This window comes from Lepidochelys olivacea, assembly GCF_965140295.1.
Source record: "Lepidochelys olivacea isolate rLepOli2 genome assembly, chromosome: 4".
In the NCBI taxonomy this organism is placed as follows: Eukaryota; Metazoa; Chordata; order Testudines; family Cheloniidae; genus Lepidochelys; species Lepidochelys olivacea.
Window position 1 is genome coordinate 130,994,689 of NC_140414.1, and position 230,273 is coordinate 131,224,961.

At 42.3% G+C, this 230,273-nt stretch overlaps 2 protein-coding genes across 7 annotated transcripts; one reads left to right on the forward strand and one right to left on the reverse strand.

The window, feature by feature from the left end:
• The first annotated feature begins 14,877 nt into the window (after nt 1-14,877).
• Nucleotides 14,878-47,935, forward strand: LOC311519717 (uncharacterized protein). 2 transcript variants are annotated; one of them, XM_084626529.1, is made up of 9 exons: nt 14,878-14,999; nt 23,952-24,410; nt 26,295-26,430; nt 32,578-32,666; nt 33,607-33,670; nt 34,869-34,957; nt 37,118-37,230; nt 38,140-38,296; nt 47,851-47,935. In XM_084626529.1, exons 1-9 carry the CDS (start codon nt 14,945-14,947, stop codon nt 47,925-47,927), a joined length of 1,239 nt encoding a protein of 412 aa, XP_084482655.1. In that variant the 5' UTR covers nt 14,878-14,944; the 3' UTR covers nt 47,928-47,935. The 2 variants fall into 2 exon arrangements, with proteins under 2 accessions (XP_084482655.1, XP_084482654.1); XM_084626528.1 differs by lacking the exon at nt 47,851-47,935 and adding an exon at nt 41,809-42,007.
• NSD2 (nuclear receptor binding SET domain protein 2) lies at nt 47,276-198,627 on the reverse strand. Of its 5 annotated transcripts, XM_084626523.1 has the most exons (24): nt 198,474-198,626; nt 195,009-195,144; nt 178,806-179,434; nt 152,012-152,177; nt 143,665-143,831; nt 142,762-143,253; nt 122,341-122,485; nt 121,219-121,296; nt 119,596-119,714; nt 116,824-116,896; nt 115,653-115,777; nt 100,197-100,328; nt 93,829-93,952; nt 92,640-92,840; nt 89,970-90,149; nt 87,477-87,633; nt 79,912-80,117; nt 74,604-74,707; nt 70,971-71,240; nt 70,603-70,719; nt 63,743-63,884; nt 62,895-63,001; nt 59,580-59,784; nt 47,276-50,075 (listed from the first exon to the last, which is right to left on the reverse strand). In XM_084626523.1, exons 3-24 carry the CDS (start codon nt 179,403-179,405, stop codon nt 49,807-49,809), a joined length of 4,179 nt encoding a protein of 1,392 aa, XP_084482649.1. In that variant the 5' UTR covers nt 179,406-179,434; nt 195,009-195,144; nt 198,474-198,626; the 3' UTR covers nt 47,276-49,806. The 5 variants fall into 5 exon arrangements, with proteins under 5 accessions (XP_084482649.1, XP_084482651.1, XP_084482648.1 ...); XM_084626525.1 differs by lacking the exon at nt 195,009-195,144 and having other exon boundaries at nt 178,806-179,431; XM_084626522.1 differs by lacking the exon at nt 195,009-195,144 and having other exon boundaries at nt 198,474-198,625.
• Nucleotides 198,628-230,273: the final 31,646 nt, after the last annotated feature.

Below are 230,273 nucleotides of genomic sequence, written 5' to 3' on the forward strand. Positions count from 1 at the left end.
CCGACCCTCAGTTTGAGAACCCCTGATATAGAACTACATGCAGGATAGATTGCCATTGTTAAGATGTCACTTGTGCCTAGTTTGGGTCACTGCTTGTTAATGAGATTGACAGTAGTGAATCCTGATAATAATCTTGGTGTCTCAGTCATGACCATTCTCTGAGGAGCCATGTGGGATTGATATGAAAATATTTCTCCTAGGACTGGAAGGGACCTCAAGAGGTCATCTAGTCCAGTCCCCTGCATTCACGGCAGGACTAAGTATTATCCAGCCCATCCCTGACAGGTGTTTGTCTGACCTGCTCTTAAAACATGTCAACTTCAAAATAGGAGTACCCCTTCTAATGATCAGGAGGCTCAATTTTAATATATAGCCCTCTTTGTAAAGCTTACTGTCGGGTAGCTGTACCAGCATCTTCAGAATGACCAGTATGTTTGCTCCCTGACTTGAGTGGCAGAAATGTTATGCTCACCCTGCATTCTTAACATCAGCAGTGATTGACTTAACAGGCACTGTTACTGTTTCAAGTTCTAAATGATGTAGCTCTTGGCCTCCTTTTTAACTGTCTAGGTTCTTAAATCTGCACCAACCACATTGTCCTGATTGGTGCTGTATCAGATGGGACACTGCTCACCCTTCAGGTTTCCTACCATCATACCCTAGATATGGTAAGCAATCCTGGCTTTGCTCGGGTGTGTAACTTTCTACCACTACCTCCATCCCAGTGACTCTTTCCTAATCCAAAAATATAATCTATACCATAGAGATAAAAATAAATGTAAGGTGTTTGTTTCAAAGTCATTTGTTTAAATGGTGGTTGCTGGCAATTCCTTTATCTAATCCTTCCCCCCTGCCCTTTTTTTTTTTTTTTTAAATTACCATCTCACCATTATGCAGCCTATAGAACTCTTAAGAAGCCTGCTGGCGGACCTGTAATAGATTTAGTAAACAGTATCTACTCCTGAGGGAATTCTGCACCAAAAAATTAAAAATTCTGCAAATTTTATTTGTTGATAAATAAATGTGGCTCCAGCCTGGCAGTGAGGAGTCCAGGCCCCTGGCTGCATTGAGGTGGGAGGTCACACTGAAGCTCCCACCTCCCCCAGGACAGGGACTCAGCAGTGAGGCTGCACCTGACCATGACACAGTGCAAGGGCTGGGCCTGCTCCAGAAACAGACCGGGGACCTGCCCCTCTGCACCAGGTGTGGGTAGGCAGGCTCAGCCCAGCAGGATCCAAATGTGGAGGGGCTTAGTGTGGTGGATCCAGGTGTGGGGTGAGAGGTTTGTGTGGGGCACTCTGGGTGCGGTCAGCACAGCAGGAGATCTGGGTGCACAGAGGCAATGGGATTCTTCAGGGGATTCAGGTGAAGATGGTTGGGGCTTGGGGGGGGTAGGTGTGGGAGGCTGGGGGAGTGGGGCTTGATGGGGTGGGGGTCCAGGTGCAGTTGATTGGGGCTCAGTGGGATGGGGGTCTGGCTGTGGGGGGCTTGTCAGATGGGTCCAGGTTTAGGGAGGGGTAGGGTCGGTCAGAGTGAGGGTTCAGTGGGCCTGGTTAACAGGGGAGCCCCAGCTGCCAAGGGGGTGCCACATGCCAGGCTCCCCCTTCCGATTTCCCTATCTCCTTTTCTTCTCCAATCCCCTCCCTTCCTTTCCAACTGCCTCTTTCCCTCATTTCCCCACACCCCATCGCGGACATTCACTGTTGCACAGAAAACAGGAAGGCTCCCAGCACACAGAAGGGGAACTTGACTGGCACTAGGACCTAGGAGGCAGCGTTCAGCTGCAGAGTCAGCAGAGCCCAGTCGCAGCCTCCCTCAGCTGGGCAGCTCTGCGCTTGCAGAAGTAGAGTGGGGGGTGGAGGCAGTGGCCTGTAACCCCATTTACCCCCCCCCCATGCCTCACTTCTGGTTGGAGGGGGCAATCCGCCCCCCTCCCCCAAAAAAACTGCACCCATGGTTGCCTCCTTACCACCCCCACCGCCCAGCACATCTTCCCTTTGCTTCCCTGCCGTTTTCTGCAGGGAAACAGGAATTCTGCAGGTGTGTGGGGGGGTGTTTTCTGCAGGTGCGCAGTCACCCAGAATCGCCCCAGGAGTAGGTATCTTAGTGATTGAAACACTCCTGACCGTGCAGTACCATCATGTGGTCACTTTGGCAGGTGCAGTAACTTTTTTTTTTTTTAAGAGCTTTAAAACCAAAAATCGCAGCTCCTACGTAAATCTCCTTGTAAAGGGTGCCAGATTAACAACAGAGATTGCCTAGAACAGGTAAAACAGCAATGCAAACCTTCCCACACTGCAACCACCTCATGCCTGACCTGGCGGCACCACTTGTATCGCCAAACCAAAGCGTTCAAAAATTCATACAGTCCTTCCTGACCCACCCAAGACTTCTGACAAGGTTGGCAGCTGTGGTGGTAGCTTTTCCTGTGCATGGACTAGGCGAACAGCCTCATTCCAAGTAGGCCTCCAAGTACCTACTCATTACCTCAGCTGGATTTTAAACATTGACCTAACCCTTCAGGTATCCAGCCATGATGTTTCAAATCTTATACTTCCTGAACTATTTAATTATAGCTCTTGTGTTTAGTGACTGGACTGCAGGAGTTCCTGAACTCTAATCCTGGATATGAAACAAAACTTGCTCTGATCTTGGTCAAGTTGCTTTCCCTCTCTGTCCTAGTCTCCCACTTTTTAAAATAGGGATAATGCCTCACAGGGCTGTTATGAGGATTAAGGAGATGTTTGTAAAGTGCTTTGTGCATGGAAAGCAGTGCATTGTCTCTCTCAGATCTTGTTTTATTGCTGTGTCAATGCTAACTTGTTTTTCCTCAGACAAATCTTTCTGTAAGAGCTGGTTGACTGAGTTTGATGAGGTACAAAATATCTCATCTCAGCTACTGAACTGAATTTGGGGCAGTTCAGTGGTGACAAAGTTAGTAACCAAAGGGCAATTTTCTGAGCTTTGCCTCATTTTTAGCAGACACTAAATCACAATAAGTATCCCTTAGTGGCACTCCCTGGTCCAAACTACCATGAAGGACTTTCCCTTTGAGGATAGCAACCTCTTCAGTGACAAAACAGATGTCACTGCACACCCTCAACCGCTGAAACTACCCTCCATTCTGGGGATATATATTCTGGCTCCCCGTAGAAAGACTCCAAGGTCTCCTCTGCCTCCCTCTTTCTTCCAACAAAGGACATATAAACCTCCCTAGAAATGACAGAGGACCCAGTGGGGTAAACAGCCTGCACCATTATCCTGCAGTCTCAGCTACTGCTCAGAAAGTCATTTTGACGTGGCATCTGACAGCGTCCCCTTTTTGGTGGCTGCCTGGCGCATTTTCTTCCAATGTAGACCACTATCACAATGGACAAATGGGTCCTGGGCATCCTCCCCTTTCCCTTTTCGGAGACCCCTCCCACAAAATAATTCTCAAACAAGAGGCAGACTCCCTTCTCCAACTGGGGGCAACAGAGACTGTACCACTCCCGCACACAAGGAAGGACTTTTACTTCCTCACCCCGCAAAAGAAGCAGGGCTGGAGACTCATTCTGGACTTCAGAGAACTGAATATCTTCCTATGACACTCAAAGTTCAGAATGACCACACTGGCCTGTATAAAACCCTCTCTCACCTCAAGTGACTGGTTTGCACCCCTCACTTTGAAAGATGCATATTTTCATTTGGACATGCACCCTACATACCAGGACCGTCCTGCGCTTCATAGTGGGCTCAAAGCACTTTCAATACAGGGTGCTCTTCTCCATGCCCGCAACAGTAGTTATGAAAATACTTGTGGTGGAGACTGCATACCTTTGCAGACAAGGAAGACTGATATTTCCATATCTGGACAATTGGCTGCCCATGGTTTGGTCATGTCAGGAGGTATAAGCAACATCACATGAGATAGTCGAGTTCAGGATCCTGACAGAGGGAAGAAAGGAGAGCAGCAGAATACGGACCCTGGACTTCAGAAAAGCAGACTTTGACTCCCTCAGGGAACTGATGGGCAGGATCCCCTGGGAGAATAACATGAGGGGGAAAGGAGTCCAGGAGAGCTGGCTGTATTTTAAAGAATCCTTATTGAGGTTACAGGGACAAACCATCCCGATGTGTAGAAAGAATAGTAAATATGGCAGGCGACCAGCTTGGCTTAACGGTGAAATCCTTGCTGATGTTAAACACAAAAAAGAAGCTAACAAGAAGTGGAATATTGGACAAATGACCAGGGAAGAGTATAAAAATATTGCTCAGGCATGCAGGAGTGAAATCAGGAAGGCCAAATCACACCTGGAGTTGCAGCTAGCAAGAGATGTTAAGAGTAACAAGAAGAGTTTCTTCAAGTATGTTAGCAACAAGAAGAAAGTCAAGGAAAGTGTGGGCCTCTTACTGAATGAGGGAGGCAACCTAGTGACAGAGGATGTGGAAAAAGCTAATTTACTCAGTGCTTTTTTTTGCCTCTGTCTTCACGAACAAGGTCAGCTCCCAGACTGCTGCACTGGGCAGCACAGCATGGGGAGGAGGTGACCAGCCCTCTGTGGAGAAAGAAGTGGTTCAGGACTATTTAGAAAAGCTGGACGAGCACAAGTCCATGGGGCCAGATACGCTGCATCCGAGAGTGCTAAAGGAGTTGGCAGATGTGATTGCAGAGCCATTGGCCATTATCTTTGAAAACTCATGGCGAGCGGGGGAAGTCCCAGACGACTGGAAAAAGGCTAATGTAGTGCCCATCTTTAAAAAAGGGAAGGAGGAGGATCCTGCGAACTACAGGCCAGTCAGCCTCACCTCAGTCCCTGGAAAAATCATGGAGCAGGTCCTCAAGGAATCAATTCTGAAGCACTTAGAGGAGAGGAGAGGAAAGTGATCAGGAACAGTCAGCATGGATTCACCAAGGGCAAGTCATGCCTGACTAATCTAATTGCCTTCTATGATGAGATAACTGGCTCTGTGGATGAGGGGAAAGCAGTGGACGTGTTGTTCCTTGATTTTAGCAAAGCTTTTGACACGGTCTCCCACAGTATTCTTGCCAGCAAGTTAAAGAAGTATGGGCTGGATGAATGGACTATAAGGTGGATAGAAAGTTGGCTAGATTGCCGGGCTCAACGGGTAGTGATCAATGGCTCCATGTCTAGTTGGCAGCCGGTATCAAGTGGAGTGCCCCAAGGGTCGGTCCTGGGGCCGGTTTTGTTCAATATCTTCATAAATGATCTAGAGGATGGTGTGGATTGCACCCTCAGCAAGTTTGTAGAGGACACTAAACTGGGAGGAGAGGTAGATACGCTGGAGGGTAGGGATAGGATACAGAGGGACCTAAAGAAATTAGAGGATTGGGCCAAAAGAAATCTGATGAGGTTCAACAAGGACAAGTGCAGAGTCCTGCACTTAGGATAGAAGAATCCCATGCACCGCTACAGACTAGGGACCGAATGGCTAGGCAGCAGTTCTGCAGAAAAGGACCTAGGGGTGACAGTGGACGAGAAGCTGGGTGAATCAACAGTGTGCCTTTGTTGCCAAGAAGGCCAATGACATTTTGGGATGTATATGTAGGGGTATTGCCAGCAGATCGAGGGACGTGATCGTTCCCCTCTATTTGACATTGGTGAGGCCTCATCTGGAGTACTGTGTCCAGTTTTGGGCCCCATACTACAAGAAGGATGTGGAAAAATTGGAAAGAGTCCAGCGGAGGGCAACAAAAATGATTAGGGGACTGGAACACATGACTTATGAGGAGAGGCTGAGGGAACTGGGATTGTTTAGTCTGCAGAAGAGAAGAATGAGGAGGGATTTGATAGCTGCTTTCAACTACCTGAAAGGGGGTTCCAAAGAGGATGGATCTAGACTGTTCTCAGTGGTAGCAGATGACAGGACAAGGAGTAATGGTCTCAAGTTGCAGTGGGGGAGGCTTAGGTTGGATATTAGGAAAAACTTTTTCACTAGGAGGGTGGTGAAACACTGGAATGCGTTACCTAGGGAGGTGGTGGTATCTCCTTCCTTAGAAGTTTTTAAGGTCAGGCTTGACAAAGCCCTGGCTGGGATGATTTAGTTGGGGATTGGTTCTGCTTTGAGCAGGGGGTTGGACTAGATGACCTCCTGAGGTCCCTTCCAACCCTGAAATTCTATGATTCTATGATCACCATCACTGTAAGTAAGTCTGTATTGACACCCAGGCAAAAAAATCGAATTCGTCAGGGTGGACCTGAACTTGGTCACAGCCAGGGCCTACTTACCTCATGACTGATTCCTTGCCATAAGAGATCTCATCGACCAGCCCAATCCTGCCTCATTCTGTTAGGCTACATGGTGGTGTGCACCTCTGTTACCCCATTTGCACATCCCACTGGCTGAAAAATTTCTAAAAGCCATCATATGGATATTCCCCCTGGTTTCAAAACCAGCTCATCTGGGATCTGGACCTCAACCTCTTTGCTTTCATGAGACCTCCATTTGAACCTTTACCTTCTTGTTCCTGCCTGCACCTGTCTTTCAAAGTCACCTTCTTGACAGCAAATTACCTCTGTTAGAAGGGCTGGGGAGCTCCGAGCCCTTAGGACAGACCGACATTACATGAAGACAAAGTTTTGTTGTGACTGCATCCAAAGTTCATACCCAAAGCACCTTCTGAACTTCAACTTAACCAGCCCGTTCACCTTCTGGGGTTTTACGCTTAGCCTCACCACAGTATGTAGGAGACAAGACTTCATTCTCTGGACATGCGCAGGGCTCTAGCCTTCTACCTGAATAGAACAGCAGCACCCTTCAGGAAGTGTCCAAGGTTGTTCACTGCTATTGCTGAAAGAATGAAAGGCAAATCTATCTCCTCTCAAAGGCTCTCTAGGTGAATTTCCTCCTGCATTATCCTTTGCTATGATCTGATGAAAACCCCTCCTCCTGAAACTGTCAGGGCCCATTCTACAAGAACCCAAGTGACATCCATAGCTTTCTTATAGTATATCCCCCTCTTTTTTAGATATGCAGAGCAACTACTTGGGGCTTCATGCACATCTTTACCAGGCAAGCTTTGGCTGCCAGTGCCTCCTTTGGCTCAGAGATCCTATAGTAGGATGTATAGTACTGCATGTTTCCTGGCACCCTCCTCTTCAAAGAGCACTGCTTGGGAGTCAACCCATCGTGAACACTCATAGGGATCAGCACTGGAAAAAGAAAGGAAGGTTGCTTACATGATAGTAACTGGAGTTATTTGAGATATGTGGTCCCTACTGCTATTCACCACTCGCCCTCTCTCTTCTCTGCTGGGGTGATCACGTGATTTGAACTGGAGAGGCATTTGGTCCATGCTGCCCGTTATGCCCTTGAGAACAATGAGGCACAGAGGCAACCTGCAGATACAGCTATTGAATAATTTCCAGTCCAGGGCATAGGGAGCACATGGGGACCCCAAAGAGAATACCCCAGAGAGAACAAATCCGGAAGAACACCAGTTCCATAAGGTAAGATACCTTCTTTTTAAACATAAGATGTCCTAAATGAAGACAAGGCCTTGGAATGAAATTGCCTAACTCTTAGCATAGCCCTTGTTGTGCTGCTCAAGATCATGTCATTTGGTTTGAAAGATCAAGAACCTTATTTCTGAAGATCTGGTGGGTATCAGTTTCCTTGGTCCATGTAAGTGCCAAATGGGGTCATGGTCCATGCCTAGGGCTCCTAGGTGCTATGATAATACAAATAATTAAGAAGACTATGACTAAGACAACGAAGGGACTAGCAAAAATATCTCCAGGGGTCTTGCTGGTAAAGGACTTTGTTATGAAAGAGTTAAGATTGCCACACACATTATATATGGTCTGTGGGTGTATGACAGGTGTGTGCTAGCCTATTGAGGAGTAGGGGGCATATACTCTAAGACAGTTTAACTTTCATTTCCATGCTTTCGTGGTTGTGCGTTGAGTACACTGTGTGTGTAGCAATCTTGCCTGTTTAGGAAATAAATGTTGTTGTGGGGGAAGAGGATCCTTGAACTATACCTCGAAGTACAGCTACTGCGAGAGAAGTTTCCATCTATCAGCAGCTGCACTTCTCTGAAACAATAAACCTTCCCTGTTATCGGACAAAAGCTGACTGAAAGGTGTAGCTGCTGTCCAAGTTTTTATGTGTACGCTAGAAAAGGGTTTACCCCACAGAAGATATGCATTTGGCTGCTTCCCACTAAAAATTTATAAAAAGAAATCAAACAACTTACTTAGAAAATTCCAAGGCCATAAAAGCTAACCCACTGTGAGACTTCACACTGAAAGGCCACCTACATGTGGAGGAAAAGCAGAACTTTACACTTCATTAAAAGCCCATTTCAGAATGCAGCTTCAGCTAGGGATTGGTGACTAGTGCCTTCATAATGAGCTGAGAGTGTGAAACCTCACACTAGGTGTGTGCATGAGGTACTAAGCATTTGCAAGTCTAAGCTTCTGCTTGAAAAGGGTGAGAGAATAAATAAGAGCTAAAAGTGTTTGCACCCCTAGGAAACTAGCCAACTTCATTCTAGCCTTTCACCCTCCCCCTTTAGACCTTGGAGATCTTTAAGCGCAGAACTTGTCCTTCCCTAGACAACGCTAAAGGAAGTTGTGTGTGTGAGCCTGTCTGTGGAGAAGGTTCCATTTGGATTTCCAAGGAAACCTACAGGGCTGTTTGCTTTCCAACCTGTGGTCAAGCTGCAGGCTTGATCATGCTCTAATAAGCGGACTGTAGCTATCGGTATTTAACATTCTGCAAACACAGCAACACAAGAAAGTTCTTCCACAGTTGCAGACACAATCACAGTTGCTAGGCATTAACACTTACCATAGAAGAGGAAGAGAAAGGGGCTGAATTGCATCCCCAGTAACAAATGGTCTTGTAATCAGGAGTAGGAAATGTAAGAAGCCAATGTTTGCTCCTCCTCCCCTTTAAAGGACAGTGGTGTAGCTACAATGGTGCAAGTGGTGCAGTTGCACCAGGACGCACGAGCTTAAGGGAGACCAGCCAGCTGGAGCAGTGCTCCAGCACTTTGCCTGCACATGGGGTCGCAACACCATTCACTCAAATTTGGCCCTATGGCCCCTCTGTCAGACAGGGGCGGCTGGGCCAAATCTGAATGGCACTGCAACCAGATGCATGTGGGTCGCAGTGCCACTCAGGTTTGGCCCAGCTGCCCTCCATCATGAGGGCATCCCAGCCAAATTTGAGTGAGTGGCACTGCAACCCCATGTGCCAGGTCACAAGGTTGTGCTGTATGAGTGCAGGGCAGGTCATGGTTGTGAGCAAAGCTGCTGCATAGCCAGGACCAGGAGGAGCTGGCCTAGCCCCGATGAAAGCAGGGTACCCAGCTGAGGGGCACCCGTGAATGGGCAGAAAGGTCCCAGGGCAGTGGAGAGGGGCGCGTTGTTGGTGGCGAGTGTTGTGGGGAGAGTTATGAGGGGGAATGGGAATGTAGCCGAGCAGTGGGGTATATTGGGGTGTTAGGTATAAAGAAGTAAAAAAAATGTTGGTATATGTTTAATATGTTCAATTAGTTGTATTAATAATGTATCTTTGAAGTAATGTTAAGTGAATCACTGGCTTTAATAAAACCTAATATGGAGCATATGAACTATGACCCTTGGACTCCATCTTTGTAAGCGAACTTGTTTACAACTTAGACACTGGAGTCCTCTGGCTCAAACCGAACTAAACCAGCTTTTCCCGCCAGAGACGACCCCCAACATTCTATTCCCTCAAAACTTTTCCCTCTTTAGAGATTATATTAGATCTTGCTCAGCACCTGTGCAGTGCTGTCCATTCCCACGGCAGCGCATGCATGGTCGGGTCTCCCCAACGTTCCAGAGCTAGAGAGAAGAGTACCATCTATCCCGCAGCAAGGTTGAGGAAGCAAAGGCCTGTCATCACAATCCCCACCACAGCGAACCGAATCCATCTTACCTGTGGAGGGTACTGCTTTCCTGGTATCCATCATCCCAGAGGGTCTCCCCGCCTGCGACAAAATCCAGCAGTCGTCGGGACTCCCCACTGGTCCTCCTCAAAGGCTTCCAATTAGCCGGAGAGTAGAAGGTCCTGGGCCTCGTGTCCGTGTATAGTGTCCACTGCGCCTAAATCGTAGAAAAGGTTTCTCTATTGGGGTTTCATTTATTGTTTTTCTGAAGGCCAAAGGAGGTTTTGTGGGTCTGAGCTTCAAGCACATAAAGCCAGTCACTGAATCACTGTATGGTTAAAAGAAAAGGAGTACTAGTGGCACCTTAGAGACTAACCAATTTATTTGAGCATAAGCTTTCGTGGGCTACAGCTCACTTCATCGGATGCATTCAGTGGAAAATACAGCGAGGAGATTTATATACACACAGAACATGAAAAAATGGGTGTCATCATACACACTGTAAGGAGAGTGATCGCTTAAGATGAGCTATTACCAGCAGGAGAGCGGGGGCGGAGGAGAAAACCTTTTGTAGTGATAATCAAGGTGGACCATTGCCAGCAGTTAACAGGAACGTCTGAGGAGCAGTGGAGGGTGTGGGGGGGAAATTACCACTACAAAAGGAGTGGTGTGGGGGGGTTATTTCCCTCCCACACCCTCCACTGCTCCTCAGACGTTCCTGTTAACTGCTGGCAATGGCCCACCTTGATTATCACTACAAAAGGTTTTCTCCCGCCTCCGCTCTCCTGCTGGTAATAGCTCATCTTAAGTGATCACTCTCCTTACAGTGTGTATGATGACACCCATTTTTTCATGTTGTGTGTGTATATAAATCTCCTCGCTGTATTTTCCACTGAATGCATCTGATGAAGTGAGCTGTAGCCCACGAAAGCTCATGCTCAAATAAATGGGTTAGTCTCTAAGGTGCCACTAGTACTCCTTTTCTTTTTGCGGACACAGACTAACACGGCTGCTTCTCTGAAAACTGTATGGTTAAGTTTGTGTTTCTTCCCCCCTCCCCATTTTTCCCAGTTTTCTGTACCTTTGCCCTTAATACACTTAAGGTTTGAACCATATTACCTTGTCGTTTCTTCATTTTTATTACATCACACAGGAAGGAAGGAATACCCTTATTGTAAGCTAAATCCACCGGTGACATAGATGGAAGGAAGTGGAGTCTGTCCTTCTGAGAAAAGGGGATTTCCTTTTATCTCCCCTCTACCATTTCTAAAGTTTTCCTTTCTAAAGTGTTGCCTTATTCCGCTTGAGGTAACAGGGGGTAAAAAAAATTTAGATTTTGGAATTGAGAAGCACCCTCCCCCGCACCTAGTCTTGCATCAGGGCCCTCTGGGGCCTTGTTATGCCACTGTAAATGGAAGAGCTAGCCTTTCACTGCCAAACTTCCTAAGGGATTTAAACCAAGCCCAGAAGATGATTAATTAGCAGCAGCACCTTCCAATGAGCATAAAGGGACCACTGCCCTTTTTAATGCAGCTCTTAAACAACACACCAGTTCTGCAGGGAAATCCAGGGAACCAGTAGCGTAGAGAAGGAATCAAATAGGCCAGAGTTCAGTGCGGGGCAGTGCTAGCAGAAACAGAAAAGTTTGAAGAGCCATTATTCCAAAGTGTCTACAAGCCATTGCAGCACGGCCAAGCTTTGTGCGGCTCCACCGTGACACCCTCCTAATAGGAGAACAAGTCAATTATTTACCTCATAGGGTTTCCCCTCCTCTCTCCTACCCTCGGGAGCTGTGACAGCAGGTGTGGGAAGGCTGGAACCAATTCCTCAGAAGCAAAAAGGGCTGGGGAGTTAGTGGGAGGGAGCAGGAGCTAGAGGCAGCTGGGAAGCCAACAGGGATCAGGGTTTTGTAGGGAGTCAAGGACCACTGGGAGGGTGAGTGGGTTGGTTGCTGTATTATTGGTGGGAGAGAGGGGGATCCAGGGGCAGCTCGGAGATAGTGTAGGGCAGTCGGGGTGGGTTGTGGATGGGACAAGAGGCTGGGGAGGGGTTTTATGGGGCAATGGGAACTTGGGGCTGCCTCCCTCATTCTGCCTCCCCCACCCAAGAAGCCTCCCAACTGACTCCATTTTGTTCCTGCCTCCTCCCCACACCCCATGTACCTGGTCATCTTACTCACCAGCTGCTGCCTTAGCCACCTCCCAAAGGCTTCAGGCTGGTCTGGTGCAAGTTGGGGGAGCACTGGGACTGCCTGGAACCTAGTGCCCCTTATGATACTACGCCCCCCATATTCTTCATAGAGATATTATGATATGAGTATGGCATAATTATGATGTATTTTGTGCAAGATAAGGCATGTGAGATATCATTGGATAGGTTATGATTATCCTATTTGTATGCATGTATCATGTCTGTATCTGAAGTTAGGAATATTGACTATGCATAAATTACAAGTGTGTTTACACCTGGGAAATGCCCCCAGACAGAATGCAATCAGTCTAAATGGCTCGCTGTGAGGAAGAGCCATTAGAGAGAACAACAGGTCTTTGAAGATGCTGATCTCCCACCTTCTTGGGAAGCTTTCCTGGGGATGCTGTAAACAGCCTCCAAGTCATGGCTGCTATGGCCCTACAGAGACATGTGACCAAGTCACCTGATACTGGAATCCATCTTGGAATACCCATGTTTTTCCACTGACTGTCCTGGGAACTAAGTTTGGAAACAAAGGGTTCCCGCCCTATGCAAAAGCTATTTAAATCAGGGGAAAGATATAATCTGAGTTTGTTTTTCACTGTCTCCCTGCTGAAGATGACTGCTGTAAACACCTAAGACTGAACTGGGAAAGAAAGGACTGAACCCAGGCTCGAGGGTGTCTGGCCTGTGAAAGGAATATCTGGAGTTTTAAGCTGCAAGGAAGTCTCTGCGATCTGCCTGAAACATCATTTAGGGTGAGAATTTACTACTTGTAACCAATTCCTTTAGTATATTAATCTTAGATTACATTTTGTTTTATTTGCTGGGAAATCTGCTTTGATATGTTTGCTATCCCTTATAATAATTTAAAATCTATCTTTTGTAGTTAATAAACTTGTTTTTGTTTTCTCTAAAACCCAGTGTGTGGAATTCATAACTGGGAGGCAAAAAGCTGTTGCATCTCCCTCTCCACATTGAGGGAGGGGGTGAATTTCATGAGCTTACGCTGTACAATTCTTTGTGCAGCGTAAGATGGTACAATTTTGGGTTTGTACTCCAGAGGGGGGTGTGCACTTGAGTAACAAGGCAGTTCCTTAGTTGAAGCCTTCCCATGCAGGGGCTAGTCAGAAAGCCTTTTTGCATGTTCCAACAGCTGGGTATGCCCCTACCTGTATGTGTGCAGGTTCAAGTGAGAGACTGGGAGTGGGTCTGCAGCTTGTCACAGCAGCGCAGTGTAAAGGGAGCCCAGGCTGGTGGGTCAGGCGAGCTCAGTGGTACCCCAGTTCCAAGTGGCCCCCTGAGGGGGGAACCCATCACACCCCTGTCAGCTGGGAGGAAGAACCCCAGCTGCCCATGCCTCACAGCCCAGCTACAGGCACAAGATCACAGCTGGACTGCAGGCAGGCATGACAGAGCTGCTATATGTGAGTGTAACTTTTGGAGCCAAAAACAGCTGTGTCTCTCTCTTTAAAAGCGGAAGGAATAAGAACACAAACAGAGGTCAGATAAAACAAAACTTTTAAAAAACTGATTTTTTTTTTTAAAGGCAGAGTTCAGAGTATTTCTCCCCTTACCCCACATTTCAATTTCTGGTTTCCACCTAACCTGACCAGAAGTGATTAAATACCATGTGAGACTGCTCTCAAGAATTTTGCTGGGGGGGAAATCTCAACAGGAAACACCAGAAATCTCTTGAGAACTTTTTCTCATAAAAACTTGCAGCCCAGTATGTACGGCAGACTCTGGAGGTAGGTAAGTATCAGAGCCCAAACCCTGAATCCTTTTGAGGTGCTGAACAAAGTAAGAAAGAAACAGTGCTCAGACACTATATTTAGCTCTAAATGATTCCTTACTGGGAAAAACAGATTAAAAAACAAAACCACAACAAGCTAAACTGCTATTGATCCTTCACTGAAGTTTCACACTAACCATACTACAGTTTAATTACACAAACCAAGATAGACCCTTTCCAAATATAGAACCAGTGCTTGCAATCATGCAATACTAGAAACTGGGAGACAAATACCCAAGAAATCCAAGGATTGATTTTGGAATCAATATGGCAAAAGAAAAGTTGAAACAGTGGGATTTTCTAGTTAAATATATAAAATGAAAGTATATAAGATACTTCCCCTAATTACTAGAACTGAGTATAAGACAACAAAGAAAAGAGAGACACAGCAGAAACCAGCCTCAAACAATAATAATAATAATCTTGCACCCAACGCCTGAATCAGAAATGGGGCAGCAATGGGACATGGATTTGTTACATTAAACCTCTCACCTACCAAGCACTATAAGGTCTGTGCTACTCACAAATATTTGATGTATCAACTCTGGCAACTTTTGTCATGCCAGTAAACTTGTTTGAGGTTGGCCACAGAAATCATATGACCTTAGTTACATCACCCTTAGTGTCAGTTACAAAGGGAACTTCTTCCGGCTGTTTCTGTTTGTCCTGTTATGGGAAATCCTGAGTATGTCAAAAGTGATGTAATGCTTGTCGATGAGGTTAAGATCCTGGGGGCTGGACAGCAGCCAGCCTCATAGCCCCTCTGAACTCTGTATGCTGGATCCAAATATCTGCTGCTTATTCTGCTCTTTGCTTCTTCCAGGGAGCTTCTCTCGTACATGTATTTCAGTGCAGGTACTCAGAGTGAACAGAAACCCTTCTGCACGATATTTAGTTTGAACTTATGCTTTTGAAACACAAGACACTTCTCAAAAGTAAATCCTGCTTAGTTTGTTGTGGGGGGTTGGTTTGACTCAACCACATGATCAGAGTCAGGTGATGGAATTGGGAACAAAAACTAAAAAAAGGACAAACAGTTAGCTGTAGGAGCTTAGCAGCTGCTCTCACTTGGTGAGGAGCCGTGACTCACTTGGAAAATGGGTTCATGTCCCAGGTCTCTGCTTTGGAGTTTAGGTGCAGCTTGTTTGATGGGTGAGTAACTACTTTTAAAAATGTGACACTTGTTCTTTCTGGTCTAGAAAGATACTAGTTATGATTCTAAACTGTTGCATTGGGATAAGAAGGGGCTTTGCATTTTCATACAGTTCCTGGTTTCTGAAGCAATGTATAACAGCAGGGGAAAGGGTGAGGGTACAGAGGAAAGGAAAACAGGCTGCAAAGACATGATTAAAAACATTTAGTCTTGCAATTGGATATAAATATATACAGCAACACTCAGCTGGCACAATGGCCCTGAAAAACAAATATGGCTGGACCCATTGCTCAGCTAAGTTTAAATATTTTGGAAGAAAGACTTAGAAGTTGAACTAAATCCTGAATAATCAGGAAAGTACTTTGTTTGCAGAATTACAAAAAAGCAGGAGGAAGTGTTAGAAAATGACCCTTGCAGCTCCAAGGTACACAGAATAATCAGAGTCTTTCTGCAAAGTAAAGCATAGATATCGAACATACTGCAAGAGGTTTTTACATACTTATCTTTCTGTTACAACAGATGACATGCTATGGGCAAGATGTCACCCTCAGATACACAGCTCCCAACGAGTTCAATGAGAGTTGCTTTCATGTATCTGAGGGCAGAATGTGTCCCTCTTAAGTCTATAAACAAATATTTTAGATTAGTTTTAGTATTTTTACTGTTGGGATTCCAAGAACTTTGTATTCTTTACAATATGTATCATATTTATGCCAAGTGGCGTTGTCTGTCCGCATGGTGGAGGCCTATACCTTTAGATTGTAAGCTCTTTGCGGCAAGGACAGTCTTTTTGTACTGTCTAGCACCAGGGGGCTCTGGGGCATGACTGGTGCTCCAACACACTACTGGAATACAAACAAATAATACATCCTGCTACTCCACTGAAACAGGCAGGCTTGCATTTTTAAAGCGACGTACCAGGGTGTTAAGCTGCTCAAATAACTAACTTTGTAGTTTTATCTGTCTGTCAAAGATACAACACATAAATGAGCAAGACTTGCAGTCCCTGCTCTGCCAGGAGTTAAGCAAATATGGATGCTCTCCCACTCAGAAGCCACTTGTTCACCTTTTCATTCTTTAGTAAAACAAAGGTTTCAGAGTAACAGCCGTGTTAGTCTGTATTCGCAAAAAGAAAAGGAGTACTTGTGGCACCTTAGAGACTAACCAATTTATTTGAGCATGAACATTCGTGAGCTCATGCTCAGACAAATTGGTTAGTCTCTAAGGTGCCACAAGTACTCCTTTTCTTTTTTAGTAAAACAAAGGGGGTTTTTTTATACTCCCCGAGATATGTAGCTTCTGTTTTGATTTATTTCACTTGGATTGAATGATTATTTTCTCCAGCTTTGCAGACAATGTATGGGGAGGGGGCAAAAGGTAGGAAATTCAGCAAACCACCAGGCTTCATTTGCAAACTGTAGGCTAAAGAATGCCTGCCTTACAAATCAATGGTTGCAAATACTGGAAGTCAGGAAGAATTTGGCTCTGTAATTGAAAGAGTTCAGTGAACTTCCAGGACAAATAAAGGCTGTTTGGTCAATGTTGGGGGCCTAGCTGACATGAGTTGTCCCATCTTCAACACTTTCTGGAGGTCTTTCAGCTGTATTTTTAGTGATCTTTTTAAAAAAATCATTCCTTCCATCTAGAAAGCAGAATAAATCACCAAATTCGGTAAATTAAAATTTTCAATAACCATTTCAGCACCAAATTTCTAGAATGTTGGATAAAAACTACTTTTATAAAAGCACAATTTTTGTGAAAAATTAAACTGCAGCAGTTTTGTCAAATTTTGCTACCCCCCCGTGCAGTTTTGGAATAAAATAGCTATTTTCAACAAAAGATTTCATTTTAAAAATGTCAACTGTCCTGTGCAATCCAGGGAACTTAAATCTACTTCAGTACTTGTGGCTTGAAGACAAACTTCCATGGCAAGACAAACATCCAGGAGCTGTTCTGCAGCAGGTCATACTACGTGATCATAATGGTTCCTTCTGAAAACTTACTCCAGGAGAGCCCAATAGCATGCTAGAGCCAATGCACATACCAATGCACCACTCAGCTTACTGTGAAACCCATTTAACAAAACTGGAATTGGAACCAGGGCAGCTCATTGGCTTGTGTTCCCAAGGGGAGAAAATTGACTTCAGATTTTAAGGTAAACTGAGTCAAAAGAGGGGGACTTCATGCCTAGGTCTTTGGTCAAGGTATGGACACCAAAGTGCCCTTCCTTAAAGGTACTGCAGAATTGCTGTTTCTGATTAGGATCAGCATTGAATCCCACACATCTCAGAAGAGCAGCCATCAGAGGAAATAATCAGGGCCATGGAGGAAATGAGTCCTAGCAAGACCCCCGGCTCTGATGGTCCACTGATAGAATTCTATCAAAGTTTCAAAGCAATTCTGGCCTCTGAGCTCTAATACATTTATGAAGATGCCTTCAAGAAAGGTACATTATCACCTACTCTGAGGGAAGCCCTAATTGCTGTAATACATAAACCAGGTAACGATGCACAAAAGTGTAATAGCTATAGACCCATCTCTTTAATCAATATTGATATAAAAATACTTTTACAAATATTGGCTAAGAGATTTGAAAAAATGAGAGATATGGTTCACTCTTATTGGGTGGGATTTAATAAAATATGCATGGTTCAGATAACACACGTTAGTTGATTAATGTTATGGCATTCAACACTCTAGAAATCTCCATGCAATCATTAAATCATTTAACTTGATGCAAAGAGAGCTTTTCACAGAGTGAACTGGCAATGTCTGTTTCTTACCCTGGATAAATCCTTTATTTCATGGATAAAGCTGTTATATTCCAAACACAACTCTTGTATCCTAACAAATAGCACAATATTCACAAACCCCGTCCTTGATTGGTTTCAGGGAATCAGACAGGGATGCTCCCTCCCCCGTCCCCTGTTCAATCTAGCATTAGAACCACTTGCAATACTAATTAGGGAACACCAAGGGATTCAAGGGATCAAATCAGGGTCTCAAGAGACAAAAATCCTTCCCTATGCAGGTAACATCCTCCTAGTTATTAAAAATCCAGATCAATCCATTCCAAATATCCTGCAAACATTAGATAACTTTGGCAAATTTTCTGGCTACAAGATAAATTGGGATAAGTCAGAAGCAATGAAGATCTCATTGGATCTAGTTGGAAGTGACTCCTAAAGGGACATTTAGATGGCAACAGACAAACCTCAGATATCTTGGTATCCTGTTCCCTAAGGAAATTAGAGACGTAGTCAAGGTTAACCTAGCTGCATTAATCATGCCCTTATCAAACAATTTCAATAGATGGCAGGCACCAACTCTCTGCCTTTGGGGACCAATAAACAATCACAATGAATGCCCTTCCCAGGATCCTTTTTATTCTGAATTCCCTCCTTATCCATATTCCTCACTTTTATTTTACCAAAATTGACACCATGTTCAGTGCTTCTTGTGTGGTGCTGGTAACAAACCCAGGCTTTCCTTACAGAGATTACAGCTCTCTGTCAAAGCAGGTGATTTCAGATTTCTCAACTTTGAACTTTACCATCAGGCAATAGTTCTCAGCCAAGCAGCACAGTGGCTCATTCCCTCATGCTGTAGAGGCCTGGATTGGCTCTGTCTGGAAGCCGAATTGGTTGCTCCTTTACCCCTTTCCAGTGTGCTGCCTTGGGATTATTACTGATTCCCTAAAGAACAACCACCAACTATTGTGGCAGCCAAATATACTTGGTGTCCACTGTTGACTAAACTTAAAAATCACCCCTTTTTATGTATCAAGGCCTCTATCTGGGATACCTCAAAATTATGTAAAACCCCATCATTTGGCCAGATTGTATTAGGAAAGTGACTTACTGGAAATGACACCTTCCTCCCTTTTACAATATTAAAAGAAAGGTTCAGGCTGGAGACTAAGGAGGAGTGGCAATATATCCATCTGAAACATGGCATCTCCCATCTGTTTGGCCCCATTGCCTGCGCTACCCTTGACTACCTGAACTGCTTTCACTTCTCCAAATATTACTCAGGCTGCCACGACCTATGGCAACACTCTATGCACACTTGGCTAGCAAATTTGAATTAAACACGGATTCCCTAAAAAAAAAAAAAAAAAGCAATGGGAGGAGGAACTAGGCCAATTATTGTCTGCTAACCAGTGGAAACACATTTTAACCAGTTCTCCAAACTGTTCCTTCGACCTCCATTTAAGATTAATCCAGCAGAAAATCATATGGATGATGCATGGATCCCTCGCCCACTATTCAAAACATGTGCTAACTTAACCCATATGCTCTGGGAATGCTCCGATACCCTTATGTTTTGGGCAGAACTTAATTGCAGAGATAATTTTCTTCCTATCAAATAAAATCGTGTTACAAGAGAAACATATAATCTTAAAACTAATGGGTGTTAATTAGAAGTTGAATAAATCTGAAAAGCTTTGGCTCATCAGAGCACTAATAATCGCTAAAAGCCTAGTATCACAAAACTGGAAATCCAAAAAAACACCAACAATTGAAGACAGGAGCATAGACATTATAAGCTTGGCCACCATGGAAAGAACTGTATACTGTAACAGAAATAAACAAGAAAAATTCTCAGATGTGAGATGCTTTCCTGGAAGTATCTGAATGATCCTATTAAATGCATGGTCCCTGTTTCTGACCCCCCTCCTCTCTACCCTCTCCCTTCCCTCCCTGTCTGTATGCCCCTCCTCTGAACTTTGCTTCTATTCTTTATCTTATTTTAATAATTTTACTTTAACCAGTTGGAGTTTTATAAACAAATTGTGTTTGTAAATTGTGTAATACAAATAATTGATTTATATTTTGATTACATTTGCTATACATACATATATATGATTACATTAATATTTTATATAATTAAATGTTTCAAATATAGCTAAGGTGAAGTAGCAAATGGTTAATCTATTATAAAAAGTGTATGTATTTATGAGAAGTTTACCTACAGTTTGTTATTTCTGTATATAAATTTTAAAAATTTAATATGAAGTTAATAGGAAAAAACGGCTCAGTACTGAGAAAGCCTAAATGGCCTTGGTTACACTGCAATCTAATTTGCTACAGAAACTTTTATTGCATAGCACCCCAAATGTGCTAAGCACTGAATATGCTCCTAGGAAAACATGCCATTAAGAGCTTACAATCTTAACAGGCTAGACAAACAACAATCAATACGGAGCACGCATGGAGAATGGTTAAGATGTTAGGTACTCCTTGGCTTAAATATTTTTAAATTGTAGATCTCAGATTCCAAATCAACAAAGAAGTTAGTAAAAAGAAAAGGAGTAAGGATAGCTCGGTGGTTTGAGTATTGGCCTGCTAAACTCAGGGTTGTGAGTTCAATCCTTGAGGGGGCCATTTGGGATCTAGGGCAAAAATCGGGGATTGGTCCTGCTTTAAGCAGGGGGTTGGACTAGATGACCTCCTGAGGTCTCTTCCAACCCTGATGTTCTATGATTCTATGATACTTGTGGCACCTTAGAGACTAACCAATTTATTTGAGCATAAGCTTTCATGAGCTACAGCTCACATGCATCCGATGAAGTGAGCTGTAGCTCACGAAAGCTTATGCTCAAATAAATTGGTTAGTCTCTAAGGTGCCACAAGTACTCCTTTTCTTTTTGCGAATACAGACTAACACGGCTGTTACTCTGAAAGAAGTTAGTGTCAGTGTAACTCTAACCTCTGTAAAGCACAGAAGAGTTTCCTTAACAGTTTTCATATGACTAAAAGTCCAGAGTCTTAAAGGTTAACCGTCAATGGACCCATTTGTTCAGTTGTATGATTCTGTTGTAGAAATTAAATTCTGTATTTTAGTCGTATTTCTCAAATGTCTTTAGGTTGCAAACCAGCTGAATTCCCATGAGGATGGTGTTGTTTGCATTACAATAGCCCCAGCAGTCCCAGCTGATTGCAGCCCCATTATGCCACATACTGTACAAAAACATAGTAAGAGAGAGTCTGTGCCCTGAAAAAAAAAAATCACCATCTAAATAGGCAAGACGGAAAAAGGGTGGAGGGGAAAAGAAGCTCAGAGAGGTGAAGTGTCTTGCCTCGTCCCACTCAGCAGGTCAGTGGCAGAGCTAAAAGTATAATCCTGGTCTCCTGACTTGCAGTTCAGTGCCATCCCCACTAAACCATGCAGCCTCCCCATGGTGTACATGTCCTGTTATTTCCATAGCTTATACCTCTGATGCAAACTGATCCATTCACTTCCTTGAAATTGAACATTGCAGCAGTTCTTAAATGTTGTTTAAACTTGTCCTTTCCACTGCAACTTACATTTAAGTTCCACACACTCCCTTTATGCTGGAGCCTCCGAAATGGGTGCTGATTAGGACAAGGTGGGTAAACATCAGGTTAAGCAGAGGAAAATTCAATAAGTAAAATTACGGTGTGTGAATCACTGGCTTATTCTGAAAATTAAGATGTTATTTTTGTACTACACACTTCAACAATATCTTAGTACTGGATATGATCTGCTATCAAGAGCTGAGTTTATGACAAGAATTTTGTTTATGTTTAATTAATTTCTCTTAACACCAGCACAATAACTTGTGAGCAGTTTTTGGACATTTTGTATCTATGCCCGATCCAGCTTCCAGACACTGATGTAACAATGATGATTCTTTGGCTAAGGCGTTGAGGAGGCAGGAACAAAGAAATCCATTAGTCTCATAATTGTGTTTTACTTCTTTGAGGTATCAGTTCACACAATTTCAGCAGCAGCAGTTAGTTATTGTAAAAAGTACCTAAAAAATCCCCACGCCAACTTCCTGATCTATTGCACTCCCTCCTTCTACACTGATGTGACAGCTGTTGTTGTTTTTTTGAAATGCCTTAATCATTATGTTGCTAAATTTAAATAATCTTGCTACTCTCCTTGCTTTTTAGTTTAATGGGTCTTTCTCCCCTTCAAGGATGGGTATCAGGGCCAAAATGGCTACTCCCAGGTCAAAGTCTTGTAGATTTCACTTTTAACAAGGAGACATATTTTAACCTATTACATGTAACAGCAAAGCAAACTGAACTGCAGTCATTCCTGCAAGATTCTGAGGAATCCACCTCTCCAAACACACGAAGCTATGCAGTGTAAAAGCAAAAGCATTAGGAACCTTACAGAATAGAACCTTTCAGATGCTGATCCAAGCATTGTACAGATGGTGATATAGTTCAGAATTATGATGCCCTAAAGGTGACCCAGTGAGGAAAAAGGAGGCTTTTTGCATGCAGAATTGTAGATTATATTTTTTAAAATGGATCATCCTCCAATGAACAGCTCCTGCAATTCAAATATAATGCTGGGAGTGCTATTTGTTCTGCCCCAGGTACTGTGGATTGCCTGCAGATACTTCCACAGTATCCAGTATGAGACTCATCCCATTTCTAGGAAAATAGGAATTGCTAAAGTGGTGGGCAGGGAAAAACACTTTGAAGAGTTTCATGCCATGCCATGGGGAGGACTCCTTCAGTTCAAGCACATATTTATGATTGGTTAGTAGTTCAGTCCATAATTTAGGAGTGCTCTTGGGTTCCTCACTGACATTAAGCTTTCACACAGCAGCATCTATAAGTAATGCTTTCTATCATCTCTGGTTGGATCGGACTCTCCATCCCACTCTGGCAGACAATGAGCTGATCATCTTTGTCACCCCTCCTCGGGACTACAGCAATACAATATGGCTCGCCAAGAAATCACCAGCCCTTTGGAGACTCCAACAAAGTACAGAACATTGCAGTTCATCTGCTCAGCACAGTGGGCTACCGCAAGCACATCAAACCTCTTCTCCACTCTCTTTAAACCGGCCTCCCTGAGAATATTCAATCAAATCTGAACGTTTTGGGCCTTATCAAAGCACTCAATGACCAGGTCTGGGATATCTAAAAAGATCACCTAAAGCACCATGAAGACGACTGTGGTTGACAACTTCGCTCCTTAGGTACAATGGAACTTTCTAGTATAAGGGTAAACCTCATCTATGCATGAGACATAGCTTTCTCAGGAGGCCAGTCCAATCTTGGAATGAACTCCCCCAGGAACTAAGGTCCATCATAAACCTCATCACCTTCAACTCCAAGTGTAGAATGCACTTCCGTGACCTGCCTTCTCCAATGTAAACACCAAGCAGCATGGACATTAAAAATCCTACCAAAACACTATGCTGTACACACAATTCTCCCCCTGGGGAGGGGATATGAGAGAGAATGAACCATGTAAGTTACAGATGTTAGGCACATCCCTTAATGCACTAGTGGAAGGCACTCAGATATCCTGTGATAAGAACAATATAAGGAATAAAATGGAATGGACCAGACCACAAGTCCACCTAGTTCAGTACCTGTCTCCAACAGTGGGCTTCAGAGGAAGGTGTAAGAAACCCCACAGTGGGCAGATGAGGATAATTCACCTCCCATTAACTATTAGAGATCAGGATGAGATTTAGAGATTGACATGAGCCCTGAAACATGAGGTTCAATATTCCCTTCAATACCTGTTATTACAATTCTAGATATTCTTGTTATTCCTATAAATATCCAGTCACTTTCTGGATTTTATATTCTTGGCCTCAACAACTTCCTGTGGCAATGAGTTCCACAGTCTACCTATGCACTTTGTGAAAAATATTTTCTGTTATCAGTTTTGAATTTGTCGCTTAATTGAAGGTCTCCTTGTGTTATGAGATGGGGAAAATAGAAGCACCCGAGTTACCTTCTCTAGACCACTAATTATTGTATATACTTTTATCTAGTTTGCTTCTCTCTGCATCACTCCTTGAGCATAATGGAGAAAATGTTTCCAAACAAACATCAAAAAAGCAAATGGATTTGGATTAACTGCTAGATAAATGAGACTCCACCGAGTTGTCTCCCCACATGGAGTACACTATCTGAGCCACTAACAACGACTTTTTCCCCTCTTAGGTATTGTTGTTGGACAAATGACCACTGCCCAGGTCTCTACGGGATCACCACTGACATCTGCTGGTGTTTCGTCAGCTGCTCCAAATGCAACCACTGTCAGGGTCTCTACGGTATCAACTACAGCTGTGACAGTAACAGCTGAAATGCTGTCAACCACTGCAAACCCCACGGAAACTACAGGGGTGCCATCTGCCACAACCGTATCCACTATTCCAAATGGGACCACTCTTCAGGTTTCTCCCGGACGAACATCAGCTGTGACAGAGTTGGCTGGGGTAACATCAGCTACCCCCGATGGCACAACACCTACCAGCATGCTGTCTACTGCTCCAAACGTGACAGCATCTGCTGGGGTTCCATCAGCCACTCCATTCGTAAACACCATGGATTCCACAAACTGCAGTGCAGTGAACACGACAGCGTGTACAGCTTGTTCACCAGGAACATTTCCCAGCAATGGTAAGATTCAAAAGTTTTCCCTCCCAGCTGCAGCTCTCTTACTTTGTCTATTGAGGTGATTACAAAAGGGACAAAAACTGGGTGTGTGATTTTATTTTTTATTGCTGTATCATGCTACAAAAAAGGGCTCAGATTTTTCCCCCTACTCATTTTTTACATTAGGACATCAGGCCTTGTTCACCCTGTCTAACCTAGAGGACACTGTGGTTGATTGAAGAAGTGGTAGGATTACAACCTAAAAACACAATGCCGGTGAAACGTAGCTAATGGGGAGGGGAAGTGATTCTAAGTATGGTAGATACGAACAAAAACAATTTCAAACTATTTGCTCCAAACAATTGGAAAGAAACCGCTGTTAAAGATTCAGTATTCCTGCCCCTTCAATTAAGTGCTGAGAGTGCTCCCAGTCCACCTCTGTTACACTGGAAGCCCCTCAGAGACTTGACATTTCTGATTTTCTAAAGTAAAAACTATCAAACAAGAAAAATAAGCCTTTGCAGACTCCTTTCATACCCTTTAAAGAAGCAAGAAAGGGCAACCTGCTTCCCCCTTTCCAGGTCACCTTTAAGGGTGAGTGTGCGCTTTCTTTCCCATTTTTAAGCTCACTTTTTTAGGCAATAAGAATGAATTAAAAAGCTCCAATGAATATAAAGACCAGAAACAGATGGCAAATGTCTCCACTAACTAGCCTGTTGGTGGGGACCTCATCTCCATCTCTACACAATGCTGAATACCTGCTCTCTGCTAATGCCTAAAGTATTAAGAATAAGGATTCATGTTCCACAATGAAAAAATCACCCAAAAGGAAATTCTCCTTAATACCACATGTGGTCAACCTATGGAATTCACTAGAGAAGGAGATCAGTTGAATAAATACCATAGTTTTATTTTTAAAACCAGACTGGATGATGTTAGGATCGATAATAAAGCATGTATCAGGGCATGCTAAGAGAGGGATAACCAGCTCTGATGCTTCGAGGCATGAGACAATCTCTGCAGAGGTCAAGAACTAATTGCCCATACCACCGTATACAACTTTGCACAATTGGGTCCATTATAATCTTTCCTATCCCACATGCTCTGTTGCAAAGTAGCAGGCATTGGTTCCTGCCAGAGGAACGATAACAGATTTGATGAACCAAGAGCTAGCATGGCAAATCCTACATAATTATTCTAAGTAGATTAAACTGGTTTTGTAGAGTTAAGACTGATAGAATTTTTATGATGTGGGAATAGTAATGTAGTTTCGCGTGCCCAGAAGACTGTTTCTTCTTAAGGGAGAATTCTCTGCTTTGGGGGTTTCTGCTTCAGTTCTATTTCCTGCTAAACTTACATTAATCAATGATAAAAAGTAATTTTTTAAAATTATTTTTTAGAGTGAGAGTGAGGAAAAACTTCCTGGTCTCTCAAATTAAAAATAGCCTTGTTAACTACAAAGATTCCACAATGGAGACAACAGATTTGAGGCCCTGGACTATAACATACTCTCTGTTCAGCAATTGTTCTTGTGCCAATCTGAGCAGATTCAAGTACTCTGGGATTATTAAAATCTGATTTTTAATATTAAATTCAATATTTTTTCTTTTCTATCCTACCGTGTTATGTAGGGTGACCAGATAGCAAGTGTAAAAAATCGGGACGGGGGTGGGGAGTAATAGGTGTGTATACAAGAAAAAGCTCCCAAAATTGGGACTGTCCCTATAAAGTCAGGACATCTGGTCACCCTAGTGTTATGTGAGGATACATTTTTTTTAATATATTTTGTCTGAGGCCCACTTAGACAAAGATATTTCTACATTCATGATATTGATCTGTGGTTTAAAAACTGGTGTTTTATCTTTGGATACAAATGTCATTTTTAAAAAAATGTTTATTCTGCTTTAGAGACATTGGGTTGTTTCTGCTGCTCAGAGGGCTCCTGTGCAGACCCTATTGATTGCATATCCTGTCCAGTTGGTCACTATCAGCCTCTAGCCGGACAACGGTCATGTCTGCTTTGCCCACAAGGATATTACACTAAGTAAGTCTCTAGACCACTGTTGTGATTGGGATTGTATTTTTGGTTAGGCACAGATTGTGTATTCTCTCTCTCATTACAATGGGGTCTACTACTTTGTGTTTGTACAGGTGCCTAGCCCAATGGGCTCTTGTTCTTGGTTCGCCCTTAGGCACTACAGAAATAAACAGGATTAATAGTAATTTCCTGGAATAGGATCTCTTTTGCTGCCCCCAGTTGGGCTGCAGGAGCAGTGTTAATGGGGTTTCCCAACAGTAGAAAATGTAAGATTTTACTTAATCAAAAACAAAGGGTATGTCTACACTATGAAATTAGGTTGATATTATAAAAGTCGATTTTATAGTCGATTGCGTATGTCCACACTAAGCGCATTAAATCTGCGGAGTGCGTCCTCACTACTGTGGCTAGCAAAGACTTACGGAGCGGTGCACTGTGAGTAGCTACCCCACAGTTCCTGCAGTCTTCGCCGCCCATTAGAATTCTGGGTTAAGCTCCTAATGTCTGATGGGGCAAAAACATTGTCACGGGTGGTTTTGGGTACATGTCATCAGTCACCCCTCCCTCCATGAAAGCAACGGCAGACAATTGTTTTGCGCCTTTTTTCAGTGCAGACGTCATACCATGGCAAGCATGCAGCCCGTTCAGCTCACCGACACCGCCGCTGTTGTGTCCTGGGTGCTGCTGGCAGCAGACGGTGCAGTAGGTCTGCTAACCATAGTCATCCACCACTTCTGCTGCAACTCTGCTCTCTTGCGGCTTGGGGGATCCATTCTGATCCTCCTGGGTGCTGCTAACCATCGTCATACACCGCTTCCGGTGCAACTCTGCTCTGCTGCTATTGTCTCAATAGCGAATTTCTCCATGTTGTGTGTCATGGGCTCTCGGGTACGTGTGTTCTTCCTTGGGAAACGTGCACGGTGCTAATCGTCATTCTCCACCGTTTCCACTGCAAGTCTGCTCTCCTGAATCCACCTCGCAGGTCCTCTCGTCATTCTCTATAAATATCTATTCTTGTGGCATCCATCATCAGCCACCGCTTCCGCTGCAACTCTGCTCTCTTACTCTCCTGCAGACGGCATACCACAGTAAGCATGGAGCCCGCTCAGATCACTGTGGCAGCTATGAGCGTTGTAAACACCTCACACATTATCTTGCAGTATGTGCAGAACCAGAACCTGCAAAAGTAGGTAAGGAGGCGACGGCAGTGTGGTGACGAGAGTGATGAGGACATGGACACAGACTTCTCTCAAAGCACGGACCCTGGCAATTTAGCCATCCTGGTGGCAATGGAGCAGGCTCATGCCAAGGAACACCAATTCTGGACCCAGGAAACAAGCACAGACTGGTGGGACCTCATAGTGTTGCAGGTCTGGGATGATTCCCAGTGGCTGCGAAACTTTCACATGCGTAAGGGCACTTTCATGGAACTTTGTGACTTGCTTTCCCCTGCCCTGAAGCACAAGAATAGCAAGATGAGAGCAGCCCTCACAGTTCAGAAGTGAGTGGCGATAGTCTTCTGGAAGCTTGCAAGGCCAGACAGCTACTGGTCAGTTGGGAATCAATTTGGAGTGGGCAAATCTACTGTGGGGGCTGCTGTGATCCAAGTAGCCAATGCAATCACTGAGCTGCTGCTATCAAAGGTAGTGACTCTGGGAAATGTGAAGGTCATAGTGGATGGCTTTGCTGCAATGGGGTTCCCTAACTGTGGTGGGGCAACAGATGGAACACATATCGCTATCTTGGCACCAGACCACCTTGGCAGCCAGTACATAAACCGCAAGGGGTACTTTTCCAATGGTGCGGCAAGCACTGGTGGATCACAAGGGACGTTTCACTGACATCAATATGGGATGGCCGGGAAAGGTACATGACCTTTGCATCTTCAGGAATTCTGGTCTGTTTGAACAGCTGCAGGAAGGGACTTACTTCCCAGACCAGAAAATAACTGTTGGGGATGTTGAAATGCCTATAGTTATCCTTGGGGACCCAGCCTACCCCTTGCTCCCATGGCTCATGAAGCCATACACAGGCAGCCTGGACAGTAGTAAGGAGCTGTTCAACTATAGGCTGAGCAAGTGCAGAATGGTGGTAGAATGTGTATTTGGGCATTTAAAAGCACGCTGGTGCAGTTTACTGACTTGGTTAGACCTCAGCGAAACCAATATTCCCATTGTTATTGCTGCTTGCTGTGTGCTGCACAATATCTGTGAGAGTAAAGGGGAGACATTTATGGTGGGGTGGGAGGTTGAGGCAAATCGCCTGGCCGCTGATTATGCACAGCCAGACACCAGGGCGATTAGAAGAGCACAGCTGGGCATCAGAGAAGCTTTGAAAAACAGTTCCTTGACTGGCTAGGCTACGGAGTGAGAGTTCTGTTTGTTTCTCCTGGATGAAATCCCACCCCCTTGGTTCACTCTACTTCCCTGTAAGCCAACTGCCCTCCCCCCTTCGATCACCGCTTGCAGAGGCAATAAAGTCATTGTTGTTTCAAAATCATGCATTCTTTATTAATTCATCACACAAATAGGGGGATAACTGCCAAGGTATCCCAGGAGGGGTGGGAGAGAAGGGAAGCACCGGGTTGGGTGGTGGATGAGGGGAGGAGGGAAGGACAAGGCCACACTGCACTTCAAAACTTATTGAATGCCAGCCTTCTGTTGCTTGGGCAGTCCTCTGGGGTGGAGTGGTTGGGTGCCCGGAGGCTGGCCCCACCCCTCCCCGCATTCTTGAGCATCTGGGTGAGGAGGGTATGGAACTCGGGGAGGAGGGTGGGTGGTTACACAGGGGCTGCAGTGGCGATCTGTGCTCCTGCTGCCTTTTCTGCAGCTCCACCAAATGCCGGAGCATATCAGTTTGATCCCCCAGTAGCCTCAGCATTGCATCCTGCCTCCTCTCATCATGCTGCTGCCATCTCTCATCTTGCTCGTCCCTCCTGTCCTCACGTTGGTTTTCTGCTTTCCTGGACTCTGCCATTGTTTGCCTCCATGCATTCTGCTGAGCTCTTTTGGTGCGGGAGGACTGCATGAGCTCAGAGAACATTTCATCACAAGTGCGGTTTTTTTGCCTTCTTATATGAGCTAGCCTCTGGGACAGAGATGATAGTGGGAGCATTGAAACATTTGCAGCTATGGGAGGGGGGAAAAAAAGGGAGAGTAGTATTTAAAAAGACACATTTTAGAGAACAATGGGTAGACTCTTTCACGGTGAACCAAGCTGTTAACATTACATAACACATGTGCTTTTGGTACAAGGTCGCATTTTGCCTCTTATATTGAGGGCCTGCTGGTTTGGTGTGAGAGATCACACACACACAGGGCCGGGCAACAGAATTCGGCTTGCAGGCAGCCATGGTAAGCCACAGTCTTTTGGCTTCTTCAACCTTCAGAACATGTGGGAATGGTTTCAAACAGCAGTGCCCTCCTTTCCCATACCAAGCACCCGTTGGGTTGGCCATTTAAAAAGGAGGGGCTGTACTGGTCGTGAATGCATCCCAAGTCTTCAGGGCAAATTAATCATTAAACATGCTTGCTTTTAAACCATGTATTATATTTACAAAGGTACACTCACCAGTACCTGCTGCTGTGCGCTATCCTCCTCCTCATCTTCCTCATCCCCAAAATCCTCATGCCTGTTGCGTGTGGCTCCACCTCTGCAGGTGTACACGGACAGGGGTGGGGTAGTGGTAGGGGCACTCCCTAGAATTACATGCAGCTCATCATAGAAGCGGCATGTCTGGGGCTCTGACTCGGAGTGGCCGTTTGCCTCTTTGGTTTTTTGGTTGGCTTGTCTGAGGTCCTTAATTTTCACAAGGCACTGCTGCGGGTCCCTGTTATAGCCTCTGTCCATCATGTCCTTGGAGATTTTGGCAAATATTCTGGCATTTTGTCTTTTGGAACAGAGTTCTGATAGCACAGATTCATCTCCCTATACAGCGATCAGATCCAGTACCTCCCGTTCGGTCCATGCTGGAGCTCTTTTGCGATTCTGGGACTGCATGGTCACTTGTGCTGATGAGCTTGCTGTGCTGGCCAAACAGGACATGAAATTCAAAAGTTCCCGGGGCTTTTCCTGTGTACCTGGCTAGTGTATCTGAGTTGAAAGTGCTGTCCAGAATGGTCACAATGGAGCATTCTGGGATAGCTCCCGGAGGCCAATACCATCGAATTGTGTCCATGCTACCCCAAATTCGACCCGGTGATGTCGATTTCAGCACTAATACCCTTGTTGGGGAGTACAAAAATCGATTTTAAGAGCCCTGTAAGTCAACAAAAATGGCTTTGTCGTGTGGACGGGTGCAGGGTTAAATCAACCTAACGCTGCTAAATTCGACCTAAACTTGTAGTGTAGATCAGGGCTAAGGCTGGGAACCAAGAGATGTGGGTTTTTTGCTCCAGCTCTTCCACAAATTTCCTCCTGGGTAACTCAAAGGAGTCTTTCAAACTCTCTCTCTGCATCTTAGTTTTCCTATCTGTAAAAGGGGATAGTATGTCACTGGCTCAACTACGTGCTGTGAGGCTTAATTAATGATTGCAAGGTGCTACCGTGACTATCAAAATGCCTACAAATACATGTGTTGGCCCAAGAAACCAGTCCTCAGGTTGTCCAGACTTCATAGGCTAAGTGGGATCTGTGGTATAGTGCAGTCTTGACTTGGTTGCAGCTGTAATTTGTCTGGCCTCATCTGCTTTATCTTAGGTCTCCTGTAGAAATTAGACCTTTTCCTCGTGTGCATGGTGGGTTGTGACTCACTGATCAGCTGTGTGCAAATATTTCATTTGGAAGCATGTATTGGCCATTTACACACATTAGACATATACAAATGTGTACAGGCAGCCTCAGAGCTATAGAATGCATTAGAATACTTTAATAAGAAGTCCTGTCACTGGGTGCCAAAAGCTTCAGCTGATTATGGTTGAGCAGCTAATTTTTCCTTCAACACAGTTTATGAAACCCCCATGGATGGTGGAGGGCTCTGCATAGCTTGTTCTATTGGTGACTTTAATTTAAGGCAGGGGGTTGGTCCCGTTTCAAAGGCCAGACTAGATTCTTGCAATTAAGCTATTACAATGGCCACAATTGGACTCCTGAGCTAGAGATTAAGAGATTACCAGGTTTCTCAATTTTACCAGTGATGCCTTAATAAGGATCTCACAGTTCCAAGAACAAATGTTTCTGCCACTGAATCTATGTCTCCTAATTTTTACCTTTAATACAAATCTCAGCTGGAGCTAGCTGCTAGTCCACTGCAATGTGAACCTGCATTCAGTGCCTCTTTCCCCCAGCCAGGTATGCAATGAATTCTACCAGGCCTCAGAATCAGTAACAACATGATATATCTGATCAGAATGCAAGTTCCAAGGTGGCATTAGTAATAGGGGATGGGAAAAGATACCTAAGGGGTCATGGAGGAGAGGGATCAAACTGAGAAGGAAATTCCTCATTTAGAAAAGTGGTATGATTTGGATCTGCCTATAAGAAACACATTAGCCAGTATATGCACCTCTTCTCCTAAAAAAAGGAGAGAACATATTTCATTACCATCCCCAGCTCCTGTTCAGGTCTCATTTAGGCTGTATGGCCAAGATTTTCAAAACTGGATACCTCAAGTTAGACTACTAAATCCTTGCTGAGGCTTCTATTGAAGTGACCTGATATTCAAAGGTGCAGAATATCCACTAGTTCCCATAAAAATCAATGGTAGATGCTGAGCATTCTGCACCTCTGAAGATCAGGCCTCTCACAAGCCTCAGTGTGGACTTAGGCTCCTAACTTCAGGCACCCATTTTAAAATCTTGGCCTAACTACCTTGAGGGTGGGACTTTGTAATCTTGTTCTCCCAATACTTATCTGTAAAGCTTGCAGCGAACTGCAGGAAATGCATAAACAATCTCGCGTATTAATGCAATCGAGAACTTCATTTCTTAACTGAATGTTTAAAGCTCAGGCTAGTTCCAGTTGGGTTTCCCCCCCGGAACTGCCTCATCCTCCTTAAACTATTTCTTTATTTCCTAGAGATGCACCAGATACAAGCAAACAAATAGGTCTGCCAAGCTCAGAAGCCTTCATTTAAGCAGCTTAAATTTGACTGAAGCTTTTTTCCTCATGAAACATAGATAAAACTGAACTAACTTGATTCAATTCTCTTTTTAGTTTAGTGAAAAGTGTTGCATGCCTACCCTGTCAGCCTGGCTCTTATTCCAATGAGTCCGGGGCAGCAGCTTGCAGACCATGTGGAAAAGGTATGCTTTGACTCTTACGCACTTCCAAGGTGTGCTGTGATGCCAGAATGTACAAGATTTTTCTTATAACTGGTTACAGTAACAGATTACTTAAAAGAAAAAGTAGCATTTAGTAACAGGATTGTTTTTTCAGACCAAAAAACTGAACTATGGATTCCATTTCCTTTGACTGTTCTAATATATTTTTCTAATTTGATGGGAAAATTGCCATCAAACCATGCATATCACCTTGTTCTTGTGTGTAACAAAATAGCTTATGCTCCCCCTCACACCTGTACTAGCCTGTGATAACGTTCCTGTAGGGTCTCTCTCTCTCTCTTCAGGTCCTCTTGATTTTCTTCAGGAGGGGAGGCCAGGTGTTCATGTACCCCGATTAGAGTAAGTTCCTCCTACTTCAGATGACTAGGTCAGAAGCACAGTTGCCTTTCCTCAGTCCAGGCAAAACATCCCTCCTTATAGCTTTTGTATGGGAAGGTAGGACAGCAACTGCACATCCTTGAGAACTTGCTGATAGCCTATACCCAAACCTGCACTTTTGTCAATAGCCTTTTTCACCTTCACTTGATTCAATGTAAAATGGGGATGGAGCACTCTGTGCAATACCAGAAGCTCTGCAGGGCCTGCCTACCCATCACAGGTGCACAAAGTGTCACTTTGCAGTTCCTGACAGAGTTTTAAATCTTGGCAATAGCACTAGATTGAAGTGGAGTGTCTGAGCCTCCTAGATGTCACACTAGTATTGCAAGGTCATTATGATTCTCCCCTGGTTTTAGGCTCCTTAAAAAAATTTTCAAACACCCCTCTCCCCCAAATCACTGTCAGGAGAACACACAACAAGATTTTACATGTCATTGCTGAGACTCATCTTAACTCTTTGTAACCTTGATAATTGAGTGACTGGTGCCATTACAGGGAAGATTCCTCTTTTCTGTTTTTTTAGGGTATTTCAGCTTCCAGAAAAATTCAGCATTCTGCATGCCCTGTCCACATGGATCATTCTGCAAGTAAGAAATACATATATCATTTTTCAGGGGTGTGGGAAAGGGTAGTAGGATTCTTTTACTATTGGCAAATGGTTCAAGACACTAATTCAACTGGCAAAAAGGGAGGCATCCTTGTTTTTCACGCTGATCGATGAATATCTCCGTACTGAGCAATGTTTTAAGGGGGATCTGCCTGTGAGTCTCTTAAATATTCCAATATTCTGTTCTCCTTAACTGAAATTGACACTGTCGTGAACACTGACTTAAGGTAAAAGATCCTAAAAATTCAGTGGGTCAGCGATGATGAGTGAATGGTGACCCTATACATGAATTTCAGTTGTGCCATGAGGCTGGCCCAGTGATGGTGCAATGGCAACATATTTAGCTGCTGCATGGGAGGTTTCAGTTCAGGATTCCCCTTCTACCCAGACTACGCTGTCGTGTGGCAGACAAGCAGCCAACAAAAGTGAATAGAATTAGAAACTCCCATCAGTTGACAGTCACACCGCAGTCCAAGATGTGGTTTTATATTAATGATTAAACTCCATGGATAACAAAAGAGGTGAAGAGGGCAGCAGATAAACTCCTCGGTGCAAAGGCATGAGAATAATTTTGGATGGAGAGGAACTTGAGAATTCACTATCAAAAATTCCTCAGGGGGAAGGAAGGGTGAGAAAGAAAATAAGTAATCATGAGCTGGCAAATACTGGCCTTTTGTTTTAAGAAAACTGGGGCATTTGGTGATTAACTCTATTTGTGATGAGCTTGGATGCTGAGAAGTTATCAGAACTGATTAGTGTTCTGTGAAGGTTTCACATCCCATAAGGCCACTCCCCTTTTCCTTCGTTTTCTTTTGATGTGTACCTTTAGGCCTAGGCTTTGTCTACAGTAGGGTGCCAGCCACTGGAATATAAATCCCTACTGTAGATGTGCTGTAAATTGCGACTTGCATTGGTGTAGCTTACCTCAGCTACAGGGGTCTGCACTAGAAGTTTGTACCAATGCAGCCAAACAGCTGGCTAAAACCCTAATATAGACAAAGGCCTCAGCTCTTAATTTAAGGCCTGAAGGGGAAATAAAGCTAGCATTAACATCCAAATAGTTTAGACCTAGTCAGCTTTTGCTCAGCGTCATGCAGTTTACATGCTGTATCAGATGATTCAGCTAGAGTTCAGCTATATTTGTAGATTTCTTTTCCTCTCTCCTCTTCTCTCCAAAGTACTACCAACTGCAGCAAGTGTACAATGTGTCCCACTGGAGAAGAGGCCCTTGGAGAAGCATCTGAAGAATGTGCACCTTGTCTGCCAGGTAATTAATTAAAAGAAGGGAAATGCAGCTGATATTCTGGCTGAGGACAATGAGCTTTATTTAGAGAATAAAACTTGCAGATGGTTTTGGCTGATCTCTATTTGCAAACTGGCCAGCAGCTGGCACCTATTCTCAGCAACAATGCTGACATGGGTTTATGGGCTAGTGTTTGCAGGACACACCATTTCATCATTAATGCAGAAGAGTTCTTGCAACTTTTATTTCTACCACGCTGGCAGGAAAACTGCTTTCAGCACCAGTACATCAGGATTTTGGCTGGTAATCATGGTCAGCAATGGGTTTGTTCGCTAGTACCCTAGGTTGGTTACAGCAGACTCAAAACCACTTCTACTTATTCCTGGGGGAATTCTGTGTCAAAAAGTTAAAAATTCTGCACGCTATTTTAAAATTCTGCATATTTTATTTGTCAAAACAACACAATATAATTGTGTCAGTTTCAATTATTTTGGTAATTTATTTCAAAATACCTGTCTGTAACAATGCAGACCAAAAATAAAATAGTTCAAGAAATGTTTGTTTGACAAATGGACTCCCTATTAGGTGTATTAATACAGAACATTGAGTAATTCATTTGAACTACAATACAGAAATGTATTTCCTGCCCCTCTCAGAAGCAATGCAAAGGCTTAGGGGGAATTGGAGTAATGGAGGAGCTGAGGAAGAGGGAAGGATCCTGCGAGTGAACCTGGAGGGTTGTTGGGTGTGGGTGGGAGAAGTATGGAACAGTTTTTTTGGTGGGGAAAGGGATTATTATGGAGTTGGGGAGCCTCCCCCATGCAGACCCTAGCTGACCCCTAGCCTCTTCCATTCCCTCAGGCACATCTGCCCCATCCTCATATGGCCCTGTAACCTCCCTACCCCTTGTGGCCCTGCAGCCCCCTTCCCATACAGTCCCTCTTTCAATGCTGTCACCCCACTAGCTCCTGAGCCCGTCTGTCCCCAGTGTAACACAACACCCCCAAGAACCCCACTCTGTCCCTCCCATGCCTCCTTACCTGGCCCCACTGTGAGGAATGCAGCCTCTTTCCCCTCCCTATCCACTAGCTGGCTGCTGTCTCTTCTGGCATCACAGCAGCCCTTGGTAGGCGAAAGTTGTAATTGCAGCACCTCTCCAACAGAATCTATATTCTATATATCTATAGAAAAAGAAATCTGCGGGGGACATGAATTCTGTGCATACGCAGTGGCACAGAGTGTGATGACATGTAATCCCTGACTGATACAGCTGTGCCAGCAAAAAACCCCTAATACAGTGCTTTTGCCTGTATAATTTATTTTGTTCACAAGAGATGAATTAAGCTGTATGGGCAAAAGCACAGTCACTAAGTGCTCCATCCACTAGAAGAGCTTTGCTGGGATAGTATGCCGGTATTCTTATGCCAGTACTCACATTGTAGACCTGGCTTAAATCTATAAACAAGCAGTTCATGAAGGGGAAAATTAGAAAAACGTGATTTCTAGCCTCTATTCAATACTGTCTCATATAAACACCAAGCAACATACGAGTCAGTGATACGGCATTATGCTACAGCCCCTGTAGCAGGGCTAAAAATCACCAGGAAGTTCCATAGTGAAGTAGTGCTTTCAAACACACAAGATACATTAAACATTAAATGCAGCAAACATACAGCCCCACAATTTTAAAGACCCATAGTTCTTATGAACATTGAAGTTCAGAAAATGAAAAAAATTAATCATCATTTAACAATTTTTAAACAGCTATCAACTTTCAGTTGGATAGGAGAAATGGATTCAAACCACAATTATAGACAAACACCTCTGAACTTTGGATCCAGCGTAGAACGTTGCAACTTGTTCTCATCATTGGTTTTGAAATATGTGAAAATGCAGAATAGTATTTCCCTGTTTTCTACTGAACTCATGTCTCAAACTTACTCTATTTGCCAAGTTTAAAAATGCAGGTTTCCTCCCTCTTCCCCAAGCCCATGTGTTCTTTTAGTTTTCTCTGCCCATCACCATAGAGAGACCAACTGAGAGCCCAATTTTTGCTTCGTGCATTAAATGTTTTCATCAGTTTTCCTCTCTCACTCCTTTAAAGCACAGGTCAACCATGCACTGATACCAAAAGCCCCAGTAATCTAGTCCTACCCCTCATTTTGTGCTTCTTTTGATTTGTAGGTACATATAAAGGCGCCAGCGACAGCAAATGTGAGATCTGCAATATAGGAGAATACCAAGTACAAAGGGGCAAGGAGAGCTGTGACAAATGCCCAGAAAATTATTACTGTCCTGTAAGTCTCTCTAAGCCGCAGCAGTGGTCTGTCTTACCAAATGTAGCTGATCTGTTACAATTAACACCATTTTTATTCAATCCCCTTCCTTTGTAGCGTTCTTTTGGTTTTTCGTTTTAAAAAAAATGTAAACACAGCCATGTTAGAGAGGAGTAGTCACAAATGTTAGCCACCTCTAGAGTCATGTACCTATCCTTGCTCCACACATGAAGCTTCCACTGATCCTCCATTGGGAGTTTTGTGGGAAACTAAAGACTGGAGAGTGGCCCATTAATTGTGTTACTTGAAATATGGGCAAGGCAGTGTAACAGACCTGTTGCTCTAAATCCTACAAGTAATGGTGCCATCCTGAGTGTACCCATGCATGACTTGAAAAGTGGTAACTTCAGGTTGGTTAAATAGACTCATTTGCTGTAAATTTCAGGCAGGGGTTCTCAACCTTTTTCTTGCTGAGGTCCCTCTCAACATGCTATAAAAACACCAAGGCTCGGTGGGGGAGGAAGGGGTAGCTCAGGGTTCTGGGCTGGGGTGGACTCTTGGATATAAACAGTTTTACTTCATTTAGGGGTCCAGGGAGGGAGCGCCACCTCCACCCCCTGACTCACTCAGGTGGTCACCCAGCCTGTCTGGGCTGTGTGGGGACGCAACCAAAAAATATAACTCAAAGGGGGGACTCGGTTCAAAAAGTTTGAAAACCGCTCAGGGTGCAGCTAGGGGCTGTGTATGGGCGGGAGGGTCTCCCAGTGCAGCTCTGTTTCAGGGGCGGGGTGCTGGGGCACCCAGCTTCAGCCCCCACTGCTCCTGGCTTATTTAGTGTCCTGCACCATGCTGAGCAGTGTCAGTGCTTAACAAATAATACAGTCTTACCTGTCTGATGAAGCTACCTATTTTGTATTTTCAATTCCTTAGAGCCCAGATGTGAACCCAATTGCGTGTCCTTCTAATGCCTTCTGCCCAGCTGGGAGCACTCAACCACAGTATTGTATGGAAACATTTCTTTATAAGGCAGGAAACTCTTGTGAACTGGCTCCTCTAACCATTGTACTACTAGCCGTTTCTTCAGCAGGTGAGTAGTATTTATGTTATAGTAAAAGTGGAATACAATCCACCTGCAACTTGGGTAACTTCTTGATTAAACAAGTGGAGGTGTTCCCTTGGTGGTATATTCTTGACTAGTTTTCTGACATCTTCATTTCTTGTGTGGGTTCTCTTCTTTTGGCCACTGCTTGTTCCTTGCATTTTTGTTTTCAGAGGAATTAAATCTGTGTCCCTTAATTATGGTCCCTCCTAGGATTCTTTAGCCTATTTTCATTAGATTTCTTAATATCCCTAAAATATTGTCTGAAAACACAATAGTACATTATGATAAAAGTATGGGACAGCAGCTTTAAAGACATAAGAATAGCTTCCGGGGTTGTAGTCCAATCTCTAGTCACCACTTGCCTATTGAGGGTGTAACATTTGACAGAAGTCGGTGGGTTGTTCTTTACAGCTGTTACATATTGGCACATTTCTGAAGCAGGCCAAAGATGCTGCCTGTGCCTTGGGATGCTGCCTGTGCCTTGGTGGAGGGTGCCCTAATAATCAGAGGAAAAGAGGCTGAACACCTAATGACACACTGTGATCCATTTAGAAATTCTATGATGAGATGGCTTGGCCATTCAACAAGCTAGATATAGCCACTGAGATGAGGAGACAGACTTAAAAGGTCTAGTCCTGTCCTGGTAATAGAATAAGGCTCTGCAAACATCCATCAAATGTAGCTTGCGCACATCAGGAAGAACACTGGTGCTTTACTCAACTAATCAGGTGAAACTCTAGAGACCACCTTAGGGATGAAGTTAGAGTGCAGTCTCAGAAACACCTTGTCCCTATGAAAGGATGCGTAAGGAGGTCCTGCTTTAAGGGTTTGTAGCTCGCTGATTCTGTGCTGAGGTGATGGCCAATAGAAAGACAGTTGTGAAGCTAAGGGGATTATGGAGCACAGAGCTGGTTGGGAAATTTTCAATGAAACTGTCATCAGTGATGCCTAGTCATTACACAAAGTAAAAACTATTTCCCCATGCTAATTTTTTCCCTACTCACACCTTCTTGTCAACTGTTGGAAATGGGCCATCCTGATTCCATTGTTTCTTTGACTACAAAAGTTTTTTTCTCCTGCTGATAATAGCCCACCTTAATTGATTAGTCTCGTTACAGTTGGTATGGCAACACCCATTTTTTCATGTTCTCTGTGTATATATATCTTCCTACTGTATTTTCCACTGCATGCATCTGATGAAGTGGGTTTTAGCCGACGAAAGCTTATGCCCAAGTAAATTTGTTAGTCTCTAAAGTGCCACAAGTACTCCTCGTTCAGTATACTTAGAGTAACTCCACACACTCAAAGGGCAGGTCTTCGTTCATGGCCTACTCCTTCCTAGGCATGCCTGATACTTAGAACCATGATGCTCTACACAGCATCACCGCCAAGGCCACAGACCTAGCTGCCAAGTCAGAGGCATCCATTACTGCCTGTAAAGCCAATTTGGCCTTCCTTAATTATTTTCCCAAGTTCCTCCCTGCTGTCGTGTGGGTGTTTTGAGGGGAAAAGTGTCATCATCGATCCCAAGTCAAAAAAGTTATGAGTGTTTTTATGAAGGGTTTGATGAAATTTAGCCAAAGCTAAGAACTAGCAGGTCATACATGTATGAGGTTCTGTCTTGCTGCCACGGGCAATAAGAGGGAACTCAGGGAGGGTCACAGCCACCCTATCCTGCACAGCCCCAGTGGACACTGCCATAAAAAAAAATAAAAAATAAAAAATCTGATCTCGTGCATCAGGTATATGTGCATCTACAGTGGGATCCACACTGATACATATTCAAAGAAATGGCAGTAACAGCATTGCCAATTTTCCCAACTTATATAAGATTGTTTTGGCCTCTATTTCAGGAGCTCTTGCTGGCCACCTGATGGTGTGGAGCTCCCAGCTTCTTCCCAAACATTCTACTTAATTCTGTGTCCCCCCTCCAGCCCCAATCTCCGCCATCACGAGCTCAGCGAATAATTCTGCCCTCTTCTCTCCCTCCCCCTACCTCTTGTCCCTCAGTGCTCCTCCAAGGGTTCTTCTCTTCCATTCCCCACCCAGGCCTTGGACAGCATTTACAGTGATCCCCTTCTTAGGCATGGTGTTCCAGGGATGGGACGGGCGCACAAAGTGTGTGCAGGGAGCAGAATGACCCGCTCTTCACTGAGGGAGAAGAGATGCCCAGACTTGCTGAGCTTCTACTGCTTCCTTCCCAACCCGCCTTAAGAGAATGGTGTCAGCCACTCCTTTTCCTCCTCCCCACAAACCTCCCCTAAGCTTCCAAGAGGAAAGGGGAGAGCTTTGCCTGCTTCCTGCAGCAGACCTGATTAGCTGCTCTTCCCCAGGAGGTGGGGATGTGGTGAAGGCAGCCAGTCAGATGGGGTTTTGCCTGGCCGAGACAGGAAATCATTTGAAGGCTGGATCGTCTCCTCCTTCAGCTCCTTGCCATGCTGGTTCCACCAGGAGTCAAAATAGCATTTCAAGAGTCGGAAGCCCTGTATGTTCAAAAGTTGTCATGAAAGTAGCAGTTAAAATAGGTATTTGGCAGGAAAATATATTAAAAAAAGGCTTGTGTGAAAAAGACTGTCCAGGTTGGCCTCACCTCCTACCACTCTTGGGCTTTTCCATCAGAAATGCTTTTGAAGAAAACCATTCAACACTCAGTTAAAGTAGCCTGAACGAGGACTAAATAGAAAAATACCAAATTCACAAGAACTAGGGAATATTTCATAAAGGTTTATGGGACAAATTCAGAGCTGATGTAAACCCACACATTTACTACGGGCTTGCATTTGCTCACTCAGAATCTAAAAGTTGGACATCTTTCTGCCCTGGGTGAGCATGTTGGTGCATCACAGCAGAGGAGCATAAATGTGTCATTAAGATCAGTTTCTCTAGTGTGGTTCTGCCAAAAAGCAACTAAAAATAGCACTGCAGAGCTTGATATCTGTCAATTATTTCCGTGTCCAGCATGCTCAGTTTAGAAGTAATTTTTTTTCTGACAATCCTGCACACTCAGGCTAGAATCAGTCAATCTTGGTTCTTTCCTCCTTGTGCCTCATTACAGGATTATAGGGATTCTGCAGGTCAAACTAATTTCTCAGCCAAGTCTTTCAATAGATGTGAATACGTATAACCAACTCAGAAAAAGAATTCTGGGGATGTATGTTAAATAGAAGCCAGCCCTCTTTCTACTAGCACAGAACAGTGAAAGAGCAGCCAAGTTAATTTTGTCATTAAAGTCTGCCAATGAGACTGCATATCAAAAAGGAGATTTGAATAAGATCATTTTTATACAGTCACCTTTCATAGTAGAATTGCACCTTCAAAGTTGTGTTATGAGAATTGAAATTATACCTACCCAAAATGAATTTGCACTAATTTAAATGAAAATAAAGCCTTAAGTTGTCAGAGTGTGAGACTGCTTTATCAATAAAGCTCAGAATAAATAACCTCTGACATTTTTTCCCTTCCCTCCTAAAAATAATTTTCATTCTTCATTTTTCCAGGTGCAGTCCTCCTTGTGTCTGTAATAATTCTGAAACAAAGGCAAGAAAATGGCAGGAAAACTTTAAAATCTCCATTACTATCAAAAGGAGTGAGACCACACACAACTTATGGTGTGACTGGGCGCACAGAACCAGTATATGCCGGCTGGTAGTTGGCTAGGATTGTACAGAGTTGTAAAAATCACAAGCATTCTCTCAGTTTCTTTTCTCATGTCTGGTGATTTGACAGATATTTATTTAGTAGTGTGTGTCTGGGCAGAATGTAAGACATTATTAATCCTTGGGGATTTGTTTGTGTAGCCAAAATATTTAATTGTAGCCGATTAACAAAAATGTGAACAAAAATGAAACTTAGAAAGTGATTTGATTTGTGCAGGTCTGGCTTAATTCAAGAATAAGAATAGGTGCATCCTTGCACATCATCACTCCCACCGCGAAGGAAGAAAAGTGTGTGTCATGGCAATCCTCTCAATTTCAACAACAGACAATACCATGAGTGAGCATGTGGTAGCATCATATAACATGGTCTCTTTACAGTATATGCTAGCTATTCCTACCATGGCAGGACTTAACACAAACATAATTCCTCTTAAGAACATATAGAATCTCTTCTTCCACTCCAAAAATGTGACTGTTTCCCCTAGGCAGGAGTGGGGCAGAGAAAGCTGCATGATCCCAGATTCATCCGTCTTCCATACCTGTGAGAGGATATCTGCAGGGAAAGTGATGGGCAATTATGGAAAAACACCTCTCCAGTGTTTGTTGCTAGTTCCCAATGGAACTGGCTGCAGAAGCTGCTCGCTATTATAGGGCTCCCTCATATGGCAAGCAGCCCAACAGTCATTTCTTTCTCCTTCACGGCACTCAGCTCTATATGCAACGCAGACCCTCAAAGCCACCGAACTGCACATAGCACTGGGGAGAAGGAGCAACAAAAAGTATGTCTACACTGCAAAAACAGACCCATAGCCGCAAATATCAGAATCCATGTCAACTGACTTGGGCTTTCAGAGCCCAGGCTCCAGTCCGAGCCCAGATATCTACACTGCTATATTTTAGCCCCCAAGTGTGAACCCGAGTCAGTTGACCTGGGCTCTGAGACTCACTACTGAGAAAAGTCTTTTTTTTTTTTTGGCCACATACACATACCCAAAAGGTGAAAATACAAGATAAGAAGACAGGAGCAAGAGAGAAAACAGACAGACAGAAGCAGATACAACAACTAAAGTGTGAGGAGGTAGCGATGGTCTTTCCTCCATTCCATCTCAATCAGACGTCTGTTCAGAAAACATTGGGAAGCACTACAGTAATTGAAAGCAGCTTTCTACACATCTGTCATAGGACCAGCCAGAACTGTACAGAACTGTAGCCAGAACCTTCCTGCTCTGGACCCAGACTTGCCTCATTCCAGGTAACCCAGCTCTGACCCTCAACTCTGATTCCAGCTCTGACCCCAGACTTCTATTCCTGGCTACCAACTCCTGCAATAACCACTAGGATTAACTCCTGTTCCAAGCAGTAGTCATCACAACCCACATCCTGGTCTCTCACATTGTGTTACTTTTAACAATACTAAGTTTTAAAATATTGGTGACTGAATTTATAGGTTGATTGCATCCTTCTAACCATCTCAGTTTTTAGTCAATGAACAGATTTTACAAGTAATTTAGCTCAATTCAGTCAGGAGTAAGGGCCTGGTTCTATATTGGGTCCTCATCCTCTCCTATATAATCAGAGAAGTAACGTGGCACTGAACACCTATAAAAACACCAATTCTACCCTAGGGAAGAAAAGGAGCCAGAAAGCATGCCAGACTCATTGCCAAATGACTCAAGTACATGGGAAGGAACTGTGGAGCTTTTCTGTTTTCAAGTAAATTAGAGCAGGGCAGTTGAGGCATTTTTGGATTCTACCACCTGAAGTGCATTGTAAATTAGATTGTAAACTCACTGGGGCAAAGACCTTGGTTTATGTGTTACTGTAGTACACCCATCAGACACTGGAGCACTGTAAAATAAAAAAAGTACGGATTTTTCATACACTAGCCACTGCAAATGGGAATAAGGATTCTAAGTATAAGTGACAAGTATCGGGGGTAGCCGGGTTAGTCTGGATCTGTAAAAGTGGCAGAGAGTCCTGTGGCACCTTACAGACTAACGGACGTATTGGAGCATAAGCTTTTGTAGGTGAATACATCCGACAAAAAGCTTACACCCACGAAAGCTTATGCTCCAATATGTCTGTTAGTCTATAAGGTCCCACAGGACTCTTTGCCGCTAAGTATAAGTGAGCAGATTTACAGCTCTTCAGTTCTAGGCAGGCACAGTTTTTCATATTTAGAGCCTGACCCAACTCCTAATGAAGTCAATGGGAATATTTTGATGGACTATAGGGAGCTGGAATGACCCCTTAGTGAGAAATTGCTTTGGAACCAGGGATGTCAGGTGATGCATTTTTTCCCAAAAGAGCCATCATCAAACAGCAACATTCCACATGCACTAGTTTTATCTATCGGCACACAATTAATTCACAATCATTCTGACTGGAGCAGAGTTTGGCCAGATACCTTTACCATTATTCCTTTCTTTTCCAAGAGTTACAAAACCTTTAACTTGTATCAAAGCCACAAAGATCTATATTATAGCCCTAAAAATAAATTTTCCATTAATTTTAAATTATATATAAATTTAAAAAGTTATGTTACTGCTAAGCATTTTTATATAAATAAAATAAATAAATATGCTTAGCAGCAACACAGTAACTCCAGTGAAGTGTTGGTATACTTAGTTGTCCTAAGATTCTTCTATCTTTAAAAAATGGTCAAGTTCAGAAAATGCCCCACGAGTGTATTTACTCTTACAATATTACACAACTATTACATTTCCTTGAAATGAAAAATCCTTAAGGTATGCATATTAAGTGCTTGATCCTGAAAGTAACTGAAATACTGAATTAGTTCATACAATAAACATTTCAAATGGGTTGTAAGAAAGTCTAGTTTAAAACAGTTTTACATAGAAAATAGTCAATGTTATTCTGCTCAATTATTTTCTGTTTCAAGTCTTGTTTTCCACTTTTTTCAAGTATTAGTACTCAATTCAGAGTATAAAATACCTCAATATACTTAAGAGTCTGAATACTGCTAGTTTCATCTTTAAAAACTTATGTGAAACAAAAGTGGTGACAATTTGACATTGCTGTGTAGGTATAAAATGGAACTGGTTCAAATTTAAGTATTAGAAAAATATAGAAAAAATTTAAAACAATGCTTTTCACAGATCCTTAGAGTAGGAATTCAACCTCATGAAACAGGACTGGGAACTTGGAGAGCTTTGGTACACATTATGCATCCAGCGTTGTTAAGTATCATAGCATAAAAATCTATTTGCAATTCTGCATCTTAGTTTCCCCAGCAGGCTCTGTGCCCAGACAATCTCAGTTTTCCCCATTCTCATCTCATCTCATCTCACCTTCCCTCCACCCACTCACAATCCTAGTCCTCCCCACCTCTATTTAATCTCAGTTCTCCCCACTACTGCTCACTTGATCAGCCCCCTCACCCCAATCTCTTATTCTCTCAATGGTGCTTGTCCCAATTTCCTCTATCCATTCAGGTCTGGCTGATCTTGTCCCCCCTCTGCATTTGAATAGGCCCAATTCCTCCTCCATAGTGCCTGGGCTCAGCAGGGTGACACTGAAAGCACAGGGGAGATGGACTCCCTGCTCAGATCCTATGCCTGGTCCACAGCAGTAGCCACGAGGAGCAATTGCAGGGTAGTTCTCCTGTTCAGTCCCTGCAACCCTGGGATGAAGCATGCCCAGTACATGCAATCTGCACAGAATTTAGCTGCCAAACTCTAACAACTCTCTACTGAGCATAAGCAATAGGAAATCTTTCAAAGACTTATGACCTGGCCAAATTTGGGTGATTTTTCACAGGAAAAGCAAAAGGCACATTCCTGACACAAAGGCTACCCCTCCGTATCCAATCTGAAGTTCCTGCTCCAGAGAATGAATGTGCAAATTTCTCAATGAAAAAAATGTGAAAATCTTTTTTCCAACATGGGCAAAACAACATAATTTTTCCTAATCTTGTTCTTGGGAATAGCGGACCATTTTTGCTGAAACTTAAAAAATATAAAAATTAACCTGACAGTAACCTGGCATGGAAAATGATTAAAATTTTGCAAAGTTATAAGCAACTGACTACAGAAATAGGCAAATTCCTCCTTATAATGGGAAGTGTTGGGCTGCACTGCCAGCTCTGCCTATAACAAACTGAAAGACATAACAGCGAAGTCTAAAGCACAACCACTAATACCTAGATAAAAGCTTAAAATGGTGCTAATTCCAGTCAACCTTTTAAAAAAAATCCTGAAGCATAAATTTTCATTATGAAGCCACAGTCCTTTTGAGCCTTACTGATACAGCAATACACTCACGCATTTCCACAATATACACCATTTAATTGTTTTTTAAAAGATTACGGTAAGAACAGAGCCTGCACTATATTCACTTTTCCAAACAAGAATTTCAAAAATTCTGGCAATTTCAAAAATAAGATAACTAGGAATGAACTTTAATATTTAATAAGACACTGAAATTTCTCAAAGGGTTGTCAAGGAATAATGACTCAGCAATATAGAATATCTCCATTAATACTTCTCTAAAGTAACTCCAGTATTTAAAATTATTAAAATAAAAGCCCCTAAAAACTTACCATGAATGCAAACTATAGAACAAACCAGCAATGCAATTCAATTGATTATATTTTCCAGACTGTATAAAAATACTTCTGATATGTTTAACTGAAACCATACTTCTATACTGTCTCTCATTTGATCAGGAAGCAACAACCTATTTTAATTTGCCTATTGTATACCAACTTAAGTGTAGCACAATTCACTGGAAAAAAATTAGCTTATACACCTCAGTGGCTGAGATGAAATGTAAACATTCTGATATAATTTCATGACATGCTTATGTTGCAATTGGTATTTAGAGTACTTTACAACTGGATGCCCAATCTTTGTAGACGTTGGCTACTAAAGGTTCTTGTGTCCCTTTACAGGAGACCGTCTGTTTTTTAAGACTTAAGGTGTAGAAAGTATTCATGAAAAAAGATGTTTTAAAATATCTTACTGAACCACAGACTAAATTATACTCTGAGCTGCATTCAAAGCAACCCTGCTGAGCTCAGTAAGGTTGCATGGGATATGAATCAGGGGAGAATTTGACCCATATTTGAAAAGGATATCAATTTCAAGAGTAAGTAATCAATAGAAGGAATAGGATTTTCCATAATTAACTAATTTAAGTAACTTTAAGTAAACATCTAGAGGAGCAAGCTCTAGAGTTTATTCTTCTCAGGGATGCAGGTAACTATTGGCCCAAATAATTTAGGATTGGGAAGAAAGCAGAAAGATTAAACCACAGACGGCAGGAAATCACTCTCTAAATTTTGAAAAAGTGTTGCAACTGACAGCCATGGAGACTGAAGTCTTTATTTATCCACAGACAAGCACAGCATGAATGGTAGCAGTGCACACTGCTGCACTAATGTGCTTCAGAACCTGACCAAGAGGGTAAATTGGCAGATCCCACAATCATTCAGTTTTTGGTCTCTGCAATGGTGACAATTAATACCAGTTCTGATGGTGGTTTCTGTGATGGGGACATCTGCCCATTAGGAACAGGACCACAACTATTCCAACACTGGAACTAGTACAGCAATGAGGTGATACAAAGCTACAAACCTATGAACAATATAAAAATTTTAAAGTACTAGAATTCAAGGTAAGTTTTATAATAACTTATTTAAAAAAGTATACTTATAAACCTTTCCTCACAGGTTATTTTATCCAAAGAAAACAAATATTGAAATATTCATTCTTATTATGCCAAATTCCTGCATTTTGCTTGGAAGTGATCAGGAAAAACTTTTTTGCTTTTGCTCCCTCCCCTCCCCCCTTCAAAAGATATCTAACTTCCCTTCCCCATCCTGAAAGAATATACAGCATACCTTTTTGGTTTTCATTTTAGGTACCTGTCTCTGCTTCAGCCTTGGCAATATAAGAATGGACCTCAGAAGAAAGAACGTTCCTCACAAACAAATTTGAGAAACCTTCAATTTTTACATCATGTGCAAGTCTTTGTATATTGATTTGTTAAAAGTGAAGTAAAAATCTCAACCACTAATGTAACACTTTTTCCTACATTGAACTGTGTTACTTCAAGCAAAGGATTAGTTGAAAAAGGAAGAATTAACCTTCCAACAGTGTTTATAAATTTTGATTAAAAAAAACAAAGCAGTTGCTCAGTCACAAAACAAAAATAAAAAGATTTCAGATTTCACCATGGGGTAAAGATACATTTTAGAATTGTTTCAATTAAAATTTTCTAATAAAATGACAGTCACAAAGTTTTCATATATGGGGAACAGCTGTCGATTTCAATAATTAAAGCTAGATCTGCAATCAAGCCCTGAAAAAAATATACATTTTTATGATATAGCTATGCTTCATTAAAAAGGAGCTACACAGAGGTTCCGCACTATTAAAGGCAAACTAAGCTAGAACATATAAAAATTATTAAATGGGCATAAGAGTGTACATTGCATTTATGTGGGCTGAGTTATGATTGCATGAGTCAAAACCTGTTTGTAACATTGCTTAACCATATCGCAAGTAGACAAAAATAGCATCAAATAGTAGGTAAAATTTCAGATATTTTTCTTTACCTCTCCCCCTCCCCCAATTCTATAATAATTTCCATTTAGCCTAAATAGGGTATGTATGTATACTGTAATTTTGAAAATCTTATGGGAGTCAAAAAATTGAAACCGCTTTGCTGAAATAATGGAGCAGTTGTAAAAAGCCAGGTGGTGAACTCCTAAACCAGTAAGAAATGACTTCAAGTAATCTGCCCTATCTGAGTCAAGTAGTCATTTTCATAAAAGCTGTTGAAAAAGGAACACAATCAGGTTAAATTTTATATTTAATTAGGTCATTTGTGTTAGTTTAAAGTCTATTTTACTTTTAAATTTTTTCTGGCTTTTTCATTTAACTGACTTCCATTTCATATTTTGGTTTTTTTGCACTAACATGATGCAGTGTTTGGATTGCAAACTGCGGAGAAATGTTTGCCTCTGAACCAAAAAATGGTCACAGAATTTGAGAAAAAACAGCTTTTTTTACAAATTAAAAACACAATTATCCTAAATATTGGGCCTTGATTGCAAGACAATATCACTTAAGTCTGGATTTGTATAGTGTTGCAAGATCAAGTGTATTTCTGTTTAGCTGAAATTAAATAGAGGGAAAAAAAAGAGCATAGAAAAAAAAATCTCTTGCAAGGTTTCCCCTTGCTAGTACAGTGTGCTTCTTTCCACCATGCACCATATTTCTTGGTGGAAGGATATTTAAAACCAATTAGACAGCCATTTTGTTAAGAGTAAGAACAAATTGTAAAGTCTGTGGTTATATTGAGATATTCTCCTGGGTTCTGCATGGCACTCGAGCACTTCCTCCACAATGAATACAAGGCAAGCAGATCTCTTTGGGACTGCATACTAAGCCATTTCTTATTTAAAACAACTTGAGAACTAATAACATCTTTCAAGGATACACTATTTTAAACACCTGTTGGCTGGCAAATACTATCTCAAGAACTAAGTTTATATGCCTACCTGGTTTGATTTTAATTTGCCTCCAAACGGAAAAACATTGGAGGGAACCTTTTACATTTGTAAAATTCAAGTGTAACTGTAATGCTGAGTAAAAAGTTTGGTTTGTCCTGAAAAATTTCTGAACTATGTATGCCATAGTTCGTTATCAGTGCAGATGCAGCAGAAGACTGCTGTGGTTGGCTCAGTCGATTAAAAAATGCTTTTCACCCAAATGTAACCTTTACAGAATATATGTAAAATTGTGTCCTTCCCTGGCCCTATTCACAACTTATCTACAAGATAGTGTTGGCAGTGGAAACTGCAGTTCATTATTATTTGCATTCAGCTCTCATCCATCTGTTTCTTCGCTTTCTCTTAGGCTTCAACTTGGTCAATTTTTGGGGGGGTTTCTCAGTCTTCTGATTTTCAACAGAATCTACCCCAAGAACATGTTCAGAGCAGCATAACTGTCCATCTAATGTAGAATTTAGTACTGTCCCATCTTCGTGTTCCTTGCAGAAAGAATTTGGGCAGAAGTGGCAAAAAGAAACAGAAGGCTTGCCACAAACATCACAGTGGTGCCAAGGACACTCCCACTTTCCTGTAATTAAAGAGGAAGAACATTAGATAAATTGAGATTTTCTTTGTTAACAGGAGAATAAACTTCATGTTGCTAAAAGGCAAAGTATAACTTTAGTGTTTTTATGTCTGCATGATAAATACTGACTTTGCTTTAAAAAAGTGGATAGTTATAAGAAAAATATAACTGGAGATTTTAACTGTTACTAATTACTCTGTTAAAAGCAAAATAGTAGAGTACTTTTAGGTAAGCTCAGTAGACTGCATTGAACAGCACACTTGACGCCACTTTACTTAAACAGCACCAGAGTCAAATCAGTATAAATTATTCAGGGGGTTACTTGCAGTATCTTTTGAGTTCCAGTCCAATATAATAAAAGCTTTCTGCCTTCTAATGAGAACTTCTGTTCATGTGGAAATCAAATAAAGTCAGTGAACTCCATGCTGTTGCTCTTTTGCTTTGGTTAATTTGTGGTATCTGGAAACCTCTATCCATCCCAGAAGTTCCAGCACCGAACTGACAGACATCTCTAAATCTATTTTTGTGTCACATTTCTGTGTGCACATCTCTCTTTCCCCTTTTCTGAAGTTTCTGACTACCAAAAACAAAAATAAACAAGTGGTGAAGAGTTAAATGTAGGGAAAATTAATTCTTCTTTGAGCATTTTCTTACATGGATATCCATTGCAGGTGATGCAGATACCACTGAAACTATCCATTTGCAGTGTCCTGGGGGGATCTGTAGACACCCTATGTCCTCAGCACTCTACTTCAGGATATTATGTGGTACAGCTCCAACCACCTCTCAGTCATTTCTAACCATAGTAGGCAATAAGCAAGATTCAGCAGCATTCATTGCTGTCCCCATCTGCTCACTTTCCTGAAAGTTTAGAATTTCTCTCAGAGTCATGCACTTAGGGACGAATAAGAATTTCTGCTATAAGCTGGGGGCTAATCAGTTGGAAATAACAGAAGAGGAAAAAGTCCTGGGTGTGTTGATTGATCACAGGATGATCATGAGCCACCAACATGATGTGGCCAGAAAATAGGCAAATATGATCCTAGGATGTATGAGGTGAATTATTTTCAGTAGAAATAGGGAGGTATTAATGCCATTGAACAAAGCACTGGTAAGATCTCATCTGGAATACTGGGTACAATCCTGCTCCCCATGTCCAGGAAAGATTCATTCAAACTGGAATAGGTGCAGAGAAAAGCTAGTAGAATGATCAGAGGAATGGTGAGTCTCACAAGAGGAGATAGAAAAGGTTTGGATGTTTAGCCTTGGCTGAGGGGATAGGATTTTTCTCTATAAATATTATCAGGGGGATAAAGCGCAGGAGGGGATAAGCTATTTAAGCTAACGGACAGTACTGAACCAAGAGCAAATGGCTATAAACTGGCCATGAATAAATTTAGGTGGCAATTAAAAAGTTTCTTACCATCAGAGGAGTGACTTTCTGTAGTCTTCCAATAGGAGTAGTGGGGGCAAACAGCTTCTAACTAGTTTTCAGATGGAGCTTGTTAAATTTATAAATGGGATTATGCACAGGAGGTCTTTTCCAGTCCTGTGTTAGTTCCTATTCCATGCCCACCTTGGATAGCACCATATCCATAACAACCAAGACAGTCAGGCACAGGAGGGGCACATTCTTGATCAGTGTTCATTGTGCAAGGTTTTTAACCAATGTGCAAGGTTTTTATCAACCACAAGGAAAGTGATCATCTTCCAGGAGTGGCTATGTCAGCATTGTCTTCTGGAACCAACTGTCTGAAGCATAGAATCATAGAATATCAGGAAGGGACCCCAGAAGGTCATCTAGTCCAACCCCCTGCTCGAAGCAGGACCAATTCCCAGTTAAATCATCCCAGCCAGGGCTTTGTCAAGCCTGACCTTAAAAACCTCTAAGGAAGGAGATTCTACCACCTCCCGAGGTAACGCATTCCAGTGTTTCACCACCCTCTTAGTGAAAAAGTTTTTCCTAATAGCCAATCTAAACCTCCCCCACTGCAACTTGAGACCATTACTCCTCGTTCTGTCATCTGCTATCATTGAGAACAGTTTAGAGCCATCCTCTTTGGAACCCCCTTTCAGGTAGTTGAAAGCAGCTATCAAATCCCCCCTCATTCTTCTCTTCTGCAGGCTAAACAATCCCAGCTCCCTCAGCCTCTCCTCATAACTCATGTGTTCCAGACCCCTAATCATTTTTGTTGCCCTTCGCTGGACTCTCTCCAATTTATCCACATCCTTCTTGAAGTGTGGGGCCCAAAACTGGACACAGTACTCCAGATGAGGCCTCACCAATGTCAAATAGAGGGGAACGATCACGTCCCTCGATCTGCTCGCTATGCCCCTACTTATACATCCCAAAATGCCATTGGCCTTCTTGGCAACAAGGACACACTGCTGACTCATATCCAGCTTCTCGTCCACTGTCACCCCTAGGTCCTTTTCCGCAGAACTGCTGCCTAGCCATTCGGTCCCTAGTCTGTAGCTGTGCATTGGGTTCTTCCGTCCTAAGTGCAGGACCCTGCACTTATCCTTATTGAACCTCATCAGATTTCTTTTGGCCCAATCCTACAATTTGTCTAGGTCCTTCTGTATCCTATCCCTCCCCTCCAGCGTATCTACCACTCCTCCCAGTTTAGTATCATCCGCAAATTTGCTGAGAGTGCAATCCACACCATCCTCCAGATCATTTATGAAGATATTGAACAAAACCGGCCCCAGGACCGACCCTTGGGGCACTCCACTTGATACCGGCTGCCAACTAGACATGGAGCCATTGATCACTACCCGTTGAGCCCGACAATCTAGCCAGCTTTCTACCCACCTTATAGTCCATTCATCCAGCCCATACTTCTTTAACTTCCTGGCAAGATTACTGTGGGAGACTGTGTCAAAAGCTTTGCTAAAGTCAAGGAACAACACGTCCCCTGCTTTTCCTTCATCCACAGAGCCAGTTATCTCGTCATAGAGGGCAATTAGATTAGTCAGGCATGACTTGCCCTTGGTGAATCCATGCCGACTGTTCCTGATTACTTTCCTCTCCTCTAAGTGCGTCAGAATTGATTCCTTGAGGACCTGCTCCATGATTTTTCCAGGGACTGAGGTGAGGCTGACTGGCCTGTAATTCCCAGGATCCTCCTTCTTCCCTTTTTTAAAGATTGGCACTACATTAGCCTACAAAGCACGGTGGATTGATTTAAATCTGCTGTTTAAATCACCAAGTGGAAAGCCTCAATTTAAATCATCCATTTTAGTCAACTTTTCCATTTGTACTTCAGTTATTTTCTAAAGAAAGTACATTCTCATTTGTTGATATAACCATTAAAACATGTTGATTTATAACTAAATAGAATCTTTACACTAGATACAGGTACATAGTGTACCCTCTTAGTTAGCAAAAAAATAACTATAAGTAATTATATAGCTTAATATTTTCAAATTCCTATTAATTGTACATTTTTATTATGTTAGAAAATGGTAAATGATATGTTACTTGTTTACTAGATAATTAACATTTTGCTCATAATTTGCATTATGACAGTAACTGGAATTCAACTGAACACATAAAACAGCATATACAATTATTTTATTAAACAAAAAAACTTCTCTTATCAAAACATTTAAAGTTGATGTGTCCAAAATATGTTTCACATTTACAATTAAATGATTTACTAAATAGAGGGATTAACTGTAGTTAGTGAATTAAACTAAACTAATTATTTCAGGTTAGCCTGGGAAAATGTTCAAACATGTCTAAGGGAAAATGACTGGAGCAAAAGTTCCTAGTCTCACAAAAATGGAAGTCCCCTAAATTACGTAAGCTTTATAAATATGGCACAGTAGGTCAACAGTTAGATTCCCACCTCCCCCAATTCTTTTTTATATAGAAAAGTGGGCTATAACTCAAAGTTTTCGATAGAGGGTTATGAATTCAGCATATTTATTTTTTATTTTAAATGTTTTAAGACATTATAAAAAATTTAGTCTTTAACATAATTTGTATTAAATTCAGATTTCATTTCAAACAGGCTTATTTTAAAAAAGAAAAAATTATAATTCAAATAACAATCAAAAAATCCCATTTAAATTTAAAAAATTGCACTTTTATTTTTTTTTTTAAATTATTGATTTTTATCCACCCTAGTCTGAAGGAACAAATATCCAATTCCTGGAACTGATCTGTTACGTGGCCATGAGCAGCCAGATGGATTCAAGGGCCTAAGAACAACTAGATGTACATGAACTTCACAATGCCATCCTGCATGATAGACTGTGTTGAGTAGGATCATGCTAAACCATCCTCCCAGAGCTGTTCAATCTTGTATTCAATTCCCCGGCAGCGTAAGCTGGAACATCAACTTAGGCCTGGTCTACACTACGGGGTTAGGTCGAATTTAGCTGTGTTAGGTCAATTTAAAAATGAATGCGTCCACACAACCAATCCCGTTCAGTCAACTTAAAGGGCTCTTAAAATCGACTTCTGTACTCCTCCCCGACGAGGGGAGCAGTGCTAAAATCAACCTTGCTGGGTCAAATTTGGGGTAGTGCAGACGCAAATCGACGGTATTGGCCTCTGGGAGTTATCCCAGAGTGCTCCATTGTGACCGCTCAGAACAGACTTTCAACTCCGATGCACTAGCCAGGTACACAGGAAAATCCCCAGAAACTTTTGAATTTCGTTTCCTGTTCGGTCAGTGTGGTGAACTCAGCAGCACAGGTGACCATGCAGTCCCCCCAGAATTGCAAACGAGCTCCAGCATGGACCGAAAGGGAGACACTGGATCTGATTGCTGTATGGGAAGAAGCATCTGTGCAGGCTGAACTCCGTTCAAAAAGAAGAAATGCAAATATATTTGCCAAAATCTCACAGGGCATGTTGGACAGAGGCTACAACAGGGACACACAGCAGTGCCACATGAAAGTTAAGGAGCTGAGGCAAGCCTACCAAAAGACAAAAGGAGGCAAACAGTTGCTCCGGGTCAGAGCCCCATACATACCGCTTCTATGATCAGCTGCATGCCATGCTAGGAGGGGACCCTACCACTACCCCACCATTGTCCGTGGACACCTGCAAGGGAGGAGGAGGAGAACATGCAGCAGGCAAGTGATGAATCCGTTCTCCCCAGCAGCCAGGACCTTTTCATCACCCTGGAGTCAATACCCGCTGAAGGCGGGATCTCTGACCCTGAAGCTGGAGAAGGCACCTCTGGTGAGTTCACATTTGTAACTACAGTACAGGGTTTAAACGCAATAGTGTTTAATGTTTGATTTGCCCTGAAAAACTGGGATGCATTCGTGGCCAGTACAGCTACTGGAAAAGTCTGTTCACATGTCTGGGGATGGAGCAGGAATCCTCTAGGGACATCTACATGAAGCTCTCCTGGAGGTACTCTGAAAGTAATCTGGAATCATTGCAGCACAAAGCATGGCAGTGAATGGTCCTGGGTTTTGGTCACATTCAAGCAACATTCAGTCTTTATCTTTCTGTGTTAGCCTCAGGAGAGTGATATCATTCATGGTCACCTGAATGAAATAGGGGAATTTTTGTAAGGGAACAGTAAAAGGACGACGTTCATGCTGGGCTGTTTGTGCTTGGCTAAAAGGGATCATCCCAGAGAATAGACACGTGGTGGGGTGGGGAGAGGTGTGTGCTGCACATCCACTCGAAAACCACAACCCCTCCTTTTAAATGTGAAACCAAACCCATTGCTTGCTATGGGAAAGGATGGAGCTGCAGTTTGAAACCATTCCCACATGTTATGCGTAAGAAGCCAACCCCGCATACCCTTTGCCTTACCATGGCTGCATGGAAACCGAATTCTGTTGCCCAGCCGTATGTGATGTGTCACTATACCAGCAGGCGCTCAATATAAAAGGCAAAATGTGACTTTGTACCTAAAGCACATGTGATGTCTGCTGTGAATTGCTTAATTCACTGTGAAAGAGAGACTCCCTTTTGTTCTCAGAAATGCAACATATTAAAATTTTACTCTACCTTTTTATCTCTCCCCAGGTGTAAATGTTTCTCGGCTCCCCCTATCATTTCCGTCCCTGAGGTTATCGCAGATTAGAAGGCGAAAAAATGTACTCGCGATGACATGTTTTCCAAGCTCATGCAGTCCTCCCGCACTGATAAGGCACAGCTGAATGCATGGAGGCATTCAGTGTTAGAGGCTAGGAACGTATTAAATGAGCACAAAGAGCAGAGGCAGGAGACAGGAGCGGAGACAGGAGCAGAGGCAGGAGGCGATGCTAAGGCTAATGAGGGAGCAAACGGACATGATGAAGCATCTGGTGCAGCCGCAGGAAAACCAACAAGCGCACAGACCCCCGCTGCATCCATTGTACAACCGCCTGACCTCCTCCCTAAGTTCCATATCCTCCTCACCCAGGCGCCCAAGAACGCTGGAGGGGAGGAGGGAGGAGAGAAAGGGGGGGGGCAGCTCCGGGCACCCAGCCACTCCACTCCAGAGGATGGCCCAAGCAACCGTAGGCTGTCATTCAAACAGTTTGATTTGTAGTGTGGCTACAATAAGCAGTGTGGCCTTGTCCTTCCCTCCTCCCCCACCCCACCCCACCTGGGCTACCTTGTCAGTTATCTCCCTTTTTTTAAAAATTAAGAAAGAATGCATGGTTTCAAAACAGTAGTTACTTTATTTCGAAGGGGGGAGGGTGGTTGGCTTACAGGGAATTAAAATCAACGAAGGGGCCAGGTTTGCATCAAGGAGAAATACACACAACTGCCACACAGAAGCCTGGCCAATCATGAAACTGGTTTTCAAAGCCTCTCTGATGTGCAGCATGCCTTGCTGTGCTCTCCTAATCACCCTGGTGTCTGGCTGCTCAAAATCGGAGGCCTGGTGATTTGCCTCAACCTCCCACCCTGCCATAAACGTCTCCCCCTTACTCTCACAGATATTATGGAGCAAACAGCAGTAACAATGGGAATGTTGGTTGTGCTGAGGTCTTACCTTGTCAGCAAACAGCGTGAGCGAGCTTTTAAAAGTCCAAAGGCACATTCTACCACCATTCAGCACTTGCTCAGCCTATAGTTGAACTGTTCCTTACTACTGTCCAGGCTGCCTGTGTACGGCTTCATGAGCCATGGGAGCAAGGGGTAGGCTGGGTCCCCAAGGATAACTATTGGCATTTCAACATCCCCAACGGTAATTTTCTGGTCTGGGAAGTAAATCCCTTCTTGCAGCTGCTCGAACAGCCTGGAGTTCCTAAAGATGCGAGCGTCATGCACCCTTCCCGGCCATCCTACGTTGATGTCGGTGAAACGTCCCTTGTGATCCACCAGTGCTTGCAGCACCATTGAGAAGTACCCCTTGTGGTTTATGTACTGGTTGACAAGGTGCCAAGATAGGGATATGCATTCCATCTATCGCCCCACCACAGTTAGTGAAACCCATTGCAGCAAAGCCATCCTGCACATTTCCCAGAGTCACTACCCTTGATAACAGAACGTCAATGATTACATGGGGCTGCTGTGATCCAAGTAGCCACACAGTAGATTTGCCCACTCCAAACTGATTCCCAACTGACTGGTAGCAGTCAGGCGTTGCAAGCTTCCACAGGGTTATCGCCACTCGCTTTTCAACTATCAGGGCACCTCTCATCTTGGTATTCCTGCACTTCAGGGCAGGGGAAAGCAACTCACAGAGTTCCAGGAAAGTGGCCTTACACAGGCAGAAGTTTTGCAGCCACTGTGAATCATCCCATACTTGCAACACTATGCGGTCCCACCAGTCTGTACTTGTTTGCTGGGCCCAGAATCGGCATTCCACTGTATCAACAAGCCCCACTGCTGCCATGATGTCCCAATTGCCACAGCCCGTGCTTTCAGGAACGTCTGTGTCCATGTCCTCATGCTGGCGTCTCTTAGCCCGGTTCAGCATATACTCCATGATAATGCGCGAGGTGTTTACAATGCTAACATCAGTGGTGAGCTGAGCGGGCTCCATGCTTGCCGTGGTATGGTGTGTGCAGGAGAGCAGAGTTGCAGCGGAAGCGGTGGATGATGACGGATGCCATGAGAATAGATATTTATACAGAACGACGAGAGGACCTGCGAGGTCGATTCATGGCACCAGGAGAGCAGAGTTGCAGAGGAAGCGGTGGATGACGACAACATGGAGAAATGTGCTATCGAGACTGAGCTCATTTACAAGAGCAGGAAAGCAGAATTGCAGTGGAAGCGGTGGATGATGACAGCTAGTCGTACTGCACTGTCTGCTGACAGCAGCACCCAGGACACAACAGCAGCAGTGATGGTGAGCTGAGCTGAGTCGGCTCCATGCTTGCCGTGGTATGGCGTCTGCATGGAAAAAAGGCGCGAAACAATTGTTTGCCATTGCTTTAATGGAGGGAGGGGCAACTGATGACATGTACCCAAAACCACCCGCGACAATGTTTTTGCCCCATCAGGCATTGGGAGCTTAACCCAGAATTCCAATGGGTGGTGAAGACTGCGGGAACTGTAGGATAGCTACCACAGTGCATTGCTCCGTAAGTCGATGCTAGCCACGGTAGTGAGGACGCATTCTGCAGACTTAATGCGCTTAGTGTAGACATACACAATCGACTGTATAAAATCGATTTCTAAAAATTTACTTCTATAAAATCGACCTATTTTTGTAGTGTAGACATATCCTTAGAAACAATGAGTGCAGACAGTAGGTCTACTGAGTTCAAGGGTATTTTTCTTCCTTGGAGTTAAGGTAAAACCATGAAATGACCCTCCTCTGAACCAAGATACTGAATAGATTTAGACCATCCTTAGTGTTAACATTTTCAGCAACTGGTATTTGTGGTGTCTTGGCACCAATTGTCTTCTGGTACAACTGGTTCCTTCATTCCAAGCTTTGGTCACAGGCAGAGTTCCCACATCACCAACTCCATGTTCACCCAACCCCTCGTGCTCTGGGAGATTGGCTTGATCATAATTTTACTTGGTTTTGAATAGACAGGCTTTGCTTGCTTCTCCTTTTCATGTTTCACGTAGCAGGTTCAGTTCTGGGACCAGATATCTGTAACAGACCTCACTCAACCACATTTGAAACAGAACTTGAGACCCAGCACTCCAAAAGTCCTTGTACTTACCTCAGCCCAGATGCTGCTGCTTTTCCTTTAGCATATGCATCTTTGAACTATCTGAGTTTATGAGTTCTTCTGAGGATGATTTCACTATCTGTGTGACAGCAGAACCCTGGCCTAACTGAGTGACATGAGTGCCACTGCCTGGGTTCTTTAAACTAAAGGTAATTTTCCCAGAAGGGCATGAGAGAGAGTACTACTAGATCTTCATCTTCAGGAAGGACTCCTACCCCATTTACAAATATAGCACTCACTATAACAACAAAAAGCCCTTGATTTCGGAACAGGGACCAGTCCTGAAAAGGTGCAGTGTATAAATGAATATTTTTGCAAGCCCTGTATTAGACATATTTCAATACAGTAGTTTACTATATATAGCTTCCTTCCTTCCCCACCCTTCACAAATGCTTTACTCACCAAAAGGACGTTTCACCAAGTCAAGACAGGAGAGATGGTATGCCTTAGTACAGGATTTCCTATCACACAATACAAGTTGACCTCCATCCCCACAACGGAAACAGTCATCTTCAGACTCTTTCTTTCCCTCACTTTTTGTTTTACGTCTCCGAGTTCTTTTTTTGGTCTTTTTGCCTTTTTCCTCTGAAGAATTAGTGGAAGAATTCTAAAGAAGGAAATTACAAGTTTTTAGATCCCAATTTTGAAAAAATATTTGGAAATAACTCAGAAAGAAACATTTTAAAAAGGTAAACAGATCTGGTCACTTGATCTTTAAAAAATTAAGTTGCAGTACTAGAAAGGGCCAGAGAAGGGAAAGAAGGATGATTGCAGCATGCAAGGTTTCTGTGCTAGAAGAGATTAAGACAGTTTGGGCTCCCAGTTCCCATATGTTGGCATTAACAGACTTCCTCATGGGTAGTCACAACAGGGAGGCCAAGGTTTGATTCACTACTGGGATACCCTCTTATCGCGAGATGATGTCCTTGCAAAGTCAAAGCTGAGACAATGCATTAGTAGGACACTATGAAGAAGCCTGCCCTACTGCCACCCATGTGTGCATGTTTGGTAGATAGAGGACTTCAGTCTCTGGGGCTGTCAAGTTTTTCTAGCAGTACCAAAAGAATACATAGAAAAAAATGTTAGAACTACATTTTACAAAGCAGAAGAGTGGCAGCATATAAAATAAATGATATCGAGAAACTAAGTGGGTATTCCTACATAATCCTTTCCACGTTATAAGATCAAGAGGAGCACTCAATATTAAAAAGGCAACAAAAATAAAATGGATTTAAAAAAATTCAAAACTTTCTTATATATTTGCTGCAATAGCCTAGAAACATAGCCAGTGAGTTTGCCAGCTAATTGTATGTTGCATAAAAATATTTTTAGACAGTCACTTGAATTAAGGAGAACATCTGCAGTTATGATAGCTATAAAAAAAAAAGTTACAACAGTCTCAGTTTTTAAAGGAAAAATGGTCAATTTTATAATCTGATCTGCTAAATCTAGGTCACATAAACTCATCCAGTACTTCCTGCATCAAGCCCATTAATGTCTGGTTGAGCTAGAGCATATATCTTTTAGAAAGACATTCCATCTTATTTAAAGACTTCAAGGGATAGTAATCCACCACATTCCAAGATGTGTTGTCTCAATGGTTTATTATTATCACTGTTAAAAATTTGTACTTTATTTCCAATATGAATGTATGTAGCATCAACTTCCAGCCACTGAATCTTGTTATGCCTTTATCTTAAAGGCTCCTCTATTATTAGGAATCTCCTCCACTCAGATTATGATCAAGTCGCCTATAAATCTTCTCTTTAATAAACTAAATAGACCAAGCTTAGTTTAGTCTCTCACTGTAGAGTAGGTTTTCCAGACCTCAGATCACTCTTACAGTTCTTTCCTGATCCTCTTCCAGTTTTTCAAAATGTTTTTGAAGAGAGGACACCAGAAATTGACACATTATTCCATGGTCTCACTGATGTTGTACACAGAGGTAATACTGCATCTCTACTGGATATTCCCCAGGTTATACATCCAAGGATCAAATTTGTGGTCAGTCATAGCATCACACTGAGAGCCCATGTTCAGATGGTTATCTCCCATGAGCGACTTACATATTTTGATCCTGGCTGTACATATAACCTCGCATTTGGCTGCATTAAAACATGTTCAAATAAGCCCACCTTACCAAGCAAACCAGAAACCTTGCCAAAACTGACCCATGATGTTTAATTTCTGCAGGGTTCTGTGTGTGAGCTGATCACAAGCTGGAGTGAAAAAACTCTTCTAAAAATGTATAACTAGGGGCACTGTGGAGGTTTTACATCCTCCCTCTGAAACGTCTAGCATTGAGCAATATCAAGGACCAAATATTAGACAGTAGCCTCTCCATAGTTAAGGTTAAAACTTTCTTTCCTTTAGGAGCTTGATTTTCCTTTCCTCTGCCATTTCCCCCTAAAAACTGCAATACAGGTTATTTTCACTTCATTTTTGCATTTGGCCTGTGCCCAGATTACAATTTTTGACCAAATTTGAGGTGATTAAGATGCCATTCCTGTATATAGTATAGAAAAAACACAGATGTCAGTTACATTTCAAATACTTCAAAACTGCTGGTTCAGAAAAATTCATATGGGCTTTTACTGAAATAACTTTGAGAAATCTAGTGCACAAAATTATAATTTTCAGAGGAGGAAGTACTGGTAAACTATGTCAGAATAGCCTGTTGGGCTATGGTGGACTTTAAAAAGGGGCCAAGCAACTATTGGAGACCTAAACTTCCATTTTAAGAAAGAAAGTCTATTGTTTTTTCTTTATGAAGATACATTTCAAAATGTGAAACTGACGTGGGAAGCTTGTTGCAGTGATTTTAAAAAAAGAAAAAAAAAGTCAGCATCTTCTCCCCCCCCCACTCACAATGCTCTTGCCAGTTCCTCAATCACCAATAGCCTGAGCTCTCAGCTCAATTTCTGACTGCTTCTAACATCCTTTCCTTTCTGCCACACTCTAAAGGAGACATGCAACAGTGGAAGGCTATTCGCTGTGCCTCCTCCTACTTATGTTTTCCACTTGATTTCAGGATCTAATGACAGTTGGTCTATCAATGCCTCTCCCCTAATAGCTGAGCCAACTCAGCTTCTCCCCACTTCTACATAGAGAGAAGTTAAGTTTTACTAAGGGGATGTCTCCTGAAGAAATTTCAGGGTGCTTAGAAAGTTTTGAGGAAATTCCCTCAGGAAATCAGTTCCCGTTCACATATTTTAAGATATGTGGGGATAAGAGAGACGACTGAGAGGGAGAGGTTATCTTATCCAATGGCAAAATCTTCAGTCTTTTCCTGGTAGGGGTATGTCTTCAGCACCCCTCAAAGGGGAGGCAAGCAGCAGCAGAAACCTCACCAGTCCCACTGAACCTCTGCATAGAAAAATCTGATGGCAACATAATGTTCACACCTTCCCATGAAGGAAGTGGACAGCATAATGTACATACACGTATACACACACACACACCCCTCAGAAAGAGGGAGGGATATATGGTACTATTTCCCACATAGCAATTGCTATGGATCTCAGGCCGCAGATCTCTGATCGTTTTTAGAGGATGTTACTTTATTTGCTAAAGTTTTCATACAATATAACCCCCCTCCAACTCCCATATACTAAAACATACATACTGCCACATGCATTTTTGAATACTTACAATATTTTTAACTTAGTTTTAGTTTTGAAGGATGATACTTTTAAATTCAGACTACACTTTACATACCTTTGGTCTATCTCCAAGAAATCCACTGCAGTTTGGGGCACCACATTTACAGACAGTTTTTTCATTGCCCAGACAGTCAAGGTTGTAGTTAAAAGTCAGCTCTGTCCCTGAACAAAAGATAAGAGACTGTTTATCATTTCCCTTTAATAAATGAGAAATACAGAACAACAAAATACATCAACAGTTAATCCACAAGTAAATGTTCTACTCTGCTTCTCCCATTTTAGTGTCTGGTCTCTGATCAGATTTTCCCTCTGTATAGTTCACAAACATTGATAATGACTAGGTAGACGTCCAGTACAGACTTCTAATATTTATCTTATTCAATTATACATTTTATATAAACTGATGTGAAACCATCCAGGTGGGCACACAGCTGGCCTATGTAAACATGTTTTTATTACTGTTTGTTACATCCTCCCTTCCCCACTCTGATTGTTACACCCACATGCTAAATCTCATCTCAAAGAACAAAATTATTTTTAAGACAAGGACCATCTTTTGCTATGTATTGGTAAAAGAGCACAGCACAGTGGGACCCCAATACTAAATGGGGCTTGTAGGAGCTACCATGATACAAATAATAAGCAATAATAAAAAGCATCCTTTTCTAGGGTTGTCTAAGGCGCAATAATAAGGATGAGCTTACTAAAGGAAATGAATGAATCCACATTCTCTTTTCTACGAAAAGAAAACAAACTGAGCTCCCTGAAGAACACTTGTTCTGAATTTAATCAGTTAAATCAAACCATAACTGTCTCACATCAAGTCTCATTTGACAGAAATTCAACAAAGATTTATGTAGCAGTAGGTTTAAACTTCATGTATTAAAACACAAGCCTACACACCAGCAGGAATATCACACACAGCAAACAGGCCTACACGAGTGTCTCCATTCACTGTCCATTTTAGAGTCTCACAATTTGGTTGGCAGCTGTGATTCATAAAACGAGAATAGTTTCCTTTGGGGCCAGCATCAATAATACGGTCCTGGAAATTAAAGAGTAATAAGATGAAAATTTTATTCATCAGAAGAAATTACATAAGTTATTTTAAAGTGTTCATGTAATTTTTGAAGGATATGAATGCTCTTTTCACCCAAAAGCATGCAAACATTTCAACTTTACATGTTGTACTGAAAACTGTTGTGTCTCTCATAAACTGGAATGAGACACTCCCAAAGCAATACTCATGATCTTGCTCACATTTTTCCAACATCTATCACAGTCACATAGCAGGACAGATTTGCTTGTGAGCATGCTGATTTATACAGGTAAAAGCTTCAAAAAATAAAAACACAAATTAATCAGTTTACTTTTAACTCTATATTTGAAACACTTATGTTTTGAAAATACCATATTAAATAGTATTTGTCAATTAACCACTTGTTTGCAGGCATTACAAGTTCCTCACAGACTTCTTAAAAAAAATTATCCTTGTCCAAGCCAAAAAAAATGTTTAGTAAATTGTCTTTAAGCAAGTGCAAAAAGAACAGGAGTACTTGTGGCACCTTAGAGACTAACAAATTTATTAGAGCATAAGCTTTCATGGGCTACAGACCACTTTATCGGATGCATAGAATGGAACATATAGTAAGTAGATAGATAGATAGATAGATAGATATGCAACTTCCACCTTCTCTGTAGGCGTGTGTGTATATCTATCTATCTATCTTCTTACTATATGTTCCATTCTATGCATCCGATGAAGTGGGCTGTAGCCCATGAAAGCTTATGCTCTAATAAATTTGTTAGTTTCTAAGATGCCACAAGTACTCCTGTTCTTTTTGTGGACACAGACTAACACGGCTGCTACTCTGAAACCTGTCTTTAAGCAACTGCATCCTTACACCCAGTGGTCTTTTAATTTCCACAACCCCAAAGACACCACATACAATAAAAAAATGAAATAATGAAAGTAGCCCAAAATAGTTTTGAAAACATGACTCCTTGAAGAGCTGTTTAAGAGTCCTCTATATTTAGGTAAGTCTTTTGGCATCCTATGAGATCAGACCCATCAAAAACTTATGTGAAAAACACAGTACCATTATATCTTTCAGGTAGAACAATAGTTTAAGACAGGAATAATAGATTCAGAGTTCTTAATTTTTTGAAGCTGGGCAGCGGACGAAGACTTTATGTTACACTTTACTGAGTTGGGAGGCAAAATTACTTACTAATTTGTTGCATTCTGCTGTTATTTCAAAAGCAACATATCAGAAAAGGAAAGTATTTAAAAGACGTTATTAAAACGTCATCCTTGTAATTTAGGGCCAGTTTATATTGCATGTGTGTAATTATTCTGCCTGTGTGTGTGTAAATCTAATAACTTTGTCGGCAAATGGCCAGTTACAGGCTTAACTGGTCATTTGCATACAGTTATCACATCTGCATGCACATGCTGGGCACGCAAATGTATGGATATTTTTGAAGCAGCGGCGAACCAGCTGAGCAGCGGGGAACAGCAGAGCAGCACACAGCAGGAGTTTGCCTGGGATTGGTGAGTATCCGAGTGCATGTTTGCTGAGTGAGTATCCGAGTGTGTGTTTGCTGGGAGGGCAGTTTGAAAGCCTGAGCGAGTGCCTGATTAGGTGGTAGCCTGCAGGGGGCGGGTATTGGGGGTATCTGTTTGTTTGTTTCAGGGAAGCCTGGCTGTTCAAATATAGCCAGAGCTCCGTGAACCAGCTGAGCGGCGGGGAACAGCAGAGCAGCACACAGCAGGAGTTTGCCTTCGAGTTCGCCTGGGTTGAGCCCAGTGAGGCTTACATCTTGTCAGCTTCTCTGAGGAAGCTCATAGTAGGAAGGTGATATGGAGGGCGGGGGTTCAGCTGTTGTTACCTGCACAGGATGTGCCATATTTGTCTTTCTTCCACAGGACAGAAGCAACTTTGTCTGTACAAAGTGCACGCTAGTATCCATATTGGAAGAGAAGATCGAAGGTCTGGAGCAGCAGATATCGACCCTGCATTGCATACGAGAATCTGAGGATTTTCTGGACAAAAGTCAGGATATGCTTCTACGGGCACAAAGCTCTAAAGATTTAGAGCAGGTTGCACAGTGGAGCCAAGAGGCCAGTGAAGAAGCTTGGCAACATGTGACCTCCAGAAGAAGAAGGGGGAATGTCCAGGTACCAGCAATGCAGACACAGGTAAGTAACCGTTTTCATGTTCTCTCCACAGGTACCATTGCAGAGAGTGGACCAGATGATACGTCTGGGGGGAGAAAGCAGAAGGAGACTCTGCTGGTTGGAAGGCATGAGATGTGCTGTCCTGAGGTTGGGGGTTCCACGACCACCACTCCCAAGAGAAGGAGGCAGGTGGTGGTGGTTGGGGACTCTCTCCTCAGGGGGACTGAGTCATCTATCTGCCGCCCTGACTGGGAAAACAGAGAAGTCTGCTGCTTGCCAGGGGCTAAGATTCGCGATGTGACGGAGAGACTGCCGAGACTCATCAAGCCCTCGGATCGCTACCCCTTCCTGCTTCTCCACGTGGGCACCAATGACATTGCCAAGAATGACCTTGAGCGGATCACTGCGGACTACGTGGCTCTGGGAAGAAGGATAAAGGGATTTGAGGCGCAAGTGGTGTTCTCGTCCATCCTCCCGTGGAAGGAAAAGGCCGGGGTAGGGACCGTTGAATCGTGGAAGTCAACGAATGGCTAAGCAGGTGGTGTCGGAGAGAAGGCTTTGGATTCTTTGACCACGAGATGGTGTTCCATGAAGGAGGAGTGCTGGGCAGAGATGGGCTCCACCTAACGAAGAGAGGGAAGAGCATCTTTGTGAGCAGGCTGGCTAACCTAGTGAGGAGAGCTTTAAACTAGGTTCACCGGGGGAAGGAGACCAAAGCCCTGAGGTAAGTGGGCAAGCGGGATACCGGGAGGAAGCACAGGCAGGAACGTCTGTGAGGGGAGGGCTCCTACCTCATACTGAGAATGAGGGGCGATCAGCAGGTTATCTCAAGTGCCTATATACAAATGCACAAAGCCTTGGAAACAAGCAGGGAGAACGGGAGGTCCTGGTGATGTCAAGGAATTATGACGTGATTGGAATAACAGAGACTTGGTGGGATAACTCACATGACTGGGAGTACTGTCGTGGATGGTTATAAACTGTTCAGGAAGGACAGGCAGGGCAGAAAAGGTGGGGGAGTAGCACTGTATGTAAGGGAGCAGTACGACTGCTCAGAGCTCCGGTATGAAACTGCAGAAAAACCTGAGTGTCTCTGGATTAAGTTTAGAAGTGTGAGCAACAAGAGTGATGTAGTGGTGGGAGTCTGCTATAGAACACCGGACCAGGGGGACGAGGTGGATGAGGCTTTCTTCCGGCAATTCGCAGAAGCTACTAGATCGCACGCCCTGGTTCTCATGGGCGACTTTAATCATCCTGATATCTACTGGGAGAGCACTACAGCGGTGCACAGACAATCCAGGAAGTTTTTGGAAAATGTAGGGGACAATTTCCTGGTGCAAGTGCTGGAGGAGCCAACTAGGGAGGGAGCTTTTCTTGACCTGCTGCTCACAAACCAGGAAGAATTAGTAGGGGAAGCAAAAGTGGTTGGGAATCTGGGAGGCAGTGACCATGAGTTGGTTGAGTTCAGGATCCTGACATAGGGAAGAAAGGTAAGCAGCAGAATACGGACCCTGGACTTCAGGAAAGCAGACTTTGACTCCCTCAGGGAACTGATGGGTAGGATCCCCTGGGGGAATAACATGAGGGGGAAAGGAGTCCAGGAGAGCTGGCTGTATTTCAAGGAATCCCTATTGAGGTTACAGGGAAAAACTATCCCGATGTGTCGAAAGAATAGTAAATATGGCAGGCGACCAGCTTGGCTTAACGGTGAAATCCTTGTTGATCTTAAACATAAAAAAGAAGCTTACAAGAAGTGGAAGATTGGACAAATGACCAGGGAAGAGTATAAAAATATTGCTCGGGCATGTAGGAATGAAATCAGGAGGGCCAAATCACACCTGGAGCTGCAGCTAGCAAGAGATGTTAAGAGTAACAAGAAGGGTTTCTTCAGGTATGTTGGCAACAAGAAGAAAGCCAAGGAAAGTGTGGGCCCCTTACTGAATGAGGGAGGCAACCTAGTGACAGACGATGTGGAAAAAGCTAATGTACTCAATGCTTTCTTTGTCTCTGTCTTCACGAACAAGGTCAGCTCCCAGACTGCTGTGCTGGGCAATACAGCATGGGGAGTAGGTGGCCAGCCCTCTGTGGAGAAAGAGGTGGTTAAGGACTATTTAGAAAAGCTGGACGTGCACAAGTCCATGGGCCGGATGCGTTGCATCCGAGAGTGCTAAAGGAATCGGCGGCTGTGATTACAGAGCCATTGGCCATTATCTTTGAAAACTCGTGGCGAATGGGGGAAGTCCCGGATGACTGGAAAAAGGCTAATGTAGTGCCAATCTTTAAAAAAGGGAAGGAGGAGGATCCTGGGAACTACAGGCCAGTCAGCCTCACCTCAGTCCCCGGAAAAATCATGGAGCAGGTCCTCAAGGAATCTATCCTGAAGCACTTAGAGGAGAGGAGAGGAAAGTGATCAGGAACAGTCAGCATGGATTCACCAAGGAAAGGTCATGCCTGACTAATCTAATTGCCTTCTATGATGAGATTACTGGTTCTGTGGATGAAGGGAAAGCAGTGGATGTATTGTTTCTTGACTTTAGCAAAGCTTTTGACACAGTCTCCCACAGTATTCTTGTCAGCAAGTTGAAGTATGGGCTGGATGAATGCACTATAAGGTGGGTTGAAAGCTGGCTAAATTGTCGGGCTCAACGGGTAGTGATCAATGGCTCCATGTCTAGCTGGCAGCCGGTATCAAGTGGAGTGCCCCAAGGGTCGGTCCTGGGGCCGGTTTTGTTCAATATCTTCATAAATGATCTGGAGGATGGTGTGGATTGCACTCTCAGCAAATTTGCGGATGATACTAAACTGGGAGGAGTGGTAGATACGGTAGCAGGTACAGATAGGATACAGAGGGACCTAGACAAATTGGAGGATTGGGCCAAAAGAAATCGGATGAGGTTCAATAAGGATAAGTGCAGGGTCTTACACTTAGGACGAAGAATCCAATGCACCGCTACAGACTAGGGACCGAATGGCTAGGCAGTAGTTCTGCGGAAAAGGACCTAGGGGTGACAGTGGACGAGAAGCTGGATATGAGTCAACAGTGTGCCCTTGTTGCCAAGAAGACCAATGGCATTTTGGGATGTATAAGTAGGGGCATAGCCAGCAGATCGAGGGACATGATCGTTCCCCTCTATTCGACATTGGTGAGGCCTCATCTGGAGTACTGTGTCCAGTTTTGGGCCCCACACTACAAGAAGGATGTGGAAAAATTGGAAAGAGTCCAGCGGAGGGCAACAAAAATGATTAGGGGACTGGAACACATGACTTATGAGGAGAGGCTGGGGGAACTGGGAATGTTTAGTCTGCAGAAGAGAAGAACGAGGGGGGATTTGATAGCTGCTTTCAACTACCTGAGAGGTGGTTCCAAAGAGGATGGTTCTAGACTATTCTCAGTGGTAGAAGATGACAGAACAAGGAGTAATGGTCTCAAGTTGCAGTGGGGGAGGTTTAGGTTGGATATTAGGAAAACTTTTTCACTAGGAGGGTGGTGAAACACTGGAATGCGTTACCTAGGGAGGTGGTAGAATCTCCTTCCTTAGAAGTTTTTAAGGTCAGGCTTGACAAAGCCCTGGCTGGGATGATTTAATTGGGGATTGGTCCTGATTTGAGCAAGGGGTTGGACTAGATGACCTCCTGAGGTCCCTTCCAACCCTGATATTTTATGATTCTATGAAAAACTGACTCTAATGACTACAGGCTGTTGGCTACATCAAGGGTCAATTACAAATTTCCAGTATTGATATTTAAAACTATGTAGTGGTGTGTTCGATTTTTACCCCTTAAGTGAGCTGTAGCTCACGAAAGCTTATGCTCAAATAAATTGGTTAGTCTCTAAGGTGCCACAAGTACTCCTTTTCTTTTTGCAAATACAGACTAACACGGCCGTTACTCTGAAAAGTAACTGGATGGTTATAGCTTAACCTTCATTAGGTGATGAGCTACTTCTTTGATAGTAACTAAATCCTACAGGACAAAGTAAGATTATCTGCAGAGACACTGAGAACTCTACTATGCATAGTGAAGATGATTGGAAGTGAGCAATATGCAGACAGTACTTCTGGAAAAAGCTTCTACAGAAGAGCATGGTGTTCCTGGGTGTCTTTCTGCAGATCCCTGCTTTAAACAAACAGAGACAAAGGTAATGGCTGAAAACTCAGATTAGAAGACCAAAAAACCTGACCTACCCTGCCAGTTACAATTCCTCCCTCCCCTTTCAAGTGACCAGTTTAATTTTTAATTCACAGACTTACTATACCTAACAAACGTATAAATTTTCCCCTATGACTTTAAAAGGGTATATGCTTATTTTTGCTGTGCTTTGCTGCAGGCAAGAAAGTAAAAATGACAAGAATCTTCTATAGACATTTCCAGAAATGCTTATCACCTCTTTTCTAAGTGTTGAATAAAGCAAACATCCACAAAGTGAAAAGAATTTTGAGTGTGAGGCTACAAACCAAAGCATAATTGATAGGTCAACCCTTCTGGCCTACTATCTTCCATACTGTTTTTCTTAGGAAAGGAAGTCAAAAGTGTATAAAAATTATAATTACATTCAAATAAGAAAAATTGTAGAATACTGTACCTTATCAATAGTGAGCATATAGAAATGAGTGATGTCATTTTCATGTGCATATTTGATTCTTGCCCTACACTCCTCTTCATCGATTAGTTCGCCAACATATTCATTCACAAACTCTCCCTGACGGATAGAAGAATGTCACTAGTAAGAACATACCAAGCACACCAACAGCGTCACAAGCTACCAATGCTTCATTAAGGTGGAATGAAGAGTACTCTTTTTATATTGATGTTCATGATTGAGCAAATAAATTCCTTTCAAAGATAAAGATTGAAATGTTTTTCTTTTATGTGCAACATAAAATGTCCCCCAAAGTAATTATGGAATATTAATTTGTATAATCAGGAACTGAGAAATGTCATGATTCCTACCTTTTTTATGTCCCTCTTAGCGACCAGACCCCATCCTTTGCCATCAGTTTTGATGATCTTTGTCTCAGGGTAATGGCGTTTGGTAAAGCACTGATTTTGGCACCGTTCTCCAGCTGGACAAACTTGTGGATGACATTCATACATCAGCATCCGGTTTAGACACTCAGAATCAAAACCACAAGGATTTTCATCTGAGGGTTTGCAGTTGCACTTGGGAATCTCAGAAATGTCAGCAGTATAAATCTGAACTTTACCACAAGGTTTGTTCACCTGAATAAAACAAAAATAGTTCAAATATTATTTTAAAACACTTGTTAGATTAAAAAAAAAACATTTATAGGTTAATATATATTCAAGTATACGAGTTTATCCAGTACAAGCTCTCCTCCCCATCTCACAACCCATTACATGCTCTCCATCATCAGTCTTGGACTTAGTCATATCTCTGATTCATCTCTAACTCTTGTCCCATTTCATCCTAGCTACTGACCTCTCTCACTCCCTCTCTTCCATTCCCTTACATTTATATTCAAACATGGTCTAATACCCTCCTGACCCTAGTTATTTATCCAAATTCTTCTCCATCACACCCTTCTCAAACGCCTCAGAGCTCTTTGACCGTGTTGTCTAGAAACACCCCCATGTAATCCAGTTTTCACTCTTCACTCCATTGAAACTGTTTTTCCTTCTTAGAGTATGTCTATACAACCCGCCAGATTGACAGACAGCGATCGATCCAGTTGGGGTCGATTTATCAGGTCTAGTCTAGACATGATAAATTGACCCCAAGCGCTATCCAGTCGACTCCTGTACTCCACCGCTGCGAGAGGAGCAGGCAGAGTTGACAGGGGAGTGGCAGCAGTGAAGTCACCACGGTGAGTAGGTCTAAGTATGTCGACTTCAGCTACATGAATAACGTAGCTGAAGTTGTGTAACTTAGATCTGACCTCCTCCCTCCCCCAAGCGCAGACCAGGCCTTAGATAGCATCTCCATTTCTGGAGATTTCCAACCAGGGTAGCCCATTCTGTATTATCCTCTTCTAATGTCTTTGTGAATGAATAGTCCTTTTGATACACCCAGGATACCACATCGTCCATCCAAGATCATCTTTTTCTGCTTCATGTTTCTTCTGCCGTCACAACATTACCTTCCAGTGCCCATAAAACATACATCAACCACTAAATTTCCTAAATCGTGCTCTTTAAATTGTCTCTTTTCATAAGATCACTGACCAGCATTTGCTCAGTTCCAATCATCTCCAGTACTTTTTCTCAGATTATGCTGTCTAGTCATGATATTTTCAGAATTATTCTACAACACCATAATTCAAAGGATTGTAGTTTTTTAAATTATCAATTGTTTGAATGCCCATGTTTCACAGCTGTGATTTAACACAGGTCAAATCTAAGTTTTTAAGAGAGATGGAATTTAGTCTTTAGATTTATGTCCCTTCTCATCAGATGTTTATTCTTCCAGAATGTCTTACTGTTGTGGTGCTGATTTCAGTATCCCTATTTTCATGGTCTGTAATGCCACCTCCTAAATTGGAATAATTTTTCACTTGCTGTACAGCTGCATCATTCACTGGAAAGTGTGCACATTTTCCCAGTATCCTTGTATACCACCATAGTTTTTGTCTTGTCCACATTCAACTCTAGACCATATTCATATATAATCTTCATGAACTTCATCAGAATCAGCCAAAAGCACTGTCATCTGCACAGCAAATGCAATTCGCCCATTATCGATTCATCTTAATACCTTTTGTTTCTTTGACTCATTTAATCAAACATTCTCAATAAATGTTGAATAAAGTCAGTGACATGAAACAACATTTTCTCCTCTTGATCTCTCAAATTTTTATTTTTTTAATCTCCCATTATATTTCTCTTCTGCTTCAAGTACAATTGTTTTATTATTTGGTGCTCATATCCATCAATCTCAGAGATCTTAATATGCTGAGCAATTTGTAGTTGTAGATTCTGTCGGATGCTTTTTGGAAGTCAATAAAACGTAATATACTATTTTCCCCATCAACGGATCTTTCTAATAAGAGCTTAGAGTTCATAATGGTGTTTATTGTGCTCGTTCCATATTTGACACTATTATTGTTCACTTATTTCCTTACCAATCTTTCCTTGTATTTGGTCTTTAACAACTCACAAAAGTAACTTAGAAGCATGCGATGCTAGGCTGATTGTTTTGTAGTCTTTACAATCCACAGTGTTGGTCTTTTTTGGGATTTGTACACAGTGAGGTTGTAAAAAGTTTTCTGGCAATTCTCCTGTCATAAACATTCTTCATTACCTCTTGACAGGCCTTTCAAGCTTGTATCTCCTATGCTTTTAAAAATTCAATCGGTATTCCATCCTAATCTACCACTTTTCCATTCAGAAGTCTTTTTATTTATGACATGATTTCATCATCCATTACTGGCAGGCTTACTTGAGTCACATCTAGCTGAGGTTTTTCAGGCTTATCATCACTATAGAGTTCCCTGATATATTTTGCCATCTCTCGTTCTTGTCTTTAGGATCTGTTGTTTTTGTCCTTAGGTTACCAATACGACCCTTTTCATCTGTTAACTGAAGGCTCTTATCTTTGAATATAAAATTCACTTGGTTAGTGACCTTTTCTATTTTCACTAAAGGTCATAAACTTGGTCACAAGGAATGAGATAATGAGATCTTTTCTCTGTACATTTCCTTAATCCACCTGTTGCTCCTCAGAGATGATCATTCTCTCCCCAGGTTTTTGTGACTGTATACTCTTCTGCTTTTCCTCCTACCTTTCCATTGAATCTTTCAGTGTCTTCTCTTCAACTACTAGTTAGCAACCCCAATTCTGTTTTCAGATGCCTACTTTAAACATTCCAGACGCTTTCAATTCTGTTTCTGAGCGAGCACAACTGCTCCCTCAGCTTCATAATTTACATGCTGACTTCCCCCAAATCTGCATCTCTCATGGTGACCGCTTCCTGTGTTCAATCTTTTTCTAGATGTCTTGCTATCATTTCAAACTTAGCATGATGAAAAAAGGCTTATTCCTCCTCCTAAGCTCTCTTCTCATTCCCTCCTCTTAATTGTAGGCACTGCCATTGTCCTCTCAGCTACCTAGGATTGTAACTTCAGTGTCAGATTCATCTTTTCCCCACCTTCATAGCTCTTCTTAAATCCTGCATCTTACTCCTCTCCAAGATTTTGAAAAGTCATCTCTTTTAAATTTATCACCAAGGTCCTTCTCCAAGTCCTGATGGTTACCTCTTGCCTCAACTGCAACCTTCTCCTTTGTGGTATTCCCATCTCACATTGCTCATCCAATCCAAACAAAACACTGCTGCTCACACCAACATTTCAATATTATTTTCCCCAAAGACAGATCAAATTATTTCTTTCATTCTCCAAAGATATCTGCACCTCTGGTCCAAAGATTGGACCGTCACTGAGTTTATCATGAACTGTGTCCAATTTAGACTAGATTCCCTAGGGCACTGCTGGAGATCAAATATTAAGAGAAATGCATTTTTTTTAAAAGTTATTTTAAGTTCAATATCCATACATGTCAAAATAAATTCTGCAACTTAAAATTTGTCCACCTTTTTCTCCTCCACAGCAGAGTTCCTCAAACCTTACCTTTATGTGTTTGTACGGTGGAGGTTTACGTTCATTTTCTTGGGTTTCTTTGGCTTCTCGCTGAAGTTTTATTTCTCGAAATCGAGATTCAGCTTCTTGCAAGGCTAAAAAACAGTTATATCATTAGAACTTGTAGACAGACTATTATTCCCCGTAGCCCGCCATGCCCCTCCTGGTTTTTTAATTTAGTTAATCCCATAGTATCTTCTACCTCTCCTTCTAGACGCTTTAATCCCCTTCTACAGAAACAAATCTAAGTATCTGTATAGAAACACCTCTCTATAGTAAGGATATTATAAGAATTGCTAAAATAAAAGAGTAAGAAATAAAAACAACTGGGTTAGTTCAGTGACATACTGGGAATGCTGAGTGGAAAGGTAAAACATGAGTACTCTGTTCCTAAGCTGGGGATATGTAGATGCTTCAGTAAGAGTATGGTTCTTTGTCTCTTTATGCAGCCACAATGTACAATCCAATTTAAAAGATAAAGATATCCATTCCGGAAGAAGTCCTGCACCCTCCATTGCAAGCAGAAGAAACAGTATGATCTTAAATTCAAAGTGGAATATAGGTTAGAGGTAAACAGCTGAGATCCTCAAGATCCAGTTTGGATTGACTTTGAGCAGTTAGAACCATGAGAATTTTACACGATTAATCAGTGTATGATATCTGGGACAAGGATTTTATTGTAGTGGTTGTAAAATTTTGGTTTAGCTTTGTGATGCTGGCAGACGTGCCATGGCACTAGGCCCCAATCAACACTAACAAATACATAGCTGGAAACCAGTCTGGTTAATATTGTTCAAATAGATATCAGAGTAAGAAGAATGTGTTTAGACTTTATGCTCGTAGGATGCCGCATATATTAGTTTCACTTATCTGTACCCAATGTTATAGAGCAATAGCAAATGTTCGCATTATAAATCTCTATAATTCTGTAACTCACCAAACAGGAAAGAAGCATTAACTACTGTAAAGTTCTGGGGCTGCAGAAAAGAGGGTCCATTGAAATCAAATGAGCCATTGTGTAACATAAAAGGATAAAGACTATGTCAATTGCCCTCCCACTCACATGAAGATAAGACAGCTCAGACGCTTGAAATCTGTCAGTCTTAACTCTGTGGGAGGGGAATAAAAATGCCTGACCAGAAGAAACTTGTGGTCATCCGCTGCTTGAACTCTGAGGGGCAAGGATTTCTAAGCACAAGCAAGGAGTCCCCAGCCGTTTAGCTTGGGTTAGCCTTAAAGGACATATAAAGCATGTATATTATAGCAGCTGCGACCAACTTTTGGAACCTGAGACTGTATTTCATTTGTGTGTGTATATCTTTACCTGTTTTAACTTTGTAAATAACTCTCATTTATTTTTCCTAGTTAATAAATCTTTAGTTAATTATAGGATTGGCTACAAGCATTTTCTTTGATTTGAGATCTGAAGTACAGTTGACACGGGTAAGCGACTAGTCTTTTGGGACTAGGAGTAACCTGAATATTGATATGATTTTTGGTGTAAGCAAGGTCCAGCGTTTCTGGGTAGCAAGATAGACTGGAATACCCAAGGGGACTGTCTGTGACTCCACGGTAAGAGTGTTATAGTACTTTAGGAGTTCACACTTGTTTCTGGGTTGGTGAAATTCAATTACAGAACATATAACAGTTTGGGGGTTTTGCCCTGGGCTTGACAGTCTGCCCTGAGGCTGGCACTCACTGTCGTGAGCCACTCCAGATGGTGTGCCAAGCTTATGCTGGTATTTATTATAAATGACACAATTTATTTTGTACCCAAGAGTGTATCTTCTCCACCCAACCAGCTTGAACTGTTTTTCACAGAATGCATTCTTGTACATTCAAAAGCTAACATACATGGGTATTTACACAGATGACTAATATGCAAAGACTGCTGAAACAATTTTCTTTACACTGCAAGTGAAGAAAACTAGAGTTTACTTACCTGTAATGGGAGGTTGAGATGTATGGTTTCCCCATCTGTATTCCACTCTAGGTACACATGTACTCCATGTGCCTGAGTCCATAAATTTTTACTAAGCCGCATCCGTTGGTCCACACACAAGTAGTAGTTCTCTTTGTGCTCCAAACAGAGTATAATTAGACAATGCAGACTGACATATCTCCACTTCCTTTTCTTACTGCAAATCTGGCTATCGCGTGGGTAATGGAATACAGATAGGGACCACACATCTCAAAAAACCTCCAGTTACAGGTAAGTAACATCCACTGATACCACAATAGGAGGATGAAAAGCGCTGATTACTGCCAGATTGACCCATTGGGAACTGATAAAGAGACCTGATGTCTTAAGGGTCAATCAGTAAACTAGGATAGTAGGGAACACTGGAAACAACTGATGATGTTGTGACCAAGGAGGAGAAATGCTTCCCATTTGGCTCAATAATATTTCCTGGCGGACTCCTTCCTGATCTGATTGACACTGGATTGAACTACTATTGAACATGAATGCTGTACATCTGATGTCCATCCGAATACCATGCCTTGAGCTGAACATCTCGTTAAAAAAGGAATCGTCAATCTCCCATTTGAGGTCTGTTGAAAAATGTCTGCTGAGACCATATCGGTATGCTGGTGAGAGAGTGATGTAATATCTGATTAACTAATTCCAGAGGTCGACTGTCTATACACAGGGGGAGGTATCCTGTTCCCCTGCTTGATTACACAGAAGACAGTTATGTTGTCCAACATCATCTGGCTATAACAAGATCAAATGAGTGGGAGGAATGCATTGTAGGCACAATGGACCACCCTTAGTCCCAGCAAATTGAACCTGTTGCCGAGGAAAGGGGGGTCTGGCCCACCCTATTCTCCACGTTGCCACCGCGACCCTTACCAGGAAAAGCAGCATAAAGGAAGAAAAAGAAAAGAAGCTTCTTACATGTGGATTCATATGGGAGTTTATGAAGTCTGTCTTTACAGTCTGCAAATTTGACATAATTTAGGAGACCATATTTTGTTACCACCACCTGGTAGTTAGCAACTCTGAACTGGAGACTAGCCAAAGAGAATACTTTCCTACCCAGAAGGCTGAGGCATTTAGTGACCTTGTCTAATGGAGCAGTCTTGGAGTACTGCACCCTGGACCTTTCTGTAGCCAACTGCACCATTAAGGAGTAGGGCACCAGATGAATGAATAAAAACTCTTCCCCACTAGATGGCACAAAATATTGTTTCCAGGCTCTCTTCAGGGTATGGGACAAGAGGCAGGGGTGTGCCATACTGATCTGGTGGGTTCCAAAGTGGCTTGGTTAACTGGAAGGGCCAATCTTGAAGAGCCAGATGATGTCCAGTAGGGCCTATTGTGTGTCCTGGACCTCTGCAACAACTCCTGGTTGCTTGTGGTCATTGGGTGGACAGGGAGATGAGGATGCAATCGCCTCATCCAGTGAGGAGGACAACATAACCATCAGAACTGATGGGTCCAGCTCAGCTATCTGTTCTTCAAATTCTGATGGAGCCAACTGGCATCAGTTGGGAACGGAGGGTCGGTGTGCTTCCTGCACAGATCCAGGGTGCCTGCTGTATGGATCTCACAAGCTTCCGTAAGACCAGAAAGCTCAACCAGAGGGGAGGCCTCAAGGCATTGGGTACCAGAAGCCCCCTGTGTAGCCATATTTGGAATGAAGCGGATAGTTCCAATACTATCCTTGGCCTCCGACTGGGCTTGTTTCTCTTAGGGGAGAAACCCCATCTGTAGTATCAGATTTTTCTTGATGAAATGATAGGCTCCTATTCGATCAATGATGCTGACAGTACCAGTGGGAGGATGTTCTGGGTTGTGGTTGCAAGAAGGCAGGATACTCTTCCCCTCAATATGTTTTTCCCAGGTGTAGGGACATCTCTAAGAAGAGCTGGGCCCAATATTAGGGGAGACTGTGTGCCGAACAAGGTGAATATCTCCTCCAGCAAGGTAAAGGCTTCAGTCCCTCCCTGGTGTTTGAGGACTCCTAAGAAAAGTACCAGAGGATCAGATCATAAGGTGGTCTAATGTTAGGGGAAACCTCATGGAGAACATCAGAGCCATCAGATGGGGTCCCAGCATTGAACTTCCAGATGGAATCATTAGGTACTGCTCATTAGGTTGTGGGGTGGAGTTGGAGCTAGTATCTTTGGATACTTCTTCCTTCACACCTTTCCTTCTTGGCTAGGTTTATATGGAACTAATTCTTCAGGGCCCATTCACGAGAACTTGCCTGACTTTGACCGACATGGGGAAGGATCCTTTCTATTAGAGGCAGATATGTACCTGCCTATGTTCTCATCCCCTACTCAACTGTGAGAGTTTCTTAGGCTTAATAATTTTTGCCTTGACACCAGAGCTTGTGTCCAGAGGGGAGGGAAGGATGTTTCACTTGGTGGCGATATAGGCTTCCTCAAGGCAATAAAGGCAGCGCTGGTGGTCATCGCTGAAGACGATGGAACAGGAGCAGGGGAGACAATTCTTGAACCCCAGTCCCTCTTTACAGGGAGAACAAACTATGTTAACTATGAAAACACTAAAAAACTAAACTATTAAAAGCTATTTACAAATTGTATTCATAGGTTCACAGTATAGGAAGATCAAAGCAAACATGGAGGATGCCAACTCAGGCCGTGTGGCAATAAGAAAAGGAACAGGAGAGGCATTGGTCTGCACTGCCCTTTACATTCTTGATATTGAGCACTAGGAGAACAACTACGCATGTGGAGACCAATGGACACTACTTGCTAAAAGCACCCAGATTCAGGTATATGTGTACCCACATGTGCAATACGTGTAGGAACCATCACTTGAAGAACGATCAGATTCACAGATTAACTGCCAATGTAAAATGGCTTTGCATGAGTGAAGTAAGTAGTATTTATTCTAACTTCATAATTATCAGCTTTTACGCCTCTGCTGTTTTTCAATGTTACAGCATTCTGTTATACACACATCCTTGTAAAGTACAATGTACAGCAAAAGGAGGTACCATGGTTAAAACACTCTTTATTCATAGGATGTCAATATATTTAAAGAATTTTCTTAAAGTTTTGTGGATGGTCATTTATGCTTAATGCTTGCCTATCAGAAAAGCAAAATTGTCAATGCACTGCTTAGGTTATACTCTGCTAGAAGTCTCAGAAACAAAGCTTTTAATTCAGCGTAATAATAGTAACTAAAGTGTTCTGAACAATTCTCCTGTTGTATATTGTGACGTGAGATACTACATAAGCAGACCTGGGCCCAGTATCCTATTTAAAAAAAGCAAAGCATACACTCCACAAGATTAATTATTGTTTGATTAAAGCTCTATACCAGTTTTGAAGACTTTCCCAATTCCTTTAATTCCTTGGTATCTACTTCCTCTGTCTCCCTCCATATATGGAAACACACGAGCTTGATGTGTCCAGTAATAATCCTTAGAACCAAAGAAAAACACTGGAAATTCTCCAATTTCATGCTTCATTTTCTGGATATTTGGGGGAACATTTTTTGGATGGCAAACTTCTGCAGGCCACCATCTATCACAGAAGTACAAATAAAACAAAAAGGATGGCATTTTAGTTAAACCTTCCTCCAAAAGACAATTTAGCAACAGTAGCTTAATAGTAATCAATTATTATTACTTAATGTACTGTGAATAGGGTGTCACGTAGAACAAGATTTAAGGGTGCAAGTCACTTGACAACAAAACACAATAGAGCAGTTTTAAACCTACCCCCTCCCCCCCAAAAGTGGCCCTGCTCTCAGTGCAGTGGCATTTTAAACACTGCATCCAATCAATTCTCAAATTTCAAGGAATGTTCTAGGTATCAATGGGTAGAACATCTTATTGATTTTGATTAAAGTCAAAAACCAACAAGGAAAAACTGGGGGACACCGAGCTGCTCACATCTGAGTAACAAAACCAACAGCTTTAACCAGGTCTTTAATTGTCTATAGATCAAAGAACTGGTTGATGGTTCCATTAATACCTTCCAGCAAAACACTCTGCCCCTCAAACTCAGTTCTACTCATTGTTCCAATGGAGTTTAAAATGCTGACACCCTGAAAGCCTTCTCTTCCAAACTGAAAAGATATAATCTAGCCAGCTACAGATTATATAATCTTAACAATACATATTTACATATGTCTCAAATAGAGGGGGATATGAAAACGGCACACAAAGACCTTGGGAGGAAAGAGGAGGTTACTTACCTGCAACTGGAGGTTCTTTGAGATGTGTGGTCCCTATCTATATTCCACTGACGGTTATACACATGTGCCCTGAGTCAAGCCGGAGCTTTTGAAAGTAGTAGTGTCTCTTGGTCTGTGCATGAACTCTTGCTCTGCCTCACGGTTTCGACAGAGGCAATAAAGGGCTAGGTGGACCGACTGCACCCTCAGTTCCTTCACTGCAAATTGCATAGCAGGGGGTAAAGAGTGAACGATTGGAATGCAGACAGGGACCACACATCTTGAAGAACCTCCAGTTATGGGTAAATAACTTCTTAGAGTGATTGTCCCTATTGTATTTAACTGAGGGTGATTGCCAAGTAGTACCTAATTAGGAGGAAGGTGTGAGGAAGATGACAGAACTATGGAACGGAGAACAGCCACGCTAAATGAGGCATCCATCGCAGAGTCCTGCACCAGGGCATAATGGGAAGACAAGGTAAGTACCAAACTCCACGTGGCCTCCCTACATATGTCACGTGGTCTCCCTACATATGTCCATGAGTGGCATATTGTGAAGTGTGGATATAGTTGATGCTTGCACTTTTGTGGAGTGGGTTCATACCCCAAGAGGTGGAGACAGTCCCAATAATCGATACAGGGTGATGCACCCCAAAACCCACTGAGAAATCCTCTGAGTGGAGCTGGCCTGCACTGTAATCCTTTCCTCTATAGCAACAAATAGTCTCGGCTTCGTCCTCTGCAGGTTAAAGGCCAGGGACCTACAGACATCAAAGGGGTGAAGGCAGCAGTCCTCCACTGAGGTGTGCGGCTTTGGAAAGAAGGAAGGTAAGCATATGGGTTGGCTGAAGTGAAAGCAAGAAACAACTTTCAGAAGAAACTTGGGATGCAAGCGCAGGGAAATTTCATGGAATGAAATGGAATGTGGTGGAACTTTATGGAATGTGGTGGTTGTGGGGGGTGTCCGCCATCATGGCCCCCAGTTCATCCACCCTTCTCACAGAGGTAATATCTACCAGGAAGGTTACTTTCATGAAGAGAACAGAAGCATGAGGCTGAGGTTCGAAGGGCGATTTCATCAATGCTGTGAGGACAAGGTTAAGGTCCCACTGGGGAACGACAGGGAGAATAGGAGGATATGTTCAGATGAGGCCCTTTCAGAACCTTGCAGTCGATGGGCTAAGGAAAACAGAGTGCCGTTCCACAGGGGGGTGGAAAGCACTAATGACCATAGGTATACCTTATGTATACTATGACTATGTATACCTTAATGGAGTTGAGAGTGCGTCCAGACGCCTTCAGGGACAGGAGATAGACTAAAAGGAGAGGAATGTCTGCGGCCTCATGGGAACAGGAGGCAAAACATTTCCACTTGGTTTTGTAGGACCACCTCGTGGACTCTTTCCTGTTACTCGACAGGATGTCTTGTACTGCCGATGAACACTCATTCTAGCGAAGATGCCCATCCAAAAACCAGGCTCTCAGGTGAAGCATGTGCAGATCAGGATGTCTGATCCTGCCATTGTGTTGTGTGAGCAATTCAGGGAACGTCAGTCGTGGAAACGGAGGATGCTTCAACATACAGAGAAGAAGAGGAAACCAGAACTGGTGAGGCCAGAATAGGGCAATCAGGATGACCATGGCTCTCTCCTGCTGAATCTTGTGGAGGACCTGGGGCAGGAAGGGTATGGGGGTGGGATGGGGGGGGGGGGGGAGAGGCATAACTGATATGATTCGACCAGCAAATGACAGAGACATCACCTTGGGAACAGGCTCCAATCCCATCCCTGGAACAGTCCTGGAAGCATTTGGTGTTAGCGTGGGAGGCAAAAAGATCCCTGTTTCGAGTCCCGCAATGGTCAAAAATGCCCGTTACCACAGAGTCGTGCAGCTCCCATTTGTGGTCGGCCATGAAATTCCTGCTGAGAGCATCCTCAATCATATTCTGAGTCCCTGGGAGATAAGCCACTGACAACAGAATATTGTGTGCGATGCACCATTTCCAGAAGAGAACTGCTTCTGCAAAAAAGCACTGGTGACCTTATGCCCCCTTGCTTTTTTATGTAGTAAATGGTGGCGGTGGTCCCGAACATGACGGGAGCAGATGGGAGAGGAGAAATGCATGACATGCTGCTCTCATCATCTGAAGTTCCAGGACGTTGATGTGCATCCTGGATTCCCAAACGGTTCAACTCCCTTGTATAATGTCAGGTTTCAGAGTAGCAGCCGTGTTAGTCTGTATTCGCAAAAAGAAAAGGAGGACTTGTGGCACCTTAGAGACTAACCAATTTATTAGAGCATAAGCTTTCGTGAGCTACAGCTCACTTCCTCAGATGCATATCGTGGAAACTGCAGCAGGCTTTATATATACACAGAGAATATGAAACAATACCTATTCCCACCCCACTGTCCTGCTGGTAATAGCTTATCTAAAGTGATTTCCAGCACAAATCCAGGTTTTCTCACCCTCCACCCCCCCACACAAATTCACTCTCCTGCTGGTGATAGCCCATCCAAAGTGACAACTCTTTACACAATGTGCATGACAATCAAGCTGGGCTATTTCCTGCATAAATCCAGGTTCTCACATCCCCCCACCCCGGGTGGGGGGGGGATGTGAGAACCTGGATTTATGCAGGAAATAGCCCAGCTTGATTGTCATGCACATTGTGTAAAGAGTTGTCACTTTGGATGGGCTATCACCAGCAGGAGAGTGAATTTGTGTGGGGGGGTGGAGGGTGAGAAAACCTGGATTTGTGCTGGAAATCACTTTAGATAAGCTATTACCAGCAGGACAGTGGGGTGGGAATAGGTATTGTTTCATATTCTCTGTGTATATATAAAGCCTGCTGCAGTTTCCACGATATGCATCTGAGGAAGTGAGCTGTAGCTCACGAAAGCTTATGCTCTAATAAATTGGTTAGTCTCTAAGGTGCCACAAGTCCTCCTTTTCTTGTATAATGTGTTCACCCACATGGGCACCCCATCTGTCAAGCGTTGTGCTTGGGGAGGACAGAAGAAAAGACATCCCGGTGCACACCTGAGCTGGGTCTGTCCACCACCAAAGGGAGGAAAGAACCTTGGGGGTGGGGGACAGTCAATAGGTTGTCCATGGAATGGAGCCTCAGGAATGGACTCTCTGTAGCCACAGCAGTAGACAGCGGAAGTGAAGGTGAGCGAATGGGGTGATGTATGTGCACGCCATCATGTGGCCAAGTAGAGAAAGGGTTAGATGGATATTTGCATGGAAGTAAGTGCCCTGCATATTGAGAGAAATAAACCACATGCTTCTTTCTAGCAAGGGTATGATGGCTGCAAGAGTGACCATACAAAACTTTGGCTTGTGTATGAAGTGTGTGAAATGACTGAGATCTAGGATTGGTCTCCATCCTCCCTTTTTCTTGGGTACCAGGAAATAGGTAGAGAAGACCCCTGCACCCTGAAAGGCTGTGGGAACAGGTTCTATTGCTCTTCTCTGAAAGAAGAAGTCCATCTCTAGGGCGAGGATACTGTCATGAAAGTGGTCTCGAAGGTGGGATCAGGACAGGGGATATGGATGGAGGTATCATCATGAACATGATCGTATAGCCATATCTGAATGACATCCAAGACCTCACTCCACACTGGTAGAAAAAGAGTGCTAGGTAGCTCCCAAAGAGGGTGGGTAACTGTGGGGTGCAAGGTGGTTGATAGCTCTCTTAAAAGGCGCTCAGAAATATCGCTTACTCAAACATGGAGTGTGTGATGTCGAAGACTGTGCTGACGGACCAGGCAGATGGGGCCACTGGATATTTCAATGCTTATGGGGAGGCTCAGATAGAAGAACTGAGGAGCTCTGTACTATTGTGCTGGAGTGGACAATAGAATTTGTACTTGGGAGCTGGTGTAGAAATATCAAGCAATTGCAGGGTGGCTCTAGAGTCTTTAAGGGAGAGCAGGGAATCAGTCTTCTGGGTAAAGGGGTGAGATTCATCAAAAGGGAGGTCCTCAATTGTGTTCTGTATCTCCCTTGGGAAATGAGACTAGTGCATCCTCCTCATGACAATTCCTGTGGCCACAGTGCGCAAAAATGTGTCCGCCGAATCTACTGCGGCTGGAGTGTTGTCTTGCCGACCAGTTTGCCTTCTTCTAAAATAACCTGGAAGCAGGTATGATCCTGCCGGGGAAGCTTGTCCACAAGGTCTAACTGGCCATAATTCAAAAAGTCATATATTGCCAGTAATGCCAGGTAATTAGAGATGAGAAACTGAAGGCTGGCTGAAGAAAAGACCTTATGACCTAGGAGGTCAAATCTCTTATCCTCCTTATCTGTCAGAGTGGAATGCAGGTGTTGTTGCCTAGCCCATTCAGTAGCAGCCTGAATAACCAGGGAATTGGGTGAGGCGTGAGAAAACAGAAACTCAGATCCTTTTTAGAGGAGCATATCTTTTTTTGCCCCCTTCAAGGTGTGCGCGCAAGTGGCCAGGGTATCCCAGACAGTGCGTGCCTGCTGAAGAATGGCACTGTTGATTGGTAGCACCGCCCTAGCTGGAAACAATGCATGAAGAATGTCAAGTATTTGATGTTGGCTGTCCTGCACCTCCTCCAGTGAAATGTGGAAGGCATCAGCCACCCTCTATATCAATTCCAGGAACTGGCAGTAGTTGGCTGGGATGGGGAGGAAGGAATTTACATTGCTGCATCTGGAGACAATGGGAACAGCTCCAGATCCGGCGGCACCGGAGTCAGGCTAGCCGGTGCATCTTCCCAACCCTGGTTCCAAACATCTAATAGATGAAGGCCCGAGTGGCGAGATGGGGGGCTCCTCTCGGGAAAGTTCTGAAGGGGGGGATATTGGGGCCAAGACACAGTACAGCCAACCAGAAAGATCTGGCAGTTGCTGCAGTGGACAACACAGAATGGGGTACCAGTGGCTCCTGTGCTGAGGAAAGAGATGATATTGCTACTGAGTAGGTTAAACCTTCTGGTATTTATGTCAGCAGTACAGGAGAGGCGGACCTGGTGTTCCATCTCCAATGCTGAGAAGTCACAGCCTTGTTTGAATTGCAGTGCTGTCAGAACCAAGTGAGTCACAGGGGTGCGCTCAGGAACACAATCTAAAGGCAGCAAGTCCAATGCAAGGGAGTGGGGTCTCTTATGAGGCAAATGCACTGGGAGACGTGGCGATATCACCTCATCCAGGACAAACAGTTCATGAACGGAGAACTGCCTCAGAACCGATGATTCTTGTGACTTTGGTGGTACCGATCCAGAAGGCGCACACGGCTCAGTAACTAGGACCAGCAGGTCCAGCGTTCTATGCGACTTCTTGCCATGCTTGTGAGCCTGGGAACGCACTGCTTTTCCATGACTTAGAGGATGCAAAGTCCTTCTCGGGCCTTAAGGAAGATTTACTGCCACGCTTATGACATGCTTCCTTGCCTCATGGCTAGTCCCTGGCATGGGGTCCTTACCACTGGGAGAACCAGATTGGGACTCCGCAGTAGGAGGCGTGCTCCTCGACTGCTCAAGCCGATGTACAGGGGGGTTCCGTGGTCTAGATCCAACCACGGCCTCATGGCAATCTCTATGAGGTGCTTCTTGAAGCGGAGAGCCCAGCCTTTCTAGGTATGGGCTGGGAAGGAGAGACAGATATTGCACCTTGATGCAACGTGGACTTCCCCCAAGCAGTAAAGGCAGCATTGGTGCTCGTCACTGATCAAAAATGAGCAAGGGCAGGAAGTGCAGATCTTGAACCCTGGAGTCTTCAGCATAATCCAGTACCCAAGCGTGGGTGCTGGGGAACGAAGGGGGTCAGTAAAACAGTATCCCAAAGTCCTTAAAATCCTAAAACCTACTGCTAACACTAAAACTACTACAAAAATAACAAAACACTGAACTGTATACAAGCATAAAACAGTCTTTTTTTCCTGTATTGAGGAAGGTGCGTCACAAGAGACTAGAGAACAGATAACTCTCTGAATCGGACCATATGGTGGTGAGAAGGAACTGAGGGGTCTGGTCAGTCCACCTTGCCTTTTATCACCTCAATCAAAACCATGGAGATAGAGCAAGGGCACATGTGCGGACCAACGGACAATACTATTTTCAAAAGCTCAGGGTGCATGTGCATAACCATTAGTGGAATACAATAGGGAACATCACTCAAATGAGAGAGGGATACAAGGAACTATTGATGTGTGCCATGAGCTTGGCCTACAGAAGCAGTGGGTGACACTCTAGTCTAGACACAGGTAGGCTAAGATAGGAGCAGTTTCAAGGGAAATGGGGGACACACACAGCTCCTAGCATGGGGGAAATGGGGATCCCTGGTAAGGGAGAGGGGACACACAGAGCCCCTGCATGGGGCAAGGGGAGAATGGGTCACAAGAGTATGGGGAAAAAGGGCATGGGATAAACAGCTCCTGGCCAGGAGGAGGGGCAGAGAATTGAGGGGCGCACAGAGCCCCTAGTTGCTGGGAGACCCTGAAATAGAAGAGGATGACAGGGTAGCACACAGAACAGTTGTGGGGGAGAAAAGGAGTCAAGCAAGGAACCCGTGGTTCATGCTGTGACCTTGGCCTCAAAAAGCACCAACGCATGCAACCCCCTAGTTTAACAGATTTCCACACACAAAACTTGTTTTCAAGTTACTTTCAGCAAAAGTAATTTTATATTATATTATATTTATATTAAATGAAAAAATGTAAGTCCATTAGTCAGACCTGTAATTTCCCAGTTTGACCCAAATGATATCCTGGAAACGGAGTTTCTTTCCTGCCCTACAGTCATTGCAGTACCAGCTACCATCTGGCATTTCAATATTTAAACAGTCTGGGTGAAACGCTGCAGGACATGACTCACAGCACAACAGGCTTCCTCCTGTACAAAAAAAAAAAAGATTGAAAGTTTAAGTTTCAAGGGGGAAAAAAAGTTTAGCATTTCAGTCTGATTTAAATCACAATAGCATGTAACTGCATACTACATTTTTAAAAAAACTGGTTAGAACATACTGATCTGCAACAAATGAATATCACCCATTCATATGAAAAAGCCACAGAAATCCTCATTTACTTGGGTGAACAGACAACTTGGATTACTAAATTATACAAATTAGCAATATGCTGTGTTTTTATAGTCCTATTTAGCTGTGACACTCTGAGTGAGTTTTCTAGACCTGAAGAAGAGCTCTGTGTAAGTTTGTCTCTCACAGCAACAGATGTGGGGCCAATAAAAAATATTACCTCACTCGCCTTGTCTCACAAATTAGCACGTGAACTAACAGTGAAATAAAAGCTAGGATAATGCATCACAAATTGTAATTACTCCATTTTAACAATTCCATTTTAATTTATGACGATGCTTAACAGTATATAAAATTTTAATAAAAATTAGTATCTACAGAATTTTTCCAATAAAATTTTATCGAGGAGAGGGATATCACATCACTATTTTACATGTGTCACATTCGGTACCCCAAAGCAACACTCTGGCAACCCCATATTCACCATGGTGATATAATTATGATGTGTTTTGTGCAAAGCATGCTTTGTGAGGTATCATTTTAAAAGTCTTGATCTGTTGAACATTAATATCTGGTTGGATTGTATGTGCTATCATTGTATGAGAAATTATGAAGTTTTGCTATATGTGTGTGTTACTGAAATATGTTGGGCAACACCCACAGCCAGCCTTTCAGGTACAACAATGGAGAAGCCAGACAGCGTTGATGGCCCAGTAAGGGGAATACATGCGCACAAGGACTACCCCAGGAACTATATACGATGGAGACCTCTCAGAAAGAACACGTAGACAATGGAGACTACTTGACTCACCTCATAGCAAAAGATCTTTCCAGCAAGCTGGAGGATCCTATAAAGGAGGGGAAGTGACATCATCATTTCTCCTCTCTCCCCCCACAACTCAACACCTGGAAACACATCTGGAGACAAAGACTGAACTGGGGAGGTGGTTCCAGGCTGGAAAGGAGAATCCCAGCTTGTGTATTAAGGAACTATACCATCAGGGTAAGAAACTACTTAATTCATATCCTGTCTAGTTTATAGAACTCAGATTGCGATTTTACTTTTATTTCTTAGGTGACCAACTTTGATCTGTATGCTTACCACGTATAGTCACTTAAAATCTTTCTGTAGTTAATAAATCTGTTTTATATTTTACCTAAAACAGTGAGTTTTGTTTGAAGTGCTTGGGAAATCTACTCAGGAACGAGAGCTGGTGCATGTCCTCTCCACATTGAGGTGGTGGACTGGGTAATAAACTTACACTGGTCAGCCTTCTGATCAGGGCAAGATGGTACAGCTATGGACTTTAATAGGGTTTAAAAACAGAACTAGATAAATTCATGGAGGTTAAATCCATAAATGGCTAGTAGCCAGGATGTATAAGGAATGGTGTCCCGAGCCTCTGTTTGTCAGAGGGTGGAGATGGATGGCAGGAGAGAGATCACTTTATCATTACCTATTAGGTTCACTCCGTCTGGGTCACCTGGCATTGGCCACTGTCAGCTGACAGGATACTGGTCTGGATGGACCTTTAGTCTGACCCAGTATGGCCATTCTTATGTTCTTGGGTCATAGGACTTGGGATGTGTGGGGAATTGGCTGGAGCCTCTCTATTGTTGATTCATGAGTGGCTAGCAAAAGTATTCATGTAATGCAGCTGTGTGTGTCCCTGCCTTTGGACGTCTGTGTTAAGTGCAGTACCTGGGGAGGTCTACAGCTTGTCACACCAACACAGTGTGAGAGGAAGCCCAGGTTGGTGAGACATACCACATTTCCAGGTTGCACCCTGTCACAGCGTGCATGAATTTTCAAGTGGGAAGCTAAGCAAACTGTGGCTTAACAAGCTTCCACAGTGTTTATTTAATTTGTCATCAGGTGTGGTAGTTTGCTTCCTCCATGTTCTAATCAGCACTGTGCACACTGGCTGCACTCATTAAGCTTCTCTGCCTAACAATTAAATCAAAGGGTAGTTGGACAAAGTGCAAGCAAAAAAACCTAAAGAACTTGCCACCTGCAGCTAACAAGATACTCCAACACCTTCAACAACACTTTGAAGAAATCTGAAGTTACACCATGTGTCTGGTGTTTTTCTTTAAATATCTTAATAAAACACATTAAAGTGAAAAATGAATATTTAGATGTTGATTATACTTTTAGTAAAATAATAAAATAAAGATTTGTATATCGATTTACCTTTTGAGCACACAAAGCACCAGCTCACATTGATGTGCGCATGATGACTTTTTCCTTTCATGGCAGTGAAATGATTGGTACAAACAATGCTGTTGGAAGTGATCACTGCACACCCTGCAGCAATGCAAACATCTCCAGCATGGTAAGCGACAGGACAGCGAATACACCGCATCATTTTGCCTAGCAAAAGAAGAATGCTTCTATGTTATCTTTCTTAACTTGCGATTTAACTGGGCTGCAGATATCATGCAAAAAAATGTGTTTTATTGCTGCATAATGTAGCCTATAAACATACATACAAAATGTAACAAACACCATATCTTTAAAAACTGTGCCTTTAAATTCGATCAGAATATTGAATTAATGCAGGTTTTCTGCACAGAGTTTTGCTTTTAAGGAAGATGAGATCCCACACTGAATTAAAGGCACTGTAACATTCTAATGTGAAGAGCTTCACCAAAGGGTCTCCAAATTAAGCATTTCATTGCTCTATATTATTTATATAAATATTCCCAACGCTCTCTCACTTGCATTCTCCCATATCTGTCATATTTAATTTCTAGGCTGTTTAGGAAAGAGATGTCTACCTTTCAGTATTTATTTTGACACATGACTGGCACAACTTGACAAGGCACAAGTAAGAATACATATAATGACAGATAATTATGCGTGTACTTCTACATGTAGTTTTCCAAATAATACACTCAATATTGAATATATGTGTGGAGATCTGCACATAATTGGCACATACGAAAGGGCAAATTCTGCTACTCTTACTCACGTAAGTACTCATTCGTATGAGTAGTTCAGCTAACACTAACAAGACTATATATGCAAGTGCTGAAGGAATGGGGCCTGAAGCAGTAATAAAAGTGGTATACTACATAGGTGCCTTATGGCATTTCAGTCTATTTTAACATTTTTTCCAACCATTTTTCTACTTTACACATAGCACACACTCCTCCTTGAGTTGTTCTGAATTATCAAGGTGGGAAAAAAAAAATTTTTATTAGGGCAGTTGATTAATCACAGTTAACTCACGCGATTAACTAAAGAAAATTAATCACGATTAATCGCAGTTTTAATTGCACTGTTAAACAATAGTATATCAACTAAAATGTATTAAATATTTTTGGATATTTTTCTACATTTTCAAATACATTGATTTCAATTACAACACAGAATACAAAGTTGACAGTGCTCACTTTACACTACTATTTTTTATTACAAGTATTTGTACTGTAAAAATGATAAACAAAAGAAATAGTACTTTTCAATTCACCTCATACAAGTACCATAGTGCAATCTCTTTATTGTGAAAGTGCAACTTACAAATGTAGATTTTTTTTTTTGGTTACATAACTGCACTCAAAAACAAAATAATGTAAAACTTTAGAGCCTACAAGTCCACTCAGTCCTACTTCTTGTTTAGCCAACTGCTAAGACAAACAAGTTTGTTTACATTTAGGGGAGATAATGCTGGTTGCTTATTTACATCATCTGAAAGTGAGAACATGCGTTTGCATGGCAGTTTGGCCTGTAAATACCTTGCAATGCTAGCTACAAGTTATGCTAAACATTTGTATCCCCCCTTCATGCTTTGGCCACCATTCCAGAGGACATGCTTCCATGTGGATGACACTTGTTAAAAAAATAATGCGTTAATTAAATTTGTGACTGAACTCCTTGGGGGAGAATTGTATGTCTTCTGCTCTGTTTTACTGAGCCTGGGGGAGGGTGTTGGGGTGCAGGAGAGGGTATGGGATCCTGGCTCTGGGAGGAGGGTCAGGGGTTTCAGGTGCAGGCTCCCGCCAGGTGGCATTGACCTTGGGTGGCTCCCGATTGGTGGCACAGCGGGGCTAAGACAGACTCCCTGCCTGCCCCGGCCCCACGCTGCTCTCAGGAGGGACCAACATGCCCCTACGACACCTGGGTGTGTATGTGAGGGGAACGGGACGGGCCATGTCTGTGGCTCCGCGCCTTACCCCTCTGCAGGCACTGCCCCTGCAGCTCCCATTGGCTATAGGCCCCATTCCTGGCCAATGGGAGCTGCAGGGGTGGTGCTTACAGGCAGGAGCAGTGCACGGAGACCCCTTCCCCCTCCTCCCCTGGGGCTGCAGAGGTATGTTGGCCGCTTCCGGGAACAGTGTGGGGCCAGGGCAGGAAGGGAGCCCCACTACACCGCCGGACTTTTAGTGGCTGGAGATAGCGATCCACTGGGAGTCTCCAGGATCGACCAGTCAATCATGATCAACCGGTTTGTGACCACTGTATTATTTAACAGTGTGATTAATTGTGCAATCAATTTTTTTAATGACTTGACAGCCCTAATTTTTATTGTTATAGATAAAATAAGTACATAAAGAAGAAGTAGCCATATGGAATTTTACTCATCTTAGGAAAAAAATTACTTTTGATCAGGGATCCATCATGAAATACATAAATCTGAAGATAATTTTTTTTCAGAAAACTGTAACTAGGGCTTCAAGTGAAAGCGCCTCTTTAATTATAACCAGAGTTCTCCTACCACATCACTATAATAAAGTATGTTCACTGAGTTGAACAAGATTAATAGCTCAATTAGCAGAGGTACCTTTAATTCTTTATGTACAACAAAAACAATAGCAACTCAAAGTTCATTAAAAAATTCTGAAAAAAATGAAGGAATACCTTTTGATATTCTTGGATTTGAGGGGTTAGTAACATGACAGCTCACACAGCTGTGGAGAGGACATCTAAAACCTCTGTTCTCAAACACAGTAAGATGAAATTTTCTCACACAAGCTTCATGGTAGAATTTACCGCACTGGGATACAATGCAGCGTTTCACATCTGCCTTTCTCTCCTTACACACAAAACACGTGTGAACACCTAAAAATAAAAGTAAGAAAAGTAACATCCTATTTCTTACTTGAGTTTCTGTACTTAGGCTATTTTTGGCAGTGGGGGGGAACATATAACTTTGAGAATTAAAGGGCTTCTAATCTACCCATCCCAAAACAAATCAAATAAAATATAACTACAATATAAATCAATTACTGTTTAAATTGTACACAGTTAAACTCCAACTCCTCAATCACTGACTTGCTTACATGTTCTTATTTAACGAACCTCTAACGACCACAGGAGTACAATAAGGGCAATTGTTTTTAACAATGAAGTAAATAACATTGGTTGTCTGTGATTCTGCAGAAGCTAAGATCAGCCTACAATGTGAGAAAGTTTATGAAGCTTATTTCTGTGCCACTTGAAAACCAGGTCTTGAAAACTTCATTATTATGCTTCACAGTTTTCTTCAACAAGGTTCAGTATGTTTTCTGTTTGAAGATGCAACAGGACTATAATAATTTTTAAGTCATGTTTAAGTATTATAAACCAGTAGTAATTATTACAGGAGAAAAAGCAACCAAGATTAATAGCAAGAAGTACAGTTAGGGTTTTTATAGGATGAAGAGGAGATTGAAAAATGAGAAGATTAAGGGGAAAAACAGACCAAAAAAAAAGAACAGGAATTGTTGAACCTACTTCTTTTACCTGATTGTAGGACTTATGCTTTCCACAGGTTTTGAGTCTTCTGGAATTACATATGATGACAAGTATTCTGCAGGTGTTATGATTATGCACTGCACATGCTAAACTAGCTCAGGGTGCACGTAGTTTCAACTAAAAATGCTGGGTACCTGGATATTCTAGCACTTACACGAAGAGACAAAATTAATGGTAATGTGAGCTCCCATCCTGCCTGGCACCAGAAGAAAAATGGTTCCTTCAGATATACATACTCTGAGCTAACAAGATTTGTTAGGACAAATGATATGACTACTATGGCTTTTTATTAACAGAAGTGGACAAGACTTGCCTGATGTACATTCACGACAAATGAATTTTCCTGCTGGTCTTCCAGGGAGCCCAAGGCAGCTTACATGAAAAGCTCCAAAGCATAGGCCTTCACACAGCAGGAGATCACCTGGTTTTTCACACAGCTTTTAAATCAGAAAAGTATTGAGCGTTAAAAATACGCATATAGGATTAATTATTTTCTTCATTATTTCTCTCACCCACTTCTCCTCTCACTCTTCCTATCTGAAGTGGAGCTACAACCATCAGATTATCTAGTTTCCAAGCAGAAATGTTTTTTCCATTCCTACAAATATCTAGGATGTATTTAGTAAACACAAAATATTTACATGCACGCCCTCTAGACACACACACACACAGAGCGCTAAATAATGTAGATTCAATCTATTAAATACAAAAAGATTTTAAACAATTTTCCTACATGTGGAAATTGCAGACTATGTAAGGTTAAAAGCAACCTTATTTTCTCCTTACCAGGAATCATTAACTTAACATGCTAGGCCTTGTGATACTTCCATGCCTGAATTGTCAGCATTGGCACATGAATAAAAAGCGCTCACCTGCATTTTCATAACTGTTGTTCTCCGAGATGTGTTGCTTATGTCCATTCCATTTTAGCAAAAAGAAAAGGAGGACTTGTGGCAACTTAGAGACTAACAAATTTATTACAGCATAAGCTTTTGTGAGCTACAGCTCACTTCATCGGATGCATACAGTGGAAAATATAGTGGGGAGATTTTATATACACAGAGAACACGAAACAATGGGTGTTACCATACAGACTGTAACAAGAGTGATCAGGAAAGGTGAGCTATTACCAGCAGGAGAGTGGGGGGCATCCAATGAAGTGAGCTGTAGCTCATGAAAGCTTATGCTCTAATAAATTTGTTAGCCTCTAAGGTGCCACAAGTACTCCTGTTCTTTTTGCGGATACAGACTAACACAGCTGTTACTCTGAAACATTCCATTTTAGGTGTGTGCACGCGTTGTCAGAGATTTCTGCCTTAGCGGTATCCGTAGGGCCAGTATGAGTGGTGCTCCCATATGTTGATATATCAGGCACTGCTGGCCCTGTGTCCTCTCAGTTCCCTCTTGCCGGCAACTCCGACAGAGAGGTAGGAGGGCGGGAAATGGAATGGACATGAGCAACACATCTCAAAGAACAACAGTTACGAAAAGGCAGGTAATTGTTTTTTCTTTGAGTGCTTGCTCATGTAGATTCCATTTTAGGTGACTCACAAGCAGTATCCATGGAGGTGGGCTCGGAGTTCACAGCTTAGCGGCTTGCAGCACTGCCCTACCGAAGCCAGTATCATCCCAGGCCTACTGGGTCAGTGCATAATGGGACGGAAAATTGTGGACAGATGACCAGGTGGCCATTCTACAGATGTCCTGGATAGGCACATGAGCCAGAAAGGCTGCCGAAGAAGCCTGTGCCCTGGTTGAGTGGGTGGTGACAATCGCCGGGGATGGCACCTTCGCTTGGTCATAGCAGACGAGAATGCAGGCAGGGATCTAAGAAACTATTCTTTGAGTGGATACAGGGCGACCTTTTATTCTGTCGGCCACAATGACGAATAACTGCGTTGACTTATGGAACGGCTTGGTCTGGTCAATATAGAAGGCAGAGCCCCTTCTGAAGTTTAGGGCATGTAGCCTGCACTCCTCCTCAGACCTATGTGGCTTCGGAAACAAGACTGGTAAGTAAATGTCCTGGCTCCAAATGAAACTCGAATGAGACTACCTTGGGAAGCAACGCCAGATGCGGCCTTAGTTGGACTGTGTGCAAGACCATGTAAGGTGGCTCCAAGGTGAACACCCGGATCTCGGATACCTGGTGGACCGACATCACCGCAACCAGGAATGCAACCTTCCAGGAGAGGAGAAGGAGGGAGCCAGCAGCTCAAAGGGAGGACCTGGAAACTGCGACAGCACCAGATTCAAGTTCCACGGAGGGACGGGGTCCCTGACATGCTGGTAGAGGCACTCTAGGCCCTTAAGGAATCTGGCCGTGATATCCTGAGCACAAACTGACCTGCCCTCGAACGGCGGGTGGAAGACCAAGATGGCCACTAGATGGACCTTGATCGATGAGAGGGACAAGCCCTGGAACTTAAGGTGCAGGATGTAGTCCAGAATAAGCTGCAGCGAAGCCCGCTCGGGATGAACACCTGTCTGCAATCCAGCAGGTGAATTGTTTCCAGTTGGCCAGGTTGTTCGCTCTGGTGGAGGACTTCCTATTTACCAACAGAACGCACTGAACCTCGGCTGAACACTGCTGCTCCTGTGTGTTTAGCCACGCAGCAGCCAAGCTGTCAGATATAACACCGCCAGGTTGGGTGCAGAAGACTGCCATGGTTCTGGGAGAACAGGTCCAACCTGAGTGGTAGCTGGAATGGGATCACCACTGAGAGGTCCAGCAGACAGTGGCGCAGCCACGCCGGCACCCTGAGGATGACCCTCACCCTGTCCTGTTTGATTTTCATGAGGACCCTGGGTAGCAACGGCACCGGACGGAAGGCTTACATCAGAGCCTCCGACCACAGGAGCAGAAAGGCGTCCAACAGGGTTCCTCTGTCCATGCCCCCAGTCGAGAAGACAACGTGGCATTTCCTGTTTTGCCTGGACACGAACAGGTCCACCCAGGGAGTTCCCCACCTGCGGAAGATGGAACTGACCACCTCCAGATGAAGGGACCACTTGTGGCGAGACGAGAACATCCTGCTGAGGCGATCTGCCAAAGCGTTCTTGGACCCTGGAAGGTGAGCAGCCATGAGATGGATGTTGTGATGTAGGCAGAAGTCCCAGAGCCAGAAGGTTTCCTGGCAAAGGGCAGACAACCAGGATCGGCCCTGCCTGTTGATAAAGAACACCGTAATCATGTTGTCCGTCAGGACCTGAACCACGCTGTCTTGTATATGAGGTAGAAGGCTTGGCAGGCTAGTCAAACAGCCCTGAGTTCTCTGACGTTGGTTGAGGCTTTTGATCTCCTGAATGAGGAGTTGCTTGTGAGAAAGGTCCCTGAAGACGGATGGGGAAGGAGGGTGGGAGGGATGGTAGGCTATAAACTGCAAGGTGTAGCCTCTTAGGCCCTTTGTCCTTTCATCTGTAGAAGCCAGACCTGGGAGCCCTGCAGGACCTAGACTGCGTCGGAAGAGGCAGAGGATGGAACGGCTTCCTGGACTGCTGAGGGGTGTGCAAGCCCAGGGATTGGAGGGTGTCTCGGGAGTCCTTGAGCCCACGGAGCCTAGAGTCAGTTAGCTCAGAAAAGAGCACCGAACCCTTGAACTACAGGTCCTTGATTATGGTCTGCATCTCTTGGGACAGCCCAGAAGCCTGCAACCAGGAGTTACGTCTCATGGCCACTGCCAATAAGACCACCCTAGCAGCCGAGTCCATCGCGTCCCAGGCCACCTGGAAGACTCCCGGGGCCACCACCATGCCTTTGCTCACCAATGCAGCAAACTCTTGGACACAATCCTGTGGAAGGGCCTTCGTGAACTTATTAAGGGAGTCCCACAGCTTAAAGTTATAACGTCCCAGCAGGGCATGGTGCTTAGAGACCCTAAACTGTAAGCTGGCTGTCGAATAAACTTTCCTGCTGAATAAGTTGAGTCTTTTGACTTCATTTTTTGGCGTTCCACAGCGGTGACCCTGCCTGTCCTTTTCATTCACCACAGACACAACCAACGATGCTGTGTGGGTATGAGTGGATAGATACTCTAAGCCCTTTGCAAGGACATAGTATTTCTTTTCCACTTTCTTTCATGTTGGCAGAATAGATGAGGGGTTTGCCACACTGATTTGGTTATTTTGAGCACACCTGGGTGAACGGGCAATGCAATTTTTGCCAGTGTGGTGGCTCAGATGACACTGAAGAGGTTGTCTGCCTCCTCAGTGACCTTCTCAATCTGCAGACCTAGATTTTCAGGCACCCATTCAAAGAGGGCCTGGTGCTCCTTAAATTCGTCTGGGGGACTTCTGGTATGGGAGGGTCTGGCCAACGCCTCATTTGGGGATGATGAGGACGATTGTGTCACCTGAGAGATGGTGTCACCCCCTCCCTTGTCAGGGGAAGGCTCCCTCAATGCCAGGGTCTGGGTGCACGGGCTCTGCTTCCACCATGGAACCGTGTTCTGATTACGGCACTGGCAGTACCTCAGCTGGCCCAATGCAGCCAGGAGGGGTTGGGAGTACTGGACCGGCATCATCAGCACCTCCCACGGGTTCCAGTACCGTAACTTGGGGGGGCTACAGCCCCTGCTGTGTTGGAACCATGGCCGGAGCCACCTTGCTCTCCTGAGTTGGAGGGAAGTCGCCACGTCTTGACAACGGGTTAAAAATCAGTCCAACCCTGACTACTGTCCCTCCGGTGACCATGGCGGGTCCATTGAGGCCTAGGTCTGCCTACTGAGCCTGGTAGGCAATCAACAGGGGAGACAGGAGTAACGCCGCCTGCCAGAGGAATGGTACCAAGGCGAACACGAATGACGCCGAGATCCCGAATGAGACCTCCAGGATAGAGGCCAACGACAAGGAGACCTTATGGGAGAGGGTGTTCAGCATCTAGGCGACCTATGGCCAGAGGGTCGTCAGTACGGGGAGCTGCGCCGTGAGACCGGAGTCCCTTGCCTAGTAGAAGGGGATATTGATGGAGATCTAGGCCTTCCGGCTGGCGAGACAGGCTGCTGCGCTGGGTCTCGAGGTCACAGCAACAGGGAATTGCACCTGCGATCCAGCAACTTGGGGTGTTACACCAGTCTATGCTGCAGCACCCCAGTGGTTTTCCCCTTTGGTGCCACGAGCGGAGCCGTATCAGTCACCTGGCGCGGCACCTGCGGAGCCGCAGCCACTGGGACCACTTCGGACACTCAAGGCCCCATCACTGGCTGGGAACCCCTGCTGCTTGGGGTGGGAGTGGGGGCCCTGATGGGTCCGACCTCTACAGTACCCCCATGAAGCCCCATAGCAGGCGCATGACCTGACACAAGTCCTTTGCCCATGGCCCCTCTCTCCTTTGGTGCTGAGGGCCTTCTTTTCTTCAGCCTGTTCTTTGGCGCGGGCGAAATGGAATATGCAGGCGATGCACGCCAAGACTGAAGCATTGGGCGTGGGTGCCGCGGTGGAGGGTTCCGATGCCGGATGAAGAGCAGCCTCTATCAATAATGACCTCAAGAGAATATCCTGCTCTTTCTGGGTAGGCAAAAGATGGTACACTTGTCTTTCCCGTGGCCTTCACCCAGACGCTTAAGACAGCCATCGTGCGGATTGCTGATCGGCATTGATCTGCTGCATGACGCACACAGCTTGAAGCCGGGAGGAGCGGGGAATGCCCCGCTCAGGGTAAACTCCCAAGTGGGACTCTGTTGACTATCACACACTATCAACTAACTAACTATTAAACTACGTACAACAACCACTAAACCAGTCAATGGACAAACGCTGCTGCTCTTGTGAAGTAAGACAAGGTGCTCCAACCAACCTTAAAGGGCAGTAAGAAGGAACTGAAAGGGCGCAGGGCTGGTAGCACCTGATAATTGCACCACATGGGAGCGCCACAGCCAGCCCAACGGATACCGCTAAGGCAGAAATTGCCGATAACTGTGCACGTGGGTGCACACACACCTAAAATGGAATCTACATGAGCAAGCACTCGAAGAACTACTAGAAACTACCACGCTCTAATGACAGCACAGTTTAAGTGGTTAGTCACCTCAGCATTTTAAAATAAATGTAATTTCATTATTACTATATGTAAAGAGTGAGATAGAGAGAGAATTTGCTTGTTTGGCCCTTGGAGACAAACCAGATATTCCCTGATGTACGCTACCTCATTTCACAAATAATGATCCCTTTTTAAATACTGGTAGCAGCATTTAATTTTTTTTAAAAAAGCCTGACTATACCAATACCATCATTAAAGTGTTATTTATATTACAGTAGTGCCCAGAGGCCATAATCCGGGTCTCACTGTGGTAGTCACTGACACTTTACAAATACACACACACAAAGACAAGTCTCTGAGCTGTAGGGTTTACAATCTAACACTAACTAGTTACCTGCCCTCCTTTGAGAAAGGTATTATGTTTGTTTTGCAGTTATGGAAACTAAAGTGGAAAGGCTACATGATTTGTCCATGGTCAAATAGAGCAATAAACTAGAATTCAACAATCCCTCTCTTCTAGTCTAGTGCTCATACCACTAAACTATTCCTCCCTGAAGAGATGTAAATAACTCAGGCTTGGATGAAGCATTAACTCCCCCTGAGTCCCCAAAACCCTATTTCCAGTCTCAGTTTTGTATCTTTAAAAAAAAATGTTTCTAGAGAGAAAATCCAACAGTAACAAATGACTAACTAATGTCTCTCACCTGACACACATACTCCTTTTTTGCTGCTGCTCCTCGCTCAGATTTTTTGGATGATATAGATGCTTCTGTCTGAGTCTCATCTGCACTTTCATAGGGTGACTCTGATCGCTCATCTCCTTGACCATCCGAGATCTGAAGATTAAATGTATGCATTAAATCTATCAAATTCACAGAGGAAAATGGCTGAGTGTAATCAGTTTTGTGAGAGAAAGTTACTAAAGGAAACATGAAGATAGAAGTCTAGACTAAGACTGTGTCAGACTATTATTTGCTTTGCCACACAAAAGTAAATTTTCTTAAAAAAATTGAAGTTACATGTTGGTGGATGCCCTATAAAAAAGACTAACCATTGTTTTCACAGACTAAACAAATACTGTAGATAAAAATCTCAAGTTCTTGCTGCATGCCATTTTAGAATCACTTTTCTATTATAACTAGTCAAAGGTAACATATTGTACCATATGCACATGAATGGTCAATGTGTTGTCTAAGGCATAGAAAACACGTGTTAGTAACTGTGTTTCTTTGAAGAACGTTGTCTGCAAATTCACACTTATTAGACTCAATCAGTGCTGTTGAGATTTCGATACCTTGCAGAAAAAGCACTGCCCCACTGGTACAGCAGAAACATCACTTCATAAAACTGAACTTTGGTGCCCCGCCTAGAACATGTGAGGACATCCCCAGCTACCTAGACTTGCTCCACTAAATCTCAGTCTCATGAGTGCACAGCTCCAAGGAAAAGGGAAAGGTAGGTAGCCCTGTAGTGTGAATAAGCAGAGGCAACACTCTCAGAATCACCTTTACTATGGTAAATAATATTTTTCCCCCTTTTTCAGGGTGGCCTCTGCATATTCCTACCAGCAGGAGTCTAATCAATTCCTCCCTCACCCCAGAAGAGCAGTTGTGAAGAGCATGTTGTGAAGACTTCTAAATAAAAAGGACTGCAAAACTGTCCTCTTAAAGTAAGCATCAGACCCAGAAGCCAAGTCAAAACAGTAGTGCAGCATTCCTGAAGATTTCTACAATGAAAACATTATGGAGGCAGGCTATCAATGCCACTTTAGCCCTACACTAAAGCGAAGCTGAAGACTTCGGGTACTTGTCATCCTAGCTAACATATTTCAATACACAAATGAATTCTCTTGGAGACATTGCATGAAAATGAAATGGCCCTTTATGCTGACTCCGATAGCTACAAAACATCCAGCTGACTTCCTAAATGTTCTAGTCCTATTCCAAAAACAGGAATTAAAGCCCTTTTGATATCTATGGTACAGATATTCAAATTTACCCTTGTGAAATACAGTGACAGGAAAACACCTGCAAGCTCATCTCTCAGATGTAACTGGAATTTTTTTTAAAAAAACCCTATTCTTTAGGGTACATGCTCTACATCTGGTGACACAGCTGGCTCCCTAGAGCAGGGTGATCCTTAGGCCTGATTGTTTAAATCATCTTCGAAAAATTAGGAAAAAAACCCATTTTTAAATCCAGATATCTATATAATCTTAGCTTATCTACACAGTGTTCACACTTAAAATATTTCTACCTATTTGCAACTTCTACCTGTAAGAGATATTTGCTCTTAGGAAGACTGCTAAAACTGGTAAATGCTTTCAAACAGGTAAGAGATGTCTCCACTCTAAGGCCCAAAATGTTTACCTACTATAACTGTTGTAAATATGATCATTTGGATTGTAGAGAGTTTCTGTGGTCCTGGAAACTTGGGTGAGGGGGCGGTTTGCTAAATGCAGAAAGACAAAATTGGTAGGCAAGGACATTTTATTTCAAACTTCTAAAGTTTTACACAAAGGCTCAAATCCATATATTGCAATGGGAAGAGAGGAAGGAGAAGGGGAAAAGGTGTTTCTTCGAATATGTTCAGATAAAGTTTTGGATAACTGAATCATAGAATATCAGGGTTGGAAGGGACCCCAGAAGGTCATCTAGTCCAACCCCCTGCTCAAAGCAGGACCAATTCCCAGTTAAATCATCCCAGCCAGGGCTTTGTCAAGCCTGACCTTAAAAACCTCTAAGGAAGGAGATTCTACCACCTCCCTAGGTAACGCATTCCAGTGTTTCACCACCCTCTTAGTGAAAAAGTTTTTCCTAATATCCAATCTAAACCTCCCCCACTGCAACTTGAGACCATTACTCCTCGTTCTGTCATCTGCTACCATTGAGAACAGTCTAGAGCCATCCTCTTTGGAACCCCCTTTCAGGTAGTTGAAAGCAGCTATCAAATCCCCCCATATTCTTCTCTTCTGCAGGCTAAACAATCCCAGCTCCCTCAGCCTCTCCTCATAAGTCATGTGTTCTAGACCCCTAATCATTTGTTAATGTTAACAATGAATGTTAATGTTAACTGATGTAAGAGAGATGATCCTGATTTGGATAACAGGAAATTTCTTATAATTGAGGTCCAGAAAGGCTGTAGGGTTTTACAAATAATTGATTAAAAACGGTAATTTTAAAGACAAAAACATAGTTTGACAATGTCCTTGTAATCCTCTTGGACTGTGTATGTGTGTTTTATATCTATACTCACATATTAAAGGATTTTTCCCCATTTCAAAACACTGAAGAATTTTGTTTAGCAGTTTTAAAAATCTCAGCATTTAAATAGTTAAAGGAAACTTTGTTTCTCTGAGAAAAGTAATCAATTAAAATAATGTTTCATATAGTTTTAAGCTGAAAATGAAATTTTTGAGTGCACCACTAGCAGCAGCCATTTACTGAAAAATGAGTTTGAGACAGACAGTATTTGGAGTTTGTGGCAATACAGAACCATTTCCATCCTGGTTTAAATTATCTGACACACTGACCATGTTTAAGATAATCACATTTTTAATTTGTATGAGCAGTATTTAAATCATTTTGTATTCCCATTTTTTCACTTCCTAGTATGTTCACATTACAGATGGCTCAAATTGATAATTTTTAAACAAAACATGCAGGAGCTGTTAAGTTTTGATTCCTTTCAGAGCACCTAACTCTGCTCTATATGATTTAACAATAAAAAAAACCCCACAAACTACAAAATGTAAAATTAATAAAATACAGCAATACTAGTTGCTCCCCAAAGAAAGATCATCAAAAAGCATTCCCAAAAACTTGAGAGATGAGTGGTGAAGTGTGCTTTAAAGATTAACATAGCCTCTGCTGCATCAAAGGGTAAGAATGTTCCAGAATCCTCACATGGAAAATGCCTTCCTCATTCCCAGTCTCCTTTTTCTTTAAGCCAGAGCAATGTTAGCATAAGACCTTCTCTGAATTTTTTTTTTTAATTAAAGATATGCTCGAAGAATTATTTTGGGGAAACTCCATAGGCTGTGTTATACAGGTGGTCAGACTAGATGACCACAAATGGTACCTCCTGGCTTTGTAATCTATGAAATATTTCAATGTCAAAACAGCAGAGGGCAAGTGCTAAACTATTTGGGTTTTTATACCTTAAACTCAACCCAGAAGCTAACAGGAAATCAGCATAGACCCTGAAATACAACAGTCATGTGCATAAACACTGGCACCACCAGAAAGGATCAACCCACGCACCTCCATGCAACTGCGGTGATGGACTTAATCAGCCCACTTAGGGTAACAAGGCAATCTACAGTCTACACCAATACTAAAGGCATCTTACCACCTTCCTGGGATACTAACATAACATAGACACTCTCAGCCAAATCTAGTTTTGAGGGAGACCGCCTACACAGAACCAAAAAAAAAAAAAAAAAAAAAAAGCACAACTATACCACCATTCAAATACCTTTCCAGACTGTATCATATATCTGAACAGAGACAAACCCATCAACAATGGCCCTACAGTGTCCACTGATCAGGTCTGTTATACCTGTATAGTATAACAATACATGAAAGTAAGGGCAAGTCTACACTACAAAAGTAAGACAACCTAAGTTATGTCGACATACAGCCACCGCAGTAATTAAATTGCTTTTGCATGTCCACACTGTGCTCCTAGTGTTGGCAGTGAGCATCCTCACCAGGAGCGCTTGCACTGATTTAACTGTCCAGCGTGAGGCATCATGGGACGGCTTCTGAAAGGCAACAAGAGTCAATGTAAGCAACATTGTGTCTACACTAACACTGCGTCGATCTAACTATATCGACTTAAGCACTATACCTCTCACGGAGGTGGAGTTATTAAGTCGGTACAGTGGGTGTGTAACATTGGTGGAAGCTACATTTTAGTGTAGATGCATACAGAGTTAGGTCAACGTAAGCTGCCTTACGTCAACATAATTTTGAAGTGTAGACCAGAGCTAACAGAACTAAAATCAAACATATCAGCTTTTCATTATGTCCACAACACAATTTCACATAACTTGCTTACGTCCACAACTACCACACAAACTGACAGGCAGAGCTTCCCATAATCCCTCTTTCTATCCTCCAAGTGCTTCATGTTTTCAATGCACAGTAGCATTGTTCAACCCTGTCACTCTAAGGTAAGCCTGGTCTACGCTACAGAGTTAGGTCGATGTAAGGCAGCTTACATCGACCTAACTCTAAGCGTCTACTCTGAAATGTAGCTCCCATTGATGTAACTCGCCCACTACACCGACTTAACTCCATTTTAGCAAGAGGCATAGTGCCTAGGGTGATGTAGGAAGGTGTAGATACTGCATTTTTTACATCAACTGTTGCTGCCTTTCAGAAGCCGCCCCCACAATGCCCTTCACTGACTGTTAAATCAGTGCATGTGCTCAGGTGAGGATTTGCACTGCTGTCACAAGCAGCATACTGTGGACATGCAAAAATGATTTAATTACTGCAGTGGCTGTAAGTCAAGTCAACTTAATTTTGCAGTGTAGACTTGCCCATAGTCACTGAAAGGACACAACTACCAAACTGGGGGCAGACTGCAAAGACCTAACGAAACACTCACTCAAACATGACTATTAACCACTTCCACAACGTAATCTCTCCAACAATCCAATTCCATCGAAGCTTCTCTCCAAACTCATCAGTCTCATATGTAGTCAGTAACAATACCTCTATATCCCACTCTGCACCAAAGCCTCCAAGTGCCTCATGTGGGCTGCTGCTATGAAACAATAGTCTTGCTGCCACTTATGGCAAGATGGTAGACGGAAGTCATTCTGAAGGTGGAGAAATATGTCTCATAACCATGCTTCATGAACCTCTCATATGTAAAGAATCTCACAAATATCTGCCACATCATAATCTTTATGTTCTCACATTCTTTAGCTTTCATCTCATCAAGATTTGTTAGCTAGTTCAGCAATTTCCTATCTCCAAAGTTATCCAGAAAAGAGGATGGAAATATCTAGCACATGTATTAAGAATAAAGCCAAAGTGTCTGCTATTGCAGGCATGCTATTGGGCAGCAGGAGGTACATGTAAAAAGGAGCCAACTGAAAGAAACCCTATGCCAAGCAGAGAAGTGAAAACTCATGGGACTTGACATACGGGACACATGCAAAGTGTGACCCAAGCTAGACAGAGATGGCAGTGCCTTGCTCATGCCCTAAGCAATGTCTGATATTGTGGGAAGGATTCAGATTAATCTGGGTGATGAAAGAATTTCATAGCACTTTTTTTTAATCCAAAAGTGTTTGTTTTTTTAAACTAACAAAAGTATAATTAAGGATCAGTTCACTCACTGTAATGCAGTCACCTCTAGAGTGGAACATAACTAAGAAGATTACTATTTTAATGTGTCTGTTAAAATATTTCATAGTGAAAGCATCAAGCAAAAGATCAAGCACAAGCTTCTAGATTGCAGTGCTCTGCATATTTGGTACTTTTTTGATGGGTGGGTTGTGGAGGGTTAAAATGTAAGTTCCTATTTACTAGAATTTACCCCAAGTCCACTGATTGTGAATACATGCTCATTTAAATAGTAGAGTAATCTCCTTAATAAGGCATAAATTGCATACAATTAACTTCTCTTTCTTGATGTTCAATCAAAATTGAGGGTGACTATCACTCATAGTGGCAAGACCAGATATTTTTAGTTATGGGTAGCCTGCAATTTTAATTTTATTATGTGTCCTTTTACACCTACAAAAGAATATTACTACTTAAAAAAAACAAACAAACAAAAAAAAACCAAAACAAAACACCCCACTAATGGGAAAATAAGCTGAAGTCAATGTAGACATTTGTTTAAAATATTTACTGTAAAAATTGGCAGTTTTCTTCAATGTGGCCTTACTTAAAAGTTCAGTGTTCCATTACTCTTTTGTGCATTGTGTACAAAATAAAATGTGAGTCATCAACCTATATGGAAACATGAGTACTATCAAAACTTACAGTTGCTATAGGTAATCAGTAAAAGATTTTAACAGTCTCTCCCTAACTCCCCTCCTCTCCCAAGTTGTTAGAAAGGACGGCCTCTGGAGCATCTACCCAGCATAGTACTGACAAAGCAGCAAATGATTTATAGTCAATTGACAGGGAGGGAGTTTTAGAAATCAAATATATAATTTCTTCACTGGAAACTGGGGGAAAGGAGGAGTGAAATTCTGGCCCTATTTAAGTCAATGAGAGTTTTGCTGCTGACTTCCATTGGGCCAAGATTTTACTTTGGGACTTTGCTTGGCACCTAAATAGCAATGACCTCATTAATCATTCAATTAAGTCACTTGCAAGAGTAACAAATTCTCCTTTAGTGCCTGAAGATCTCATATTCCCTGTGCATACTATACATTAAATATTGATTAAGTACATGAGATCTTTAAAAAAGTGAGTCTATTCAAGAAATTTAAGTGCATTGCTTTTTAAAATTTAATTTCTCCATAGTTTTGTTATTGACAGACTTTGTAGTACTGAGTCAAACTGAAAGAAGCAGAATTTCAGATGCATTTATAAAATATTTTGTTTTAATATTGCCATGTTTCTCCTGATTTTCAGCAACTGAAAGTTATGTAAAGCTATATAAAACATGACAGTATATAATCAAGCAAAGCATGTCATCAGTAAGCCTGATTCTCTTCTCCCACACATTTTGTATTAGTGTAATACCATTCTCTTCAGTGAAGTTACTGTAGATTTATACTGGTGTACGAAAGAGCATATTCAGGCCTCATCTCCTACGAAGTTTCCCCATCCACCCTCCTTTTTTGAAATACACCTTTCAGTTGCCTTACAGTCCTTTGCAGGGTTACCAAAGGCAGAGTTCTAGTAGATTGTCTTTGACAATGGTAAACATATTTCTAAGAAAGCTACATAAACAATTTTTATAAAAGCTCTCTTCACTATTGTTTCCTTACATAACAAGAATGCTTTGTTTACCACAGTATTTGATGCACAAACCTATTGTAACTAAACCAGTAACAGACCCTAAATTTTGGTTCATATTAGTCCATATTTATGGGTATAATTTCGCAAATATTGGCCCAATATTTTCTACAGTATTCTATTACTTTGGCTGAGCAGCATTGTGCAGAACGAGTACATAATAATGCACAATAAAACCTCAATGGACCTTACAAAACAATGAGACAGTTCTGTGGACTAATGCAGTTTCCTTCCTGAGAAAACAGATGTTGAAGAGATGAGGGTATGCTCATATTCAATTTTTGTGGGGGGTACTAGGGAAGAGTGAAGAAGGAAGAAATAATGTGTTTGTCTTTACAAGCTGAGATAACTTTAAGGCCCAAGAACCAGTGTATATTTTCTGGAGTTAGTTTTTCTAATTTTAATGTGTCTAGTGAAATTGTTTGGCAGTGTGTTTTCTTCTGGAACAAATGGGAAAGGGGGATTAAAAGTAGTGTTTATGTACAAAAAAAGTCAGTTTTTTCAATTTTCTTAATTTAAAACTCCCATCAGTTGCAAGCTATAATTATTTTGCCAACTAAAAATCATTCATCAGAAGGGTCTTGGCTCAGAGGATAAGTATTTATGACACTGCAATAGATACCACACGAATTTAATCCAAATTTGAGATAAAGCAATTCCTTTTACAAGTAGAGTAATTTATCACAATGTTTTTGTATCAAATATCTGATGCCAGTTCCATCATTGTATTTAACGGATATCGATGGAGCAGCAAGCCAATTCACCATACCATAGGGAACTAGAGCAAATGATTTTTTAAAATTAAGGTTATCTGCACACACCCACTTCACATAATAACTAAGTGGATGTACGCCAAGTATTAACATGGGCTCCACACCTGAACAAAGGAATTTCTCATGTATAAAGTGAACTGAACATATTGATTTAATCAGTTTGGCCTCCATACACACTGTGATAAGCAGTCAGGCAGCGCAGACAGGAAATCTTAGCCTGAGTTTCAAATGAGCACGTACCAAAGTAAGTTATTTCTGAAGTTTCATTTAATAAAAAAAAACAAAAAAGCATGTGCAACATACACTCCCTCCACATACACACTTCTTTACAGAAAAACATACTACTTTTTAAACAGTTAGCTCCAAATATTAAATACAAAAACCTCAAGGGGCCAATGCAAAACCATCAAATGCTGTAGGTTGGGGGGGGGGGGGGGGGGAGAAGGGTATAGGAATTCTAGGTACCAGAATGATAAGCAAAAGAAGGCTGCACTTATCCAATCTGCAGTCCAAGAATTTAAAATAAAATAAAATAAAGGAAGACAAGAAAATGCAATTTGTTTTTCTCAGCTGGCCCTTAGCCTACAACAAACCTAAAGAAATTAAACATTAAGATTTTTTTGTCCTAGGTTTATGATTATCTACAAATTTAAAAATTTTTAAAAATGTATTTATAGAGCCTTCTTGAATGTCTCATTGTCCATGTATTTTTCCTTAAAAAAAAACACCCAAAACCAAGACATCACTTAGTTTTAAATGGCCTAGAAAAAAACGCAAATATTTGCTGATGCAAGAATATGAAAGTCAGGAAACAGAAGCAAGTTTTGAATATTGTCCATCATGTGTTAGCAAATGCAGAGCTAGGAAGGGTTAAGTACATTTTCTGTGCATAGCATTAGTATTATGAACCTTTCCTTCCTGTCGCCCTGACTTACACAAGCTTTCCCAGCAACATGCAAATCCTCTCTAGCATAGTAAGGCTCAAAACAAACAGCATTTTAAACTGTAAAAATGTTAGTTACGTTTTTACTATTTGTTTTCCACCTTTGATACACAGACAGAATGGAATCCAAGGTAGAGTTAGCTCTTCACATAGCCAGTCTCCTTTCAGATTTCCAAGCCACCAGAAGTGTAATTTTAGTTTCAACTATTTTTTCCTTAGACTCACCCTTCATGCTTTTATTATTTAATTTTTGCATAAAATGCCTGTTATAATACCAACACTGTGCATGTGTAACAGCACTTCCCCAAATGCTATACAGCATGTGGTCTTAGATCTCACACTGTACCCAAGACATGTTCAGTCACAACTTCCTAGTTACGTATTGCTTGCTTTTATTATCTTCTAACATTGTGCTTATACATTTTATAATCAGACAGATATCCAAGAAATTAAAGAAAAACGTTCCCAGTACCAGAAAAGCTAGCCCTCCCAATTTCCCATTTTAACTAAGCACTGATGTTTAGAATCACACGCAATCTAAAAAAATACTCAGCAAATTCATTTTTTTTAATAAATGGATATTTAAAATGAAAACAGGGTATGTCAAAAAGGTTTCACTTGCTCCTACTATTGTCTGTTAAACAAATCATTTCTACAGAATTACAAACAAGACCAACTCAAATGCCTTGCTTTCCCTAGACATCCCTGGACCTCCCCCATCTCCTCACTAAACAGTTTATGAGTTTTCTCAAGACACTGGGCTGGCTTAAGTGGCATCCTCGATCAGGCAGCCTCCCTCTCCTTTATAAACACATTTGTAGGATTACGATCACACAGAAATCAAGGTTTAGAAGTTGTTTCAGGAAGTCTGGACTTGAAAGCTGGCTATTCACTTCCACGACTCTTAAGACTAAGGACATCCACCCTTTAAGCCCTGAAGCAACTTCACAGACTTGATTTCTGTGCCATAGTAATCCAGGAAATAGTTTTCTGTGTAAACTTGAGCATGAGGGTATGTCTACGCTACAGTGGTACACATACGGCACTGCAGCTGTGCCACTGTAGTGTAGATGATTCCTACAGTGATGGAAAGAGTTTTTCTACTGATGTAGGCAACCCACCTTTACAAGAGGCAGTAGCTAGCTAGTACCTTAAAAATTCCAGCTGAGTCTACAAGGGGGTTAGGTTGACAGCATTGCATGGGGCACAAAATTTTTCAAAGCCCTAAACAATGTAACGGGGTCAATCTAATTTTTAGGTGTAGACCAGGCCTGAGACTTCTGACAAACCAAAACTATGTTTTCTATCATAAAGAACCTACTTTAATTGTTTGTTCACCTTTTGAAACAGCTTAACTATTGTGGTTTTTCAATCTAAGTAAAACCGATATGGGAATATCATAGCTCAACGTGCAAATGACAGACTGTATTCAGAAGACAAAAATCTATTGTGGAGAGAGACAGAAAAACTGACAGAGCCAACTGAGTTATGGTTAAAATTTCTTTTATTTCAGTATAGGAGATCCTGAACTGAAGATTTATGTTTTGGCCCGAACTGTTAAACTGGGTATGTTATTCTCTAAATATATTGTGCCATAAGTGTACACGGTACTATGATAGTAAAAAGTCTAGGACATGTTTCACCTTTTATCATTAGCAGTGCTTGAAGTTTCAGATAAGGTATGCATTGCTGAATATTCCTGGAATATAAACAACAACTATGGAACTTTATTTAATATTATTGATTCCATACAGGTATTCAAGACACCATGGTGATGGATGCGGAATAAAAACCTACATTATGTGAACATGTTATAAACAGAATCTCAACTTTTGGAAGTCCAAAGAGCTTACAAGATGAGAATAATACATGAGAAATTCAATTTTCTATTTAAAAAACGTGTTGCCAAAGAACAACATTCAAGCTTAGAACTTTCTCATGTGAACGTGAAAGCATCCAAATAAAGCAGTAAGGTATGGCAGGCAACGCAGATCTCTTCAGTTACTGCAGGCCTTGGGTGATGTTAAGTAGTAAAAGACTAAAATTCTGTTACTTGCAATGATCTCCCATTTCAGATGTTTATTGGTGGCATGAAATAGGGAAAAAAAATATCAAAAAGTTAATTCCCCCCCCCCCCCCAACATTTCTTGCTAATGTGCACAGGACAAAGACAAGAAAAACTCCAGTAGACATTGGATTTGCAGGTTGTGGAGGGCCTCAAATGATTTTTCATTTTGTTTTATTCTTAAATATTGTTTTGCAGAGGGGATTATCTAGGATAGCTAGAAAAAACAGTGCTAGAAATACAGATTTTAGTTTTCCAGGCCTGCAAGAACAGCTTGAACTACTTTTCTTTAGCACAGTAATTTCTTCAAAATCCTGTGAACTCATTTCTCCCTATCCTCTGGGATCTCTCCTCCTAAGATAGTATCTTTATATGTTTTTAATCATTGCATTTTGAGGATTCTATCTGTATACTGTAGTAAAATTAGACTGCTGTGTAGATAAATGGAATTGAAGTGGTGTTTTAATTATAAGTTGCACATGTTTTATTGGGATTGTCTTCTTAATCAAATATCTTACCTTGTCTTAAGATTTCTCCATTGTGTGCGTATTTGCTAACACCAGTAAAAACAGATGATATAACAAATCTGCCACAAATTGATAGTGACAGAATTATTTACTGTATGCAAAAACAGTACAACTTGAAGTCGATGTTTTGGAACATTATGTCATTCTAAACATTATATGTTGTAGTTATGAACAGAAACCCACCTTGTTTGATACTGCGTGTTAATTAAGTTAAGAGTTTTCTCCATAACAGGACAAAGAATTTACTATGCAGTATTAATAGAATACCGTTAAACTCCTTGCATGGGAAAAACCCTTTCATGAGTTTCTTTAAAATGCTGTGTGATGGCCAACTCAATTCATTGTTCCCATGTGTGTGAAATGACAGCCTGGCTAAGAACTTAGAATACGCTAAGTCCCATACTTCTTACGCTTTTTTCCATGTCAACGTTTGGGAATGTACCTATACCTTAAACTGCATGAAGATGATACTTTATCTGTTTTGAAATATTAAAAAAAGTATACCCATTTTACTGAATGTAATCTATATCCATCAAATTTGATTGAAATGTTGAAAAAAGGTATGCCTCACTGCAAACACATTGAAAGATGTGTGCCAATAATCTACCAGTCCTAGGGGCCTGGAGCTTAAAACAAAAAACAAAACAGTTGCACTCTAAGGGAACCAACATGCAATACATAAAAATTTACCCATCTACTCCATTTTTTATGTAAAGAACCAAAAAGTAAAACTAAACACCACTTGTTTTATCCTCTAAAAAGAGATCAATGACATAACTACATGTCTTCTCATAAAGATCATGAAACTTTCATGGTGTTATACCAGTTTGTTCTATATAATATACAAGACTTTTCTCATTCTTTACAGCCTTGCAGTGTTACAATAAAATTCTAATTCTATTCCACAATAGGTAATTCGTTAAGACTTTCACTTCAAAAATAACATTTCATATGGGATATAAAGACAAACATTTCTGATGCAAAGTGCATATACAGAAAATTAACTACTTCTCTCTCAAATTAGATTCACCAGTAGTTTTATTTCTGAGGTGTTGATCTACATTAACAACTACAAAAGAATTAAAAACTAAGTTTCATCTGGTGATGCAGCCTAAGATTTTCAAAAGTGACTAGTGATTTTGGGTGCTCAACTTAAGACACCTTGAAGGGCCTGATCTTTCAAAAGTCTAAGCATCTATTCTCTGAAAAATCAAAACCCTTTAAGGTATTTTAAGTTAGGTACCCAAAGTCACTATTAACTTGAAAATCTTGGACTTAATTGATTATTCATGTGAATTTTATACAGAACTTTTTAAAAGTCCCTTTTAATATAACTAGTTTATTTTCCCTTGTTTTAAACTAAAATACTTCCTTCATAAAAATTAGTAGCAATGAAGACAAATGTAAGAGGGCTCAATGCAGCTTCCAACAATCCCAGAAAAGTATCTTGTTGTATTTGAATCTGGTCCCGTCCTGGAATCAATCTACAGTCATTTACTGAAAAGAGCAAGTAGGCCAGAATTTTTTCCACATTGCACTGTGAATGTGTGTGCATACGTAAGCAGGGTATGTGTTATTTTTCTCATCCACCTTAAAAGACAATGTCTAACTCAACACTTTAAGCTATAAAAGTGACCACAAAAAATATAAAGCAGATCAAATATATTTAATATAAAAGAATTGCATCCTATCAATTAGCTTTGCACCACTCTCACATAAAAACAAATATCACTTTGCTTAATCACCTCATCTTTTGTTTTATATTTATTTTTAAACGCTCCCTTTCTTTTACCAACCAGGAGATTTTTCTGTTGATTAACACCCTTAGGCCACATGTCTACATTGCCAAACATGCAACCGCTAAAGTAATATTACACATTTTTTTTAAACCACCCACAAGATCCGAAGTTTATTTACATATTATTTTGTTTCACAGAAGAATCACTAATAAATTCAAAAGCAAATGCCTAGCATGTTTTCCTTTTTTACTGGCATAATCGCTATCACCATAGAAAACTCACTAGGCTAAATCCTTAGTTGGTATAAGTTAAAGTCAGTGATGATTTACACCAGGTAAGGACACAGCACATGACCGACTATTATTCTGAAGTCTCCATTGTTTGTGAAAAGTTTAAGTAATGTTAAGTTGTCAAATTTCTTTTCAACCTCGCTTAGAAAACATTAAAATAATTCACTTCCTTGTTTGCAAACCTGTATTGTGTAAGCACAACTCTGGCAATAGTGTGTATTGCTCTTCCTCCTTTCCTCTTATCTCATTTGCACTGCATAGTGCAGAGTTTGCAGCGGAGATTTCAGAGAGGTTCCAACTCAGCCCATGAGCTTGCACAATTTGGCTCACAATCATTTGTAGGTGGAAACAGAATTTGACCCTAGGTTTTCTTAAGTCCTAAAACAACTGAGCCTTTGAAAAAAGATCTCTGGACAGTGAATTTTTTTAATTGATATTTAGAAATCAGAGAACATGTCTTCCCAGATTACAACATCAAGAGACGTACATTTTAAACCAAACAGATTGACAATTTCCTCCTTACGTGGATTTGGTTGACAAGTCAAATTCCACAAACACATACAGCATTAGGCAGAAAGCCTCAACAGTTGCCCCAAAAAAGTGGAAAGCTTAAGCCAAAAGAAGGAAATCAGCTGATTCAGATAAAGATGAGAACTAGTATTACCTAGGCATTCCTTCCTGAGGGTTGTTGTGTTTTTTGGTTGCTGTTTGTTTGTCGTTATTGTGTGGGTTTTGGGGGGGGGGGGGGGGGGGCCTGGGAGAATGACATTTTGGAAATCATAGTAACTATACACAGCAGTTAATGTGCAATCATTCCGATTTGTAAAAATAAGCCATTTACAGAAAACAGTCTAGATATTATATTATATTGCACTCATGATGGTATCTGAGCACCTTAGATTTTCAACAAAACAGTGAAATGGGAGAAGTGAAAGGAACTGCAGCTTGAAGTCCTATTGCCTTGCAAACAAAACACTAATTCTCTACTTTGACTAACCTAAAACCTTCATGATTTTTTTTAACATTTGACTTTTTAATATGAACTTCTGAGGTTGCCTATGTCTGTTCCTGCTAAGTGTTTGGAACCCCCTTTAGAACAGCGTGCATAGGTTTTTCTCATGCTACCATTCTTTGGCTGTTTTAACAGTACAGATGACCTGTAGAATGGATTCCATTTATTGTATATGAATATACACTTAATTTATTGTATGTCAATTGAGAGAGTTACAATACCAAATAGGCAGACCTAAGACTATGATAAGTAAATATCAAAAAGATACATCCTTCACTGCCTGTTTAAGTATGCTGGAGATTAAGTTATTTGCACCACAGAAATAGTACCCAATTGAACAGATAGAAAAAGATTGAGAGAATAAAGGCCACTGCTCAGAAAACTGTCCAAGACTGGTGTAGACCAAATACAGAGGATCAAGAAACTTACTTCAATATAAAACCTATGGCAACATGACAGTTTTGTTACACAATGTAATTAACATAGTTGACACTTAAATAAAATCCATGGAAGAAAAAACACAACACACTGGCATTTTACTTTGCTTCTAAGAGAGGGTTACAATTCAAAAACTTTTTTGGTAAATACATTTAAAAAACACAATATCCGAGTCCCTAAGTGGACGTTTGTTACAATAAATGAATTTGCAATACACACACTAACAGGTTTTACAGAGGCCAGAACTGTAACTCATCTAGGAGCAAGGTTAGAGAATTTAATCTGTCATTTTTTTTTTGTTCTGTGTTTTTAAAAAAAGATTTACACCTGATACTTTCTGTAACTATATGGCTGTGTGTGAACACCACTTTTTTTTTACCTCATTCTCAGTTAAGGAAGCTGAAGGAGATGAACTCTTGCTAAAACCAAGAGTTGAAGATTCTGCTGCTGAAGCCCGATTTCGCTTCTTCAGTGGTTTACATGCATCAGACAGATTTTTCGTTGCTGTAAAATAATTTTGGTTTACAAAGTGAAGTTTGGAACTTTAAAACGTTATCTCCCTGAAGCCATTTAAAATATTCCCTCAGATAAGGGAAGGAATTGTGTAGGTATGTCTTCTGGGCGCCTACGTAGTACTGAGTAAGCAGTGCACAATTAAGTTTTTGAAATAATGATGCGTTTTGAAGACTCAAGAGATCTCCAATTAAACAAATATGTACTAAAAATATTGTTAAAAATTTCCCAAAGAGCTTGCTAAATATTTTTAAATTACAATACTCTGTAATTTATGACTTTTTAAAAAGAGATGTAACACTAATTTGCTCAAACACTACATTAGAAGGCCTACATGATCTCAGCAAAATCAGATTCACTTTGTTAACATCCCCTTTTAAAAAAGTTATTTTTAAAGGAACTGGATGCTTACACTAAAAATAGCAACAATACCACGTATATTAGTTTAGATCTTTTTGCAGTGTATTAACACTTTTGAAACTGAATGTAAGAATTAAATACATGTGTTCTTGTGTTTCTTATAAAAAAGTTACCTTAAACATGTGCATGATTAACAAATCTGATCAATGAACCATTTAGCACACAAGATTGTTTTACAACTCCCTCTCAACTCTCCACATTGCCTCCCATCAACCAATTGTTATAAAGAAGTTCTTGAATCACACATGAATTTAAGTTTGATGGTCACTATTTACTATATACACTTATTTTATTGGATAAATGTATAATTAATCATGCATTTGAACAGCAAGGTTTATATTGCTACTTTACAATATCAATGGGCAACAGTTTTAATTTGATGCCATCAAATGGTGAACTTCAGAACTGCTGCTTTAAATCAGCAATACACAATTTCAATCAAATATAGTACTGCAAAATGCTGGCAGTGCAGAAAAGAGTGCAACCCCTCAAAATGGGGTTTAATGAATATAACTCAATATGGCTTCAGCAAAGTTTAGATGGCTGTCTCAGACAACCTGTTTAGTTTAAATGATTTAACTGAAAAAGTTAATTAAAACTTATTCTGACCACATTACCTGACTGGTTCTTTTGTGAAGAGAAGGTTTCTGTGACCTTTGTTTTTGCTGTTTTGTCATTGCTTGTCTCCCTCTGTCACAAAATAAAAATAAAAAAGAAAAAAGAAAAAAAACTCCTAATTTATGAGTGATTGGATAAAGGTGGCAATTACTTTTGGATTTCTGTTATTAGAAAGACAATGTCTTTGCAAACATCCTGGTCTATATTGTAATGTAATTCAGCTATGGTAAGTTTCCATTTTAGGCATGTTTATTTTTTATAAACCACCAATTGCAGAGGCTATAAAACTGTCAAACAAAAACAAAAAAAACCCAACTTGATATTCAATGTCTAACCTATCCATCTGAAACTGAAATATGAACCCCTGCATGAAAAGGAAAATGCTATATGAAGACAAAGCATTTCAGTCAGCTTTAATATTCTTTTGTCCAAACTGGTCAAGTTAAAACCTTTACATTACTAACGTAACTGCAGCAGAAATATATAAATTTGAGGATCAACCCTGCACTGAATTTTAAGTCTCGGATACTTGTTATCAACGTCACTACTTGTACCAGTGTCATTTTTTTGCACTGTTATTGTTAAAGGTTGTGCCAGCATTTCCATTATAAAATACTATTTTCAATGGAATATTGATATTGCATAAATTTGTGTCAGACTGAAACTTGTCAAATATTTTAGGCCAAGAAGTATTTTGAGAAATTTGGGAACTTACATTCAGCTGTTTGACTGTGGACATTGCACCTGGTCAAAAATAGGGCACCTCCCTTAATTACTTAAGCAACAGGGATTGCCATGAATATCTTAACTATGAGCTATGGATCCACTGAGGTAGTAAATCATGCAAATAGTAGCCAACGTTGCTTAACCTTAAATTGATGCAGATCTGATCAACAAGACGGGCATTATGGAAGGACCCAACTGCAAATATATTTTGATTTTCTAAAGGAAGCTTAAGTATTTATTGATTTTCCTCAGTCAATCCATTGTTGAGTTGGTAAACTTTTGTAGAATACCTCAACGCCAGACTACAGAGGAAGAAGTGGCCCTGCTGGATCAAAAAACCCACCTTAATGGAAACCAATAGCAGTTTTGCCTATCCATAAGCCATATTCTTTGCTGAATAAGTTAGCCTGTGTTTACATAAACTTCCTATCACTGAGACAACTAGAAGCTATAGTTCCATCAGGTTCATAAATATCTTGATGTATTTTTTAATAAGATGATTGAGGATCCATGGTCTGATTCACTCTTCACTGAAAGTGTCCTTGCTTGTGTTACATATTTATGCTCCTTTAATGCAGCTCCCATTGTGCCGATGTGATTTCTATATGCGCCATAAGTTACAAATTGTTCAGACAGAATCTATGAATATGTATTATTACCTAATCATTTTGTTCTATAACATTTAATTTCATAAAGAATAATTAAGGGCACAGAATAGCAATAGCAACACACTGCTCCTTCGCAAGGAGCAAAGGTTCATGATCATTCCCAAAGCTTCTTACTCCCCAGGACAGAGGATATTAAAAATCTGCCACTGAGTTGAAACTAAAGAACGGGAAGTGCAGCTTCAATCCTCTTCACCACTCCATAGGTGGATGACAGCTAAGTGATCTTTAAATTGTTTATGGTGATAAAGTGGACAGCTGGAACTACTCTAGGTTTCTAAGAAGAGGAAACGGGTAAAAGGCGATTCATACAAAGTAATAAGAAAGCAACCATTCTGCTATGTCTGAGACCTTCTGGAGCTAAAGGCATAACAAGAGCATTCACGTATGTATTCAGGGCTCCCAAATTACTTACTAAACACTGGATCACAATGCCCCTTTCCCCAGGGGATTCACAACGCTATTTTACAATAAATCTTCATATACTATATTACTAAGGCCTGATCTGGAAAACACTTACATACGTGCTTATGTTTTCATAAGATTAGTCCTACAGAGTTTGCTCGGTCTACCCACATGCAAAAAGTTAAGCACACGCCTAAAAGTTTGCAAAGTATGGGATCACTGTTATAAACAGAATCCCTAGTGATCTAGGCAAGTCTATAAAAGAAGTTATTCACCTTGTGTCGTAAAGATGGTTCTTCGAGATGTGTCCCCCAATGGGTGCTCCACCGTAGGTGTGTCTGTGTCCCTACAATGGAGCACCCATATGGACACTTCTCAAAGAAGGAGAATGATCTAATTCTGACAAACAAGCTAGAGACTGAAGAGGAGCGAGTTAAAGGCCTGCTATCTGAACAACAAGTTGTTAAATTTAGAAATTGCAGTGTATATATAACAGATTGGAGTTCAGGACACCATGCCAGCCTAAACTGCTTTATAGGTTTAAATTTGATTCTTAGAAGTGTTTATTTGTACTTTATTTATTTTTAAGGACACAGTCTTTGATTCAGACAAATGGTGGTAACATTCACACATACATCTCTACATTTTGACACACAGAAAAGGGATGAAATTGTAAAGCAAGAAAACCAGTGGGCAGAGCCCTTGCCCATGGGAATTGAATTCTATTAGTATATTTTTTCAGCTAGGTTCAAATAACTAGTAAGGACCTCTTTTCAGATGTCTCCACCTCAACACTAAATTAACAAAATCTTTTTAACAAGTGCATCCAAACAGACATTTTTACAGTTGCTTCATTTGATGCAGTTAAAAACCAGTAAATATTAAATCCTGAAAATGGAAATGCTGACAAACTTAACTATGGCAGAGTGATTGGTGCTGCTATAATTGACTTAAACAAACCAATGATATAATTACCTTCCGATTATTCTGTTTATCCATCCTGAGTCTTTTCCTAGGTGCTTCCTGAACTTCAAAATCTTCTGAAGGTTCCTTTGTCCTCTTTTTTTGGTTTCTTTTATTTCCATGTAAGTTACCTTGGGGTGGGGGATGGGGGAAACTTACATGAAAAAAATCTAAAGCTCACTTCGAAATTATCTTAAACTGATCTAAATTATATTTCTTTTAAATTATTTTAAAAAAAGATTAAAAATGTTAACAAATTTGATTAACCCCTTGATGCCTAGGGTCCAGTTTTTATTACTGAATGCTAGTTCTAAAATGTATCCAAACTCCTAATTGCTAAATAATCAACTTATTTAGTAAGACAGATCCATCTGCATAAGCACTAGTCTAAAATCTGAATATATAATTTTCCACATTTGTGTCCTATCAAATAAAAGAGCTGTTCTATAAAGCTATAACTGTGCTTTACCACTGAACAAAAGTTTTTAATGTCTTCCTCATTCTTTTATTAAGTTTTCCCAAGGATATAGATACAGGTACTGGAGACATCCATTAAGGGGCCTCTGTCAGAGACAGGATATCACCCATCATATGGACCATTGGCCTTTTCTTGCATGGCAATTCCTATCTTTAAACATACAAGTGTATAGAAGGCCTTAAAAACTCCATTATACTTCTGTTTTGTGAACCAAAACCTTAAAGAAGATTTAATAAGATTACTTAACTTATTGTACATGAATTCTTTACATCATAATTCATTTGATTAATTTCAATGTAAAGCTCAAACACAAAAGGTCAGTGACTGGTCTACATAGCCACTTACTAAGTTTAGTTATCTACCTTTTTGAGGTACAGTTGGTATGATAATGGCTTAGAAAGAGGTCTGGTTCATTTATGATGCATGATGGGACCTAGTACACTTACTCTTAACATTGACCCTCCAGTTGAGAGACCACATTGCATGTTTAACATGGAGAAATTACAGAGTCCCAGACCATAAATTTATTATCTAAAAATCTTTTGCAAAAGTACCATTTTAAATTTGCTCTACAGCCAGAAGTGTTCTGTTTCAATGGGAACTGATTTCTGATAAATATTTCAAATAAAGGCAGGCAACCTTAAAAATAAAAATAGTTGTCAAATTGGGTTTTTTTCTATATCCAATTGATTTAGGACTTTTTTATTATCTTAAATTCAAAGCAGCTCTGAATCTGCAAATTTAAATTAAAATGGCTCCAGGAGAACCTGCTATTTACAAAAAGCCAGCATTAAAAAACAAAACAAAACAAAAAACCCAATATGTTTTCTGGTAAGGTCTGGATGGGGGAATGATTGAACTGACATGTTTTCATTTATAGAGAACTGAAAACGTACACAAAGATATGTACTAGCAACACCTGGTACAGGTACAATTCCAATTACATTTCTTGCAATATGACACTGAGGAAGTTGAACAAAATTCAGTACTACAGTGTTTAGATATTTAATTTGGGATCCATTAAAACTCTAAAGTTAAAGACGACAACATCTGAGAAGAAATAAAGAGGTTATGATACGTGGGTGATTACATAAAAGGTACACTCAATAGCTACTTATAATGATGAACTAATTGCACATAACACAAATTTCAATTACTTCTGGATCTTGATCTCCTTTTAGGTGAGTCTTGAAACACTTTACGTTTGGCCTCTCCAATATTCTTCAATGATGAACCTTGAGAGATACAGAATGTTGTTGTTGTTTTGTTTTTTTTAAAAAAGGATATCCAAATATTTGACACTTAAAATTGTTAAAAACTTCGTGAATTTTCCACAAAATGTTATTTCACACACAAAGATAACAAAACTGACTGCCATTTTTATACATTTTTTTTTTTCAAATCTGACGATCTTTCACACACTCCCTCTCATTCTTGTCACTGCCCAAAGCAGCACCTGGTAGCTTCAAATACTTCCACAACAGGCCTTCCTATAGTGCTGTAAAACACTATGTATACCAGACATTTATAACTGGACTGAGAAGGGTCAAGAAAATGCCACACACCCTCCATTCTTCCTTCTCAAGGAAGCTACTCCAAAGAACTCAAATTATCATATCAAAATTCTAAATAAACTGTTGTTTATCAAGACCATGAATCTTAGTTAACAGCAAAAAAGTTATGTTGCAATTTCTTATGCTGTCCTAAAAGCTTTGCAGTACACCACAATAAAATGCCAAAATGGAAGAAAGGTTTAGAATAAAGTTTGGAACACTTGCTTCCTGAGCTAATGAATGTTATGAGGTAACACTTTTTTAAGAATGTGTGTGTGTGTGTGTACATATACATATATATATATAAAGAAAGGACAGTACTGGTTATATTTTATAAACCACTTCTTAAACTATTCTTAAGAACTAACCCATACGTTTACATTAACAAAAATGCCTGACTTTCCCATTCCCACCACCCACATTTAGTGGGCAGTGAAGATAATGGCAACTGCTTATGGGCAGAAGAAGAAGGAGAAACCACCAATCTCTAAACAGTAGAATGTTTACATATAACAACTTTGTAGAACAATGAGCAAGGAATGTAGACTTCATGGATTGCTTTTATTGTAACCATTGGCATTCTTTTCCTATTGGCACAAACACCAAGAATTAAAACCAGAAAACAATGATAGCTGTTTTCCCTACAGGTCTCAAATATGTGCTTAGTTTAACATCACTATGTATATCAAATTTAGTTAGAGTACACTAGCACAGTTTTACGTTTACCAGAGTCTTCTTCAGATTTGGGAGAGGTCACTATGGCAAACTTTGTGTTATAGCGAGCTTTCTGTTTTTCACTAAGCATGTTCCACTGCGATTCAAGCAGTTCTTCAATCTCCTCACTTGAAGCATCTGGATGTTCAGCAACCACCTGTTTATGCAAAAATGGGGCATACATTAAAGAGATAAACATTAAAAGAGTGCTGTACATACTTGTATTATTCTAATACAGTGGTTCAACACATAGAAACCCACTTCAAATTTCTACTATATTCATAAAGAACTACTACAGTACAGATTGGAAGATTCCCTACATATCCCATTTATCCCTACATATCCCATTTATCCCTAAAAATAAGGTTTTAGCAACACAGATTTCAGCAGCACGAATTATAAAGTACAGTAAATAATTCTAAAAAAATAACTTGGACCCCTTTTAACATTCAGAATACTGAGTATGGACGAACCACATCATTGAAAAAAATCCTTGTAATTTCATAGGTAGCAAAATTTAAATAAATACCACAATAAAAAATTAGGTGAACACTACTGGAATAAACAAGTGATGGCCTTCATAGATTCCACTAAAGTAATTAGAAGTATTTAGAAGTAGTTTGGCAGATAGATTAATTATTATACATGCTGGCAATAATTTAGTTAACATTTTCCCAGACCACTTTACATATTTTAGATTACATTCTGTATTTTCTTTTTATACTTTGTTTAATCTAATCAAGTATGAAGAAGCCCAAGTGTGGCAGGTATCCTTAGGATACAAAAACATTTGAGTTTTAAGCATAGTGGCCCTGATTTGATCGTATACTCTTGGAAAGTAAGGTAGCATAGAGAAGTCTGTTTAACAAAAATGGAAAAGCGGATACTAAATTTAAAAGCTTAAAAATATTAAATGGGATACTAAAGTGAAATCAAATATGTGGTTTAAAAACATGCAAGTCTTCTGGTCTACAGATCTGGAGAACTGAATCATAACCACCTTCAGATGTTCTAGACTGAGTACTATTCATCTTCCCAAATCCCCGCTATCACTGGTCCGAGGAGGCATCCCTCAAAAGCACCACACACACTAGGAGACACCCGAAGGCTAGGCCCCTAAAACCACATTCTCCAACAGTAAAATCACTAAATGGAGAAGGAAACAACAACCCAAATTTTCTGCTGATGAACACAAGATCAACCACCAATAAAACCAGCACCATTCATTATCTTATTTTCAATAAAGCACCCAGCCTTGCTTACATCACTAAGATTTGGTTCAATGTCACTTCTAACCCTATCCTAACATACCCAACCCCACAGCATATGCCAGTGTTTCGCAGCCCCAAAGGGGCTGCAAGCTGGTTTCAGGGCCCCGTGGGGCCCTGCAGCTGAAACCTAGAGCCCAAGCCCCAGTGCTCTCGCAGGGCTGAAAGCTCCGAGCCGCGGTGCCACTCATGGGGCTAAAGCTCTAAGCCCCCCAACCTTTGGGGCTAAAGCTGGGAGCCCCGAGAGACAGAAGCCCCTGAGCTCCCAACTCCAGGGTTAATGCCCCAAGCCCTCCTCCTTGCTCAGTGGCTGAAGTCCAGAGCCCTGAGGGCACCCCGCCCTGTGGCTGAAGCTAGGAGCCCCAAATCCCCCGCCCCGGCAGCTGAAGCCCGGAGACTGGGCCCTGGAGTTTCTATAGCATGTGGGGGGCCCCTCAAAACAAAAACAAACAAAAGGTTGAGAACCCCTGCTCTATACAACCCAGGACAAAGACAGACACTGGTGGGGGTGGGGGGGGGGGGAGAGAGAAGAGTAGCAGTCCTGTTTCCCAACCATCTCAGTTGCAGAAGACATCCCACCCAAGACAAAAATATTTATCCCATCCAAGACAAAAATATTTGAGTGCATCTATATGATCTATGAGGAGAAGGACAACACACACTTAAGGTGCTTAGTGGTGTACAGAGGTCCATATAGAAACCTTCTCAACTTCCTGGAAGAACTCAGAATGACTGCCCAATAGTACTGGAATCTCCCTAATTCCTTGTCCTGTTATTTCAATCTCCATATATAGAATGCAAGTTATACAATAGTACATGGCTTACATGAAAACCATGGGATTGTCCCGGAAGTTTCTGCACCTACACATGCAACTAGACACAGGTTTAAACCTATCTTCAGCTCAGGAGTAGATATGGGAGACGTTGCCAACGTTTCACTTTCCTGGTCTCACCACCACCTCATCAAGGCAAAGATCAGAGCCTTCCTTCCTACCCATTAGCACAGTGAACAACCCAAGCTTGTCCACTCCCAGAGACTCTCCAGGTTTTCAACTTAACCTAAAAGAACAAGCCACACAAATACAAGGCCAAAGCGTCAATGAGTTAGCACAGCAGTCCAATCACATGATATCCATTACTACTGATACCAGCCCACACCCCCTGAGATAATTAAGGTTCACAAAATCAAGTGCAGAAGCAGAAAGAGTGCCAGCAGCACAAAGCACATTCTGAATCCATTTGCCAGCAGCACAAATCACTCCTACAGGAATGCACCACTGCAATAAAGGATACAAAACAAGTATGAAATTCCTCCGCAATCGACCCAGCAGAGCTATGTCCAGCACAGCTATTCTCTGTTCTGAACAAGCTCTCATCAACCCAAACTGCATAGGCCAGACATCAGACCCAAGCATGGGCTGCTCTTCAGAGCTGTCAGCATATTTCATTATGAGATCAACTGAACATGTATGGTGATAATCAGTAACAAGAATTCCACCCCAGATCAGAGAGTATCATCGGCCAAATCACCCTTACTGAGTTTGGCCTCCCTACATATGCCAAAACTCAAGCAGCCCAGGAAAGTTTTAGAGCCACAATTCGTGAGTGAGATCCATGCCCCTCCCTTCTAGTAAAAACCAGCATAGAATAACTATGCCCACTACCAATGGAAATAGTCAATGCCTCCCTTTCAGAGAAGCCCACCTATCAAACTCCTTGAAAAACACAAATAGGTGGCCCAATATTCAAGCAGACATCACTTGACCTTGCAGTTTACTCCAACTACTGTCCAATCCCTGGGCACAATAATTGAGGGCCAATTTCACAAAGCAGAAAACAATTATGAGCTAATTCAGCTGGAAAGAAGAATTTAATAAAAAACTTGAGTGATAATTGGGAATCACGTAAGAATACCTTATTAGTTGCACAAAAAGCCACAATCCCACTAGGTTGTGCTGGTTACAAAAAATGAACCTGGTTTAGAGAGGAAGCAAAGGCAGCTATAAAAAGTAATATATAAGACATGGAAGAAAGGGGAAGTTGATAGTAATCAATATAATTCTGAAGTTAGGAATTGCAGAAAATGACAAGGAAGCAAAGGGAGACAAGGAGAAATTAATGGCCAAAGTTAAGGACAACAAGGTGTTTTTGTTTTGTTTTTTAAAATATATTAGGAACAAGAAGAATGGTATTGATCCATTACTAGATGGAAATGGTAGAATGATCAGTAGTAATGCAGAAAAGACAGAAATATTTCTGGTTTGTATTTGGGGAAAAACATAGTATAGCCTCATCATATGGTGATGAGAACACTCTTGATTCCACTGTTATTTCTGGAGGATGTTAAACAGAAACTACTAAAGTTGGACATTTTTAATAAGCTGGTCCAGATAACTTGCATTCAAGGGTTTTAAAGGAGCTGGCTGAGTAGCTCGCTGGATCATTAATGCTGATTTTCAGTAAGTTTTGGAGCACTGGGGAAGATCTAGAAGACTGGAAGAAAGCTAATGTTGGGTCAATTTTTCAAAAGGGTTAATGGGATGACCTGGATAATTATAGGCCTGTGAGCCGGATATTGATGCTGGACAAGATTGATGCTGGAATGGCTGATACAGGACTCTACTAATAAAATAATTAAAGGAGGGTAATGTAGATAATCAACATAATTTGATAGGATCTATTATCCATAAACCTAACTTGATTTTTTAAAATAAAGTTACAGGTGTGGTTGAGAAGATAATCGTGTTCTGTAAGTCATCTGACTTGGTACTACACATTTTGATTAAAAAACTAGAACGATATAAAATTAACATGGCACACATTAAATGAATTATAAATTGGCTAACTGATAGATCTCAAAATATAATTGTAAACCGGGAATCATCATCAAGTGCATGCGTGTCCAGTGGGGTCCCGAAAGGATTGGTTTTAGCCATATGCTTTTTCACATTTTGATCACTTACCTGGAAGAAACCGATAAAGTTTGCAGATAACACAAAAATTAGGAAGTGGTAAATAATGAAGAGGACAGGTCACTGATACAGAGCAATCTGGATTGCTTGATAAAACTAGGCACAAGCAAACAAAATCTGTTTTAATACAGTTAAATGGAAATGTATGCATCTAGGAACAAAAAATATAGACTATATTTATAAAATGGGGGACTATCATGGGAAGCAGTGACACAAAGAGATTTAGGGGCAGTGCTGTATAGCCAACTGAACATGAGCTTCCAGTGTGATCCTGTGCCCCGAAGAGCTACTGTGAGCCTGGGATACGTAATCAGGGAAAACTTGAGTAGGAATAGAGAAGTTATTTTACCCCTGTATTTGGCACTGGTGCAACTGCTACTGGAATACTGTGTCCAATTTGGCGCCCAAAATTCAAGAAGGATGTTAATCAATTGGAAAGGGCTCAGAGAAGAGCCACAAGGGGAAGTTACTCACCTTGAAATACTGAAGTTCTTCGAGTTGTGTGCCCCTGTGGGTGCTCCACTCTGGGTGTTGGTGCATCCTGGCACCGTTGATCGGAGATTTTTGGTAGCAGTGCCTCGTCAGGATGCAGGCGCTCAGTTGGTATCTCCGTCTCATTGGAAACTTCCTGAGCGCCTGCGTCCCGCACCCCCCTCAGTTCCTTCTCTACCGTGGAGTGATTATACTAGTACTCCAAAGTAGAGGGGAGGAGGATGGGGAGTGGAAGACCCACAGGGACACACATCTCGAAGAACTTCAGTTACTGCAAGGTGAGTAACTTCCCCTTCTTCTTCGAGTGCTGTCCCTGTGGGTGCTCCACTCTAGATGAACGTGTAGCAGTACCCTCTATGGTCGGTGGGACTTTGGAGATGCGACAGTGAGTACTGTAGAGTGTATTGTACGGCCAACTATGGTGTCTGCCGTGGTATCTTCAGTGACAGCATAGTGTTTGGCAAACGTGTGTTCAGATGACCATGTAGCCGCTTTACAGATGTCAGAAATGGGTACGTTATATAGGAAGGCAACAGATGTCAACATAGCTTGAGTGCAATGAGTTCTAATGCCTTTGGGCGGTTGAATATTTTGAATACGGTAAGAGGATCTGATGCAGTCAGAGATCTACTTGGACAGATGATGTTTAGAGATAGCCGTACCTTTCCATCTTTTGGTGATGGAGACAAAGCCGTGGAGATTTACAAAATGGCTTAGTCCTATCTAAGTAAAAGGCGATTGCTTGCCTGACATGGAGCGTATGCAGAGATGTCTCATGTGGAGTCTTGTGAGGTTTGGCATAAAAAGTAGGCTGGTTAAGGTGGAAACCACCTTAGGGAGAAATTTAGGATATGGTCTTAGAGTGACTGTCTTTGGAGAAGATTGTGTAGGGAAGATGGGCCATCAGGGCACTTATTTCATCTACTCTCCTTGCTGATGTTATTGCAACTAAGAAAGCTACCTTCATGGACATATGGAGAAGAGAGGAGGTAGCCAAAGGCTCGAATGGAGGTTTCATGAGAGCATGAAGAACCAGGCCAGTGAGAAATCATTTTATGGTGGGATGGGTAAAGAGTGAATAATCTTCTAACAGGTCATGGAAGGTGGTAAGCGCCGCCAGGTGTACTTTGATGGAGCTGAGCGAAAATCCGTCCTGTTTTAGTTTCAGGAGGTAGTCTAGAATGTTAGGGAGGATCACCGTATTGGGCATTAAGTGATTATGTGAGCACCAGAGGGCGAAACGCTCTTCCACTTCTGCAGATAAGTTTTACGAGTGGAGTCTTTTCTACTGTGCAAGAGGATGTATCGGACTTGGTCGGAAGAGGCTAGTTCATGGGTTTGGAACCATGAAGGAAACAGGCTGTCAGATGGAGCTTTAGGAGCTGTGGGTGAAGAACCCGTCCATTGGCCTGGGACAGGAGATCTGGCCTGTTGGGGAGAGCACGTGGATGACGGGAGGACATGCGGAGTAGATAAAGATACTACGTCTGTCTTGGCCAAGCTGGGGCTGTAAGGATGACCCAGGCCTTGTCGGCTACGATCTTCCGAAGAACACTGCGTAGCAGAGGGATTGCTGGGAAGGCATAGAGGAGAGAGTTGTTCCACGGGATGAGGAATGCATCTCCTATGGATGCAGTCCCGAGTCCCGCTCTGGAGCAAAACAGCCGACATTTTCAATTCTCCTTGCCACAACGCAGGTGTATTGATGGGGTGCCCCAGAGGGAGAAGAGCTGTTAAAGTATTGCGGGATGAAGTTCCCATTTGTGTTCTGTTGAGAAGTGTCTGCTGAGTGCGTCGGCAGTAGTGTTTTGGCAGCCTGGTAGGTAGGAAGCGATGATTTGTATTTGATGTTGTATGCACCAATTCCATAGTCGGATGGCTTCCATGCAAAGCGAATGTGATCGGGCTCCCCCCGTCTGTTGATGTAGTACATATGTGCTATGTTGTCTTTTGTTCTTTATGAGGGGAAGAAAGTGAAGGCATGCTCGCCTCACTGCTCTGAGCTCTAAGAGAGTTATGTGTAGGTGCGTCTCTGATGTGGACCACCTGCCTTGTGCCCCCCTAGATGCGCTCCCCAACTGATTAGGGAAGCGCCCATGGTGAGCATGAGCGTTAGGGATCGTTACTGGAAGGAAACCCCCGTGCAGAGGTTTTCTGGTCTTGTCCACCAATGTAGGGAAGCTAGAACATTGGGAGGAGGAGTCTGCAGCGTCCCTAAGGTGTGTCTGTTGGGTTTGAAATTGGAATTGAGCCAGCCCTGAAGACATCTCATGTGCAGCCTAGCATACTGGACCACGAAGGTGGTGGCTGCCATGTGACCAAGGAGCTGTAGACAGATTCTTGCCTGTGTCCTGGGACGAATAGAGAGCTTGCGTATGAGCTGCATGATAGCAAGGAATCTGTGATATGGGAGCAAGGCTCTGCTCTGGATTGAGTCAAGATGAGCTTCGATGAATTTGATCTGTTGTGTAGGTGTCAGGGTGGATTTTGGGATGTGTATTTGGAGGCCTAAGCTGTGAAAGAGGGATATGACGAAACGGGTAGCTTGAAGTGTCTCGCCATAGGAGTTGCCCTTGATGAGGCAATCGTCCAGGTAGGGGAAAAGCGTGATCCCATGTTCGTAGAGATGAGCCACGACCATGGCTAGAGTTTTGAAAAAGACTCTCGTTGCTGTGGAGAGGCTGAAAGGAAGAACTCTGTATTAAAAATGTCATGACCGATTGTGAATCATAGGAAGCTTCTGTGAGCTGGATGAATTATTATGAAAATAAGCTTCCTGTAGGTCAAGCGCTGTGAAACAGTTCCCTTGAGCCACTGCAGGAATTACTGTGCCCAGTGTGACCATCTTGAATTTTTGTATCCTCACAAATTTGTTCAGTTGGCGGAGATCTAGCATAGGCCTCCATCCCCTGGTCTTTTTCTGGGTCAGTAAGTAATGGGAGTAGAACCCTTTCCCTCGATGTTGCGTCGGCACAGGTTCCACTGCGCCTAGCTGGAGAAGGTGAGCCACTTCTACGCGAAGTAGGTGCTCGTGAGAGGAGTCCCTGAAGAGGGACGGGAAAGGGGGAAGGATAGGATAGAGTAACCGGATTGAACTATTTCGAGGACCCAGAGATCCTATGTAATACGCTGCCAGGCATTGGAAACTCTGGTGGCGGTGGCCAAATGGGCAAGTAGGCTGTGGAATCAAGGGGTGGTCACGCAGACCCTCGACCAACGTTTCAAAATTGTTGTTTATTCCCGGATGGGTGGGAGGTGGTTGCTTGAGCTTGATTTTGTCTGCGCTTAGGGGGTCTACAGCGATTCTTATTTAAGTCATATGGTTTGGGTTGAGGCCGAAAATATTGTTGTGTGTGCAGTCTTCGGTAAGGTTTGTATCGTTGTCTCCTGGGAAGAGATGGGTGAATACCTGGGGTGTGCAGTGTTGCACTAGAATCTTTCATGGTGTGAAGTAGTTCATCCTTTTTTGGGAAAACAGTTTGTCTTTATCAAAGGGGAGGTCCTCCACTTTGGTCTGCAGATCTTTAGGGACACCAGATGCAGGAAGTCATAAAGATCATAACCACAGCAAAACCACAGCAGTTGCAGTAGTACGGGCTGCTGTGTCCACCGTGTCTACAGAGGCTTGTAGGGCCGTTCTGGAAATCAATTGGCCCTCTCTCAGAGTTAATTTAAAGTCTGCTCTCCTATCTTCTGAAATGTAGGAGGCAAATTCAAAAAGTTTATTGTTGTTATCAAAGTCATAGCTGGCGAGGAGTACAGAGTAGTTTGCAATTCTGAATTGTAGAGTGGAGGACGTGTAAACCTTGTGACCCAAGACGTCAAGGCGTTTTAGGTCCTTGTCTTGCGGGGTGGGCCGATATTGTGGCTGTTTCGCCCTTTGTGCGACTGCATCCATGACGAGAGAGTTCAGCTGTGGGTGAGAAAACAGGAAGTCAGCATTCTTAGCAGGAACATAGTATTTACATTCGGCCTTTCTGCAGGTAGGTAATAAAGAAGGTGGAGTTTGCCAGAGAGTGTCAGCTGGTTGCAAGAGTGCTTCATTTATAGGGAGTGCGATCTCTGAGGGTGCAGAGGGTTGAAGGATTCTGAGGAGTTTGTGTTGTGTCTCCTGAACCTCTTCTAGGGGGATGTCTTCACTCTTGAAAAGCTCTTGAAATTGTTTACAGTCCTCCACATCCTGTGGAGGTGGTGGGGAGAGGGCTCTGTCTGGAGCAGATGGAGAGTTAGGGTTCGGTGAGTCAGGATATGGTTCGTAGCTCACGTTCTAAGGAGGGGGTTCAGGTATTCTAGAAGTGGACGGAGCTGGAGATCGAGGCACAGAAGCAGGTAGTGGTTTCATAGAAGAGGCCTGAGGATGAGTGGTAGGAGGATGTGGCAAAGGCATAGGGTAGGAGAACCCAGGTGCCATCCACGGGGGGGGAGGGGGCGCGAAGTAGGGAAACTGAGGTGGAAGAGGTTCCAGTGGAGGAGGAGAGGCAGGTGGGGAGAACTCCGCCTGCTGCTGTATATCGGGTTCGCTGTCAGTGAAGGTAGCCAGTTCAGGTGGTGAGAGTGACTTTTCGAAGAGTGAGCCCTGCATATCCAGGAGTGGAGAGTTAGGCTCAGGTGGCACTGAGAAGTCACTCTGAGTGAGGAACTGTTGCTCCTGCTCCCTGGGCTGTGCTGAGCCTGGACTGTGCTCTGGCACATTAGTAAGTGAAAGTGTCAGCGGTGCCACGGGTCTGTTGGAGGTGCCCTGCAGGGGGTCCGCTGCTGGTGCTGAGGTAGGAGGCAGGCTCAGTGACGACATTCTTCCTGGCACCGTGGCTATTTTTAGCGCAGAGGGGGTCGGTGAGGACGTCCTTGTCGGCACCGGGTCAGAGTGCACAGCCGGCACCAAGGCTATTCTCAGCGCTGAGGCGCTCGGCGCCGCAGAAACCTTCCCGGTACGGGAGGTCGGGTTCCTGCCTCTGCGGAAGCCGCGGCTGAGACTTTAGAAAGAGCTGAGGCGCCCGCCTGTGGCACTGTCAGCACAGAGGGTAAGGATCTCGCAGGAGACCCTTTACCCTTGTCAGAGTCCTTTCTTGCCTTTGCTCCAAAGAGGGTGAAGCAACACTCCCCACTGGCTCGGATCTGGCTGGGGAGCGCGTAGGAGCGGGTTTAACTTTCCCCGTCTCCGAAAGCGGCTGCAGGGATTTTTCCATCAGAAGCATTTTAAGCCGCAGGTCCCTGTCATGTTAAGCCCTTGACTTGAGGCTCATACAATGGAGGCACATTGTGTGAAGTGCACCGGGGAAACCCACATTCCCACAATGTGAGTGCCCATCGGAAAGTGGCATGGAGTCCTGAGAAGAAACACACTTTTTGAATCCTGAAGCCCCTGGCATTGTGAACTAGAAATGGCAGGGGAGAGTGCCTCAGCAGGAGACAATTCTGAAGTGAAATTTTATTTTTTTTTAAACTAAGTAACTGACTATGTAACTATACTAAAGGAAGGGAAACAACTGGGATGTAACTATTTCTATATTCTTTGTTACTTTTTTCCTACAGAGACCTGGGAAGAGAAGTAGCACTGTCCCAAATCCCGTCTTCAGCCGGGGATGGTTGAGAAGGAACTGAGGGGGGTGCGGGATGCATGCGCTCAGGAAGATTCCAATGAGATAGGAGATACCAACTGAGCACCTGCGTCCCAACCAAGCACTGCTACGATCTCCGATCAATGGTGCTGGGACGCACAGACACCTAGAGTGGAGCACCCACAGGGACAGCACTCGAAGAAAAACAATGATTACAGGATTAGAAGACGTGCCTTGTTATGAGTTATGTTGTTTGTTATGTCAAAGTTTAATCTATTTCGCTTAACAAAGAGAAGGTTAAAGGGTGACTTGATTACTGTCTATAGGTAACTATAATGGGGAAGCAGAGGTTAGTCATGCTGTGCAGTAACCGTGGTTCTTCAAGATGTCCCTCCCATGGGTGCGCCACTTCAGGTGCGCATGTGCCTCTTGAACCCTTCATAGGTTTTCCAATAGCAGTGTCTGTTTGGCCTGCACATGCAGCATATACATCCTCATATCGCACACTGAAGCTACACAGGACTGCGCAGAACTGCCCTCAGTTGCTTCTCCATCCAATGTCCCACAGAGAACAGTGCAAAGCAGAAGGGAGGGAGGGCAGGTAGTGGAGAACCCATATCAAAGAACCACAGTTACTGCACAGGCTGAGTAACCTCATATTCTTTTTCAAGTAGCATCTGTATGGGTGTTCTACTTCAGATGACTCCCAATAGGGAGGAAGGAGCTTCAGAATTGAGTCCAGAACTGAAGACAGGACTGAATTACCAAGTACTACATCTGCATTAAAGGCATGGATCAAGGCACAGTGTTTAGAAAATGTATGTACTGTATGCCCATGTAGCAGCCTTACATACCTTGGACACTGGAACGTATCCACTCCACTGTGGGGATTAAGCACCAGCTACATCATAACAAGCAACTACACACACACAGAGATCCACCTTGACAGTCTCTAGGCAGAGACCTCCTGGATCTGTTTGTGATGGAAACGAGCAGTCTAACAGACTTCCAAAATTACTTGGTCCTATCTACATAGAAAGCCAATGCCTATCTAATATCAAGGCCCCAAATTCTCTGATTCTACAAGATGACGTGATAGCTAAAAAAAGGTAGTCTTCATGGATAAGTGAAGCAAAGAACAGATTGCCACTGCTTTGAATTGAGATCTTGTGAGACCTTTAAGTAGACCTTTAAGTTTCAGACAGGTTTCAGACAGTTTCTTTCTGAAGTTCGAGGACTCCCTTGAATGGTCCTGACTAGATCTGAAAGTTCAGAATCTGTCTGTGGGAAGGTATGCCCTGGCTGTCAATAACTCTATTCTCTGTACAGGGGTCAACATGGACTCTCTTACATTGAGCTTAATTCTTGGGAAAGAGAAAGGGCCATCTGAGTGGATGACAGTACTGCTTCATGGAACAGACCACTGAGCAGCCAGGTGTCAAGGTACAGGAAGACTAAAATCCTGAGGAAGGTAAGTGGCCATTACCAACTAAGTTCCCTCTAAGCTGCGTGGCCACGGGGCTGGGCAGCAGGCTATCAAGGGTTGCACAGGCAGGGAGAGGTGCCTCAGCCCCAGCCTAAGCGCTGCCATGTCTGGGGAAAGGGGCCTCTCCCCCGACCCCGGGCTGCTGCAGCGAGAGAGGGCTGGGGGGAGTCCTCTCTCCCTGCCACAGCCCGGTGCAGCCTGCACCCCAAACCCCTCATCCCTGGCCCCACCCCAGAGCCTCCACTCCAGAGCCTGCACCCCCAGCCAGAGCCTTCACTCCACCACACTCAAACCCTCTGCCCCAGCCCTGAGCCTCCACCACACTCCGAACCCCTCAGCCTCACCCCCACCACATATTGATGCACATAACAAAAGTCATTCCACACACGGACGTAAAAAATAAGGGAAAACATTGATTACTAGTAGGAGCTTTGAGAACACCGTTGGGGCCAAGGAAACGCCAAAGGGAAGTACTCTGTACTGATATCATTCCTACAGTAAGGTGTAAATATTTTCTGTAAGATGGGTTTATCGCTATGTGGAAATAAACTCCTTGTAGGTCAAGAGCCAAAAACCTATCTCCTGTCCCTACTGAAGGGATTACAGCAGCCAGGCTCATCATCCTGAAAAAATGGTTACTCACCTTCTCGTGACTGTTGTTTTTGAGATGTGTTGCTCATGTCTATTCCAATTAGGTGTCACCAGAAACTTTTTCCCCTAGCAGCATCCGTTGGGTTGGCTCTGCAGCCCCCTGGAGTTGCACCTTCATGGCATGGCAATAGGGCCCTGCTAACCCGCCACCTCCCCAGTTCCTTCTTTCCAGATCCTCCGACAGAGGAGAAGGCGGGTGGGTTTGGAAAGGATAGAAGCAACACATCGAGAAGGTAGGTAACCGTTTTTTCTTCTTTGAAAGCTTGGTCATATCAATTCCAATATGGTGACTCCCAAGCCTTACCTAGGAACTGCGGTTGGAGTTCCTGGAATCACTGACTGAAGTGCAGCCCTGCCGAACATTGCATCGTCCCTGGCTTGCTGGGTGATCTAGAGTAACAGGAAGTGAAGGTGTGGACTGAGGACCACACTGCCGCTCTACATATCTCCTGGATCGGGACCTGGGCCAGGAAGACCACCGACAATGCCTGAGCTCTGGTGGAGTGCGCAATCAGAGCGGGGGCAGTGACCTTTGCCAGCTCATAACAAGCCTGGATACAGGATGTGATCCACGATGATATCCTTTGTGTGGACACTGGGAGGCCTTTCATCCTGTCTGCTACTGCAACAGATCAGCTGGTTTGACTTGCAGAACGGCTTAGTTCATTCAATATAAAATGCCAGTGCATGCCGCACATCCAGAGAGTGGAGCCTCTGCTCGCAGCTACTGGCATGAGGCTTCGGGGAAAAGACCGGAAGGAATAGGTCTTGGTTGGCGTGGCAATTTGAGACCACCTTCGGGAGAATGCCTGGTGAGGTCACAGTTGCAACTTGTCTTTGTAAAAAAAATGGTATATGGAGGGTCAGATGTGAGAGCCTTGAGCTCGGACACCTTTCTGGCTGATGTTATTGCAACCAAAAGGGCCACCTTATAGGAAAGGTAGAGTAGTGAGCATGTCGCTAGGGGCTCGAACGAGTGCCCCATCAGTCTCAAGAGTTCCAGGTTAAGGCCTCAAGCCAGGGTGAGACGCTGAATATGAGGATATAATCTGTCCAACCCTTTGAGGAACTGTCACACCATTTGGTTAGTGAAGATGGAGCGGCCATGTTCTCCTCGGTGAAAAGCTGAGATGGCAGCCACATGAACCTTTTATCGAGGAGCGAGACAAGCCCTGCTGTTTCAACTTTAGGAGATAGTCCAAGATAAAGGGGATCGACGATTGTGTCGGAGAGATATGGCTCTGCAAGCACCAATTCACAAATCTTTTCCACTTGGCTGGGTAAGTAGCTCTGGTTGAAGGTTTTCCGCTACCCAGAAGAACCTCCCCAAAGGGGTCTGAGCATGTGAGCTCTAGCGGGTTTAACCATGCAGCTTCCAAGCAGTGAGGTGGAGAGATTTGAGATTGGGGTGCTGAAGACCGCCGTGATGTTGAGTGATGAGGTCCAGAACTAACGGTAGAGTGACTGGAGTATCCACCGATAGCTCAAGTAGCATGGTGTACCATGCTCACATGGCCAGGCCGGTGACACCAGGATCACCGAGATTCCGTTGTTCTGGATCTTGAGGAGGACCTTGTGAACCAACAGTGTAGGAAGGAGAGAAGAAACACACCTGCCAACGAACCCGGACTGTGGTTCAGGAAGGAGTAGAATTGTAGGCACTTCCTGTTGCCCCTTGTGGCAAACAGATCCATCTAAAGAACTCCCCACTGTTGGAAGATACTGTTTATTATGTCTGGGCGAACAGACCACTTGTGATTGTGAAAAGACCTGCTGAGATGGTCTGCTAGCTTGTTCTGAGACCCAGGGAGATAGGACGCTTCCAAGAGTATGGAGTGTGCTATGCAGAACTCCCAGAGTTTGAGGTCTTCCTGACACAGGGGAGAGGAGCATGCTCCCCACTGTCTGTTGATATAAAACATTGCTGTTGTATGGTCTGTCAGGACAGATATGCACTTGCGCTCCAGGAGAGGGTGAAAGGCCTGACATGCCAGCTGGACCGCCCTGAGCTCCCTCACATTGATGTTAAGCATCAGCTCTTCCAGAGACCAGAGGCCCTGAATTCTGTGCTCTCCAAGGTGTACCCCTCACCCCATGCCGAGGCATCGTTGGTCAGACATAGGGAGTGATGGCGTCTGGAGAAAGTGACCCCTGCACATACCAAGTGTGGGTTGAGCCACCAATGAAGAGACTTGAGAATCCCCGGTGGAAGGGTAACTACCTTGTCTAGGCTGTGCCTGCTCGGTTGATACACAAATGCTAGCCAAGCTTGGAGAGATCTGAGTCACGCATGTTGTGCTACATATGTGCAAGATGACATGCGTCCTAGGAGTTTCAAGCAACTCCTTACTATGGTTATAAGGAATCGCTTGATGTCCTGTAGGCCAGATGGATGTGGATGTGAAAATAAGCATCCTATATATCGAGAGCTGTAAACCACATGCCTCCTTCCAAAAATGGAATGATGGCTGCTAAGGTGACCATCCACTCACCCAAGTTTCATATGAAATGATCGAGACAACAGCAATCCAGGATTGGTCTCCAACTGCCCTTCTTTTTGCCTTTCAGAAAGTAGGTAGTAGCCTGTCCCTAGATAGTCCAGAGGAACCTGCTCTATTACCCGTCTTTGCAGTAAAGAGAGTCCACCTCTGGGGTGAGCATGCTGTCGTAAGAGTGGTCCCTGAAGAGGTGCCAGAGATTGGGTTGCAGACGAGGTTGCCTTATGAATTTGATCATATAGCCATAGTGGATATTTAGCATCCACTTGTCCGTTATTGAACTCCAAGCTAGTAGAAAGAGTGCTAGCCGACCCCCCGAAGAGTGGGATAGTTGACAGCTCTCTAATGTTCCTCAGAAATATCTTCTCTGAGAGGGTTGCATGTGTGAGGAGGAAGGCTGTGAAGGCAGACTTGAAGGTGAGACTGTTGAATCTTTCTGCATTTGCATGGTAGCTTGTATGGGGGAAAACTGGGAAGTCCTGTATGGTTGTGTGGGTGGTGGTTGGTAGAAATTTATGATTGGGTGCAAGTGTGTAGATACCCAGCGAGAAAAGTGTGGCTTTTGAATCCTTTAGGGTGTGGAGGGAATCATCTGTTTTCTGATTTAAAAGATGAGATTCATTGAAAGGGAGGTCCTCAATGGTATTTTGTACCTCCCTGGAGAAACTAGAGCAATGATACCATGATTTCCTCCACATGAAATGCCCGTAGCCATCGAGCATAAGGAAGTGTCTGCCACATCTACCGCTGATTGAAGCATTGTCCTCTCTAATAGTTTCCCTTCCTCCAAGATGGGCTGGAACTGGGTTTCATCTTGTTATGGCAGTTTCTCAACTAAATCCTCCAGTTTGCTATAATTCAAGAAGTCATATTGCTTGATAGTTTGAAATCCTAAACTGGAGACTTGCTGAGGAGAAGACCTTGTATCCCAGAAGGTCCAACTCTTTGCTCTCCTTATCAGCCAGAATGGAGCGTGGGTGTTGCTGTCTGGACTGTTCTGTTGCAACTTGTATCACAAGGGAATGGAGGGAGCGGGGAAGGTGTGGGGGAAATGAGAAAAAAAACTCCGATCCCTTAGCTGGTACATAGTATCGCTTTTCTACCCCCTTGGGGGCAGACGTGCACATGGCCGGAGTATGCCAAACTGTTTGAGCTGGCTGAAGAATGGAATCGTTGATTGGCAGGGCAATCCTACCTGGTACCAAAGACTGAAGCATGTCCAGGAGCTGATGTTGCGTGTTCTGTACTTCCTCCAGAGCGACGTGAAGGTCACCTGCCACGCTACACAGATGTTTGAACTGCCGAAAGTCATCTGGGGCGTGAGAGGAAACCGAAGTCACTGCAGCATCTGATGAGGAAGACAGAAAGCGCCCATGCACTGGAACTGGACTGAGCAGTTCTTCCTCCATGATCAGTTTGGCGCACCTAATTGAGGGTGCTCTAGATGGAGAGAGAGGTGACATCTCCCTTGCAGAACAGGCAGATTCGGAGGATGAGTATTGGGGATAGGATCCCCAACAAGGCCAGCATGATGGATCCAGTGGGTGCTGCACAAAGCCTCAGGGTGTAGGGAACCAGTGGCTCCTCTGTGGTTGGAAAAAGAGGATATTGCCACAATGTAGACCGTGTCTTCAGGTACTCGGAGAGGCAGTAAGGGATGGGCTGACCCTGTGCTTCTTCCGAATCCTCTGAGCACAGAAGCTCAGACCCCGGTTCCATTGGCAGTACTGTTGGAACTGGTGGAAGCGTGTGGACCACTGGAGGATGTGATGAAAGATGCCTTGAGACTGTGGTATGTCTTGGGTGGGAGATCTGATCCCGCAGAGGTGGATGGGAGTAGAAGGCATGGAGATCACAGTTCTCTCAGGGCAAACAATTTGTGTGGCTCTGGCACTTTTCCAGACCTCTCTGGCATTAACGGCACCCTTTCCATAGCCGGAGCGGTGGACTTCCCCAGAGCCAACAGGTCCCATACCTTAATGGAGACTGTCGGCAATGTCATGGCTTGGTACCTGACACTGGCAGATCTGCTGGTACATGCATTTTCTTGTAATGCTTGTGTGTCTTGGAGCACACTGCTTCCCCATTGCTGGAACTCCTGGAAGGCGCATCTCCCTTCTTTGGTTTAGAGGAAGACTTAGTGCCATGCTTATGTGAATGCTTCCTTACTTCTTGACTAGGCCCTGGCATGGGGTCCATAGTGGTGGTATCACTGGAGTCGGAATCTATGTAGCCAGATACACGCTCCTGGCTATCTCAGGCTGATGCATGCACCGGGTTTCCTGGCCTGGGTCTGACTGAGGTCTCATGGTGACTTCCATGAAGTGCTTTTTGAGGCGGGGATCCTAGCCTTCTTGAGTATGACTTGGGAAGGACTGGCAGACTCTGCACCAGGATGAAATATGGGCTTCTACCAAGCAGTAGAGCCAGCATTGATGTTTGTTGCTGATCAAGACGGAACATGGGAAGAAGGTGCAGCTGGCAGAAGGTTCAGATTTTAAAGCCTGGGATCTTTGGCATAGTCCAGTACCCATGCATGGGTACGGGGTGGAGGGTTTAAAAATAAACAGATTCCCGCCAGAAGTCCCAAATCAACTCTAAATAACTACTAAAATGAGTAAAAACTATGTAAAAACAGCTAAACATTACAAAAAAAAAAAAAAAGAAAACCCACTATACACATAAGTCCCTACCAAATTCATGGTCCATTTTCTCAATTTCATGGTTGTAGTATTTTAAAAAAGTCAATTTCACGATTTCATATGTTTACATCTGAAATGTCAGTGTTGTAACTGTGGGGGTCCTGATCCAAAAGGGATTGTGGGGGTGGGGTCGTAAAGATGTTGGGGGACGGGAGGGGGAGGTCATGGGACTGCTGCCCTTACTTCTGTGCTGCCTTTGAAGCTGGGCTCTGAAGGTAGTGCAGCCACAGCACTTCCTGCAGCCAGGAAAGGTACCTGGAGGTGGGTCTGAGAGCGGCCAGGTAGGGGAAGAGGAAGTCCCATTCCTCTCCAGCCCCGGGACTACTACTTGGGCCCCAGGGCACGGTAGGAACACCCAGATGGATGCCCCCAGCCCTGTCCCCTTCCCCTACAATAGTTAGATTTCACGGAGATCTGATTTCACAGTCTGTGAGGCATTCTTCATGGCTATGAATTTGGTAGGGCTCTATATATACACGCACACTATAGTGCTGACCCAGGCCATGTGATGGTGAGAATATGCGGTTGGTCTGCCCTGCCCTTTATCACCTCAGATGAAACCATGAGGAAAAGCGAGGGCGCATGCATGGACTAACAGACACTACTTCTTTCAAATCCTCCAGCTCCAGACACATGGTGCACATACGTAAACCCTCAGTGGAATACAGTTGGGACTATCACTCCAAGAAGAACTGCTTTATTTGAAAGGGGGCGTTTGTTTTTAATATGTTTCTGATTCAAAGAGCATTCAAAGAGTAGTAATCCAGATGTTCCTAACTGCAGACTATTTCATCCCACTATCAAAAGCTTTCAAAACCCAGTTGGCTTTCTCTAAATATAGAAATGGTTGTAATTTGCAATATAATGGATTCCAAAACCATTTGGTTGCTAAGATATTCTAGATAGATTTCGTAGCAACATCTAGAGAATTAAGGTTGCCCAACAATTTCCTTTATAAATCAGTTTTCAGTTACTTATAAAACTTTGCTGAACTTTAACTGTCTGGTTAAATTTTCTCATGCTCATTCAGGATGATCCTAAAGTCAGAGGAGTGCTTTTGTTATTCTGGTGAAAAATTTAACCAGATTTGTTCAAATTATAAAACTCAGGGGGATGATAAAAAAATAATCATAATTTACACATACTAAGTAGAGCTTTTGCTTGCTGCAAAAATCTTTGAAGATTTCAGCTGTACTGAGCATGCTGCCATCTCCTCAGAGCTTCCTATACATCGCCATGGCATTCCCTAAACTGCTCTAGATGGTACACAAACAAAGCAGCAGCTGCTAAATATCTTTTAGTCTATGGGAAGGTGGGCTCTGCTGGGAATCAGAAGACCATCAGTTGTAGTCTCAGCTCTTCCGATTTGCTATTAATTTCATTCACCTTACAGCCTATTATTATTGGGCAAGGGCACACACCCTAACCTTAAGAGGAAGGAAAGTAATAGGTCTCCCTGCCATTTTACAGAGGTTGCACAAGGGAATTTCTAGCAGAGCTGGAAATAGAAATCAGCTGTCTAATATGGCAGACCCAAGACTCATCCCCTTAGCCTTTCAGAATGAATGTGCCAAATCTATGTGCTTGATTAGGCTGCCTGTAAGCACTAGAGTATTCTCCTCTCCAGAGTCAGAAATTCGGATTCCCAGCATTCTTTAGCTGCCTAGCAAATAACTGATTAAGTCATTAGGAAAGTGTGTGTCATGTTCCCCTCTAGTGGCTAGACCACACAGAGGACAACAGTTATTCCCTCATCTTAAATGGTAGAGATCTATAAAGGTCCTGGGTTCAAGCCCTGGTGAGGACCCATACTGCAGGTGGTCAATATGGTTCCACATAGTGGAATTTGTGTTTTGATTTTTTAAAAGCTTAGGAAATTACATTTAAAAAACTGTCAAATAAAATGTTATGATAATATAATAAAAACTTTATTACATTAGAGATTATTATTTGTCCTAGAGGACACCTGCCTCATTCAGTGCACAGAACAAACAGAATGAGGAAGAGGGGTTGCAGGAAGAGACATAATGTTCATGTGTTTAAGGCAATAGCTTAGGACCCAAGAGAGCTAGGTTCATTTTTGGCTCCACCAGACTTCCTATGGGATGCTGGGCAAGATTATCATTTAAACACAAGATCATCCTTACTCCAGAGGGGTATAAGGAGGGCCTTTGTCCACATCCTATTAGACTACAGACCTCCACAGACTTTGGACAATTGTTGAGAGCTTTTTTTTTGTGGGGTGGGGTGAAAGACTGCAATTTCCCTTTCCTCCTAGGTAGCTAAGTAGAGCATTTGGGAAACTGGAAGACAAGGGTACAAGTAGTATTGAATAAATCCACTAACTTATGGGGAATGGTTGGGTTAAGGATAAACAGAAAGCCAGAAAGGGTACTTGGGAACATGAGTTTATGCATTAAAAATAAATGTAAAGAGGAACTAACAATGACTAAATAAAAGGTCAGTAGGGGATAAATATTTAAACATAAATTAATAAAAAACGGCACTAAGACAATGGCACTAACAAAACATACCATCACAATCACTTTATTTTATGTTCTATTCCTTCCTTAACCTCATCACCACTTTTTGTCTGTGTCTTTAGACCAGAAACTTTTCGAAATAGGGATTAGCTTCTTAAACATCTGTGGAATTCCTTGTAGGTTTTGGCTGCCATTGTAAAAAAATATAACTTACTTTTCAGGTGTTCGGTCAACTAAGAGAGGGAAGAGATTTCTATATGTGTAAAAAACAGAACACAAATAGAACAACACTTACACTTATTCGCGCAACAAAAAACACTAACCTCATCTCTGTGCTTCTGACAAAAGACCAAAAACTGAGACACTGCATCTCCCTTTCTGCTTCGTGGAGTGGATGCTGCAGCTTTCTTTCTACTGATGGGAGAGCCTATCCCTCTTTTGGCTTCTCCTTGTTCAAATGCCTTTTGGGGGGTAGTATTCTTAGTCTCTGACTGACCACTTTCTTGTGCGTCATTAGTCGCAAGCAATTTTGATGTCCTCCTCCTTCTCTTGCCAGGAATGCCAGACTCCTTCATCGATTTCAGACTTTGAGTGGTTTCTTCATTTGAGTAACATGACTCATCTATTTCCTCTAACGGTTCCACAGCAATACCAGCCTCCTTTGCCACTCGAGGATTAAGATGAGGCCTGTCCCTAATGTAGATAAAGGTGAACTTGGCTTTCCGTTCTTCCACTGTCATGCCTAATGCTTCACTAGCTTGCTTAATGCCCATCTCCCACTGAGGTCGCAGTTTCCCAGAAACAGGCTTTAACATCTGCAAGAAAAATATAAGCCAGTTTGAGACGTTTACTTTTAATTACAAAACATCAATACTAATTAAAAACAATCAGAAGAAGGTTGAGTATACAGTATGTCTATATTCCAAATATTCCAGCATCTGTATGAATGGTCCTGATATAGAGGAAGAACTAAATAAATCTTTCTGTGCGTGAATCAGTGACATTTGTCAATTTGCAAAAAGTAATGAGCATTCACTGAGCCATCATGCATTCTGTGTTTTTAAATGTGAAATGCAAAACTAGAAGATCCCACAAAACAAGCAGTCATGAAAGCGCTCTAGATTGTGTTTCTCCAGTGATTAGATACCAGATGACATTTCTATAACAATGTAAAAAGGCTGCAAAAAAAAAAAAAGGGGGGGGGGGGGTAGGATGTAGCCTCTTACCTTTATTTTCTCAGCTTTAATGAGGGCTTGTTTTGCACTTTCCTGGCATAGTTGTTCAAACTGTTCTTCTCCTTTGAATGACACAAGGCTCTTCTCAAATATCCAAGCTCGTTCTGGGGCATCACCAAAAAACTGTACATGATACTGACGAAAACTCTTTTTTTGTCCTGAAAATTTAACAGTAAGTTTATACAAGTTACTGGGTTGGTTTTGGTTTATAATACTTTCACACTTTGAAATCCTTCAGTAAATTGCAGTATGAAGAGCAATGACAAATATAGTTTGTCCAGTTTTCATTCTAAAATCCGATTAACAGTTTGACTCTCTTAGTAAGCTAATCTATGAAGCTTCATGTAAAAGAAATTACTCCAATTCCTATGTTAATCCAAACAGAACCTTCAGACGCAGGTAGAGCAGCAGTATGATCATTGTGCTGGCCATTTATTTTGGAAAAAGGAATGTTGGTCTTATGCTTAAGACACCAAAGTGGGACTCAAAAGATCTAGGTTCTCTTCCCAGCACTGCTAAAGACTCCTTGTGTAACCTTGGACAAATAAGCTGGTCTCTGTATCCCAGTTTCTCATCTACAAAATGTGCATAGTTCTAACTTTTCTCCCCTTAAGAATGCTTGGAGGTTAAATTAATGTTTCTGAGGCACTCAAACACACAGGAAACTTAGAGCAGAGAGCTGATCTATCTACACACGTTAAGGGTAAATTGGTCACATGGTAACTGAATGAATAGCACTTGGTGATCTCTTCAAAACCAGAGGTATGACACACATACTTGGGTGCCAGATAAGTGGGTTAAAATCAGTTTCTTCTGTTATAAACCAGGTGTTAACTTTAAGATTAATTTAGAGGATCTAAACAGAGGCTAGAAAGGCTCTTTCTTTTGCCTCCCACAATAAAATGTTTGGTTTAAAAATAAATAAGGTAGGATAAGTTTAACTAGAGAACACTGGGTTATTGGTCTGGATAGAAAGTTTCTCCTTACACCCAGATGACACACAAATCTTTTATTAAACTGAAGTTAAGTTTGCAGGCTTTGGGAACTGTGGCTTTGGGAAGAAGACAGGTAAACAATTATTCAGATGAAATTCCAAGGCCAGCTTGGGATGAATTTTGGGGGAAGTTTCAGCACCGCTTTCTCTCTATTGACTGTTGTGTAAAGAGAATCAAACAAATTGCTATAGCTCGCTCTTCTCTCCAACAGGATTGCAACTAGGAAGATTGCCTTCAGAGTGAGATGATGGAGCGTTCTGAAAGATCGTCAAAGGGAGGCTCCAAGAGTCTCAGAAGAACTATACTGAGATCCCAAACAGAAGTAGCTTCTCTAACTGATGGGTAAGTATGGAAGAGCCCTTTCAGAAACTTGGACACCACTGGAAATGATTGAAAAAGACTGCACTAAGCGATGGCAAACAGATCACTACAAGACAGACCTTTAACTAAGTGAAAGCCAACTCTTTAAAATGCAATAAGTAGTTGAGGAACTTCAGTACAGATGCCTGCACTGGGTCCAGCCCCTGCTGGGCTGTCCATATTGAGAATCAATCCTATTTTGATAAGTAAGTCTTTCTGGTTGATTACTTCCTGCTCTTTATCAGGATTTCCTGGATTGACAGGGAACAGTCTCTGTCCATGGTACTTAACCAGCCAACGCCTGAGCTGTGATTTGAGGTCTGGTTGATGTATCTGGCAGTGGTGTTGTGAAATCAGATGTGGGTAGTCTGGGAGCTATATGGACGGTTAGATGGACATACATACCAGATCCATCTACCAAAACTGCCATGACCAGTAGGGAGTCATAAGGCTGATGTGTCTCAATTAATCTAGAATATCACTCTGAGAAGCAGAGGAATCAGTGGAAAGGCATAAGGAGGCCTTGGGACCATTGAGAAAGAAGGAGTCCAGTAACAAATCCAGGCTCATGCTCCATCTGGAACAAGAGTTCTGACATTTGGTATTGTTGTTGGTGGCATACGTCTACCCTGGAAATTTCCCAATGAAGGAATATCTGTTCCAATGATGGAGCTCTGCGGTGACCACTCGTGACTGGTAACTGACTGCCTTCTCACAAAGTCTACCAACTTGCTGCTATCTTGTGAGAGGTGAAGAGCCATTAGGGTTATCCCATTTCAGTGGCAGCATGACCACAGTTCAATAGCTTCCAGACCAAAAGAATGAAGAAAAGCATATAGCTCCTCATTTATGTAGTGCATTGTGGACTGTTAAGGAAAAGTTAGCACATGTGACTCCATTTTGGTTTGGGGCCCACCATTGTTTAAATGCCAGCACATCATACACCAGGAGGAGTGATCCTTAGATACTGAATCCCTGTGAAAATCCTCCTTGTCTCTAGCCTGCCTTGACTTCCAGTATCTGGTTTTTGTCAGTCTCTAACTCCCTGTCTCTTGGCCTTGATGTGAGGCCTCCCATCCTGATAATAAAAGTTACTGATGCATGGCTTTATGACCATGCTGTGTAATTAACATACTGGTATAGCACGAGTATCTCCCACCAAGCAGGGATAGGTGGTAGATAAGACAAGGGTTTGTTTATTGGCTAAGGTTTCCGATGCACGAGGGCAACATGCTTTGCTAAAAAGTATATAACCTTTGTATAATCTGTATTCAGGGTCCCCTCCTGGCTAGCAGCGGGGCACCACGCTCGAGCATAATAAACTTAGTGTCTTTTGGGAACTCTGCAGTTGTGGACTTTATGTGCCTCAGCCTAGATTCGAACTGTGCATGACCTATCAGGTGTAATTCGCAGCATTTGTATGCGTGTCCTATCAGGTGTAATTCGTAACAGGACATGTTAGCCACCAGGATCTGCACTTTTGAGTTCGGGAGAACAGGCAGTATGGCTATGCAAACTTGCCTGATAGCCTTGAGCTTCAGGGCCTTTACAGGAAGCTTCATGTCCTCTATTGGCCAGGTCCTTTGCATTCATAGGTAGTCCAAGTTGGCTCCCCAATTTTTCCCTCACATAGTCGTGATTAGTCACTATAAAGAAGGGAACCGACACCGGCACTCCTCCATGTATGTTCTTGGGTTCCTGCTACTACCTCAGTTCTGTGATGATGGGAAGAGGGAACCATGACTTTTTTGCTCATATACAGTGTTTCAGGAGTACGGACTTGATATGAGCCAGAGTCACAGGATGAAGCCTAGCCAGTGGCATGCACACTGACATATGGCCCAAACAGCCCCACACGTATCTGTACCATCATACTCAGGTTTATCTATCCCAATTAACAGAGATTGCATTAACAAGAACCTGTCTTGGGAAGGTATGCTCTCACTGATGTGGAGTTGAAGACCCCAATGAACTATCATTTGTGATTAACAGGGTTAGTATTTTGTCAGTTATTTTTAGTACAAGTCATGGACGGGTCGTGGGCAATAAACAAAATTCATAGAAACCTGTGGGAATGCGGGAGTTGAGAGCTCAAGCCCCGCTGCAAGGGAGGGGAAGGCTCTAAGGCCCCCACCACCAAAGAGCTCTGGGACCCCACCAGCTAACAGCTCCAGCCCAGTCACCCCAGGGCTGAAGCAGAAAAATGTCATGGAGGTCTCAAAGTCACGGAATCTGTGACTTCCATGACAATCTTATCCTCAGTGATGAGATAAGATGATTTTCATAGTTCAGCAGAAGATCTAGCTGTTAACACAGGAAAAGGGCATTTTTGAAGCTTGCCATTGTCTCCTTTTGAAATACACCTCCAATCAGCCAACTGTCCAGGCAAGTGTAGATGTGAGTGCTCTTCCTTCACAGATAGGCTGCTACTATTCACAGGCACTTTGTGAAAACTCTCAGTGCCATGGAGAGCACTGGTAATGATTAATGCCCACTGTGAATCTTAGTAACTTCCTGTGGGCCAGGTGGATGGCTGTGTGGAAGTAAACATCCTGTAAGCTGAAAGCCACGAACCAGTCTTGAATCTGAACATATGGAATGACAAAGGCAGGCACTATCATCCTGCATCTGAGGTAGCACATGTATTATTCAGCCTTCTCAGGTCTAGGATAGGATAAATACTCCTTTTTTTCTTCAGGATAAAGAAATACCAGGAGAAACAGCCTCTTCCCTTCTATTCTGTAAGTATCTCTTCTATGGCTCCTAGATAAAGCAAAGGCCACTTCTGTTTGTAATAGGCTCTCATGAGAAGAATCACTGAAAAAGGATGGGAAATCATAGAATATCAGGGTTGGAAGGGACCTCAGGAGGTCATCTAGTCCAACCCACTGCTCAAAGGAGGATCAATCCCCAATTTTTGCCCCAGATCCCTAAATGGCCTCCTCAAGGATTGGGCTCACAACCCTGGGTTTAGCAGGTCAGTGCTCAAACCACTGAGCTATCCCTCTCCCCCCAAAACCAGTGACCCAGCTGAGGCAGAAACTGATATGGTAGCCTTGGTCAATGACGTCTACTACCCATTTGTCAGCTTTGATGGACACCCGGGTGCTGTGGAAAAGGGGCAAGGTGGTTCATGGAGGTGGAAACACGCTCTGGATTGGCACACGTGACTCTTGATGCTCCCCTCAAATCTGCTCCCTCAGATGGTGTTGGATTAATCGCGTGGAATACCTGGACCTTTTCTTTTGTGGGCAGGCTGGCTGTCAACCATGGGAGTACCACAGTGTCCTCAATCCATGGTTTCCTATAGAGACCAGGTGTATAGGTTTTCAGGGACAATAGGATGGCCCTTGAATCATTAAGGAAATAAGTACTTTGTTCTTTGGCTAACGAGCTCCATTCCATCAAAGGGCCAATCCTCTACTGTGGCTTCTACCTTGTATGGTATGCCAGATACTTGAAGCCACGAGCCCGAGCTCATTTTGACAGCCATGGTCATCAATCTTGTAGCTGTGCCAAATGTGTCCATAACGGTCTGCAAAGATGTTCTAGCAACAATCTGGACCTCTCTGATAACTTTCCTTTCCTGCAGGAGTTTTGACAGGGAGTGGATGACCCTCTCCCAGATGAGAAAGTGTTGTTTTGCAAACATATCCTGGTAGTTCACAGCCTGGAGCTCCATATGGCAAGGAATGTGTCTTGCATCCAAATAAGACCAGCTTCTTAAAGATCATTGTCCTTAACTATGCCACTGTGAACTTGGAATTTCCCTGCAGTGACAACACAGCGAGCGACCCTCAATTTGGATGGGTACATAAGTTTTTAAAGTCTTTTGGAGGCACCAGGTATTTCTTCTCCACTCATTTGGAAGTGGGAGGAAGAATGGCAGGGGGTTGTCACAGTCCTTTAGCCAGCTCAAAGAACATCTTGCTGATAAGAAAGGAGATCATGGTCAGAGCTATAGAGCTTGAGACATCAAAAAACAATGGGACTTCTATATGAGTGTTTCTTCAACATATGTGATGTTCTCAGTGTGGGACAGGAGGTCCTGGAATACTTTAAAGTTGTCAGTTGCTGGTATGAAGACTAGTGCCAATGCCTCATCTCATGATGAGGATGACTCCTTGGGTAGCGATGGGGATTGCCACTGTCACTCCATTTGCCTCATGTTTTCAGAAGCTATTGTCTGGCTCAAGTGTTGGTGGTATAGCCACTGATGCCACTAGGGAATGATTTCGCCTCCTCTTTCTGGATGTCTGTGAACGGTCTTGCTCCTAGACACTTGCGACAAAAGTAAGACCAATATAGCCAAGGTGGCACGCTATAGGAATATTGGCCTGGTTGAGGCTGGCTGGCCCAATGCAGTTCATGGGTGGATGTCTCAGTTAGAGTAGCCTACTGTGCTCCCTAGTGACTCTCTTCAAAGGTGGGAGAGGGAGCTCTACTAGACATTGGAGAAAAGGAGTGGCTCAACAAGAGGAGGAGTAGATCTCTTCAAACGGCTGTCTCATATTGTGATTATTTCCAGTGCCAGTCATCACTTCAGTGCAAAAGATGTCCTCCACACAGAACACTGAGTTCTCCAGGCTGTAAAACAGCCATCTGCAGGGTACAGTCATGGGGAATCAAGGTCAGTACCTATTCTTGTACCCCACATGCTACTCCAGTTTTTGTGGAGGACATAGGAAGAGTTTTGTTTCAAGTCCTCCTTCTGGGACTGTCCTTGTCTGGAGCTATGTTAAGGCTCCATCTGCCTGCGTCTCACCAAGTCACCTTTTCATGAGGAACTGGTGCTGGCTTTATTGCCAAATCTGGCTTGGTCACTGTACTCTTAGCCTTTTCACTGACTGAACCTGGAGTGTGGTGCCTGCTTGAGGGAGTGCTGGCTGATGTGATTTTTTTCAGCCTCACTTTGATAGTTAATTACCTCTGGATCTGAAGTGACCTGCACAGATTACTAACAGGTGGTAACATGAACATCCCCTGGATTTGCAGACCTTGCGGACAAAGACTTGTGCACAGACCATATATCTGGCATGTGGCTCTCTCCTAAGTAGAAGAGTTATCAGCTATGTTCATCCTTCAAGGAATCAGCCCTTTGCAGAAAGGAAGGGTTTGAACCCTTAGGATTTACTATCTACCACGAAGCATGGTAGTGGGCACAAAGCATCTGGCTCTGCTGTAAGAATGTATACAGAGGGGACTGACTTGTCCAACTGGAGGAAAAAGCAAATGGAAATGTGAAGGTAAAGTTCCTCTGCAATAGATAAAATCAAGTTCAAGTCTCTAAAGAGAGTAGCAGGTCAGGCACTCGTGTTCTTCCTCACTGCCTGAGCGGTAAGAAGGAAGTTTGTGATCACTCTGCTTTTTATGCTCTTACCCAGAAGCATGAGGTGGCACAGGACATATGCACCCCTGACAGAAACTGCTATTCAAAAGATTTTGATCTCAGGTGTATGCACACCTACAGTGGAATCTGAGATCCACGCTGAAAACATACTCAAAGAACTTTTCCTTCTTTACTGGCAAGACATCTTAGTTCTCGGTTTAAACTTGACATCTTTGTGCAAGAAAAAGGGCTATTCCCCCCCTGCCCAACAATAATGTAAAATATAGGCCTCCGGCAGCCATTTGACATCACAGATAGGACTGGAAGGGACCTCGAGAGGTCATCTAGTCCAATCTCCTGTACTCATGGCAGGATTAAGTATTATCTAGCCCATCCTTGACAGGTGTTTGTCTAACCTGCTCCTAAAAATCTCCAATGGTGGAAATTCCACAACTTCCCTAGGCAATTTATTCCAGCACATAACTACCCTGACAGTTACAAAGTTTTTCCTAATGTCCAGCCTAAACCGCCCTTGTTTCAATTTAAGCCCATTGGTTCTTATCCTATCCTCAAAGATTAACGAGAACAATTTTTCTCCCTCCTCCTTGTAACAACCTTTTATGTACTTGAAAACTTAAGTCCCCTCAGTGTTCTCTTCTCTAGACTAAACAAACCCAGTTTTTTAAATCTTCCCTCAGAGGTCTCCTATATAATCTTGTGAAAATTTATAACCTACAAAAATGTTTCTACTGAGACTTGAATACTTTTCAAATATATTGTAATCAACTAAAAATTGGTCCTGGACACCAGATCTCAGCCTGGGAAACCTAGTAAAACTAGGTTCTCTCTCCTCCTTTCCATAACTTGCTGAACAGTAGCAAAAGTTAGAATGTTTTCAAACTCTATTGAACCCTACAATTTTTGTGACATCATTCTGAAACTTGTTGTCCAATTCATTTTGAATTCCATAGAATTTTTTTTTTTAAAACTTCAACCCGTTTTGAGATTGATAAAACTGTCTGGATTTTAGAGAGGAGCCTGAACTGGTCACTCCATAATGAAAAATGTAAGGGAAGAGACAAACCAGCCACGCATCCTTCTAGCAGGCAGACAGGATTTCCTTTTTTGCTTCACGGGGAAAAGGAAGATTGTTTGATAAGAAAAGCTACAAGGCAAGGCCTTACCTATGTTCCTGCCCTGATGAAAAGCAGCAACAAATAATTATACTGACACTAAAAGAATTTATCCTGTTCACTGCTGTCATAACATCAACTTCTCTTTGATTTGGCTGAAAACACAAACATTAAAATATTGAAAACAAGTTTCAAAATAAGGAGCTATACTGTGAATTTTCTCTCCTACTTCAGTCCTTTGTTTCTATTAATTCATTGTTATCGAAAGTGTTACCTTCATATTCCCTAAACTATTTTTCCAATTTCTGTTTAAATTAAGCTTCCCCAGAACACCACTTCTTTCCAATGCAATCTGATGTTACTAGCTAGTAAGACGTTAACTGACAAGTAGCCCAGACAAGTGCTGAAGCACAAAGGATTTTGGTTTCTCAATTTATCTGAATGGACGAAATGAAGAAATGAAATTTCCAGAATTTAATGTCTCTATGTCCATGAAAATGTGTGCAGCAATGAAGACGTACCTTTTAGTTTAGTGTGGGAATGAAGAAGAGGATCAGCTGAAACCATGCATGGCCACCACGGGTAACCAGACACTTTAGACCACACTAAATCCCCTATATTGTACTTCAACACATGGACTTTGTCTTCTTTCACAGTACTTGGAGTGGAATCTTTCTTAGCAGGAGTCTTTTAAAAAAAGAAAAAACATACACTGTGTTACCACACTTCCCCCTTCAAAACTGTACCTTGATTAATTAAATAGTATACACATAAGAAATACTAATTAATCAACTAACACAGCTTATAAAGTAAATTTTATTGTGTGAAAGAGGCAGATTGGGGTGATAGCAGTGACAAAAAATAGCATGGCAGAAGAGAAAGCAATAACGTTTGCCCGAAAGGGTAGTAAATAGATAGTATTTCACATGTATTAGAAAGGGTATTGAAAAAGGATTTTTTTTTAAATCGTTTGCATTTTTGTTTGTTTCTCTTTCTTCCTTTCTGTATATAATAAAATCTGAACTTTGGTTGGTTGCAGAATTATTTTTTTTAAACCTCTGAAATATCAGTAATGTAAAATTTATTCCTTTCCTGGTTTTGCTGGATGATCTCTGGGACACCTCAAAGACTATGTCTACCCTGCAACTAGGAGCAAACCTCCCAGCCCAGATAGACAGACTTGTGCTAGTTCAGCTAGAGCTAGCATTCTAAAAATAGCAGTGTGGATATTGTGGCTTGGGCAGTAGCTCAGGCTTTCAAGCCCACCCAGTCCCCTGGGTCTGAGTTAAGGTGGCTAGCCTGAGTCTCCACCAGAGCCACAACATCCATGCTATTGTTTTTAGCATGCCAGCTTGAGCTGAGTTAGCGTGAGATTGTGTATGTGGGCTGGGAAGCTCACTCCAGGCTTCAATGTAAATATACCCAGGGATGTTCACTGTGAGCTCTAACACCCTAAATGAAGAGTACAGGATGTGAAATCTTCAACAGTCTTTCTTTGTATAAAGTGTTGTCCACTAAAGTTTAGTAAATATTAAGACAAGCACGTCAAATGAAGTTTAAAAAAAAACAAAACACTACTGTAGATTCTTCCAGCCGACGTAGGACCTACATTTCTAAGCAAAAGGAAAAAGAATACTCCTATATATCAGGTCTTCTTTATATGTCAGAACATCAAACTACAGCAAAAGCCTACATGTTTTTTCCCCTTTTGCTAGTCACTTTTTTAAAAAATGCTTTCAATGGTAGAAGTAAAATCTTTAGAATTTAAGCTGGTCCCTCCCAAAGCTATTTATTTTAAATAATATGAGGAAAGCATAAATACTTCTGGTTTAAGGCTCTTTGCCAAGTTAACTGCAAAGCATTTAGAATAAACTAAAAACAATTTCCCCCTTGTAACTATATGACACACATATAACAGGTTTGCCATATCATAGTATAGTCGAGTTATAATAAAGACAGATTTATTCACACGCTGGCATAAGCCTTTCTTTACATGTTTTATTTCTACCGTGTCTAACTTTTCACTTTATCCAGAATAGATTATTCTCCTGTATTCGGTATCAACAGACGTGTAGATCTAGTGCACATTTTTAAATCTAGCATAATAAGTAATTAAAGCTATGTTTAAAGAAACGCTACATTTTGATTCACATTTCCAGTGGTCTGTTACTATTTAATTATGTAAAATGTGACATCATTAGCCTTTTGTAGCACCATTCCAATGTTCAGAAGGTGGACCAAAATTTCTAGGCTCTAGGCTTTTAGATTGTAGAATTGAGCAAAAAGGGAGAGAAGAGATGAGATGAAGTATCTAGGGTGTTTAAAATTGAATTAAGAAGCCTAGTGTTTTGAGATGTAGTACTAAGTCAGGATATTCATAGAAAGTCAGATGAGAATAGTACCTTCTGGCTTTAAAAAAATCTATGACTAAGACATGATTTCCTAAACACAAACATTAACAAACCTTAGCTACACCATAATGATTTTAGATTATGATACTTAACTTTTCAACTATTGATTTTTTTTTTTTTGGTCTAGTTGTGAAATAATGCCTAACGCTTCTTATTTTTGAAAAGCTTTTCCAGGGTTGGGAGGAGGGGAACCCTTCATGTGATGAACGGGATAGCTCCTCATTTTCTAATTAAGCTTTTCTGAAGATCTCAGGACTAACTCTTTTGGGTCCATACCTCCAGTAAGAATTGTGTTCCCATTGCTCTCAAGCTTTTTGGCCTGTAAGACGGCCCCAAGTGTTCCCTCCCACTGAGGATGCTTCAACTCCAGAAATCTCAGAAGACCTGGAACATTCCAGCAGATATTTTTCAAAAGTGAGAAATAAAAAGCGCTCCCTAGCAGTTAAATACAACAACATGAAAAATTACATCAAAGCCACATGTGTACAAAATTCCAAAGAACGGGTGCAGGAAAGAGTTAATACCCAGAATATACAATTTCAATATTTGAAAATAAGTAGATGGATAGCAATCCTGAAAGATAATGGATAAAATTCTCAAAAGCAACTGATTTACAAACCTAATACCCATTTCCAAAAATGATGTAAGTGCTTAATAATTAGGGCCCTACCAAATTCACAGTCATAGGAATTTAAAAATAGTAAATTTCACTATTTCAGCTATTTAAATCTAAAATTTCACAGTGTGGTAATTGTAGGGGTCCTGACCCAAAAAGGAGATGTGGGGGGGTTGCAAGGTTATTGTAGGGCATGTTGTGGTACTGCTACCCTTACTTCTGCACTTCAGAGTTCGGCTGCTGGCCTGCAGAACAGTAGGGCCCTCAGGCAGAAGCTGCCACTCTCCAGCTGCCCAGCTCTAAAGGCAGCGTGGAAGTAAGGGTGGCAATACCATGACCCCCCTATAATGACCTTGTCCTCCCCCACCCCCATGCAACTCCCTTTTGGGTCAGAACCCCCAATTTGAGAAATGCTGGTCTCCCCCCTGTAAAACCAGTATAGTATTGGGTAAAAGCCACACAAAGACCAGATTTCATGGTCAGTGACATGTTTTTCATGGCTGTGAATTTGGTAGGGCCCTACTAATAATCTTTAAAAATAGAACTTAATGTGCTTTTGACAACTGTATCCAGTATCTCAAAAGTAAAATTACAAGGTAGTTAGTTTGCCCTTCCTTAAAAGGCACCAGATACACAGGATTCTGTGGCCTGGTCTATACCAAAAATTTAGGTCAACACAGTTATTGTGCTTAGAGGTGTGAAAAATCTATATCCCTGAGTGCTGTAACTATGTCAACCTAACCTCCAGTGTAGGCACAGCTAGGTCAATGGAAGAATGCTTCCATAAGCCTAGTTATTACTGCTTGGGGAGCTGGTGTTCCTACAGCAATGGAAAACCCCTTCCATCACTGTAGGCTGTGTACACACTATCTGACTAGCTACAGTGCTGTAGCTATGCCACTACAGTCCCCATAGTATAAACATGGCCCCAGCCTTAGAGTATTAAGCAGCCAGTAGATATAGCTCAGGGAAATAGATAAAGGATACCTCATGTCCACCTAAACAGCAGTGAGCAACAAGAGCCAGAGCTGCTATTGTTGGGCAGTTCTTACAGAGAGCTGCTTCACTGACTACAGAAAGGAAAAAGAATGGTCTAGAATATTCTGAAGCCTCTGGAAGCACTTCTGATTGGAGCATGGTCAGGGGGCTGGGCAAAGGTGAGGAGCAGACCAGTCCACAAAAAACTTATAGGTGCCTCGGAGGTCCAAAAAAAGACCAGAGTTCTTGCATAAGTCTGATTGAAGGCACAAGATCCAAGAGTCAAAATCCTGTAATGGTATCTTTAAGGATGAACTGTATAGCTCATTGTAGTTTTTTTAAAATAAATTTAACTAACACTCCAGGACTTCTCTTTAACATCACATCAGTAGAAAAAACAGTGTGAAAGCACAGCAGAGTAATATTTGTTAACAGCAATTCTACAAGACCTCCTAAGACACAACATACATTATTGGCACAAGCTGTCTAACTCATTTCCATCCTAATAATTCCAGCTTAATGCTATTTTAGTTAGTCTGGGCATTCAGATGGTTACAGGGCTGTATTTAAAGGGCTGTCATGATAATGAACATTCCTACTGCTACCGAGGTGAAATTCTTGACATCTGTGGAATCCTAGTGTTCTGATATAAGAGATAAGGATACGTGAAGTTCACATTTTAGTTGAGCTGTTTTTCCTCAAGCAAAAATCTGTTTTTTAAATTGGTAGTATATTGACAAAGAACTGAAGAATGGCAAAGTTGCTTTTGTGTTTTTAAAAGCACATGGGGGGGGGGGGGGGTCCGCAAAAATAAAATAAAGGTAAAAACTTTTATTTCCAGATGATTTTATTTTGTATGGGAAAAATAATTCAAGTACTTTGACACAAACTTACCATCTAATTTCTTATAGGCATACAGCCAGTACATTAGCAACTGAAGCAGAAGCAGCTTGAATTTGAGCAGTGTGTACTCTCTGTTTTGCTAAGGAGAAGGACCTGTGTAGAGTGAGAGACTACCAGAGATCTCCTTCTCCCCAAATTGGTCTCATTGTTTTGCCTTTGAGAGGAGCAAAGTTAACACATCACTCTGGGCTCAGACCATCTCCTCCCCCCAGAGTATCAGGGCAAGTACCTTAGGTTCTCCTGTAGCTGGACAGGTAAGGCACAATTTACTGCCCTGCTCATCTTCACCAATAATTTTCTGCCAATTATCTGAGTGGAGCAGAGAAGGAGCACCTGAGTAAGATGTTACTGGCCTTTCCTGCAGAGGAAAAATGCTTAGATCCTTCCTCCTCCTTTAAGGGAGGTAGGAAGAAGACAGCAGAAGAAACTTCTTTTCTTCTGTTTTGGGACAGGATAAAAGTTGCTAATCTTTCTCTAAGTGTTGTTCTTCCAGATTTGTTGCACATGTCCATTCCAACGTAGGTGTGTGCATGCCCCGAGCACAGTGGCTGGAATTTTTTCCCTTAGTGGTATCCGTTGGGTCAGCTCCAGCGCCCTCTGGCCACGTGCTCATAGCACCAGTATAAAAGGCCCCACCGACCCCATCCACCTTCAGTTTCTTCTTGTCAACCGCTTCTGAAAGAGGGGACGAAGGTTTTGGAATGGACATGTGCAACATATCTCAAAGCACAACAGTTACAGAAAGGTGAATAACCATTTTTTCTTTCAGTGCCTGCAATGAAGGTGACTCACAAGCAGTTGTACAGGAAGTGGGGTTGGAGTTCAAGTTGATTAACAAACTGTGCACCCAAAGCCAGCATTGTCTCTAGCCTGCTGAAAATGGAATAGTGTATTGTGAATGTGTGAAACAACAACCAGGTTGCTGCCCTGCAGATATCCTGAATTGGGACTTATGCTAGAAAAGCAGCAGAGGTGCTTTTGGCATGGACGGTTCCCTCAGGTATGCTCTGCTTCTACTAGTGCCTGGTGTACTTGGAGGATCTCTCAGCGGACTAGGTACCGTGGGTGGCATAGCTTCTGCAGGCATATGCTTCTGAGGGGCTGGTGAGTGGCCCAAATGTGGGTCGCATCTCACCCCCAAGCTTTCCTGGTCTCCTTTAGGCATACTTCCTGTGCTGCTTTGCTGGTACCAGGGAAGTAGAGTGGTGTTGGGAGAGCCCATGCCGGGAGTGCACTATGCACCGAGGCAGATGTACTCGGTGCCAAGTCCAAGCAGCTTGGCTTGGAGACCAGTCTCACTGTGGCTTCCATAAGCAGAGCTTTCAATCTAATGTCCCTGTCTTTTTGACTGCAGGATCTGAAACTCCTGCAGATCCTGCACCTGTCCTTTACATGAGTCTCCTCCAAGCACTTTAGACAACTTGAGTGGTGATCACTCGTGGGCATAGGTTTTGTGCAGGACGCACATGGCTTGAAGCCCGGAGACCAGGGTATGCCCCATCCTGGGAACAAAGTCCTGAAAGGGGACTAACTACCTGACACACTACTAGAACTACCAACTATTTACAACAAGAGTTTGGAAAAAAATCAATGGAAGAAACTGCTGAAGCACAAAAGAATATTGTTCCAGCAACTGTCATGGGTAGTAAGACGGAAGTGAGAGGGCGTAGGGCCAGCGGCACTACTTATTCCGGTGCATGAGCACGGACCTCCAGAGGCAATAGAGCTGGCCCTATGGATACCCCTGGAGAAAAGTCACACACCTGACATGGAATAAACATGAACAAGCACTTGAAAGAGGATGAGTATTTCAAAGACCCTGAATGTCTGGGGCCAGACTTTGCAGGACCTGCCAAGAAGCATGGGGGAAGAGGTCTGCGCCTGAACCCTCTGCTCTTTCTCCTCTGCTGGTCTTATCTGGCTGGTTGAGAAGAGTAACAGCCCGTCTGCTGTGGCCTATACTGCTTCCTTAACCCTGCTGGCACACAGAGTCCCAGGAATTTCAACGTTGCCTTTGGAGGTCCTGAATAGTCTGTCGCACCTCATGAGGGAGCCCTGAGGACTGCAACCAAAAACTCCTGCGCACTTTTACCACTTTCACCATTGATCTGTCCACTGAATCAGCAGCGTTCGGGGTTGCTTGCAGAGAGGCATGAGCCAGTCTTCCCCTCCTCAAATTAGGGAGGAAAACTGTTTGGAGTCTTGGGGGAGTACATCCTTGAATTATGACATGGACTCCCACATATTAAAATCATAACTCAACAAGGCTTGCTAATTCTCTATGCGGAGCCGCAGGCCCCCAGTGGATGTGGAATATGCATTCTGTCTGAACATGTCCAATTTCTTTGGATCCTTTGCTTTGGGCTAGGACCCACCTGTCCTTGGCAATCCCTTTCTTTGGCCGCTGCTACAACCAGGGATCCCAGGGGAGGGTGCAAGAAAAGGAATTCAAACCCTTTGGTGGGAACGAAATACTTGCGCTCTGTGTGCTTTGCTGTCAGAGGGAGGGAAGCAGGGGTTTACCACAGAGCCTTGATTGGGACCATGATGGCTTCATTAAGTGGTAGAGTCAATCTAAAGGGCCCCACCAGTGAAAAAATGTTCAGGAGACTGTGTTGTCTCCATGACCATTTCCACTTGGACTCCCAAGTTCAAAGCTACCTGCTTTAACAGGTCCTGGTAAGCCATGTGGTAGTCTTGTGGAGGGGAGATTCCTGGTCTCACTATCACCTCGTCCAGAGAGGAGAATGAGGCGGCTAAAATGGGCTGAGGAGCCTCTGTTGATTCCTTGACATGTGCAGCAGCCTGTGGGGCTTGGTCCTGTGCTCAGTACCAGAGTCCAGGTCTTTAGTGTCTCTGCATGATGTTGGGGGCGCTCTAAGCTCCAAGACGGAGATGAGGAGCTGCGGTGCAGAGAGAGTGTGTTGCCACTCCATGCCACAGAAGATCGCCGAGGTGACCCTGAGGCTGACAACACGGGTTTTCCCCTGGACGGCAGCTGCAGCACTGGTTGAGGTTTGGGTGATAACTCTCTGTTGCTCAGTGGCACCTGAGTCCTGATCCTCGAGGGACCCCAGTACCAGTAGGTTAAGAAGGTCCCTGGCCCCTGCAAAAGCTTCATGGGTTGACAGCACTGCAAACTGGCTGGTGTGTTGTCTGCTCAGAGGTGGCTCCCAGTAGGTGTCCAAGGGGCTTGCTGCGGCACCAGAGTTGCAGGCACCTGATGATGTGGTGCCAGGGATTAAGAGCGGCCCGACACGGGTCTTGCACTCTCCATCTCCTTTTGTCTTCCGTACTCTGGCTCTTCTCTTGCTGCTTACAGTGTTTCTTCTTAGACACCGGGGAAGACGATTGGTGCCGAAAGTCCAGAGCCTTTGGAAGAGTGCTCTGCACCAAGGTTGAGGTGCTAGGTGCGGAGTCCAAACACGGCTCTGAGGCAGTTCTTAAGGCTGCCTCCAGGAGGAGGACCTTCGGTCGTGCAGCTTAGTCCTTCTTGGTCTGGGGCCTAAAGTCCCTGCAGACTTGGCAGGCATCTTTCCTATGAACTTCCCCCATTGAGACAGCTCGGATGTGGGTTGCTCAAAGGCATAGATATAGCTCAGGAGGTGCAGGGTTTGAAAGCCAGGGACCGAGGCATGCCCCAGCACCAGGGAAGCAGACAACCCCACTAAGCGTGGGGGCATCCAAAGCTGCCTAAGTTCTAAAAATTACTAAAACAAAACAATTGTTTACACTAAAAACCTGGAGAAACAACCACTAGGAGGACTGCCTGAGCAATGAGGTTCCAGCAACTGTCATAGGCAGTAAGAAGGAACACAAGGAAAGCAGAGTCGGCGGGGCCCTTTATACCAGCGCTATGAGTCCGTGGCACCAGAGGACACTGGAGCAGATCCAATGGATACCTCTGGGGAAAAAATTCCGGCAGCTGTGCTCAGGGCACACATACACCTACATTGGAATGGACATGTGCAAGCACTTGAAGTCTGAGGAAAAATCACAAGATAATAGGATGCTTGGAGTATACAGAAGATGGCTGCCGCTGGGCCTCTTTTGTCCCAGTACTGGTAAGCCCTGCAGCACTTTCAGATGGCCAGTAGCTGGTATGGTGGACATCTAATCCCAAAAGAGATATACCTTGCTTCCTGGATAAATCTCCAAGAGAAGCCTTTGATTTGAAAAGTGGTTGGGCTGCTTTTCATTCATTTTTTCTTAATTAAGAGAAACAGAGTTGCTCCATAATCACAATTAAGTTGAAGTGGAAAGTTATACTTTAAGGGTACCAGCTTTATGAAAAAAAGATGGAAGAGAAACGGGCAGGAGAGGGCTCAAAAGTAAAAGTTGTAATTTTAAATTACCTTCTCCCATAGTCCTTCACATTTCAAATACCTTGGTTTTTATACTCCTCGGAAATTTGATAAGCAACCACTGCCATTCTTATGGTTCATCCATAAGAATGTGTGACATCACTAGCTATTTTTTCTCAACCCAGAAAAGGTGAAACATGACAGCTTGCAACTTGATGACATTGCTATGTAGTTAACGCTACAGTTGAGTAAAGAATCCAACCTGTAACACTTCACTCACTGTATTAACCTGGATCTGGTCCAACTCCCAAATAGGAGAATTCTGTTTCAGAATGTCAATGGGATAGAAAATGTTACTCTATAAAATGATCATAAACATGTGGACATGTGTAATCTATGCCAAGCTGCACCTTTAACCTATGGGCAAGGGCTTCTAGTTCTAGTTTCTGCAGTAGTCTTGTGCAAGAGACTGGAAATTCTGCAATTTGGATAATCTGAAAAGTAATAATGCCAATTAGTTTTTCTTTGACTTTTGATAGATTATTTTATTCTGCTCATATATATTAAATTTTGGAAGTATCACAAATGTTTGTATCAAAATGTATAAAACTATCACAGAAGTTAGGTCTTGCACTTAGGACGGAAGAATCCAATGCACTGCTAAAGACTAGGGACCGAATGGCTAGGCAGCAGTTCTGCAGAAAAGGACCTAGGGGTGACAGTGGACAAGAAGCTGGATATGAGTCAACAGTGTGCCCTTGTTGCCAAGAAGGCCAATGGCATTTTGGGATGTATATGTAGGGGCATTGCCAGCAGATTGAGGGACGTGATCGTTCCCCTCTATTCGACACTGGTGAGGCCTCATCTCAAGTACTGTGTCCAGTTTTGGGCCCCACACTATAAGAAGGATGTGGAAAAATTGGAAAGAATCCAGCAGAGGGCAACAAAGATGATTAGGGGACTGGAACACATGACTTATGAGGAGAGGCTGAGGGAACTGGGGATGTTTAGTCTTCAAAAGAGAAGAATGAGGGGGGATTTGATAGCTGCTTTCAACTACCTGAAAGGGGGTTCCAAAGAGGATAGATCTAGACTGTTCTCAGTGGTAGCAGATGACAGGACAAGGAGTAATGGTCTCAAGTTGCAGTGGGAGAGATTTAGGTTGGATATTAGGAAAAACTTTTTCACTAGGAGGGCGGTGAAACACTGGAATGTGTTACCTAGGGAGATGGTGGAATCTCCTTCCTTAGAAGTTTTTAAGGTCAGGCTTGACAAAGCCCTGGCTGGGATGATTTAATTGGGGATCGATCCTGCTTTGAGCAGGGGGTTGGACTAGATGACCTCCTGAGGTCCCTTCCAACCCTGATATTCTATGATTCTATGATTTAAGTTGTCTTGTGAGTATGTGGAGGTGGGAGGAAACTGAGCATATTAGTAGCCAGTAAGGGACAAATAAAGCTTTTTTTACACCAAGAGAGGAATGAAAGGTAGTTTGGGATTGTGGAATAAATATACTGTCTGAATGTTTCTTCTAAAATGATGAGCAGTGACATAGTTAACAATGCTAACATCTATATTGTCCTTAGGTTTCAGAGTCTACATAAGTTATATGAATGGGCCAGCTGACACCTTAGAACTATTGTTTCAAGCTGACTGCAGCATCAGAAAGCCAGTATTTCATTACTTTGTCATTCACTTTTAGAAAGGACCTTTCCAACCATAAGAGCTTAGAAATAATTTAAAAACAACACACACACACACACACACGAGAACACTTACATTCTGGAGCACAATTCTGCAACAATGAGTGGATTCTACAGCAAGTTCTGTGACCACAAAATGCACAAGGCTATGCCTAGGTATAAGAGATGCTGCAGGAAATCGAGTTGCTCCCAGCAAAGAACATCACCAAGCAAAGAGAGTTGGTACTGGATATCCAGTTAGTCAGAGACAGTTGTTAAAGTAGATGAAAACAGGAGGAGAGAAATCAACAAATTTGTCCACGAGGGTAATGATATTATATGGGAATGTGATATTACATCATCATGTGGCAACACCACCACACAAAAATAAGTATGGGAACAAAAGACATCTGTATCCAAAGTAGTTCATGTATCCAAGCAGGGCTAAAGCCAGCCAATTCCTAAAATGGCAGGGAGGTCAGGATTCTCCATCACAATGTCTTTCAATCAAGACTGGAGGCCCTTCTAAGAGACATGCTCTAGATCAGGGGTCGGTAACCTTTGAGAAGTGGCGCGCCAAGTCTTCATTAATTTTAAGGTTTCCTGTGCCAGTAATAAATTTTACATTTACAGGGCCCCCCGACGGAACCTCAGACTGGCAGTGGGCTGGGCGGGGCGGCGGCCAGGACCCCAGCTGGCAGGAGGCTGGGCAGCTAGAACCCTAGACCAGCAGCGAGGTGAGTGGGGCTGGCGGCTGGTATCCCAGGCCGGCAGCAGGCTGAGCAGGGCCGATGGCTAGGACCCCAGCTGGCAAGGGACCGGCCGCCAGAACCCCAGACTGTCAGCAGGCTGAGTGGGGTGGCAGACAGAACCCCAGACTGGCAGTGGCTCAGCCTGCCAGCGGTCTGGGATTCCGTCCCCTGGCTCCTGCCAGCTGGGGTCCCAGCCACAGGCCCCGCTCAGCCCGCTGCCGGCCTGGGGTTCTGTTCACCCAGGCAGGCAGCGGGCTGAGTGGGGCTGGCAGCAGCGTGCCAGTAAAAATTGGCACGCGTGCCACAGGTTGCAGACCCCTACTTTAGATCAACCATAAATTATGGGCTTCATACTGGGCGATATTGCAGGGTTTGTGGAACATAGGAAATCAGACCAGATAATAGATTTGTAGATTTTAAGGTCAGAAAGGAACGATGAAAAAACACTTAGAGATTTGATCTGAATGAAAAATGTGTATTGATGGAAATAAAAACAAAAATACAGGCCCAGAGGAATCTTCCTTAAACATTTTTAAGATACACAATACAATATATAAGATTAGAATTTTTATTTTTTTATTTTTGTTTAAAGGAGAGACTTTTTTCATAATTAACATGTTTAGTTTTAGACAGAAGGCAATTTAAAAAGTGAGAGATAAAGGGCCCTGTTTTTTACCCCTGCCTAATTTTGTAGCTGGTGAATTTGTTCCAGAATTTATCCCTTGCCATAGAATTGTTCCCCAAGACCTCAAGCTTGCACTTTTTAAAAACCTGCATGTTTCTAGCATTCATGGCTATGAAGAAAACTTTATAAATGAGTGTAAAACTAATATAGTGATCAGTTCCCAAGTCTGTAGATAGCCCAAAACAGCTATGAGGTACAAACAATCCCAATCATATTAAAGAGCATATCAACTTTGAAACCTAGAAAAATAACCCATGACATACTGAAAAATGAATATCAAATAACTGAATATAAATATCTGTTTATTGTTTTACTCAATAAAACTTCCATTAAAAAAAGAAATCTTTGAAGCTCCTGCAGTATTTCCAAAGTTTCTAGGAGAGAGCCACAGAATACACGGATCTTGATGCACAATAAAGGTCCAACTTTATTATGCATAATAAAGGCCATGAGACTTATGTTAAAAAAATAAATTAGAAATACGCAGAAGTTAAAACAGTGCTGGCTGCTGTGCCTCGACGTCCACCTGTCCAATCAAGACAAGTGCCTCACATGGGCCCTTGAGGATCTTCGGCATATCGGCGTCAGTAGACCAGCAATCTACGACTTGTGCGGCTCGACTGGTACCAGGACCTAGAGCAGGCCTGAGAGCAGGAGCAGGCTGGTTGTCGGATCTCACCGACCGTGCGGATTCGTGTCTCGGCAACAGGTGCCGGCGAGTGACCAGTGGGTTTGTGCAACCAATCGGTTGCATGATTGGTGCCGAGGCATTGGAGACACACCGACCCGTGTCTCGACGCTCATGCTGGGGGGTGCGTGCCTCTGCAGGTCTGTGCCAGATTACCAGTGAGCCTCGCCTCGAATCCCGCTGTTGGTTCCCAGGGTCCAGAGACCAAAGAGGGCTTCTCTGAGCCTGCCTCCCTACTTCTGAGGCATGACGGCTCTGTGCAGGTGAGTGCTGGTGGAACATCCCCTGCAATTGGGAATGGTGCCGCTGAGGCGGGGCACGCAGAACGGTCCTAAGGCAGGTTTACCCCTAGACTTGGGTACTGCCAGAGCCGGTGTGGGTGGCACCGGTAGCGTCAGGATCTCCTGTGCTTGACGGGACTTCTAGTTGATGGAGGCCCTCGTCACTGTCCGGTGTGGCAGACATAGTATGAGAGGGGCTAGACTGCTTGACTTGAGTTGAGGGCTGACTCCCTGACTGAGGCGTTGAGTAGCCCAGTACAGGTCTTGGTTCTCCTTTGGCCCTCTTCTTTCCCTTATGGGAAGTGAGAGATCTTCCCCACGCAGTCCTTTTGGGCTTCTTGGCCGGGGATCACTGTCAGCTTGTAGATGGCCCTGACGGGGAGCTCTGCACCGATGCTGCAGTGCTTGGGGACGAGTCAGACCTCCACTCCAGAGTCGGCATGGTCCCCGGCACCATCAGGATGTGTCTCTCCTTTGTTGTTTGCGGTTTAAATGATTTACAGATGTGACACTTGTCGCTTGTGTGTCCTTCGCCTAGACACCTTAAACAACTAACATGCAGGTCACTGATGGGCACAGGCCTCTTACAACAATCACATGGCTTAAAGCCTGGGGACCGGGACATGCCCGGTCCCTAGGCCGAGTCCTGTCTGGGAGCAACTAACTAGAACTAACACTAAGGGTAACTACTAACTATATACAATATTTTACAGGGAAAAAGTTTGAGACACACACTGAATGAAGTGAAAAGCTAGTCAAAGCAGCAGACATTCCAGCACCGTCACTGGCGGCAAGAAGGAATGGAGGGTGGGGGTAGCTGGTGGCATGCCTTGTATCACAGCATGTGTGCGCCACTCCTGGGGGCGTCAGTCCCCTACGTACACCACTGACGGAAAACGAGCACACACACCTAATATGGAATGGACATGAGCAAGCACTCAAAGAACAATAATTTTTCTCCATCTTTTTTATGGCAGCCTTTCAAGTACTTGAAGACCACTATTATGTCCCCCCTTTTCCAAACTAAACATACCCAGTTCCTTCAGCCTTCACTTATATGGCTGGCATTCCACCCCTTTGATCACCTTTGTCACTCGCCTCTGGATCCTTTCAAGTTTCTCTACATCCTTTCTATACATTGGTGACCAAACCTGGACACAGTATTCCAGCAGAGGACTAACCAGCGACAAGCTATCAATAACCTCCTGTAACTTGCACACTACGAATTGCTGTTAATGCAACCCAAAATTGCTTTTGCCCTTTTTTTTTTTTTTTTTGCAACAGCATCACATTGCTGACTCGTGTTGAGGTTGTGATCCACCACAACTCCCAGATCCTTCTCAGCAGTACTGCTGCCAAGCCAGTTATCCCCCATTCTGTATTTGCACATTTGTTTTTTTCTTTTTTAAGTGTAGCACCTTACATTTGTCTTCGTTGAATTTCATTTTATTGTCTACAGTCCAGTTCTCCAATTTATCAAGATCCTTTTGAATTTTAGCCCTATCCTTCAAAATGTTTGCCACCCTCTGCCAAAATTTGATCATTATGCTTTCTATTCCTACATCCAAGTCATTAATAAAGATGTTTGGACCCAGAACAGACACCTGTGGAGCCCCACTTGAGACCTCCTTCGAAAGTGACATCATTCCATTAATCATTACTCTTCATTTGCAGTTGTTTAACCAATTATTTATCCACTTAATGGTAGTTCTGTCGAGTCCACATTTTTTCCAGCTTACTTATGAGAATGTCATATGGGACTGTATCAAAACCCCTTGCTGGAGTCAAGGTATATTATGTCCGCTGCATTTCCCCGTATCAAACCAGTTACCCCGTCAAAGAAGGAAATCAAGCTGGTTTGGAACGATTTGTTCTCAGTAAATCCATGCTGGCTGCTAATGATCACCCCTTCATCCTGCAAGTATTCACAAACTGAATGTTTTACACATCCGTCTAGTAGCTTCCCAGGTATCACCGTCAGGCTGACTGGTCTATAGTTCCCTGGCTCCCCCTTCTTAAGATGGATACTATTAGCTCTTTTCCAGTCTTCCAGGACCTCTCATCCATCAGTTTTCAAATATAATTGCCAGTGGCTCAGAGATTTCTTCAGCTAATTCCTTCAGCATCAGGCCCTGTGACTTAAGTTGGTCAAATTAGTTAGAAGAGCTCTGATGTGTTCTTTACTTATCCTGATCTGCATCCCGTCCCCTTACTTATCTATGATAACATGTGATCAGACTAGCAGAGTTATTTTTTGTGTGAAGACTGAAGCAAAGTAGGCACTGAGCAGCGCCACTTTATCTTCCATTACCAGCTCATCTTCACTGAGCAGTGGACATACACCATCTTTCTTTTTAGTCTGTTATTTTTGTAGAACCCCTTCTTGTCTCATAACTGGCAAGAAATGTTAAAACTCATTCCTCTCCAGATTTTGTCTCTACACACTGGTGCTATTCCCATGTATACTTCCTTGGTGACATGCCCCTCCTTCCATTTCCTGTATGTATCCCTTCTGATGTTTAGATAGCTAAAAAGCTCCTTTTGCAGCCATATTGGTCTCCTGTGACTCTTCTGGTCTTTCCTTTGCATCAGAATAGCTTGATGTTGAGCCTCTTGTTTACATCTTTTAGGAACTGCCAGCCAACTTCGACTCCTATTCTTCCTACCTGGTTTCTCAATGGGACCTCGCATACTATTTCTCTGAGTTGTTTGAAAGCGGCTTTTCTGAAGTCCAGTGTCCTTGTTTTGCTGTTCTCGTGTCCTCCTTTCCTTAGGATCTTGAATGCTATCAGATCACGATCACTTCATCCCATGTTCCTGACCACCTTCACATTCGCGATGAATTCATCCCTGTTTGTCAAAACCAGACTCAAAATGGATGACCCTCTAGTTTCCACTACTTTCTGAATCAGAAAACTGTCCCCTAGACATGCTAAGAACTTGCAGGACATATTACATTTTGCTGTATTAATCTTCCAACACATATCTGGGAAGTTAAAATCCCCCATTAATACCAGCTCATGTGTGCTAGCTAATCTTTGTACCTACTTGAAGAATATCTCATCCACTTCCTCTTCTTGATTAGGCTGTAAGTTCTTCAGGGGAAAGGACCCACAAAAGCTTGTGTCAAAATAAGCTGCCACCATTTCAGAGGTTCAAAAAACTGATCTAGGAGAGAGCTGCTCCATCATCATCCTGTGACTAAGAAGTGACAATGAGAATTCCATGAAACAATATATTTTTAAAACACAAATGCTGCTCAAATTTGAACTTTATACCAAACAATGATCAAATTTTAACAACATACATTTGTTTATCCTTGTTTTAATTTTGTTGCAGTATTTAGCTTCCAGTAGCCAAGTAGCATTTTCTTAACGGTTTCTATTTTTAGAAGACAAGGCTGTTAAATCACCAGTTTGCTACTGCATAAATCCTTCATGAGCAGGTATCTCGGTAACCATGGTAACACTGCATCTCAGCAGAAAGGATAAAAATTTTATTCCACTTTGAAAACAAGTCCCGACACCTGGGGCTGAAACCAAAGTCTGAGCAACTTAGCTTTGCAGGTCCCCTGTGGCATAGGGCAATTGCCCTGCTTGCTACCCCATAACACTGGTCCTGGCTTTTATATGTAGAAAAACAGTTGTGGCACAGGTGGACTGTGGAGTTTTTAAACATGTTTGGGGGGGGGGGGGGGCGCGTCTCAGAAGGAAAAAGGTTGAGAACCCCTGGCTTACAGGAGTAGCCTCTTGGCAGGAGAGGCAGCATTTGGAGCCCAGAGAGCCAGGCATGTCCTTCCAAGAAAACAGTCTCCTGGTGGGGCAAAGAGGAGAGAACAAAAACAATGCAACAATCCCCTATACAAACTAACTATATGAACAACTATGTTACCAGCTACTAGATTATTTTAACTAAGGAAAAATAGGCTAAGGCCGTGGTTCTCAACCAGAGGTCTGGAGTCCCCTGGACAGGACACGAGCAGGGTTCAGGGGGTCCTCCAAGCATGACTGGCATTAGACTCACTAGGGCCCAGGGCAGAATGCCAAAGCCACACCACACAGGACTGCAGCCCAGGTCCCCAAGCCCTGCCACGTGGGGCTGAAGCCTGAGCTACTTAGCCTTGTGGGGCCCCCTGTGGTGTCCTGGGCAACTGCCCTACTTGCTACCTCCTGAAGCCGGCCCTAGCTTTTATATGCAGAAAAACAGTTGTTGTGGCACAGCTGGGCCATGGAGTTTTTATAGCATGATGGGGGGGCCTCAGAAAGAAAAAGATTGAGAATCTTTGGGCTAAGGAATGCTCAAGGCAGACACGCTAAGGCTCTGGCTCAGGTTGAGGTAGTTGACAAAGATGGTTCACTCATGCACCCCTACATAGCCTCGGTGTCTGGCATGACGTGGCATGCGGGGAGGGATAACTCAATGTGGGGAGGGATAGCTCAGTGGTTTGCGTATTGGCCTGCTAAACTCAGGGTTGTGAGTTCAACCCTTGAGAGGGCCATTTAGGGATCTGGGGCAAAAATTGGGGACTGGCCCTGCTTTGGGCAGGGGGTTGGACTAGATGACCGCCTGAGGTCCCTTCCAACCTTGATATTGTATGAAGTAATTTAAGGCGCATGTGCAGGCTGAACATCTCTGATTAAGAGCTTGAGAGGCACATGCCGACATGAAGTGGAACACACATAGGGATCCACTCAAAGAAGAATAACTATTCCACCTTAAGTGGAGGCAGCGACTTCATCGGAGTCCCAGGATCTGAGCTGGGAAAATATTTCAGATATCACAGACATACTCAGTGCTGGAGAAATATCCATGGTTGGTACCTCTGGAGAACGTTCACTGTGTCCATAACAGCGGAGACTCAGAGAAGGCAGATCTCCCAGGACTTTGAATCTCAGTGTTGAGATTGTCAGTACCGTAAGCAGGAATTTTACGGTGGTCAGTACCAGGGTAGACTATGCAGACAAGGTTGATACTGAGGTCATCAGAACCTCTTTGGTACCAAGTGCCCAGCAGGCCGTAGCTGAGAACATGAGGGTGCTCCTTGGCCAATACTGGTATACAGAAATTGGAATGCAGGACCTACATCAGGCTTTGTGTTACCTCTGTGAGAGGAGCCAGGGGGTGGCCCATGCTTAACAGTCTCCTCAGATGATGGCCTTTACAAGAGTGGAGCTGCATACTACCTCTTTCTGCTGATGAAAAAGGCTTAGACGTGGAAGCCGGAGAGAAATATTTCTCAGGAACTGGGAGTCTAGAGGAGATCATAGCACTCAGTCAACAGAGCACTTCTGGCGGAGTACTGTTCAGATCCAGGTGGATCTTGCTTACCTAGATCAGAGGCTAGCCTCATCAACTTGTCCTGCAGAAAGAGCCTAAATGAGTTTGCTTTAGGTTTTGGGCTCTTTTAGAAAAAGGAACAACAAATCAAGCATTTGGCACGGATACATCCTTCACCCAAAAACAACATGCACATGTTATATCCACCACAGAGTGGGACTGCCTCCCATGTGAGCAGCTGTATTTGAATCCCAGCAACTTTTGAGCAGGTGTAAGGGCTGAAGCCTAGTACCAGGTAATGAAAGAGGAAAAACTACCAAGAACAGAAACCCAGTAAGAAAAGCTATCCTAAACTAACTAGTAATCTATACTGAATAGGCAACTACATATAAAAATCAGTTTTAAATCACAAGAGCGCAAGAGACAGGGACATTGCTTTCAATTCTGTCTCACAGTCACAGACAGTAAAGAAGAAACTGAGTGCCTGCTGACCCCACTCCACCCTTTATGCCTTAGGGGCGGGGGGTGGTGTTTTACATATGCATGAGTGCACAAGCGGCACAGTCTCAACAGACACTGGTGGCTAAAAGACTTTGATCAAGAGCATGGAGCTCAAATGCATCACCAAGAGTGGAATATATATGGACAAGCACTCTAAGAACCATTGTTCATTTTATCCCTTTATATTTTTTTTAACTATACAATTCCAGAACCTCTCTATGAAGGATCCTGTCTTTAATGCTAATGCCTAAAGTACTGTACAAGCAAGAGCAGCAGTTGAGTGCAACATCTTGTGATCCTCAGATCAATTTCACTCTGCTTCTTTTGCTGGAGAAGCACAAAATACAAGAACAGTATAGGTAAGATCCTTCACTGTCGGTGCGCCGGAAAAAGGAGACAGAGACCTGCAAAACCTAAGGTGGTCATAGAAAGAATAGTCAAAAGGGACCAAAATAGAAAACTGGTTTCCTAGATTGGTGACCTAGATTAGTGCACAGTTCAGGGACAAACTTTAACCCTAACTCTCCTGCCAACACATTCAGAATTTAGTGAAGTCATTAACAATGCTCTTTTGTACTGATCCCTTCCGGTCAAATGAAGGATTCCAGAGAAACCGAAGTCCAACCCCACTTAGACAGCATATTATTGTTAACCTTTTATAAAAGGAGCTTATTAGATTAACAATCTTTAGATGCATTCACAAAAACAATAGTTATCACAATACATCCACGAAACCAGAATTTCCTCAAACTTTTGAAAGCTGAGCCCCGCTTCAGGAAAATTAAATCTATTACACTCAGCCCAAATTTTGCTGTGTGTTGTTAAAGGCCTACCCAAAATGAGCAGTCACTCAAGAGTAGATTGTGTAGATCCATATAATATACTTCCTCTTCTTTGTTTTGATGAACAGTGAAATGGCTAACAATGCTAACATTTCAAGTACCAACACTGGCATCTAAATTACCACCTCTGAAAGGAATGGAACACTTTACCCCTCAAAAATTTCTACAGACTGCATGGTTAACCTTGAAAATATGAAGTAAGTGCCTCTTCACAGCAAGCTACATCTTTGGCTACTAAGGGGCGGAGGTTTGGGGGGAAAACAACCACAGTCTGGAAAACTGCATTAAACAGTATGAGTAAAGTACACAAAAACTCTTCCACAACCCAAGAACCAAAAAAACCTATCACATCTTCGAAGTATCTGCAGTACTGGACATATCTCTGTGACAGTAAGACCTTTTCATACTGTTACAGATGGATGAATGGATGAGAGAAAATTCTGAGGAAGACCAAAAGTCTATCATCCTCTCAACTTCCGGGGATAATCTGGCCAAGTTAACATCAGGAGAAGAGTAACAGTGGCTTACAGGTCTTCACCACTCCCACATGGAACCAGACCTTTCTTCTAATTGTTAGTCAGTGTACACCAAATAAGGTCTAGTACTACCACCTACCAAAAGAAATTTGCACTTCATTCTGTGATTAAAACCTTGGGTAGGGGGATTTGGATTAAGATCTGGGATTTTATTCCCCATGCTACATATGGCTGATGATTGTGTACTGCATGTATGCTACCACAGCTATGCTGCTACAAGAGCTCCCTAACATCTGCTCTAACTGAATACCACATTTGACACCAGAAAATTAAGTGTTTATCTTGAATAGAGGAGGCTGAAATTGAATTGCAAGAATTTATCCAGCCTGACATTACTTACAGGTGAAAGAATCCATACAAAGTTGTCTATACTAAATTCTATAAGCTCTGTTGCACATGGTCAGTAACCACAGATGGTTGATGTCATTACCATCCACTACCTAACCAGGAAAGCACCCAAAGCAAGGTCATTACAAAATAGTACATTATACTGACTGAGCTCCTCGAGTCTACCTACATAGCTTAACAAAGAGAAGGTTAAGGAGTGACAATTACAATTTATAAGTACCTATATGGGGAGCAAATATTTAATAATAGGCTCTTCAATTTAGCAGAGAAAGTCGTAACAGAATCTAAAGGCTAGAAGTTGTAACTAGACAAATTCAGACTGAAAATAGGGCATTAATTATTCTCACTATCAATAATTTATCCTTGGAACAATTTACCAAGCGTCATGGTAGATTCTCCATCACTGGCAATTTTTAAGTCAAGACTGGATGTTTTTTCTAAAAGATATGCTCAAGGAATTATTTTGAGGAAATTCTATGGCCTGTGCAGTACAGGAGGGCACACAAGATAATCACAATGATCCCTTCCGGCCTTAGAATCTGAAAATATTGCAGTTTTCCCACTGGGTGAAACATTGCTGGAGCACTGAATGTAAGAATCAAGTGGCAGAGTCACAGTCAGCCACAGAGCAGGAAATTAGGACACAATCCCAGAATATATCAACTGAGGTCAGAGGTTTGGGACTTTCCCCACATGGATCTGAAAGCCTCATGGACAAACATCGTAGTAGATGCAGACCACAATCCCTAGATTTTTTGCTGGCTTAGATTTTTCCTCCTTTTCCTCAAACATCAGTCTTACCAGTGATCATCCTAGTGGTGCCCAACAACACTGCATAAAGAATTACTGGTGCTGGCAGTTGGTCCCATTCCTTCATACGCCCATTAGAGCGGAGGCTGGTCTCATCATGATGGCAGTAGAAATGGAGCGTGCTGCTGTTGCATCAAGTGCAGACTGGAGAGATGTGTTAGCCGCCAGTTGGCCTGCTTTGACTATGGCCTTGAATTGTTCCTTATGCGAATCAGGAAGCTGTTTTATAAAAGAGTTCAGTTTCAAATTTTTCTGGTAATTGTATTTTGCCATTAAGGCTTGATAGTTTGTAATGAGGAACTGAAGAGCAGCCGAGGAGTATGTTTTCCTCCCCCAAAGAACCAGGTGCTTCCAGTCCAGGTCATAGTGGGTGGATTTAAATTGGGGGCCCTTTGAGTTGACCGCATCCACTATGAACGAATTGAGAGGTGGGTGGGAGAAAGGAAACTGAGTCTTTCGCCAGCACATAATATTTTTTTGTCAGCCTGCTTGCATGTCTGTGGGACAGACATAGGGGGCTGCCATATGATCTTGGCAGGGTCCAAGAGTGTCTCGTTAATAGGGAGGGCTACTCTGGATGAGGCAGAAGAACGTAAAATATCCACTAGCTTGTGGTGTGACTCGGTCACCTTTTGTAGTAGTATCTTTAGTGCCTCTGATACCTGCTGTGCCAGGTCCTGCAACAGTTTAAAGCAGTCTGCCACAGATGGCAGAGGGGACATCACCGTCTCATCTGGTGAGGATGATGAGAAATGGGCTTGATGGGTAATTTTCTCCTCACCTTCAGCCTCCTGTCTCTCTCTTGCCTGATCAGGGGGTTCAGATGCCTTTGAAGCAGCAGCTGAAGGAGGGTGTCTCCCTGGTTGCGGATAGGTGACACTGGGACTATGGGAGGTCTGTTGTCTTTGAGCCTGCCAATGATCCCAATAGGGACACCGTGATGGAAAAGGATGCAGTGGTTGGTACGACAGCTGACCAAACCAGGGAGGCTGTGGATCAGGATGACGATATGACTGAGGTCCACAGTGAAATTGGGCATCATTCAGCAGGTGAGAAGAGTGGCGGGAGACCACATCCTCTTGCTCACTTTCTGAATCAGAAAACGAAAAGTGGGGTGCACGGCAGAGGTTGTCGGCAAGTCAAAGACACCAGGTGAACTCGGTACTGGAGCATCAGACACCGAAAAGTCTGTCATGCACTGAAGTCTGGTGGCGCCAAAGGCATCAATACCAGTGGTGGTTGTTGGTGCCAAGATGCCCGTACCAAAGAAGCCAGTGATATGGACCTGATAGTGCCTGGCGTACCACAGGCAGTACCAATGTCCATACTGCAAGAGCCTTCCCTAGGATGGATTTTCTGTTTCTCTTGCCCACTGGGTCCTTAGGCAATCCGACACACTCTATCAGGACAATACCACATGAATCCTAGGTACCGGATTTAGACAGTTACAGTGCCGTCAGTACCCAGGATTACTGATTGAACTGATTGTTTTCGGGTCGATCAGGGCTCACTATGGGGACTCACGGACCTTTTCTTAGAGGCCTTACGTGAATGGCTGGCGGGTATCCCTTTAGGCTCACCTGCCTTCAAAGCAGAGAGTTGTGGTGAGGTCTCCCACCATGGCTCGGTTAGTTGAAGGACTGACTCCATGAGTGGGAGTTTAAGCCTCAGTTCTCTGTCCCTTCTGGATCTGGGCTTCGGTTGCTGACACAAACCACACTTCTGTGGGATGTGTTTCTCCCCCAGGCAGAGGACACACAGAGTGTCCGTCAGTCAAAGGGATAGATTACTTGCCACTGAGACTTTTCTTGAAGCCCAGGGAGCCGGGCATACCATGTCCAGGGGAGTCCCCCCAACCAGGCTTGATGAAAGAACAAAGTCTTTTCTTTTTTTAGCAACAGCCAAATAAAAATGTAAACAAAGTAAAGAAAGAAAAGAGGCTTCAGAGGAAAGCTAAAAATTTGCAGATTCTAAAAAAAGTTAATGATCCACGAACAGACAGCTAAAGCTCCATCTCCAGCCAAGGACAGTTGAGAAGGATTCACCTGGGCACACTGTTCAGTCTCATGGCAGAGCCAGGGCAGAGCGTATGCATAGGCTGAACAGACACTGCTACCAAAGTTCTCTGATCAGCAGCAGAGGGACGCAGGCACATCGACAATGGAGCACCCATAGGGACACTACTAGAAGAAGAACCAACTGTTAACTTCTTACCTAAGGTGTTGTTTCAGTTCCACCTAAGTCAGCAAGTAACCATAGCCACTTTGTGCCTAAATCCTCAAAATCGTAAGACATTCCATAGTCACGGTGTAAAAAAAGGGCACTGAAGCATTATTTCAAGAGGTTGCTTTTCTTAGGAACCACCAAGAAAGGCTTGATGGCCTTGAGAAAAGCAAATTATTTAGTAGAAAGTTATTAGGGAAGCCTAGAGTCTTAAACACTCTGCAGCACTAAAGGTGGACTCTAACAAGGGGTAGGTCACAGTACCAGTGACTAAATCAGAAGCCTCTCCACAAATTACACAAAGCAATCATTTGAACTTTGCATATGCATGATAGGTCACTTTATGTTAAATACTCTGGGCCAAATCCTCAGCTGATGTAAACTGGCATAGCTCCACTGAAGTCAATGGTATTACCTCAATGGTGATAAGATCTGGCCCAGTTGCTTTTATGATGCTCTGATGCTGCCCTCTGAACAGTAGTTAATAAATAATGGTTGGGAAGTACTGCTTTTGAAGTCCCATTTATCTGGGCAACACCAGACAGTGTAATTTCTTAGCAGTTCAATCTGTTTCCTCCAAGACCTTCTATACAACAAGCAGCCGGCACTTACTAGCACTTGGAAAATGTGAAGTGCTGTACATACATTAAATAACTGTAGAAGTTCAACATAGATTATAAGCAGGTAACGGAATACATGGAAAATTTGAATATATTTTCATTGTGAGGTCCACATGAGTTATTCCCCATCAGTGGTCTCCACACCAACAGTGGCCTGTGGAGCAATTTCTGGTGGTCCACAAAAACCATTTGGTCATGTGGGGCTGGCTCCCCTTGTTTGAATCTGCTACACTACCTTAAAGTCAACTAAAAATGCAATCCTTTTCTAGTTTCAGAGTGGTAGCCGTGTTAGTCTGTATCAGCAAAAAGAACAAGGAGTACTTGTGGCACCTTAGTGACTAACAAATTTCAACAAAAAAAACTTCAAAAACAGACTCCAACGAGAAACTGCGGAACTGGAATTAATTTGCAAACTGGACACCATTAAATTAGGCTTGAATAAAGACTGGGAATGGATGACTTATTACACAAACTAAAAACAATTTCCCCATGCTAATTTTCCCCCTACTGTTACTCATACCTTCTTGTCAACGGTCAACTTGTCAACTGGGCCATCCTGATCATCACTACAAAAGTTTTTTTTCCTCCTGCTGATAATAGCCCACCTTAATCGATTACTCTCGCTAGAGTTGGTATGGCAACCCCCATTTTTTCATGTTCTCTATGTATGTATATATCTTTCTACTGTATTTTCCACTGCATGCATCTGATGAAATGGGCTTTAGCCCACGAAAGCTTATGCTGAAATAAATTTGTTAGTCTCTAACGTGCCACATATCCTTTTCTAGTGTTACTTTTCAACAACTGCTGTGGTTGGTACGAGAACATTATTGGGCTGCAAATAGGACAGATTATGGGAATCACAAATGTGAATGGAAATTGGATACATTATGAAAAAAAGTTGAGAACTCCTGGTCTATATATTCCGCATAAGATGTTAAGGGTATTAGCTAGCTAACTTATTGAACCACAGTCTTTTTTAATACATGGACAATAGTGGCAAGGATGTGGTGGAACCAGATTGGAAAAAAGGAAGTATACCATTGTTAAAAAAAAACTTTTTAAAGCAAGTGATTGACAGTTAACTACTCAAAAAAATCCAATTTCAGTTCCTAATAGAATAATGAATCTAACATTTCAAGAACAGAAAACCTACAATAGGACAACAGAACTATGGACCATAAATAATAAGTTTTAAAAGGAATCATGCTATAAAACAGTAACATTTGATTGAGAGATGAGAAGGAAGCAAGCTGATGTTAAAGAAAACTCATCTCTTCAGTACCCTAAAGAACATCTTCATTAAATTATCTGTAAGAAGGGGTAAACACTAAACAGCACATTTAATTGGCAGCTTACTAAATATGGGAAGCATTGTTAAGTGAAGACAAGTAAAAAAGGGACTCTGGGCTCAACTGTACGAGGGGCCACTTTCTGCAACCATTCCAGCCAGCTTAAGTATTCTGTTCCTTGTTGCCTGAAGTGCTCTTAATCTCTCCAGGTCACTTTACAATTTCGTTCTGTTCTCCTGGCTTTGCTAGCTCAAATTTTAAATGTCATCCACAAATATGATCAATGGATCACTTCAGAATCAAATTTGCAGGGGACACGATCCAATGGCCAAATTTACAGCTGATAGACACAAAGTGTTGTGTATAGATGGTTTATAGAAAAGCCATCAGTTGGTCTGCTACAACAAGAAAGAAATGTCAGATTTTTTGGTTCTCTCAGACCGAGATGCTTACTGAATACGTTCAAGTAGTCCACAAATCTACTTCTAGAAACTCAAAGCCATCAGTGGCTCATGACCCACTGTCCCAAACAACTACAGCGATCACTGTGCCAAGAAGATAGATTGCATTCAGTGCTCACTTTGTGCTTAATTGTTAGATACCAGTTACAGTCTTATTTTACCATTTTATGCATTTTTTGTAGCTGGAAATAACTTTCTAATGAGATCATTTTAACATAGTATTTTGGAGAAATGTAACATTTTAATTTAAAGTTTTAAGTCTCTGAATTTACAAGTCTTAATTTGGTAGATTTACCTACATTTATGTACTTCCTTGTATAACACAATAAGCTATTTTATGCTTTTTGGTCAGCAAAAATTCTTAGAAATGTTTTAGTGCTAATGTTTATTATTCATCCTGTATATTAGATCTAAAATTTCTTAAATGAACACGAGTAACATTCCTGATACTTATGAAAATAGTCCAATTGATACTAATTTAAAAAAAAATTACTTGTAAATCTTTTCATGCTGTTAATTTAATAATTTTTAGGAAACAAAATATAAAAGTTCTTGTAAAGTCAGATTTAAGCCCAGGATGACAGCAAAGAGGACCCAAACATGGCTTTGATAGAAAATAAAGCTATCATTTATTCAGTGTTTATATATAATCATTTAGTTTTATACCTTTAATTGAAAAGAATTTTTTAAAAAAAGAGTAACATCTGTCTTTTGGCCATACTGCTAATAAATGTTAGTCTTGATTTCTCTATACAAACTATTCTATATTAGCCATTGAAAGCTTTTGTCTTTAAGTTTGTCTTTTCAAGTAAATTTGTCTTTTTAAGTAATTCAACTTCATTTGAAGCCAGGGAAAATAGAAGAGTAATAGCCTGAAAACATTCAGAGTATTAGGAACTTTGCACAGTGTGAAGGTCCAAAGATCTAAATGGCTCTGGGTTTAAGAACATCGACAAGACTCACTTGTTTAAGGGAAGGTGCATACTCAAAATACTTGAAATAAAAATACCTGGTACGTTCATTGGTCAAGCGGCAATAATCTGATTAACAAACAAGGCTAGTGGCAAAAAGATTTTTTTTTTTTTTAAAAAACAACACTTACTACCTTTTTTTCAGAGGGGCCTGAAGTCTTTGATACTAACGCTGCTTCAACAAGACCCTGCTCAAGTAAGGAGTCATATTTTATGCTTCTTTTTCTATTTCTCCTCTCCTTGTTTGCTGGTTTTTGTTCATTTTCCTCTGACTGGGACACAGCTGCTCCACTGTCTCCACAAATGGAAGATTCAAAAAGAGGCTTTCCATTCATGTAGGTTTTAGTGATTTTCAGCTTAATCTCTGGAGAGCCATTCTTGATAGGAGTAGTGTTGGGTGGTGTTCCAACTCCTTTTATTTCCTGGGGATCAAAGTGCAGCTTGGCATCTTGTGCCCCGGACTCGCCATTAAACACACGAGAAGTTAGATCTTTCAATTTATCGGCTGGAATAAATGGAAGAGCATCATGGCCATTATATTTTTGCATGACACCCTCTTGCAGAGTGGCAGAAAGTTGTGCTTTGCCTAAGTAGACAGAACACTCACGATTCACTTCACAATTCTGCGTTTTCCCATTGGCATTTCCAAGGATCTCTGGTACCTGCTTCATTTTTATGTGGTTAACAATTTTTCGAGTTAACAGAGGAGAACTTCTTTTGATGCTAAAGTCCATTCAGCCCAGATCTTTCCAGTCTTACACTGCTGTAACAAAACAAAAACAAAAAAGATTTTTTTAATACAGAAATATAGAAGAATATGCTAAAAGAATTGTCATTTTTAGTGTCTGGTTAAAGCTGCTTCTGTAAGGTTTTAACCTACAAAATATTTTTAGATAATTCTTTTTTTAAAATGTAGATTTGTTTCTACAGAATATGCAACCTAAGCATTGTAATATGTATTACTTATTGCCAGTACTTAAGTACCAAAAATTCTAACAAGTTGTAATTGACGATAAATCATTCTAATTTCACTGAACATTCTCTAACAAAGTCCAAATAGGAAAACAAAGTGATTTTAGAGTATTAATTTTAAACATCTACAGCCCAAATCCTTCTCATATATTTTACACAAGCAGTTCCATTTATTTCAAAAACATTATAAAGTGTGTAAAGATAAAAGTTTAGACATAACATGGTATTAGTAACAAAACCATGTAAAAAAATTTGTTTAATTCTAGTAAAGTGTGCCAGATTAAAAAGTTCCATAGACTCAACTTGCCTGTGTATTCACATAACAGATACACCATGGGAATTGGAAGGACAAACTAGTGGCCATTGCAAATGGTGGCCAACACTGCCATCAAAGCACCACCCTCTTGGGAAAAAGTGTAGCTCATTCCTCATGCTTTACCCTTGGTTTCTCTGCTAAGACTGCCAGTAATTAATTCCACTTACGGTGGTGGTTTTATGATGTGGATATTTGTCCACTAGGAACTGGATGGATGCCAATAAGATCACTTCCCTCAGGCCAAGACCAAACTGCAAAATTTAAACCAGCAACCTATAGCTAAAATGAGGCTTTTAATGATGATTTTACATCCATTCCCCAAAACAAAGGAGATTTGAAGAATTTTATACACAAATGCAGTTTCAGCTGCATAATCTGATTTTGACATGTTTTTAAAATTAATTTAAAAAGGAAAACTCAGCATACTTTAGTGTTAAAACCCCTACATTTTCAAACAGAAAGCATCAGGCAAACCATCTGCACCGTCTTTACTTTTTTCTCTCTCTCTTTCTAGAGAACAGTGGGAAATAGATACTTTTATTGTAGCATAAACCTCTATATCTGTGGTCCCCAAACTTTTCAGCATCTCATCCCTTCTCCCTCGCCAGAGCCAGGCCACAGCCCCCGAGGAGGAAGGGGTAGGAGGGGGTGGACACGGACAGGGGTAAGAGAACCGAAGCTGGGGCTGCAGTTGGCGTCAGGGCTGGGAGTGGGGCTGCGAACGGAGCCACATCCAGGGGCCAAGGCTGGGACCGGGTGCAGAGCTGGGGCCTGAGACTGGGGGCAGGGTCGTAGCAGAGCTGGGAGTGGAGAAGGGCTGGATGGCACTCCCTCCCTACCTCCCCGGGGGTTGGCCTGGGCCACCCTACAGTTTTGGGACCGCTATTCTATATGCATACACCATAGTTTAACATTAGCAGAACCCAGATCAGAATTCTAACTATAGATTCATATATAATTAATACAGGCAAAGCACAACACAGCTATGAATTCATGAAGAATGGAATTAGAACATCTATTCACAAGGTAACCAAGTTCTGCTTTGACATAAATCAAATAGGTACTGCTATAACAGATCAGATTCACATCATATCCATCTAGCCCAGTATCAGATACCTTCAAAGAAGGTGCAAGAAAACCCATAATAGGCAACCACTGAATAGCGGTCTACCGTAGAGTACTTTTGTCTAAACCCTGATCAATTAATGATGGACTTATGCATGACAGCAGATACCTCCTTTGTGACATTCTGTCCCATAGTGCTAGTTTTCAGTGGGATTTTTTCCTCAAAGATGTTGAGATGAGTTATACTGAGGTCACTATTACTTATGTCACTTATGATTACACTGAGAACAGCCTTTCCTCTTGTGTGCTGCAGAGCTAGCTGTTCCCTGAAACAATAGTTTAAGGTATCAAGAAACTGTTTCTCTAAATCTCGTCTTTATGGGATGTTTCGCCAGTTTACATGTGGAACTGAGTCACATTTTTACTGTTTTGTTTGTTGTAGATGTCTCTGATTCCGTCAGTGTTATACCACAGTTAGCAAAAATAAAGACAGTGTGGACTGGAGGCCTTTTGCACAGATAATTTAGGCCAGTGTTTCTCAAATGCAGCCACAATGGCCGCATGTGGCCACCAGAGGCTTTTCTTGTGGCCACAGCCTCTTGAGTGGTGATTGGGGGGGGGGGGGTTGGACAAAGCAGTGGCCCCTCCCACAAGGCCCCCCTCTGGAGACACAAATGCTGGAGGAGCACCTCCCCATCCAGGGCTTAATTTGTCCCTGGGCTTGCTGGGGTTGAGTAAATCTGTTGTGAAAAGTGATATTTGTATGTTTGTTAATATCACTTTTCACAGCAGATTTAGTAGCTAGCTTGGAGGCTGTGCAAAGTGATATTAACATACAAGTATCAGGTTTCATACCAGCAGACTTACCAGCTAGTAAGCAACCAAAGAAGCGAAAGAAACAACAACAAAAAAACAAAAATGTGCAAAGCACCTTATTTGTGTTTTTATTCCATTTAGGTCCAGCAAAGAATAGAGACCACTGTACTTTATTATTGAGTCTGGAAAAAAAACCCTACATAAGTAAGTTAATATGATTTGGACATGTGTATGTACATATTTATTTGTTTTTACTAAATTAATTAATTATTTTAGGAAAAATTTTCAGAGCGGCCACCAGCAAGTGTTGGTGGCCGCACTCTGAGGCCACCAAAAAATTTGCTGAGAGAACCCCTGATTTAGGCTACACAAAGGAATGCCATCTCTTGTGTCTAAACAACTTTTTTAAAAAGCTATAGCATTCTTGAATAAATCCAATGTACAGATAATCTACTGTAATTATGCCTACCTGAACAGTCATCATTCTACTACTATAGTCAAAGAACTAGCTGGACTACATGATCCAAAAAGATAAATTCTCATTGTAAATAAGATGGTAGTGGGACACCCAGAAAGAAGTGTCAGGAGTAAGATGAAGGAGAGATGTGAGAATCAGTACAGATTTGGACGGCAACAGAATTTTTAAGGTTAAAAAAAGCAAACTCCATGTGTAAAGATTTAAAAATAATTATATTAATCAGGAAGTTAAATTCACCTAAGGTCAGGGGAAATGCTGTGTTTTCACCCCATTTCATACTCCATAACCTCTCTCACTGTACGACTCCAAGTGACAGAGTCTGAAGAGTATATCTACACTACAGCTTATGTTGGCATAATTTATGTTGCGGGGACAGCTGTATGTCGGCAGGAGAGCTTCTCACCCACTGGCAGAGAGCGTCTTCACCAGACGCGTTGCAACTGTACCGCTATGCGTGTAGGTAAACCCTAAAGCTACACATCAATTCCTAGCCCTAGAGTGCTCCTCTACAGAAGCACTCTCCCAATGCTATAATTTGAAACTGACAATTTGGAAAGCACTACTGTGAACAAACAAATTAAGTATAGTACCTGATAAATTATTAGAATGATCAGTGCTGCTGCAAGCAGTATTTGCAAGGCAAATTTAAAGAGTTGGTAACCGTACAGGAAATTTGTGAAAACACACAAAACCAAACCATGTCAGAAACTCTCCTCTAAAAACAGTGATTCAATTTTTGACAGAAAAATGAAACTGGAATTTACTAACGTGAATTAGGTTTTCAGTCTGTCATACTCAGATTCAATGGAATTTTTAGCATGAATTGTTCCTACAAAAAATAATGATTTTAGCCAAATAGTGAATTTAGCCAGATTTTTAGTCTCACTGTAAAGAGACAACAATCACAGAATAAACTATGAAATTTAAAGTTATTGCAATGAGCACGTTTCCTTTTTGAGCACTTATTTTTACTATAAATGACTAACCTTGTACTTCCCACCCAAATTCTTAGTCTAATTTTATAGCACAAAAAGCCAGTAGTTTATTTGAAACATCTAAATTGCCTTAGCATACTAAAAAGGTCTCTGAAAACCTGCCATATACAGAGACCTTCATGAAGCTAAGAGCTCCCTCTGGTGACTAATCAAAGATCTGATCAACAACTATGTAGCGTAGCCTATTGGATTAAGAGGTTTGTATTTTACAACCCCGTTGTCTTTGTTCTCACTACTAATTCATTAACATTTTTCTTTTAACAACATATGGATTCTCATTCTCGCTTATTTTTCTAAACTAGAAAGTCATCTGACAAAAGAAATTTAATCTACAAAACCAGACAGCTCGAAATTATTTCAATAATCAAATTAAACTATGCTGTCTTTCTAGTAAGCCTATGCACATCAGCAGAGGGAAAAACTATAGATCTCTGAACATCACACCACTTAAATATAAATATTGCAAGAACTGGAAGAAAGGGTTGAAAAGTACAGCAATTTGGGAATTTTCGATGAAACAATTTTTCATCAGAAAATCCCAATTCTCTGAAACCAAAGCTTTTAGTAGTTTCAACCAAACTTTCATCAGGACAGCATTTTAGGTCCACAACGGAATTTCTGCTCAAAACCTAGACAGCATGCACCCATCCTAGTGATTAGTGCTCCACATGGGACACAGGAGACACAATACAAAGACTTGAATCTGAGCCCACCACATCTCATGAGTGTCCTAACCAGAGTAATACAGAGTCAGTCTCTCTCAATATTTAATTTATACAAAAAGTGTATATTGGATCAAGGAGTGAATTAGACAAAAGGAAGTCACTGTAACCAGTTTAGAGGCAAATGGAAAGGAGACAGCACAGACAGTAGAGTAGTTTGAGAGAGACACAGGTTCAAGGACAGGTAGTCAGGGTGGATAAAAATCAATGATTTAAAAAAAAATCAGATTTTTAAAAATTTAAATTGGATTTTTTTTTTATAAAATGCTTTTTGAGGAAAAAACCTATCTAAAGGTAGTTTTAATTCAGATACATTATAGCTCAAAGATATATCATGGAATAGGGATTATAAATTCTAATTCTATAGTATGAGACAATATATTCATGTAATGTTTAAGAAAAGTTTTTTAAAAAAGAGTTCCAATAGTTCATGGATTAGGGCTCCAATCTTACGGGGTTCCACAGGCTTCTGATTAGATTATTTAGGTTAATCTTTCTATCAACCCAATGGGACTCAGTGCTCATCTAGAAGATACTATCAGAGAGGCTTAGTTTTGCAGTTCTCAAACTGTGGATTTGTGTTTCCAGAGGTAACATGCTTGTTAACAGCAAAAATGTTTCAAATAAAATAAATAAATAAATAGAGAGAGAGACAGAGAGGTGAGAAATAACAGACCTCAACTCTATTGTCAACTCTGCAAATCTGTGTACACAGAGTCAATCCCTTACCTCTCTCTAAAAGTGCAAAGTTTCAAAAAGTTCAATGAACAGATTAGTGGGGGTGGAATAGATCTGGACAAGGAGAACAAGTCTGGAGATAAATGTGAGACGCAAGGGACATATGCTTGTTTTGTTAAAATATTATATGTTTGTTGTTGAAAGAAAAAAAATCCACAATACTTAACGTTGTTGTTTTAGTTAAATAAAACAATTTAAATGTCTGTTTGGTGATGTTCTCCTCCTAATAGAGCATGGCAAGAAAATCCTCCAAATATTAATGATTAACCTGTTGAATTGGAGATAGTTCACCTCCCAATGACTTCATAAATATCTGCTTCAATTACCGTTGGTAAATGAAATAACCAAAAAATCATTCATTTTCTGTTATAGCTGTAAAACTCATTTGAAAAGTTTTCAAAATAAATCACTTTAAAAATGTATAGTGAGTACCTTCTAAAAATGAAACCTACATCTATCTGAGTTGTGAAGAATATGTATTAAGGTTATAACAACCAACAAGAACGCACTTTTATGTGGAAAACCATTATTAAATTGAGTCTTCCGGACTAGTGATTTAAATCATGATTTAAATCCAATCCACCCTGCAGGTTGTTGGGGGTTTCTGGAGAGGGGAGCTCAGGGTGCATTTTAGAAATCTTCCCTCCCTTTTTTGCAGCGTGCATTATAGCACCAAGCAGACAAGCCTTGAGAAAGTCAGCACATAGGGATAAAAGGTGAGAAGGAGGACGTCAAAAGGTAGCATACAGGAGGCAAAGTGTGTGAACCCTGAACTCAAAGGAGAGGGGGGGAAAAAGACTCGTCAGAAAAATGGAAGAAAATTAAAGAAAAAGCCTTTATTCACTATATAATCATCTGCTTAGTGTCCAGTTTCCATTCAGAGGTTTTCAGCAGCTAAGGAATAGATGAAGCAAGGAAGCAAGATCTAAGGTGTTAGCCAGGGATGGAGTTAAGTGGAACAATGTGCATAATGGAGAGAAGAACAATTAATTGAGAAGACTTGAGGGAGGTGACCACAGAATCCATTTTGGAGGAAGAAGAAAAGGAGGGACAGGAGAGGGTCAACAGTAGCAGATACATCAGGAATGCTGTGATCTTAGAGGTTATGAACGAGAGTGTAACAATATTAAATGAAATGAGATGGTCAGAAAGAGTTACCCGATTGAGCAATGTTAAAGGAATATAATACGATACAGTGATTAGGGTTACCATCACTCTGCTCCTGTTGGAAAACCATGTTGTACAAGCACAGCTACAAGCCCAACCTCTAACTTGGAGTGCTCTGCATAGGGTAGAAAAGGAAGACTGGAGAGGTTGAAACAAAAGTCAATAATAGCTAATAAGCTCAAGTTAATGCCTTAATATGATACTGACCAATGACCCACCAAGCACATCAGCAAGGAGGAAAGACAGGAAAGTCCGGGGCCTAGTAGTTTGCTGTATGAAAACAATGGATACTTATTTTCACAGGAACCCATTTTTGGTATCTGAACACACCATTTTCTTTGAATGAAGTGAGATTTTTTTTGTTTTTTGTTTGTTTTAAGTGGGATTTGGACAGAGAAACAGGTCTCTGCATATTTTAATGGGACAAATGCATGTTCTTGCAAAGGCTTTGTATATACCGTTTATAATTAATGGAATGTTTCTGCATACATGGAGTAAGTTATTTTGTGTATATTTTAATAGTTTTATTAACTAGCTGAGCATCTATTATATGACAGCAAGTCAGGTGCCAAATGTGGTTATTCTGCATGTCAAAGACACATTCCTGTGTTTTACTGTCCAGATTGTTAAGAGCATTTATATGGTATTATTTATTATTTCTTTCTACCACCTTGGCAGCAATCTCAGAGATGCTTTTTCTGTGTCACTGAAATTATGAGCTAGCCAAGTGGGATTGTTTTTCTGCCAAATCAAGGAAATGGAAGAAAGTTATCAAAAGAAAACTTCACTTGAACTTCCTCAAAAGCTTCAGGTAAACTTCTAAGATGAACAACACAAAAACTGTCTGCCCTCTAATATATCAGTGTGTATAAACTTTTAAAAACATTTATCCACAAACACCACCTTTATCATCTACAAATCAGGCTTTGAATTGAAGTTGAAAAAAAGCCAACAGATGGCAGATTTTCTGTAGGAAGTCTTTTGAGAGGGAAAACATAAGATGAAGCTAGTTTTGTAATCCTAAGAGATTTCTCTCTCTTCCTCTTTCGTCCATCTTGAAATCATCCAAAATTTGTGCTTGTTCTCAGATCAGAATTAAACGAATCCATACATGATTCATGTAGAAATAAAAGGATTAGGGATGGGATAAGACTTTCTTCTAAATACTAAATTTGAATATCCTGGACACGTGTTCGTTCAGATTCTCTTCTATATAAAATCATGATGCCAAAGAAACATTTAGACTTCCATGTTTCTTGCAGTACAGCACTAGTGTGCAGCTCAGGACATTTTTAACATAGGACCTCGTTCCCCAATTGTTAGGAAGGCAAAATTACTGCTAACTTCAATAGAAATTACTTTGCACACACACCAAAAAAAAAAAAAAAAAAACTAACCCACCAGACTGGCCAATTTCTTTCTAACCCAAATTTATCCTGTCACAACAAAAGCATTTGACCCATTGAATACTAAATATATGCAAGACTGATGTTTTAAATATAATCTGAGTTATCTAAATGCAAATCAATGCATTAAAAAGTTAAAGAGCATGACACACACTGATAAATAAGACAGTCAAAACAAATTTTACCAAAAAAAGAAATGTGCCATTTGTCTGAAAACAAACATGGGAAACTTTAGTCCAAAGGGTTAAGTTCTAAGAAAGTTATAGGCACCTAAATGCAAGAATTTTAAAGTTCATCCTTAACCAGAACCATACAACACTAATGTATTTGAGATGCAATGCCCGGTTATATTAAAAAACCTAATAAAAACTGGGATAATTGAATCTTATGAAGGCATAAGACACTGAAGTTTACCAAACTCTCTTTATAAGTTGCATTTACATAGAAAGATTAAGTCTTTTAGTCCTTTTTTAAAAGAACGTTTGAATGGCCAATATATGCACATATACAGTACAGTATATTCATCAAAAGTGCTAAGATGTACTAAGCAATATTGAAAGTAGTTCTAGCAGTACAGTTCTGGCCCCAATTTTTTGTTTTTAAAAAAGGAGCAGAGTTTCAAACCCTAATATGAAAGTATATTTTCATTTAAGAGAAATAAGGTTTACATGCGGCTTATCCCTGCCTGAACAAAAAAGGGGCTGAAACCCTTCTCTATGTGACAAGAGAAAAACAGCCTTTTAAGTGACTGCCAGAGCTGCCTAGCTTGGAGAGAAGGAGCTGACAGCTGTGGCCTGTTAGGCTACATGTCTCAGTAACCTAACAACAGCTATGCTTAAGTAAGGAAGCTATAAAAAGAAGAAGATACTTCCTGAGAGAGAAGGGGAAAGAGTGCTCAGATTTCCTCCTAACTCAGGAGACTCAAGACCTATTCCCACAATGAAAAGCAAGGAGAAACTGGAAACTTAATTTCCTTATACTGACAGGAGGGACCACACTAAGTCCCAGAATCAATAAGCACTGATGGCAAGCGGGGGTTCTTCTGCAAGTACTAACACTGCTTTTCTGGTGCAGCAAAGATAATTACACAAATCTGATCAATGTCACTTTGCCCAAAGTTTTCCTGACCAATTGCAACAAAAGAACCACTGCTGGGGGTGGAACTGGAAGAGTGTGTGATAGGAAAGATTAAATATAATCTCTGCAAAATCACAAGGAAGAAGAGTTCTCTCTCACTTTGCTTAAGAAAGTCTTCTAAGTTTAACTCCTGCTGCTCAAAACAACAGGAAGCTTGACTGAAACTGATCAGATTCTCCATATTGTAGAGAAAGGAAAGACTCTGGACAGCAACAGTGGTACCAGCACAATCCAGGGAGCGGACCATAAAACAATGGAAGGAAAGAGGAGCCCCATCTCCACTCTAAATACCAATAGTGAAACAGCTGAACCTCCCAATCACACCCACACAGCAAGAAGAGAGTGAGGAGAACTACTCTTTTCCAGCCCAGCAAAGGAACTTCAAATTGACCACACACTCATACCAAACAAGGCATACACTGAAGATGTGGGCATCTCCTGCAGGATCCAAGCATCGCATTCTGGCGGCAACACCAGCATGCCATTTCCCCCCCTAATTCCTGGCCACCCAAAGCTACATGGGAGCAACTACACTGGATTTCTTATTAGGGTACAGCACCTGATAAACACTATGAAGTCTCCTCTCTCTCTCCCCACCATAACCTCCCAAAATAACTGTATCTGCTACATTTTTCAAGACTGTACTTGAAGCTTCCCTTATTTTCTGGGCATCCACAATAGCACCACATGACAGCGGCCCTTCCTCTAGCAAAGGAGGGTTGGATAATATAGCCCACTAATGACGCTCCTCCAGTTGTCAAGAGATCGCTAGTGAATTCAATGAGGTGACTCTCTCACAAGGGCTCCAAGTATTGTGTCTGCCATATTGCTAAACCTCTACCGGTCCTTGGATGACAGACAAATTTAATCTCAAATTAGTCATCCCAGTGGTCTCCAACATTTCAACAACAGAAGACTGCAGCAGGCGCCTGACACCCCGCCGCTGAAATGCCGCCACCGAGAAGAAGCAGTGGCAAGAAGCGCTGCCGCCTAAATGCCACCAAGAAACGGCAACGCTTCTCAGTGGCATGGTGTCCTGCGGGTGCACAAAAATGCCCTGGCAGGAACCATGGCACCCACGGGCACCGCGCTGGGGACCCCTGAGTTATCCTATTGGTGCAGCTCCTTCTCTTAATACATGTCTTGTTATGCAACTGCTGAATGACATTTCTATTTGCTTAGTTCTTGGAATCTAAGCGTTTTCCATCAGTAACATCCTATACCAGGGATTTCCAATGGCAAATACACATTGTATATGCATTTCCTTTTATAAATTTTAAATCTGCTCTAATAATTTAATTGATTATCCCCCTTGTTCTTTTACTATTGCTTAACTTCCATCAGGCTGTTGACTGGGGCTCTCTAATACTTGTCAACATGAACAGAGTAGGTTTTTACACAAGTACCTCAAATTCACAAACATACTTACCTCTCATTACTAACCAATAAGAAAAGTGATATCTAATAGTCCAGGACCAAGTACACTGAGACCACCCTGACAGGTGTTTGTTCAATCTGTTCTTAAAAACCTCCATTGGTGAAGATTCCACCACCTACCTGGGTAACCTGTTCCACTACTTAACTACCCTTATAGTTAGAAAGATTTCCTAATATCTAGCCTAAGTCTCCTTTGCTGCAGATTAAGCCAATAACTTCTTGTGTCCTACATTCAAATGGACACAGAGAACAACTGATCATCATCTTCTTTGTAATACCCAATATCTTTCTTCAAGTGTGGTGTCCAGAATGGGATAGAACTCCAGCTGAGAGCTCACCAGTGCCAAGAAGAGCAGAACAGTTACCTTCCATGTCTTACATATGACATGCCTGTCACCCCAAAATGACAGTACCTTTTTTCACAACTGCATTACATTGTTAGCTCATGTTCAATATGTGATTCACATAATCCCCACATCCTTTTCTGCAGTACTGCTGCCGAGCCAGATATTCCCCATTTTGTAGTTGTGCATTTGATCTTTTTTCTTCTCAAGTGTAGTACTTTGCACTTTTCTTTACTGAATTTCATCTTGTTGATTTCAGATCAATTCTTCAATTTATCAAGGTTATTTTGAATGTGCAAGTGCAAAGTGCAAGCAACCCCTCCCAGCTTGGAGTCATCCATAATTTTATAAGCAGGCTCTTCATTCCATATTGCAAGTCATTAATGAAAATACTAAATACAGTTGTACCAGACAAGACAGACCCCTGCAGGATCCCACTAGATATGGCCTCCAGTTGATAGCAAACTATTGATAACTATTCTGAGTATGGTTCTTCAAGCAGTTGTACAGCCACCTTACAGTAATTTCATCTCCAAACCACATTTCCCTAGTTTTCTTATGAGAATGCCATAAGGGACCGGGTCAAAAGCGTAACCAAAATCATGATCTATCCCACCTACTGCTTCTCCCCTCTCCACCCCCCACATCTACTAGGCCTGCAACCCTATCATTAAAGGAAATTAGGTTGATTTAGTATAATTTGCTCTTGACAAATCCATGCTGGCTATTACTTTTCAGCCTATTATCCTCTAGGTACTTACAAATTAATTGTTTGATCATTTCTTCCAGTACGTTTTCAGGAACCCAAGTTAGGCTGACTGGTCTATAAATCCCTGGGTCCTCTTTGTTCCTGTTTTTCAAGATAGATACTATGAGTTGTTCAACTACTGAGAGCCTCTCACGGGGAAAATAAAACAGCCCAACCATAGAGGAATGGTTCAAAATTAAATACACACACACACTACAGGAAGTTGTAATGGAAAAGTTAACACACTAATTATGTACTCAGCAAAATAGGCAGAGGACAGATAAATACATGGTTACCTTTTATTCAATACTCAGGCAAAGTAATTCACTTGCAAAAACCCAGCACATCTGTCCAATTATTTTTTAAAAATTAACATTTTACATACATGCCTGGTCTGTTAAATGTGTGTATAGAGATTTCACTCTATCTAATAAAGCCACCAGAAACACCACACGTGTTGTAATGATGCTCACTTTGTAATATGGTAATACTCTAGTAAATAGAAAGCACTGACTATATTCCTTTATAATGTCTCTTCAAAGAAAAGCTAATTGTTGTAATGATTGCTTCGTTTCTGGTATTTATATGGCAAGGTTTTGTAAACTGGTCAAAACTTCCTAAATGAATAGTAGATACTATGTTTGCCCTTCTACAGTCCTCTGGGACCTCTCCCGTCCTCTGGGACCTCTCCCGTCCTCCGTAAGTTCTCAGAGATAATTACTAATGGTTCTGAGATTGTTTCAGCTAGTTCTGTAAGGACCTGAGAGTGAATTTTGTCAGGCTCTGCTGACTTGAATACATCTAACTTATCAAAATATTCTTTAACCCCTTCTTCCCCTATTCTGGTGTATATTCCTTCCCCTTGCGTTAACACAATTAACCTTTTTAGCAGAGAATGAAGCAGAACAGGCACTGAACATCTCACACTTCTTGGTGCTGTCCATTATTAGCTCTCCTTCCTCACTAAGTAGTGGATCTACACTTTGTTCCTCTCTTGTTCCTAATGTTTGACAAATCTGTAAATACATTATTAAGATAGTCTGTTTTCAGTATGGGTTACATCATCAGCAAAAAGGATAATTTAGAAAGTAAAATTGATTTCCATTAACAAGTACTGAGAACGTTTTCTTCAGAACTTGCTTCAAGACCCTACCCCAGTAAGATTAAGATCTGTGATGCCTAACAACTTTTGACAATGAAGTATCTCGAAGCTTACACAGGGATTTTATATTATGCCTTTATAAAACCCAAATACTATACTGATCATACTCAGTTTTTTGTTCAGCAGTATTTTGCCTGTTGAAAAAAAAAAAAATGTGTTTTCCGTTCACTCATAAAAACTACCAAAACACAACTTTTGGCAATCCATATTTCTCATAGGAAATTCTTCAATTAGAGCTGTAATTTTTCTAAAGTATTTGATTCAAAGTTTGTGGTGCTACCACTTTTGAACTTACAGTGTAGTGATCCATATTCTAACCTTATATTCTGTACTGTTCATCAAGGCCCATACTGGCTTTGATCTCTTAAGGATTTATATGCTGCTTCTTGTCTCCATTATGAGACTATAACCTGGGCATTCAGTTCTATAGAGATAACACTCTGATTTAGCCTTTTCTGAATGCCAGTGTGGACAGTGCTTCAATAGTATATCATCAAGGTGGCAAGTTTCATGATCTCAAACCTTTGCTCCTCAAACTAATACACACTAGAATAACATTTCAAAAAACATTTGTTCACTACTTATCACAAACCTGGCAGTAAATCATTCAGGGTCTGTACACTATGACAGGAGATTATATGTATGTACTGGTTTGTTTACCAGGATTCTTAAAATTAAGAGTCAATTCCTTTATTCTTCTATCACATCAGTTTTTCCATAATATTTCAAATTGATTTTAAATATTATTTTTTAAGATCTCACTTAGCCCTCATCTTCTATTCCTTGAACACTGGTTCATTATAAAACACAGACAGGACGAAGACAAAAGGATAATGCTCATTTTTCTGTTTGTGATATTATCAATTGTTGCAAAAGAAAAATGGACTCTTGATCTCAGTACTTCGAATGTTGAATAAAACTACATCGTTTATTGTTTTCAAGTGTAAGTTTGTAATTTGTCGTGTATGTTTTTAATTATTGACTAGAGATGTAAACACTTAACATAAGCTTGCCACAAAAAATTTTGACAAGGGGTACAGACTGAAGCAAGTTTCAGAGGCAGGCCAGTTTCTCTGTTGAGATAACAGAGGCATCGAACTTGTGGCTACTTTAAAGACTTCACTCAGCAGACAAATTGAAGGTAGCTTCTACAGACACACAAAGCAGGTTATAGATTCTAAGGCCATTATGTAAGGTCCTTTTAACCTAAGAGTTCTTTATGAAGAAGTTTAAATAGTCAGACTTAAGAAAAGACTTCTGTATTTTTCAGTTAGTAGCTATTTCTTAAGCAGGCACCATGAGAGAGCATGCAGTTTAAAAAAAATTAAAAAAAAAAAAATCAGTTATGGGGGCAAGTAGCCCTTTGGCTTTCTATCTGGGTATCTTTAATATGATCACTATTTGATGCTTTATATCTCCCTATGCATATAATTTTTCGCTTTCCTCCCATCCCTCCAATGTTTGCCATGGGAGGAATTACACCAAATAGCTACAGTCTGTGCTACAGAAGTGGAAGTTCAATTGATTTTTAGTACCAAACATCACCTTATGTTAAGTTAAAGAAAGGTTAGTTGAAGTGTAGGGGGGAAAAAACAATAGGAACAGGACAACAACCTGTTGGGGAAACCTTGTAACTTCACACTCTTTTAACCACCTATATAGTTTATTGCTTAGTTTCAAATTATGTCAACCACCAGTGCTTATATGTCAACTGTGCTCCAAGGCTAAGGAATTCTGCCCAACATTAGAAAGCTTTGAAATACATATAAGCTAACATGTTACCTTTCCAGACCTTTTAGCCAGTCAAAGTAATTACAGAATACACTGCTATGAAATGTTCAGGCAGATGCTTTAAAATGTCTACGTTCAATGCTATGGCCCATTATAGCATGGCCTATCTAAATAACTCCCATACAACTCTGTTATTTTTAATCACTAAAAAACACAACCACAGAAGACTTACTTTTGGTGCAATACAGTTAACAGTTATTGGTTTATGGCAAAGAGAAAACATATTTAAAATATTTATTCTTTTATTGGATACTCTTATTATATTTTTCCCTTCATAGTAAGAGGTAGCTTTTTATATACACTATAGAAACATTGATTTCTTAAGCCTAACATTGAAATTGACATTTATCAGGTAAGATATTTGATGGTGAGCACACTGATGCACATTGTACGCATTCATTTATCATCAACAGGCACAGGGTATTGAGATGTGCAAGACATCTGCACTCCATAATTCTTGGGTATCTCAGTACTTTGTCTGTCTGTCCTTTTTGTTTTGAGAATGTAGGGTATAGAATAGGAACACATGACACAAAGCCCAGCATTCAGTTTGCAAGTGCATGCCACCTATCCTAAAATTTCATATATATTACAGCCCCCCTTTAAAAAAAAAAAGTTAAGTTCCCCTATGTTAATAGGGTAAAGTCTATATGCTCATTTCAAAAGGGTCACTATCAACTTGAAATCTAGTCAGCCAAACAAAACGTTAAAACTAGTTTAAAATTTTTACTATCACATTTTCCCATTTTTATTATTTTCTCAATTTTTGTCAAATGCACAAAGTAATCTGAAATAAAAATTGATTTTTGTATAATTATACTTTATCTTAGGTGCTACTTGTAATAACTATAGGTTAAAAAAGTGAGAGAAGTATGATTTTGAAGTTGACAATATCTCTATGGATTGAAGGGGCATTTCTTACATTTCAATACACTTTTCTTCCGTTTTCTTTCTGTTGTCAATCACAAAGGCCTCCCAACTATTCATTTTCTACTTTAACTATAAAATGAAACCCACCCATTCACAATTTGCTAGATATGTACATTTTTTAATTTGGTTCTCCTCCCCATTTGGCCATTCATCCTTGGGTGCCATATTTCACCTTCTCTTCGCCAACTATACAGCAGAGATGTCAAGCTTTCTTCAGTGAGGACACACATAGGCTTCAAAGCCACTCCACTGACAAGAAAATAAGATGTTTGTTAGAAAATTAGATGTGCTTATCCACTTTATTCTGCCTAAATATGTCCACTCTTCATTGGTCAAAAGGTAAAAGACACCTATACATTCAGATCTCTTACGCAGGTGAACATACACCAAGCCACACAGCCATCTCATTTGTCTTAGCCTGTTATTCCTTACAAAAATGTAATGAAGTTAAAAGATTTAAATAGGCACAGGACAGTACAGCGATGAGTGTGGCACAAAAGCTTAGACAAATACGCCAACAGTCAAATTTTCTATTGAATACCAAATTTATTCCATTAGAAAGACTTCTTGAATATCAGGGTATGCATATTGCTTACATTGGCACCAGCTAAGAAGCGTTCCACAGTGCAGTGCTCAGCTCTTCTGGGGATTTGAGTTTTTTCCCTATAAGAAGTCAGATGTTTTACAGAGTTCTGTGGAGGAAATGCCTGCAATTTGCATAAGTTTGCAAGTCTTTAATATTCATACTTTAAATTTAAAATTCTGTTGTGCAATTATGTAAGCATCAGAAAGAAGAAATGACTGGAGATGGCAGGGCTGCTATAATATTTGCAACACACACAACTCTCCAGCAATCCGACCAAGGCAGGTGGAGCCTTTTGCCTCTACGGAGTACCAATAAAGTATTTTTACTTGAGCACAAGGGTCCACATACATCAGATTGCAGGACTGAGGCCTAGATTTAGATACATATTAATACTAGTGGCATGAAAGAAACACAATACATTCAAAGCAAAAGTGAGAAGTGAATGAGCCACAAACAATGGGACATAGTAACAGCTCTCTCTTTCAGGCCTGCACTGTTTTGTTGAATGCATAATTTTAGAACTCAGTAAGCCTTTTAAGCAAGATACATCATAGCCCCTTTTAAGTTCCCAGCCTAAAATAATTAAACCCCATGTCTTAGAAGCCAGAGTCTCATAGGCCTAACACAATTTTTAAGGTAATATTCTGATATTTGAAATGATACCAAGACAAAGAAACTTTACATAATTGTAAAGATATTAAACGCTATCATTTTTCATTTTCTGGAACATCATTACTGTTGGATTCTTAGTTATTTGAGAGTAGTTTAAATATAGTTATATTTTTAATTTGACTAATTTCAACTCTAAAAACTACTATGAACTGTCAGTATTAGTACTTCCCCTACACTCCAATTACCAGAAATAAAATGGTACTTCTACCTTTTTGACATTTCCATTTAATTAAGGTATTGGATAAATGTATGTTTTATTAACCTGTCAATATTTGCATATTTCTAAGAGAGTGTAATGGTGGCAGTGAATGTTTATTCCCATATTCTTAACAAGAAATAACTTATTTCTACCCAAGAGGTGAAGACTATTTAATTATAAATTAATATGACCTAAAAAATTTCATCAACACTCCTTGTGGCTCTACACTGGCACATAAATCCAACATAAGTCACATTTTAGTTTTTAGTGCATATTTGAGCACTGACTAGTACTGCTCCAAAGCAGTTTTATTCACCAAGCACATCCAACAGGTCAAATAATTTCATTAAATGGTACTGGAGAGTTTATTCAGGTACATTTGTTCTGTTTCCAAGGCACTACCACAATAAATAATAATTACAACAATTAGTTTATAAAGATTCCACTACAACAGTATTTAGATACTGAAGAAGAGCAAATTTATTTGATCAGATTTAATAGTATTTCCCACATTTAAGGGACCTTTACTAAGCACAACAATGATACATGAACTACCAGCAAGTTGATCTTGCAAAATCCACACAAACACTTCATAGGTAACTTACACTATGGGGCTGCTGTCTTAGGTTTGAAGAGACTCAATCTCCCTTTCATAAGAGACCCTGTTTACTCAGCATAGGCAGCATTCAATCTTAAATTTAAGAATAATTCTAAACCAATTTTAATGCACAAAGCAATAGGAAAATATTCAAGAAACAGGCAGTGCCTTATACCTACCTCATGTTTGTCTAACTGGTCTGTTAGCAAATGGCCCTTTTTTCCTTAAATCTGTTTTAATACAATATCTATTTACTGCTCCTATACTTTTGATAGTATTTGTCCCTCCTTTTAGCAGACATATTTTGAAAGAACCAAGTATGAATAAAATCAAGAAGTGTGGTGAATTCCCTCCCCCACTCCCAGAGCTATAACCCACAACGGATGAGCTATAACTATGGCCTTGGAAACACAAGTTCCACTGCCCCTTTTAACACACAAGTATCAATTCAAATTACGAGAGACCTATCCTCTTATACTTAATAAAGAGTGAGCCAATGAGCATTTAAGTCTTGGCAGTAACATTTTATTTCCTCGTCTCTAATAGGGATCGCCTTCGCCTCCCATACAGGTCCGGAATGAACCGCAGCAGGGGTAAGTATAAGGATCATCACACCAGTCTTTGGTAGAGGAATAAATCAAACATGGCTTCCCCCTCCATACATTTCCAGAGTTACTCTCTCACTCCTGCTGCCATGGAATCCTAGTTCTACCCACAGGGAAGGCAGCAGTAGCAGCCCTCAGATGATTACTCCACTCACAGTCAGTGCAATGGGGGGTACATTTATACCCACCACCACCATTTAACGAAGTATTTTAAAGCCTCCGAGTAGATCTTTCTCCCATTGGTGCGTGCGTGCATATATATTGCACTGATTGATTTTCACCCTGGGAAGGGAGGTGACACCGACAGGCGCCTTACCCCATCCCGTCACATTTTCTCTCGCCTCCTGCAGCAGCGATGAAGAGATAGGGTGGGGGGTAACCAGAAAAAGAATGAAGCAGCAACAGCCGGGACTCCAGCCTCGGCATTGCCCCTTTCCGCTCCTCCAACACCCAAGAATCAGAGGCCCAGCTAACACCAGTAATCCCGCTGCAGCCTCCGGCGGGAGGATGGGCAGGCACCGGGGGGGAAGCCGGGGGGTGCTTGCAGGGGGCCCCGAGAGCCACCCGGAGGCGGGAGCTGAGCGAGGGGGACCGGGGAGGTTAGGGGAGCCTCCCCCTCAGCCCAGGAGGCGGCTGGGAGAGCCGGCTAAGCGGGAGAAAGCTGGGCTCTCCCGAGGATCGGGAGACCGGGGGGATAACGCCGCTGGGTGATGGAGAAGCTGGGGGCCTCGCCTCAGCGCCGCGGGCCACCCCCGCTGCCAGCCGCTCCCCACGGCAGCGCACGGGGCCAGGGCACAGCATCCCCGCGAGCAAGCAAGGCAACCTCGCCGCCGCTCCCGCCTCCAGCCGGGGCCTGCGGTAGCGTGCCCGGGGCCTCCCCCCGCCCCAGGGACACCGGCCGGGCTGCGGCCAGCTGACCTGTGCTCTGGCGCATCCTCTCGCACAGGAGCCGGGCGAGGAGAGAGGCGGTGGCTCGATACCCGCGAACGGCGGCAGCCGAGAAGACGCAGCAGCAGTAACGACGGCAGCGGCGGCGGCGGCGGCTCCGGGAATCCTGCGCGGCGGCCCCGCCCCCTCCTCCGGCCAGAACCAGCGCGAAAAATCCCCGCCGCTGATTGGATGCCGCCGCCGCGCGGCCCTTGGAGCGGCTGTTTCAAATCCCCCCGCACGGAACCGCCCGCATACGCAGCCCAGCGGCCGGGAGCGGGGTTAGGCTCTGCCTCGGGCCGCTAGTCCCCGCGACAGGCGGTAAGGGGACCTTGCTCGCAAACGGCGGGGGCCTGGAGGACGGAAGGATAGGGAAGCTGCCGCAGGGCACCCCTGAGTGCGGGGGGTGGGGACTCCCGAGAACCGGGGAGGGGCGGTGTCTTGCCTACCTCATGAGTCACGGCTCAATAGACCTGAGGAGCTGCCCTTGTGAAACCCCCATACGCGTTCACCCCCCGCCCGCCAAAGGCAGGGCGACTCCCCTCAGCACCCCATAGCCTCCCCCACGCACACTTCCTGCGCCCTCAAACCGCGCTAAGGGATGGCCCCAGGCGCTGCCGTCCCTGTCTAGGCTGGGCCTCTGGGCGGCGGCTGCGCTGAGTCCCGTACAGTGTTTCCCTCTCTGCTGCGGGATGGAGGGAGTCTTTCCCTTTTAAACGTTCCTGTGGCTACCCACGGCTCAGCCTGCCAGGACAGATGCTCTGGCTCCCTCCCTACTATTTCCTCCTCTTCTGGATCCTCTTGTAGATCAAGAGTTGTAAACACTCTGCTGCCTCTCACCCTTGGTTATAAATTCACTCCATTTCATACCTGAGGCCTTGCCTTTCCCAACATTTAGACATCAGTCTACAGCTGTGGAGGATTTGGGTGTAAATAGTAAGTAGAAGGCATCGTCTCCATCATTTGAATCCAAACAACCTTAACTCTACCTTTTTGTCTTTGTCTAGACTAGGATTTAAAGGTGGGATGTTGTGTTAGCTAGTCTGTCCCTGCGCTTTAACTTGACCTATTTAACACCTTAAAGACAGCATGGATTGACCTGGAGTCTCCCAGCATCAGCATCAATCTCCTAGTGACTATTGAAAGCAATCAGGTAGATTTTAATAGGATATTTTAAGAAAATGACTCCTGTTTGGGGGGGGGGGAAATCTCCCAGAATAACTTCAGTCAGAGTTGGCAACCCTACTTCCCTACCTTAGACTTTTAAAACATATTAACTAAGGGCTAACATCACCTTTTAAATCCTAGTGTGGACAAGGCCTAACAGTCACAATAATTGCGAAGTGTGAATGAGCATTCATTGCATAGTTTCTTTTGAGAATTGTACACAAAAACAGTATTACCTAACTTTTACTCCTACAAAGATTAGAAACATTCTTGCCTTCTGTACAACTAATTTTAAAAAAATCCAAGACATTTTAACCACTCATGACTATCTAAAATGTATCCATATTGCCTATCACGGTACTATATAAGCACATCCGGCTATCCTTTTTTTTTTTTCTTTTCTTTTCTTTCCTTGGGGTACAAAATAATTCTACCTCTAGCTAGAAAAATATAATTGGAGACAAAGCTAATCTTGATACCAGATCATAAATATGTCCATTACCTCAAAACAGGAATTAATGTAATAAACCATCAAACTTGATGATGCAAAGCACATAGTACTTGTTTATCCCAGGTCAAAATTTTCAAACTTTGGTTGCCTGAGTTTAGACACCTAAATAAAAGCAACATGAATTTCAAAGGTGCTGAGAACCCACAGCTGCTATGTAACTCAGTGGGAATTGTAAGTAAAATTTTGCACAAATTTATATTATTATTTAAAAGGTCATACACAACTCCCATTAAACTCAAAGAAAAAGCTTGACAGGGAGAAAAAACATGTAAGAACTACACTACAGGAATAACTAGATGCAATTCTGTGTCCTGTGTTATATGGAAGATCAGACTAGATTGGGGTTCTCAGCCTTTTTTGAATCACACCCCACTCCCTATTTATTTATTTTAGTAGGAGGCACCTCCTCCTAATAAAATGGGTCTTTCCAACGTAATCAAGATGGAACTGGAGTCAGTAAAACATTGATTCCAATAAAAGGGATTCTACTTTAAATAAATCAGTCTTGCTGATACTGCTGTCTATCTGTGAATAGGGTAGGAAATCTTTTAAAAGCGCATACCTTAATAGCCACAAAGTTTTCAGGACAGTATTTCTCAATATTAGCATTGAAGAGTGTGAACAGACATTACAACTCTTGTGCCAGGTCACAATACCACTCACTCAAGTTAGCCCAGCTGCCACCTCCCTCATGTCAGCGAGCCAGCTGTGCCAAATTGGAATGAGTGGCATTGTGATCCTGTGAATGAGTGAGAAGGCTTGCCAATGCACCCTAGAAAGTTGGATGCATTTTTCCCCTCAGCTGAGAACTGTTGGGCTAAATGATCTAATGGTCCTTTTTGGCCTTAAAATCTATGACTTTGATGTAAGTTTGGATTGGTTTTTCAAGTAGAAACATAAATCCAGACACAAAGTTATAACATTAAGCACCTTGTAGGTCTTTTCAGAATTGGGGCCTTAATGTTTGCTAGTCAAGGAGAATCTACCTCTTTTAATGGTCTGTGAACTGGATGTTAAAGTTGGTGTCAGTGGTTTATATCAGTGTTTCTCAACCTATGGGTCACGATCCAAAAGTGGGTCGCAAGAATATATAAAAGGGTTGCAACCAAACTTTAAAAATAGATCATATTTTTCATTTAATTTTTTTAAATAAATGCTGCTTGTGCTTCACTGAATGTTAACACTATGCATACCAATGAAGTTATTTGAATATGCAGGTGCCACCGATTAGCCAATCGAATGCAACGCACAAAGAGTTCTGGGAAAGACTGCACTGGAAAGCTGGGGTCTCACATCCTTGCCCCCGCAGCTGACTGCCTCAGAAAGGGATGTAGCAGGGACTACTGGCCCACCCACCTATTTCTGTCATGTGCGTGGTGGCCTCTCCTGGCACCCAGTTGCATTGCAAGCGGACCACTGCTCTTGTCAGAGGACATGTTGCAACTCTGGGCGGGAAGCAGGTGAGAGAGCAGGAGATGGAAATCTGCAGGCGAGGAAGGCAAGCACAGGCAAGAGGGAGCTGCCAAGGTTTTCTGCCCAGCCCCAGCACTGTCCCACAAATGCTGCTGGGCAACTTTCAGCACTCTGGGTTCATCACCTGGCCTTGGGCTGCAGCAACTCTGAGAGGGGGGCTGCCCCCAAGCAGCTCCTTCCTGACCTGGGGCAGCTGGTAAGCACTTCAGGGTAGGAAGGGGGATTATTCCTGCCTTGAAAAGCAAAGTCCTGAAGGGCTAGAGTCCCAGAGGAGCTGTGTAAAGGGGAGAGTCTGTGCAGGGCGCCTTTGCAGCCACTGCACCTGGCCCTCTGGCACCCTGCATGTGCCCATGCAAACTTCACCTTGCACACTGGGTGCTTGTGGTGGGGCCGGAACTGCCCATGCTAGCAGAATCACTGGGCTCTCTTGGGGGCTGAGCAAGGCGTGCTACGAAGCTGGGGGGTTGGCACACCACGTTTGGCCTTTCCAGAAAAGTTGGTAAAGTTGGACAGCTCAGGGACAGCTGGGCTCAGTACCCCACAGAGAACTGGATGCAGAGGTGGAGGCTCTGGGTCTGTGTTCTGCTGCGGGCTGGTACCCTGCTCCTGGGGAGGATGCACAGAGCACCAAACCATGGGTGAGGAAGTAAACCATGGGAGAGGTTACAGCAATTGCAAGGTTCATGACAGGGCTAAGGCTGCGTATACAAAGCAGCAGGTAGGAGGGGATGATGCTGCTGTGTAATGGGTAATAAGGATGTTGGGGCCAAAACAGTTGCATATTTTCTACTTAAGCTATTCACTGGTCAGGCCTCACCATCTATGTTTACAAATGGATCCTGGTCCAAAAAAGGTTGAGAACCACTAGTTTATATAACTCTTAACTTTGTATTTCTATAGCTTTTAATGTTTGTGGGAGTTTTTACAGATGTGTTTAATGGTACATCTTCACTTGAAATGCATTTAGCAGTTAAGTAGTTAGCACTTAAAGTTTTAAGTGCTAATTGCTTAGTAATGGTAACTTTAATCATCAGGTTTCAGAGTAACAGCTGTGTTAGTCTGTATTCGCAAAAAGAAAAGGAGTACTTGTGGCACCTTAGAGACTAACGAATTTATTTGAGCATAAGCTTTCGTGAGCTACAGCTCACTTCATCGGATGCATATTCCACAGTATGCATCCGATGAAGTGAGCTGTAGCTCATGAAAGCTTATGCTCAAATAAATTAGTTAGTCTAAGGTGCCACAAGTACTCCCTTTCTTTTAATCATCAGGTGATTAAAGCTTTAATTGTTGAGTGATTAAAGCTTTAATTTCAAAGTGGCTGGAGGGGTCCTGTCCATAATGATGAAGATTAATAACTTTTTTTAATGACTTTTCTATGAAAACTACCCTATGATCAAGTGTATAGAGCCCTGCCTACGAGTATGAAATTTGGAGTTCTTAAACATTTCCTGTGCTGAGAAAAAAGTGGCCAAAGGAACATGACACTGTTGTAAAATTTTAATATAGCTAAATTTGGATTAAGTACCACCTGAAAGGGTTTGTTTGTAATTTTCAAGATCTCCTAGCATATATTAATAGCATGTTTTCAGTCAAATAATTTCTTCCAAAATTAAAATTATTACAGCTGAGTAGAAAGTAGGACTTAAAATGGAAGTCTGAATGCAACCCTAACATAACTGCCATGCTCCCAATCTGTGTATTTACACATAGAATTTCCTCATCTCTTTTCTTGTGTCTTCAGTTTTGTACAATATTACATGGAAATATAAAACTCCCAAACAATATTATTTTTTGAGAGATGAAACACACTGGTGATTCCTACAGGAAAACACTGAAGTGGGAAAACTAGGTTACTTACCAGTAAGTTTCAGAGTAACAGCCGTGTTAGTCTGTATTTGCAAAAAGAAAAGGAGTACTTGTGGCACCTTAGAGACTAACCAATTTATTTGAGCATAAGCTTTCGTGATGAAGTGAGCTGTAGCTCACGAAAGCTTATGCTCAAATAAATTGGTTAGTCTCTAAAGGTGCCACAAGTACTCCTTTTCTTTTTACCAGTAAGTGGAATTCTACAAATAAATTGCCTACCTACTCTTGGGGGCAAATTCTGTGCTCAGTTACACTAGTAAGTTGCAGACATAGACCTAGATTGATATGCAAGAGAATCACATTTTTATTCTGCACGTATTAAAATGTACAAGATCATTACAGTCAATGTGATTCTTACATTTGTTTTTTTCCCCCCTCTTCTGTCAGTATAAGATTTGGTGAAAGGATTTTTACTTTCATAAGATAAGCTCAAGAAGATAGAGAGATACTTCTTATAACAAAAATGTTGTATGCACTTATTCAAATCATAGGCCTGGTCTATATTAGAGAAATTTGCGCCAGTGTTAATTATATCTGTATAGTTTGGCTGTAATCTGGGTATATGAGTAAACTGCACCAATGGAAGCCCCACTTCACAGCTGTGTAATATGTCTACATAGGTGTAGTTAACACTGGTGCAAATTTCTCTAATGTAGATTAGATAATATATAATCCATTTGCCTAATAAATGAATGCAACAAATTTTATGTTAAAAAGAAAAGTCTGGTTTTTTTAGCTTATACCATACAAGCAAATCCTTCCATTTCTCTATACAATAGATGTTCAGCCTGATTCTCCACTGCCATCTGCCTTGTATAGTCATTTACACTTGTGCAAAATGAGCTCAAAGGAATTTTGAACTCACTTTGCACAGGCTTAAATCACTACACAGAGCAATGCAGAAGAGGCTCTTGGTATTGTCAATCAAATCTGATGCATAGTATGTATGTTTTTCAATGGTGAGGTTAAAATACTTGACGCAAAAGGCCCCTGATCTGTTTTCAGTAGTTGCAAGTTCCTGTAGTTTCCAGATCAGAGCTCTCAGTGTTTTCATTCTTTCATTTGCATTTCTTATGATTCTGAATTAGCCAATCTTTTTTTTAAAACAGGTTGATGTTCTGGTGGCAGAACAGATCATTGGAGCTAAATGGTTTCTGACTTGAGTAGGCAATAGCATTCATTTGCTAATTACTCTTTTGTTTGTTAGTATCTGCTGTTTCATTACTCCTTACTTTCAGTTTTATGGCTATACTGTATAAAGACAGTATGACGCTAGGTATTCCTTTGTTCAATTGAAGTAACCGATTTAAACAAGTGTAATGATTGCGTATTTTTCTGGAAACATTAAAAAAATAAATTGGTCTATGCTATGGGTGGTGCAGAGTTTCACTGCCACAGTGAGACCACTAGAAGGAATTGTATATACACTGCACCATCCCTTACAAAGGTGCAGAGGGAGTGGGTGAGGCCATGGTACACTTCGGGATAATTTCGTGCAGTGTTAAGTCACCATATGACAGCCAGAGAAATGCCAACTAGTGTAAGACCTCACTTTACTCAGCCAGAAATCAATATTTTAAGAAATTTAGCATTAGGTATGAAATCTTTTTATAGTCTCAAGTGATCTCAGTAGTGAGATCACACATACTCTTCAAACATTTCATATAGTTAAAATTCACCTTTATCTCATGCATAGGAATAATGGTAGTTTTTTTCTATTATTCTTAATAACAAAGTTTCTTCAGTCTGAAAAATAATATTCTCTAATAATAACAATGCATATGATTGTTTATTTGCATTAACAATCAAAATGGTTATTACATGGCATCACTTTTATAGGACAAAAATAAGACAGTTTAGGTGCCCTAACTGAGCATTTCTATACCGTAGCTTGTGTGGATTTATTTTAAATTTAACCTTAACTCTGGATTTCCTGGATTTATAACAGTAGTTTTGATCATTACATCCTAATAATGTATTTTACTTTAAATTATTGACACACATATGCTCTCACTTTTAATTTTAATATAGTATTTGTCTAGCAATAAATAAGTCAGGGTGAATTCCACGTACAAGTAATTGAGAAAAATTTTGCTTTTTTATATCAGTAGAAGAGACTACCAGTATTTCCACTGTATACCATTGCCAAAGAATAAAACATTAAGGGTTAAATAGATTGGAAGACAATAGTATTGTCTTACAATCTTCTGCAATCCTTAATGATGTTGAGCAACTCTTCATTTTGCAAATATGTTCATCCTTGCTATCTCAGTGCTGAATGGTGAGGATGAGTATACCCATTGTAAGGGTTAATTTCACTCTTCTTTTAAGCATGCCAGTGCCCTGTTAACGGTAATTGTTCTTTGCGTCGTTATGATCAGATTTAACTGGTTGTAGTTATGTTGATCAATTTCCTGTTTTGAGGGTTTGCTGCTCATTCCCTCAATCTGTTTGTTTTCTTCTTAGGAGGATGTCTTGGCAGGTATTTTCAAGTGAATCCACTATGTTTGGGTGCTTCAATATTTGGGGGCCCAATTTGAGATGCCTATGGCCTGTTCTGCAGCAGTACCAAGACCCTCCATAAACAGTTGACTTTAATGGGAACTGTGGATATCACATCTGGCTCAAGATATCTTAAATTTAGGCACCCAAAGTGGAAGGGCAGACATTTTTGAGAACGTAGGCCATACCGTAGAAAGGTCACCACTGCTGACATTTTTTCCCTCTTGGTGTGACTACTGAATAAAGTAGGATTTTTCTTCTCTTCCCCCCCCCCAAATGTTACTATCCCCATCTTCACCCTAGATGTTTTTAAATCCTCTGAACTATATTGGTTTGTTTCAATGACAGTAGGTATGCCATAGCCTGTTCTTTGCAAATCACTGCAGGCATATTGCCAGCCATCCTTGTCTGGTGATTAGGATTTTAGCACTCACTAATCTGCCTCCAGTGCGTTAGAGAGACAAGGTGGAGTGTTGTATCTGTGTCCATTAGAGAGATCCTGGGACTGACACACACAGCTACAACAAAACTGCAATGAGTTAGCCAGTCAGGTTATGCTACTGGTCACTCTCTGTAAGGGGCTGTAGGAATGACCCGCAGGCATCTATTATGATAATTAAGCTTCAGAGGGGTAGCCATGTTAGTCTGGATCTGTAAAAGTGGCAAAGAGTCCTGTGGCACCTTATAGACTAACAGACGTATTGGCGCATGAGCTTTCGTGGGTGAATACCCACTTCGTTGGATGCATGATAGTTGTGTTGGTAACTCCAAATCTATAGCCATGTGATATAAATACACCACTACAAAAAAAATTGCCTCTGACCCCCATTTACCCAGCAGCAGAACTAATTACTATCAAAGTTAAGAATGTACTCAACAGAGAAAAAGGTTTCAGAGTGGTAGCCGTGTTAGTCTGTATCAGCAAAAAGAAGTAGGAGTGCTTGTCACAAGTACTCCTCGTTCTTTCAATAGAGAAAAAGTTTTAGGGTCAATGTGCCCAGCCGTTGTTTGGGTGCTTATGGAGGAGAGTGCACAAGAAGACTCCACACCTTGCTCTTCTTCACACAGGCTCTGGGGACAATTGCAGTTCCTCCTATCACCCTCATTGGCACTAGCAACCCAAAGGGGTATGGTCATGATTCTCAACTCTTCTGTAATGGCCAGAGTATCTGGCTAAAAGAATGAGGAATACTTGTGGCACCTTAGAGACTAACAAATTTATGTTGCATTTGCTGAACGGGTTTGGTTATCTGGATCCTCTGCTGGAGCTACCCCCTGTGGCTTCACACCACCCCCAAGGTGGGACAATGGAAAGCCTTAAAAGATGCGTGAGGCAGAAATTCAGATGTAGTTTGGAGTGATTCAGATTCAGTGTAGTTTGGAGTGATCTTTCTTTTTCTCTATCCATTTCTATCATTTTTCCCCTGGTGGTTTCTCCTTTTGCTCTCTGCCTTTTCTCTCCAATTCCTTTTCACTTTGGCCTGACTGTGGATCTGTCTACCCTACAAGCACTACATATGCAGTGCTGCAGCAGTGCTGTAATGCAGACACTTTTATAGTGACAGAAGAGGTTTTTCCATAACTAGTGAGATGCAGTAGATAGATGGATAAAGAAAAGGAGTACTTGTGGCACCAAATAAATCGGTTAGTCTAAGGTATCACAAGTACTCTTTTTTTTGTGAATACAGAATAACACGGCTGCTACTCTGAAACCTGTCATTAGATAGATGGAAGAATTCTTTGTTAATGCTTTGAATTTTGCCCCTAGCAGAGTATACAAAGACTACAGAAGGGCATTTCTCTGTTCTGCATGTTGGGGGAATGGGAGCTTTTCTTTTTTCTGGCTTAAGATTGGAAAAGAAACTGGGTAGAGCTATATCCTGGTTGATGTGGAAGCAAGATACAACTTCAGGGAGGAACTGCAGCAGCAGCATCTAAAAACTATTCTCTTTGGGCAAAAAGAGTCTGAGGCAGGAGAGAACTGCCAGTTTGCTGCAACTCTCACTAAGGTTATAGAATCAAGGGAAATTATTTTCTGTGTAATAGAATGGATTCCCAGAAGCTCAAATGAAATTCTGCACTATGTGCAGAAGATCAGGTTAAAGTTGTAAGAGGAGACCAGATATCTGATCAGTAGCCCAACCCTCATGTAACACACTGATCACAGGACTGAGATATTTGAGACTAGCTTCAAATGATAACTATGCATCCTCTGAGTGCTGCTACTTGTATTCATTGGGCCTGTTCCAACTCCCATTCTCTTTAAAACTCACCAAAACTCTTTTGCAGGAATTCTAAGATGGAAACAATAAAATTGCCTGCTCTTCTAGTGAAGTGAAGACATCTATGAATTGTGACTGTGACTATATGTAATATAGAACATGCTTTATATAAAGTGCCACACTTTACATAATTCCAAAGTTAAAAAACAATAGAAAGCAATATCTGTTCTTAATAAGTTACCCATTTAAGAAATCACATTTAAACTTCCTGTAACTCCAACTGCCTATTTCTGTTCCTCCTTTGAAAGGTATGAGTAAAATATTCTTTCAAAAAAATCATTCTGTTGCAAATATACCTGTTTACTATGTATATTCTGTATCAAGTATTCTTTTACTGGTACTTTACAGGTTTGTTCTGAGTTCTCACTCACGCATTCTCTGGGGGCAAATCCTTCAATCTCTGGCTGCCTTTGGGAGGGCTCCATTCACACATCTCCATGTTTTTAGGCCTGATTTGTAGAGGCATTGAGTACTTGCAGCTCCCAGTGCCCTCCTATGCAAGTTGTGGGAGCTCAGCACCTCTGAAAATCAGCGTCTCGCTCTTCTACCTATTCACAAGCCTGGCTTTTCTTGCAGTTCGGATATCCACTCTGTTTTAAGGGTGCAATAATGATAAAAATGAGCACATTTAACATTTACTTTATAAAAATTACTTTATTTATTCTCATGCTACCCTCACAAACTATGGTTATAAACACTTTCCTCACAGGACAGGTTTTGTAAAACATCCTAGTGGGGTTTTAAAATTTTAATGGATGTTACTCTTCTGCCAGTTGGTTGGCAGCAACAAGAGCTGGATTCAGTACCTAGGACTTGCCTCTTAATAACTGACTCAAGATCCTACCTAGTAATGTGGGAAAACTAAACACCATGCCTGGGCACCTCTAAGAGGCAATACTTCCCGGCGCACAAGCACTGAGTCTGTGTATAAAAAAAAAACTTTTATTGAAAAAGAACCCTTATTTGCAAAAGCACCATAACTATGATTCGAAAGCATCATGCATGTAACCATAAGCAAACACTCACCACACAGTATGTTGGGTAGTGTCCTTTGCCTCAGTTTCCCACATCGTGGTGTGAAAGTCTGATGAATGAATGTCCCTTTTACATACCACTCCCCTTTCCCTCCATGGCACTCCACTCACAGTTGGTTGTCCTTGGTCAGCAAAGACCCAGAGTTCAGAACTGCCCTCATGTTGGGTTCACCTCCCTTCTCTGAAAGAGGGGGCAGGCATCAAGTGACATTTCTGCTGCTCCCATGTGCCTCAGCAACTGGCTTATTACTTCTGTTATCTCTGCCACTTCATTCTCTGCCACCACTGTTGTAATACAATGCTAAAAACTGTATTATACTGTTTGGACATTAGGTGATGGTGTGTATAAAATACCTTATTTAAGCTAACCTCTGTTCCCACACCAGGTCTCAGGCTTAGGCCGTAGACCTGCTCATCAGTGATTCATCTCTAATCAATCTAAACAGATGTCTTCAAACACTGGTGAGGAGAAGGTCAAATGGTATCTGAGGGCTTGTCTTCACACACAGCAGTGCAGCTTCTCCGGTCAATGGAGTTGCTCCACCTCCCTGAGAGGTGGAGGTATGTCAATGGGACAAGGTCTCCCATTGACCGAGTGCTATCTACATAGCGGGTTAGGTTGGTATAACTATGTCACTGTGGATTTTTCACATTCCTGAGCAATGTAGTTATACCGATAAAGATGTGTAGTATAGACCTGGTCTGAGACTCTTTAAGCAGAGTCCCATACCACCAGATAGGAGCATCCCTTTTCACCCCCTCTTTCTTTCACTGGCATTTGTTTGGCATCTCTAACCCCCACTTAGCAAGTGAGATTCTGTTTAGGTGACCTCTCAATTGGGGCATGCTAAGTACAGTTCTGTTGCCCTTTACTCATAAAATAAGGATAACATTACCCCTGCATTCAAATTTAAAATTTGTTATTAATGTTAAATGCTAATGTTAAAATGATATATGCAGTGTGACAAAGTTTCTGCTCTACCTTGGTGGGTCTTGCGCTTATTGGCGGATTTGTTCGCCTTGGAACTTCACGGCAGCCCTCAGCTTGGCCATTTTTCTGAATTCACAGTCCAGGTTGACGACTCCTGTGTCTGACCAGGAGATGGGAGGATTTGGGGGGAACCCGGTCCCGTCCTGTATTCTGGGTTCCAGCCCAGGGCACTGTGGAATGCAGCTGTCTAGAGTGCCACCTGGAACAGCTGTGTGACAGCTACAACTCCCTGGGCTACTTCCCCATGGCCTCCTCCCAACACCTTCTTTATCCTCACCATAGGACCTTCCTCCTGGTGTCTGATAATGCTTGTATGCCTCAGTCCTCCAACAGTCCACATTCTCACTCTCAGCGCCTCACAGGCACACCACAAACTGAAGTGAGCTCCTTTTTAAAACCTTGTTGCCGCCTGCTGCCAGAGCTTAACTCAATCGGGTCCTGCTCGAGGGCACACCCCGCCCACCCTCTACCCCAAGCCCGCCAGACCTTTTAATTGGACCCCTGCCCCGTAGACCCAATCGACCCCCTCACTCCTTTACGGCGAGCCGGCTGCATGAACTGTAGCCGGTACGCTTCCAAACCGCGCAAGGAAACATCTATACACACTTGTGCTCCACACCCTTCATGCCCTCACCCTAGTGTCCTGCCCTGACACAAAGTTGCGAGACCTTCTGCCACCTTTGGAGGGTGAGCAGCCCCGGTGGGCCAGCCTATTTCCACCTTGGTTCCGAGGCCCGTCGGGGAGATCAGTTGGTGGCTCCTTCACGGAGCTGTGAGCACGGGCACATACTTGACGTGGTTCAACCCCATCCCAGATACTTGTCCCTTTTGCGGTGTGAGGGAAACCCTGGCTCACGTATATTTGGAGTGCGCCAGGCTGCAGCCCCTGTTCCGGCTCCTCACAAATCTTTTATTACGTTTTTGGTTGCATTTTTCCCCTCACTTTTTTATTTATGCACTCCCCATCCGTGGCCTCACAAAGTCACGGGATCTCCTAGTTAACCTCCTCCTGGCCCTGGCTAAAATGGCCATCTATAAAACCAGAAAGAGGAGGTTGGCCAATGGAGTTTCCTGTGACTGTGGGGCCGTTTTCCGATCCTCGGTCCGTTTACGTATCCAGGCGGAGTTCCTCTGGGCGGCGTCCACCGACTCCCTTGATGCTTTTGAGGAGCAGTGGGCGCTGTCCAAGGCTCTCTACTCGGTGTCCCCGTCCGGCTCCCTTTGTTTTGACCCTTTGATTGAGGGAGAGAGTAAGGGACCCTAGCCCCAGCCATTGCTGCTGTGGACCCCACCACCTTGAAGGGGTCCTTTCACACGTGGGTGCACATGCCCTCCCCTGGGTTGTCCATCCCACAGCCTGCCCCTTTTTTTGGGTGCTTTCAGAGGAGGGAATTGCTGGTGACACTTGGGTGTGGCACCAGGTAACTCGAGGGGGTGGCAGACCTTGAGAGTCGATGAAGCCCCCTCGCTCTGGACCACCAGGTAACTCGGAAGGGTGGAAGACCACGAGAGTCGAGGAAGCCCCCCGCTCTGAGCCCAGGCAAGCTTGAACACTTCCCTCCCCTGAAGCTAATGAGAAAACAATTGTGATTGGTTCCTGTGTTACACATTGCATATGCTGTTGTTTTGTTTTGTAAGTATGTTATGCAAATAAAAAAAATACCTTTTTTTTGCTTCAAAAAAAAAAAATTACTCTCCTGTAGCCATCTGGCCCGACCCTGTCACAGCAGGTTAAGGAAAGAATGTCTGTACATCTGGGTATAGTGCATAAATTTTCCCAAAGTACAAAGGTTTTTTTAAAAGTAATACAATATATATAGTACATAATCAGCAATAACCCAAAACCAAAACAGTTCCATCTGCTAAGCACCTAGGCAGAGTAAGTGTGTCTATTCAAATATGATCAGCTCATGAAGTCTTTTTCCTCCAGTTCATCAGGGGAGAGCTCATTCAGACCCTGCGTAGATCGACATTGCTTTATCAAAACTGGGTCAGATTCACTCCTGTAGAGAAATGGGTGAAAATTGCACCTCTGTGCACCCAGGACCTGTGCCAGAGGAGAAATCAACGAATAGGGAAGGGCAACGAATGTGGTACTGCCACTGGAGGCTGCCCAGAAGACATGCCAAATTGGGTAATGAATGTTCTTGCCTCCTTCCCAGATAGTTCATCCCTTTTGTGGTTTTCATCAGCTGGCTCCATGTCCCCTAGTGGACTGGGGATTGCTAGTGGCCAGTACTGCTGTACCCCTAGTCCTTGGGGTCTTTCCACCACTCCTGGCCCACAGGCTGGATTTCTTCAACGGAAGCTGGTGCAACCCAATGAGTGGATCTGGATTGTTTGGGTTAGTAGATACTGTTAATCATTGTTGATGATCATAATAATAAATTCTGGTTCTACTCTCCAATTCTTCACTGTGTTTAGGTGGTAGGTTGGAAGATATATGTCCCTGTTTTATCAGCACCTCCTAGCACAATCATTAATTATGTTATTGTATGCAATGTTGTAGCTGTGTTTGTCCCTGGATATTAGACACTCATTCACTTTGTCTCATTAATTACATTCCAAAGGCCGCATCACACAGTGGATGCTGCAGTGGCCTGACTTACGTGTGCACTATTGAGAGGTTGGAGTGCTTTTGTGATTTTTTTTTTTTAAACAGCTAAATTAGGATGGGATTGTCTTCAGTAGACTACTCTCCATCTTAGAGTTAAGCACACACGTAAGTGTTTGCAGAACCAGGGCTTTAGTTTAGATAGTGTTTTACAGAGCCGAGAATCTGTGTTTAGCCGTATTGTATTCATGTGCATTGGTATGTGCCATATTCACTTACAGTGCTATTTAAGTAATGAATAAAAGTAATTTTCTTATTTTCTTCTGTATTTAGGGCTGGTGGAGATCTTAATCTTTTCCTGGTAGGAGAGTATTTAGTGTCTATCAATACACAATGTCCTGTTTTATCTTACTCTTGTGACCGGTTTACATATCGCTAAAGAGAACAAGTATCCTAACTTTGATTCACCCTCAGTTTCTTTTTTCCTTTCAACAAATACATAAAAGAGAGTCAGACAGTTTCTACTTTGCTGTAAGCAACAAACTTAGACCCCGGTATCCACCCCAACAGTGTATCTAGTTGATGTTTCCCTTTGTGAGAGTCAGTACATTCCTTTCCCCATTCCCTCCCCAAACAAAACAAAAAAACTAAAAACCCCAGCCTTCTTTCCATCCCAACCAATATCAATTTTATCTGTTTTTTAAAAACCCAGCTGCTTCACGAGCAGTTATAATAGTTACCCTTTTTGACCAAAGCAGTTAGTCAAAGTTTGGAGCCCTATGGATGTCCCAGTTAGGAGTAGAAATTGATGGAATCTGGTATTTTCTCTGATGAAGTCTTGCTTATTTACAAGTAATGTACAAAGTCCTGCTTCTCCAAATGCAGGAGGAACCAAAAACAAAAGGACAAGTTTCTTAGCTTACACCAGTACCTCCCAAGGCAGAAACTGTATCTAGGGTTCTCTCATGGTCACACCATGCTTATAGGATTCTGCCTGGATTTCTTCAGGCTGTCTGTTTCTTTCTGGTTCTGTGTTCTGCCTCTTCTTTCCCCCACCCTTCCAAAAACACAAACAAACAAACAAAAACTCAGTAAACACCCCTCTGTCTATACAGTCCAAAACATCTGGTGGGTTCATATAACCCTTTTGTCTTATGTGGAGGATTATGATTAACTTATCTTTACAGTAATGTTAATTGAAGGGTGTGTTCATACCCATCATCTCACTGAGGTTTTAACTCAACCCATAATAAGGTTTCATTCAGCTCATAACCTTTTTAAAAATGATTCAAATCGCTTGCATGGTTGTTCTAACACTCAATGGTAAGGGCTGTCAGATCACTGTAGCATTCTGACCATGTCCTCCCACCCCCAAGGAAGGCCCTCCCAACGTGCACCCCATGCCACGGTGGTGAAGTGGGGATAACATATAGAGTGAGCTACAGTGGGGAGAATTCTTAGCTATCTGTGATAGCAATTTTGTGCTGCTCATTGGCACAAAGAGGCTGTAAAAGGGGCATAGCAGGGATCAGGATCTGGCCCAGTTTTCCTAAAGACTGATTTTTCTAAACGTTTTCCTGTGATTTATAGTAAGCAATTGGTTTGTAGTTTAATTTAGTACTGTGCCCTTAAACCCACCAATATTATATATAGTCAATGTGGATTTCTGAGCAGTTGAGAGAATACGTCTGCATAATGCTTTTCACTTGCTTTCAGAGCAGCCCAATTTGTGGATTGGCTGCGTAAGACAATGTTTGGAGCACAGTCACATGATCAACCTGCATTTTCTTGCAGTCTTCATGATCTGTTGCACCATTCTGTTACAAGCTGTTTAGTCTGTTGATGTATAGATCTGAGCATCTTCCTTTAAGAGTAATAAATCAACATTACACAATGTTTAAGATTTCATTAAGAGATTATTTCAGAATTAAGACATTGCTGAGTGAGGGTCATATAAATCAATCTTTGTTATTCCATTTTCAGTTGTACTATAATGAGCAGTACCCTGCTCGTTGCTAGAAAGCTTATGGTGTTAGAATACTGATAAGATGATATTGCATTCTGAATACATTTTCTACTGTTGGATGAAATCTGCAATGCGTTATGACACATGCATTTGGATTTGTATTAATATGCCTTGAAATTGCCAAGTTATAACATTCTAGAGATGAGGTTGGTTTTGAAAAAATAGAATTATTCCCGGGAGAACATTTAATAAAAGAAAATTCTTGCAGTAGGAAGAGCAGAGCATAGTACTCTTTTTTTTTTATAGCTATTTTACTAATCAATGTAATAATGAATCCTGGTGCAGTCTTAACTCAGGAGCCATAATTGTTACCTCTATAATAATGGCTAATACTTGAGAGAGCTCATATTCATATTCAAAATGTTTCACAAACATTAATCGCCACAAGATGCCTATATGATAGATAGCCATTTCAACAGATTGTGTCTCATTTCACAAAGAGGTTAAGTGACTTTCTCAAGGCCACAATTTATGTTAGCGACAGAGCCGGATTAGAACACTTAAATTCTTGGGTCCCATTCCTGTGCTCAGGCAACTAGACTACAGTACTTCTCTCGTTCTCTCTCTCTCTCTCTCTCTCTCTCTCTCTCAGTAATGATGGAATAAAACTAAGCTCACATACAATCTAATCAAAGGGCCTGTATCAGCAATGTAGGCTTCCATATGTATAGTTATGCAATGATTTCCAGATTAAATGTTCTCAAAAGGAAGCAAGAGTATGTCTTTCTAACTACAAACTCAACCAACACAACCTGGGAACCAACAGACAAATTGGGCTCTTTCTTTCTTTCTTGCACATCACTACGAGAAATAAAGGTTCTGCAAGCCAGATTATCTCCTCATTTATTTTGTGCAATACCACTGTCTTCACTGTCACTGCCCCCAGTGACACCTGTGTAGCTCAATAGGTTTGCACAAGTGTAAAAAGCTGGAACTAAACACTATTTTGCTGCAGATGAACAAGGATTAGAATCTATTTATTGGATGATGACTTTTTAGTGATAAAAGGAGCAAAAAGCAATAAAGAATCGGTTGTCACTGAAGTAAGTAGATAGGATTCTGTAGACACATAGGGAACTGATAAAAAAATGTTGGCGGTTTCTTTAAGTCTCTTCCTGTCATACCTTAGAAGCTTGAAAAGCAAATCTTTCCAAGTTATTCCTGTTTTCTATTTGGCAAACATTGACACCTTCACCTTGCATTTCAAGTAGTGTTAAACTTAGAACAGCATCATAGTAGTTACAGAAGGGCAAGACCCTTGATGTCATAGGGTCAGATTTATCCCTAGTGTAACTCTGTTGGCTTCCGTGGAGTTACACCAATGAGGTCTTTCGACTGTGCATCACTATGCAAGGGTAGAATACAGTCTCACTGACAGAAAACATGCTCCGGATAAATCAATTTCTATAGCATCTTGTCTTGAGATATTTGAGAGATCCATCATTCCCAATTAGCATCAGTATGGTTCTGGGAATAGTCTTTGGTAATTAACTGTTGCTGCTGCAGAGTCAACTTTAGACATGACCCTGATGGCTAGTGTATTTTGCTATTAATTTTTTGGTGACTGTAACAGAGTTCACTCACCAGTGGCACCTCACCTCCATTTGGGTACACTGGGGACTAGCTTTATCCTGGTCTGGCATCCCCTCCTTCAGTTGTTCATCCCATGGTGTGTCTCTCTCAACTCAGTGTGCTCAATCTTCATGACTTAGCCCTCCAGCCAGCTCACTATATAGTCTTTCCCTTCTGGGGTATCACAGTCCCTCCAGTCACCATCTCAGACAGTCTTCCATGCCTATTCCCATCCTGGGCCACTTCCTCAGTGTCTGGTAGGGGAACCCAGGCCTGCTCATTGGAACCCAGAGTAGTCCATGGACCCTATCATCATCAGCTAAGGTCCACGCAGATTCAACCCTTGCTACTCATTCCCTGGGCTTCTTCTTCTGCCTTCAATAGGCTTTCTCTCCTACAACCCCTCTCAGGGACAGGATTCCATAGCTTTTGCACCTCACAGGTTTTTGTCTACCTACCTCACTGTTTCTGCTCAGCTGGGCTTCATCATCAATTAAACCTTATCAGCCCAGACTGTCCTTCAAGTGCAACCTATAAGGTTAATTGACCCTATCTGCACTACCTTAACCCCGTCAGGTGTGGTGTGAACACCCCATCACAGCGACAGAAGAGCAAATTTTAAAATAAACCAATCAAGCAACAAGATAGAATCCGGAATATTTTCTTAGGCAGATGAACTCAGTTTTAAGGTTGACCAAATTTCCAACCACAGGAAAAAAATCTAGCTCAGGGCTTATGAGCTTCCATGCACCCAAATTCCTAAGTCTCTTGAACATCTGAGGGCTGCACAGGATGGCCATTTTAGAGGGCCAGCTTTCTTGGGATACTTTGCTTTGGATCCATTCTTATATTGCTCTTCCCAGCCATACTTCTCTGCTCTCATGTCAGCATGCTGGCAGTCAGACATAGATGACTGATTTCAGAGTAGCAGCCGTGTTAGTCTGTATCCGCAAAAAGAAAAGGAGGACTTGTGGCACCTTAGAGACTAACAAATTTATTTGAGCATAAGCTTTCATGAGCTGCAGCTCACTTCATCGGATGCATTCAGTGGAAAATACAGTGGGGAGATTTATATACACAGAGAACATGAAACAATGGGTGTTACCATACACACTGTAAGGAGAGTGATCACGTAAGATGAGCTATTACCAGCGGGGGAGAGGAGGGGGAAACCTTTTATAGTGATAATCAAGGTGGGCCATTTCCAGCAGTTGACAAGAATGTCTGAGGAACGGCAGGGGGGAGAGATAAACATGGGGAAATAGTTTTACTTTGTGTAATGACCCATCCACTCCCAGTCTTTATTCAAGCCTAAGTTAATTGTATCCAGTTTGCAAATTAATTCCAATTCAGCAGTCTCTTGTTGGAGTCTGTTTTTGAAGCTTTTTGTTGAAGAATTGCCACTTTTAGGTCTCTAATCGACCTAATCGACTGTAATCAACTTCAAAGAGATTGAAGTGTTCTCCCACTGGTTTTTTAATGTTATAATTCTTGACGTCTGATTTGTGTCCATTTATTCTTTTACATAGAGACTGTCCAGTTTGGCCAATGTACATGACAGAGGGGCATTGCTGGCACATGATGGCATATATCACATTGGTGGATGTGCAGGTGAACGATGACTGAAATCCTGCTCTTAACTTGACAGCTACAAGAACACAGAAGCAGAGAAGATAATGTTGAATGAGGAAGAAGGGCAGTGAGACAACACTGAATTGGTTTGGGGAGACAGATTACAACATAAAAGCAAAAGAGGTAAAAGATGCTGACAAGCAAAAGCCAGTGGCAGGAGCAAGAGAGAGAGAAATTTCTGTGTATACCATAATGCAATTTTATATATCTTCACTGTTTTCATGGTGATGACCCACTAGGGGGAGATAAAGGGTAGCTTGTTGCCAGGCAAATTATGGTACTGAAGTCTGGTCTGTGGTCTGCATAAATGATGCAAAGGGGTAGCTGCGATTGGAAAGTCCTGGAAACTGTAAGTTCCTTACCCCTACTAAGGGGTAGCTTAGTGCTGCAGTGTTCTCAGCATAAGCTATTAATTGAACAAACACTTTTCCCCTTTCCAGCCTTGCTTCCACTAGGCTTCTGTTTGAAAAATCTCCCACCCTTGCTGCTCTGCTGGTGGTAACAACAATGAGAGCGAAGTGCGGGGTTGTGACTCGTGTGTTTGCCACCATGTCATTTAGAACTGCCCTAATCAGGTAATGCTTAAAATGCTGGCTATGGTCTGATGCCTTGCCTACAGTAGGGCTCCCAGCTTTTGCACATTTTCAGAGCAGACTTCAGCCCTTACAAAGACTGGCTAGTCTATCTCTAGGTGAATGCTTCACTGGGACCTCACATGTGCCTACTGAGCGTGTCTTGTCTCTATCGGCAATGACAACAATCTTCTTCCAACTATAATCTTGCCATCTTGGATAAAAGTTCGTAGACAAAATAAATCATTATTATTTAATTATTTGTATTACCATAGTGCCTAGGAGCCCTACTTATGGACCAAGACCCCACTGCGCTACAAACCCAGAACAAAAAGATGGTCTCTGTCTCAAAGAGCTGGCAATCAAAGCTTAAGACAAGAGACAGATGGACAAAGAAAGATAAGGGAGTACAAGGAAACAATGGTCAGTGTGACAGGCAGTGGCCTTAGCATACCAGCAGCTTAACAGTTGTCACATTTTGTGTAGGTATCACTGCAAAGGACAGTTGCTCGTGGTCGCATAACTAGGAATTAATACTGGGAATTAGAGAACAAATGAGCCGAAGGAAGAATTTTACTCCATTGTTTGTAGAGGGTGCGTGCAGGTGTAAGTGCAATGGTACAGATGGGGGTTATAATCTCACATGCTATTAACCCACTAAGAGTCAAAGGAATAAAATCAATGGGGAGAGAAAAGGAGAGAACAGAGGTTGGTGATAGTGGGAAGAAGCCAGACAAAGTGTCCCATGTGTGCAAGGCATGAAATGCAGCCACATAAGCCACAAAAACGACACTGGCAAGACACCACTAAGACTTAGATGTGGTGATGCCTGTTCATTATTTTGCTATTGAATCATGACCTATCTTGCCAATGATTTCTCCTCAAAATTACCATAATGTACCTACCTCTTAGCCTATCACTTTCTCCATGTCTCAAGTACAAAGATAAAGTATTTCACTCTATCTCCAGCCCAACCTAGCACTTATAATTTATTTGCCAAGCAGCAAGACCTTGATCCCTCAAATACCTGCACACATGCTTATCTTTGCAAGCACAAATAGTTCCATTGATATTCACAGTAGTAAAGTGAAGTGTACATAATAGTGTTTGCAAGATCTGCCACACAACAGTGTGCTCACTGCTGGGGACAGGACACAGATATCCAGACAGCCCCTGGCCTAGACAGTTTACAATCTAGAAGATGGACACAGAAAGGCAAAACACATTGGACAATCCAAAGGAAGCATTGCTGTGGTTTTTAAAATCTCGTTAATCTGCTTTTCATTATCTTGCGGGGGAGGGTGTCTCTAGGAAAAGCAGATCTTTGACTTGAATAAGGAGGGAGGAAGGAGGGCTTGCAGATGGGGAATGGGAGGTCATTCCATGGGCTGGAGGGAGCATGGAAGAAGATGGGGGTTCTTAGATAGTTCCAGGGGGACAAGATAAAAATATGAGATCTTTGATGTACGTAGGCTTCATCTGAGTTATTTAGCATTTGAAAATTAACCCTGACAAGATGAACAAGGGGACACCCATGCAATGGATCAAAGGAAAGAGTGACATGATCTGATTGGGCAAGGAAGGTCATTTTGACTGTGGTGTTTTGGACTGATTGGTAAGGAGTGATAAGGACATCAGGGAAGCCAGCGAGGAGGAGGTAACAGTAACTGAGACATGGACAAGTGTTTTAGCTGTCCAGCTTTAGCAAATAAAACCATACTTAAGGTTTCCCTTACTTGTAATTTTAACAAAAATGTTTAGTCTGGCTTTGTTCTGCCTCCCTTCTATCATAAACAGCCTCAGTCCTTGCCAGTCAGTTTAGGAAAATTCTCCTTGCCTCATGCTGATAGTCCCAGTCCGTCACTGCTACAGGGATGACTCTGGGGAGTACCTCATTTTCTCCATCTTTCCAGTTCTGGAATAGCCCTGGACAATGGTGAAAATCCTCTTAACTTGGTGTGGTACATCTCTGCTGCTGCTTCAACCAACACAGGCTCACACGCATCCCCCTTCCTGTATGCAGGCCCCATCCTACTTTCCATGCATCCCTAACACCCCTCATGGCTTCACTGAAGTTTCGGGTGCAAGGAATGCAGAATCAGACCCTGTGTCTACGGGTTCCATAGGCTTCTTTTAGTCTCAGAGTTAGATTCCCGCCCCCCCTTTTTTTTTTTGGTATTTGTTCCCTTTTCCAGTCCTGCTTCAGGATGGATTTGCAAGCAGTGTTGCCAACTGTCACGATTTTATTGCGAGTCTCATGGTAGTAAGTGCTTTTTCTTAAAGTACCATCTCCTAGAGTCAAGGGACTACATGAGAATATCAGCTTTCTTTAAAAAAGTAGGTTTCTAGTCCTCATGATTGCAGATAAAAGTTTGCAAACCTGACCCCTAAAGACTCAAAAAATCAGAAGGCAAATAAAAAAAAAACAAAACAAAAAAACCCCTTATATTTTTAAATCTCACAATTATTAAGCCAATTTCATGATTTTTTGGGCCTGGATGATGATATTTGAATGCTTAGTGCTGGCAATACTGCCTGAGTCTCAGACTTCCTCCTATCATCTAGAACTAATGGGTAGATTTTTATCACTAAAGAAGCTTGTTTTGTTCTCAAAGTCTGAATCGGTGGTTCTCAACCCGTGGCCTGCTTGTGGTCCGATCAGCACACAGCTGCGGCCCATGTGACACTCTTAGAGCTGTATCTAGGGTAGGGTGGGAGGAGCACTTCCCCAGGGCACAGAGCCAGCAGGGGTGTGTGCAAAAATGGGGTGGCGCAGTATCAGGCCCTGTGTCAACCCTTCCCCACCAGCAGGATGGGGCCCAGCAGCATCGTCAGGAGGCCATCCACCTTGCACAATCATGGGTCCAGTGACCCCAGCGGCAGGCGGGCAGGGCGGGCTGCATGGCTGAGCTACCTGCAGCTGAGGTAGGAGACCAGCAGGGATGGGGGTGCAGGAGGCTAGAGGCGTGGGGTACAGCGGGATGAGGCATAGGAAGGGTGGTGCAGCCGGTGCATGGGGACAGGCTCTAGGTGGCTGGGGGCAGGTGACTGGTGGCCGGGGGCAGTCCCTGGATGGGGGGCTAGATACTGGGACATAGTCCCTGGATGTGGGTGTTGCGTGCTGGGGGGCAGTCTCTAGGAGGGGGGCTGCGTGCATGGGAGGCAGTCCAGGCTCCCCATCTTTGCAGGCAGGCTCTGCAGATGCACTCTCTGGGCACTCAGCCCAGCCACAGCGCCAGAAGCAGTGCGGAAGTGAGGGTGGCAATACACCATGCCATGCTGCCCTTACAGTAAATTAATTAATTTTAACAGTTAATGTTTTGACTTAATTTTGCCAATTTAAAATGCTTGTGGTAGATATTTGCAAGTGTTGAAATGAAAGATACTATATCGATTTGAATTGTATTGCTGTCATATAATAAATACTAAACCTTTTTTGAGGGAGAGGGGGTAGATGTACAGGTAGCAACGTAGAATATATGTTGTGTGCAGACCACAATGGTAAATAGGTTGAGAACCACTGGTCTAAATCAGTGTGGTCATCACTGCCACATTCTTGCTTCCTTGCTAGCGATCTAGCCTGGTACCCTCTTCTCCTTCCCTGCTGCTCCACTCTTGCTCAACTACAGTATCTGCTTCTAGTTCTTTCACCACTCCCTCTTCCACTCACGCAGAGGGTGTTGCTAGGATGAGAATGCTCCACACAATGATGTCTCTTACTCTCTTCTGTTTGCTCCCTTAGACTCCGCCTTCTGGTCAGAAGTGGAATCTGTCCGATTTTCCACACACAGCTAAATGTCAGCATGAACACATTTTTTCCCCCCAGTTTGAAAGGATTTTAACAGCATGCATGTTTATACCCCCTCAATTATATTCTCTTTCCTTGCTCATTTGTAAGATGTCAGTACTGACAACACTCAGCTGCTCTATGTGGAGATTCAGGTCAAATCTATATAAACTTTTTAAAAAATGTTGCAGTTTGGCACTTTAACAAATCAGTGTGCTTATGTGATGAGTGATTGTTTACTGTTTATGTCTATCAGCATGGAAACCAGCAGGTTTTGCTCACAATCTCTAAAGTGGTCAAGGACACAGTTTATCCTCATCTAGACTTTCAGCTAAACTGTGGTCAGCGCCTGCTTAGCTGATATACACAGATAATTTTGCTTGGCACAGACAAGGCCTAAGTGAGTCCGCTGCCATTCACAACATGGTTGTATATGGAGAGTAATTCTACAACCCAGGTATAATATGAACTTTTGCCTTTAATATTTACAAGCAAGTTGCCTCTGTATTCTGGGAATCTCCTCCAAAAACTGTAGATGTGATCTGAATGAAAAATCTTTCTTTTAAAAACATCAGTCATTTCTTTGCCCCATTTTAAGTGTTAACTTAGTACACCTTCCTGCACTTCTACTGTACTTTTCTGGACGGTGGTGAATAAAGATAAGGTTAATCCTATATAGTTAAACTAATTCAAGGAGACAACCTGGATATTTCCATGGAAACAGATCATGCAGCCTTAAAGCTTAATGCTACTTTTAAATACTTTTACATCCCTGCACTGCAATGTAGCTTGTAAAGTTATTCCATGCATACAAGCATAGTGCTGTAGACAGATTTACAGGATACACAGCGATCAACATACATGGCAATCTGTCCATCCCAAGAAAATAACAGCTATGGGGAAAAACTACTTAGGAAGCTCAGCTCAGTAAAGCTCCTCAGGGGAAAGGTTTACAGCCACATGGATGGGGGAGGGGATTTCCCCCTCTGATTGTGGAGATGCCTTGAGATCCACTGGGAAATCCAGTTCCACCAATATAGATTCCTTGAGGAGCTAACCAGATTTGGCTTCCCAGTCCATGGTTACACACTACACCTTTTGGGTTGGTTGGATGGTGAAGGGGGCAGGAATAGATAGCAGCTGTGGATAGAGAGTTAACAGCATTATTTTCCCATGGAAAATCTGCTTCAAATAATGTGTATTTTCCAGGGGATAATACCGCAGTGAGCAGCTCCTTCATAGTTCTGCTTCCTCTCCATGATGACCTGTCCCCCCACAAACCTGGGAAGCTGTGTGTACATACTCAGTGTTAGCTTTCCATTTAAATCAGATCTTGTTTAATGCAGTCTAATGTTGTCCCTTGGGATAAGCATGTGCTGTGCTTTCATCTGGCCCATGCACATGCTCACTCAGTATTGGCAACATCAAGAGATCAAAAATCATGAGTCAGAAACCACCTCACCCCCCAAAAAAAACCCCTCATGATTTTTTGGGCTAATGACTATAATTGTGTGGTTTTTTTGGTCTGTCCTTTAATTTGTGAAGTCTGCCGCGCGTTTGTGTGAGAATTAGTGTCACCCACTCTCCCAAATATATTGAGGAAAGTGACGATGGTCCCTGTTGCAGGAGCTCTCACCACCTGCCCAGCAATTAATCCTGTCCCCCAGACTCCACACAGCTGTCCCCACCATGAGTTCAGCTCCTCTCAGTTCATACCCCGACCCCATTGACACCCCCCACACCCTTAGTTCAGCCCTTCCATCCCCCACCCCACTTAGTTCAGTCCCCACCAACCCTGCTCAGCTTAGCCCTTCCCTCAACCCTGCCCCGCCCACTTCAGCCCTCATCCCACCTTAATTCAGCCCCACCAGTCCACTCCCCAGTTCAGCCTTTCTCCCCTACCTGACCTCTGCTTCCCCTGGGCTTTTTCGCCTCCTATCCTAAGCCTGGGATTGGGGAGGCTGCAGCTGGGTCCTGGCTCCCCTTTTCCAAGCTTGGGGGAGCATCTCCAGGGGCTCTTCACACCCTCTCTGTCCCTTTCCAGGCTGGGTGCTGCAGGGGAGGAGCAAAGACACCATCTCACAAGTGTTTCTCACAGGTGGGGAGAGGGGAGCAGAGTTGTACTGAACTCTTTGCTTCGTCCTGCCCTTTCTCCTCGTGTGGGAAAAGCAAGCAGAGGCGAGAGACTCTGACGGCTTCAGGCTGGGCGGAACTTCACAAGGGGGCTGAAGCTTCTCATGTCATTGTGAGATGAGTTCCCACACACTCTGAAATCCCATCACTTTATGGGAAAAAAAAAATCACAAGAGTTGACAATACTTCCCACTAGAGGTAAGAGTGAGAACTTACTCTTTAGTTGTTGCATCACTGGGCTCTGTTCATGTATCAGTGAAGTATCAATTTGGATTCCCATTAGGTCATTTCAAGCATCATAGTTTGTTTGCTTTGTTTTGTATTTTGTTTTTGGACAATTCCTAGTTTGCTTTAACAGAAGTCAGACGAAAACACCAAGGTCTAATATGAAATATGAACAGCAGTTTTGTTTAAATATTGTAGTCATTTTTATTATTTTTAAACCAGTATTAAACCAGGTTGGAAAGAACTGTTTACAGTTCTCTTTCACCAGGCTCACGTAATGCTAGTGTCACAGATGACATCATTTTTCAACAAGATGGCTGACCAATAACCCTTTCCAACAAGATGGTTGCCTTAGAAACTAGGCTCCAAAATGCCTATTATTAAGTTTTGTTTGTTTTAAACCCATGCATTTAATAGGTTATTCTTATGGACAAATGCGTCTTATCTGTGAACTCTCATATTCCTTGTCTCCACATATTGGAGGCTGTTTTTCTTTAAAGGAAGAATGAACTTGAATTTATGCCCCACATGTGGCCAACAGTCACTGGGCATTTTTATAAGGGGAAAACACTATTACTTTTGAAGCCAATATTACCCCTGGGGGACTTCGCAAATGTATAAAATGAATTATTGCTATTTTGAAACAATCTCTCTCTGTCTCTGTGCTGAATTTTCACAATAAGCAGAGTTCCTTCCTTTATATACAGTAATAGGCTATATTTCATAGTAATAAACAAGCAGATATTTAGAGAGATTGCTGTACACAAATTATTGGCTCGATTCTGCAAGCATTTATGCATGAGAATACCTTTACTCACACGGAGAAACCCTACTGAAGTTAATGAAACAACGCCATGTTAGTAAGGCTACTCACATGAATAAGTATTAGCGGATCTGGGGCCTAAGTAATCAACGGTGCACTGTTTGGTATCAGTTGTCAAAAGCTGGCTGCCTGCACAGCACACTATTCTTCAAATGCCTATTTCCTTTTGTCCGGACTTCCCATAAACTGTTATAAACAGCTTTGTAAAAGGAGCCATTATTACCTGTCACATTTAATTTGTTTTTTTTTAGTTGTTAGCCATATAGAAAGAAACAGGATAACAAAAACAGGGGAATGAGAAAAACATCACTAACTCTGATTAGTGAAGGAATGCATATTCAGAAGGAAGGAGCAGAAATGGTTTTTTTTAAAGATACTGTTGTATAATTAAAGTGTAATTATAAATTTTAACAGTTTAGCGATTAGAACAATTTATGTAGGTTGTGATAGATTCTCCATTGCTTGCAGTCTTTAAATCAAGACAGATATCTTTCTAAAAGACATCCTATAATTCCATCAGAAGTAATGGGTTTGATGCAGAAGCTATCAGCTGAAATTCATAGGCCCAGTTGCGTATTAACACATGGACACACGGGGCCTGTGCCAATTTGGGGGCCCCACTGGAGCACAGGAAACTGTGTAGAAGTGAGAGGGCTACCGGTGCTGGAATTGGGGCCCTTCCCCCTGCTCTTCCTCCCCAGAAGCTGGAGCCAGGCTGTGGTAAAGCTGTGGGGAGCCCTGGCCCACCACCTGCCCCCAGGGCAGCTCTTACCATGGCCCAGCTCCAGCTCGGCCAGGGGTAGGGGCCTCAGGGGGAAGAAGAGGAGGAGGGGTCATGACACCATGGTGACGGTGGGCTTAGTCCCTCCTCAGCCCCCCACCTGAAGAGGTTGGTGCTGTCAGCAGAAGCTGAATTTCATGGCAGGGGAGCTGATCACCTTATCAGCTCCCTCACCGAGAAGTGCAGCCTCTGATGCCACCACTCTGCATCTGCCCGAGGCGAGGCTACTACGTTCATGTTAAAAAGTGGGATGGCCATGACTCCTCTTCCCCCCCTCCCGCCCCCCCCCCCGTTCCAGGGATCCAAATATTCTTTGTACCCAAGGCCCCAATAAATCTTAATCCCCTCTGCATAGACCTCTCTTATGCAGGCTACATGATGACAACGGACCCTTCTGACCTTAAAATGTATTAATCAGAAAGTCCCATAGAATGTAATAGAGACTAAAACTTTCTATATGTTTTGTTTTAAACTATCCAATAAATATAATGGAAAACTATTACAGACTGTAGCTTTTTAGAGTACTTTCTACAGTACTTCATTATGTTTCTATGTAACCCTATTGGTTTCTTTTCTAAGCTATTAAATTCTACAGGACTTTTCCATTGGGGTGAACCTACCAAGAAGTGTATCTCCCCCTCAGTCTGATCCCTTGGCTTGTGTGTTCCTTTCTGTAACCCTCTATCTTTGTTTATTTAGTTTGCAGCAGAGCAGGGACCATATTTTCACAAGTCTGTAAATCATCCATCACACTAATAAACAGAGCTGGTAAAAAAATAAAAAATAAAAAAAAATTCTCACAACAAATTTTGTAATTTGGAATTTTTCAACCAGCTCTAAAACCAAATAAATAATAATATAAATTCAACTGGGGAAAACAGTACTTTACCTTAGGAACAGTTAAATTTGAAAATAATTTGTTTTAGAACTGGCTGAATCCAAATACTGCTTCCTTCCATATTCTTTGGAGTGGAAAAATAAAGCTGCAGGGAAAACGTGTGAGGATTCATTTTAGAGAGACATATATAAAATAATTAAAAAATATTAACCATTCATTTACTACACTTGCAAAGTCTCTAGTGTTACAGGCGACTTCAAAAAGATTAGTATTTTCCCCTCCTATATATATTCAGGGACTGTGCTAATATCATCAATCACATTTTGGGTCAAAATGCAGATTTTGTCTCCCATTAAACTTAAGGAAAAACAGCACCTCTCTCGTTCAGGACAGCAGCAGTAACTATGTTCATAGGTGAAAAAGCATTTGTCATTGTGAATAACCCGTGAAATACAAGGCTTTGAAAAACAGTATCTTATTACCATTTCTGAGTCTGGTTCTGAGGCAGCCATCTTGCTGGAAGGGGATGTCAGCCATCTTGTTGACAATATACAACAGTTTTGTTTTTCCATGCTATATAGAATAAATAAGGTATTCAGTGTCACTCAAACCTAAAATAAATAGTGTTTCATATTTAACTAGTCTCAGATTCAATTGTACATTTTACAGTTTGATTTCTGTTATTCCCTATTTCTGTCTGCATGATATACAAAATGAAGTGTGGCAGCTAATACTGTCTTTATAGAGTTATTCACTGTGTGGTAAAAGATTATTGGAATGTAGGCCAGGAGCAAACTGATATTTTAATAATTATATGGTCGCAGGTGTTAAATTTTAACAATACTACTACAGAGTACCCTGTTGATAACATGATTTGTGTACATTTTCTCTAAATATCTGTCTGTATAGTACTATGAGAAATATGTCCTGTATTGTATGCAGTGTAATAGCAGGTAACTACACTTGCTTAGTGGAAAATGATAAAACTCTCAGTTGCAGTTACCGGAAGCAGCCAGCTACTGCTGATAGTAGATAGGACTAGCATCAATACTCAACATATTTTTCTCTAAAAGGTACCTGTAACCAGCAGTCAGTGATATACTACATATCGGGGTGTGTGCATGCCATCGAATATGATTTCCATTAGAGAATATTTCTTTTGTTGAATGTACAGTGTTTGTTCTTCAGCAGTATTTTATTAACACTCTGCTTGAACTCAATATCTATGGCCTAGTTTACACTTAAAACTAAATTTAATGTACTATACTGACTGTAGAGTCCATCCTGCTCTGACTGAACTCTGTGGGAGTTTTGATGTTGACGTCGGTCATAGAAGGATCAGGCCCAGTGTCTACTTACAGAGCTGCTGCATTCACGCAAAAGCTGCTGCTGATTTTTTTTAAAAACAGGTTTTCATATACAAAAATAAAAATCATCTTCTCAATTGTGTCTAAACTATCTGATCCTCATAAGGGTGATTAGAGCCCTGTGACGTTGCATTCCATATGTTTTATGGAAATATGCTTATGAGTGTGAATATCATGTAACTGGAATATGCTTTATGCAAAAGTTCTCTTGTAAGGTATCATAACAAAGGTTATAAACTACTGAAGATATTCCTCCTATTTGTATGCATGTATCATTCTTGTATCTGAAGCTAGAAATATGAAAAGAAAAGGAGTACTTGTGGCACCTTAGAGACTAACCAATTTATTTGAGCATGAGCTTTCGTGAGCTACAGCTCACTTCATCGGATGCATTTCCACGGTATGCATCCGATGAAGTGAGCTGTAGCTCACGAAAGCTCATGCTCAAATAAATTGGTTAGTCTCTAAGGTGCCACAAGTACTCCTTTTCTTTTTGCGAATACAGACTAACATGGCTGTTACTCTGAAACTAGAAATATGAAGTATAACTCTGAGTTCCTATTGTATTTATGCAAAGCGTGGGCCATCAATGGTGGTTTAGCATCTTGATGGCTCCCATTGACTCAGACAATTGGTTGTAAGTGGTTTATTTACCTGCAAACCTTCCTATGTACCTATGGGCCAATCCAGGAAGAATGGAGACTAGGGGTCTTACAGTGACATGTGGCCATGTCACATGATACTGGAATCCATCTTAATCCTTGTACTTTTTCATTGATGAGGCGGGGATAGGGAGAAGCACAGACAAAAGATTTCCGCCTTGTGCTGATGCTATAAAAGAGGGTGGAGCAGGACAACAGAGGCTGCCAGTCATGAGAAAACCCCTGCTTACCACCTTTGATGTCTGCTGGCTCTAACAAAGACTGTACCAAGGGAAAGGATTGGGCCCAGATTAGGAAGGAGTCTAGTCTTGTGAAAGAAGCTTATTGGAACATCTCTGAGGGTGAGATATTACCTGATGCATCCGATGAAGTGAGCTGTAGCTCACGAAAGCTTATGCTCAAATAAATTGGTTAGTCTCTAAGGTGCCACAAGTCCTCCTTTTCTTTTTGTGAATACAGACTAACATGGCTGCTACTCTGATACCTGTAATCAGTTTCTTAATGTATTAGGCTTAGACTTCCGTGTTTTGTTTTATTTTGCTTGGTGACTTACTTTGTTCTCTCTGTTATTACTTGAAAGCACTTAAATCCTACTTTTTATAGTTTATAAAATCACTTTTGTGAGTAAATTGTTGGGGACACTGGTGCATGGCTGCTAGGTAACTCGAGGGAATGGAAGACCACGAGTGTCAATGAAGCTCCCTCGCACTAGGCCCAAGTGTCCTTGGGCCCCCACCCCCCCTCCTGAAGGTACTTGTAGCAGCTATGCGTACTAGGCCCAAGTGTCCTTGGCCCCCCTGCCTGGAGGCGCTCACAGCAGTTATGCTGAGGATCTGCAACAATATGTCAGAGTCAGACTGCCTGAAACTAAACAAGGCCAAACAGGGCAGATATGGAAGAAAAATGCTGAATAACAGCAGCTTTATGTATACTTTAACAAATGATACAAAAAAGAAGGGAACTAGCTGGTAACTGGATTGGCTAGCTATA

What these genes read in the sequence shown, in the direction of transcription:
- LOC311519717 (XM_084626528.1), top strand. Translation starts at nt 14,945, where the DNA reads ATGGGTTCATGTCCCAGGTCTCTGCTTTGGAGTTTAGGTGCAGCTTGT. An exon ending in AGGAACATTTCCCAGCAATG is followed by an intron (nt 24,411 to 26,294) that starts GTAAGATTCAAA and finishes ATTCTGCTTTAG; the next exon opens with AGACATTGGGTTGTTTCTGC. An exon ending in CCACATGGATCATTCTGCAA is followed by an intron (nt 33,671 to 34,868) that starts GTAAGAAATACA and finishes TTCTCTCCAAAG; the next exon opens with TACTACCAACTGCAGCAAGT.
- NSD2 (XM_084626525.1), bottom strand. Translation starts at nt 179,405, where the DNA reads ATGGACTTTAGCATCAAAAGAAGTTCTCCTCTGTTAACTCGAAAAATT. An exon ending in ATAAACAGAATAATCGGAAG is followed by an intron (nt 116,897 to 119,595) that starts GTAATTATATCA and finishes ATTTTGTGACAG; the next exon opens with AGGGAGACAAGCAATGACAA. An exon ending in TTCACAAAAGAACCAGTCAG is followed by an intron (nt 115,778 to 116,823) that starts GTAATGTGGTCA and finishes ATTATTTTACAG; the next exon opens with CAACGAAAAATCTGTCTGAT.